Raw genomic sequence first — 242386 nt, 5'->3', positions numbered from 1 at the left:
TCTTCCATGCATGGATCCCCCTTAACATCAAAGATATCTTGTTATGTGAAACATTTTCCTCAACAGGTGGAAATATGGGGTCACTGGCTATGACTAGATTAATCCCTCACAGATCACTGGAAACTTTTCATATTTGGAATAACTGGGCCATCATTTTTGTTGAATCAAATAGTTTCTCTGAGAAAACAGCAGCTAGAATGTTCAGCTGACCATCCACTTCCATCAACAGTGAAGGAACAGTAATTTTTCTTCTTCACTTCTCTCATGCTCAGAAAAATTAACTTTTACATTACAAATTACAAACACATTATTACTATTGCAGCCACTCACGTATGGGGCAATTATGTAAAACAAGAGACCTACCAGGACAACTAGACAAAGTACTGAAATAAGAGATGAATGGGAACCATACCAAACAGAAACCTGTGAAAATGAGATACAGAATTGTTCTGTTACTTTGGATATGCAGGGTAGCTATGAATACTCTGAATAAATTCACAAACACCTGACAATGGACGGTTTGCAATGACATTCTAAAGTATCCGCTGTAAAATCCCAGCATGTTATGAAATGTTACATAGGTACATGGACATAAATGGATTCCTTGGAATGACTTAAGCAAAGAAAATGGATATGAGATTTGGAACATGGAATGTCAGAAGTCTCTCTCTATAGGCCAGATTATATAAAAACAGTATAAGGAGAATTAGAAAAATATGTTATATTTAGTGGGAATACATACGGGATAAAGGTGGCTGGGAACCCTCAGATGATTACACACTTTTCTATGGAAATGGGAATGTTGATAATCACTTAGGAACAGGCTGCTTTGTACATGACGGAATAATATCAGTGGTTAAGAAGGTAGAATTTGATAGTCACAGGATACCACATAAAATACTTTTGGTGTAATATTACTGACTTATTCTGGCTTAGGACAGGGACTAGTGGGTTCTTATGAACATGATAATTAATTAACCTCAGGGGTTCAATGAAACGCAGGGAACTTATTTTAGACCGAGTATTGGTTTATTTCATATTAATAACATGTTTACAATTACTGAAATTGGATATCCAATAACTAAAAGTATCATATTTTTTTGAAATACATATGTTGCACTTCATTCATGCTTTATTATAGACTTCCTTCACTTTCCTTTTGTTATACCATATTCCATTTTTTCCCTTAAAGACTGTTACTTTAACAATTCAGATAGCATAATGTATACATATTAACAGAAATGAACACTGATATATATCAACAATGCAAGTTTATAATACAGTAAATAATAACCTTCCTAACAGGACATCTCTAGAACACTGAGAAGGCATCTAGAATCACTCTCCAGTTATCACCACCTATGATATAATCACTTGTTTTTAGATAGAACATAAAATATAATACATATACTTTTTTCCAGAAAGAAATTTTTACCCCATTTACTTGAATTTAACATGTTTCAATATGAATTTAGGAGTTACATATCATATTTTCTGGGTGTCAAAAAAGTTAACTTTCATTCTTTTGTCTGCCAATTATGATACCATTATGCATGGATGTTATGCTAACATTTTTCTTTATACCAAATTATACATAAATATGAGAACTGAAGTTAATATATTTATTAATATTTAGTCTGCAGTTATCATCCATAATTTTTTTACGTATCTTGCAAGATTGCAGCAGAATGCATAACACAACAAAAATATGACAAAATATGAATGAGGCACAAAAATCACTTGGTCCCATGACATATTTTGCAAAGTCAATGTGCACATAAGCTTAATACAGTTCAAGAAATATGTGTTGTTGGATCTGATGTCATTGCAGAAATGTACATATGGGAAGTTGTATTCTCAGACACCAGTTACATTCCTCTAAAATGCTTGCACACAGCCAAAATGCTATACAGCACAACGCCCAGGTGATAACCATCCAAGTATCTGCATTACAATATTAAAATTTTTGTTCCAAAGCTTTTGATAAATTTTATTAAAGCAGATTCAGCACTATCATTAAAAGGAATAAGCTTATATTGTTCACAGTACTGAAGTGATGAAAAAATAAATTAGGAAAAATTTTGGGTCAGAATAATAATCCAAGCATAAATGGTACGCAACCTTAAACAATATTTGTTCATCTGTACCCTTAAAAATTTGATAACTTCACATTCAAGTCAGAAACGAAAATGAAAGACGATGATTTATAATCTCATCAATATTACATGGAGTTTCATGAGTGGCAATTTTATATGAACAATCTTTAAGAGATTTCAGTTACAGCTTATGAGACACGTTATTACTAAAATTTGAACCATGAAAGTAGTTAACTTTGCCCTTGTGGTTTTGACCAATCAACATTCAAAATCAAATGATCATACCCATGACCATGAAGAGAAGCAATAGCTTTAGCTGCATCTGACCTGAACTTAAAGTGAATATAAGCAAATCCCTTGCACTGGCCTGTAGTTTTATCCTTAGCCAGATATAGCTTGTGAATTGGACCGAAAGATTTTACCAAATCTTCCAGATCAGCCTCTGTAACGCTATCTGACAGATTGGAGACACGTATTGCTATGATTTCATCTCTACCCCTTGAATTTGACATGCTGTCACCTCTTTTATTGCCTCCATCACGAAGATTTGGAGGGATATATTTAGTGTTTTGTTGTTTGCTTTTATCATCACCAGATGCCATCCCAGGTCCAACACCCCCTGATCCCCCTGCAGACTCAGGTCTCTTCTCATCTGTCAGTTTCCCACCTGGTAAAACTGTGTCCTTGTATGGACATTTTGTTGTCCAGTGTTCTCCGCAGCACTTTCGGCATTTCACGACTCCCTTCTCGCCCATGCCCTTTAGTTTATCTAAAGCATCTTCTTCAGGTTTGTTATCTTCTTCTTTGTTTGATATGAATTGCATGTACACATCTTCAGCAACAACTGTGGTGGCTGGATTTGGACCAGCTTTGTCATTCTTTGACTGACCAAATTTACTCCAAGTTTTACGCAAGGCAATGGTCTTTGATACAATCATGCGCTCTATTTTGAATGATCTGACCACCTTAATCTTTTTATCATCATCATTATATTTATATTCTGTAATGATCTTAAAACCATTTTCAATTTCTTCTATTGGTGGGGGTAAAGTTCCAGCCGTTCCTTCTTCCTCGACTTCGTCTGCCCAGCTCGATTTCACTTCATCTGCTGCAGGCATTATTTACCACCTGTTATGGAAAATAATAAACACTAATATTTATTAAAATAAATTACAACCATCATCTTACTTTGTAATAAAAGTGCAAGAGGGGGAATAAATTTTGCAAAACAGGAGCGATTTCTTCATAACAGCGGTTACATCAACAAAGTTATACCAGTTTTGCTCATGATGGTAGTACCATCTGTAAGAAAAATGTTTCAGTTTAGACTAGTCTACAATGGCATAATGCCTGTTCAAAATCTAATGAAAAATCTCTCCAGCCATTCACTAGTTTTGAATACACAGACAGATATCAGAGACTACTTCATAATCTGAGAACGATGTACAAGTGCATTTGATCATTGGTAACAGAGTCTCACTTTACAAGTTTGTGCATATCATGTTGGTATTACAAACTATAGAAAATTAAAGGGCATGCATTTGCAAGAGTCCACAGTGGCATAATGTCCATACCAAATTTCCTGAAATTATTAGATGCGAGCTGGCGAATATCAAGTGTAAAAAGGTGTGGTTAAGTTGGGTTAAGCTAGTATTGCATACATGCAGAGAATCATGGATGTCGTCATCATCGTCCTACCTCATGAATTCAAGCAACCATCATATAGGTAGAACCAACTGTTAGAAACTGAGGGGTCTGGGATCAGAGTAATATACAATGGCATATTGCCCATACCAAATTTAATAAAAATTCACCCAGGGATTCTCTAATTACTGAATGGTACAGATAGGTGATGACAAAATCAAATAACTGCTACTATGACAGAAATTACAAAGGGGTGCAATGGAAAGGAAGTGAAACAAATACAAACGAAGATTATGCATTCCATAGTCACTATATGCTTCGATGGAATATAAGTGGGTATTGCCGTTTCTTAAGTCACCGAACTGTTAAGTAATTTTAATAGCACATGAATTTGAAACTACATATCCACGTCATTTTATCGCACCTGTCAAGTTTTATGGTACTTTCCAACACATGGAGTACAGAAAACATAAGAATACTGCACACCAGACAGCGTGAAAATACTAATCAGAATCCTTAAATGTTGTATGGTCGAAAGAAGTATCCGATCAAGAGATAAATCACATTTTGTAACAATAAATCAAGTGTAAAAACAGATATGGCAGGTGGAAACAACAAATTTAATCAGTGAACTTCAAATAAAGGTACTACAACCGCATTTCAGAACCATATTGAAGGGTTCTGCATAAGCTACTTTCGAAAGTTTATGATATTGTTACCTGTTATACGATCTTGCAATTCACTTCAATACAATATTTTTAAGTAAAATGAGGATTTTGTATCTGCTTTAAGTGGCGAAGACGACGTACATAAATCACTTAAATGCTATAAGTAATAAGAAACACGCTACTTTCCGACAATCAACTCCACAGAATAATTCCAATATCTTTCCGTACCAACATCCAATCCAAGAAAACTCTTCCCAACCACAGAACGAATTCACAAATTGTAAACTTTGGATATAGAGGCATCTATGACTGGTAGGAGGGCTCAAATGCAAACTTCATGTCCTAATTCTAGAATCATATTTCTGAATTATGTTATTGCATTTAATATTTGGAAGAAACATGCATAAATTTTGTACGTTCACTGTTTCATTTTATTCTGTGAAGTAGGTTGTATGTAGTTGGTATCATTGTTCTTGGTGTGTTGTTCAACTTAGTTGCCTAGCAACCATATGTTTATTAAAATGGATTTATGATGTTAAGTTGTAATATGGTTAGAATTTGCCCTCGCAAGACCTGTTACGGCAATTGTTGAAACGCGAGGCTTTGCATATGTTTCTGTCATCAAAGACGCATTTAATTAGTGGCATACTATGTCAGTAAAGGCCTTTAACATTTCTGTTGATTTGGACGTCCAGGCAGTAAGTATTTTCAGTACAATCGTCAGAGAAAGTTGATTGACTCGTTAGTTGTTTAATGATTCTTTATCACTATTTTAGACTGCTATTGTATTATTATTTGCCTCTAGTATCTGTTTATAGTAATGCATACGTTTAGCCTTTTTAATGACTGGAGTAAGTATCTTGCAATATTTCCTGTAGTGAATTTTCATCATTGGTTGTTACTGGATTGACAGTAAGGTACAGCTGTCGTTTATATTTCCACTCATTATTTTCAGAAATCCTTTTCACTGTTTCGGTGGGGAAACTTGCCTAAAATTGTTTAGGAAGGTATTTAGGAAAGTGCTTAATTTTAAATGTACATCATGGCTATTTATTACTGAGTCCCAGTTTTCCTTACTTAGATGTGTTATAAATTCTTTAATAGTGTCTTCATTTATAAGTCTTATTCCTCATTATATATTTTTTGCATAAGTATCTGTTTTGGTTTACATAATAATGGTGTATTTAAAGAACAACTCTATGTTTCAACTATTCTCTATTCAGTTGAAGATATTACTGCATTCATGTTCTTTTTTAAGGTAACATGTCCAGGTGTGTGGTTATGCCCAAATGGTGAAATCATCTTGAAACTTTGTATGTTTGGAAGTTCAGCTAGAACATCTCATGTATCACCAATATTTCCCTTGTTGTATCACCAAAAATTCATCTTTCAGAAGGTAAACTAAGCATTTTAGAGTTTTCCCACCCAGTTTTTTTACTTTTTTTATGTTCATTTACGCTGTTTATATGGTTTCCTTTTACAGACTTTCCAAAATGTCCGTTGTTTAACAGATCTGCAGCATCTCCTGGGCAAAGAATTAATACATGCAGAGCTGATACAATGTTCTGATCGCAGTGATGTGATTCTGGCATCATTTGAAACAACAGTATTCGAATTGTTATTCCCTTCTCCACATGTGAAAAATTTAATAGCAGGTGTAGATGTTGATCTTCTGATGACACCAACAGGATATTTTCCTGTAAGCTACAATTTGTAACATTACATTTTTTATACTTAAGTATTTTAATTTTCATATGTTTTATATGGGGGTGTTGTATTAATAAAATATCTTGGTAGTTCTGCTACTTAAAATTTTGAATGAAACTTGATGTTCTAAACTAGGCTTACTATATGTTTTAAGAGTGAGTTATGGTTTCTGAGATTACAAAACAACAGCTGGACATTATATGTCCCTGAGGCATTCTTCATATAAGTTTATATAACAATAAAATAATAATAATAATAATATTTATTTATATTCTGTTGTTTCACAGGCTTCTGATAATCCTGTGAAGGTTTAATGTACAGTAAGTGAAATACACGATGTTCTGGGAGGGTTCAAAATGAGTTTGTCATCTCCTTAATTCACAGTATTTCCTCCCTGAGCTGTGTGATCAAATAAACAAAGAAATAAAATATGAAAAACTGCACAAAATAAATAATTCATTAACAATTTTAGATTTCTGTTGTATCTGCTATCACAAGGATAATGAAAACTGTATCAAGGTGCTTTCTGTATTAAAATGCACATCAATTAGTATAGTTTATGAAGCTAGTTTAATACATACATTCATCAGTATTGTGTTACAGATGTCATTCTTTAACCTTTAATGACTGTCTGATGGCTTACACGCAGTTCAGCTGCCTGTATGCCATAGTAGCATAATACAAAACCATTAACTGCTGGGTTAAAGTTCAGTTGACAGCCTTGCAGTAAGAGGTTTTCAATGATAAATATTAGGGTTGAAGCATATATTTTTAACTACATGAAGGAACAAACAATGATACTGTCTTTATTAGGCTCAGGCAGTTTGTGTGCACATGCTATTTCATTTACAAATGTTGCTATTGGACTTTGTAACAATTTGGTAAATTGGAGAACTTTAATTACATAAGAATTGTTAACTTCCACAAATTCCATGTTTACTGATGTTCTGTGCAAGCATGTTAGTGAGACTTAATTACTTTTCAGGGTATTTTAGGTCCAATGATTCAGGTATTAACCAGCACAATGATAGAAGAAGTTGTGGACACATCACCTTTCCATAAGAGAAATCCTGGACTTATAAATCCAAAGATGCTGAGTTCCAAGGTATTATAAGAATTATCTGTAGTTGACAGTTGTAGCAGAATTAAACAACAACTTTTGTAGTTTAGTGTTTTATTTAGTTTCAAGCATAATGAAGTTAAAACATGTCAAATATCTTCTAAACAGTGATTAGAGCATGAGGCCTGAATGCATATGTAAAACTATAATTCCATCATATACAAAAAATAACTTATTTCAAAGTTGCATGTTGTAGAAGAAATATAATAGCATTAAATTGAAAATTTGAAGTAGACTAAAAAAGTAAAGCTGTCCCACTATACACCATGTAGGCGCTTGGGGGGAAGTGGAGGTATAGTTTCTACTTATTCTTGACCTCAGCACTAGATGGGGGTGAGTGGTCAGCATCACGCCCTGGCCGGCTTTACCCCCAGGAAAGGACCCTGTTACCCATTGGATAGGAGGCTGGGTGGGCCCCAGAGCCGGTCTGGACACAAGAGGCTATAGGAAAAATCCTCTGCCCCCATGGGGATTGAACCCCGGTTGCCCAGTCCGTAGCCAGTCACTATACCGACTGAGCTGTAGAATAATAATATTGTGACGTGTTGCGGTGAGAGCAGCATAACAATGTCAATAAACAGTTTAGTTGTCTGTTTATTGACATTGTTGGAAAGGGAGTGTGGAAAGAACAGAGCTGTGAATCGGGCATAAGAGAAGTGTGCCGTGAGAACCGAGAGAGTGGAGCCAATGAGAGGTCTGGTGTGGCGCTGAGAAAGGACAGGTCGGCTGCGTGAGCGGGCACTGGGTACGTGGACCATGGTGGCCGAGGAGCTGGGGTGTGTCCAGTGGGGTGCTACGGGCCGATATGTAAGCGAAGAGTGTGAAGAGCGCTGAACTCAAGGGACCAGATAGACTCGGAGGACAGAGTGTGTGTGTGTGTATGTGTGCAGAGAACAGAGACACGAAGTGTGTTGTTGTTGTAGAGAGTTGACTGTATGTGCAGACCACTGTAACTGATTTAATTTGACGTGAATAAATCAGGGTAGCAACGCCGACCCACGTTACAATATTATAAATTATTAATTTTTTTAAGTTATTATTAGAGAACCCAAAATTCCAGAAGTAAAATTTGAGGGAGACATTTCTATCAGCCTGTATTTAATTTTTTCACAAAGATGTAGCTGATTAACAGCAAGTTTCACTGCTAAATTGACGACTTATTAAAGTAGTAATATGAATATCACAGATTCAACCTCAACTGGAACAATTTATTTTAGGGGCTGTACATCTAACCTGTTTATATTATGTAGGTTCTTATTATATAATATCCTAAATGTCTGCCTCCTAATTAAAAAATATGTTCACAGGCATGCTGTAAAAAAAGAAATTGTTTTATATGGCAATATTTCCAAGAGTCAAAATTAGTGGATTTATTAATTTACATTTAAGGAACATAATTTGGTCTTCTTATGTATTTCTGTTATTTACTTGCATTGTATCTACTACATATATCATGATGCAACTTTGTGATTTCACACTTATTTTCTTAAATTCGAATTTTAAATGGTGTAAGTTGATAACGTTCATCTTACTGTGACATGTTAATCTTGTCTATTGTATACTTGAGCCCGGTGCATTCACAGAGAGCCAAAACATTGCAAGATTCACCCACTCGGCTACCCATTTCAACGTCAGCTTCTGAAAGAGAGTACAATCCACATTCACATTATAACAGTGTCATGGATCCAGCACTAGGGAAAGAACATCATCAGACAAAATGGAGGCAAACAAGGAAAGGTAGTTATAAGAATTGTGCACACATTTGTCTGTCCTGTGAACATTCATTTGGTTAATGTACCCATGAAATTTGACAGATGCCTGATAAAGCCTGTCTCCTAACTTGTCATTATTTTATTTGTTTGCAGACCAACATTGCAAGACTTGTCAGTGTTGTAAATGTGATGAGAGTCACAGTTACATGATGTGTAACTGCCCTGTCTGTTGTACATATAAGGCATACTTTGGCAAACACCGTATAGATGGCTATCCAACTGTGAGTTCACTTTCTGCATGTACCTAAATTAAAGTTAATTTAATTCCAATAAAAAAAATGTTGAAAGTTTATAATGCCAATTTTGTTTTAAATGCTGCATACTATATGATGAGAATCACAAGAAATATTATTCAATTCAATTCTTTATTATTTGTGTGCTGTATCAACAGCCTGATGGCCAATTACAGATACAGCACAGAGATAAGCTCACAAACCCAATAAAAACATAAAAGGTAAAACAAGCAATATATAAAATACATTGATACTGAAAGTACACAAAAAATTACTACTAACTACATTAGGATATTTGTAAAAATAATTTGAATCAATTAAGTAAATTATACTATTATAGAATGTGAAGAAGTGTGACAATTTTCGTCTCGAATATGTCCAAATCCCTGCAGACAACATTAGCAGCTGATGCGCATCTAGCAGAAGGACTGTTTTTGATCAAGGAACAGTGCATCACTACAATGCCTTCTCTTACGCAGGGTCTGGAGTTTTAAAAACTCTAACGCAACAGCATAGCTGTAATGCACTTGGGGGAGGAAACGATAATAGCAAAGGGCTGCAAACCCCTGCTGGATACGTTCCAGTTTGTTGGCATCAGTAGTCGTAATAGAATTCCAAACAACCGAGGCGTACTCAAGCTTGGATCTAACTAAGGTTACATATAACATATACAGGCAATCGAGAGAAGAGAACGAAAAGGTTAATGTGCGAACAAGACCCAGCAACTTAATACAATGTGAAAATATGTGGTCAACATGGTTATGAAATCAGAGCTTAGAGTCGATAAATATTCCCAGGTCTTTAATGGTGTCGGTACGTGTTATGGAGGACTGAAAAAGTGTATAATCAAAGATCAAAGTAGTGGTTTTCCTGGGGAAGGAAATTACTGTAGTTTTACTAATATTGAGTTTCATGAAGTTGGCAGTGCACCAACCTTGTACAGAGTCAATGTCAGTTTGAAGTTCATTGCAGTCGATGGGAGATTTAATGGCACGAAAAATTTTGATATCATCAGCGAAAAGAAGGCATTTAGAATGATTAATTACTTGACATATGTCATCAATAAACAAGTTGAAAAGTAGAGGACCCAAAACAGATCCCTGTGGAACACCAGAGAGGACCACAAAAGGAGACGAAAGAGTTCCAGAAACGCGAACCTGGGATTGTCTGTTGGTTAAGTAACTACGAAACCAGTGTACATAACCATCAGAGAGTCCAAAAGCACTGAGCTTGTTGAGTAATAGATTATGAGGGACAAGATCAAATGCACTGCTAAGATCAAAATAAACAGCATCAGCTTGACCCCGGGAGCCAACTATTGGATTAATAAAATATATTAATTATACAATTTATGATAATTTCTATATATAATGCAAATGACTACAGATTCCTAACAAGACAAATTTGTATCAAGTTTCATGAACATCCATCAGTTGGTTCAAAAGTTTACACATAAAGAATCCCACATATTCGCTTGAGATGATGCTGAATGGGTTACGCTGCCTGTAAAGATTCCTGCCCCTATTTTGAACCTGTAGCCAGTCACTTTACCACTGACTATCCCACAGTCATGTTTCATGTATGTAACTTTAAAATATTATTTTAAATTTGTTTACTAATTTTAATTGAAAACTTACGTCATAGGTATAAAGATAATACTAACTAAAAGAAGTTTCTGTAGGGGCAGAAATTAAAGTAACTTATTTCAAGGAGAATGAATCACATTCAATGTATGTTGTTCTATTACACTTGTTACATTCTGATAATTTATGTGAATTCTGTATTCTTTATAATCTAGACACAAGCAATAAAACCTTGTAAACATGCCTGCACCACATCAAAGAAGTGTAAACAGAGTGAATTTCATTCTTTCTCAGACAGGCGTTGTTGCGCATCGGATGAAGTCAGGTAAGTGTGTACAAGATTTGAGGTCCTCATAGTATAATCATGAATTTTTATTTCTATCTCTGGCTATAATCTTGTAATTCAAGAAAATATACTCTTCATGTTTATTCAACACATTGTTCAGTTATTAATTATTATATAATAACTGTAACAAGTAAGTTTAAAGATCTTAATTTATACTGTTACCCTCTTTTATCAGCAAATAGGATTAATAATACAGGGCTTAAAATTCCCTTACTCAAAGAAAGTTTATGAATCTGGTTCTCAAGTATGGATGCGTATTTCAGAATGGCAGGAGCAGTTCATCACCACATTCATAATAACCTAAATGCTTCACGCTACTATCGGTTTATTGGGGAAAGTCTATCATCATTGAAGTATCCTTGCAACATGTAAGTTGAAGCAAATTATCATCAGAGATTATGAAAATCCAAATCCACAGGACATTCAGTTGATGCCAACCACATTAAAAAAATACCCAAGTACAAGAGTAAACTCTGAACTACTGTATATTACCTGAATTTATAAATCAGGAAATGTTTTCTTATTACAGTTCTGAGCAAAGGCAAGTTACCCGTTGTGGAAAATCCCAGTATCGTGAGGAGTTCTATCGTGATCTTGAGAACTTCTACAGAAAACTGAATAGTTGGTTCAAATAGACAGGAACTGAGGACAAATGAATATATCTCATGGTTTGATATTTGAATCGGATTAAAAAATGTACTGTTTAATGTACTGTTTTAAACAAATTTGTACATATTTTATAGAAAAAAATTATAGCTTAATACTATTTTTTTAAAATTAATTTTAAGTGCTTAAATAAAAGAAGGAAAATTTAAACTTTTATGCAAGTAATCTTTATTTTTAGCAAGTGGACTATGCTGTTATAATTGGTGAAACACAATACAATTAGCAACATCATATAAATCAATTTATAGACCAACTTATATAATGAATGCATTCAAGATGTCTTTCCTTTTTATTATCTGTATAAAACGGTGGGTTCATTTAAATCACTTTATATTTCTTTTATTACACAAGTATTAGACAATGAAGAATTAAATATTATAATAAATACAAAAATATTTCAAGTAAATTCTCTTAGATCACCAATGTAATATTTTGTGGCAAAGTAGATAAAAAGTTGGTTTAGTACAATAAATAATTGGTATGTAATAAGAGAAGTGCCCACATAAGGATCAGCTGATATTTTTACCATGGTACTCATGAGGAAATAACAACTGTTTGACAAATTACCTTGTGGAACAGTCCAAGGTTATTCCAGTGTTCAAATCAGATACATGGGTTTGGTTGTAGATTGTTTTAAATTATTTTAAAATAACACGAAGACATACATTTCTTAAGGCATGTTAAAATTAAAAGCAGTACTTACCATTCTTTCCTTAATATTGGTTTCTAAGTTTCACTTTAAAATTCTAATACATATATCATTACTGGACATGATTAAATGTTCTGTAAGCTACTTCATTTCAGCATACATTTCATTTATGTTTCCAAGGCTACATTTACATTAACATGATTTCTAATACTATTAAAACAACATTATTTGTCATTAAATATGGTAAAACCAATACAATTTAGATGTAATCATGATTTGTTACAGAGTATGCTATAATGCAAACTACAATTGTAATGTATGAATTTTATGTTGTACAGTCTTATTTAATTACATGTAAATGCCATTTGGAATCTATAAAATATATTCATGAATACAGTACTGATGCACCATATCAACACATGCTTACTGATTAGTCTGATGTCTATAGGCCCCAAACTGTTCCTAACAATCACCAGACACTACGTTTAAATTAAAGATTACAAATTACGCAGGGAAAGCGAGGAGCTAATACTTGAAGAAACTAACAAGACATATCTATTTCTCATGTGACAATCTGGAATATCACCACAGAATGATCTGTTTTAATTTCTTCATTCAGCATATCACCATCAAGTTTTCACTGGAAAAGACAAATGTTTTACAGAATGGTTATAACCATCTTCTCTCCATATGTAATTTTTCTTGAAAAACATTTGCAAATTTGAGGCTACATTTGTACCGAAATAATATAATATGATTTGATTTGCACTCTTTTACACTGCAGTTTTATTACCAGTTTATATATAGATGATAATGGCCTGACATTGTATAATTTTGGGGGAACTAATAGAAGTGAAAACCTCATTTAATGTTTTGTTACCAAGGAATGGGTTTGAACCCTACAACAGAGAAATAAAAATGAATTCCATGTATGTATTCCACAGAATTATTCTTCATAAGTCTGGATATATCATCTGTATTTAAATTTATATACTGCCAGAAATGTTTTAAACATTACATCTCAGGAAACAGATAATAAGGTAAACATTTGTAACCATCTGTACAATGCCTTATTAACTATTAATTAGTTTTACAGTCACTGTTTCTTGAATAACGTCAACTGAAATTTAAAGATCCAGCATAACAAATGGTAGTTGGCAACTTTAAAATCTTGGTGGTTGCCATTTTATTTCAATTCCTGGAAGCATACCACCATAATTTTAACCCTTTCATTGCTACGAACAAGTTATCTTGTTAAGATATGTTTATTTCTGCCTTGAACAACGAATCTGATGATATAAATGAAACTAAACAACCAATCTGAAGTTTTATGACATTGGTATATTAAAATTTTTATAATATTTTATTTGATTATTATCCATTGTCTGTTATTTAAATTATACTAAATATAAAAATTCACTACTCTACATTTTGAAGATTGGCCCATCTCTTTCTTCAGGTAACAACTACAGAAGACAAAGCTACTCTTCATCAGCAGGCCTTTGGTTCAATCCAAATGACAATGTATAATATCCAAATAAAATATCATAATAGTATTAGAAATGTTCAAACCCAAGGGACAGTCATTTGCATTACTTCTTCAGTGAAACACCTCAATAAGACACCAGTGTTATGACCGAAAGGGTTAAATAACACAATTACTTAAATATTTTATAAGTGTAACACATTAAATCCTGCAGAGGTCAAGAAAATAATATACAAACCTCTTACCAGATTAAGGGCTAACAAAAAATAGGAGTCCATAATTTTATTCTTACTGTGGCGATAATTTTATTACACTTCACCCGATACAACCTTCAATAGATGTTTAACATTTTACATTTTACTATTCTTTGGCTGACCACTATCAACACAACCAAGGTATCTCACACTTTTTCAGTAACAATCTTAGGTTGTGAAGCATTATAACAGATATTCCAGATAATGCCAAGAACTGTCTGATGAAACACATCAGGAGGATACAATATAATATTAAATCTTTGTTTATTTTGTGCAGAAGTTGGCTGCCTTATGGGATGTTGCACCATGTAGTCTGGTATATACTGACCAATGTTTTTGAGAAACTTTCTGCTTCCATCTTCATCATCATCATGATCAGGTTTGCAGGCAATAAGCGCCTCCGAAACACTGGCCAATATCTACCAAGACTACGTGGTGCAACATCCCAAGGAACACCTGTCTTCATATTCACACCAGTGTGAACTTGAAATATCACCTACTTAGTACAGGTTAACAAAGTTGAAAAAGTAGTGCATCACTGTTTTATAATACTTGTAAAAATTATAATTTTATCAACAGTTTCCTTGGCACCAGAAAAAATCTAAGAAATTGTACTATAATCACAATGCAACAAACAGCACCAAATTCACGTATCTAAAGTCTATAATTAATTCACAAAAAGGTATAAGAATCAGCAAATAAAAATAAAATTACACTAAGCTATGAATGAAACATAATACCAGCCAATAACTGGAAGGGTCTATTAAAAACATAATATTTACAAAAAAACATTAATTCTGACACATTACAATCATATCATTAGTACAGGCAATTCCTACTATTAAAAGGACCCTACCATAATATCACATTAATCATAACAGTTTGCTACTAAGAGGGTAGAAAGTTTGGATTTTACAGGACTTAAAACTACATACACTGCTCCTACGAATACCTAAACCCTTACAGAGAAGATAAATGTATCCGATTACATGTCCGTTGTAGCTAGAACACAAAGCCTGTTTATGCAAGGCTCAACTAAATTGTGCAGTTTGGAGGTACTACATTCTCAGTATCTGACTTCACATGGCTTGGACAAGAAACGACCTTACATTCCACCACCGTTTCCCATAAGGCGGCAATTCGCTGAGCAAATTCACAAAGTGAAGACGCTGTAACTTGCATTCACAAGGTGCCTGGCGCAAACCTCAGTTAGGACACAACTTATCCAGACTTAGAGTTTTCGCTGTTTTTCCTCATTCACTCCAGGCAAATTCTATAAATAGGTCACGACTGTCTCGAACATACTTGCTCATCAGTTTTGATTGTCTTCCCACCTTACACAATAATACAAAATGTGTTAAACATCACCATCAATTAAGAATTACTCAAGACCACTATATTCATAAAAGAGAACAGTGAGTACACACTGATATTATTCTGGGTTGTGTCACAGTGTGGACATGAAGGGTGGATGCAAGAGGGAGTTTTCCTATTCGCCCAAACCTCATTCCTCAACTCTAGTTGGTCAATTCCCACTAGCATCTTTATTCTTCTGTCCCTATATAAACTGTCCATCTCCCATCATCCTCACTTCAGCCCCCAAGATCAAGTGAATTTCTCCAATAATGTTGGTATCTACCTTTAAGTCAACAAGTTATCACAACCCAGAAGAACAGTGACACCATCATTGCCATGTAAACGCCAGGCCTCACACAGTGAGTACATGGTTACTTAAATCACAAATCCATTACATCATTAAACACGAGTAAATTATTCATGATCTGATGTAGAATGAAGTGGAAATACTGTAATCTAAAAAGTGTAACAACTACTTTACTATAGGCGGTGTTCAAAGCAGTACAGTATTAACGTCTTACAATATGAAGGCTGTTCATACTTCGGTTACAATGATTTATAACTGAATGGCTTGACAAACGAATCTGCGGTCACCATTACCTATGGATTATATATCCTTGGCACTCTGTAAGAATAGATTACATAGAATGTACTGACCTAAGCCCTTTCTGATGGCAACACATATGTAACTGAAGCTCAGCATAAATAATTCTAGCTGCTGCAGCAAAAACGTTAAGCTACCTATATAAAAATTCACTACCATATGATCCTATGTCTTAAAAAGTGTTGTGCACACTCATAATTTACTTATAATATACAAAGTTGAAACTAAAACTGTCGCTGTGTTTAAGCATGATGCCATATATGGGGGAGTGGAGGTTAGGCTCCATATATTCTTAACCTTGGCACTAGATGGAGGTGAGACATCATTTTCATGTTCAAGCCACGCAACACAAGAGAAAGAGCTCCCTTGACTTATCGATGGGTAAACAAGGATATGCCTTGATTATGATGGACAGGGAAAATCTCTATTCTGGGCAGGAATAAACCCACAAATATATAGCTCATATCGTATCGAGATATCCCAGGTCATCGTTCAAAAGAATTTACAAAACTAGTTTTAAAAGATCAAAAGATAAATGCAGTTATTCTAGCTAAATTATACGTTTAACCAACCACGATGCCCTCTGGAAACCATTGGGTTCTTCAAAATCTTACTACATTTATGGAGTATTATGCTCATAAGGTACCCATATGAACTGCAAAATTGACAAAATTTACTGCAGATAGTAATTTTATTTCTTCTCATTGAAGGAAATCCCCAGAGGCTGCTTAAATGAAAAAGCTTAACATATATATATATATGAAGCAGAAGTAATGGAAATTCAGTGTTCAGATAAAAGCCCAATTAATGGCAGAGGAATTTTCCACCCAGTAACCTCCATGTTCATAAATGCATGGAAGGCTTCATATAATCAATAATGGGTGCATGTTGTTGTCTTTATCAGAATTGGCACGTGTCTACAAATTTTACTAAAGTTCCCAAATACCAAAATTTATGGAAACCTGTTCCGCCATTCGGTTCGTTACACGCACATAAATGGACGGAGAAATTTTAATAGGCATTTCACAGGGATGCAAACATGCCAAAATAGCAACACAGCTGACAGATGTGCATGTAGTTACTATATAATTACAGATAAGAGTTACATAAAATATGACAAAATAGGACTGCAAAATGAAAATAACTGCTTCTCTTCATAATTCCAAGAAATACTTTAAAATTCCTTCAAGATTTAAAATTATAAGAATATACTGATTATATGCCTAAAATTCCTGTAACTTCAATCCTATAAAATTAATTAAAACTGACCTCCAGCAAAAGAAGGAAGCAGCTTAAATTAAATTATTCCAAATCATTATGATACCATCCACTTTCAAAATGACACTTTCTAATACAGCTGGGAAAAGGAGTTTCATAAAAATAAAATCCTGTAAGAGAAACCTCCTTCTTCCACAACAATAAAATTCAGAACTCACCCCCTAACAACAGATCTGAATAGAATTAAAGTAAATAAAAAACAAGACTATATTTTAGTTCAATTAAAGTCTGTAACTACTGCTTACATGCTAACTTGTTTCTAGTAGCATGTGACACCCTTTTGTTCACAGTGTTGTATGAACTTTCCTCACCTGCTGTAAAACAGCATGGATAAATAAAAAACAAACATTTTAAAGCTATGTGAGAAAGATATAACCATCTCCGTATCTGGACTCAATTTTGTGTACCATTTTTTATATATATATAAAAAATTTGTTGGTATTTCAAGAACATCAGGCTTCACTCAAAATTTCATGACGTTCTGAATTTCATCATGAAACGCAGAACACAGTAACACAGTTAGGGAAAAGTTCTTAGTTCTAAGAGAATATTTATTAGGTAAACAGTAATGACGCATTTAGCTGAAATCAGATATGCCTGGCGCAATCATCGCGTCACAGAGCATATACACATGCTTTATACTAGAATTATGGCCGTTAACGTGTAGTAATTAGCACTGCAAGTCACTAACAAATACAGTAAAATAGTATTTAAAACAAGATTATTATGCAAACAGTTGGTTAATATAATAAATAATAAGTTAGTGACACATGGTCATATTTAAATACTATTCAACCACTTAATATATTATTTTCATGTCTAATTTTAACAAACATCAACTTCTAACCCTTTAAAATTAAGTATTAAATATATTCAACTTGAAAGCCTTTGTTTACTCATTTTCTTACAGTATTTACAAAAAAAGAACAGTAGTACATCATAAAACAAGACATACTTTAAAATTTAGAGGACAAACACAATGACATCATACAAAGGATGAAGACATTTGGCCATCATTATTAACATTTATTTTTCTATCTTCGCTATGTCATTCATGTAATAGTTAATTCCCAGAACTTACACAGAATATGTTATTAACACAACGTAAATCTGCTGACTATTTTTAATCAATGAAAGAACAACCCTGAGATGTTCAGACAGAGGAAAAGTTTTAACACTTCAACATTTTGCATTACAATATTAAAAAAATCATCCTAGTTAAAAATGAAACAAAATCAGTTTTTACAAAGAGTGAAAGACCAAGGTTCCTTTAACTCATCTTGGCTGTTCTTTCAGAGAACGAGTGCAAATAGATTAAACATTTAGGAAAGATGGAAGATGAGATGTGAGCCTCAGTATTTAAAATAAAAAGAACCAGAAATAATATTCCCCCTTTGTTAGAATCACTGGGAACTAATGAAACAAACAAGAAAATTTAATATTTTGTATCATTACACAACTGCGTGTCCATAAGTGTCGTGTATCCTTGTCCCTCTAACATCAAGCAGTCTGTCGGTGATATAAGCCACCTTTCAAGAGTGACTGACATCTCCAGTTCTGTCTTGCTTTTAAAGGAATCATAGGGTTATATATACGTGCCGATAACACTTGTTATGTTGACACTAGCATATGAAATGTAGTCAAATTCAGCATCTCCATTTGGTTGATGTTGGCCCATCCGACTTGCATGTACTGCACATTTGCACGCGCCGTCATCTTCGTTAATATCATATTTTAGTATGAAAAAAACTGAGTGCTTTAAATTTTTTTAAAATAAATGTATTAATTATAATTTTGAATATGACCTAGACTAGTACAGCTTTTAAAATTCACAAAGAGGTCCTTTACCTGCTTCCCCTCCTTTGTAAATCAATCCTTTGTTTCCAATCACATCTTCGGATACAGTTTATATTTTAGCAGTGATGTGACGTTCATCTTCTTTTAATCACCTGCCCATATAAACTAAGAGACTGGTAAATGCAAGTGCTTTGTTGCAGAACAAGAACGAGGAGGAAGTGCTGAAATCTAATTTCTGTTAGTGTGCGTATTAGTGCAACTTTGGGACAGTGAAATATCCTGTTCAGTTCCATATTTGGATACATTAGGACAATACAGGATAAAATAAAATGACATACGAGTCACACTGAATGAAAGGACATAAGATTATATATTCTGACAGTCATCCCAAAAACTTGGAATGCATATGAAACTAATACATATCAAGGATTTAAAAATAACTCTTGTTATTATAAATGATCTGCAGATATCTTGACAAGAATACATCCTCTCGATAAGTTCAGCAACAGAAATACTGAGGCTCTCGTGAGATCTGTCTAGACATCATCGAAGAGTCCTCGTGGAGGAGGACCGACTCTTTCCCTCGATATAGACAACCCATCAAACATACTACCTGCAGTATCTGGAATGAAACTTTCCGTCATTGTGCCTCCCTGATACAGTACTGTTGATCCAAGGTTGACAGCACTGTCTCTACCCAGTCTAGCATCCAAACCCAAACCTCCTGAAGTCTCTAGATGGGGGTAGTACTGGTTACTACCGTTATTTGGGCCGTAGAAATGATCACTGCCATTTGTTGACGCAGTATTTGTAGAAGCTGTGCTGCCACCTACGTAGTAGTCCATAGGTTCGACATCACGAAGGAGAACGGCCCGAGCAGACTCTGTTGAATCATCACGATGGAGAGGACGAACTGTAAATTATGGCATGTCACTTCTTGTTGGGATGGAACTTGAAGTTAATGCAAACCAGCAAATCTTAAGGAATTCATAATAGTAGCAGGGACCTTTAAACTTTTGCAACATATTTAGAAATAATGCTAAATCATTCATAAGATTCACAATTTTGCATGCCACTTTTACTAAATTAAATTTTGATCAAATTTTAAAATTTGTGCTTCTAATAGGTAACCTTATTTCAGTGACTGCGCATGAGTTTTGTTTCAAGTGAAATAACATTCGAGATAAACATGAAATGATTCTCAACCTTACCCCTGTCTTCCGGTTTCTGTCGTGCAGTTCGGTATCGTGAGGTTGTCCCACCAAACCGATCTTGGAACTCCCGGCGTCGGTTAACAGAATCCTCTGCTCGTTGTCGACGCCGTTTTTCTGCACATTAAATATAGTCTTCAATACTGTAATATATCTCATCATCAAAGAGCTTTTAATATAATCTCAACCTTGCAATTTTTATTGGCAACATACTTTTGTAGAATACAAAAATATTGGAAATTTTTACAGTTTCGAAAGCCATACCTCTAAATCACTGTCAAACACAAAAACAAAATTAAAATATCGCAATGAAGAGCTAATATACTATGAACAGAACAGATCTAAAATTGTAACCTCTCTTGATAAGCTCCCGGCCTTCATCCACAAGATCAGCCGTCACTTCGTCATCGCCAACGAACTGCTGGAACCCAAGCACCGAGAGCAGTCGCGATCCTACGCTGAAATATGTTGCCACACAGAAGGCTAGCATTGCCATGGGGAAATACACATTAAAGCCATCTGACACAATAGATATCACATCCATGTGTCCCATAACCTGTAAAAGTAAGACAAACATTTAACCTTTAAAGGACAATTAACTATTCCATTTTTTGGTCCATACCATTTCATTTTTGTGGTTTATTTTGCTTACTTGGCTAAAATGAAACCTATATTATAAAAGGATGCATGTCACCAGCAGAAGAACTATTGCTTGCGAAAAAAAAAAATTCTGATGCATTGATATTTTTTTATGTCCGTGAAAACTACTAGAAATAAATATACAAATCCTTATTTTCATAGATTACAGGTTTGAGGTAAATACATGCACCGGAAAAATAGTCCTACCTCGTGTCAAACACTTTTTAGGAGATTACACATCATGCAACTGAATATATCATTTCTTGAGGGACACAATCATTTAAATGACTCTTTACAGGTAAGAGCTTCTGCTGACAATCGCCGACACGAGTGTCACTTCTCAGCAGCGGCACTTTCCCTCCATCACATATAATGCATAAAACATTTCAATATATTTTCATACATTTCAGTTAGCGTCAAATATGAATGCAGATAATGTGAGGTATAATAGGGATGAATGATAATTCACTTATGTTGGCAACTCAGAATAGCTGACATAGAGGATCAAACTCAAATTTTTTAAAAAAATTATATGCACTATAATTCTAGCACATACCTGCGTGTAATGTGTTTCCCATATGTGATGCTTGATAATGTGGCTATCCATGTGAATGAGGCCAAGAAAATTGAGACACATAGGTGGTGTGAGACGACACAGCATCATCCCAGAAAAAATCAGTGAGTATTCATCTGTCTGATGATGGGGCGCTAAGTAGTACAAATTCAGGAGTCGTATCTTTAGCACAGTTGAGTATGCACAGTAACACATATATGCAATAATCATGGTGGACAAAACCTGCAAAAAATAAAAAAGTAAAATTAAGCTATTTTTCTTTTAAATTTATGTATATTTTTCTCATATACTTTTTAAAACTTGCAGGAGCAATCTACAAAGAATAATAATTATTTATGGTGTATATTTCAGTGTCCAACAACATTTATTCACCCAATAATATTCTGAAGTTCAACAATAATTATTCTCCAGGGCATATTACAAACTCCAACAATCATATTTAATCCCCAAAGTACATACAAATATTTCTCTCTTCAACATGGTCATCCAAGTATTCTACTTATTTTGCTCTCAAAAGAATAAATGTGGACATAATATGTATGTGCACTAAAATTTTGATCATCAGACACTGCCAACTGCAGAAAAACACTCCTGAACGCTGCCAACACAGAACTTCCTATATTATAAACATGCTTCACCAACATTGCAGCGAGAGACAATGCCACAAAACAGCCAAAGTGCCTATCACCGAAGTCCTATTACTGATGAGAAAATATTCTTTTCACATGTCCAAGAACGAAAAGCTAAGACTTATATTTGGGCAAACACATATATATACTTACCTACACAGAAGTTGTTCGATGATTTTGATGCATTTATATTAAATAATTTTGTATTGAAGTTTTGAATACACAAAATTAAATAATACACTCGTGGATTATGATTTAATATTCTTATTAGGTTCAGCGTATATGCTTACACTTACCTCTATGGTAAAGTAATCATAGTTTACTTTAGCAAGACTCAGGAACTGGGCAAAGAGCGACAGAACTGGCTCTTTATTGAAGAAGGTTACCTCTGACCAGACGACAGCTGCTGACAGTAACCCAGCTGCAACAGCAGCCAACTTGAGTGTATAACCATGAAGCACACACTTCCAGTACCACTCTGGAATATGACACAGCATATTAGAATAATTATGGCATGGAAAGATCAAAACTGATTAAAGAGAGGAGTTCAAAATATGGGGGTCCGCAGTGGCCGTGCGGTCTGAGGCGCGGGCCTTGTGCCGCTGGGATCATGGTTCGAATCCCACTCAAGCCATGGATGGTTGTCCTCATATTTCTGTATCGTGCTGTCCTGTGTGCAGGTAGAGGCCTTGCGATGGGCCGATCCCTTGTCCTACCAAAATGTTTATAGAACAAGCTAACGAAAAAGTTGGGACCCGCAGAGTTCAGGCGCTTGAAGAACGGGTCGTCCCAGTATCCCAGTTCAAAAGAAACCTACCCAGAGCATCCCAGTCATGAGTACTGTGTCATGCTTCACATCGACCAGACTACACGGCGCAATAACCCAGAAGACAGAAATCTTCATGATACGAGATGTTTCATAAGCAAAATTCAGCGGCCATTTCTCACCCAAGTCTCTCCTGATTCACTGCTAGATGGCTCTGGCAGTCAAATCAGGATTGAGTAGAAATTGTGCAGTCAGTGAGCTTGTCACTCACTACGCATAAATGCACGCTTCAAAGACTAAGACACATCTGAAAGGAGGCGGCAATGACCCATTACTGGGTTAAGCTACTAATAGATAGATAACCCATCACCCCATTACCAAACCATGCTGCCCATGAAATTGAACACATGGTGACAGAGCAATTCCAAATCCTCACTGAAATATCCTGCAGATAAAACTTGGTATGAATGTCATACTGTTGGTAGACACTCCACATTCATCCCTTTTTAATTCTTTTTCATCAACACTATCCACAAAGTGGCTATGCAAAATAAGATGAAAGTATTTAATATATGATACTTTCAACAAGCAAAGTGGTGTCAGTAAAATAAATAAAATCTTGTATTATTTATTATAAACAAAAACGCTGACATTACCAATCGTTGGACTGTAAACAAAACGAAGCCAAAGTGGCCTCGGCGGTTCGAACGTTGGTTTGTATCGGTGATCATGGCTAACTTGATTGCGAGCTACATCTTCTAGCATCACAATGCGATCCACAAGAAGACTCCATTGTGTTTCTGTGCGGTATTGTGTCTGTAAGGCTTTAATAACCTGCAAAACAGAAAACACAAATACTTTAGCCCTTACTTCAATAATTTATGAATACACATTTATACTGATACCACATGGCTACTTTCATGACTTGTAACACAGTTTATGAAAATGAAAAAGAAGGAACCAAATTCCCACATCTAAATTTGATAATTTGTTAAATATTTTGTAATATAGCCATTAATTCTAAGTTAAATATTAATAAGAAAATAAATAATGACATTATCACTGAGGTAACATTACTAATGATCAGAAAGTACATTCGTTTTGTAAACAAAGATAAAGCGTGCCATATTAGATACTTCTAAATTGATCACACAACACAAAAATATTTGCATTTATACACTGCTTAAAGAGATTCTAAATTTTTTCCAGATCTAGGGTGGCCACACTCATCCTTATTGAATCGTGGTGCATAAGATTGCAAATTACAACAACTTATTGAAATGCCATGGCAAAGTATTTAAAAATGTTGCTAAATTATTGTATTGTACTGTACTGTTATATTTATAATTTCTAATATTTTACATTTAGATAACATTAATGTACATTGCAATCAATAGTTTTTCTAAGGAAATTAAGATCTGCTACCTGTGAGGCATGACAGAACTGAAACATTTTGGGTAATAATTAAATATCTGATTACAAATGTCTTTACAATTGACAGTAATGTGTTGCACTTAACAGCTTTAATTAATCAACTGATGATATGGAATGCAATGGTAAACTATGTTTTAAAAATTACAGTGTTGGTTTCTTAATTCTGTTGCCAGGTTACACATTATATATAAGCAGCTTGTTCATTTGAAAATCAGTTTAAAACGAGCCCAGCTAAAGCTTGTAATACATAAAATATCCTTTATAAATGCAAAAAGTAAAAATTGTGTATGTGTTATCACCTGCTTGTGAAGTCGTATAAGTGCTTTGTCTGAGGGAGCATCATTCGGTGTGTCATCAGGTAGTTGACGACGATTCATTCGTTCCCGTAATTCAGGAGGTACTTTCTGGAAAATTGTTTCCAAGTTTCGATGTAAGGGGTGGCCTGGCCCAACAGACACAGACACGGCCTGAAGAGACTAAAAGAATGAAAACAAACAGTGATAAAAATAAGTCACAGGAATATGTACGATGTTCAAACTACAAACTATAGTCCTCTGAGAAAGGTAAATAGTTTAAAATTCTATTACTTCCAGGCTTCGCTACTAAATTATCACTTTCATATTACAAAGAGAAAATTTTAACTCTTCTTTGTATCAATGTAAAAAATGGTACATGTGGAGCACTTACGCAAATGTGTTTGTGTACACTGTGGATTCCGATTAATTGGGACACACCACGACAAGAACACTTTCGTCTAATTAAGAAGCTGCCCAATTATGTGAAGTTACACGTAAACAATTTAAAAAGTTTTGTTCTTTAAAATTTGTCCCAGATAAACGGCTGCCCCGATTAATTAATAATTAACCAGAATCTACTGTAGGTCAAGTTTTAGCTAATTTTTAGACGTAAATCACCTCTAGAATATCGTCAACACTCTCCTCTGCTTCGCACTTTTCAGAGCTGAGTTTGGCTGCCTTGAAGTAGCTGTAGTTGAGAACATAGCCACGTTTGCTAGAATTCCACAGGGAGCGTGGGACTTCTACCAAAGCATAGCCTAAGAGCAGGACGAGAAGAAACAGACCCCACGTGTTGCTGGCCGATGACGCAATAGCCTTCAGTTTCTGCCTGCAATCCAAACAACCCTTCATTCGACATTACTTTACTGTTGAAAATATATACAAATAAAAGATAATGGCACAGAAAGAAGGAAGAAACAAAGAAAGAGACTATAAATGTTTCCAATAAACAATTATACCTCTCTCTGAAGCTGATCGGCTCATGAGAGCATGACTGTAGATGCAAAGAAGCATCCATAACTCGACTGCCATCGTTTGTGTCAATCAGTAAAGTATGTTGAATATAGTTAAAATATAAAAATACAACGCACGGAGGTTACAAACTGAAAGCCTCGGCCAAACAGAGTCCAGAAAATCTGACAGATACAACTGTTTTTGATAATCTCACACAAGATAAGAATTGCTCAATCATGTCGTTTCTCAGATAGCAGCGGAAAGGAATTGCTTGTCTGGTGAAATTCAGGACCAAAAGTTTCTAGCTACACAGCACATCCCTGTAATTAGCTGATGATTATAATCAAAATGAAAGGGGCGGTGATGACAGATACATTGTATTGCACTGAACTATTAACAAGAAGTGGATTCCCCCCACCAATTTATTTATTCTATTTTGTATTGCATAACGGCTTCTGTAATACACTAATTTCTTTTTCGGTATTATAATTTCAAAATTTTTGACGCCCTTTGCGGCAAGACTTTGTATGAATGCTAATACTAATTTTTTTTCATCACTAATTGGGGACAATTAATTATTTTAATGGGATATTATAATGGCCACTGCTCCATGAATGACTGGAACCATGTAATGTCAGTAAAAAAAAATTCTAACAGTCAAAAATTCTCTTGAGGCAAAGCAAAGTAATGGGAAAGTCATGAGACTAACTTACAAGATCATCAAAAGTATGTTCAATGTGACCTTCCGTTGCCGAAAAGCAAGAAGCAATTCCATATCATTCTTTCGCTAGTTCAGTCTATACAAGAGAATATTTCTGAAAATTTTCTTGACAACTGAATACCCGACTTATTTTATTTTATTATTTTTTATTCATTTGATTCTTACCCATCAAGGTGAAGATCTGGTTTCAAGGCAATATATATAAGAAGGATTCCACAAATGAAGAGATAAGATCCATAGTAAATGGCGTTGTCAATCAGAGCAGACTTCACCTTTCCACGCACGGTGAAATCTCCAGCCTTTATGTAAGATTGCATCAGAGGTAACACAAGCCTGTAAAAACCAATATTTCTGATCAATGTAAACCGTGTTCATGTATTCCATTTATCTACTCATACCAGACACAATAAAGCACGGAAATTCCGTGCAACTTTATCCCACTAGGCATCAGTATTCTTTATGACATTTCAATAATCTACTTTTAAATGAACAAAAAGAGACTGTGTGAAACTAGCAAAAATTAATTTCTTACGTAGATGTTCAGGAATAAAATGGGTGTCAAATAAATCAAACACTTTCCGACTGTTTCTGTTTGTTACAGTGCACAATTACACATACAAATTTAGCCTTTTAATTATGACTTGGGGATGAACAGATCCAATGCCCCCAAATACAAAATATTGTGTGTGACCAAACGAGGCTCCTGAGTACTTAGCACTCCTGCTTCTTATTTCGAATGTCTTGGATTAAGATGATGGCACAGAATCCATCTACCATGTGCAAGGTTTTTCACGGTTCTCCTCGAGCCCTCCACCAAAATGCCAAAATAGTACCTTCAATTAGGCTACAACCACTTCCTTCCATATCCCTTTCATTATTCATTAAAATATCATTCACCTCTGCTTAGGCATGTGAACGTGAGGCCAGCAGTCAAGCTACTCGGCTTTGGCTCTCTGGAGCTGTTACGCCACGGATTTAATTTTAATTTAATTTAATTAAAATATTCTGACAGTAACATTAAATAAACCAGAAGTCAAGTAAATTATATGCCTGTGTATATTTTCATCTGAAGATACACAAATATGCAAATATATTCTTAAATACTTTTCATAATTAAAAAAATACACAATCATTTTTCAACTCTACTTGCTACCATACCTACCACGTCAGAAACTGTGACGTCCAATATACAACACGCCATAAATTTGGAAAAACATTCTCAGGCACATTGCTCCATGGCTCCTGACATTGGACAGGTGTGATGTTGTTTGTACTTTCATTACCCACAGATGCAATTCCCAGACCAAATAACACACCAGACGAATTCACATGTGAAGAATATTCTAGCCGACTTTCTTGCATGCACTGACGATATACTGTCTGCAAGAAACAGACGTAAAAAAATTATACATTAACTAATAAAAAACCAACATACAAATATTCAAGATATTTAAAATTCAAGGTGCCTCTATACCTAAGATTTGCCTGACTAAACAACATAAGAATCTAAGTGTGTCAACAAATTCCCAGATTAAAGAAACTTTTGAAGTTCTGTACAAAACAATAGGATGTCTTCCACTTCTTGGATTCTATCATTGCTATAAGAAACCTACTGTTAAAAATCTTCTTTATTACGCCGTCTCCTTTACAGGAATGAACAGGATCCTTCCATCCTTTTCTCGGACTGGGACCTGTTCATATACGTTCTTGGCAGATGATCCAGAAGTGGTTTGCCATTGCCTTCTTCTGTGTGTGAATGGAGTAATTGTTGGGATGCCACGGAGAAACCGGGGAAGCCCCCGGAGGAAAATTGTGTTGCCTAGACCACGACCTTGCCCAACACAAGTTATAAATTCGGGAATCGAACCCGAGACCCCAGGATTACAAGGCCAGCGTTCTAACCGCTAGACCACCGTGGCGGTGCTGTTAAAATAAATGACGTAAAATCACCTTATACTACAGGGTAGCCAGCCAGACGTACAACCAGCTTACTTACATGCAAACCATCATGTACAGTGCATAAAGATTAAGCATTATGTCATAAGGACATATATGGTTGGGGTAAAGCGCAAAGCATTCTTAACATCAGAATTAAATGGAGATACATTGTTAGCTCATGCTCAGAACACATTGCCAAGGCAAAAATCTCCCAGTACCCACTGAAAATAAAGCACATTTAAGCCTCTCAGAATATGAGATACAGCTGTGGAAATGATCAGCAGATGGCACAGAACACAGGTTTCTAGAATCTACTACAGAAACGTTCTCCTGTACCTTAACTCACAGTACAGAGAGATGATGGGGTAATTTAAGCGGAGTAACATTTTATTTCCGTACACTAACAACATGTTACACACACACATATATATAATTCTCTAGTTAACAAAATATTATACAGAATGCGTGAAAATATTCTATAACTTTTGCACTTACCGAAGATACATCCAGTGGTAGAACAAAGATGATAAGAAATGAAAAGTACCAAGATATGAAAACTGCAACTGTAACGATGATATGGTGTTTTAGCCAGTTTCCATACTTGTATAACAGACAAGCAGCCAAACAGAATGTAACAACCACATCAGTTAAAAGTGGACCCAATGTCATGATTCACTTCTATTCTATATTCCTGTTACTTTCTTGTTTCATAAATAAAAAAAATATATTTTAAAAACAAAACTACTTCAGCTCCTCTGTTCATTCTTTTGTTGCTGTTTCTTCAATTTCTCCTCAGCTACTTTCTGCATGTTTTCTAATTTTTCAAGTGTCACTGATTTTAGCGGCATCAATTTTGGTTTGCAAAGAATGTACTCTGGAATATCTTCATGATGTAGAACACCTTTATGTGGAATGTACTCCTTAAATGAGGTAATCTTTTCTTCCTCAGCCATAATCTTCTTAATTACAAGTACCTACAAAAGAAAATAACATCTGTAAACATATTATACTAATATGATATTAGCACACTACCTGCGAGTCACAATCTCTTCTTTTTGAAACTCTGGGTTCCATAAACGGTAAGGAATTCCTAGACTACTAGCTTCTCATAAAGAACTCCATGTAATGGAGTTAATTAATATATGCATAATGGCTCAATCAGCCAATGCTTCATCTATAAACTGACCCTGGAAGTATGTACAAGGACAGTCTGATAAAACTTTTATTGAAACAAAGTAGGGATAATAGCACATATAATCACTAACATACATGAAAAATATAGGTTACTGTAAAGTGCTATGAGCAAGAATGGTATGCAGCTGATAATCCTTTAAAACCAAAGTTTAATATTTAAGAATTCTGTCTGTACCACAAAGAAAATATCACACACATGTAACATGTGATGTGAAAATGCTTCAGCACAGTGAGCAAACTACCAAGAAATGAGCTGCTCACAATAAAGAACATAGCTACAGCATGCTAGTAGGTGGGTTCCAAATTATGTGGGACCCCATGTATTATTACTAACTTTCTAGCAATTATGATTTTTATTAACGGTTATTAATTACATGCAAGACAAGCATCCTACATATCATGTACAGTATTGATTATATAAATAGATAATACTGAAAAAATGCATAATTTCACGCACAAATAAATAAAACCTGAAGATTCCTGTCCTCTGGGTTGTTGCACTGTGTAGTCTGGTTGTTGTTAGCCAGCGTTTCAGAGGTCATCCCTGATGACGGAGGCAATACGTTGGCTAACATCAACCAGACTACACAGTGCAACAACCCAGAAGACAGGAATCTTAATACTCACCGATGTGAAAACCTCAAATCTTTACAAATAAAACCTGTACCACACAAAACTCATGGGCGAGTATAAACAAAAATCCTCCTGCACAAACACTTGTTAAATATACTTATTATTAAAAATATATCAATCCTAAATTGATCATTAAGTCCTGTTCTGTCACTGGTTTCTATTTACTAAAAAATGGACTGAGAGCAGGCAATGCCACGTTGTTACAATTCTTTACTGTCCCAAACATCCAAAACTAACTGACAAATAAATTAAATAATCCTTAAGGCTTTCGAGGTCCAAATCCTGTAAGTCATATTATACATATTAAACCTTCGCATAAAACAAGTCAAGGAAGACGGACAATTCATTGAATTTTTACGACGTAAATTAACCTGCCGCCATTTAAAATTACATGCTCAAATTACGTACATTTCAACCACTCAGTTTCTACAGTCGTCCATTCTAAGCACAGAGGCCTACAGTGAAAACTAAAACAAACATTTCGGTGGTTTATCTATGCTTCAGCCCACTCCACCACTTGCACCATCTGCTACCCACAAATGAACAAGCACATCATTTCAAGTGTAGATAACAAACAGTTGTAGAACGGACACGTAGCCACAGGCATTAAAACCAATGTGTTCTATACAGATGGAAGCACTTACTTAGCTACTATCAAGATTCTGCAAGATTTCCCAATTTCTCGCAACACTAATTAATTACAGTCGTATGTAACCTTCCAAATCTTTCGTAATGCCGACCTTTCTAATATCTTTGGACCTCATAAAAACAATGACAGACAGAGATGTATAACGGCAGATATGGGAATGCATGATTTTCACCATGGGTTGTGCAAATAGAGACAGTTTCACACTCCAGATGACAGGTGTGAATGACAACTATGCTACGGACTACGTAAACAAAATTATATCTCAGCCTGTAAAGGAAGGCCATGGTTTGTCAACTGCAACAAAAAGGACAATTTAATATTTACACTTTATCTCAGTAGTGACCGACTGCGGTTCGATACCCGATAGGGCAAAGTATTTTTCATGTATCCTCTACCCAGACTGACTCTGGGGCCCACTCAGCATTCTGTCAAATGGATACCAGGGTCCACAATTTTCTGTTGCAATTTGGTTTTCCAATGCAGGTATAGAACTGGAGGAGGATGAAGTTAAAATGACTTCACCTTATGTGACCATCTTTCTAAAGATTTACTTTTAAGTTATGTGTAGTATGATGGTTATAGTCAAAATGATCACTGTGTTGACACAGTATCTGTGGCTGATGAAAGACTCTCGGGTTAAAAGCCACATGATGCAGCTTGTAACCTGAGAGACTTTCATCAACTTCAGTTGACACGATTGCTTCACTTTATACATCAGTATTTGTGGCTGCTTTCAGTACTTACCTCCTACATCATTGTTCCACAATCAGTGTGCTGCAAATCTGTAAGAAATTGCTTATTTGCACAAAAAGTTGACAGTGGAACCTCGGTTCCGGAGAATCTGGTGTAAATATGTCTCTATAATGTAATTAAATGTAATAATTCTTATATAAGATAAGTACTTGTGATATTCTAAAACGTTTTTACCAGAACAAAATTATCTAGTCTACGACACACTTCTTCTACAAGCAATTCACAGCTCAGCTCTTTCCGCAATAATGAAAGCGGATTGTTGAAGGCAGTAATGTAACACAACGATGCTAAGTAAACAGATGATGCAACAATTAGTTTCTTAGGTAACATAACAATGCATGCAGGAGTTCATATAAAAGCTGACCATTAACCCTGTTAGCGATAGCAAAATTTCCGTTTCTTATATTAAGACTGTTTACCATTTCCAGCAATGCGCCTTGTGCGCAGGAATGGTTTCACCTAGGTAGGGACGATGCTTGCGCTTGCGCAGGCCTCCGCCCTCAGTTAGCTTTTTGGTTGGTTTGGTTTTATGGATCTTACACAACTTCATTACGCTTTTTTGCCGAATGACACTTCCGTATAGACATATTTACGTAAAAAAAGTTGGAAAGTTGCAATATATTATCTTTCATAGTTTAATTTTTAATACAGACACACACACACACAGACTTTCATCATTGATAGTTTTGTTCAACATGTGTAATATTCTTTCATATGCTTTCATTCTTATAGGGCAAGTATTTGTATGTTGATACATATTTATGTATAGTTTCATACCCCAATTTTATATCTTTGACAAATTAGGATGCGCTGTTGAAGTAAAAAGGTTGAGGAACACTCCTAGACAGATGTTTCAACTAATACGGCTAGGCATACATCAGTACCATCATGCTAACATGACTGTGGAAATTGTTCTTAGACGAATATTTTCTGTCAGCAATATCCAGACGGTAATCATATTTTTTTATACTAATACGGATGTTATCCTTCCTCTCACATAAATGAATCATTTAAATTGACCGTAAAATTTCTGTTGAACTTGGAGGTTTCATAACTTATTCTAAAGCCATAAAAATACTTTTAGTTATCACTTTTCTGCTGTTGTGAAAACTTCATAATTCTTCCTTCACACTTTCTGTTTTTTCTGTTTCTTCTATTCCAGTCCATGCTTTATAAGATAATAAACATACATTTTTTGCACCAACAACACTCATTTCCATGGCGCTAGCTGCCCATTCAATAGCATTAATATGAAATAAATTTTTATGTAGAATGAATTCATCATTTCTTTGTTTTGTATGATATTGTGGGTAAGCTAACCAGTCAATAACTTTTACATCCCTTTCATGCAAAAACAAGTTATTTAGCTGTTCTTCTGTTAATGGTTTCTGTGAAAATACTTTCCACACATCAAAAACTCCTTCATTAGGTTTGTAATCTACTGGATTTAATCTTCCTATAGAACTGAACAACAAGTCTTGTTTTACAGTTAAGATTTCCTCTACAGCATCTTTTTCATTTTCAAAACCAAAATAAGTAACATTCAGTTTTCCATGAACTATAGTACAAACTGTTCTATGATATATACCAGGAAATTTTAAGATCTTTGGAAAATTTGTAAATTTAATGTTTGCTTGTGTATCTTCAGTGAGAGGTGTAGCTATTATCACAATATCATACAGTGATGAAGTATAATTTTTACCATGCACAGAGTCTACTACAAAATCTTCAGTTTCTGGTCGTAAGGTTACATTCGTTACTCTAGCATTGATCAGTGTAGCGTCAGATTGTTCCAGAAGCATCTCCGTCACAATTTTGTTTCCACCATGTACTGCCCAAAGCCCACCATCAGCCCCTGCTACAGAAACTGAACCTAAACAAAAATTACTTTGTGTTATTCTTAAGTTTATGTGAAACCATTTAATACTTTCATGTTAGATACAATTTGGTTGACACTGATGTTTTTAAAATTTCACTAACTCATTGATAATATTCATTCTCACCCTCTTCTAAAGAAAAAAAAAACACTATCAGAATAAACTGATAAAAAATAATTAACAGTGTACTTCAACACTGAAAATAAGCTTGGTACAAAATGGATGAGTCAAATATCTGGAGTTGGATTGGCATGGTAAACTGTGCATGCATATAAAATATAATAATTTTCAAGTATATGTCATTTATCCACACACATTAACCTAACCTAACCTAAGGTAACCTAACCTAACTATTTTTAAAGCGATGTGTCCCAATAACCCACAAGTACCATGAGCTGTTTTGTTGTCAATATTAAATAACCATCTCTACACAACAATATTTGTAAATTCATGCATTACAGACTCATTTACCGTATGTCAGTATTTATTTTACCAGGCAAAAGGTCCATCTTCATTGTCTGTCTATGCAGTTACCTGAAGATGAAGATGGCTGTCTTAAGGGTTGTTGGGCCATGCAGTATGGTAGATGTTCATCATAGTTTCAGAGGTCATACTGCCTCCGTCATCGGGGCATACAGAACATTAAAATTTACCACTGGGAAACTGGTTCTCATTACACAAAATGGTTTAGGAGAGTATTAAGTGTTGTTGTCGTAATTTCTTGAATATTCTGACAACATACGTTAAACAAGAAAGAGAAAAACACTTTTAGGTACTTGTCGGTTATTGGGACACATCGCTTTAAAAATAGGTTAGTTTCGGTTAGGTTAGGGTTGTTGTTATCTGTTACTTCATTCAGTTATTTATTGTTGTCCACACACATTAACCTAACCTAACATAACTTAACCTCACCTAACCTATTTTTAAAGCGATGTGTCCCGATAACCCACAAGTACCCACTTATAAATCTACAACCTTTGATCAAATCTGACTTACCAACAAACTCATGAACACTTGTTGATTGTCCATAGTTGGCTGTAAGCGTCGCAGTGACTAGTTCATCAATAATCTTTTCTGAAAAACCATTCTGTTTCAAGCCATCCTTTGTTGATACATGCATATAATCTACAAACTGAGGACTCATTGCATTCAGTAAGTCTAACACTGATGAGAATGATTTTCCATTTGCTTGAAGTGTATAAATCCTGAAATTATAAAGAAAGAAAGAGCTCAATTGTACATGTCTGAACTATAAATAAATTTACTGGTGACTGATAAGCATTGGAAAGAACAAATACTTCTTATGTCCAACAAACTGTTGCCGGATGTCAGTCACATATTATTCGGGGTTGTAGATACTAAGGTTATTACATTTTATGGCAGATCAAAGTGAAGTTAATGAATTGTATATAAAACAAAATTTAAGCTCAAATATGAAGCTTAATGAAAAGTTCAAGTGTAGAAATGTGTGTGCTTCTCTTAAGTGTTATATCCAAGATACAGAAAGTAACATTAGAGAATGCACACTTTGAAAATAAGTATAGTACTCTGGCCAGAAATTTGTGAAGGTTTTAAATAAAATTTGCTAATTACAGTTCATGTATTTTTCACTCCTCCATACAATCAACAATTTCAAAGAAGTTGTGAAAACAATTAATCACTGATGAAATGAGCTGAGATAATATATAAATAAGAACAAGAAATATCTATAAGAGTATGATATAAATATTTACAACACCTATTAATTGTCTCTACATGCAAGTTATTGTAATGCTTATTTTCAGAATCATGAGTATTACCTATCATATAAAGTAATGTGTGTCATTTTATTAGACTGAGTTACAGTAATTCTGACACAACACAAGACAGATGCTGAACTTGCCTCTCAAATTTCTTAAGCATGTCTCCAATATAGTTCTGCAATTTCACTGTACCATAACCATATCTCCATACCATCTTAGCAAGGGTTATTATTCCCCAGTTGCTCTCGGTAAATACAAACTCCCGTCCATTATAGAGGCCTAATCTAGAATTTCTAGATTGCCTTTTCTTTAGTCCTGAAAAAGATGATGAAATTTCAGATCAGGAGAAGGAGAAAGAGAGACAACACCCAAACACAAGCAAAAAGTGATGATAGCTCAGCATTCATTATATACTTCATTGAAATATGCAAGTAAAAATGACATAAATCAGAAATAAAAATACATTTATCATTGGACAGTTCAGAAAACCATCACTATCTGAAAGTTGTAACTCACCAAAAAGTTTGAGGAAGTCAACCATGTATTTGTTCCTTGGATGAATTATTGAACCACCAACTTCATAGTCTCGACCATTGACGTCAATCACCGATAATCTTCCACCAATTCTGTTTGGCTCAAATAAATCAATGTGGACACCATTTGGACCAAACAGTTCACGAAGAAAATAGCTGGCTGATGTTCCTCCAATACCACCACCAACAACAGCTGAAAAATCAAGATTTAAATTTCAGCTCTGTATCTTAGCATATGCAGTTGCACTGTGTTCATGGCTAGCTGAGTTTCTTGCAACTGTTGTAGATCTATAAAGAAATTTCCATTCTGATTCCCATAGTAAAGAGTGATTATTTTCCTAAACAGAATTAACCAGTTTTTCTGCATAATGGAGATGGGTTATGTTTTCTTTGAGGTACAGACTGAATGTTCACATATTATTTGCATAAGCTTTGGTTTAAAAGGATTAGCATATACTTAACTTTAACCTGATACCACTGTCTCAATTTCACCACTGGTTTCCAAGAGATTTACTGTCCAAAATTCTACATCAATTTGTCTCCTCTGTCCCATCTAACTATGATCCCATACTTTTTGAATTCTTAATACTTTGCAATATAGCTAGCCAACGTAGAGTTTCCAAATGATGTAAGACTACAACACAGTAAGGAGATATTTTCATCATGACTTATGATAATATTGTAGTCATGCCACTGACTCATATTTTCAATTTCATAATGAAAGCTTATGAACTGTTATAGCAGTAGTTCCAAACCATTTACTTTTACTGGATCCCTTGAAAATTTCTGAGCAACTTGGTGGACCACATAATGATTTTTATGTCTGTTGTTCTTTACATTACTGTGCTACTCTTTTGTAAATTTAGATGTTTTGTTTTGTTAACCAGTTGCACTGCAAGCCATGTGATAAAGCTCATGGACCACACTTTGGGAACATCTGTGTTACAGGAATGAGAAAGATTTTATGGTGGAGGATAATATGTTTACAGTTTTTACACGGAATTAATACATAAAAAACTTGATACGTGAATACCGTCGTAAAGGTTCATGCTCAAAACATGTTCTCAAATCTGTAAAAAAACAATGGTTACGTTCATGCCCGATTTCCCGTTGCATTTCAACGGGTACTTTGCTAGTTGTAGTCATAAACTTAGTAAGAGTTCATGTGGTATTAAACAGTACCTATCCTTGGAATTTTCTTCATATGGCAACCTACAGTCCATAACAGTACAATAAATATAAAAACTACACACGAATTCATTTGTGACAAGAATTCTTAGTAACCACAATGCAGTTAGTCTTCCTCTAGCCACATAAAGGAATAATCTTGTTTTAAAAGATGACTACAGCATAATCCGTAAACACTGCCGGGAAAGAACTAAAGATAAGAGTATTTATTTAAGTTCTGAACGTTCTAGTTCTAACGTCCTTGAATAAATTGCTCCGTGCCGATAACGACTATAACGTAGACCTTGGCATGTCATCTGTAGCAATAGTTTTTCTGTAGATTACCTGTGATCGATTTGTGGTGGTGATGGACAGATAATTATGTTGTGAAGAATTATGTAAGATACATAAGGAAATAATAGAATGTTACGCGGAGCTGGAAAGAAACCGTGGTATTTCTGCGGTATGTTGTCATTAAGCTGGTTAACGGAAAACAATGACAAAGTTGACTCAGATACATCACAATCTTTTTACCGGCGTAATATTGAAAATGAGACGGGTTGGGAGAGACTTCGTTTAATGTATTCATCAGAGTAAGTTTTTATAACTTAGTCGTATGAGATAACGTATACAGAAGTAGTTGTTAAGTGAGAAAGATTCTACATGCCTAGTAATTGATGTACTGAAGCTCTAGGGAATTATTTTTAGGTTATGGTTTATAAATCTTTTAATTTATGTGATATGATTCCAGTTTAATTTGTGAACAGTTTCATATGGTGACCATACATTGCATCCTCCGAATCTATATTGCATTTAGAGTTACTTGAACAGTGGATACAATATGTGCTCTGTCAAGTTTGGTTATAGGATTAAAGGTTTGATTTGTCTTGTGTAAACAGTTGTTAAAGAAAAGAGAATTGCCTACTAAAACATAAGACAACCATATTTGTAGCTTCTTGCTGTAAAAGAAGTGGGCATTTATTTAAAAATATATTTAAGGTACAATGCAATGTGAAGAATAATTTCAAATTATTTCTTGGTACTTTATTACGTGGCTCTTCTTTTAAATGCTTTGGGATATTATTTAGGAACAAGTTATCATGACCTGCCTTTTGTTAGTGTGTTTTGTAAAGTTGTAATTTTCCTTGCAGTGAGTTTGGCAATTTGAGTCCTGAACTAAATGCTGCAATTCAGTCTGGTATCATGGGGATATTTATTGGTGCTTGCTATGGCGGTATCATTAATTCAAAGAATGCATATACAGATTTCATAGAAAGAAATGAAGCAACTGTGTTCAAGAATCATCTGGAAGCTAAGGTACATGAAAAAATCTGATTGTGGAGGAAGTAAACACATTCTGGATAAATATTGAAATAGATGTAATCTGTATTAGATGAAATTAAGAGGTGAAAAATAAGTAATGAATTCATGGACCTGACAGGTTGGTTAGATGTATAGTTTCCTTATATGCTGCTGGAAAAATTTGTAGTTATTACACTGGAGTGTATGATAGGTCCCAAAGGGTAGCACAGTGTGACTGGGAAAATTAGTTCAGATACTTTACATGTAATAGCGAACTGTCTGAGTCTTGTATGGTGTTGTGGGTTAAAAGATGGTTGTGAATTGCTGGGAGATGAACAGTGCTTATTTATGTGTGTGTATATATATTTATTTTATAGAAAAAACTTCAAGATCAAGTGACAATTGGGTTTAGTAAAGGAGCTTTCAGGTGGGGTTGGCGGTTGGGTCTATTTACTAGTTCTTACGTGTAAGTATCATTAAACCTAACCTCCAGTAGTGAATATCTCAAAAAGTGAATACAACAATATACAACAATAATGTCAATAAGCATATAATGAATGCTTTATTTAGGTCAAGCTAGATTGTGACTCTGTTGAATGGAACAATCTCACATTGACTGACTCAAGTGCAATGGGAAATATAGAAAGAAAATTTACTAATTTGTACTATTACAATTTTCTTAGTTTGATATTTGGCAATAATATGATTTAATTTTGAACTGTTTAAATGTTAGAACACTTTATGCCAGATGATATCTTGATGTGTGTAAATGTACAGATGATATATCACTTATTGTGTATTGCTTATTGCCCATTGCTTTGGTGTGAATCTTACCTCTGTTGTAATGTCATGCAGACCTCGAGGTGGATTTCGGTATTTCAGAGGAACATACTGCCTCCATATTCAGGGCTGAAGTGGCATCTAGCTGCAAGTTCATATGGCATTACAGCCCAGAATACCAAAATTAACATAATAAAATTATTTGTGGAACATTTTTATTTTGGTTTCCTGCACTGTAATACACGGAAAATTATAAAATCTGGAATTTTTTTATTGTTTTGTTATTTTGGCATGGTGTTACATACTTCACCTCTTCATTGATTTGTTATAGCATGAAATGTTTCATACTAAGTGTGTTAATATTAGAAAGTAGAAAATGTAGAATTATGAGGTCTAATTCTTCAAAAACATTAGTGTGCCATGCCAATAACAAGTGCTTTGGTGTTTATTGCTGATTTCTTTAACAGATTGTTGACTACATCAGTATCGGTGTATAGAGGACATTCAAGCATTGTGGAGTATATTGCTGCAGGTGGTGTTACAGGGGCACTCTACAAGTGCAACATGGGTCTGAGAGGAATGGCGGTTGGAGGTGGTCTAGGTACTGAGACATGTCTTCAGTTTTCTAATCTGTTTCTATATTATGACTTTGCTACATTGGTCTGCGCCCAGCCTTAGAGTCAAATTAAGTTCTGTTATGCTGATTGCCTGAGTGGATTTTAAAACTTTCCTGTTTGTATTTCTAACTAACCAACTAACTAACTAACTAGATGGCTTACCAAACCCGAAGGTTCATCACCGAATTAACCAAAGCCCTCCACCGGACCCTGTCCTGGGCCAACAAAATCCAGTCTCCTTCAACTCCTATCTCCCATAAATCCCGCCTGACATTATCCTCCCATCTACGTCTAGGTCTCTCCAGCGGTCTCTTCCCCTCAGGATTCCCAAATAGTGGACCCAACCAACCAGATGGCTTACCAAACCCGAAGGTTCATCACCGAATTAACCAAAGCCCTCCACTGGACCCTGTCCTGGGCCAACAAAATCCAGTCTCCTTCAACTCCTATCTCCCATAAATCCCGCCTGACATTATCCTCCCATCTACGTCTAGGTCTCCCCAGCGGTCTCTTCCCCTCAGGCTTCCCAACAAATACCTGGTGAACACCTCTTGTCCCATCCATTCGTGCTACATGCCCAGCCCATCTCATTATTCTCGATTTAATCACCCTTTCAATACTGGGGGAGCAGTACAGATTTTTAAGCTCATCATTATGCAGTTTTCTCCATGCCCCATCGTCTTCTCTCCTAGGCCCAAATATCCTCCTCAACACCCTATTCTCAAACACCTGCAATCTGTGTTCCTCCCTCTGAGTGAGAGACCATCTTTCGCACCCATACAAAACAACAGGCAAAATTATACACATTCAATTTACAGAGGCATATTCTGTGACGTGTGTGTATTTCATAACTGCAGTTTCCACCTCTGACTCCTAATTCTTGACGAAGTGCCTTGTTTTGTTGATAATTTGTTGATACTGAATGCTCATTCATCTTATCTGCAAGTTACCCTCCATGTCCGGAGGACGTCTCCATCCGCAGCCTGAAATTAGTGATGGAACCCACATAGAATATTTAATACAAAAATAGGGATGTGAAAATCATTCTGATTTGATTTGTACTAGCTTTCAGCATTTTTTTCTGCAAAGAGTAATTCTCTAAAACAGTGGTATTCAACCTGGGGTACGCGAAGACATCTTAGGGGGTACGTGAAATTTAAAAAAATATATATATTATTTTATGATAAACACTTTATAATCAGTAATGCAATTTAATTTATTTTAGATGTAGATTATATACTATGTATAACTTGAATCATACACCAACAACTTTGGGGGTACAAAGTTGAAGAGAAATTATATCTGGAGGTACGCGAACAAAAAAGGTTGAATACCACTGCTCTAAAGTATTTACAGTTGAATAATTCATAGAAAATATTTTATGTTTCAGGTAGTGTTCTAGGAGGAATATGTGGACTTGTATCTTTGAGTGTTTTGAAAATGACTGGACTAACTATGGAGGAGATTCGATATTGGCAGTATCAGTGGAAAGAAGACAGATATAAGTACGTAACAATTAAATATTGAATTCAGACAAAATTAACCAGAAATTATACATATTATTGCTAGTAATGATTGACATTTTGAATTTTTCATAATGTGTGGTTATCAGCAAGCTTAACTTTATTGTTAATTCTAATTTCAGACAATTTATACGAAGTGGGGATGATAATAAAGAGAATCCTCTTTTTACCAATCACGACAAAAAAATTGGACCTTCTGGAAAGAATCTTGAATCACTGGATGCAGTTTCTCCCTCTCCGACTACACAGTCATCATAATATTATATTAGTGGAATATGAAGTGACGTTCTTCTACCAAGCAGGTTGCAATGAGAGGAACTTATTTTACATAAATATAAGAGATCCGGAGAGCTGTGCCCAATAAGCTAATTGACTTATTAGGAAATGACTTGTAAGATTCTTTGTAGCACTGTTCACAAGCAAATACACACTCTCAAGGAGGTTGATTTGAAGGCAGCCACAAAACGTAATTAGTTTTAAATAAAATGTTTTATTGCTTTAATACTGGAACTTTGTCACATCTCAAATGTACAGCTGGAAAACAAATGAAGGAAGCATTTACCATTGCCGTAATACTAACAGCATCCATATTATATGCCCTATTGCTTATGCTTATAAAACAAAAATTCTTCTAACTACAAAAGTCACAAATTAATATCTTTACTGAAGTTTCCAGAACTTGACGCTCGAGTTAAAATGTACAGTTCACATATAAAATTAACAATGAAGTATCTTCAACAGTTGAAGGGTAAGAGTTACGTTACATATGATCTGTCTTGATAAATGTAATTTTGCTTTTTCCAAACCAGCATGCTATTCTAGTATTTTGACATGTGCTATGCGTATGACATCTAGTCACTGGAAATAAAAAAATATGTAAAACTTGACCACTGTCCTTTATCTTCAGAAAATGTTTCTTCATATGAAAAGAATTCACTGTGTTAAACTGAAATAGGTATTTTCCTTTAGATTAATTACATAGAGGGGTTCATTTTAAAAACAGTTCAGTAACTGGAGGTCCCTGTCAAATTGAGGCTATTATTGTGTGATGGAGACTCGGTAGTTTTAGTTTGAAATTTAACAGAAAGCAGAAATATTGCAGTCTGAATTGAAAAACAAGATAAGTTTTTATATATTACTCATATTCTCTCTTGTACTTTCCTATCCAATTAATTCACTTATTTATAGACACTTCACAAGCATATTAAACTCACACTTCATAGGCCTAAAATTTCACATAAAAATTGCTGCATAAAATCACACATGCATACTTTTATGTTAAAACAGCTGGCAGATACATTAAATTTTGTAACTGCACAAATATTACACAATATTAATCCCACCTCCCAACAGTAATTTTGACAATTGAATTGCTTCTTGTTCTGATTCTTGCAACTGTCAAAACTTGTAATAGTACACTAAAGTCTAAACAATAGCTATATTGTCTTTGAAATACCGATGCATTCAGATAAAAATTGGAAGCCATTACATAGTCCAGATTATAATAAAACACTTTTGTATGTATACTAGTAGTAATGACAAGACAACAGTACAAATATCAGTATAAATTCCATATTTTGTCCCCAAAATTACATTTCATGTACAAATACAAGTAATCTAAAATCCTAGATACATTTTACAGTGAATATAAGTATATATCACACACTAATTAGAAGCAGTCTTCTCATTTTTTGTAATAATCTGCTGGTAGAACTATAGCTAATCTAAATATGGTAATATGGCAGAAATTATATGAAGTGCAATTTTTTTATATAATTTAGGTTAGGAATTGATTATTGGTTTGTGAAAAATGTAATAAAAGCCACAGTGAACTCCTCTGAGATGGAGTGATGGAGGAAGTTATGTTCCATCACATTTAAATATTCGTGAAGGGAGAAACATTTAGGAACAGACAAATATTGTATCATTTACTTTACACTGTCAGTTTTACTCACACGCAGATAAGCTCAACTGAGACAAATAAAATATTCAAGCACAATAAGGAAGGACAGAAGATGTTAAAAAAAAACTGTAACCTACAGAGTCGTTACACATAAAATGGGTTTATTCAAATATGTAAACACACTTTTGTTCATCTTGTGCTGAAAACTAAATTTAAATATGTGCTGTAATGAAAAAGAAGCCACTTTAGAAAGTTTTGCAGCGTATAACTACATGGAATCTAGTTTTTAAATATAAATTATGCTTACATATAATTTTCCCACAATGCATAAAAGGGGCTAAAGTGAAGCATAGTCCTTATTTGATAGGATAAGACACATTTTTCACTTAACAAATGCCTCCAGAAAGTACCCTGTGTATTTTATGCTTAAGGATTGTGATGTAAGTAAATTCACAAAATGTGGAAAGTCAAAATAAGGACCATTATTTATTTTGTTATTTCAGTGTGCTGTGAGAAGAGATGATGCAAATCTATAACAGAGCAAAAAATAATACTTTACTGAAATATTAAGTAAGTATTAATATTTAGTAATATTTTCTTGTGCTCTACTGATATGTGTTCCCCACCATTATGAGTAAATATTGAATCATTTTGCATTTTGTACGTCAGAAAATACGGTGTACAATATGGGCTAAAATAAAGTCTGATATTCTGTATGGTTTCGTACAAATCTGCTATCATATGATTTTGAATGAAAGTGCTGCAGTACGTGCATGTATTTATAATTAAAACTACTTTTTTCCTTCTTTACAGGTAAAGGTTATTTGGATAATTTATTGAATCTATTTAAAAGGTCATCCCTCAACAACCATTTTAATAATTCATTCATGTAATGTTTATAATGGAAGAAAAGGAATTGTAAAACTGACATTAACAGAACTTTTCGTAATTTCTGGCAAGTGTGGCTATAGTACAACGGAGTAACAGATTTTGTTATGACACAAGATTTATGTTTACTGCTGACTGCTAATTTGTCGGAAGTTACGGAGTGAATTAGAAACACAGTAGGGAAAATCAATTCTGTGTGCAGCGATAGTAGTTCCTTGTCAGATGAGTTGAAACAGAAATGCTGCTTTGCTTGCGTAGCATTTTCAAGTTCTCACATCCTTCCGTCCTTGTTCTCGTTACTGAACTAGCACTGCCCCATGTGACAGCATTCCCTGCAACCGACATCTTGCGGGCGATCAGTAGTATTTAGGCCTGTTGGGTTTTTCTGTTATATATAAGAATACAACTGTACAGTTTTCCAAGCATCCTCAAGCATACATAACAGAACTAGTTTGACTAGTTTTTATTTTTATAGTCACATTTGGATGTTTCTAGTGTGTGATTATAATAGTACTTGGAAATAAAGGAGCTTCACAGCACATAATCATTACAAGTTTTAAGACAACTATAATTTTCATACACTATATTTTCCATTACAAGAATTTTGAAGTAACTAGTAACAAAAAATTTAGTTTTATATATATATATATATATATAAAATTCCTCCATGTCTTTACCTGTGTATATGTTACACTTTATAATCCAAATTTGCAGTCCAAAATATCTTACTGTAAGTATGACAACAGACGGCTTGTTATTTGTACTATAAATGTTGCAGCCATAAACAGTTGCAGAAATTGAGTATGATGCAAATTTTTTTTTTAACAGAAATAGAATAGAATATCTAAAGTTTTGTATAATATTTTGTCTTACAATTTTTAGAATGAACCATTTCAGAACATTTTAGGCCTACACGGTTAGTTTTCACAACAAATACAAGGTGTTTACATGAGATAAATATAACAAATGTGATGAAGTGAACACTTTCATAAAAATGGAAGTAGAAAATAGATATAAACAATAAGAATGTCTTGTTACACTGGCAACAACCCCTAGTAAGTTTTTCAATGGGATCAAATTCTCTCCGAGAACAAAAATTAATTGTCTTCTTACTTTCCCTCTGGTTCCCTGAAACAGCTTGATCTTCCCTTCTCATCAGATGGCTCTGACAGCCAATCCACATGGCCAGATACCTCGTTGTAAACTCATAAACCATTCTCTTCCTAATGCTACTGACTTCTGCCCTGAAGATAGAGGTATTAAGTACCTCTGAAACACTGATATACAGTCAAAAGATTGCACTGCTGTCCATACTCATATCAACGTGATAACTTCCAATCATACTTCTTATTGTTCATTTTCAGTGGAAGTGCAGTAATTAATTTGTATCTTAATAAAAATGTGCCACATCTTTTGCAGAAGGCTAAACAGAAATATATTTCTATAATGAAATCTGGATGGAAACAATATGTGAGGGTAGCATATACACAGGTAAATACAATAATTTTATTCTCTGACGAGTGTTGCTTCTGTTCTATTTGATGGGAAGTCCAACACTGCAAATATCATAGTAAAATAAATTTATATGTAATTTGTGTTTGGAGCAATTGTTTTATTTATATAATTTGTAAAACTCAAATCACACTAAGTTGTGACGGTTTGTCTTAGGCGTCAAATGTACTTCAATTTTCTTTTATCTCCTTTATTTCTTAATGTTTACTAAAGTTAAAACATTCATTCATTATTGACTACACATTTCCTGAACTTTCTTGGGGTCTTGTGAGGCGCTTGGCTCCTCTGTTTGGTGGTCCTTTAGGCTTCGCAAATTTCGGACGGTGGAGATTCTTCTTGGGATGAATTTCATCTTGAAGAAATGCTTCTGTTATCTCTTCACCACAGTCAATTTCCAACTATAAAATTAAATTGTACATAGTGCCAACTGAAAGTAACAGTGGAGACAGTGGAGTGAAATTAAACAGAAATAAAACAGTTATTACCAACATGACTCACCGCTACATAAAATGCATATTTTCCCCAACTATAAAATTGGTGTGCCATGTATATACCGGCTTTACTTCCCCTCCGAAGGAAGTTGTGCTATGGATTTTTATCACCCTTAAAAATTCATCTACCTCTGCTAGGATTGAATCCGTGAACCTTCGGTCCAGTGGTGAGCACGCTAACCACTAGTCCACTGAGGGAGACGGGCACTTAATGTAACTCAAGGCAATATTTTATCTGCCATTTCAAATCATCCTGCATAATGGGACTAAGTCTACTGGGCTGTTTGGACACTGCTCATGCCATATGTTCAATGCATTTTTAAACTCTGACTCTAATTTCACCTTCTGAAGAAAGCGGTGTCATTCAGAATCATTATTTTAAAGCTAGAAACAGGACTACGGTCACTGTTACATGTGTAAACACATACAAATAACAATACATTAAATGCTACTCATTTGTTGTCTATCAGGATACATACTTTGTTTCGTCATGTTTTATTTATACACGCCTTGGGCAGGAAAATAAAGGCGCTAAGTTTATAGGGATTACCTGAAAATTTTAATAATATTTTTCAACTGATTATCAATACTATTGAAATATACTTTTTTTTGCACATATGATTATATACTCTACCTTCTTTATTATTGGTAGGCCAATTTGTGTTTCAATGGACTCTAGAAGAGGAGCCTTGCAGCTTGAATACAGCATTCGTTCTTTGACCGAGCACGAATAGCCAGGCATGGAGTAGATAAATACTGTAAACAAAGCATAGAGGAATTAGTATCATAAATTTGAGGTTTTCACAGGGGTGAGTAAGAAGATTTCTGTCTTCTGGGTTGTTGCGCTGTGTAGTCTGGTCGATGTTAACCAACGTTTCAGAGGTCATACTGCCTCCGTCATCAGGGCCCTGACCTCTGAAACGTTGGTTAACATCTACCAGACTACACAGCGCAACAACCCAGAATGAAAACTAGGTTGAGAGTACAAATAAACACAAAAGTGGTTGTCTTCTGGGTTGTAGTGCCAGACTACGCAGCCCTACAGCCCAGAAGACAGCCATCTTCATATTTTCCAAATCTCTAGCTGCTCATAATTTACTAGGACTGGCATGTTTTTACTTTTCTGACAGGTCAGTCTGGCCACATTTTGGGTATGTTACCAAAGATATTCATACCAATTTAAATATTTGCTTTATTTCCATCCACGCTACTACTGATTATCTGTATCCAATTAAATACTCCGTGCCAAGTTTATACAAAGTTACACATTATCAGACAGAACATACCAATAGCTTCTATGTAGTCTCCTTCATGTATATGCTTAAAGTTGTACAGATGGTACCTAGCACAATCAGATGGAATCTTCTGCGACAATTTGTCGGTGCTGATATCTCCAGCATCTGCTAGATGGATTTTCTCTTCATTTACATCTGGAATGAATAAAACTATAACTATGGATTATCTGAAATATGATTATACCATACACTGAACCAAATTAAAAAGAAGAATAAGATGTTTTATATCATTCTGCTCCTAACACCCTTAAAAATCCATTGACATCAGCCGGGATTGAACCCGCGAACCTTGGGTCCAGTGGCGAGCACGCTAACCACCAGTCCACCGAGGGCAACACATCAATAATAATAGTCAACTTTACAGAGCAACTTATTTAGTAAATCTTATAATAACTCTTGGAAATTAAGTACCTATTCTCAGTTGAACATAATTATACTTCTGAGCTGCCAATGCTTCTATTGCTTTCCATGCATTCCCAGTTAAAGGAAATGCCACACCAGACAGAGTCTGATGTCTGGAGTCAATACTAACTCCGACACCGACTTCAGTGCGCCGCAACTCAGCAAGCTCTTCCTCTGCTGAAGTAAGGGGCGCCGGAGCTCCAGCAGCCCGTTTATGCCGGCGAAAACCACTTAAAGTAACATCATCCTATATTTAAGAAATATGACAAACATTGTTTCAAATTAAATGGTACTGAATGCTTTCACGATGGTTTAGTAATGTTGATCTATTGCGTTTGTTGAGTCAGTTAACATTTCCGATACTATTTCAAGATTCACATTCTTGTTGATCACAGCTGTAAACAGCTTTCTACTTATGTGCAGAATATAATGACTTCATGCTTTACTATGAGAATGTTAAAATACTTTCCAACTGAACTTATCTTTTCTCAAAATTATTTTCTCTTTGTACTGACCCAAAGGTAATGTGGTTTCACAAAAAAATGCAGTTTTCCAGAAAAGGCCTAAAGTACTTTTCCTGTTAAATGAAAAATAGTTGTTTTATGGTAATTTCTGCTTAACTCATGTTAAAATGTAGTGATCACTGGCTAAATACAAATTACCTGGGTCAACTATGATGCTATAAATTAAAAAAAAATCATTCAACTCAATTGAAAAAGATGGCAAGAACATGTAAAAACCAGCCCTGACAGGATTGCACCAAAGATTATAAAATGTAACTTTGAAGACACTTAATATTTTTAAAACACTAATAATCATCTATCCACTATAAATCATCAGGAAAGGGTCTTTCGTCACATGTGGACAAATATTTGAATGAAAAATTTTGCTTTCTTCATGATTGTAATATGACATCTCATTTTTAAAATGTTAAATTACAGAGGAACAAACTTAGCTCACACTAAAGTAAACATGGTACTAAGCTCATTTTATTTATGATACATACAGGTGTAGTGGCATGAAGCTCTTCTTTTATCTGCCCACTGCCAAATTCCTGCTTCAGTGTTGCCTTTGTTGATGCATATAACATTTTCTGTCTTACAGCAGAGTTATCTGGTGACCAGCTGATCAGCAACCATTCATACCCCGATGTATTCTTGGAATCTAGTCTTTTATTAAATAGAATAAAAGTACTGTGTGAGTATGACACTTTAGGCTACTGCTTTAACTTTCACAAATTCAAGCCAGAAAGAGGTTCTTGCTTAGGTATCTTATTACAGTCTTCCTCCAAGGAATGGCAACAAAATTTTATGTTCAACTAATATGAATATGCATAGAATCATGTCTTTGTTTATTAACCTTTGTTGTACTGGAACAGAGGTTATAAGACCCTGTACTAAAGGGCAATACATCATAGATGGCTGTAGTGTTAGGGTCATTAATCACTCACCCATATTCATTCACAGATCTGTTACCACCAAACTTTAACTTTGGGATATAAAGTTTAAAAGGATATGCTGCAATGCATTGCCAACTACATAGCATGTAAATTATGATGCAGGTCTGATAAATGTTAATTTGTTGGAAACCTTACAGAAGGATTTTAGACTCATACTAAGAACTGGTAGAACTCAGCTGAAGGCAGGCAGTTGCTGATTGGTAGTTCAGATGTTCAAATAATTTTATCTGGCACAATGCTATGAAATGGAACTATTTAAAATATTTCTGCTAATATAACCTGAAATCAGTCATTATTACACAATTCAACGCTAATGCAAAATCTTGAATTAGGATGCTAGCAAAGAAGATATACCTGTATAAGATATAAGAAGGCTGTTCATCCTCAATCAGTGGTGTTACCAAACTGTCATAATCCTCTTCCCATGTACCAGAAGCTTCCTTGAATGAAGACAAGGCAAGTTCCTCTGCAAGAAGAAAGTGCTTTTATTTGAATTTTTACAGTTCCTTTTGTATAACATTCCAAAGTTTCTCATCAGTAAATTATTTTCTGCCTATAAAGTTGAAACTCACAGTCATATGGAAATTTGTAAACTGGTCATATTAGTTCTCTTCAGGAACTGTCAATCTGGAGCCATTTACCAAAAAGAAGTGCACCTGTCTACTAACACATTACAAACTCAATTTTCAGTGAATGAAACAATTTCCTATGCAACTGAACACTTGTGCATAAAACAGGTTGACAATTCAACTTGTGCCAGTGTCGGATCACAATAGATTACATATGCAACAAACTATACATTAAAATTGTAACAAGCATCACAGACTAGGTTATGTATGGTTGGGAGAAGTGGCTTCAGATATAAGTTTCCTTGTCACTTTACATTTAGCTAATGGATCAAGGTAGGAGCCTTGTGTGAGTAGTTGTTCCATTACCAATTATGCTGTTCAAATCTGCTGTGGCCTGGAGCTTGTGAAATGACCGACACAAATGTTCTGTGAAAAGTAAATACCTCGAGTGCTGAAAATGCTTAAGAATTCTATGATTTGTATGCTGGTCAATTGAAGACTGGTGATTTTGGAATGCATATACATACCATTTACAATAGACACTTTAAATACACGCACATTTCCGCCACGGCATTTCCCAAAGAACTTTTTGAGAGCATCGTTGGCTGAAAAAAAAATGTAATTATAATTATTAGACACGACATTTAACAATAATGTACTTTGTTCTCAAGCGAAATTTGTACTGGTTTCCTTTTCTAAGTGAAAATCTATTAAAATTCTTTACACGTATTATTACCACGTATTCCGGTCTGATGTGACATTCTATAAATTCCAACGCCAATGAAATAACTAAAATACCCTGCCAATCTACAGTACACCCTAACACAACACGACTCCACCAGATTTAGTTCTCGGATCACCACCATCGACACCTCATTTCACCATGCGACTGACCACAGCACTTTACAATCGACTCAATTACTGCTCTTACTACATATGGCAACTTCACTTCGATTTCATTTACACACACACATATATGGGTACGGCTTCCAAAATCTATGAAGACATACTGTTTTCGATATAAGTCGATTAAGGAGTCAACCTAAGTGGCCACTAAATGTAGTAGAGCATCGAATGAAGTTAGTAACAAGTTCTCGGTTCTCGTATCGACATAGTCAGGCCGCATCTGTCACTTTTGACATTTGTAATAATTTCGGCTGCTTGGGCAGTAGGAATCAGTTTGCTGATAATGGCCACAGCAATAAATAAAAAATACACGAATTATGCACATTTTAGTGATGTACTGTGAACATAAATAACTTTCGACATCCGACTAAGGAACAGACAGAATGTAACATTTTATGTTTACCAAAGTGTCTTAACATTGAAAAAAATTATGCCATATGTAATCCACATGATTCTGGAAATCAAGTAACATACAGTTCGCAATGGCTTTAACAGCTCTACCAAATAATCCAATGAACTTCACTGAGAATCAACATGGAAATGTTGTGTTAGAGAAACTGAAGGCACAGAGGGAACAAGGAAGATTTTGTGATGTGACTTTGTATGTTGAAGGAAAGCAATTCCGTGCCCATAGAAATGTTTTAGCATCGTGTTCACCATACTTTGACTCAATACTGAAAATGCATCGAACTGTTAAAGAGCGATTGACAGTTACGTGTCAGAACTCTGATATATTCCATTGTTTACTTAATTATATGTACACCGGATCAATAATAATAGATAAAAATAATGTTACAGAATTGTTACGTCTTGCTAATCACTTTATTGTAACAAAACTTAAAAGCTATTGTGCAGAATATTTGGACCGGTACTTAGATATCACAAATTGTTTGTCAGTTAAAGAAATGGCAGAAAAGTACAACATGCCTGCATTGTCTAAAGCAGCAACCTTGTTTGTACAAGTACATTTAAACAAGGTGATACTACAGGATGAAATATTAACTTGTTCATTACCAAAAATAGAAGCATTTTTCTCTGACAAGGTACTGTGTGTTATTTATTTAACTGTGTTTGATTTCTAGATTTTGTGATCATTATTTATACAGAATTCTTTTATTGTAGAGATTCATGTTATTTCATTTGTTTAGGATCAGAACTAAGTTGTTTTTCCTCTATAACTTTTCCCAGGCCTGGAGTGTTCCTCAGAATGCTATTCTAGGTCTAATTACCCGATGGATCAATTATGATGTTAATTTAAGGGAGCGTCATATGAAAACACTGTTAATGTTTGTGAACTGGAATACACTGGATGGAGCTGCTATATCTGAACATATTGACCGTGAACCATTGTATTCAAATAGTGAGATATCACTATACCTCATTCTTCAAGCTCTTGTTGAAAATAATCTTCTGTTTCCAAAGTATCAGAGTATTTATCAAGCGCTTCAGGATAAATTCTCACAGGTCAGTTTGAACTCAATAGCTTTTAGTTATGCCATGGGAATATATATAGATGACCATGAAGTTTCAGTTGTGCAGAGGTATTCCACTAATCAAACCTGCATTATTTATTATCCCTTACACTTTTATGGATAAAACAATACTGCTATAAGGACAGGTGTGCTATTGGTCATGTAAAGCAATTCTACTAGATATGCAGATTTTAGTCTTGAGAATGTTTACAGGAAAAGGTAGTATGTTTAGATTAGCTTGTATATATATTCTGTGAATCACAGGTCAGGATTTGGAACAAATGACTGTACAAAAAGAAAAAGAAACAGAATACAACAACAAAAAAGGAGCAGTACCATGGTAAATTAGTATCAAATTATGCTGGTTAAAAAAATTAATATAATCAGTTTAAACTATTTAAGATGGGTTAGGTTAGGTTATCTTAGGTTAGGCTAAGTTGTATTAGATTAGGTTAGATAATTTAAAGTTTGGTTTTGTAAAGTTAGTTTGGGTTATTCACATTCCTTGAATAGTTTGGTGCTGAAGATGTGTGTGTTTGCTGAAAGACTTAAGTTGTGGTTTTGGAAAGTTCCAAATAATTAATGTGGGTTTACTTAACCTGCAAAGTCATGTACTATTTGTCTAACTGCAGCCATCTGATCTGATTTATAAGGATCTAATACCACTTAGTGAACTTTTTTGGATCACAGGAGTCGACATACCTCACTGTTTGGTGGTACAATTAAGACATGGTAACTTACTTATTTTTTATCTTCTTCATTTAGACTGGTTTCCCATTTGATGGTGATTCATTCTTGAATATGGCAGTTTCGTCAGCCATGGAGGGCCTCCAGGAATCTGTGTCTGATGATGCAAGTGCAGGTCAACAGATGATAACAAGGACTCAGGTTTGTGGCATGCTGAAGATTGTTACTTCTCTTATCATCATCTTGTGTGAAATGTGTGACTTGTTACCTTTCTCACAAAACTACTTGTTAGCTATATAATTCCTTGAAAACTAATTAATTATAACATTTGGCATTTAGTGGTTCTTAAATATTTCGCTGTTTATTTCCATTGTTGTAGTCGTACTCCAGATGGCTGACTTATGAGATGTTGTACATTTTGTCTGGTAGAAATTGAATAACATTTCGGAGGAGTTTACTGCTTCCATCATCAGAGTGATGAATCACCAGAACACAGACATCTTCCAGTTTGCTTCCATGTTAATAAATTTTGTCCTTTACATTTCTTCTGTGCCGGTCACAGTTACTGTGTGGTCTGAGTTGTGGGCCTTGTGTGCTTGGACACTGGGACCATGGGTTTGAATTCCACTCAAGGCATGGATATTTGTCTGTGTCTTTCTATGTTGTGCTGTCCTGTGTACAGGTAGAGGCCTTGTGACAGGCTGATCACTCATCCAAGGAGTCCTACAAAATTTCTAATAGATTAAATGAATGAATACCTCTACACCTGCAGGTGGAAGAGGATAAATTAATAAAGAGGAGGAAAGAAGACATTTCTTATGTAATATACTTTAAGGTTTTATATTATTGCAGGAATCTGAAGCTGAACATATTAATGAAATTACTGAGGGAAAATCTGAAAAATGTGAATCATATCCATCAGTTCCCAAAACTAGAGTGAAACATAAATTAAGTAAGTGTATTTAATATATGGAGAGATTCAATTGTCATTGCATTCAGTTTTTAATAATTTGAAACTTGTAGTAGTCTAGTACTAGTAACATAACTTATGGTAATAAGATGGCTTTATGTTGTCATTTAAATAATTCCTATTTGTCATGAAATACTTCATTGTGGGTATTTTTTGTTTGTAAAACATATTCACTGCCTCCCTAACAAGAAAATATTGAAATTCCTCAAATTTGAGATGATTATTACCATCACAATATTGTGCTTTGGTCTTCACTGCGTAAAGTCAAAAGTTACGCTTATGATGTGAGTTTCTTAATTTCCTGATCATTAACCAGTTAGGAATTTAAACCTTGTGGAATAAGAAATTGTTTTATTTTACCATCAGTACTACGCCGATCACGTCGTAGATGCAGGCAGAAATTCTTTGGAGCTCGTCCAGGAGCTCGCTTAGCTGCCCTTAAAGCTGCGTTAGCTGCCAGAAGAAACAAAGGAATTCAACCAAGGCAGGATACTGGAAGTGATAATGAAGCACTAGGTAAGGTGTTATCACATGATTCCCAGTTTAAATTCTTGCTGTTATGATTGAGGCATTTTGCAGTTGTCCCTAGTCATTCAAAACAAGCTTCTTAAAAGAGACAGTGACCAATTTCACACCTGTTCATCCTCTTATTCAGTGTGATGTTAATGTGAGACAACGGCAAGTTAAGCTAATAAACGAATATCCGAACATGTGCTGGAGTATAAAACATGCATATGAACAAAAATGTTTACACTTTGAAGGATACTAATGCCAAACGCATTTCGACCTCAAGAGATCATCATCAGTGGCAAAACAAATTAATTCATATAATACAAATCATAAAGATTATGGTTTTCTATAGAGCATAAAAGGTATGTACTTCACAAAATCATGTTTATGTGACACCTTACTGGACGTTCAGTACTCACTCTGTATTATTCTCTGAGGGTCTTTGCAATATTTAGAATTCTTGTGCGTCGTATTACAGGAGATATGGTGGAGGATGGGCTGAAGTGCCACCTCTGTTCTCATGTGGCACATGACACCACACGCTTGGAACAGCACTTAGCACTGGTTCATGAGAAGGATGTTACATACAAATGTGGTATATGTGGCTTCATATGCCAGTGGAACAAAGATTATTTTAGCCACATGAAAACCCACTTTCAAGGACCTCCTTTTAAATGTGATTCTTGTAAGTTGAAACAGTACAAATTTACAGAGGAAAATTACTTATACAGCTTTATGATCATGTAAACAATTATTTTAAAGCTAACCAGAATTAAGATTCGTATGAAGATTTGGCCTGACACCGTATCAAAATCTTACCCTTTTAAAATAAGGGTTAGATAATTAATTTTAGAGATAAATCCTCTTAGAGTCATTATTAAGTTCTCAGAGTATGTTAACAGTACAGAAGGAGAAAATCACATCTACCAGAGGAATTTCATCTTTCCACTTATAACTTTTCTTCAAGTATTTTTTCATTAAACTATGACTAGGATGAAAATAGAGCCATTAATTTGTTAAAAGTATTATAAATGTCTGAATGTGATAGACATTTTTCTTTCCTCAAATAGTTCCTTAACATTTCAGTAAATGTGTTTGTGGTTGTAGCTAGAAGTACCTAACAAAATTTAAAGTGTTTAAATTTCATGCACACTGTTTTGCAGAAGGTGTTTGGATGAACAAAATTACGCGCTGTATTTGAGCAAATATGGATCAGATCAAAACAGAGGAAAGGAATGAATATAACCTTGTTATTTGTGGTTTTCACCTATTTTTTAAATATGTATTTAGACATTTTTTCTTTGTCAGAAATTTACAAATTTGCTTATTCAGGAGCTAGATTGTGAATTTGGCTATTCAGAAATAACACACCAGCTTTGACATGCTGGTCATCACAAAGCTAGTAAGTCAACCAGTTCATTTGAGCAGAGCCCTTGAGAAGGTGCTGTAATCTTCTTGTTAGGGAAGTGCATAAAATTATATTGTTTTGTTCGTCATGGTCTATCAGACTATTTGAGCTCCTGCTTTGATGAATGTTTTCTTCCTCAAGTATTTACAAATGTATAAATTTGCCTCATTTACATGTGTCTTCATTGCAGGTGATTATACATGTGACCGACTTCATCTTGTACTGACTCATCGTATGAAGCATTCCGATGAGAGACCTCATCGCTGTGATCGTTGTGGATATTGCTGTCGAACTCGCCCCAATCTTTTGGTTCACATGCGCTGCCATACAGGAGACCGCCCGTACAAGTGTCAGTATTTTGTAAGCTGTTCGTGACTTTACATGCAGACGTATATAATCATATTTTAAACCCATCGCTTCTAATACTTTAATAAAATTATGTATTGGATTTGCTACATAGGAGGAGGCATGACGCTTCGGTTAATGTAGTGTCTGGTTATAAGCAGAATAGCCAGGGTTCAGTTCATAGCAGGGATAGAGACTTTCAATTTTTATACTATGTTTAGACAAACTTAGTGGGCTTGTGACTTGCATTCATTATTAATCTTGTCTTTACACTGTTTATTCTAATTTTTCCCTGTGCCTTTATGTCTTAAGTTCCACAGCATGAAGGTGTGAAGGCTCCATAGTCAGTCTGGATGTTGTCACAAGGGAAAAAGTCTTGCCTGTGCTAGAAAATGAACCCTAGTTATCTACTCTATGGAATAATCTTTGGTAAAATATCTTCGACGCTTGGTGAATCAAGATGAATATCAACTGTATTACTTTAACCTTTGGCATCAGGTTTAACAGTTTAGCAGTATTCTATTTTTCTACATGGCCAGCTGGATCATGTCTAAGCAGTGACACATGCGTGATAATGGTTAAAGTTGCAGTCTGCTGTTTCGTACATTCATACTATGAACAGAAAGTTAACATGCGATTTTATAATCACTCCTTTATTCATCAGGACATCTTGGTCTCATAGTATGGTTCTTTTTGAATTTCATTAACAAGAAGGCTCTTTGGTTTATAACACATTTGTAGTGTATAGGTATGGTCGCGTATTGTTTTTGTAGGTGAGATGTGTGGGCGAGCATTTGCAATGAAGAGCACATTGGAGCAACATCTAGCAAGTCACAGCAGTGAACGTCCTTACCTCTGTGATATATGTGGCTTCTCAACAAAATATCTTAGTCATCTAATAGCACATAAAAGGATTCATTCAGGTAACCAAGGTTTCCTGTAAGTGTGATGAAATACTTCAACTAAATTGCATGCTACTGAATTGAATTCATTTTAATTTTCTGAGTTTTGGTGTAATTAATGTGAAAGAGTGCAGCCCCCTTTAAAATACTGTTATTATTGGTCGACAGTTTTTGACTCAAAATAAAATCAGTATATAGTTACCTTTTCCATGTATTAAGTGAAATGTGTAATTTATTTATGAACTGGCAAATTTATGCTCATTAGGTGATGTGTACAGATGTTCATATCCGCAATGTAAATATTCAACACCAAAGAAATCGCAATTAGGATCACACGCTCGCACTCATGCTGGAGTTCGCCCACATTCATGCAATATCTGTGGGCGTGGCTTTCTCGAGAAGAGCCACTTGGTAAGTTTAATTAATTGTTTTTCCTTTATACCAATCTCCTCATCGTGTGCAGATACACAGATGATTTGTTGTTTAGTCAGTTTACATTGTTGTATCAACTGCTGACATTGATAGTATTGATGTTTGTGAATAATTATTCTGCTGGGCTGAGGATAGAAGTGGTTATGGTCTATTTTAAAGGATTCCAGAACTTTCTATCAAGTGTTCACTTCTTCCAAAGATAAAACCTTAGAAAAGTGAAGTATTAGGCCCCCACCTTGGTTCAGAGACCACGTAAAACTGCAGTCCTGTCTTCCAACCACTGTCTTCATGATCACACTAACTGTGGGAGTTATTTAATCTGCTCTGTGAGTATCCCCACGTCAGAAATAGATTTTAAACTTGTAAAGGATCAACAGAGGACATAAAAAACAAACCAGCTTGTAGATTGACAGATGAACAGACCTCCCTATTGTGAGTGTACTTCCACTTCTTGCAAATAATTCATAAAAAAGACTGATTTTAATTTCGTGCTTTTGGCGTGACTGCTATATTTATCCTTGTTGTGCATAAAATTATGAACTTCGATTATTATATCTATACTTATGAGGATAAACATTAGTGGTAGAGCCACTTGCATTTACATTCATTTCTGTGACATAGAACTCGTCACATAAGATTAATTATATCTCCAGGTAAGACATGAACGTATTCATCTCGAGGAGAAGCCGTTTAAATGTACTCAATGTGAATATGCAAGTTCACGAAGGGATAAGCTTAAGGAACACTTTGGTCGCCACCATGGAGAAAATGCTTCAGCTAAAGTACCATATAAGGCTCGTCCTATGAGAGGAAATTCTGCTTCATCAAGTGGAAGCAGAAGTTCAAATAAGAATTGCCAGGTAATCTATGTAAGCATTTGCATTTGTTGGAGGAATGTTTGAAAAGTTTGAAAATGTCTGTTGATTTGTGCTTAATGCAAAACTGGCAGTGCTTGATAAATGGTGAATGAAGTATTTTTATTGTGTTGTCCATCCTCTGTCTGCAGCCATTTTTAACTCCAGTAATTCGTGTAGCCAGCTACCTGATATGGTTTCTGTATGTAGCAGTTTGTATGTTTATACTCATTTCATACAGAATTTTGATATTTCTGGGTTTGATTCTCAGTGGGTTCAGTAATTTACTTTTACTGCATTCAGAGTGTCAAGCTTGTACATTATTTTATCTTTGTACTCCACTTTTTACTGTTAAATAAAATAATGGCCTGCAAAGACTCTGATTAAAAAAGTAAATTATAATAATTAAAAATGGATATATATAGTTATACTTTTGTTTACTTTCATCAGGATGGTAATAGTGGAACTTTCAGTAGCACCAACAACATACCAGACAGAAGTTCCACCAATCCACAGCATCAGCCTCTAGGTGGAGGAGAGATGGACCTTATGATGCAACATCATGCCCCTAATTCTGCGTCTGCTTCTACAAACAACCAACCCCATCCTCAGCCTACTTCAGGATATCCAAACTTCCCAGATGCTCATCATTCTTCAATAGACTTCCATTCCCATCACCACCACCAGTTATTAAATAGGCCAGCTTCTAAAACAGACCACCATGGCTTACATCATCATCAGAATCCATCACATCATCACATGCTTCCACCAAGTGTTGCCTCTTCAAGGTCGCAACATCATCAAACATCGGCTGCTGCTGTAGCAGCCATGATGCTAGATCCCAGGTTCCATCATCCGAATCCAAGTGGACCCTATCATCCTGCTCCGCCTCCTGTGTCCATGGCGGCTATGGTGGCACAAAGTGGAGCAAATCAGAGTCAGGCAATTTCTGGGCAGCACCACCAAGGAGAATATCCGTGTATGCCTCTTTTTTAATGTTTGTTCCATTACATGTTATGATGGTGGGGCAGGCAGTCTGATTCTGTAAATTCTAAATATCCTGAAGTCCAAAATGGCAGAAGTCTTCTGGAATGAGGACTAGAATACAGTGGAATAAAGTAGAAGTCATTCACGCAGAATGGAGAAAGTATTATAACTTAAAGAATCAGTATTCATTACAACAACAAAATAAGTCACAATGACAATGTATTTATGGATGTTAACCATCATCCTAATTTTAATTAACAGAAAAAGGAGATGTTTCAGAGACTGGAATCTGTGTACGGCATCAGGTAAATTCCGGCCCAGAAAGGAACTAACTTTCTTTAATTGGTCCCAGCAGAGTAGGTATTACCTGCTTATTAACTTACTCTCAACATGTATGGAAATTTGCAGAGTGAAAATAATTTCAAAGATAACCTTACTTGAAGCAAAAGAAAAGGCCTACATGAACTGAAAATTTTTACAGAATTCCAAGAGATGTTGGTATGGATAAAACATCAGAGTTAAAGAGTAGGAACTGACCAAAGACAGGTCTGTGGCAGACCATTTACAAGGTTAAATCTACTATTCATTTCTGTGAAAATGATTGTTAGTAGACATATGCTTTGCTGTTTAAACATTTAAGTTTGTTAGTGTTTACCAAAAATCAACACACATTTATTCTTGCAGGCAAATGCAATATAAAATAAATTTTAAGAGTATTATATTATTGTTTAAGCAGTAAGGTACTACATAAACAAGGCAGTTTTAAAAGTAGGTAAGTTTTATGTGTTTTTGTGTAATTAATTTAGTAACTAATACATTTGTACATATTCATAAGCTCTTTAATGTCTGACCACTTAAGTTGTGCACTGCAATTTCTGTGGGAGCTTGCACTAAGTAACTTTACCACAGGTGGTTAATGACTAAGATTGCTTTTCATTGTATTCCCTTCATATTGATTGTACATGGATTAAGTCATCATTCATCTTTTTAAGTTTCAAGCTTTTTGGATTTGTTACATTGTTATGTATCAATTTCTTGATTGCAGTTAGATTTATTAAAACAATTTCTTTTACTAAATATTAGAAATATTATTACCATACTCCAGTTAAAGTTAACCTACCTTAACACATGGATGATAGTGCTAAGCGTAAGTGCCTGTCTATAAATGTTAATTATAGAATGAAAGTTTTAAGATTTATTATTATTAGTGCAGAGTTTTTTGCTTTATATTGCAAGAAAGTTCTGTTGCATCCTGTATCTTTTTGCACTTCATATACTGTTTAATTTATGTTATATTACCCCTAGCTATTTCATATGAAACAAGAGGAAGACAAAATATATGTAGATATATTACAATGTATTATAATTATAGGTTAAAATGTATAATTAGCAGACTTGGTAGACTGTAAGATAGAGTCTGTTAAGCATTTAGAGTGTATAAGGTAACTTCTGACACTTATTTAATTTGTGTGTACTGAATAAATAGCATACAGTACATTTATCTGTTTCACAAGAATGGATGTAAACAGATTCCATGAGATTAAGATATTTTCAGATTTTAGACAACTGAAACAGTTTGAGCATTGAATGGAAAGAGAGAAAGCTGATGTGTGAAATGTAAAATATATGAGAGAGGATAAATTATATAAACTGTAAAAACATTATTCTAATTCTAGCCCATATTTAAGATTTTAATTGCAACAGTGACCAAGGATTGAGATTATGATACACTACCTGCTGGTTAAGCCTGTAAGACATTTATGGTGATAGATGATAAATGGACAGATATGTAATTTTGTTTATCAGGTGTCATTTCCTCATTCAAGAAGTTATATGCTGTAAGCATGTTACATGTGAATTGGCATGTCAAATGATGTTTGACAATGAGTACAAAGGGTTAAATATTTTCATATTTGTTTCTCATTTATGGTTTGTGTGTGTGTCCTCAAGTATGTGCTTTAATTTGTCACATTTCAAACATGAGTATTGTACAGCATGACCAACTGATCTGAAGGCCCATAAAAATAATATGTGACAGTGAGTGGAGTTTTAACTTCCACCATGCTCTTTGTAAAATTCTCTTCCTCCTCTTCCAAGGCACAAGAATGGAGCCCAGATTGTCACTCTTTTGCCATGTATTGTTCTGACCAAGCTGTCCTGGCCCATTTGTCATTTATATAGTTAATTTAAGTGATATGGCTTCACACTAGAAACCAATCTGTTCTAGATGCTGTTTTGTAGGTTATAGTAACATGTCCAGTTTTGCCTTAGGTAAACATTGGCAGCCCTAACCCTACCGCTATAACTACGAGTTCTGCGTTTGAGTTAAACAATAATAGGGATAGCTCAGATCTGTGTTGGTATTAATCTACGGTTCAGATTTGTTTTTAGTCAGTGGTGGTTGGTATTCTGTTTTGTCTCGGTTCTCAACAGATGGCTGCAGAATGGCATAAGGAAACTTCCCAATCTTTAATAGTAAAGATGGTGACAAAACATCATTAATGTGATGCATGTGCAGTGAGAAATTATGTGAAAAATGGCGTTCATAGTGGATTTTGGGATGTTTTTACAATATGAAGTAGTGCGCTATGAAATACAGGAACTGGGCTGTGTAAAAAGTTGCAGAGGTATCACTCGTGTGGAATATTAATCTCATTCCTGACTATCGTTTTTGAACCGTGGTGAGTATGTACCGAAATAGAAACTTTCAAAGTTGTACTATATACATTTAATTGGTGTTCATTGTCTCTTACATTTTATTTTAGATATATTTATGAGGAGAATGTAGTATACGTGTTAAGGGGTATTTTGTGCAATTGTATTTAAATTTGTAATGCGACTTGTCTACTGTCGCTGAAATACTCGTGCAAAGTTCGTGGAATTTTTTCTTAAAAATGTTGAAGATGGGGCTTCATTTCCATTGAAGTTAATCTTAGTGCAAAATGTGCGAGAAATCGTGTGGTAATCTTAAAAATTACCAGAAGTCACATATTGAAGATAATATGTAAAATAATGCAAAATCATTGTCGTATTTATTACGGAACTCTAAGTGAAATACAAGAGTAGTGATGTCATTTCTGGTAGTCAGTCTTATTACTAACGCGTTACTTATTCAGCACCTAATGTAGTAACATGTACAGGGTTTATTGACAGTTACAAATAATTTTTTTCAAAGATGTTGGTATTTCAGTTGATCTGTTTGCATGTTCTTTATTTGTTATGTAAATGCTGCAAATATTACAAAATTTCCCAGTTTTTGGAATTTATTTCAATCTAGATAATTACTTCTAACCTTAATTTTACCGGTATTTTCTGATCAACAGTTTTGTCAGTTTTAATGTTTATTGCTGGTATTTGGTTTTGTATTACTGAAATGGCAGGCCTGTATTCAGACTGGTGTATGTTTCATGATTATTCATGATTTTAAGAAGTATAGCCAGTGTAGAGGATAACTTACTACCTACTGCCTACTGCCTCCGTCATCAGGGCGATATTCATCGCCCTGATGACGGAGGCAGTAGGTTAACATCGACCAGACTACACAGCGCAACAACCCAGAAGACAGAAATCTTCGTACTCACCGTTGTGAAAACCTCAAATCTTACATCTTTAAAACTGTCTTCTGCTTTGAATTTTTGCCATTCTTGTTACAGGAAACTTTGCCACATTGGATGCCAAATGACTCTGAAAGATTTATTTTTTTCTAATAGGTTGTAATATTGTGGAAAGGAGGGTGCAGGTGGTAGGATGGTAGCTTGTTTTTCCTGTATGTCTTCTTGAATGTACAATTAGATTGCCACCTGCTCTACATCTGCTGACTGAGGAAGTTGTTCATCACGAATGTTACACTTTATGCAGACAAGATAATATTGCTATTGTAATATACATTAAAATATTTGATTGGTTTTGAATGTGTAAATGTATTTGTGGTGTACAAAGTGAGGTTATGTGTGGGTGGCTAATATTCATATTAAGTTTAAGGAGGTCAGTTGAGAGAGAGAGAGTAAATTAATATTTTGTTTGATGTCTTATACGTCGAGGATTAGCTTTATCAGATGGTCCCACAAAATAGGTGTACTTTTGAAGATGGCTGTCTTCTGGTAGAAGTTTACCGATGTTCCAGAGGTGCTTGCCGCTTCCATTATCAGGGTGATTTGTAATGATCCATTATCCTAATGATAAAGGCAGCAGACACCTCCAAAATGTAAATGAACTTCCTCTTATTCTAGAAGTCGGACATCTTTATACTCTCCATTGTGAGAGCCTGAAATTTTGTAGCTTGATTTAGTTTACCTCTTTTCCATGAATGTTAAAAAGTTTCCCTGTGCCTAAGTATTAAGGTTTATGAGGGGAGCAGATAAAATGCTCTGCAAAGTCTTACACTTAAACTTAGCTGGAGGCAAGTTGCCAGCTGCATGTTCCAGTGGCATAACCCCTGAGGTACTTATTGGGTGTGAATGCCCCAGAGTTATTCTGGACGTGGTGATGGAGAGAAACGTCCTGCCCCCTGTTGGGTCAAGTCCTGATAGTCTAGTCTGTTGCTGGCCACTTTACTAACTTAGCTGCCCTTGCCAATATGTAGTGTTAATTTGAGTAATACTGTGGTGTCACGCTAGAAATCAGTCTATTCTAGGTAAAATGAGATCTGGATGAACTTGCAGTTGGATAAGAAAGCTGCTGGGTTTCATATGTTGACTTATGCAGCACTAATCTTAGTATAAAGTGTTCTGCGTTAGCTCAAGTTTATAATCAGGTTTTGTACAGCAGCCCTGTTAAATAATTTGGAAATGATCGTGATTGTGGTAGAGGAAGCTTCAGGGGGAATTTATAATAAATCCAAATTTCGTGATAATTTTCGGACACTTATTGAGAAGCAGTTACAAGTTATGTGAAATTCTATCAATTAATAATTTATTTATTTGTAAACATTTAATGGAAGGTCTGCTGAATTGCTGGGGATAAAATTATAGCCGGGAGACCAGATATCCTAAATGAGATTTTTGTAATTTTCCAAACTTCCTCTCGGCAAGATCCAGTATAGTACCTTCAATTAGGTCACATCTGCGTCTTTCTTCATTATTTCCAATATAATATTCATTAATAATCCTATCACCGCCCTGATGATGGAGGCTGCAAGAACCTCTGAAACGTTGGTAAACTTTTACCAGTCTATTGACAATGCTGTTAGGTAAACTACATATACTTCTATACTTTTGCAAAATGCGGTTAGGTTGGTATATTTTTTAACTCCATTTTCGTCACACTCGGGATCGACCATGAGATGTTACAAACTTGGGTCCTATAAATAGAAGTGTGGTATGAAGTGCGTTTCCGTGTGTTTCTGTAGTTTGTTCTGACTTTCAAGCGACACGTAAAAATTCCTGAAGACAGTCCTACATACGATGTACCTGTCTTGTGTTTCTAATTGAAATTGTAGGATTTGAGGTTATCACGGCGGCGCGTTGACGATGGCTACATTTTGGGTTGTTGCGCCGACTCATCGCCCTGATGACGAAGGCAGCATGCATCTCTGAAACGTCGGAAAACTTCTACTTTTTATTTTATTTATGCTTTTATGAGTTAAACATTACATCGTCGGTTTTGCGACTGCAGAAATTTTCTCAGACGAGTACAGACTCGCGTTTAACGAAGACGTCGTGAGGATTGGACGGAAATGCTGTTTCGTAGATCATTTTGTTATTTTACGTGTTCACATCTTTCTTTTCACTGCTACAAGACATAAATAAAAGGCTTGCTGTTTATATGACATGTGATTTGCCGCTCATTCACATGTTTATGTCTATATTTATTCATGGCGAACGGCGATTGGATAAATCTTGTTCCCATTACGAGAAGCTAAAATTAAGTCGGGGTTGTACTCGTATGGAACAATTGTGGAATCCTTATTTATGGATGCGGATACATCGACATCTGTCGAGCGTTTTTCCGTGTCCGTAGCAATGACACGCGGAATTAATTTTTGAAATAGTTCTGGCAACCAGTGTTGTACACAATACACTCACGTCTTATGGCATGGATTGTTTTGAATCTCTGATAGAGAATTGGTTCTGCCATATTTGATGTTATCGCCAGTTTCTCTGTGAACACGTGGCCATAATGCGTAAGAATGTGTTAATTTCTTAACAAGGTCAGACATGTAACTTTATTAGCTACTGAAGCATGTCTATCACTAAAGCAAATGGACGGAGTATGGCTGTCGCGCAAAGAGGGTTGCATCAGAAGTGTTACCTAGGAAACGTCATCTGTTTACTCGGCACTGTTGTGTTTCATTATTGCCGTCAACAATCCGCTTTCGTTATTGCGGAAAGAGCTGAGCTGTGAATCGCTCGTACAAGAAGTGCGTCGTGGAGTAGATAATTTTGTGCTGGTAAAAACGTTTTACAATATCACAAGTACTTATCTTATATAAGAATTATTAAGAAATCTATTGTTGCGTTAGTTTGTTGCGTCATACTATGTACAAGATGGATGACATTGAAGCTAAAAGACTCCATAACGCAGAATATATGAGACAGTACAGAAAACGTAAAAAAAATAGAAGTATTAAATAATGAACCTAAAGTTCCCAAAAAAATACCAAAAACTAATGCTGAACATACGAATGAATATATTGATGATTGTAAGAGACTTATTTTGAGTCATTTGAGAAATTATACAAAGATGTTTTCAGTTATGGCCACAGAAGATCCTGATACAATGCCGATAATAATGACAGGAGATAACATTGATTTAAAGAAGGACGAAAATCAAAGCTTTGTCACATTTATGGAGGAAACGTTTGGCTTAATGTTGATGTCAAATCCTCAATGTAGTATTACTACATCAAAATCTTGTATAGATATGTTGATACTCTAAAGTGTACAAATTTTATAACATATTTCAGCTACCACAGGCCCATCTTAAGCGTAACTAATTCAAGGTAGGCAGTACAGTCTTACTCAAACTTTAATCGATTGTAAAGCGTGTATAAAGCCACTATATAAACTTCCTTACCGTATAGACGTATTTACGTCAAATTCTCCGGAACCGTGGTTCCACTGTCACTTTTTAAATTTCACGTACCCCTTAAGATGTCTTCGCGTCCCCCCGGGGGTACGCGTACCCCAGGTTGAATACCACTGATCTACATCATTAAGTAGACCGTAAATAAATGAAAAACTCATGTAGTAATATTTATTAATACATGTAACTGAATAAAATGTAATGATAATTATTTTTAATCGTTAATGCCAGTAATGCCACTTGGTACAGTGTGATCAAATACTGGCTTATCTCAGAGGCAGCAGTCGGCTGTTTAATTGTCGTTACTTCAATCTAAATTCGTATAGATGATGATCGCCCTGATGATGGAAGCATCAGCGACTTCTGAAATGTCGGCGTACATCTACCAGACATGGCGTAACAACCCAGCGGAATCAACGCCGTGAATATCTAAATCCGTTTATTCGTTTGGGCAGTACCGATTCGAGTTCAAATTGCTTCGTGCTCTTTATTAGAATCCTCGTACTCCAACTTTAGAGGGCTGTACCCCACAGGTTAAGAACCAGGGCTGTAGCCAGATGAGAGATGGCAAGATACGCTGACGGCAGCAGACTGCATACGACGGGCAGAAGATATTTGTGACGTCCAACCTAAAATAACTCTGTGGCCAGTCCCAAGTAATGCGTACAGTCAGGGACAAACTCTTGCGTTGGTTCATCGATCGCGCAAGAGCTAGCGAAACTTATTTCCTCAATAGTTAAGCTTGTTTTTACATATGCAGGCTTCAGATACCCGGGTTGCGTGTAACCATGACTCCTTGACGCTTTAATTGTAGCAGTAAATCGATCAGTAGAAAATTATTTAATTAAAAGGAAGTCTAACCGTGCCTGTAGCTAAAAATAAACTTGATTTTTCCATACGACAGTCTTCTAGGATACTGCGCTATGTAGTCTGGTATAAGTTTACCGACGTTTCAGAGGTGCTTGCTGTCTATCATCAGGGCAATGAGTAAGCGAGACATCTCGTCGATGATCTCAGTTTATTTTCATCACTTCGTGAGATCTGATGGTCTCACGACCTTGAAGATTATGATCTTGTCCTCTGGGTTATGTCGCTGTGTAGGTATCGTAGGTAACGTTTTGGAGAAATTGTCTCCAATTTTAGGGCTGAAACGCTGGTATCTATCCACGAGTCTATACTGCGTCATAACCCAGAACAGCATTGTCTCATCACTTTGTTCTCAAAATTAGTCGAGGTACATGAATAAACCTGTCCCAGTGCCACTTTCTCTACAAATTCCATATGGACTGCCCTTTGGATGAACCCCGGCCTCCGCGATGAGAAGCCGGCGACTAACAGCCTAGGACTGCCCTGCGTTGTTGTCAAAGACCAGGTTTCACATTTATAAAAATTACAGTTTTGAGTATTTTAAACTTTAGGGTTTCAGATAAGACACGGATTGATAAAACTCTAAAAATGCATTTTGGCTAAATTATATTAAATGTTTGCAATACCCATGTCAGATATCTTTTTGTGGTCTGCTATCAGGCTTTGGCTTTCCTGTTGCATGTTGGTTTGATTTGGATATGAAATTTTGATAATCCAAATAGTGGTACATAATTTAATATCTTTGCTCTTAAACCCTTTGAAGCTGAAGCCCATCTAAATGATACAGAGACATTCGGTCGCTTCTGCAAAGAGAATAACTTTTCTACATTACAAAGAATAATTCATTAATGCTATTTAAGGAAATAATTGTCAGTTATTCTCAGATTCATATGAAGAAACTGTAAATATGCTATGTGGTCAGGATGTATATTTATTGATTGCTAAAGCAGGGTTTAATTAATATTGGGTTATAAAAAGAAAAGTAATTATTTAGTAGTATTAAAAGAAAATGTTTTTATTGTACAGTTTTAGAGATATCAAATTTTACAAGATGGTAATAATGTATTTAGAATTTTTAAATCTGAGAGAACATTTTATATATATATTTTTTTTTTCATTAGAGGACAAACTCTTCCTAATCTGTTCCTGTAAAATGTTTCTCTGGAGGTATACAACTTGGTGTATTTAGAAGGACTCGTATGTAGACACGTGATTAAATTCACGCATTGTGTGGGATATGTGACTCGATTTCTTTGCAGAAGCAAATGGAATAGCTCATAAACCTGTGTTATTGTTTCTACATGTTATCTATTTGTGGCGCAGGAGATGGCCAAGTAGTGTGGGCTAAAAGGCAATATCAGTGCACCGTTGAGATTCATAAAAAGGAAGTTTCTTGAATAGACATATGACACAACGTCTTAGTCAGTATTTGTGTGTTTATCCACATTTTTCATTTTCAGGAAGTATTCTGACTCATCAGTACAGAGTAACCCATTTTTAAGGTCTTATTCAGATTAGCTCAAAACTCCAAATGGATGTGGCAAGTGGATTTTACTGTTGGAGAAAGTTGTCGTCCCATAACTTGTTCAAGTCGGGATTATCGACCGGATTCTTTCTTGATTTTATTCCCATCAATTTGTTGGCTGTTCATTTGCCGTTAAGTTCGAGAACATTATTTTGTATGGGATATGTTTTCAAATTGGAGTAAAATAATTTTAATTTAGAGTACTGTAATTATTTTATAAACATCACAGAAGTATGTATTTGTTACAGAATTTTTAAAATTATTTCCTGCATCTGTGTACTCTTTATATGTTTGTTTTGTTTTCTGGACATACATAGGTAAAACTATATTGTTTTCTTGCTCATCATTCTGAGAAATATGTCGACTCTGCTGTTTGCTTGTGTTTCGTGCTGTCGTAAGTAATTGTTTAGTTTGGTTGAGAAGGTGGAGAATACTTTCGACGCTTAATGCTTCTTTGTATGTACTCCATAATTTCTGATTCCTTTTACAAATTTGGCTCTCAGAGGGATGCTATGCCACGGATTATTATTATTTACAAATTTGTTTACACGTATTCTATTTTTACTGTCCAACTTTGGAATAAAAGACATGTAATGAAACTGTCATGTTTATTTCCAGGTGTGGGTGTATCATGGATGCCACTTTGGTGTCATTTAATTTTATTTAGAAGTGTCATGTGCAATGCTTAGCGGTGTACTAAACCTTTAATTTCTCCATAGGTAACCAAAGATGGTTGTGAGCGACGCAAGCATACACAACATTATGGGGGGAATGGAGAGCACAGCAGGAGTACGACTTCATAATCACCGACGGAAACTCAAGCAAAGGTTATTTCAGCTATGATTTTGTTATGACAATAATTATTAAAGATGTTTAATTTTTGCTAGAGATGCACTGAAAATTGTTGAATGTAGGAGAGGTCTGAATCCGTTGAACAGTGTGGGATATTGATCATAGTCTTCTGAGTCGTAATGCTGCGTGGTTGTGTAGGCAGTTACCAGTGTTATGGAGGAACTGGGGGGGGGGGGGGGGGGGGGAGAGGTATATTTCTCCAAATTTTGGGTACTACCTACATGATATCACAATCCAGAAGATACCATTGACATTTTATTAAACAAAGTTGGTAATAATGGGCATCTTTGATTCATTCGACAGTAAGTGGGTGCAGGTACAGATGAATCCGTTTGGAATATTTTTATCTGTCAGTGTGTAGTATAATGTTCTTCTCAGCACACTATCAAGTTCTGTTTCATAATTCAGAAATTGTGTCTGTAACCTATGGTTCTTCCTTTTTAAAATTAATGGTTTTTTCAAAAACATTTCAAGCTTCAGATATAAATTTTTCAGAACTTTTTAATTTTTTTTTAATGTTTTGTAACATATTTTGCATTTGTATTATTTTTTCTAAAAATAGAGTGCGTTATTTGTTTCTGAAATCGGTGTTAATACCCTTATATTTCAAGTTTTAATTTCTATATAGATGTGTGTGTGTGTGATTTCAAAATCTAGCGTGTCTCGCTCTGACACAGAACTTTGTCTTCTCCCCTAGCATTGTTTGTCTTGGAGCTATCATTCATGCTACAGAAAACTACAACACGATGTAGTTGGTGTATTTTTGTAATGCCATTGTGCCCTTGTGGTAGCCGTTCCTGTAGTCGTTTTTACCGATGTCTTGGAGGGATGCCAACCTATTGGCATCCACTCTTCTAGTCCTTAACCATCTTCCCCGAATGTTGCTAGGCAGCCAAGACCTATGGAAATAAGATTTTTGGAACTTACGATTTTAAAAATTAAATGTAGAAGTGTATTTAAAGTCTATTACGTGACTTGTATTTGATGATCGTAGACTTTTTGGGGTTGTTATGTTTTGTACAGAAAAAAAAATGGGTTACGCTTTTTTCATAAATGGTTACTGCTCCAGATGAATAAATTGGATTTTGAAATTTGACATTGATTATACAGTGTGTGTAGTGATACCAGCTGGAACTGCATAGCTCACTGCCAACCACTAGAAACGTTTTCTCGATGCAAATTAAGTATCACTGTATAAAAGCAATAATATCAGCTTTGTTATGTTATAGTGGTTTGTGCTGTGGACTGACAGTTGTGTTTAACTTTATAATTGAACACACACACTGTTCCCGTAAGTGAACTTCCTTATGTCTAATAATAGGCTATGATTTTTGGTTTCTTTCATATTTTGTTAATATTTACTCTCGTTTGACTGCAGTGTTTATGGTGTTTCTTACTTCAAAGTAAGGCACAATCATTTTCTTCATAATCATCATTAATTTAAACTCAGCACTGTTAAATTTCTTCATACAGTATCTTCATAATTCTTCTTCAAGATCTGGAATTAAATTAAAAGTATCAAAAATATAATTAACAAGTCACAGCAGTGAGGGTAAGATTTTACATTGTCACCATGGTAAGTATGAAAATGGCTGTCTTCTGGGTTGTTGCACTATGTAGTCTGGTAGAAGTTTGTTGACATCTTAAAGGTGCTTGCTGCCTCCATCATCAGGGCGATGAGTCTTATGACACGCAGGAAGCACCTTTGAAATGTTGGTAAGCTTGTACTAGAATACACAGATCAAAACCCAAAAGACAGCCATCTAAAAGTCCTGGAGCCTACTGAGGATTCTCTAAATACTAATTGCTTCATAATATTTAGAGTTATGACGGCATTCTCATAGTTTTATGTCTTTTGTTACCGATGTGAATTGACTTTCCAGTGGCAAGTGAGTACAATTTTATTGTGGCAAGCATGATCAACTTGTATACAAAAAATACATTATTGTTGGCATCACTACTACTGATGTTGCTCAGCGGAAGGCTATTTACAAATAATGGACTCATGCTGCGGCTAAGATTGAGTAGGTTTACCGAACATTTTCCATTCTAAAAATAAAGCTGTTTAAACTGAAAAAGTAGCCAAGTTCAAGTATACTTCTGAATATTAAGTCAGGAGTGTAATTTTAACATGATGACAACTAAACTTAGGATATACTTATGTTATTTTCTTTAAATAGCAAAATATGCTAATTGATGGAAAAATTGGTTTCTTTTCCAACACAAGTCTGTGTGAAGTTTAATGAAATATTTGCTTGCGGCCTTTGCACTCTCAAACTCAAAATCTTAAGTCATGGTGCCAAAATTTTTTTTACAAGTTCATTGACCAATAGGGGGGTTAAAGACCCAGGTATATAAATCACTTAATTTTGACAGATTTTCATGATGGGGGTAATAGATTATTAAAAGTATGGTTTCCAGTTTATTTATCCCTTTCTGTTATGATGTGTGTCTCCTTCCAAATATGTGTGCACTTACGTGGATGAAAATGGCGTAAGTACTTCATAAATGCCAGTGTCTTTCATGTTTGCACAGATATAAATAACAAGTTCTGTAGTTATTAATTTATAATTTATTATATATACTCTGTATATAATTAAGATTTTATAGTGTAGATATATAAATTGAAGATGCAGCCGGCCTTTAAATTTTGAAATTGACAAATGAGGTCTGTTACCATTGCTATTAACAGGGCAGCTTTTAATGCTGAATGCTCTTATTCTAAAGGAATTAATTAATTTCATTGCAGGTTTGATATAATTAAGAAGCTTGGGCAAGGAACTTATGGAAAAGTTCAACTAGGGATCAACAAAGAAACGGGACAAGAGGTAAGGTACTTTAGCTGTGAAGTTTAGCACAATGACTACTTTTTTCGTAGCTGTTATTTCATCAATAATGTTGATGATGACAGAAATTGTCTGAGGCTAGCTCGACCAGGGACCCAATAGTTAGGGTTTGTGTCCTTCCCCTTTTACCTAAAGACAGAAGAGGATCTAGCTGACTGAACCAAATCAGTATGTCTCCTAGTTTTTGACTACTGAGTAAGTAGTTGAGGGACTCTGTAAGATTATACAGTGTGTATTTATGTCTGTCTCCATGCTTAGCCCCTATAACGTGATTGTTTCGACATGGTATAAAACCTAATTCTTCTTTAAGATGTGCCTTCTCAATGGCAGGTGTTTCTGGTACTTGAAATCCTTTGTAGCTATACTGTATACTTCAGCTGAACCAGAAAGTGTAAATGATACATTCTTGACAATGTTTTCATGAAACATGTATTCATATTTTTTTACAGGTTGCCATCAAAACAATAAAGAAGGCAAAAATTGAGACTGAAGCAGATCTAGTGCGAATCCGTCGTGAGATTCAGATAATGTCATCAGTTCAGCATCCAAATATCATACATATATATGAAGGTAAATTTTCATGGAGGTGTGAATTTCAATAATTTTCATGTGTTTCTTGACTGAAGTGTGGGAAATTAATGCATGATGAAGAGATTTTATTTATCCATCTCTCTTTCTTCATGTGGATGTCAAAATTAAGTGTTAGGAGTCTACACTAAAAGTTGCTGAAGTATTTTATTTTGACTCGGTATGGATTCAGGAAGTGAAATGGAACTTTGTCAGGATATCGTGTATCGAAAAAGTAGTTATAGTCTTACCACATCATAAGAAATATTTGTAACTGCAGTAAATAAAAATCAATACCATTAATAATACAAAATCACAGGGAACACATTTGTTTAAATTTGGAAATTAGAAATATGGGCTACAAATTAGATTGTCATTATTCGTGTAATTCGTAATTTTCCAGTGTTTGAAAACCGAGAGAAGATGGTACTCGTAATGGAATATGCGGCAGGAGGAGAACTGTATGATTTTCTAAGTGAAAGAAAGGTTTTAGCTGAAGAAGAAGCTAGGAGAATATTTAGGCAAATTGCAACAGCTGTATATTACTGCCATAAGGTTAGTTTTTCATCTGTATTTTATTAGCAGAATTAAAGTAAACTTGCTAAATACTTAAAATTATTCATTGTCAGACTATTTTCCATCGTCTGTTTTTTAAAACCACGACGTTTCGGAGGCTGGTTCTGTCTCTGAAACATCGTGGTTTTAAAGAACAGATGATGGAAAAAGTCCTGACAATGATTAATTTTAAGTGTAAACTACCGTCGTCAAAACCCTTTAGAATTGAATTGCTAAATTCTGTTTTAAATGTATACTAGCAGTCCTGGGATCTTGAAGTCCAGAAAATGGAATGTAGTGTCCTGCTGAAAGAACGAGTGTTGTCATGTGTGATATTTATTGAAGCATGTCAGTCAACTGCGATTAGTTCATAGTTGATTCCTTCTTCTTGTTATCGTGTTAATATCATGAAATTGTTATAGTGTTGTTGTCCATGCCATACCACATGGCACGTAACGGAGAATGTTGTCTGTCTTTTCAGCATAAAATCTGTCATAGAGACCTCAAGCTAGAGAACATTTTGTTGGATGAATATGGAAGTGCTAAGGTAAGTGTTGTGGTAACTGGCAAGCTATTACGCTGTTTTTCGTATACATTAGACTCCTAATTATCTGGGTTAGTTGGGAAATATATTTTCCTGGATAATAGAAATTTGAGATAATCCACAGAAGAGGCAAAAAGTTTCTCCACACATATTGGTAGCCACCTGCAAGACTTTGGTGTCCACAAGACCACAATCTGCGTTTTCTCTGCCATGAAAACCTAAAATTTTCTGAAGTATTTTAATTTTCCACATTTAAAGTGTTTGTATGTTGTGCAGACTGCATCAGGGAATATGTATTACCACTGAACTGAAAATATTTAAAAAATGAAATACTTTTGAAGGAACCTACTTACCACTCGCCCTTGTATTTAGTTCATCCTTAGCGTGGCTTGTTTCTCAGAAGGTGACTCTATAAATAGTGATATCCACGAAACCCTAATAATAATGTAGGGTTCAAGAAATTGTTTGTGATAGATGTTTTTATCTGTGCTGGGATTTTTCACCCAGAACAACACAATTCATGAGAATTTTCTTGTGCCTAAACTGAAAATGTTTGTGTTTCCTGCAAGAAATGTCAACCTTTGTGATGTGTACTAAATATTAGGCGACATGTCTGTTCAAATGTTCCTTGCTCTTGAGTTAGGCATTAAATAATCTATGCATAAGAACTGATGATACCGTTATGTTTAGGTAATTTAACTGAAATACATTTCTTTATAACCATGTCAACAGATCGCAGATTTTGGGTTGTCAAATGTATTTGATGAACAGAGGCTTTTGAATACATTTTGTGGCAGTCCGTTATATGCCTCACCAGAGATAGTCAAAGGAACCCCCTATCATGGACCTGAAGTTGATTGCTGGTGAGAACTATTTAATTAACCTCAATTTTTATTTTATCAGCAGTATATTAATACTATGTTTGTTTAGAGAGTGAAACGAGGTTTAATTACGAAGGCTGTCTTCTGGGTTGTTGCATTATGTAATCTGGTAGAAGTTTGCTGACATTTTAGAAGTGCTTGCTGTAATCACCCTAATGATGGAGGCAGCAGACGCTTCTGAAATGTTATTCTACATGGTGCAACAATCCAAAATACAGCTGTCTTCATACTTATCACCATGAGAAACTTTGAATCTCATTGGAAGTTTAATGTATGCATCTATGAAATTCATATGCACTTAACACATTTTAAACACTTCTTGTGATAAGATCGCAGACATATTTTGAATTTGTATGTGGTTTTCCATGTGATGCTGACACTTGGTGGGAGATGAAGGAAGTTAATAAAAGTATTGAATACATATAGTGGGGTCCGCAGTGGCTGCGCGGTCTGAGGCGTGGGCCTTGTGCCGCTTGGTCGCTGGGACCGTGGTTTCAAATCCCACTCAAGCCATGGATGTTTGTCCGCGTCTTTCTGTGTTGTGCTGTCCTGCGTACAGGTAGAGGCCTCACGATGGGCTGATCCCTTGTCAAAGGAGTCCTACCGAATGTCTATAGATCAAGCCAATGAAGAGTTGGGACCCGCAGTGCTCAGGCACTTGAAGAACAGGTCGTTCCCAGTATCCAGTATGGAATACATATTGTGAACTTCTGTGTCACAAGTACAATATTTGTATGGATTTAATACTTGTTATCTTTTAACGCAGTTTGGTCTGTATTGAAATAAAGGTTTGTTTTTCAGTCTGTATCAGTGAAACTTTGTACTTGATACAATGTTATGCACCAGCGACAGCACGTGCTTGTAGTGGTTTTTTAACATTGTCACTTTCGATCACACAATGTCAAGAAATACCAGAAAATTAAACCATTATTTTAGGACATGTATGAAAAGGTATCAACGTTATTCATGTCACACATCGTTTAGAAGGTGTTGGCTATGCGTTGGAGATCCAGCTGTTTTTCTGATAGTTTTTAAATGACTGTTTGAAACATGCTATGGTTTTGTATATTTAATGATGATAACCTTTGATAGTGATTAATATATCATTTATGATTTTCAAGCAGGTAACTTGGATATATTTTTAAAGTCTGTCTTTAATTAGTGTACAATTATGTAATTTTCTTAAAGGTCTCTTGGTGTGTTGTTATACACACTTGTGTATGGTGCAATGCCATTTGATGGATCAAACTTCAAGCGGCTTGTAAAGCAAATTTCACAGGGTGACTACTTTGAACCAAAGAAACCATCACGTAAGTTATGTTTAGCTGAAATTGCTTTAATTTATTTATTTGGTTAATTCGGTTATGAACCTTCGGGTTCGGTAAGCCATCTAGTTAGTTAGTTAGTCACTTTCTTTTGTTGCAACAGTGGGATCCAAGTGTTCTAATTCTTGTGCACTAGTCACTTTGGATCACATTAGTGTATATGATGTGGCATGAAGAATGCCTTTGTAATTTTGTACTCCAAAGAGTATATCTTGTCTACTCTATTTGTTATTGTCATTGTGTAATTAGGGCACATAACTTTCACTTCTTTAAAGCAAAATGTTAACTATATTTACCACCAGCTTTAACAAACAGTAATTCTGTATTTTTTTCCCCACAGAACATGTTTATGGGTTTTCATATGATCGTTAGTGTAAAGATTTTATTATTAATTTAAAAAACATTGACAAGTTGACCTTTGTAATGGTTAAGTATTTTGTTTCTGGTGAAGACTGAGCTGAAAGGTACGGTTTATTTTTTATGTACAGCTGCTTCGCCATTGATCCGAGAGATGCTGACCGTTACACCAGCTCGTCGCGCTGATATAGAAAAAATATGCTCTCATTGGTGGGTGAACGAAGGTCACGCAGAGTCATGCCTGGATATAGCAGAGGAATTAGCAAATCAGACACCAGTTCGGCTTGATCTTCTGCTTTCCTTAGCTCCACCACCTCCTGCAGTTGGCAGTGATAAGATGTTGCTCACAGATGAACAGGTAAAATAGCCTTGTGTTGAATGCTGGCTGTATTACAAGTACTTAATCTGGTTTTTCATAAAATAAACTGTAGTGAAATTATGAAATACTACTAATGTACGTTTGTTTTAATTGTCTTAGGATGTTTTTCACATCGTAAATTCGGCGTTGCCCATAAGTTACTGACTGGAAAATTTGAGATTTGCCATAAAGAAACTTCATGCCAACTACTGAATTTCATCTGATTTAAGTTTGTTTTGGATTTATGGAATGGAAGTCTTTCACATTAAGGGAAGATCATGGACTGAGGGCCATCGGGTGACCGCTTGAGAGATTTTTATTGAGTTTAATGAATGAAAGAACATATAACAGATTGAGGGTGTTTGAGAATGGTGCTGAGGAGAATATTTGTACATTAGAGGGACAGTGGGAGGAAGCTGGAGAAAACTGCATAATGAGGAGCCGCACAGTGTATACTCATCACCAATTATTATTAGGATGATCAAATCAAGAAGGATGAGCTGGGTAGGGCATGAAGCACGCATGGTGATGAGAAATGTGTGAAAAATTGTGGTCAGGAATCCTGAAGCGATTGGACCATTCAGAGGTCATAAGGTTATAACTGAAATAATTAAAATGACGTTTAATCTATTTAAATATTAAATTATAAACGGTCTTAAAATCGTTTGTGGTTACTTTCTGTATTCATGTGAAGACCTTTGAAGGAAAGTAATTTGTTTTGTAGGATTGAGTTAAATGTAAGATACAAAGTCAGTTCTTATTACAAATATGTGAAGAGTTTTCCTGTTCACTGGAAACATGTTTTTAGGGTGACGGCAACTCCGGAGCAGTTGCTACAGACCAGATAGGACCACCTCGCTGCCACTCAGTTGGCAGTCTAACGGAACTGGATGTACCTTCAGCCGAGCGACGGATACGGGAATTTCAAATGGAGAATCGAAGGGGAAGTGGTGGGGATGCCAAGGATACACCCAAAAGGAAGTTGGAAGAAGGTAAGTGTTATTATTTTGATTTGCTGTCTATATAAATGTTTTTTAAGTATTTGACAGTTTGATAATGACGTATAGAAACTTTCGTGTATAGATACTACATGGCTTTGTATGTTGTGAGGTAAGTTTGCTCTACAGTAAAATAATATTGATTGGTAGTTGCTGTTAAATAGGAGGTTTAAAATGTTTAGGCTGCACTAATCTAGTACAGCGGGAATGTTTGTTGGTAACATTAGATTTAATTTAATTGTGAGATTAGAAAGAATTGTAGAAGTGTCATCATAATACATCTGGGAAGAAACAATGTGTGTTTTTTTACATGCATATTTCGGTGTTTACTAGATTTTATATGTGCGTTACAGGTTTCAGGCTGTAAGTGTTAATGAGAATGTGGAAAACTCAGAATGAAAGACACATGTTTTTTGCATTTTCTTGATTTAATATTCAAAACAATTTAGTGTTAGTGAGCGTCAGAGGCTATATTACTAAAAGGGTGCAAAGAATATGGGTAGATAGGGTGGGGTGAGGTGTGAGAGATTCTCTGACCCAGTGAGCAGTGCGCAACATTGCCAACTGTATTTGCAATCTGTCGGTCGCACTGCACCTAGTAACGGTCAGTTGTGGCATTGATCTTTTACTTGTAAAAAGTTCTGATAACACATGCTTTACACAGTTTATTGTTTAATGTCACTTGTGAAACAATAAAAACTTAAAATGAGAATAAAGTGAGATTGAAACATGTACAGAATCAATTTGAATCAGTAAATAGTGGCATTATGTCTTAAAATATGTGTTGGTTTGTCGTACAGACATTAAGATTCTTGACAGCGTGTGGTGAGGGAGTTGAAGGGGTGGGTGAGGGGTGGTATTAGTGAGACTTGGTAAGGGTATAAGAATGAAGACATTCTGTTACCTGCTTATATTTCTTGCCTTTATCTTTGGCACAATATTGTATTAAGAGAAGGGTTGATAGGTAGATGATGATTGGAAATAATGTCTTCATGCAACAGGAACATCAACTGAGGATGCAGCTCGTGGTGGAGCCAAAAGAAAAGAACGTGTCGGGAGAAGGGAGCATTGTGTTGAACAGAAGGAGTCGGCAGTAAGATCCAGTAGTTGGAGCAGGCGAGGTTCTGACACTGAAGAAAACAGGCAAAGCATGTCAGTTCCTGAGGAGAAAATGGATGTTGATGTTAATACTGGGTTACACGAACCAATCAGTTCGAACGTTACCAAAGAGCCAAATGACCCTCTTGCAGGGAATGGAGAAATTTTGAAGGATAAGACGCACGTAGCTATGGGTGAGATCAAATAACAAACCATTTTAGCAAGTGCTGCTTGATTGTGTCTGCAGAGGAGATCTGTGTACTGATATATCAGACATTTAAAGAGACTGCTTATTTTTTTTTCTCAGGAGTATTAGACTGCTACAGTTGGAACACATGTATTTTAATTCAAAGTGGATTAACATTTTATTGAAGTGTGAGGATAAAATACTGTATGTGTGTCCAAATGCTTACGATAGAGTGATCACGTGCTAATGTATGGCCCATTTTCATTAATAGTTTTGGGGTCAAGAACATTGGGTACTTCTTACTTCTTAATAATTCTCATTTAGTGAACTGTATTGATTATTAATTTTAAATCTGCTGTAGCAGTCAGCGTTCTGTCTAAGATGTAGTTAACTAACTCCAGAGAGCAGAGTCCTTCTTCAGAAGCTGATACTTGCTCAGTTAGTCAAAGCATTTCCTGCATTCTTTGGAACTTGGATATTTATTGCCATGTTCACAAAGCGCAGTAGCTTTAGTTGCCCATTAAAGTATTAATTAATTTATTTATTTTATATCTGGTTTCAGATTCTGCTGAAAGTTGTAAAGCTGATACAGTAACACAGACAACTCTAGAGAAAGATCCGACAAAAACAACCACGACGCGAGACAGAACAACAAGGAAGTCGGTGAAAGGTTCCACAAAAAAATCAAAACCACCATCAGTTGATGGTGTTCCAAGTAATACTGAAACTTTGTTGACTAAAGATATGGAACCTGAAGAAAAAGCAGCGCAAAATAAGGAGCAAGGAACTGGTGTTGAAAAAAATGCAGAGCAAATGTTGACAACAGCGCAGGTGCCATCTGGTGAAAGTGAAATAAAAGAGGGAACAGACAAACCACCAGTTGAAGCAATAAAACCCAAGGTGAAGAAGAAAAAGAAAGTATTGAATAATTCCATATCAGATACTTCAGTAGAAAATAAGCAGAATTCAACAGAAGTAGGTTTGATTGAATCTAGTCAACAACCAACTGATGCTAAGAGTAATTTAAATGATAGTTCTAGTCAAAAAGTGAAAGAAGTAGTGGTAAAAACAGAAGCAGATGAGAGCAAAACAAACAGGAATTCTGATGTTTCTGATAAAATTTTGAAAAATTGTGTATCATCTTCCAAAGACAGTAGTGAAAATAGAACTGTTGATGTGCCAAAGACGGCCGGTGTTAAAACAAAGAAGAGCCGTGGTGATTTAAGCCTTGGTAAATTAAGCTCAAGTAATGATAAATCCTCTGGAGCAGAGGAGTTGGCCACACCCACTAAACCTGTCGAAAGGAGACGTTCAAAAATATTTGAAAATGCCGATAAATTTAATATCTTTCTCGGTGGCTCTGATCCCAAGTCACCGACGACAGAAAAACCAAAAAAAGTATTTATACCTGGAGTTAAAGTTAGTGATTATAAACAGGCATTCGAGAGAAGGTCATCGCTGTCTTCAACTTCCTTGCCGACACCAGTCAAGAACTCTACGTCAAAGAAAGCAGTAGAACAAAATTCTAAAATTATTCCAACAAAAAGTTTATCCTGTGATAATGGTAATGTTGATGCATCTAGGGCTGTAAAAGATGTAGAAAGAAATTCAAACAATACTGACTTGACCACAACATCTGGTTTCAGTTCCTCAAAAGAGTCTGAAAATTCCCAGCACTTGAAGCAGGAGGAAGCATCGCCTGAGTCAGTTGAGGACAATCAATCATCCATGGAGTCCTGTGCAGTTCAGACTGACGAAATAAATTCTGTACGTCCGAATACAAAGGTAAAGAAGGATGGAGCTGATGGGGGTGAAAATATCAGTGCTGAGGAAAGTTTGACAGCAGGCACACTAAAGTGTGAAGAGGCAGATTTAAAATTGGTCCCAGCATTACAAATGACAGATAAAGTGTCCCAGCAAGAAAAAGCCAGGATAAAGAAATTAAAGGACGCAGTTGAAATTATCAGCAATGCGATTGCAGAGGAAAGCAAAAGGGAAACAGATCCATCTGCAGTCAAAAAAATTACATCTACAAAGCCTCCGGTTCCTAGTTCACCTGACAAACCCAAAACGAAGAGCGCTGGAAGTTGTAATTCTTCTTCTCCTAAATCTCCCCCAATTTCTCCTACTGATACATCTTCTGGTAAAAGAACTATTTATGTGCAGGTTGCGCCAAATGATGTGAGAGTAGCAACTGTTCAGGTTTCTACTCCGCAGAGTACAAATTTCCCATTTGATGATAAATCTATAGCGAAACAGTTGGCTGACAAAGGCAGTGAAACTCTTCCTGAGAAGCAAAGTGCAAATGAAGCAAATAAGAACGAGGATAGTGACAATATTCATAAGGTTGGTATTCAGTCTATTCTTTTTTGTTTTTTTGCTTTAAAGGGCCTATTAACTTTTTCATATGCTGTGAACTATCTGCGTATTCTTTTACATTCTAAAATGCTTTGAAGTGAAATTTTTGAATACATAATATTACTTTCAGAGGTGCGTGTTGCAAATGCTTATAGTTACATTCTTATTGACCTTGACTCAATGACGAGAAGGAATCTGTTTCTGTGGTGGTAGTGCCATAAACTAATTTTTGGTTATAATGTTATTTGTATGATGTCTACTTTCTTGGCACATACTTGTGTGTAATAACATTCTCAGGGTGGAAATTATTACATTTTTAACATAATTAATAACCATACTTGTTGGTGATCATGATTGTTTTGTTAATTGCACAAGTACCATGTGACCTGTTGTAGATTGTGCAAGTTGTTGCAAAAGAGAAATTCTGGTTTCAGCAAGGAGACACATCTGCTAGTAAGACAGTCAAAACAAACTTGGACCCATCAGTGCCCGCAAAGAAGAAATCGGCTAAAGTTGAAATTACCCTGAAGTCTGCCACATTACCAAGAAGACGAACATCAAAAACTGAAATTCAGTTAGGTACGTATGAGATGCAACCAATCTCTTATGATTAGAAGTTTGCTGTCTTCTGGGTTGTTGCACCATGTAGTCTTGTTGAAGTTTATTGAATTTCAGAGGTGCTTGTCACCTCCATCATCATGGTTATCATAAGCACTTGAGAACCTGAAATGTCACATGACAGTGAACTTTCAGGAATTTGACTTGTGTGACCATTAACTACTCAGTAAGGACTCTTGTGTTTTGTAGGTTTCGCTTCCTCTCAACCAACATCAAGACCAGAGTCAGGAGCACCAGGAGAGTACAGGACTGAAGTGGAACACATGGTTGGTAGTCCTAGTTCTAGGTTGCTAACCCAGCGCTCAGAAGTTGCATTCCCTGTAGCTGCAGCCGCTGATGTGAAGCCATTGTCATACAGGTTAGGGGGCATTACATGTTTAGCATGCTTCTAATAATTGACCGTTTTCTGCGTGTGCACAGGCACATAACTGTTATGGTAATCCGATATTTCATTTTATGTTGCACGTAGGTCATCATCTTTGGAACCAGAAGGAACTCCTAGCAGTAAGAGTAAACCGCGGGAACACATCATACCAATACGCGTGGAAAAGGATATGGGGAGGAATACAGTGTGTAGCCCTCCACCTGCCAAACCTCCAGTTCCTTCTTTACAACAACAGAGGTCGCTGTCTCAGAGGTACTTTGCGTGAACTTCAGCTTATATGTAGCTAAGTTAAAGGACTTTGTTGTGTGGTAATTCTTCCATACAGGTTATAACATATGTATTACTTTAGTTTTTGGGTGGGAGCCATGTTGGATGTTTGGTGTTATCCAACATTTGTCCGTAAAATAAATTAAGAAATAATGTCAAAATTGTGAAGTTTATAAAGAATACAATTTATACAGTGCTGTTTGTAATATAAATAGTGTAATTAAAAACACGGAACCTTTCTTAGATGCTATTAAGGATGATAGAAATAAACAGAGAAAACTTGTGATGTTCCGAGTTATAACACCATGTGATCCGGTAAATTTTTCCCAGCAGTTTGGAGGAACATATTACTTCTACTGTTGCTGTCACTTCACCCTGGAGTTGGAGGTAATGTGTTCTTCCAAAATGTTGGTAACTGTCTACAAGATCACATTGCATCACGGCAAAGAATATCGCAGCTAACATCTTCACTGTTGTAAAGGTACATTTGCGTTTTGTCGTCAAAATGCAGTCTAAATTCTACACTGTGGAAGAAGATATGTATGGAAAATATGTAAAAATATTATGGGGTTTTCGTTTTGAAATACCTGTAACAGGTGAGCTAGACCTAATGCTAGGTTATGTTTAATGAACTTGATGTTCTTTTTGTCATGTTTTAAGATCAAGCAGCTTGTCACGGCAAAGTACTCAGGACTCCGATACGGACAGTACCATCTCAGCGACTGGTCCAGAACCAATTAGAAAATCTCCGAGAGAGTACATCATCCCAATTGCAGTGGAGGGAGGAGGCTATGTTACACCAAGGGCTGGAAGTTTGGAACCTTCCGTGTCAGAAGCTTCAACTGAAGCGTCACGACAGCACCATCGCTCTTCTGGTCGTTTTAGCAAGCCCAGAAGAATGAGGTAATTGGTCTTTTTTTTTCTGAGCTGCAAGTGAAGGAAGGCGTATCTTCTATACCAGTCGATGATTTTCTCCTGATTTGTGTCTATCCTCAGGTAAAACCTAATCTGTTTGGCTCAATCAATTGAGCTAGTCCCTATCGCTGGACTAGGTTATACCTGAGGATGGAAACAGATTCCAGTGTCCAAAATGTTGTTTTTAATTATAAGTATGGTGATGGATAATTTTGTAATAAGAAAATAATTTTATGTATTTATGTAGGATTGTGGAGGGAAAATGAGCCAAGTATTTGGAAAAGTAAATATTTTGTGTGGTTTTAATGTTAATTGAAGTAACATTTTACTGTATATTCTGTAAATTTTGTTTGTTGTTTCAGTTTGTAAGAAAGCATATGATGTTTCCAGTGTTTGTTAAATGATTCCCACATATTTGTTGCAGCAGTCTGCTAAGCGACAGTGGGGCTAGTGAGGATGAAGGTTTCAACAACCTGAACAGTCCGTTCGTTTCTCTTCAGAGGCACAGTTCTCTGGGCAACGATGACCTGGATGACGAGAGGCCTTTCCATCATATGCACAGGCTAAGGTGAGTCGACCATTTATTGTAACATTGGGCATGATGTTTGATCAGATTTAATTTTGCACTATTTCTGATGAGAAATACTACAGCATCAACCACGTCACTACCATTTTACATCTGTACAAGGTGTGCCATTTAAAATGCAATCCAGTAACAATCATGTACTTTAATATAAGAACAAAATCACAATCAGGTTCACCCTCGTATAATAGACCCTTCTAAACACGGTATATTCACCAGTAGAATGTGTGTTCATTCTTGAACATTACTTTGTTTTAAAATCTTATGCTGGTGTTTGTGAAGCGTTTAGCCATGCATATCTTGACGTGGAAGTACTGAAAAAAAGGACAATACATTAACTGGTAACAACATTTCAGGTCACAGAAAGTGTTTGTCTGTGATTGCTCATTGAACGGCAAAGAAGCTAAAATACAGCTATGTCAATTTAAACCAATGCATCAGCTGCAAAAATTGGATGTATCTGCAGTATTGCCACTCTAGAAAACTTTTAGCCCGTGGATCATTACCAAAAGAACACTGAAATAACTTATGATATTAAATGTATTGATAAATCAGATAAAGAATAGTAAGTGTTACAAACTGTATGTATTTATAGGAGTTCCAGACCAAGCCGACGACCGCCACTAGAACACAATGACAGTCTGAGCTCTGCTGAAGAGGATGACGATGACGACGGCTTTGAGATTCTTACGGCAGAATCACTCTTCTCCACCCTTCTCTCCAGAGTGAGTTTATAGCTCAAACCATATTCAGACATTGTGGTAGCTTTCATACAATTTTACCATTCTGATTTAATTTGAAGTCTGTTCGTATGGATGGAATACAGAAGCTGGCCCTCGTGCTTCATATTCTGGAAGTCCTGGGTTTAAATTTCATCCTAGAGATCTGACTTGAGATTTCTTTCGGTCTCCTCAGTCCCCCCATATAAATGTTGTGCTAGTATCTTAAAACACAAACCATCATAATTCATTATATTTTCTGACTACAGACTGGATGACTGGGGTTCAATCCCCAGCAGGGGTGAGTATCCAGACCAGCTCTAGGGCTCACCCAGCCTCCTATTCATGCTTACTGGTAGTCAAAATTGCTTATGTCGATTAATTCATCAAAGTTTGAAGGCAAAAGTAATGGGTGATTTTTATGAGATTTTTTTTATCTGTGTGCAATTAAAATTTGTTGCACTTTTCAGGTACGGAGCTTAACCCAGAGGTTGAATGTTGAAGATGGTGGTCGTCCGGGTTTTCCATCTACTCGACTCTTGAGCCACCTAGCAACTTCTCCAACAAGTGGCTTCTGGAGTAACATGTATGGTCGACCAGGAGAGCCACTTTCCAGGTGAAGTTTCATTAGAAACAAATTACTATTTCTAAATTTTTGAAGTAAGTAGTGCAGTAATATCATGCCTAGATATTAGTTATATAGATGGTTCTGTAGTGTTGTTCTCAGAATCTGAAAACATATTTTTGAAAATTGGAGAGATCTAATACTAATATTTTGTACTACACTTGCTGAAACATGCCTCATGCATTTAAAACTGGAGATTAAAGTTACAACTTTTAAAACTATAAAGTGATCACATTATCATTGGCCTGTAATGGCATTTATCATTGTTATTTTATGGTTAAATGATTAACTTATTATGAATATTCATCGCCCTGATGACGGAGGCAGTATGACCTCTGAAACGTTGGTTAACATCGACCAGACTACACAGCGCAATAACCCAGAAGACAGAAATCTTCATATTCACCGCTGTGAGAACCTCAAGTCTTACACGATTAACTTATTATTTAGACTCTCATAATATGGCACAGTTTCTAGTAACATCCATATATATATATAAGCATAACAGTAATACTGATAATGTGTTTGTATAAATGCCTCATCACTTCAGTCTCTTATTAAAGATGGTGATTAGTTTTCATGTAGCTTCCCACAGGACTGTAATGACTACCACGTAAGTATTGTCTGATAATTATTTTATACGAAACAAAATAATCTAGATTCTCATGAATGTATTTACAAACTATGGATCTACATTGAATTTTAATTTTGGGGAAATTTGCGGATTTCATAGAAAAGTACTTGATTGTAAGTCCAGGTAGTGCAGGCTTTTATTTATCTACTGTTTTCCAAATTTGTGCTCACTGTTGCATGTATGTGTAAAAAAATAATTTTTTCCCCATGATCCCAAATGTGATGAATTGAAATAGTCATTCAACTAGTCTATGGATGTGGTCCGTACATTCTTGATTTAATCCTTCGAACTTGAATTTATGAAAATAATATTTAAAAATTGAGTTCCTGCCTTTTATTAAAAAATGCTCCGTCACATAGATCATATGGTAAGTGCTGTATAGAGAATTAATCCTGTTTTTTTCTGAGAATCATATGAAACAAATATATTCTGTGAGCAAAATGCAGTGTTATTGATTATTAAAGCAGGTTTTACAAATATTTACCATTGAACTTTAAAAGGTTAATTTAATTTAAGGTGAACATACTTTGTACTTGCATTTCATTTCATTTGTTGCTTGATTTTATTGTTATACATGTGTTTAATGTGATAAATTTGTTCCTCCACAGGCGAATATCTGAGAGTCAGTTTTCAAGGTCATTTGGGCATGATGGAGATGGCCCAACGCCGTGGCGACGCAGTGTCAGCAGGGATATTTCGGACAGTGACAGTGTCTACAGTGATACAGCAAACGCTATGACACGTGGAGGAACTCTGCCAAGAGGTCGGTATCTGTATACTTGTTTCATGGTCTAGAGAGATGTTTGAAGCTTTTTTCTTCCATGTGGAGTATCTGACCCTTTGCCATTTAACCTATGGGAAAGTACACTTGTTAGATTGTACCGTTTGGTTTGTGTAGTATGAATATTTAAAAATACATTTGTCCACTTATCATGGGTCAGTTAATGGGGACTAGTGGAGAATTTCAGTCTACAGGTATTAAAAATGTAATAATTGTTTATGAAAGGGTTGAAAAAAATTGTATAGCTGTTGTTAGATTTCAAATAATTGTGTGATGCCTCGACGAGACTCTGGGTAAGTGGATTATGTTAAGTTTCTTGTAGATTTAAGTTATATTACTTGAGTTGTGTATCACTATTGAGTAATTTTGAACTTATTAGACTGTACACCCAAACCTAATATGAAAACTGGCAATAATATGTCAGGATTACTGTGTGTTCACTAATTATGTTACTAGCATAGTGTAATCAGTGGACAGCAGAGACAAGAAATTCATACAGAATGTTTGTGGGGAAGCATAATGGAAAGCAAGTATTTGGAAGACTGGAAGAGAAGTAGGAGGATAACATTAAGATGGATTTTTAGATAGGCTGTGAGGAGTGCATTTGGATGGAACTGGCTCAGGATGCATAAAATTTTGGTGGGAAAACCTGTTAGAAAGTAGGAGTGTCTGATTCTTACTGCGGTGAGTACGAAGGTGGCTGTGTTCAGTTTTTTAGTGGTGTGTAGTCTGGTAGAAGTTTTCAGACATTTCAGAGGTCCATGTTGCCTCCATCATGACGGTGCTGCAACCCAGAAGATAGCAATCTTCTGTTATAAAGTTCTCACATTGAAGACTGAGAGGGGTGTGTAAGAATTACATTAAGGTAATTGTTTGGGAAATGGATTTTGAGGTTAGGATGGCTGAGATTCATGTTCAACGAGAGCTTTGGTATTAGTGCCGTCCAACCTTAGAATCTTACTACCAGAGATTTGTTTTTAATGTCTTTGTGAACATTTTTCAAAACATATTGTTATCCTCTCTTATGACCTCTGATGAGGTATGGCACGTTTGATATCAAAATATCACATACAGATTAGTCTAAACTATATTGATGGAGTGTTGTACATGTTTATACAAATTATTTGTTCATTTATCTGTTCGAAAATAATCCAGTGCCTTTGATCACTTTTCTATGGGTACAAGACTCAGTACATGGCATTGTGTACCTGAAGGAAACATCGCGGAAGGCTTGTATGAGAAGTCCACAATTTGATGTCTGCATGAAGCCCTATCTTATAGTTCTGCTATATGTATACATGGAGAGACAAAAGAAATTTAATCAAAAACCACCATCATTGTTTTTCCACACACACGCACATGCCCGCGCCCGTGCAGGCACACACCAGAGGATGATATATATTAATCAGTTCTATATTGATGAGTTTAATGTAAGAATGTAAGGAAAGCTAGAATTGCTTTTGTAATGTTGTATTTAGCACTCTTAACCTAAGAGTTTATAAGCTGAACAGCCAGATCATAATGCTGATTAAGATAATGTTTCAAAGCAAAAGAACGCAATGACTTTCACATATTTATTGCTGTAGTTATTAATATATTTTGATTGTTATCTGTCATTTTTATAAGACAGTTTTTCACACTTTTGTTATATTTTCCAAAAGAAGCCTTGTCAAGTTTTTTGTACAGCAGGCAATGCTGTGCCCCCCCCCCCACCAAAAAAAATGTAACTTGAGGCTTTCATGGTAACTGAAGGCATTGAAGTCTTCTAGGCAATCAGCCCTGTGATTACGGAATTAATTTCCAGTGTTCTGGATACTGTCGCTGCCACCATCATCTGGAATCGATGTGATTGATCAGATCGTCTTCAGGCCACTGGAATCTAATTCTATGCTTACATAACCTATCACCTGATAAGTCTTTGTTGCATTTACATATTTTTTGAAAATTTGCAACATATATATTACAGGAAATACAATTCTCGATATACTTTTACAATGTCACTTTGTTTTTTGGACATTTAAACAGTGTTAATGTTTTGTGTTTTTGTAAGTGGTTCTAGGTGGAGCAGTAAAGGAAAATGTTACTTCCTTTGTGAAGCAGTTAATTTTTTTTTTTTTTTTGAGACAGTGGAAGTCCTTCACCATTTCTGTTAATGAATTTTGTTTACTGTTGCTGTTGCATGGAAGTTGTGTTTTTATTTTTGTTTTATCTTAAAACCTTGCATTATTAATGACCATTCAGAAACTGAGCGATACGTGGAGTGTACTTTTCTGTATGGTAATAGAATATTTCCTAACATTGTGTTCTTGTGTTTGATTTGTTTGGTAGTTAGTGCAGACAATTGAAGTGGTAATTTCAAGGTCATATGCATAAACATTGTCAAACAAAATGAATACATAGGTATCGGCATTAAAGATGGTCAAGAGGAAATACAATGTGTCTGCTTTTAGAACTGAACTAAGATTTTGTAAGTTTAAATATGCTATATATATATATATATATATATATATATATATATATATATATATATATATATATATATATATACGAGGGTCGCTCATTAAGTAATGCCCCACATTTTTTTTCTCAGCCAATAATGAAGATAGAAAAGTGTACTTTTACATGCTTGAGATTTGATGTTTCCCGCGTTCGTGTACGGAGTTTCAAATGATTCCAACCGATAGCGGAGCTGTAGTGAACTGTTAAAATGGCGTCTGTGAACGACTCTCGTTACAAGCAACGAGCTGTAATTGAATTCCTTGTTGCTGAAAAAGAAACGGTGGTGAACATTCATAAACGTTTGTGTGCTGTGTATGGAAGCTGTGCAGTCGATAGGAGCACCGTTGGTCGCTGGGCTAAGAGAGTTAAAGCTTCAGGAAGTGGGCGTCCTGCCACAGCCACCACTCCAGACATGTTGAACCGCGCGGATGCCATTATTCGTGAGGATCGGCGCATCACAACTCGACAATTGGCCCAACAGCTTTCAGTCAGCAATGGAAGTGTGATTGCAATTATCCAGGCTCTCGCATATTCGAAGGTGTGCGCAAGATGGGTTCCACGAAGTCTCACAGCAGACCACAGGATTCAAAGGAAAACAATTTCTTCTGAATTGTTGGAAGCGTTTTGATGCTGAGGGATCATTACAGGTGACGAAACCTGGATACACCACTTTGAGCCAGAGACAAAAAGGCAGTCAATGGAGTGGCATCATCCTCAATCACCGAGAAAGAAGAAATTCAAGACAACTCCCTCCGCCGGAAAAGTCATGATGACTGTCTTTTGGGACAGTGATGGGGTCATTCTAGTGGATGTGATGCCAAGAGGTGCGACCATCAATTCAGACGCGTACATCAGGACCCTGAAAACCCTCAAGAAGCGTTTTCGACGAGTTCGGCCTCACAAGCATCCAGCAGAAATTTTGCTCCTGCACGACAATGCACGCCCTCACACAAGTCTGAGAACCCGGGAAGAAATCACCAAATTGGGTTGGACGGTGCTACCCCATCCACCCTACAGTCCAGATCTGGCACCCTCCGACTTCCATCTCTTTGGGCCACTTAAAGATGCTATCCGCGGAACAAGATTTGAAGATGACGAGAGCGTGATTCAAGCAGTGAGGACATGGCTACGTGCACAGGACAAGAGCTGGTACCGGCAAGGCATGCATGCACTTGTTCCACGCTGGCGTAAAACCGTACAAGTTGATGGGGACTATGTGGAAAAATAGTATGTGTAAAGGAAACATTGATTTATATTGTCACTAAATTTGAGCCATCTTGAATAAATATGTTCTGAGGAAAAAAATGTGGGGCATTACTTAATGAGCGACCCTCGTATATATATATATATATATATATATATATATATATGTGTGTGTGTGTGTGTGTGCCCCCCCCCCCCTCAAAAAAGATTTCACAAATATTGTTAGTGATCAAATAAAGGAAGTTGAGTTGGGTTGGGCATGTAGCACCTAGTGGAGATTAGAAATGTATACAAAATTTTAACCAGAAAGACTAAAGGGAAGAGAGTGGTTAGAAACGACAGAAGACACTGACATAGATATGAGAATAATATTAAAGTGGATGGTAGTTTACCAATGTTTCAGAGGTCCTTGCTACCTCCATCATCAGGGTGATGAGTGACTTATCGTCCTGAAAACATCCATGGTAACAAATATTTGGGTTTCACGAAAGATATAGTATTTCTTGGCTATTTAAGCATTCTGCTAGTTTCTCAAGAAGGGTTCTGTTCCATTGAGTTTGTTGGTAGGTTTGTTAGTCATGCCTAAAAGGAAATTATTATTATTATTTCAAATGCAAATATGACTAATGTTCTTCATGTTGAGTATAACAGTTGATAATTTTGTGTTGTAACTAATTAATTTACTATTGTTTTCGGTGCATTTTTAATTGGTTTAAAGGTTGTGAAATTGAAATAGCTGTATTTCCTCAAATGACTGCTCTTTTTTCCGATAGAAGGTGTTGATTTCTTGCTAATGTTTTTTGCATATGAACCATACTAGTCAGCTACTGCCATATTATAATGAGACTTTTAATTGATGCTAAATGTGAAGCCAAGTGGGTATATGGGCAATAAGAAATTAAAAATTGAAGTTGTTAGATTTATTACAATTAATAATTTTGGTAATAATTATTTTAAATAAAGAGTGAAGCTGAATTATCTCCTCTGTATAAAGCTGATGTCTAGAGTGTGTGGATTTTTTTTTATCTTCCCGCTCCCTGTATGCCTTCATACACAACAAAAAATAAATTAATGCATTATTGCAATGTTGAACTTTCTTCAGGTACATAAAGTCTAAAACTAAGAAGCAGGATAATTGATCTTTGTAGGCAGCATTTTTTCATTGAGAGGTTTGCTACATTTTATTTGTAAGTAAGTTTAACATATAACCTGCAATTTCCATCAGTTAGTCAGATGAATCAGTTTAAACAAGTTTTAAAAATAATAATTTACATTCTTTGATTAAGTGACAGAAACTTTTAAACATTCTTTGGGATTTCAATAACCATAATAATGTTCCTTAGTTTGAAACAGGTGACCTCCTTAACTAATAAGTTTTAAATGTATATGATATTCTGAAGTTTGTCATATTCTGAATGAGTGGTGATTTTAGAATTAATTATGAGTTTGTGTTAGGAAGTTGGAAGTTAAGTCTGTTTAAATTATATTACCTCATCTTTACGGGTCCACATGATGTTTCAACCCAGACTAACATCAGCATCTTCACTGCCGTGGGAACCTCATTTCTAAAATGACTTTATTTGGTTACTCATATCAGGTCCTATGTATACATAGTACAGTACATTGTAAAGTTAGTCTAGTCTAGTCCTCATACTTAGCCATCCACACACATGTGCCTGCATGCACATGAGCGTGCGTGCACACGTGCACGTGCGAGTGTGACATTAATTTTCTAAGACCCTTTGCTACAGAGAACTGCGGTAAGGAAAATGGTGCTAGGTGATTTTTGGTATCGAAGTTGCTTTAAAAATGTTTTGTAACCTCAGCATTTTTGCTTGTTAATGCATCCATTGCAAATATTAACAACAGAAGTAAATGTTTCAAAGGTATCAAAAATTATGTTAGAAACACATTGCTGTAAATATGTCTGACCTGTTTCTCTTGTTAAATAGTCTTTGGAGGACAATAGAGCATTGCAATGAAGAACGTAATTTCAGTTGTATGACGCAACAAAATGTCTCTGCAACGATAAACATGTGGGATTGTAATGTTTTGTTTGTTTTACCATAAAATTAAAATAAGAGAAACTGGAGCATCTGAACCACTAAAATAAGTGGTCACGTGCTTCCACAATAGATTCTAATAAGATACTTGTGAAAGTGCCCATTTTTTTGTCTTGGTATTTATTTAATAAAATATTGAAATTTTCTAATTTATTATCAGTCATGAATATATATATTCCTGCTGGCAAAAAAAAAGTTGCTGTTCTGTAAGTGCCTGCAGATTGCATTGAAATAATTAAATTGCTTATTTATTTATTCTGTCAGTGTTATTCCTGTTGACCCATAAAAGGTACTAATTGTGCCTATTCTTTGCCTGTGGTTTCATTAAACTCTACTGAAATAATTAATTATACCAACCTTGTGAATATATATTCCTGATGACCTTTGTTTTATTATTTACCGTTATAGTAATTGCTTCATGCATTAAGTTGTTTCCGTGCGACAACTGCTTGAAATGCTTTTTACATCATGAAACCAGTTATGTTTTTAAGAAAATAATTGGGAACGATAGGGATGAAGGCTACTGAATTAAGGAATTTTATCTGTATGAAGATCATACATGGTTAAGGTTAGTTCAGTTTTGAATACATATTATTAGAAATTAAAGGTTCCATTGACTGAATGTAAAGCAAATTACTGTTACGAAATTGTGAAGCAGTTATAGCTGATATGTATGTTTTAATTCACAGTGAAAGTTACATTCATGAAATTGAGAATTTTGAATATCACCTTTCAAAATGTCATAGTCTCATGTTGATTGTTGGTGGCTCCATGAAACATTTTAAAGGTTTGCCATCACTCAAAATATGATAGCAGGTTGGTTGGTAGTCAATCCAGCCTTAAAGGTTTGCCTTTCCACCATTCGTTGTTTCTAATAGAGATCGACACTCCTGGTTTAAAACTTATTGGAAATGGGGAAAGATATTCTGTCATAACTGCACGAAAGCCTTTTCTTTCCTTTCAGGACATGGGGAAAAGGTGGGTTTGACTAGATTAAATAGTACGCACTCTTGGTTTCAGAATTACAATTCACAAGTCTTGATTCAAATATGGCAGATGGTTTTCTTTACCGTGCATTGTCTTGTGTTTGTTTGTGGCTTGTTTGCAGCGAGCGTACGTTTGACCGTGCATGTCCCTGTGGGAGGACGGGGGAGAGGCGGAGGGGGGGCAGCTACCCCCACCACCACCACCCTGCCCCGCCCCCGACACAACGCTACCACTACAGCAACCTATTAGTAGACACTTCCACCACCAACTCCATCACCACTACTATACTACTACTGAGCGTGGGGAATGAAAAATATGTACCTCTATTAGTGTATGTACTGCTGAAATCTTACAGAATATTATCCATCTGTCAGTATGAGTTTTTATTATGAGTTTGGATAATGATAAAATGTGTTTCCCTTATGTATATCTATTATGTGTAGTTTTATCTAATTATGTGTTATATATATGACTAGTATTCTAACACTGTAGTTCAGATGAGTACAATTTTCACGTAGAATAATATGTGTTTCTGTGCTAACAGGATGTTGCAATCTGTAGCTCTTTGTGTATGTATAAAGTAGTTAGTTGTCTTCTGAATCATTTGGTCATTTATTTTTCATTATCAGCTGCAAGTTGTCAGATCTTAAATTTTTTTATCAACACCTTACTTTCTACGTTTCATATATGTTTCCATTTACAATTTGAGGTAATAATAGGTAAATATGAATTACAGTTTTTGCTTTAGGTTTTTATGGCTGGAATTCAGTGTGTAGCTTTGGCTTTCAGGGATGAGCCACATTTAATATTGAAAATTATCTCGTGTTTCAGCAAACATTGCAGTTGCCAACTTCAGTGTGAGTATGTAATGGTTGTACATTTTTGACAAAGGGCTGGATGCAGACATGGTGTGTGTGTGTGGGGGGGGGGGGGGGGGGGGTTTCCCTATGTAAGGCTGTCAAAAATGCCCAGCCATTACATATTCACCCTGAAGTTGACAACTGCAGTGTTTGTGGAAACACTGGATAATTTTAAACATTTGACATGGCTTGTCCTTGAAAAGCAAAGGTGTACATGAATTACAGTTTTTATCTTGTAAGTCAGGCTTTCTTTCTTTCAGTATCCTTATGTCTCTGTATTAATTGGCATATTTGTAACTTCTTATAACCACAAAATTCTGCAAGCTTGACTAGATGTTTTCATAATCAATATGAAAACTTATTATTGTAACTCTGTTCAAACAGGTCCATCAAGATTTGACCGTGGTGGCATAAGTGATGATGCAGGAAGTGACTTGAGTAGCTCATATTATTACGCGCCAAGCTTGGCTCGGCAGATGCCTTCCTACCGGGACTCATCCAGCCAAGACATAGGAAGCCAGTCAAATAGGAATCAGCAAACCACACCATCAGATTATCTTGCACCCGTAAGAAAATCGTCTCTCGGTTCATTGGCATCTCAGGGTAGTAATATTCCCCAACACACTTCCAGAAGATTATCAAGGACACTTTCCTTGCGAAGCACAGCTGACGAGATGTATAACAGTAGAACACCTAGGAACGTTGATTTGTCTTCTAGAAATAGTTACTGTTCTGATTTTGGAGGTCAAGAAGGAAAGAGCATTCATAAAAACTCCTCTGTATCTCTGTGCAGGCAAGATTGTATGCCTATAACTGAAGAATCCACTAGATATACAAGGAAAGATCATCTGCCTCCAACTCGTAGATCTCTAAGTTTATTAGATTCAAAAGATAGAAATTTTATCAGCATGTCTACTCACAGAGGTGGTTCGTCATCGGATTGTGGCGATTATGGCCATTACAATAAGCCATTGGATATGGACAGAGTTCTCCCGCCATTGCCTTACAATACTGTATCTCAAGGACGAAAGAGAGAAGCTAGCCAAAGCTCATCCAGCGCCAGACAGCGCTCATACGGATATCATTCAAATGGTAGTAGCCATCATTTGCGGCACTCGAGTATTGAAGAAGAATTTTTACAGGATCGTCCTCACCATTCATCATCCCTTCCTAGTATTGCTAGGTCAGAGGAAAAGAAATCAATTTTTTCATATGCTGGTAAACCCACAGACAAGGTGAATGCAGAATTGGAGGCTTCTTTTAATTACGAAGTAGACAAATCTTCCAGTTCATCTGTTAATTCTAAAAGCACAAGTAACAATTCAAGTATGCCTTCTCAACTGAATAACTCAGAGTTTCAAAATATGGGCAATTCCAGCTTGGTCCATGGAAGCATGTCTGGTATCAGAAATAAGCTTCAGAATAATTCATTAAGTAAAAACAGCATTAATGCGTCATCATCTTCAGAATCTAAGGGCCGCAGTCAGATTCCATCATTGCTTCGTTTCCGGTCATCTACCGTGAATTGTGACGTAGAAAAGCAAAAGAAGAGAGACCGTCCTAATAATGATAAGGAGGGCACAGATTCTGTAAGGAAACTACGAACATCTAATTCACCGCGCTCCACACCTGATCGTTCAATACTGAGCAGATTTTTGAGGCAAAGTTCTGAGGGGAAAGTTGCGACACGTGAAGCTGATTCCGCGAGCGATGATAAGGATACTTCTAAAAAGAAGCGCCGCATTTCCCGGTTTCTGCGTCCAGATTTCTTTGATACCCCGCGAGAGGAGAGTGTTTATGCTAAGGAAAAAGATGCAAAGAAAGCAGCTGAAATGGAAAATAAGTTAAAATTGAGGAAGAACTTAAAGAAGGTGGTTGCAGAAGATAAAGAGTCTCCATCTGAAGTGCAGGATTCTACAGAAATTGGATCATCATCAATTCTCAGTGAAGATAGATTGAAGACAAAGTCTATTTCTGTATCTTCAGGTAATATAAATACTGAGAATAATAATATAAACTCGAAAAACCGTATCAAGAGTGAGCTGGAACAAACTGGAGAAGGGAACGGGACTGGAAATGAAATGAGGGAAAAGTTAAATGATATGAATGATACCAAAAAAGTGGAGAAATGTAGTACAGCATTTGAAAAACAGTCCAGCAACTCAAATAACAAGAGCCGATTCCTACATTCGCTGGAGAAAAAACTTGAAAAATTCAGGTCATCAGGTGACTGTATTCCATCAATCAGTAATTCTGGCAAAAGTCGTGTAGACAAAGCCATTCACTCTCTGCGTGAACATAGCTTAACACCTCGTGGTGGCGATATCATTACTTCAGAATCACACCTTTTGAAACGTGCAGTTTCTGTGAGTGAGTGTTGCACTGTTGAGTCAAGCTCCAAAAACCATAAGCCATTTGTGAAAGAAAATGCTGCTTCGAAACTGGGAAGCAAAGTGACTTCTGTTCTAGGTTTATTTCGGAAACTAGAAGATACTCCAGGTAAAACTGGTAAGTTATCGCCTCCTCGACCTTCAGTGTTATCTCGTCTCAGACGTACTCAGTCAGTGTATGGTGGCTCTCGGAGTGACAGTGTTTTATTGGACCATGGCGCAGATATAGGCGGGTCCTCGGAATTCAAGCCCGTTCGTCCTTTACGTTTGAAGAAAGCTAATTCAAATTCTTCTGTGGTTAAGAAAAACCCTGTTGAAAGTCATGCGACAATTCATAAGAAAGATTTGGAAACTGGTAAGAAGACAGAGACCCAGTCACAGAATCCAGGCTTAAATATGCTCGAAAATAAAAAGGCAGCAGAGTTAACTGTTGAAAATGTGTTGGGCAATGAAGCAGCTGTTCATAATTCCAGCAACGTGCAAGAGATCAGTATATCCGAACGAGGCATTGCAGTAAAGCAGCAGGGAAGTGGTGTTCCAAAACTTATAAAAAGAGGCAGTATTAAATCTAAAACAAAGAACATAATTGAAACAAGTATCAAAGCTCAACCTAGAAGTGACCCACGTTCAGATTCAGATGCTAAAAGTGCACATAAACTTGAGCTGGATAAATGCTCTAAGGATCTGTTTAATATGAGGCCACTAACGGAAAGCAATACGAAATTAGTTCAGCCTGATACTCTCACTGGATTGAAGGGGTTGGTAGCAGTTGCACCAGAATCAACTGATACTCTTATAGTGAAGAAACTGGAGACATCTGTAGATACAAATGAGGGTTTAAGTTTGGTGATGCAGGAAGTAACATCGGCTGCGAAAGCAATGTGTATCCCCCATGATTGTGGAAATAAAAATGACTTTGTAAGAAGAGAAAATGATGCACAAGTTTCATCTAAGAGTTGTGTTGACGCAGGTAAAGCAGAGGAACTGAAGCCGTGTACAAATTCTGGAATATCGCCAACCACAGATAATGCATTTGATAATTCACCTGTAGATGATTACAGTTTGAATGATGATGAGGTAAAATTTGCGGATGTTAAATGTCTCGATTCACACTCATATCCAGCTGATGATTCATCTGTGTTATCCCCAGCAGATGAATCAGAAAGTTTCGATTCATGGTCTGTTTGCTCAGACGCCGAAAACCGCGAGTTTCCACCGTCACCTGTTCCTCTACCAGGAAATGATGTTGAAGAAAGTGTCGGTGATAGAATACGTAGGAAAAGCTTCTACTCACGATTTAATGATGTTAAAAAGAGACATAGAAAGTCATCCCTCTCTCCTGTCGGCTGTCTTTCGTCTTCATACCGAGATACAAATTCTCTTTCCTACCAACATCATCCACGAAATTTCTCGAGGAAAATGGACCATCCTGCAGACTATGCCTCTATGTATCACCTTCGGAAACCGTACAGAAGCCAGTCTGTGCTTGCTGAAAATGATTATGATGATGGATTAGCTACATATAGCAGAAGATCATCAGTTTCTCCTAGATCACACCCAAGTTCTTATACTGATTATGATTTTAAACCTTTGATTACAGAAAATGTGACCAAAGACATGAATGGATTTGTAGATGATTTTAGCTTGACTGATCAGAATTATTTGCCGAAGCACAACCAGGGGACTTCGGTATCATCAGGTGAAGGCATGCAGACCAGATCGACTGCTGGAGAAAATGTGTCTTTTCTTGGAGGCAGTGTGGAAAAACTTCGAATGCCAAGGCATTTTAACCATAATGTAAATTTCAATACTTCGCAATATCAGCCTTTATATTCAGATACCATAAGAAGGGGCAGTGATTCTCGTCTTTCAAGGTCTACCGAGTCTGATATTGGAACTGCCATTGTTAAGTCTCGTTTGCCAACAATATGGAATCAGCATTTGAGTGTGGCACCAGGGTATGCCAGTAGCAGCAGCAGTGTTGCAGGTGCGAGTTATCCTGACGATGCCATGAGGTTAGGACTGGTCGCAGGGGAGACTTCGCCATTACATGGGAAATATAATAGGTAAATTTTCAACCTGAGTGCTCTATAAAATCTTTTGCATGTGTTCTTAGATTTGAATTCTAGTAAATTTATATAGTAGATTTTCATTAGGATTATTAATATATTGCCATGTTGATATTGAAAATTTTTTATTTCAAAATTTCATGATTTTGTTACATGTATAGCGGAACGGAATAATCAATGCGATGTTTTTTGTTGTAACTCAAGAATGATTATGTAACACTTAATATGGGTCATGTGGTATGTTATTTTAGATAAGGGATGAATAATCTGTGATCTGCAGGGCAGATTTATGTATGGGGGAAAGAATTTTATTGAAGAATATTTTCACTAATGAACTTCCTTGATTGCAAAACGTTCTGGTCTACAGAAGCCTTCAGATTCTGCAATTACCGCTCGTTCTTAAAATTGTCCATATCCTCATATTAGGAAGTTGTATATCGTTGTATAATGTCCACTTAATGTCTGCTTAAGTTTGTAATTTTACTTAAATATTGATTGTTCTCAAACATGCCTCTGACCTGAAATGTAAAATTACAACTTCATATTAATCTTTATGTTACTTTAAGATAATTATGTAATTTTGTGTTACCTGCCCCTTCTGGGTTTGTAAGGACCTTGGTTGGGTTATTTATGACTGTTTATGATTCATAATTCGATATCTGTAGAATTGCATTTGTATTGTACGAATTTCCTACAAATGTTTTATATTATCAGAAGTGGCTGTAGTTTTTCGTCTTGTGAGAAATGTTTATAATATATCATATTTTGTTGTGGTATAGTTAGGATTTATGATGTTTATTTTTTGTCTTGAAGGTATAACTCAAACAGCCCATTGGATGTGCCATCCTCAGTGTTTAATGGATCGCCTACGACGACTGGAGAGAATCTCTGGATGGAATCCGAATGGCCAGTCGCCCCTCGCTGATCGTACAACACAGAATTGGGTCGGAGAACTTGGAGATTGCGTAAAGAGCTAAAATTTTGTGTGGAGGGATGGATATAGCTAAATGTTTTATGTACATCTGCATGAAACAGATGGATTAAAGAACAAACTATTTGTATGCATGGGATTGGTAAAAGTAATTATAAATACAAATATTTTGATTTGAGTTGTGACAACCTTGCAGAGGTCCATGTCCACAGCTGATATATCAATCCCCCCCCCCATTTTTTTTACACTTTTACCATACAAAAAATTATCTACCTATAACTTTCTTCTCCAGTATCCTCAACTAATTATCAATAGAAACAAATTTTTGTTAGAACAGAGCATAAACTGTATGGATTCTATTACATTTGAAATTTTAAAATAATTATTAAATACGTTTTTCACTGGACCATATTGTTATCTTTTAATTGTAGCTGTATGAAGTTGCTGTTATGTTTATACCGAAACCCACGCATTTTGACATCGGAGTGAATTTATCGAGATTGTTGTCGGAGTGACCTTTATGTCGGCTATGTAACTCTTTGGCTTTGTGCCTTTTAGGGGTGGGAAAGTATATAAGTTTTTGAGTGAAATTTGAAATACTACTAAAATATGAGCCCACAAAAGCTCGTGTACATGTAATAGAAAGTTAAAAAATTGGAAAAGAGGAATGCTTCCTATTACATCGCACGAACAGTGAAACATTGTGACTGTACAACATATAAAACTGCTGCAAATTACGGACAAAATAACTTACAGTTTGGCATCAGTACCAGCTTTCAGCTGCATTCACAGGAATACGAGTATTTGTCACTCTTAAACTTATGTAATTTCAGGTTACAACACATGTTTTAATTATGGCATTTTGTTGAACTTTACTTAGTACAGACATTACTGCCTTCTTCTAAAGAAATCTGCAATTCATATTGAAGAATGTGTGACCTCTCGTTGGCCAATGTAAATATTTACAGTACATATCCTCTGTATGGGCATGGAGCGCAATCATATAGGAAGAAAGAGCTTAAAAGGGTGTAGGGTCTCTCTCTCAAAGGGATTATATGGTTAGCTTGGGAAAAAATGTGCAGTTTGTGTAGCTCAGTGGGACTGGAAATATTCCTTCCTTAGAGGCTTTTCTGAGAACCCTTTTAACTCGTTAAAAGATTTAGGGGTTTTCTTCCCATTTGCTAACACTCGGTGCTCAGAAGAACATGTGTACTATAAGTGTCTGCAAAGACTGCTTAGGAGTTACACTACCTTAAAGATGAAGACACCAAGTATTTCTGAAACAATGCTAACACAGTCTACTTGTAGGATTTTAGGTTTTCACGGCGGCGAATCTGAAGATTACGTCTTCTGGGTTGTTGCGCCGTTTAGTCCACTCATTTCCCTGATGATGGAGGCATCAAGGACCTCTGAGACTACACGGCTTAACAACCCAGAAGACAGCAAACTTCACATTCTACTTCATTGCAGTCATCTTCTTCTTCTTCTTGTAGCGTTATAACCCTATGTGGGTCTTAGCTTGTTCGACGAGTTTTTTCCATTCTGTCCTATCATTCACAATTCTTCTCCATCCCCTCACTCCCATCGTCCTCACATCCTGCTCCACGTCATCTATCCAACGTTTCCGTGGTCTCCCTCTTATCCTTCTTCCCATCCGTCTCCATTTCAGTGTCATCACCAAAAACAGTATGCCATCAGAATAGAGAATATTGACTGCCAACATAATGGAAAAACAACAAACAATTGTTTATCAAATGGGACCATGCAGTTAAACCAGTGTAGTCTATGGTGTAATGGTAGTTGATATACGGTAAAGAAGTAGACGGACAATTTGCTATTATTCTGCCCTTAGTGTACCACCTCTGTATAGTGTGGATATAAAATCGTTTAGTCCTGATTTTAGTCGAGATGCATTATCCTTATACCCCTTGCATTGCGTACTATTTGTAAACTTTTGCTTCTTTGTTATAAATAATATTTTTATTTGATCTGTTTTTAAATTAGTAAGTATTTTAAGATCGTAATACTTGTAAATCCAACCTGAGGTCTGACTCGAGTTGTATGTGGAGTACGGTAGTCAAGTGTGGTACGGAATCAACTCGGGTGATAAAATTAACTGGTACTGCAGTATAGATTGACGACACTTGCAAAATGTATTGTCATTTAATTTTGTAGAACAATTTATTTTCTGTGCTTGTATAGTAATGAGTTTTCATCACTAAATGTGAACACAGCTTTGGTTTGTTCTTGTTAAATAAGTTTTACACGTTGCAGATAGTCGTGACTATTTCATTTATGAAGAATAAAATTTACAATTTTTAATATTTGAAGTTAATGTGATGTGAACTTCTTCACATTGTGGGTACTGGCAAATGTAATATAATGTTAACATAGCATACAAGTATTTCTGAATTATTCTCTGTCATTAGGAATTTTTGTTAACAAACTTTCATTAGTAGGTATTTGCATATTGGTAAATGTGTTTGTAAAAGAATAGGTTATGTCTCTATGCCCATACATATACATCAGTGGTCCCCAACCTTTTTGTGCCTACAGGCACATTTGAGAGTTTATGAGATCGTGGCGGGCACCAACCAATTAAAGCCAAATCTTTTCTCTGGACAAATAAGATATGGGCACCAAATAATACGCAAAACAACACGACGTTTAATGATACAAGGAACTATGCAATCAAAAATACGTACTTTTATAAGTACAATTATTATAACTCAAGTGGGAAGTTAGTGTGATGTTTGGCGCTGCATTTCATCGGCCAGTTTTTCAAATTTGGGAGTGTAGGATGATGTTGCTGCTCGAAAACAATCGTCAAGATGGGCGTCAGTAAGTCAAGATCTGCGCTTTGATTTTATAATGTTAATGGTCGAACGGCCTTCATTATTCAGTATAACCTCTTTCCGTAACAACGCGGGCACCCAAAAAAAGCCTTGGCGGCGCCCGTGGGCACCGCGTTGGGGACCACTGATTTAAGGTACTGATTCTGAACGAAGGTTACATATAGCTCATGGGGTATGTGAGTTACATTTCATATACTGTCAATCGTAGCTCAAGAGGGCCTACAAACATTTTTATATCTCATGATTATATATAGTTTGAAATAACAGTTAAGTCCCTATGAGAAAGGGGTATGTGAGACCAAGTGGTTCATGGATTGAAAAAGTTACAGAAGTATTGATTTAAAATTTATTATGCAATAGCATAATTGTCAAGAAAATGGTGCTAAGTGAGATACACTATACTGTATAGTTCAATAATAAATTCTTAATATACTGAACACCAATCTCTCCTGTTAAAGGTGGCCGATATTATTCTGTAATCAGTAAAGTGTAAGTCACGTTGAAATATATTTATGTCTGGTTACATGACGAACGCTCTATCCTTGCATAAGGTTGACCCGTCATATGTCTCCTGAACATCGTCTTTTGCTTAGGTGTTGTATTTGACCATAAAATTAATGTTGTTCTTTATAAAACTGTGATTTCTTGTCGCGTCAAGAACTGGGCTGTGTTGGTGGAATAATATTTGTATAAGTAAACTGTTTTGACAACAGTATCGATGAAGCCTACTGCCAAGGAAATTACACAAGTTTTGTAATTATATTTTAGCTGCAATATCGATGCTAATGTTAATATAAGTGTTACTTTTTTTCAGTATTTGACGAGACGAGATAAGGAGTTTCTCCATTTATACTTTTCTTTTGGTAAACATTCTTACCCTCCAGCTGTTATGACTGAGCGGGGCATGTGGAGGGGTAGATACGTAGTAGTTTAAGGGAGGAAGGTTTGGGGATGGCTTGCGTTAGCCATGAGATAATAACAAAAGTAATAATAATAGTGAGACAGTTGCTTTATACACTTGACTAACACTGAGGGAAGTGTCTTAAATTAAAATTGGCTTTACAGTAGTAAATGATGCTGTTTCTTTCTTTTCTTTTTTTGTATATTTCATAACTGGCCGAGTTATTTCTTAAATTCTAAAGATTGTTATTTTGTGGGTTTTAATCAGATTGTAGAAAATATGAAATTGTGTGCTGAAGAAAAATGTTGGATCTAAAGGAAGTGATGTAATTGGGGGTGAATCAGGTGAAAGTTGATGATGGCCGTGGAAGACACGTGAGAGGAGGTGGAGTATAGTAATTTTTATATCGGTGAGTACATATGATAAAATTGAAAGTGAAGCATCATTAATTCTCACTGTAGTTACTTGATGGATACTTTTATGTCGTATGTTAAAATATTGGTTTCTCGCATCTTACATAAGGATAAAGGTCCGTTATTAAACAATGTTTTTCTGCTGTTTTGCCAATACAGTAACTGCAAATTTGTTAGAATCTCGGTTATATTTTTGTTAAAATAAGAATATGTTGATATGGAGTCTTGTTTGCTTTTGCTTGTCTCTCATTGTGGTTTAGTGTCCTTACTTGTGAAGATTTTTGATCCTTTAAGTGCCAATATTTTTCTTAAACTTAACATTTCAGATCAGTTTCGACTCTTCATTTTAGTAGCAATGCATTAGAGCAGTGGTATTCAACCTGGGGGTACGCGTACCCCTGGGGGTATGCGAAGACATCTTAGGGGGGGTACGTAAAATTTAAAAAAAAAAATGTATTATTTTATGATAAACACTGAATAATCAGTAATGTAATTTATTTAATTGATTTTAGATATAGATTATATACTATGTATAACTTGAATTATACACCAACAACTTTGGGGGTACAAAGTTGAAGAGAAATTATATCTGGGGGTACGTGAACAAAAAATGTTGAATACTACTGCGTTAGAGGAACACTGCTGTGATTTTAGAATTCATATATTTTGTGGATATCACATACTTTTGGCTTTCCATAAGTGGCATATAATGCTGGAATGTACCCAGAGCTTTGTGTTAAGAGATATTTTGATAATGTGTTATTCAGAATTGTTACTTGTTAACTTATTAAAAACTAAATAAATGACATGGACACTTTTGCTGTAAAAAATAGATTTTTTGAAAAGGCAGAAAGAAATAAACTTTATTGATGTTATAATTTTTACTATAATTAAATCATTGATTAGTTTTATTTATTATTAATTGAATTTCTGTCTTGCTATCTGTTATAGAACATATTCAGCGAGGTATATAAATACCCAAATCCCATATCTGTGTGCTGCTCTTTAGCAACTATTTGAACATGTATTGTGAATGTTTGGGGATTAATAAACCAAATAAAGCTTTTCAGTACATAGAAATGAAGAAAAGCTGATATGTAATTTACTTTCTCTGTGAAGAAAACACTTTTTTTAAAATTACAGTGAAAATTTGACTGTTCTCAAAACACAAATTGGTATTCCATTTTTATTATCTCTGTCCCAGTTTTATTTGTGTTACACTGCCTCCATGCAAGGGTTTTTCTTAGTGTACTCTTGAAATTTATTTTGTACACAAATATTTAAATTTATATTTAACTGTATTTGTTACTTATTTGATAATTCCTGAACTGCATTTTATTTGAGGCACGTAATAATCTGCAAGTGATCCCAAATTTAAATGTGTAATTGGTTTAAATCCAAGATCCGGCTGCCCTATTTGTATGATTTTTATTCGGTCACGTGACGTACCAGATAGTATTAAAGTGTGTAGATAGAGTTCAGTTACAGAATTGCTGTAAGAAAGCGTATGGTAACTACTCGTGGGGCATCATTGGACCTTATATTGCTTGTAGAATGTTACTTCTATGACAAACATTTGCACATCATGAGCGAAGATTCTGTCATTTTACAGGTGCCTGGATATGTTTCGGTACACCATTGCGCGGCATACAATTTTTACAGAAATTTGTTTTTGTAAACGAACCTCATATTGATCTCTTACACGTTATATTCATACAGTTCCATGTGTAGGTAGAAAGGAAATAGCATTAGTTTCTTTTGACTCTTGCTATGTTCAGGTTACGCACTACAGCTGATGTCAGTATTGCGTTTAGTGTACATTGTGTTCGTCGAATATAATCTTGTGTTACTGATAAGCGTTGTTGAATTATTTGTAAATATTAATAAGTATAGAGTCTTAAGTTCTTTCATATTCATTTTGTAATTAGGTATTATGCAAGAAGCACAGTTAAAGAGTAGTTAACCTTACAAACTGGGATACTGTTACACCGCCTTTGTGTTTACTTGCTAATACGCACGGAGCGGCGTTGCCCGTCAATAGCATTGGAGTTACGCTTCTGGGTTAATCTGTGTTCTTTGATGTAGTGTTGCACCGAACGTCTTTCGGTGTGGTTGTGATAGTACGAGTATTTTTATAAGGTACGTATGCTATTGTGTGTAGTAATAAGGAGGGAAATATGATATTACGCATTTATTATTATTGTGATACTTGTAAACTTTAGGTTTTGTATTCGGCCAAAACTTTAGTATGGATCTCTTGCCATAAACTCAATTAAATCGATAGTGTTCATCTAAAATTTGCAGACTTTTTGCTATTGCAGATTCTTTGTGATGTTCCAATAATTATGAAAGGGGCATTAGATTGAAATTATCAGTGATTTATTCCGGGCGAATGCTTCTTGATTCCTCATTAAAATTTCTAAACAAAAACAAACAAAATTAGTTGTTTTCCGTATTTTTGTCTGTACGTGCACCTCCTAGGATGATTAGAGACATTATAATAAGCCACATTTCAAGGTCAGTGCTTCAGCTAGATGTGTTTTCATGCCAATACTATTTGCAAGAATACTGATATTTTAAAGCAAAAATATGTTCCGCTTACACAAGGGTATTCTGTAACAGTATAATCAAATTTCATTCTTAATTTTCTTTTTTGGCAATAATTCGGAAGTTTTATATTGCATACTTTGGACTATGTTTTTTTATATTAGATTTTGATTTCTTACTTCATCAACGGATTTAATTATGTCAATCTGAAGAAACATCCTTTTCGTAGATGAATTAGCTGTCGACGACTAAAAAGAAATACACCGATCCCGGAATAATATTATTCATTTATGAAAACGAGCGGGTCTTAACAACAAATTCTAAAATTATTATTTATGCATTGTTGTGCTTTTGATGTAGATTCGTTATAAAAGTGTGATTCATATTGAATTTGCATATTAATAAGATTACCTACTTCAGAGAACAATTGCAGTATGACCAGGTATATAAATTAATACAAATTAACTTTGCATTCTCGAATCTACCCTAATAGAGTACCATATTGTGAAGTAGCCTTTCTGATCACCGATATCTGATCTATGCACATTTTGGAACATGCAACATAAAAGTACTGTCGTAGGAAACAACAAATTTTGTTGGCCAATTTAACTGACAATAACAAACTTGTACTTCTAATGTATTGACCTTGGTCACGTGTTACTCCCGTACTAGGTCGTACCAACGGAGGACAGGCACAGAGTCTGCTGTTTTACCCACGCGACTGGGCTCGTGCATGGGAGGCCAATATTATTATGAATCCATCTATAAAATACTAAACGTAATTCTGATATTTCATTCAATGTAACAGTCGTCTCAGTTTGCAAGTGGTTCACTTAATATTAGAATTATCAGACAGAGACTGAAATTGTTGAGGACAGAACAAAATCAACGTTGCTTTTTGCTAATAAACAGCCAAACATTTGTCAAATAAATGTTTATTTCTCAAGGATGGTTTGTCGTGCTGTAGGACAGGGACTACGAGTGGCTTGTGCGAGCCCCTTTTTAATTTTTAACTAATTTTCTGAGCCCTTCGTTATCGGCCCAAAAATATTAAGTTACACACAAACATCCTTATATCGATATATCTTTCCGGTTCCTACTACTAATGCTAAAACGAACCATGATGACGCAATTACCCATGATCCTCTGCGCATGCTCGGAAACGTGTTTATGTTGCTAGTAGAGTGACGGATACAACTGTTCAATGTAACTAAATATACTTGGTCGCCCTGATGACGTCACTGCTGTACGAGTTCTTCCTGGAATACCTTATTGTTACATGGTTAGAGTGTAACATATTCTAAATGCAATTATCCCTTGTTATTATTAGACAATAATTGTTAAAATTATAATGTTTTTAAGCGTGGTTTCCGTTTTCTTATCAGTAGTGTCAAACAATGATGTGCACATGGGGAATTCCTCATGTTGTGGCAGATCACATGGAGCCCTGGTGAATGAGGGGTCAGTTTTGGATCGTGTCATTTCACAAGCTTCTGATCATGATGAATGCTTGTTGTACAGGTACTTTCTTGTTCATTCAGAGATGTATATTTTTGATTATGTTCTCGCTCTAAAACCAGCATGTATAGCATTTAATGAAGTACAGTTATCGTATTTTACGTTAATATGAATTGAAATTTTTGTATAATTCTACCCATAAATTAATCTGAAGATTCTGATGTTGCCCTAATGATTGATGCAATAAGAAACTATGAAATGTTTTTTCCCCCCAATTTATGAGATCACACAGTGCAACATCCCAGAAGACAAGTCATTTTCAATGTCGATTCATTGAAACAATAGTCTTTAGTTACGTAGAGAATACTGGTGAAATATCTAACTGTACACAAAATATAAGAATATGAATTTTAATAGTTCTGTTAGTTTTGAAATATTTAAAATATACACCTTAAAATTTAAAGACAATCAGAAATATTATGTTCAGAAATAAATTGCTACGAGCATATTTTTCTGCCAAACTCTAGTTTATCTTAAAATATATGACATAATTTTAATATCTCTAAAACAATAACGAGAGAGTAATATGAAGAACAAGATGATTGGAAATGTGACATATGCAATTATTGATTATGTGCAAGACATATTTAAGTTGTTTATCTATAAAAGAGTAAAACTGTCCTGCTACACGCCATGTAGGCGATTGGGGGGGGGGGGAGGTGTCTCAGAAACTTTGGGCTTCTGTCCACAACTGACAAAGCTATTTGCCGAAGTGGATGTTATTGTGTTGCAAGCTTCAAGTCTTAAATTAAATATGTTACACGTGTTTATAATTTTAATGTTTATGCCCTCAGGCTTGCAAATTATAAAAATGGCGGCGAACTTATTGATGCTTACAATGTGGGAGGCCAAGCTGAAGTGGAGAAATTGATAAAAGAACAGTTTGGAGTGTTGATGTATGCAGATGGGAAAGGACAGGTTATAAACAGGGCTGAGTATTTACGATGGAAGTTCAGAGGCCAAGAACAGGTAATGTTCACTGAACATGAATGTAACAGACTGAGTTTTCCATTGCTGATAATAAAGTATGTTTGTTATAGTTTCATTTTCACTAACATTTTCTGGTACTTGTAGGTTATCGGGACACATCGCTTTAAAAATAGGTTAGGTTAGGTTAATGTGTGTGGATAAATGACATATACTTGAAAGTTATTATATTTTATTTCAATAAATGACAACTAACCTAACCCAACCTAACCTAACGTAACCTAACCTAAACTAACCCAACCTAACCTAAACTAACGTAATCTAACCTAAACTAACCCAACCTAACCTAATCTAACCTAACCTAAACTAACCTAATCTAACCTAACATAACCTAACCTAAACTAACCCAACCTAACCTAATCTAACCTAACCTAACCTAACCTAACCTAACCCAACCTAACCTAACGTAACATAACCTAAACTAACCCAACCTAACCTAAACTAACCTAACCTAACCTATTTTTAAAGTGATATGTCCCGATAACCCACAAGTGCTCATTTTCTTAATAGATGAAACAGAATAATTACCTTAGATTCGACGATGTTATTTTTGACACAGAGGTGTTGTAAAGAACGGTGGGACCACGTGTTTTATTTTTTTAGGTAATTCTTCCAATTGAAGCATCGTTGAGTCAACATGATCCACTTGCGAAGTGGACTGACCATGAAGCATGTTGGCAAATGCAGTACCGTGGCTCACTGGGTGAAACGCTACTGCATGTACTCATCATATGCGACACAAAGGTTCACACACGGCTAGCTCGCACTCTGCTGAAGTGTTTTCCAAAATTATCTATAGACGTTGTAGAGGGCGAAGAATACTTGGGAGCTAGTGCTTTGCACCTAGCAATCGCCTATGCTAATAATGAACTCGTTCAGGACCTCGTAGAAGCAGGAGCGAATGTTTCACAAAGAGCCATAGGTATGTATATCTGAACATTCGGTTGGACTCCTTGGACGAGGCATCGGCCCGTCGCAAGGCCTCTACCATGTACACAGGACAGCACAACACAGAAAAATGCGGACAAACATCCACGACTTGAGTGGGATTCGAACCCACGGTCCCAGCGACCACGCGGCACAAGGCCCACGCCTCAGACCGCGCGGCCACTGCGGACCCCAATCTTAAAGAACAAACCTTTTTAATTCTTTACGTGGAACTTTGCATAATCGGGGTAGCCGCTTAATTGTGTGTCGCAATTAACCAGAATTCACTGTGTATGTAAATGGAATGTTTAAGGCTTTGACCGGGATGTTCTTTTGTTAAATCTTATGTGGTACCGCCTGATTCGACTTCTAATGGTTAAGTGAAGTGTTTTCTTCGCGGTACGGTCTGGATTCGTAAATATTATGAAGACGAGCTTCGGCTTCAAAGGGTTAACCAGCTGATTTTCGTAATGGTGAGGTGAAGTGTTTTCTTCGCGGTACGGTCTGGATTCGTAAATATTATGAAGACGATCTTCGGCTTCAAAGGGTTAAAAAGAAAGGAATAAATACGACAATGACATAATAATAAGATTTCTGTCTTCTGGTTTGTTGCGCTTTGTAGTCTTGTCGATGTTAACCAACGTTTCAGAGGGCATACATAACATCGACCAGACTACACGGCGCAACAACCCAGAAGACAGAAATCTTCATACTGACCGCTGTGAAAACCTCAAATCTTACAATAACATAATATTTAATGTATTAACATAAATGAGTTGTTGTTAAATCCTAAAGCTTATGACACTCGGTATACTTTCATTTATTAACCTTATTACGGTAATTTCTCAATACTGTATTATATTTATATAGAATTTGTTTGTGTTAGAAGTAAATATTTAAAAATTTAAGTAGCGTATGACTGCAAATAAGCTTATGTATCTGTTACATTTGCGCTTTTGTGGATTATCCGAGAAAATATATTTCCCAGTCAACCTGGATAATCAGGAGTCTTGCATCATTACAGACAGTTATACAGAATATTGGCTCTATTTTTGTTGAATGAAGCAAATGAACTTGTTGAAGTATGTTCATACGAAATGGTAATATTGTAATTAATTGTTGGTTTATTTTGTTCGCAATACAGGTAGCTTCTTTCTACCGAGGGATCAACAAAGGTCAAGACCTAGTAAACATACAGATTATGAAGGTTTGGCGTATCTAGGAGAGTTTCCATTGGCTTGGGCTGCGTGTTGTTCCAATGAAAGTGTTTATAATCTTCTTCTTGACTCGGGTGCAAGTCCTGATGCTCAGGACTCGTTTGGGAACATGATCCTACACATGGTGGTTGTCTGTGACAAGTTGGTACGCACAGATGAATTCCCACGTGTTAAAAGTTTTAACCCTTACTCTCTTCCATTATTTTTTCACTACTTGACTAAAAGAATGTTATTTACTTGTGGGTTATCGGGTCACATCGCTTTAAAAATAGGTTATGTTAGGTTTGGTTACGTTACGTTAGGTTAGGTTAGGTTAGGTTAGGTTAGGCTAGGCTAGGCTAGGTTAGGTTAATGTGTGTGGATAAATGACATATACTTGAAAGTTATTATATTTTATTTCAATAACTGAACGAACTAACAGATAACAACAACAACTGAGTATACGGGTATACTGATAAGCATGCACAGTTTTCCGTCCAATCCAAGTCCAGATATTCGACTCTCCCGTTTTGTGTCCCTATAACCCACAAGTACCGAATGTTAATTTAAGATAAAAATCTGAACTCGTAATGAGAGTTAGGTTATGTATGTTGTAAATTTTGATGCACTGATTTACAACTGCAGTTGAAGTCTGGAGCGCTGGGGTTAATGCAGACATAAATACCATAGCTGTATGAATAGTGGTCTCGTGTGGGTGTGGAGTTCTATATATGTCACATTTCTTCCTGAATTATTTTGAAAGTGTAAAGTTCTTTTGTGCTCATTCTGTATTTTGTGTGTGTTTCGAAGAACTGCTCTGATTTGTCATTGACTTGTTATTTTAGGATATGTTTGGGTATGCATTACGTCATCCAAAGTTACCTGCCAGCAATGGAATTGTTAACTTATCAGGTCTCACTCCACTCACACTTGCCTGTAAGCTAGGTCGAGCCGAGGTTTTCCGAGAGATGCTGGAACTCAGTGCAAGAGAATTCTGGCGATACAGTAATATCACTTGTTCAGCCTATCCATTAAATGCACTGGATACTTTGTTGCCCGATGGACGAACCAGTAAGTCGGTGAAATGTTCTTAATTGCGCTAATAAAGTGAATGAGTTGGTATTAAGTTATGGCACTAGATTTTTATTCAGAGGGTTTTTGGGGTTGATCCCCTGTCAGATTTATTTGTGGATCTTTCTATTTCTCCTCTGCCAATAATAAAGTATGGACAATATGAAGAATATCAATTCCCCGATCTCGCATCATGGTTTCTGGTCCGTGTTACGCTGTCAACCGTCGTTCTCATGAACCCAGATTCATTGGGACAAACAGAATCTTCCATGATGGTACTTACACCTTATAAATGGATGCTCAACCCTTGTTTGGATGAAAAGGGGCTGGAATGATCAACACAGATCAAATATGGGGTATAACTTTAAAGTAACTTAAAGAAATCTTGTGTAAGAAACACGCACACATCATATTGTGTCAAGGGATTGAATCATACCAATTGTACTTTGCATATATTTAAAATAATTACTATAAAATCTCTCAGGCAACAAGCCACATCAGAACAGAACTTGATGATGGAGACGGAGAATGCCTCTGAAATGCTGGACTATTGTTCCATTTTGACGTAGCTCGTTGCCTGAGAGATATTATTGAATTTGGTTGCTGCAAATGCCTCTCGAGTCTTATAATATAATTATGTTTTCTTGTATAATTATTATTAATGTTATTTAGTTTAAACCTGATTATATGTGGTTGGAATTATAACAAAACCCATACAAAAGAAGTACATTTCACCAAATGGATAACTTTGTGATGTGCTATTTACTCAGCCAACTTTGTTTTACAGTGTGTTTGCTTTTTTCTTGATCACAAGTTTTAAATTTTAGATGTGAGCGAATTAGGATTTTTCATGAAATGTTTTTTGAACCTTAACATGGTCCTAGCCAAAATTTGCTTCTTGCAAAAACATAGAACAATGCAGTGCATGTTGGTGGTGGAATTCGTATAATGGAGTTACGAACAATGACTCATATGGACAAACGTCTCAGAGATTTCATTACGTGTAACATTGCTGTTGAATCTGTCTCTTGGTGAAGTTATCTCTTGCCTATTTTGTATCCAGACTGGAATTCAGCACTTTTCATAATCTTGAATGGAACAAAAGAGGAGCATTTAGATATGTTAGATGGAGGAATTATTCAGCGATTGTTGGAAGAAAAGTGGAAGACATTTGCTAGGGTGAGTATGGCTTATGTTTTAAGGGTAATGGTTATTTGAGAACTAGAATATTTGTCATCCTAGAATTGTAAGACGCCATAAATCTGGAAAAATTACTGTATAATACTAAACAAATTGAAAGTGATATTCTGGATGCTTGTTAAGCTACAAATACAAACTTATGAACTTGAAACCTGTTATTGCATCTACCTACAAGTCTGCAAGGTGTTGCTACCCAGGAGACAAACATCAACATACTGTTAGTCACATACCCTGTTTTATTAAAAAATAATAATTTTCCAATGGATTTCAGGCAATTAAAACTCAGAAATGAATATGTCATGCCACTTTTATTAAAAAAATCGATCCATTTTGGGGATGTAGCTGAGTTTAAGGAAGTGTTAAATTCTTCTGAACCAAGTAATTGTATATGCAAATATTAAAATTTTCTATCATGAAGCACTGGGCACAAGTAATGATGTCATATTTAATTCGGTACTTGTTGGTTGTCGGGACACATCGCTTTAAAAATAGGTTAGGTTGGGTTAGGTTAAGTTATGTTATGTTAGGTTAATGTGTGTGGATAAATGACATATACTTGAAAGTTATTGTATTTTATTTCAATAAATGACAACTAACCTAACCTAACCTATTTTTAAAGCGATGTGTCCCGATAACCCACAAGTACCTTTAATTCTTCTGGTTTATCTCTTTATAGAATCAGTTCCTGAAACGTCTAGCTATATTGTTCCTTCATCTCTTTACGCTCAGTATGGCCATTTATTTGAGACCAGTTGACCGTAATAAGCCTCTTTTGGGTGGAACAGACTGGAATGACTTGGCTCGCTATGGTTTTGAAATTGGGACTGTTATTGGTGTGCTGTGCTACGTCATTGTCCAGCAGGGCGAAGAAATTAAGAATCAAGGCTTCTGGAGTTTCTGTAAACAGCTGGTATGTTTTGCACATTCTTACAAATTTTTCGTCAATTGTTAAGGTAATATAGTATTAATTGAAGCTGTTTTTCATATGCTTAGATATGTCATTTGTACTGAAGTTTGAAGAGTTTAAGAACATAGGTTTATGGGGTTTTTTCTGTACGAACCTCATGGTTTTTATAATAGCTCCTTATAAAATTAAGATAAAAATGAAACATAGGAGCTGTTGATAAATTTGTTTATCAATAATGCAACTTTATTATATTTATTTGTAGACTCTTGGTATTATTGTCATAATAACTTTTTACATGTGTCAGTTCCAACTATTTTACAAATGTTAATTTTGTTGCCGAACTACATGTTTTGACGATATTTTGGACAAAATCACTGAAATGAAAGAAATGATTGTTTGCATCACCCAATATTTCATTTGTACTGTAAACTCGTATTTCAGATTATACATCGCTAGACATTAACTGAAAATTACTGCCTTAATAAGGATGTAGACATCTAAATATAGTAATGTCTAAATGGAAGAGGAAGATAATATTTTGGATTCTTATGGATAAAATAACATTCAGCATACTATGTTCCACAATTAATGACTGTAAAGGTTTTGGCTAGAATAATTCAAATGTATATTCCCTTTTATGTTTTCTGTACATTTTATAGTGTCACATGGGCTATAAAAATGTGAATAGTTGGTATTTGTGAGTTATTGGGACACATCACTTTAAAAATAGGTTAGGTTAGGTTAATGTGTGTGGATAAATGACATATACTTGAAAGTTATTATATTTTATTTCAATAAATGACAACTAACCTAACCTAACCTATTTTTAAAGTGATGTGTCCCAATAACCCACAACTCCCGAATAGTTTTATCATCAGCTTTAGTCGTGTTTGATTTTTCAACGCGACTATGATGTGTTTAAGATGTATTAAGTGTTCCTAACCACCTTCTTAAAACTTCTGTCTTTAAACAGATGCATTCTCCAGATAAAGCCATCTTCCTGCTGTCAAACTTACTGATTCTGGCATGCATTCCATTTCGACTAACTGGAGATGTTATAACTGAGGAAGCAATTTTAGTATTTGCACTTCCTGGTTCATGGTTTTTGCTCATGTTCTTTGCCGGGTAAGTTGAAGATCTGGTTTATGAACACAAGTGTGATACTTAGACACATGTATTTGATACACGTGAGGTCATCAAGGTATGAACACTACTGGGATTCTGCTAATATTTTGATATCTGATATAAATGTCAAAGCCTCTAGAGATGTCTAATCATTGCACAAAGGTTCTAAAATGATAATGAAAATGTTATAAAATTTTATTGGAAGTTATAATAAAGTTAACAGCAGTGAAATATATAGCATATAAAAAAATAAAGAGAATAAACAGTAGAACTTTATCAGCTGTGATTTGTGCAAAAAAATGTCAACATCTACAGATATCATACATGTGTTTGGAAGCATAGTCAGGAATTACACAGGGTCAGAGATTTAATGCATGTTAATTAGTACATGGAATTCATGTCAGACTGCATAAATTTGGAGAAGACTCTGAAATGACAATGAAAATGTTGGTTTTATGAGATTTTAGTTCTCACAGAGGTGAACATGGTGGTTTTGGTTACAGTCTGTAAGACTACACGGAGATATCAGTGGACAACATATTAATTTCTCCATTTAAAACTGAATAATAGTTCTAAGGTTTCATAATCTGGTATTGTGATTTAGGGTTGTTCTGTGGACATTGAGCATTGTATTTATTTTAAATTTATCCATGTAATTTTGGAGGCTGGCTGTCAGACAAGAAACACGAAATTACAGGATATGGAATACCAGTCAGTATATATATCAAACTACAGAGTTAGAACCCCAAACCTCATAAAGTAAGTCTTATTACTTCATCTGAAGCCACAGCCAGCCTCTGAAATATTGTAGAAACAGACACTGGGCAGTGTCGAAGGCACATCTTCGTATTTAAGTATGGCGCTTTGTTCAAGAGGCTGAAATTGCTGCGGGCTCCTGAATATTAATTAACTTTGTTTTATTTTCTAATTTTCAGTGCTGTTCGCTTGACTGGGCCATTTGTTACAATGGTGTATTCTATGATAGTTGGTGACATGCTTACATTCGGTATGATCTATTCAATTGTTTTATTTGGCTTCTCACAATCATTCTACTTCTTGTACAAAGGATTTCCTGGAGTTAAAACATCTCTATACCATTCTTATTCTTCAACATGGATGGCTTTGTTTCAGATTACACTTGGTGATTATAATGTAAGTATGGATTCCAGTGGAATACTTTAAACATTACATTATGTACAAGAATGTTTTTAAATTCTATAATTTAACTTGTATATTTATACCCTAATGTAAAACTGAGGTTTCTTGTATGACAGACATATCTTTTTTCAGTATTCAGAGTTGAGTCTCACATCGTATCCAACTTTAGCAAAGACAGTCTTCACAATTTTTATGATTCTTGTACCAATTCTGCTATTAAACATGTTGATTGCCATGATGGGCAATACGTACGCTCATGTCATCGAACAGAGTGAGAAGGAGTGGATGAAACAGGTAAGTTTTTATTGTACTTAAGTTTTTGTAGTAGGCATGTAATGTGCTTAGATTTATACAGTTTCTTTAACGTAAACTTCTCATGTATTGTAAAGATAACAACATTGTACAACCGACTGTGTCAACAATTAATTGCATAAATTTTCATTAATGTCATTGCTGTTGTTGTTTATTAGCGTGTGTTTATTCCGCTGAAATTTCCTCATGCAAAATAATATGTCACTATTATCTTTCTTATGTCCATCATCACATGTATAATTTTAAAACTTTGTGCGATAGCGAAAGAGAATCCAACTGAGCACACTGAGCTTCAGTTCAGCTGTGATTTACCAACTTGTCTGACATTTAGCGTAGTGTTGATGATAACGGGTTACATTAATTTTTCAGTGGGCAAAGATTGTTGTAAGTTTGGAAAGAGCTGTGAACCAGGCAGATGCGCATCATTACCTACAAGAGTACAGCATCTCACTGGGTGCTGGAGATGACCCCAATACTGAACAGAGGGGGGTCATGGTTATTAAGAGCAAGAGTAAGACACGGGCTAAACAGCGCAAAGGTGCTGTCAGCAACTGGAAGGTAACAAAATGCATGGAGCGGAGTAATTCTTGACAAGTTAATAATCAGGACACTCAGCATCTGAAAGGTTCTTTACCATGTTCACAAGAGCCCATAACTGGTCCTAGCCAGATGAATCTAACCCACACCCTGAAATCATGCTTCAATAACATCTGTTTTAATATTATCTTGTCATATATGCCAAGGTCTTCCTGAGTTGTCTCGTCACTTCAGCATTCTCAAAGCAAACTTTTGAAATTGTCCAGCTGTTATAATCTACAGAGGAATTAAATTTCAGCGTGTTGGGAAGGTGACAATTAGAGAACTCAAGAAACGAGGAATAACTGGCGAGGAACTGCGAAGGTTGATGTGGGACCGAGCAGATATTTCTACTCCAGTACGAATTCCTGCAAGGTGAGTTCCAGTACTCCACACATAAATGTAAAATTCCTTTAATAGTAAACTCCTGTTTCATGTCGCCAGTATTGGGTTCGGTGACTGCTCATCCTGACTGTACTTCCATCTTAAGTGACTGGTGGTCATACTAAGATTTGTTATTAATATTTAGATACAAAATCCTGAGCGTTAACTAATGATGGCTAACCACCAGTCATTACACTAATAACAGTGAAATATTTAAACTATGTGACTTTGTATGTACATTATTCCTTGTTGGTGTTCTGATGTTATGAAGATCTCTGTCTTCTGGGTTGTTGCACCATGAAGTCTGTTAGAAGCGTACCTACGTTTAACAGTTGCTTGCTGCCTGCACCATTAGGATGATGCCATCTATTCTTGTGCTGTAAAAAATACAGGCATTGTATGAACTGCTTTCACAGTAAATTCCCTTGCTATTGGCATTTTGTTGCTACATGCTTGACATGTTTACTTTTACTGAATATGCTTCGTGAACGAAGAGAATCCATAAAGTATTGGATGTTATTGCAGTCCAGATTCTCTGACCGAGCCAGATCCAACTGTTGGCTTTGGGGATGCTCTGACTGCAGCGCTGGATGTGATGGCATTTACTAATGATCTGGACTTGAGCGTACCTACGCAGCCATTAACAAAACCAGGAACGCCACAGGTGCCAGTCCCAGCGCCGTCCCTTCCTCCGGCTATGATGTCGGCAACTCTCAGTGTACCAGCCGAGGCAGCAGGTACTATGTTTTATATTTCTTTGCCTTGGACAACAATTCTAGTTTGGTTGTCAGAATTTGACCTTTGATCTTCATGAATGGCTAGGAAATTCCCTGGCTGGGATATTCATAAAAAATTAGATTTTGAAATATAATTCCTGTTCATCTAGGCGGGCGCGTCACTAACACGTTACCGCAGAAGGCAACTGAGCTGCCTACACTAGTAACTCCATCGCTTTATCCCAAGTTGGAAGTTGACCGCTCAGATAAAGACCATCTCCGTCAGTTAGTATTAGCTTCAGAACTGCCACATGTACCAGAATCCGAGCTGATGAAGCTAGCAGCAGCAGCAGCCGCCAATATGGATGGAGTAGAGGAGGTGTCTCTCAGAGAGCAACATAAGTACTGCTGCCTCTCACTGTCGCAGGAGGCACTTAACGAGAGACTGCGACAAGCCACCGAGCTAGATCCCAGTGATAGCGATGGTCTTCGTGGTAGGTTAACGTGCAAGAGATTGACATTCAAATAACCTGTTGATTATAAAACTTTCCTTCCAGAATAAAGAGAATGAACCCATGTAAGTCTCTCGTATTCAGGAGTTTACTTATCTGAACACTGTCTGATCTATGTATCTTAAGTTTCTGTGGTTTTGTTGGTAAAATCTGATAATAGTGATAAAGCTCTGGATTTGTACATGTCTGACAGAAATACCTGGTGGTTTTGAATAGTTCGTTACCAGACCCACCGCTGTGTTGTGCATGTGTCGTTCAGTGTGATATCGACAGTTGGACTGTATGGGGGCATGCGTCTGAGTAGAACTGTTTATTCAAACCACATCAGTTAAGGTGATACCTATGATTTTAATATTAAAGACTTCAATCTTGCTTTTTTTTTAAATGATGAACATAATTTTATGGTTTACAGTTTGTAAACATGTTTTACTTTGACACCTGAATTGCTTACCTTCATTATAAGTAGGATTTGAGTTTTTCGTAACAGTGACTTCAAAGAGACTGTCTTCTGGCAAACTCATCACCCTGATGGCGGCAGCAAGGACCTCTGAAATGTTGGTAAACTTCTACGAGACTACGTGGCACTACAACCCAGAAGACAGCCATCTTCAAATTCTTATAGTCACCTGCAGAAAGGTTTTATTTAACTGAACTCACAACAGGACTTTTATCGATGCTGTTTATTTTAGAAAACAATGATATGAATTTTTAACGCACATCACTCTCGCTTCTTACAGATGGACCGCTATTGGGTCGTGTTTCTCGCATCAGAAGGGCACATTCATCCAGGTTACGCAGTGCTAAATCAGGCAGGACAAGTACCAGTCAAGATCAGCTGCTTTTATTTCAGCACCTTGAGGACGCCGGTTCAAATACATCTTCAGATAGTGGCCTTGTTAACCCAACCTTTGTGCAGGATCGGTCCAGGCCCATTGCAGATGCAAGATCCGTCAGAAATATGCAGTCCTCTGAAAATGTCAGTAATACTCTATGTTGACAGATTTCATTTTACTTTTGCATTTGAGTATTCAGTGATTTTTTTTGTGTCCAGTACACATCGTTCAGCATGGTATGCATTGGTGGTTAGCAGGATTCACGACCCATCAGTACATGGGTTCGATCGGAACCGCAACATTTAACGCTCCTGCTGTGACCCACTTTTTTTGCGAGATGATGATGAGAGTGTAGTAATTGTTGGGATGCCACAGAGAAACCGGGGAAACCCCGGAGGAAAACTCTGTTATGCCTGGACCACAGCCTTGCCCAACACAAGTTGTAAATCTGAGCACCTGGGACCCCAGTATTACAAGCCCGGCGTTCTAACCGCTAGACCACCTTGATAATTCAGCTAGAGTGATTTCCTTAATTTTATATAAGCATCAACTTTACTGATTGCTGTTATTTTATCAATTTGAGTTTTCTGCCATGGGGTAACTCACCATGCAGATAAGATGTGGTTTAAGAATCCCAAGAAGTGATTTTTATTTTTAAGCAAGCTTAAGAATATTTGGAGATATTCTATGGAGAGGAAAAATAATCAAATCATATTCTGGATTTAAGCTGTTATTCTTTTGTTTTACCCTTCTGTAGGGTAATTTGACATTATATTGTAGGAATACATTTTAGTAGAATGTTTTTTACAAGTTTTACAATAGAATTCAAATCATTGAATATGAAACAGACGACTTAACAATCATTTTTCAGGAGAAACGGAGAGGTTCTGTGATAACAGATGCATCTGATGTACAGAGTGAGAACAAAAAGGTGGTATTGGCTCAGAAACATTCCAGCATTCATCCACGACCAAGGCCAAAAACAGCGCGCATTAACAGGTAATAATCAAAGTTCCTAAAGGAATTAAATGTCACTGAATAAAGTTTATGAACTACAAAAATACTGTCTCCATCTTCAGCCCTGAAGATGGAGAAGGTATTTTTTCTTGAAATGTTGGTACCTCTACTTATGAGTCTACTTTACATCACAACCCAGAAGAACAACATTGTCTAGCCATCTTTGACTGGATCACCTCCATACCAAAGATCTCCTGAAAATGGTATGGTGATATTTAGTACATGATCATAATGTTGAATTAAACTTCACTGTTATTCATTTTTAATTTAGATTTTATATTGTAAATTTGCCTTGATATATTCTTAGGGTTGCTCCCTCAACCACCGGCTCCATCAGAAGAATTGGGTCAGCTGCGACAGTGCCTAGTGTTCAGCGAGAAGTGAATGGCAATTCAGATCCACCTGTTTCGCCTCCAGATCCACTTGACGCCTGGAGTACACGCAACATTGCCAACATGAATGTATTACTGGAGTGGGATAAAGATGCAGAAAGCTTGTAAATCATTACTGAATTTTAATTTATTTAAGTGAAAACTGACAAACAAGTTGTATGAGATATTGGGTCCTAAAATTATGCATCTCTTTGGAGGAACTCGATAAACCTTTTGCCATTAGCGAAATATACACCGTATTGCCAGAATTTGGACATTGTTCAGTATTTAATTTCCTCCTCTTCTGCTTCTTCCACCAAAGACGTCACGATATGTGGGTCATCTGACAACTAAGCATCTCCGTCTGCCTATGTCTTGTCAGAGCTGGTGCTCATGTCATCATGAAAATTCTAAAATTCTTCTGTTAGAAATTCAAAGTAAATATGAGTATTTAAAAATTTGATGTAAAATACCTGTAATGTTGGAAAATATTGTCTGTGTTTTGTTCTATCATAAATAAATATGCTTTATTGATGAAATTATTATTACAGTTCGCCTCGGAAGCAGGTCATGGGGTCTTTGGCTCCTCATAAATCTTACTGCCTCACCTACACTATAATTCTGAACTAGTTTAACACAGGGGCTAAATAAATCATAGGGTTGTAAATTAAGGTATAATTAAAAATATATGGAATACAATGAAATATATTTTTCATTGTAAAATGAAGATGTAAGAAAAGGTCTTGCAAAGAAGGAATAAAGGAGTTGCATGAACTCAAATCAATTAATTTATTTTACTAGCATTTAATTTTTTTTACTAATTATTCAAAGTTGAGCAAAATTAAATCTGAGGTATGGTCATATGACATCTGACTAATAATCTTTGAAACAGTGTCCACTCTTTCATAGCTAATGAGGGAAAACACGTCACTGAGCTGTGTGTTAGCCAACATTAACAATCCCTCCTCTGAGAATTATGTTTGACTTACGTTAAATATTTCATTTCTTTGTGTATATTTCTTACCTTTAATATGGTACCTGTATCTGGGATTTATTTTTTGCTTAGTGTTTAAAATTATGCAGATTATGTGTAATAATTATAATTCAGATAAATAATGAGAAAATGTTATTTTGTGAAAAGCAGACACACTCTCACACGGATTAAGTCTATACACATTACATCTGATTTAAGCCCTTCTTACTGAGCACCAAAGGTATGTTAAATTTCCCTTGAATACTTAGTTATATTCTATAATTTGTAGTTTAATATTTCTGAGGAATCATTTACTTAATTTTCTAGATCAGATTTGTTAGGGATTATATTTTGTATTCTGTCATGCAAAGCAACTAACTTACACTAGTAACATTAGAGTATAAGAATTTTTTCTGGTAATATTTTTTTCACAGCCTCAAAATGTTTTATTTTAAATGTGTATAATTTAGCGTTATGTTCAGTTCACTTTTTTTATTTTTCTCTTCCAGCACGCGCAGAGCAGTTTCCATTACATAATTTCCTTAATAGTCCATGCCATCAATGATATTACATATATAAAGTGCATGTCATGGAACACGGTTCCAGCAGTCATTGGAAACTACCCTGAGGACCTTTGATGAGAAGTGAACGTAGTCTGCATTCAGTATCTTCACCATCAAAGTAAGTTTTCTTAGGGCTAGCGTAACAGGTAGCAGAAGTAGAGGGTTTCTAATATGAGGGTTCTTCAAATGAGATCAGTTCATGGCACTGTACGCAAATACAGTCACCGGTGACCGCATGGCTGTGTGCATTCAACCATGAACTGTGACAACATGGACACATCTGAGGAAAATAGAACAGTGACATGGTTAAATGCTGGTGTTATAGTTTCAGAATCTGTTGAAACAGAACGAACAAGCTATCACTGGATGCTGAAGGTTCAACGACCTTGGCATCACCATTAACACTTCAGTTGGTGCCTTCAGAAAATCAGAGGCTCCAATAGTATGTCAGTCTTTCCAATAACATGCCAATTTATTACAGTACTAGGTTTGATCAATTAGTATTTAATTTCTCCTTTGAAGTCCATAAAACACTATAATTAAACATTTTCTCACTGTTACATTGGTAAGATAGATACAAGAAATTTTGTAAACTGGATGAATAATTTGAAAACAGGTTAACAGGAATAATATTTTTATTTATTTCTGTTCTGTAACAAATCATTTTGAAAACATATCTTCAGTTTCCCATTTTTTCTGCTTTTAATATGAGGCTTTAAAGAACTGGTGAAAAATAAGCTTATTCTTTCTTGAAAGTGTCCACTTGGAGTACAGTATTCTGCATGTTTGAATTAATTAAACTGGAATTATATCTATACTTGGAGATAACATTTTCAATTTTTCAATAACAACTTTATCACCATCAAAACTGGGTTCTGGGCCTAGTGGTTTGGTAGTATATATTTCATGCTGTATAAATTCATTGCCTTCATTAATATTTAGTGGCTTGCCAAATCTCTTGTGCTTTTGAATCTAATGTTTGTCTCAGTTTTATTGATCTTATCTTAAATTTATATCTTAATTGCGTCATGCTTGTGTTCTTCAATATAATCAATTTTATTCACCGTCTTTACACAAGCTTATATATTGTTAAAATCACATAAAATTATAACATTTCTTCATTTGATATTGTTACATTTTAAAATGACGACATGTTTCGATGTTCATTCCATCATCGTCAGGTCCATCAATTACAATTTAAAATCTGTTGCACCTGCTGCCCTGCGTATACTGATTTGTTCTACCCATTAGATTTTATTTGTTTAACCTTCAGGCTTCTTCCATTAAATTTGGAGGCTGCGTCTAGATGCCTTAAATCTGCAAAATCAATTTTTAATTTTCATATCGTGATTCTATATCTACATCTATTTATTTTGCTAGGAATCTGTAACCACTGATTTAGTCTCTTTCCTATCTTAAAATTTAGCCAGCATAAAGATGGGTGTGAGGTTAGAATCCTTCACTGGTATAAAGTTCTATGCTGCTAATGTAAAGACTTAAAACTAGACATAACCTCCAATAAAAAATAAATTGGGTATAAACCATATTATTTCATTTGAATATGCAGGAAACAATACACAAATATTAAAAATTTCAGAATGATATTATCTTTAATAGAAGAAAGATTACAAAAAAGAAAATTATTTTTTCAATATCTTAGTTGTATTTCTTATTATGTGACTAGTTTACCGTGTAGAACAGTTACAATATTTGAAGTTAACTGCATATATATGTATATGTAACTGAAATGGTCCTGGGTTGTCAAAACTTCATCAGGAAATGCTAAGATTTAATTTTATATTTTAAAAGATTATAATTATTATTCATTGGTAAGAAAACATATTACTTGGTAAATTTGATGAATAGAGGAAGATTCTAGAATTAAAATTATAAAATGTCTCAAGTGATCTATTAGAACTACATGCAAAATATATAATTATATGCATTTTGTCATAAAAATAGCTACATAATTTTAACAATCCTGCACTGCACAATAAAATAAATAGTAAGAAGTAACATGAATATATGTGTGAAAATATGTGATGACTACAAGAAATTGAGTTTATGCTCATAATATTTATCTGCATTTTCCTTCTGTATCATTTTTGTATGCCAGTCTTTCCTTGCAGTAAATCATGAAAGAACGGTATAACCATTGAGGAATAAAAGTTGCTCTCATAATTAATGTGGTTCTAAAAACAGTTACACAATTTGAGACAAAGATGTTACATGAACTTAAGAGTCATTTACCAAGGCTACTGTACACTGCGTTTATAAAAATATTATAAAATAACCAGTCGTAATAACGCCTTCAAGAGATTTTGCGGTAGTGACAAATGGCAAAAAAGTTATTAACATGTAAAAAAGTTAACTTTAACCTGCTATTAAATTATTCCAGGAACTACGATAGCTCAGATAGTGTAATCACTAAGCTATGGGCTGTACACCCAGCATTCAATTTCTGGTAGGATTTTTCTTGGTGCCACAATATCGAGACCAGCTCTGGGGGCCAACCAGCAAAAGTACCTTCACGACAAGGTTAGAAAGACATATCCTATGATTATGTCCTTCGGTATATTACCCTAACATTTAACAAATAAAATCGTACACTAGGAACTTTGAAATAAATATATCTAATAGAGAGGAACAAATTATTTTTATGCTCGATGTTTGCTGAAAAGAAAAGGCAACGTGATGAATGGGTTCTGACAACGCAACACAAGAAACTGACATCTATCTACTCTACTATGGAAGATATAAAAGTTTCTTAACTCTGTATTTCATTAAGATATGAGAGAGCCTTTCTTGACTTACTGCAATGAAAACCTGACAATGCTGTCTCATCATGACACTATATGAAGTACACCACATAGAATGTCACAATGGCTAGAAGGAAGAAAGCAAGCGTGTATCCGATCATGATACGAGCTACCCTCTGCTGCTCACAGTGAGTCATCTGTTCCTTCCGCTTCTTTGCTATGGTTGACCTACTTCCATCTCTAATATCCTGTTGCATAAGAAGAAGTGGCTCTAATAGGATCAAACTTGGTGCCTCAGGTAATGGATAAGGCTCATCTGATAAAAATGATGAGTCTCGAATATTTGTAGGACTTGAACTCGGAGCACGATCATATTTCAAGACACGATGACCTGGTACGGTCAAGGTTCTTGGCAGTTCATTCCTATTAATTTCAAGGGGATCACAGTTCTGCGCAATTTCACAGCCGTCTGATTCCGGCAGAATTTCATAATCTGAGATATCAAACATTTTGAATCCTCCTTTTGACTTTGTTTTGGATGAGGAGAAAGATGAACTGTAATAAAAACCAGAAGATTTAGATACTATAGGTATTTTTGAATGTATTGGGTTTTTATGATCTTCTGACCCCTGATAGTCTCTGTTTCGATCAGTCTGTCTTCCGCATTCATGGCTTAACACACTGGAAGATCCTGATAACAAAGGAAGAAGTAGATCAGTGTCTTTTTCATTTCTTATCAATACAGAAACATTCTTTTTAAGAAATGATTCCATATTTGTTGAGGGCATTTCAATAACTGAATGCTTTCTGTCCAGTTCTTGTGTTGCCTTTTTTTCACCTAAGGAAATCCGCGACGACACATTTCTTGTGTCCCTATGAACAATATTCATTACATGATTTTCATCAGGTGACAGTTCATAATCCAGGCTTACACATTCTCTCCTGCCCAAAATTACATTCCTTCCCTCAGCAATTTCATTTGGCACAATACATTTTATAATTGGCAGCATTTGATGCCAATGTTTCATACTCCGAGAAGTTTTAACTTTTGCTGTTTGATTTTCATTTTGATTTTCAGACATTAAAATCCCAGGATAGATTCCATACTTCATTCTTAATGAATTAAATATGGGCATGTAGCCTGTTTGTTGTATAGACTTCTTGTGTTGTGAACTTGACAGCATAATTGTACTTAAATTTGCTGCATGGAAAGTAGAAATTGTACCAGTTAAACTCTGACCAAACTTGAAATATTGGTCACTGTAGACAATATTTTGTCCAATTACTCGAGTCATCAGCATTCCAGTAGTTGAATGGTACTTTGGTAAATTTAGGGGGCTTGAAAATGCCGCGTGTGAAGTTACCCCCTTGATGTTACAAGTTTCTTGAGCTACAAATGCACACGCGAGGCCAAGTCAGTTACTAGTCGAGTTGAGAACGATGTGCTGCTGTTTCTCTATCTGATGTAGATCATGCAGAACCTTAAAACATAAAAAAATTGATTAATTTTGTAATGCATAACAAAACCAAAGTTCTCTGGAAAATATTTAGGAAAAGGGAAATGAAGTAAGATTTCAATTTAGAATATGTAATAGGTGTGCATTAAACAGAGGTTTGAAGCTCTGGCTGTTTTACTTATGGGGATAATATCCTGATAGCTGTCCTGACTATAACCATTCACTTCAATGACTGAGTGCTTCTGGCTCTTAAAACATAAATTTTTATTCCTTATTTTGCTAGAAATAATATTAAACTGAATAAGATCAACAGGGTAAAAATTCACATCGAATTGAAATGATAGAAACTGCTTCTAAGAATGCTGAAAAGGTTGGTGTAGAGGTCATGCGAGTAGTCATGGCACCTAAATGTGCGATGCGTGAGCCAAGAGAGGGGAGTTCAATAGTAGTGGGGGTCGCACAGCCTCAGCTGTGGTGATGTACCGATCTAAACACAGCTAGAGCTGCAAACCAACTGAAGCTGACACACCTCTAGCGCGTGCTTTGGTAGGGTCCACCTCACACGACCAAAATCAATCTTTTGCGCAAGTGGCAGCACTTCTCGCTCGGCCTCTATTTCAGAACTTGGAAGGTGAAGAGACACATATGAGAAAGTAAATGAGGAACTTACTTCCAAAAGACAGCCCATACTCCAGGCCTGAGTACGACAACTGTCCTTACAGTACGCGCCATCTCTGTTGGTTAACTCTGGCAATCCTCTCCATGCTGAGCTCTGTAACTCCACAAAGTGGCGAGCAAGAAGAGAGTGTGTGTTGGCAGCTGTGCGTCTCAGCTCTGCTTCTCCACCCACCTCACGAGCAAAGTGTAGCCTAGCCCTCAGAAAGAAACCAATTGGCCACAACCATTCCTTGAAAGGTAAGAATGAGTTTCAAGCATCAGATTCCAAACATTTCGTCCATCAGTGTCATAATTCGGGTCTGCACTCATAAACTTCTGATGAAACATTTGCTCTGATAATACATACAGTTGCAAATTTGTTATTGGGTGGAGGGTTCAGTGTTTGTTCTCATAGTTTATATCACTGACAGTAGATGGTTCTAACAATACAGTATTCAAATAAAATATTTCAGGCAACAAATAAAATAAAATCTTCCTGAAATACTGATAGTTAATAAAGTCATTAAATACAGAATAATTTAAAACTCATGCAATTCATTCTTTACACAAATTCTATTTGTAAAAAAAATAAATTACACTGAAATCAGAAAACAAAATACAATGTGATATTTAGTGTTGGAAATGTCAATTGTGTTCAGCGACACATGCATTAACACCAAAAGTCAACCATAACAGTCTCTGTCCTGCATGCTTCATGCGGCACAGAAATGATTCACCAGACGAGATACTGTCAATTTGTTTGGCGCAACAAAATTTTGAAATGTATCCCTAAAATCATTCTGGCAAGTATAGTAAGAATTAGATGCCAGGTAATGGTCAATGGTGGACACTCTCATTGCATTTGTATAAAAGACATCCGTGCACTTTGACTGTTTGAAGGCAACTGAGAGACTGGCACGCAACAGGTTACAACATGACGTGATCTGCGTGGCCTCTTTAATAGTCAAACCAATATAGCGTCTTATTAATCCAATCCACGTGTATTGAAATGCAACCATAAATAAATATTTTAATATGGGTTGCATGAATTTTTTATCACTCTGTATTATTGCAGAAGCCACCTACAGGTCCTTGATGGTAATTGAAGCCATGAGCGACTTTGCCATCTTCTGAGTCATTGGAGTTGTCGTAATTTCCATTATAGCTCCAGTCTGCAGGGTCCAAGGTCTTCATACCTAATGGACCCAGTAATAATTCTTCTGCATTCTTCAGAGCTGACCAAGCATGAACTGGATCAAACATTTCTGGTGCCTGTATCCAAAAAGCGAAGGATCAGGAACAAGCAAGGTAAATTGTGCATGACCAATTTTAAGTTTCAGTTAACTAGCAACACATCACTGTTGAAACGGGCTGTTACAATATAGCGGAATATTATTGTTAATCACTATTATTATTTAAATTATTATTACATTAATTTGATTATATTGTGTCAGAGGCTCGGACTTGTACCCATTCTTAGTTCATCAAGAGAGGGTCTAATCACGTGCTTTTGTGAACATGGTAATGAACCTTCAGATTCAATAAATGTAGGGTGTTCTTGAGTGGCTGAATAACTATCAAATTTTCAAAAAGACCCTGTTCTTTGGAGCGAGTTATTACGTTACAAAGTCTGAGATTTTGGATTTTGAACATTGTACTTGTAAATCCTGAAACTGGACACCTGGAGGTTTTGAAGTAAGGCAATGACCTTCCTTGCTGAAACTATTTGCTTTGTGATAAGCTGGATCCAGTGAAGATTTTTCCTTCGGCTGTTATTAAATGTGAGATACACCAGGCCCTCACTGTGGTTAGACCCATCATCTGCACCTTCATTATTATCCTATCATAGGTCATGCCATAGCTCAGATGGTTAGTCACTGGCTTCTCACCCCAGAGGCCGACAGCCGCCTCACATGTATCATTTTTGGGCTCGACATTGGGCCTATCACCAGTCACAGTTCTACAGAGACAATAAAAATCATCTTACCGTTACGCATAAAATGAAAATTCCACCAATTTAATGCTCCAATCCACAAAATTTTGATTCCTAGTTTCATACTTGACGGACAGACAGACAGACAGAGACTTGGAAGGTCAAGGGCCGTATCTCAGGGGCAAAAGCAGGCTGTTTATGGTACTCACTGCAACCATGGCTATGGGGAAGTTACACCTGAGCTGGTAGTCTGCCCAGGGTTGCCCCGCACCACAAGAGTCTTTGTAGATCCCACGGCGATGAACCAAATCGGGGCGAGGTTCAGTAGATGATGGTGATACGGATACGTAAAAACTCGTTTCAAAATTTGCAGCAATTTGTTCCTCCCATTGCTTGTATGTCAATGTGGTAACAGAACCTGTCATTTGCAAGTCAGTAATAAAGCACACACATGATGTTCACATACTGTATCTAATTGTCTTAGTTAATAATTGATGCGTAACTTCGGTTTATATTTTTACAAGACTACAGAACACTACAGAGGGCTACTTTGAACTGTCTGGCATAAGTATCCTTTTATGAATTCCTTATCTCATATGGCAGTTGAATTCACAAGTAAGATTTGAGGTTCTCACGCCATGTAGTCTGGCAGAAGTTACCAACATTTCGGAGGTCCTTGCTGCCTCCATCATCAGCTCTGCTGATGAAAGCAGCAAGGACCTCTGAAACATCAGTAAACTTCCATCAGTCTGCAAAGCCCTACAATTAATTCTGATAACTGAATATCAGTTGAGTGCACCGTAAAAAGGAAGATGTTTTGAAACCTCAATCAAAGCATCGGACAGACAGACACACAGAGGACCGAATCGAAGAGAAGAATTGAGGAGGCCATGGACCGAAGACGGACCGGAGAGCCATAGAAGAAGAAGAAGTCTATGTTATACTTTAACTGCAAGATATCTTTGGATATCCAGTGTCTTCGGTAATGAACGAATGATTCCATGTTTGTACATTCATATCAGATATATTATAATTAGTATTTTATGCCAAATATAAAGTAGTATCAATCTATTTTGTTAAAATTCTACTCTTTCTCACTCTAGCACTATTTAATTAACTCATGTGAATTCAGGTAGTCCTGTGAATGTAAACCTGCCACCAGGGTTACGTTAAGCTCTTTTAAAGTTGCTGCCTAAGATTTTTGTGACACGCAATCTTTTCATAATACATCACAGGGAATTAAGATTTCTCACCATCTTCGTTCTGTTTTCTGACGCTACCATGTGGGAATCTACCCTCTAAGTGTAGTTTTGCCAACCATCGCAGGGCTGCCTTACTGAGTCCTACCAATTCCACTGCGCTACCATCCCTTGCTGTAGCAGGTTTCCCTCGAATGCCAGCTTTTTCACTTGAGCCCATTTTGTCCATCCATGTGCCACAATTCCATATGTTACCACCAAACACAAAACCTTATAAACAAAACAAAGTGAGTAAGTTATTAGCTCAGTTTAGTGTTGAATGAACTAAGTCTCTTAAATTAGAGGCAGTTTATTCAAATTATCCAGTAGAAAATAGGTTTTGTGTCTACACTGATGGTTCTGTTTAGTGTGATCTAACTGGAGTAGGAGCACGTGAAATTTGAAAATTATTATCTTATTATAAACATATGAGAAAACTGCTACAGATCAGATCAAATCAAATTTGATAACTTAAACTGGAAATGTTTACAGATGATACATGTGTATTGATTTTATGTATGGTAACAATGAATAGGATTCTCTGGCAAAAGAAAATTCTAAGTTGAAAGACAATTTACAAGAAATCTGTCATTTGAGTAAATGAAATATTTACTAAAATTACGTAATACCATATAAGTTTTACGAGAGGTTCAGCTATAAAATCATGTGGGGAAAATATTTTATTGTAATAAAACCAAATTCCCTTATGGTTAGCAGTCATAAAATTTAGACTTAAAATTTCCAAGTTCATATTTAATTGTTACATGTTGAATACTCACCAGTTTCTGGATTGACTCCAATCTGGTTGTCGAAACCCTTGTCAGTCATGTGAGCATCGATGTTTCGACCAGCGTTCCGCTCACGGAAAGAAAGACCTTGGAAATGGACCGACAAGGCTTCTTGGATAACATCGTACAACGGCTGATCCTGAAACAGTAGATTTATTATTTAATTTGAAGAATCTCTTATGTTTTAATCATAGTTTATTTCTGACAAGTAACACTATGTCACAAAATTCTTGTTGAGAAGCTGATAGTTACTCAGCTGATAATGGAACCTATCTTGGGCTAGCTGAAGACCCCCCCAAAAAAATGTTCAAAATAATTAAATTATCTTACCACTTCACCAGGGGGAAGGGGTGCTGAGTCATCTGCGGGAAAGATACGGGAAACTTTGTCTGACAAGATGGATTCTCCATTAGGGACCTCTTGAACATAGCTCTGTATACAGTACAACCACCACCATATGGCATCACGACAGTTGAATCGGGAGTTATGACCACCGTCCAACAAATTGGGGATCAGCCCATGTCGCAGGCACGCTGCATAACCCAGGATGTGGTATCTGAAAATTACACATTAGAAATTCTTCATACATGGTCATATAATCAAATATGGGCTAAATATCATATATCTAAGATAAAGAATTGATTAGGAAAGGCATTAAATTGATTTGGTTATAATATTTTCATACTTCCACTGCAGCGTACCTATTTTTTTTAAAGAATCTTTTAATATCAGTTAATTTCCTCATTCATAAATAGTCTTAAATATTTAATGCAGTCCATTTCTCCACTTTGGAACCTTTCATGAATTTCCACTAACTCTTTGAATGAGAACATTTGTCTCGACATGTGCGAGAAACCTCAAACCTACCAGACAGAGTGTACCTGTATTTACTTCTCTTAGCATATGTAATATCAATTCTATGTTAACTTGAAAAGTACAAAAAGATGGCAGCAGGTAACATTTACCTAGCTTCCTGGTACCTTCCAGTAAGGATGAAGAGGCCTCTTAAGGCTATAAAAGTGTCTCGGCCCCAGTTGCGCATATAACCTGTAGTGAAGTGTGGTAACCCTAGAATCAAAAATTCAGCAGTGGTCTCATACTCGAACAAAACATACGTGTTTCATAAATTTTGCTAAAAATGAAAGACCCGGTATAGTAAAATTGTTACATGAATTGGTGATATCTGTTCCATATCTCAGATGGCAAATTTTCTTATTCAAACCTTTTTGCACACTGGGTGAAATCTATTCAAGTAACATAAATTACTAATTCCTTGGTAAAAGAGACTTCTGGAATAGTTGACAGTTATTCGACTGAAGAAGAAATTCCTTATTCTTTATGGAACCTGCAAGGTCATTACCGTATTCACAAAAGTCCATCACAGGACATTATACTGATTCATTCAACTGTGGTCCATTTTAATATTGCCCTTGCAGCGGCACTAACGTATCCAAAGATGTCTCTTCTAACCAAAATGTGTTATATGCGTAAGTTTCTGGTTTCTCCCATGCATGCTACATCTGATCCTTCTTAATTTAATCACTGTAATGAGATCTACTCCATGAATGAAAATTTTACTGTGAATTCAGTAAGGAAGTGACTGGATAGTTGGCAGCTTAATGTTTATCATGTCAAGTATGGGAGATACTGTTTTTATCATGGGAAAAAGCACGGCCATTTATGCATTATACATTTACATTATTTATATGTTAAATTTGCTCCATTATATTTTTCTGAATATTCAAATTGTTATACTGTAACATTTTAAAGAATAATGACATTTAATTTAAATTAATGACATAATGTTATGGGATACAAAGCTCTCGTTGATAAGATGTTGATGTTGGTTTCCTGGCAGTTTAACCCAAATATGAGGCGGTATGTTCCTCTGAAACGTTGCTATCGATCTGCGAGTCCAGACACTGTTACAAAACAGAAGACCATCGTTGACAATATGATTCTGTATTTTTAAAAATGAGGGTATAGCTCTTACCTGCAGATAAAGTAACACAAGTTTGTTCAGTCACACCCTCGTCACTGACTTTTGTCGGAGGAAGCGGTGGGTTTAGTTGGGGGGAGAGTGTGGGAAGAGGGGCCGAGGATATCATAGCTCCACACTGAACTGAACCCAGAGCCAAGCCTCGTACAAAGCTAGAGCCACCCTTCACAAAACTGCAACACAACAGAAAAAATTTCTCTAAAATTGTACATTTACCGCTCAGCGTTGTCGCTGAATGACTGGCACTCCTGATTCATATTTGGAAGGTCCTAGGTTCAAATAATGGCCCAGAGACTGGCTATCCTAAGTGGTTTTCCTCAGACCATTCAGTAAACTCATCAGGATAGTACTGTAAGTTAAGCTGTGATCACTTCATTTCACGTACTTTTCAGTTCATTATTCGTTAATCATCCATTACTGTATAGTTAGAGGTACTAACAGTGTTGTTAAATAAACCACTAATAAACAAACATGTACATTTATTTGGGACCATTGCCACTGGTAACAAAGAAAAATGGGTTGACTGCGAATGAAGGAAGCATACCCTGCATATGAACTGTAAAATGTTGTCTAAATTAGAATTCTGTCTTTCTGAAACTTATAAATTTGTTTCAAACAACAATTTATGTTATCAGCATCAGTTACACTGCTATTACGTAGAAAAACACTTGTGTTACGAGAACAGTAGTATCTGATGAAATAATGTCAACATTTCTTCAAGTACGATTAAAAATAAAGTACTGTAATAACCATCTGTACATACATTCTAATGCAGTGCTAGATTAAAATTTAAGCATTTACAAATAAGAATCATATATTAACTTGGGAAGTTACTTAATGTATGTCTGAATTTCTAAAGTTGAAATATATATAATATGTTAAAAAGAAAATTTATTATTAAAATATATAATAAAATACAGGTCAATACACAAACTATATTTGGGTGTTAAAATTTAAAATTTAAATGTTAAAATGAACAGACAGTCAACCCGAGCAGACGTGAGACACCACACAACACGTCCTATGCATAATTCAAAACAAACATAAGATGGGAAAAACGAGAAGACCAGCGAAACACATATTACAATAATAAATTATTGAAAGGCATGCATTTAATATAAAACAGTTTTAAATAAAAAACAACACCTGAAGATGATGTATTACATCGAAACATGTTGTAAAATGAATGAAAGCGCGCAAATGTAACATCCTTATAGTGATGAATAGCGCTAATTTAAAAATTTTAAATTTTAACATTTAAATTTTAAATTTTAACACCCAAATATAGTTTGTGTATTGACCTGTATTTTATTATATATTTTAATCCAAAACACAAACATGACGCATGTAAACCTTAAAATTTATTATGTTAAGGAAAAATAAACAGAAACACTTACTAGGTCCGCTAAACTAAACAGAGAAAATTAAACTATATATTTATCAATATAGTAGTAGTATTCAGTTGTGGTGAATTCCTTACTTACTCAGACATCAGCCTCCAGACCTGATTCAGCAAGATGAGATAAGTCCCAGTGATCACTACGTCAAAGTAACTCGGTATTAGATATCGTGGAAGTTCCCTTAAAGGTTCCAAGTTTCTCTCTAACCAAAGTCCCAATTCTAAAGTTCCTGGATCCTGCTTCAGGCGATGTGATACGTACTCTGTAAACAAACACCAGGAACTTGATGAACATTTTTACTCCAATTTATGAATGATTCTTACAGTGTGTGTGAAATAATAATTGCTATATTTACTTGTGTAGTTGCCTTGACTTTAATTTTTCCATAGAGAAACGAAAATATTACTCTTTCACTACATAATTTTCCCTTCTTTATTTTGACACAGTAGATATCATTATTCACACTGCAGTCACCTTTTTAAATATAAGTATCCCATGGAACCAGAAGTAGAATACATATGTATTTTATGTATGCAACCATAAGCCAAGAACATAATTATGGGCCTGTACACATCTGTCTGTCATGTTCTTCTTGGGACATAATTTATTTAATTTCAATTTAAATATGTAGCATAACTCTATTGTACGTCATTTCCTGGACATATAACCCCATATGTTATCATCCAGTTTGTAAAAGGTTAATATATTATGATTGAACATGTGCTCACCGATCATCCAGTTGCCTTGTCTCAAATTATTACAAAAGGCATGTCCTAGGTCGTTGTTGGGACGTATATCGCTCAACAGAGACAGAAATCCTAGAAAAATTACAATATCCTAAGTATCCTATTTGTGCAATTTTGGAAAATTAAAAAACATTACAAGAATCACCATACTATATGATGTATGATCTTGTATTAATAGCATCTGGAAAAAATGGCAGGCCTCAATGTACCAACGAAATGCGCGCTTTTACGATTAATATTTTCTTACCACTTTCACACAAAGTAATATCTATAAAAGCGCCTTCCTCTGTTTTAAGAATTAATGATCATAGAAAGATTTAGACAATAAAATTGTTTAATGAGAAAATGTTTACACAATTGTAATCTCTTATCTGTTTTTCTTTAATAATGACACTTCTAATATTTTGTTCTTAATAAATTTGTCTGAACTGATATTGTTATAGTGAATACAGCTCCATCTGGATATCATGCTCCGTATTCCAAGAATGGAAGCCCTCCAGAAGATGTTCACATTCGAGTAAGCAGAAGTTATGGGAGCGTTTCGGTCAGTGGTAGTCATTGGCAGAAATGTGTGATAGGAGATGGAAATTACTTCAAAGGTAAGTTCACATGAGCAAAAGTTTAAAAACTTTTTGATTTTATTATATATCTGTGAAATAAACACATAATGGGGAGGTCCATCTGCATGTGTCATAACTACACAATGGATTTTTATAATTTTTTTTTACTAATATAATTGTATGGTTCCAGGCTGTGAAATATGGTTATATATACTGTAAAATTACGGTTCAAGCCAAAGTGAAGAAATGTTATATGATTTTAAAGCTTTCATGGTAACTAAACTCAATAAAATCTTCTTTGGGCAATCTGCCATGTCAGTTGGTTACAAAAACTACATTGAACGTTGCAATAACATTGTACGCATTACTGATATTAAGAGTTCTTACCTTGCAGACCACAATAAACCATTGGACCAAAACCTGGTATGTTATATGCACCACTGGCTCCCTTAGTCTCATCCCGCTCTTCCTCTTCACAACGAAATAAGGCTCGATTCAGGTCAGCAAGCGTCAGTCCAGAAACAATACTCTCTAGTTCAGAATGACTCGGAGTTGTCTTTGATGTGAAGCTAGTAACTTGGTTGTGTAGTTTATCCAATGCCAAGATCACATTTTCATGTAAAGAAACTCTGAAGAGATAAAATTCATTTAACATTCTCATTAAGAAATTATCATCTCTGCTTGTCACAGTTTGGGGATTCTGTCGATGATCAAGATCAGGATTTCGGAAATGAGGGAGTACAGGGATGGTCGGTACCCCAAACATTGCTCTCTGTCCGCATAATCGTAGCGGAAATGAGTGTTGAAATTGATGTTGGACTGACAAATGTTAAGACAAACTGAAGATCTAAAATAAACGTGCCAGTTCAACAGAAGTTTTTTGTTAATTCAGCTGATTATACAGGTAACTAAAAAAAGTTGTATACACAATATCAGCCTTGTTACTGATCTCTGTGTGTTGTGTTTATGAAGAAAACCCAGTGTGGTCTACAATTAACAGATGCCACTGTAATATCTTTTCCCATGATTCACTAAGCGCCAATGCTGACATGTGTAATGGTCTAGTTTATTAAAATGTCTTTATTTCATTCATTTAGTGTGTGTATATATTATTTTGGGAGATTCTGTGTAAGGGAAAACATCATGCGTTCCATGCGTACAGGAGATTTTTCTCATGTGAGAAACTGCATACGTATACTCACTTGATCGCTACCACAGATCCAGGCTGGAAGTTGGTGAAGTTCAGTTGTGTGACGTTTGTATCTCCAGAATCTCCATGTTCCAAGAATTGTGATTGAGAGACTTGTAGGTGTTCTCTAATTTCTACCTCATACTCTGTCAGTCCATTAATAAATTTAGGATTCTTTGAGAATGCTTCAGGTCTTGCAAAACGTGGATTTCCAGTTCTGTATCGAGCAGAATAAATACAAAAAATACAAGACAACTTCTGGAGACCAACTTACCATAACAAACAGAACAAGAGTAAAAAGATTACTCCAATTTAATGTTGAAATTGTGTCATGTTAGTTAAGTACAATATAAGATTAGGAAGAAGACCACCTTCTTCGTACTCAATGCCATAAAAAACTCAAATCTTGTTACAATATAAGATTTTACTTTGCATTTCGATGGACAAGTGTAGCTTCCAGAATAACTTCGTCCACTGTGCCTTCGACTCTGAGAGGTTTGACATAATCTCTTCTGTAATATGGGTCGGGATTAGTGAAGGCTGTGTAGGCTACCAGCACGACAGACTGGTGTGTCTCTGCACAGTGTCTGGTCACAGCAACGATGTCTGCATCAATCTGATCCACAAACACCTGTAACACGAGTAAAGAATTATGTCGATTTCAAAACTATGTCTGACACGGAACAAATGCGAAAAGGTATATTCATATTCGGAGTACACATACATTTCATGCTGCAATATTTTATTGTTCGTACCTCACTGATGTTAACATGTCACAAATGATATGTTATTGTAGCAGAGCTACTTAAAACTACACTGCACATAGACACAGCGTATTTTCCTTGAGTGTTTTAATATACGAACTAATTCGACGTAACAGAGTCCTTCAGGTAGCCAAAAAATTCATTACCACGTTCACAAGAGTCTGCCACCGAACCCTATCCTTAGCCTCATGAATCCAATGAACACTCCCAAACCCTAATTTCCCATGATCCATCTTAATATTATCCTTCCATTTATACCTAGGTCTTCCAAGTGGTCTCTTCCCTTCACACTTTCCAATCAGAACTTTGTATATATTGTTAAATACACATTACACTGAATAATGTTTTAAGTGAAAATTGTATCTTAATAAGATCAGTATTTTATGTTATATATGAGGGGTGGGGGGTTCAAGTTTCACCCCTCCACAGAAATAACTGTTACTACCAGCAGTTACATAACCAAATTTAATTACTGAACATCACGACTGAGTGGTTTGCACTCCTGTTGCGTATTCTGGACATCCTGGGTTCAAGTCTGATTCTAGAGACTGGCTGACCTGACTGACGTTTTTGTGATTCTCCTCAGTCACTCCATGAAATTGAAGGATATTACCTTTTTTTTGGCCACGACTGCTTCCTTCCATATCCTTTACAATTCAGCATTTATAAAATATCTTATTCAATGCTATATAGTCGAAGTTACTGGTGGTGTTATTAAATATACAAAAATTAAACCAAATTTAATTAAAATCTATGCACATTGCAAGGAATTCATAGAAGTACAAGTGGAAGAGATAATTGAGACATGGAAGAGTACTTAATATAGGAACAGTTCAGGAAATGCGAGGAAAAGAATGCTCATAAGCAATGCCTAAACAATTCTCCAGTTTACGTGACATAACAATATTTTGACATGCTCACCTGGTTAAATCCTGCTAAGCCCAGTTCAAAATGAAGTTTATTAAGAGCTCTCTTTGCTGAAATGATTCCAGAGAGCATTTTCACACCAAAAGAGGAGTCATCTGACCATTCGGCATATTCGCGTGTCTCATCAACAACATGAATCTGTGGAAATTGATCCCAATTAGCAGAAATATAACATTATAATCACTTCTTACTTGCCATCGTGCTGATAGCATGAAATAATAAGCCCACACACTAAAGAAAAAGAGGAAGAAAAAGGAGAGGACGGAAAATAGATTCTGAGGGTAATTAAGTTGCCGGATGAAACTTACATGATGTGGTACAAGTTCGTCATAACCTCTGCTGCTACCCGATGCACAACAAGCCATTGATACAAGAGCAGTACTTGGCAGTAAATCAAACACCGAGCGTTTGTCCACTGGACTCGGATTATCATGTGTTAGATCCAAGAACAACGCATGGGCTATGGATGGAACAAGTGGCCGGAGCGAGGGCTGGAAGAATGCTCCTACAGGCTCACCGCCGTAACGGTAAACTAACCGACCTTCTTCATGAGAATCCCATGCAGACATTGCCTCTACAAAATAGTCGAAGACAAAACTGCATAAATGCTTCAATAACTACATTTTGCAATATATCATAATAACTATCCTTTCACTGAAAATCCATATTCAGTTACCTAAAAAAAAAATCTGGTAATTATCTACAAAATTCAGTGTATCAAGCGCTTAAATATAAGTCAATTTTATGCTAAGTTTTATAAAATACAGGTTTAGTACATGAAAGGACGTGTTGAAACTCATGAAAATCAAATATTATATTTCTTAAAATTTGTTTTTAACAAATATTAGTTATAATTTCAATGATGTTTCACTTTATATAATAAATGGAAACATATCTGGTTCATGATACCTCTAATTAAAGATGAGATGCCTAGTCTGTTGACAAAGATATTGTCCTTCTGATCAGAGTTAGTGAAAAGTTCAGCGGCGATGTATAAATCTGGACGCACTTGCCTTGCTGCGTCTAAAAGGTACTGCAATTGACAAGAGAATTATGTCAATGTGATATATACATATGATCAACTAAATCCTTGGAAAATTAATCATGCACTGTTAGAGAAGAAAACAGAATGAAGGTGTTTGAGGTCAACCAAAGAGGGATGAAGTCACTGGACAGTGGAGAAAACTGCGTAATGAGGAACTCCATAATTTCTATTCTTCACTGAATATTAATAAGATTATTAAATCAAGGAGGGTGATGATGGAGGCTACAACCCAGACGACAGATATCAAACGTACATACAGAATGCAGATGAATGGACATGTCAAAGCTGTGATGTCACAGACATGTATGACTTCTTACCTCTGCAACTGGAATTGGTGTCGAATGACAGTTATCCAGTCTGATTCCATCAAAAACTTGTGCGATCTGCTCAACATACTTTTTCATATACTGCCACAAAAATGGGCAATCTTCTGGCTTGTCACCATATCTGTCAAAAATCACATATACAGTAAAACCTCTACATAAGAAAATCGCAAGGGACATGAATATGTTTTCGTTTCAGATAGGTTTCAATTTAACACGGGTAGTTATTTATAGGTAAAAAACACTGCACAGAACAGACCCCAGATATTTATTTATTTTTTCTATTTATGATCGTATCACAAGAAATTTAATTAAACTGTTACTGACTAGTACATATTCTGATTGTTCATTTATTTTTACATTAATTTTCTTCCCCAGCTTTCTAGAGTAGTCTATTAAAGTATTCTGCACACGCTCTGTAAACAATCAAGTGTACGTTGATTTTCCCATCATTTTGTCACCTGGGAATATATTTATGAAACCAAATGACTGTCATAAGATACCATCAAAGTAGCGAACTTCATACAAAATGCAATGCCGCTACAGTTCTGAACTACGGACAGCTGCAATACTGCATAAGCAAACATTTATTAAATAATCATATGTGACAAACTATAAGGTATTATTCTTTATAAATTCATTACCAAGAAAATCTTCAGTTTATTCATGTAACATTCACTGCAATACGACAAATAAGACATAAGTTGCATTACATTCTTATGTGACAGTAAAGTACTAATATCAGTGGTGCTCTGTCCTGTTTACTCATTTTTATTATTTATTAGGATAATGCACTTACTGGAGTTTGACACTGTCACCCCAAGCGATGAGCTCACGGCGTAAATATACATTAGAGCCTGGCGCAGCAAAGTTCTGTAATGGATCATCATTCATGACCCATCCATTGTGAGCCATTATGAAGCAGGCATCGGATGAATACAATAACTTCTCCTGTTCTTCTAGTCCACTTGGATTACCATAGTCTGTAAAATACCTGTACAGAGAATGAGATCAAAATAATATCAGTTCCTTTACTATTAATCACCTAAGACACGATTTAAGATATGATGAACTGTAAGTGATTTTAAGATAAAAGACGTAGAAATTATTAAGGTTTCTTCACCTGGGTACCAGTGGGTTCTTGACAGATACTTCTTTAATACGGGGGCCATCGTGTTGCACTCGGAAATACCGCATTCCCGCTATACAGTTTTCAACAGCTGCCTCCAGATGGTTCTGAATTTCATCGAACATTGCCTGGTTCAGTTCTTCCAAACGCAACCTAAAAGCTTCACCGCAGTGATGAAGGCGGGTATCTTCTTCAAAACAGTCACCCCTAGTCAGATATAAGATAGCATTTGGAACATATTAAATCTTATTTTCCAGTTTAACAATGTTTGTACATTTTCCGGTACCCTTTATGGGTCCCCAAATTTTTAGTTGGCTTGATCTATGGACATTCGGTAGGACTCCTTGGATGAGGGATCAGCCTGTCACAAGGCCTATACCTATTTACAGGACAACACAATACAGAAAAACATCCATGGCTTGAGTGGGATTCGAACCCACGGTCCCCGCAACCAAGCGGCACAAGACCCACGCCTCAGACCGCGCGGCCACTGCAGACCACCACATAATAAATCTTAAAACCTAAAATTTCTTCGTATAAGTGGGCATCATTTTATGCATTATATTTGTATCTTAAGGCATATCAAAATTACACTAAATTCAATATATTGACTTACTACTTCACTACCAGGGTGTCGTTTGTTGAAAATGAGTTACGTAAAGTGAAGGTGAGGTTTTATTATAATGGAAGAGTTTTAAAAAATTCATCCCATTTATTTATACGCTTCCAAAGTCTAAGAGTTAAGCTAATGTCAGTGGAGATTAATTAGAGATTTTTTGGTACAAGTCAAAAGTTCATATACCGGTCTTGTTTATAAATGAGTGTGAGAAAAGTACAGTTCCTCTCTAATCTTAATTTCTGGTAATGCAAGATGGATGTAGAGCAAATGAAAAAATTGTTTCAATCGGCCTTTGCAATATATTTTTTAATTGTACTTACAAGGGGTAGGAGAAGTCACTAATGAAATACCATACCAAAACAAAATAAAAATAGAATATTTTTGTTACATGGAGGAAACTGTTACAGATGTACAAAATCCTTTAAATTATGTACAGTACCTGTACACATTATAGAGTCTTTGAGCTAGTTCCATGTCAACAGTAGCTTTGAGGCGGCGATACTGTTTATCTGGAATGATTTTGAGGTGTCCTGTTTCCTGTGAAGTTCCTGCTACAGGAGGTAATCGACTGCGAGCCACAGAGTAGAAATCACTAACCAAGCTACCAACATCCAACATGTAAAGTTCTGGTATTTTCACTTGGGGAAAGAAGTATCCAAGCAGGGTTGATCGGATGGCCTGGAAGAAAGTGAAATTCTATCGAACATGGAATATGGGAGCTATACTAAAATGAAACTGAGTTGAAACACGGGAAGAAGAATCTAGTCTCAGTAAAAACAAGTTAAATCAGATTGCTTGTTGCCAAAACAATAATTTCAAACTAATTAGATTTTAAATTTGGAAAACCATATACAATCATATAATTTCAGATGGCAACTTTGAACTATACTGGATTTTTAATTATCCAATATCAAATTAATTAGATTTTACTGCATTGATTTTGATAAAATGAGAACATATACTGTCACTTTCTTCCCCTACTCTATTCAGATTTTAGGGACAATATTTTTTGTTTTGAATGAGATGGCAAGAGAACGCAAACCTTCATTTCCAAATGTGATCCAAAGTCAAAATACAAAGGTGAAGAGTAAACATGGTGAGACATAACCTATTAAATCTGTAACAATCATTAAATAAATCAAGAAACATATAATTGATGACATATCTGTATAGACTCAGGAGAAGTATAACTCGCCATGGGAAACAACAGTGATCAGAAAAATTAAACTTACAGAAAGATGATCTTCACAGGTGACTTCTGTAGGAATTCCGGAGAACTCCCATTTGCCCTCGGATATTTCCACCATTAGTTGATGTAGAACAGAGTCTAGAAGGTATGCTGGACGAAGGTGCGGGCAGTTTACGAGGTTATACGTACATTCTGGATGCTCCAGAAGCCATTTTGACTCATTGGCTGTATGATTCAGAACAATATCACAGATACTCACTATCTGAAAAGAGTATAAGATTTTAAAGAAACATGTTACACATACTTTCCTTGTAAATAAATCAGTGCGCTCACTATTTCTGCATCTTATTCTTCAATGCGTTCAAATTTTTTATGATGTGCAGACCCACACACATTTTTTATTCATGCATATTTTATTGTTCACATTTCTGATATTAAATTACATAAAAATATAATTCATGATAAACGCTTAATTTGAGGATAAAAGTACAATTTCTAGAAAATAATATAAACATTTTATAGATCTGTGTGTTATATGTCTATAAAAAATATGCATGTCATTTAGTGATTGTTTGGACATTTTGTCTGTGTAGTTTTATGTGTAATTCTGCCTTTAAAAAAATGGCTGAAAACTGCTGGATATGTTTCGGAAGAAAATTTTACTATTTCAGATTTTCTTCAAGTATCCTTAAGTGTAAAGTTTGTATGTGTAACCATAATTCCACCATTTGAGCTCAGTTCAACATGCTCTTTCTTATTTCTTATCCATCTTCAAAAGTATTTCAAGATTTCAAAATTCCTAACCATTTTATAGTATGTAACTAACTGGATCACAAATACACAAAGAGTAATTAAATATCCTCCTGCTGTACCTTCCATTCATTCCTTAATTTCGCTATAAACTTCTCAACATCACTGATATCAATTTCTTTGTTGTTGTTGTTGAATACAGGATTCAGCTTCTGTTGGTTGCTGAGGCTGTATGACGAATTGGAACCACCAAGTTCCTGTAAGAGAACGTCTCATGACTGAAGTATTCTTACGGAATTCTTGTTAAAAGGTAAATCTGTACTACATTCTTAAATTGCAAAATTATGGCATGCTAAAATTGTGACAACTCCTGCTTTATATTAGCACCTTTCGTGGGCAGACGAAGTCTCATACATCAGACTTGACAATCAGGAAATTTTACGCAATTTAATTTCTTATTAATTAAGACTTGATTTGAATCAAGTCTAAGTACTCTGCTCATCATCCAGCCAAATGGTTATGAAGTATATAATGAATCATGATAATAATTTTGACGGTGTCATGCTGAGATTTTAATCACTGTATAATTTGACTTCGCTTTCAGGGGTGTTAAACCAGATTTCATAAGTAACATTCACATGAGAATAAAAGACTTTACATTAATAAAATATATTCAAATACCTGGATTGGGGTGAAGTGGATCATATTGTACCCACTCTCTTTAGCCACTTTCAGTTTCCTTTCCCATGTATCGAAAGGGCCCAGACTTTTGGCTAAAACAGTCTGACATTGTATACAGTCCAAGGGCAATACTTCATCTGACCCGTACGTGAGGACGGGGTCGACTGTGAAGAAACCAGATCCTTGAGGTCCTGGGACTTCACTGTAAACAGAAATGAATTGCCGATGGTGGTCTTCTGCGTTGTGACGCTGTGTGGACTTGTAGGTGGGTAACAACGTTTAGCCTCCATCTTCATCCCTGAAGACGGAGGTGATCCATTCTTTTGAAACATTGTTACTCACCTATAAGTCCATATACCATGAAAACTCAGCATAGAAATAATTACAAATAATGCTTACTAGCTGCTATTATGATGACTCTGATGTCTAGACAAAAAATAATTTATTTATAGTGGTAAAGAGCATATATTTGTTATTTATTTTATAATACAGCAGGTGTTTAATTAAATGACAAGTTTTATTGTGACATTCAACTATTTATCCTCCTCTCCAAGAATTCTGTTCTTTACATGCACCCTGAAGGATGGGAAAATAGAGAAGAATTGAAGAAAATATTAGGCACTGGTAGACCGAAGTAATGGTCAAGAAACGGAAGAAGAAGAAGACATGCATTCTAAAACTAGATACTAGAATTCGCTTACTCAGCATCAAAATACTTCTGATATCTCTAAAAAATAACACAACGGCAATTAAAATATGCGCAAAATATGTTGGTTGAATAGGTTTAGTATACTTTTAATCAACATTTCAGAACTTTAACCATTTTTTTACACTAGTAACTACAAGACATCTGTATGGCGAGTGGAATTTTACCAGATCCGTAGATCCAGATAAAATACTCGGCCAGTTATACCCACATACTAACCTGCCGTCATATATGAAGTAGTAATGGAAGGAGCCTGCTCTTCGGATTGCAACTTCTGCAAATGATGATGTGTCATCGCCCGTATGAGTATCTTCGTCCGACTCCCACCGTAGGGGTCGATATCGGTTTCTAACATAATCTTCCTCTACTTCCTCAGGATGGTTACAATAAACTGTAACTTTTCGGCCAAATAATGAGGGACCAAGACGGAACTGAAGTTGCCACCCTGATTAATATAAAAATACAAGATTATCAATAAATGTATTACTGTCAGAAAAAATAATAGAAATATTTGTCTTTGTTTTTGGGTATAAAGAAGGGGGGGGGGAACCTACTCTGTTGGGTCCATTTGAAAGATCTAACGTCAATCACGTTGCCTGGCGGAAGCAGCAGGCATCTCCGAAGTGTCAATAAACTTCTACCAGACTACATGGTGCACCAACCCAGAAGACAGCCATCATCAGACTCACCACTGTGAGAGCCTCAAATTTCATTTGATCTTAAATTATTGTTAGGTACTAGTATGGAAATTATAATTGCTCATAATAGCATGGGATTCTATTCAAGTACAGTATATATACCAATAGAAGGTTAAGATCCAGTGCCCTTACTCGGCGAACCTGATATTAACTTAGGTCTGTACTAACCTTTCTGTAGACGATACAAAGTAGAATCTTGGTGTTCTCCATCATTGAGTGTCAAAACACGGATCTGGTTTGCTACCGTTCCTGGAGAATTGCCAACAAACCCAAGTACAGGCCCGATGGACGTTATACTCTGCTTTCGCGAAACCATCTTACTTAATAGCTGCAAAATCAATGCAAACCTGTAGTAGGGGCATATTTGTGGTGAAAAGGATACATCCACTACACACAGAACATAAATGCAATAACTGTTCTATAAAATCACACGAGAGATTCTTACCAAAGGTTCTGAAAAAGAAACACTACACATAACTTTGTCTTAAAACAAAAATAATCACACTATATGTCTACAACTTGCACTCTGACGTATATGAACTGTACGAGGCAGGAGTGTGGCAGTGATAGAACTGAATGTTAAAACTTAGATGCCACTGTAACACTCTATACTCAGGTTATCTGATACAACTCAGAGAGACACATGGTTCGGTAAGTTTTTATGAATAAAGGAGTTAGCAGATACACAAAAACAAAAAACAAAAACTGGTAGCTGTAACATTAAAAACTTGTTTTGGTATCAAATAACACAACAGACCATCCATCTAAAAGTGTATCATGTCTATCTGGATTAAACTTTCAAAGATGGTATTTAAACTATTGTTGTATTTGTACACCTACAATTTAAAAGACCAGCATATGGTTAGTACAGATTCTAAAAATTAAACAATCTAAACAACTAATCTTTATGACTGAATAATTAACATTCCTTTGCATTCAGCCAGTACCATTTTTTTATTCCTAGCATTGAAGACAGGAAATCTGACACTTTTTTCATAGTCTACCTCAGATCTTCTATTATAGGATATTATGCAAATTATGGAATCGTACCTCAACAGAAAAAAAGATGGAAATAACAATGATGAAATGGACTTCATAATTCTAAAATCCTAGTTCACAAATATGAAATTTTAATTTAAAATTGCATCTGAATAATCCTTTCAATGCCACCTAAAATTTGCCTGCTATATACCATGTTTAATTAAGGAAGTGTCTTTAAATAAACTAAGAAACATACAGCCATCTTATACAGAGGTGTTTTTTTACTTATACCACTCATACATTACATGACATTTTGTTAGTCTGTGTAAAAGGTAAACGACACTACATACACTGTTACACTTAGTATCTTTTCATACTTACATGCTTCATGAGCAAGTTGCAACCCAATGCTTCCAACAAGTTCTGACTTATAATAAAAACATTCTTTTGCACTTCTTTAAAGATGCTTGAAATAAACAGAATAACCTTGGAAACAGTAATCGTAGCAGGAAGAGCCATATTTCTAGAGCTTGTATATCAGCTTCTGTGAAGTGTTAGTTACAAATATTTCAGGACTTTAAATCCTAGAGAAACTGAGGTCTTCGAGCATGTGCAACAGGCATGCTAACTGAATGACTTGCCACATAAAAAGAAAATCATAAGTATCAGGGCTCAACAAGAGTGCGACTACACTATCACATCCAGATTATGATAACCTTAGGTCATTTGCTTCTGTTATTTACACAAACAGAAACATATTTACTATTCTTTCTGAACATTGACTCCTTAGTTAAGAGGAATAACAAAACATCAGAAATGTCTCTGATTATCGTAAGCTGTTTCCAAGACCGCTTTACTGATTGGTGTGCATAAACATTGGTGGGAGAAATAACTGCCCTGCATTAACAAGCATTGGCATAAAATATTTTATGTACTGGTGAAGAAAAGATGACAGCTTACCCAGCCCATATATTAAACCTAAAAAAAGACAAAAGATACTTATTAACTATGAAGAATGAAATGCTTATATCAGATGATGACACATGCTATGTTGTGTCTGTGACTTACTTTGCAACAAGAAAACGTGGAAAATGATGCTGTAATTTGAATAAGAGTAAGTATTGCTTTTTTAGTCTTACAAATATATAAATGATTTCTGTAAAACAAAAAATAACATATATTTGAGCCACTATCATGCATCCACCTGATGTTAATTTTATGTGTACTTTGTGGCTTACTATACCCAGTATAAACAAAATATAATGTCACAAAATTAGAAGCTTTTGAATTATACAAATTATTATTATTTTATATTAGATTCATTATAAAATACTTGATATATCAAGGGTATCATGCTAGATAGACATATCAACATAATGGCTAATGTGCAGGAGACTGAATTCTTATGCCTACTTTGTTTGACAAATTTGCATTATTAGTGTTCATACACTCAAATGACAACTGTTTGTATCCCTTTGTAGAGCATCATCAGTATTATACCCTTATGGCATGATAAACATCCCATAATATTATGTTGTTAGACCAGATATCTCCAGTTATGTAAATATGTTTATCCACAATTCTAGTTTGATGTTCTCAGTACAGATTCAGTGCAGTAGAAAAATCTGACAAGAAACCAAAAAGGAATTATTGTGGGAAGACTGAAGAAACTGGAAACATTTTGTCCATCAACCGATCAAAACAGAAATGATTACTAGAAAATATTAAATTTTTATTACCTGTTACAAGTTGGCATTATATATATAAAAAAGATCATGCTGTAAGTTAAAGCAGCAAGGTAATATTAATAACATGAATTGATCTACATCAATAATGTGTTAAAGTGTGAAGCAAGGCTGCTCTCAGATGTCATGTACATATTATAAATGATGTTGATAAATTTACTTTATTAATGTCTAATTGAAAGTTCTTTACCTTCTTTCAGTATGTAAGTACTTATAACAGCATTCTCTCTACAATCTCCTTGTGACCTAATTAGATCATCCTTTGCTCATTTGCTATTTTGCAATATTAAAATCGCCCGCATTATGATGACACAATCGACCTTTGCGGCTGAACTGTCTGCTCCTCAAGGTTGTAGCTAGAAACGATGAAACCGAACTATTCCGTTCATTTTCCTTGTCACAGGAACCGCACGGAAATGAACCACAATGAAGTTCGTGTCACAGTAGTCAGACGAGTAGGGTAGCCATAACCTATAATATTATATTCCAGAAAATGTCCGGAACAAGTGTGATAAAAGCTGTACCGCCTCAAGATTTGATGAGTGACTTGAGAACGTTTGTAGCTGGTGCAACCCGAGCTGTGAAGACAAACCCTCTAGAACTTGCTCGTACTGCACTTTCTATACTTAAAACACTACCAGCAGCTCGTGATGCTGTCCTCGAATATTTTTGCACTTTGTTTGATTCAGCTGTTTCGAAATATGTGACTCAGATTGAAGTAAGTTAATGGTTGCATAATACTAAAAGTATTTTAAAGAGTATAGGTTATATACTATGACATAACCTAACTTAATTTTACTGGGGACATGATCATTTTGACTGTGTAACTAATTAACTAACTAGATGGCTTACGGATTCCGAAGGTTCGGGCTTCCCGACCAATACCCGGTGCACACCCTTTGCCCCATCCATGCAGGCCACATGCCCTGTCTATCTCATTCTTCGTGACTTAATCACTTCATGATTTTATTTTTGGGTTATACGCATTATAAAATAGTTTGTTGTATTATCTTGGAATTTTCCACTAAAGGGTGCTGACAATCATAACATTCTCAGTCATGATTTCTATTATGGTCAGAACCAAACCAAGTTTCTTTTGATTATCATGCAGAAGTGATAACTTCTACACCAATCTTCAGTAAAGTTATTTATAGTGAATATGCACTTTGTACTTGAAATTTCTGACCACACGTACAATATCATTTACATATCATTTTACACATGCCACAAGAAACTGACTGGTATGTAATGACATTGAAATAACTACTTCACGTACATCAAACAACTTCATGACAGTTTACTTCTCTAACGAATGTTATGCTTTATTTCGCAGACTGAAATGTGTTTAAATTCAGGCACTTCTACTTCGGGACATGAGGATGCTACCATAGTTGAAATCCATGTAGTGCTGTGCAGTTTTGTTAGTTCAAATCCAAAGGCCTGGGCTCCAATAATATCTACTTGGTCATTAGAATTGTTAGGTAATTATATATATATTATTATTGCACTGAATAGAATCCATGAAAGTTGTCAGCAGTTGGTTAATAAAATCATAACTCTTTTCCATAAAGCTGCTCTTATCATCTGTTTATGGTCCTGAATTTTAGAAACATTGGTGTGACTTTAATTTAATTGTAATTTTTCTGATCCTAGGAGGTGTAATTATATATTTTCAGAATTCTGTGGTATAGAATTCCTGTGCTAGATGATGGTAGAATATATAGTTTGCTGAATTATTTGCCATTCAGAATTAATGCATCATGAAAGTTATCATGTACTGCTGTCCATGATTTCTGTTTTTGACAAAAATGAGAGAGTTCTTAAAGAAATTAGAGAATGAAAAGAAAACAACAAGTGTGCTTCAAGTTCTGTTTCAAATTAGCAAAGCTGCTATGAAAAATATATGTTTCAGAAACATTGCTTAGCCAGCTACACTTCGTGGTCATTATGTTTGGCATGTGCAATGTGCCTTCTTGTATAGTGTCTGGAATCCAAGGACATTTTTATGTAGTTCACTGAGGTTTAAAATTTATATGTATATCTCATCTTAGGCTGATACAAAGTTTTTAATTTTTGAATACAGCTTTGTAAAGTCAAATAGTTATTTTCACTGCTGACTCTTGTTTTCATAGAATAATTTGACTACAATATTGCCATCAAATTGTTTGTTATAATCACTTTTATAAATTTTTATTATTATTCTTTAAAGTGGCATGTAATTATCTAGTAACTAACTCGATAGAATGGTATCCTTATCCTTGGGTTATTTCTTAAAATGACTCAGACCAGGAAACTACTTCTGTAGTAATATGACAAATAATAAAATTATATTAAGCTGTAGATCATCTTGAAGAAATTAACATACTTTACAGGCACATAATTATATTTTTATTTAATTCTGAATAATTTGCATTTTTTGTTCTAGGTGAGCTGTCAAGTCGCTATGCTGGTAGAGCTCATGTACCCTTGTCAGCTAGCCTCAATGAAACCTTGCAGTTGTGGATGTCTTGTCGAGCAACTCGCACGCTGATTGACATTACGACTCAGTGTCTTTCTTGTCTTATGCATTCAGATACTGAGTCTTGTATTAATGCTCTACTAGGTACGTTTCTTGCTTCTGCAAGAAATATATCACACTTGTGAGTTTTCAGGTTCCGACAGTGGCAAGTATGAAGATGGTTGTCTTCTGGGGTACTGCACTGTGGGTTGAAGGAAATATAATGCTTTGAAGGAATATTGAATGATTCAGCTATTTAATGTCCCTCTTTTACTTATTAATTCAATTATTTATTTTTGTGTTCTGCTTCAGTAGCAACAGCAGTAATAACATATTAATCAAAATTTGTCATCTAGCTACAAATTTAGAAATCATGTATTTAGTCTCTGATCTTACATGGTTCATATTTGCAGAAGTATCAACATTGCGTGTTAACAGCATTGAGGATCAAGGTTTTGTGTTTTAAAAAATGTTTATTGAGTTTTGAGATAATTATCATTGGTCATTCAATTGATAGCTTCATATTTTGATGATGATGTTCTTCAGGGTTGTGACACTTTGTGGACTCATAGGTAGATACAATTGTTTTGGAGAACCGTACTGTCTCCATGTTCAGGGCTGAAGTTGGAGATACTTTACTACTGCGAAAACCTCAAATCTCACAGCTTCATATTTTGTGGTATTAAGAATTTTGAAAGTTGGGAAATGAGGCATGTTTGAATTAATTAATTTATTGATATATTTTTTACAGATACCAGTGTAGCACACAGCCCACATTTTGATTGGGTGGTAGCTCATGTGGGCAGTTGCTTTCCGCACACTGTCATAACTCGCGTGCTTTCATGTGGATTGAAAGATTTCAGTCAGCATGGTTCAGCAGATCAAAGTGCCAAGGTATTGTTTTAGGAAATGTGAAAGTGTACTAAATACTCTACGTAAACAGTAATGAAAGCTGTTGCAGTGCATATAGACTGGTAGAAGTTTACCAACATTTTGGAGGTCCTTGCTGCCATCATTATCAGTGTGTTAGTAAACTTCTACAAGACTACATGGCTCTTCTATCCAGAAGATAGTTGTTTTCATACTGACCTCTGTGAGAACCTCATATCTTGCAAAGAATTCATTACTTATATAGTTATTAATAAGTTCAAAGAATGTCATTATTTAATTTTCAGGCCCCAAAACTGAATTCTGTTGTTGGTATACTTGGACATCTAGCAGGAAGCCATTTTGTAGACATAAGGTCAGCCCTTCTTGAACTGTTCCAGGTATGTAAACATTAATGTGCCATTTAAATAGTGTGCATTAAAGATGGAGTGTAACTGTGTTGTAGAAAGAATATATAGAAAGTAAAACTGTAATGAAAGTAAAAAAAGATTAATGAAATTATCTGTGATAAGTTTCTGTTGAGTCTTTCTACAGTGATATGGTGTTGATATGTTCAGTGGAGTTTAGAGGCTGATCACCATGAAGCAGATGGTGAGAATGCTGAACGCCCAGCAACGGTCCCATTTTTACTCCAGTTGGCTTCGTTGTCACCCACACTGCTACGTGCATTAACGACTGACGTATTGCACACATGTAAGTTTATTTATTTAATACATCAGTTTTCTTCCATTGACAACTAAAAACTAGAGTAATTTCTTTATAATTGTTGATATGTCAGCGTCTGAGATCGTAGTTGAGTGTCACTTCTACCGTGTGTTCTGTATATCACAGGTTTGAATCTTGGCCCAGAAACTGACTGGTCTTTTGGATTTTATCTTAATTTATCATATCTTACACCTTCCACATACTTTACCGTTTATCTTTCATAATCAGTCATCCTACAGTATGTGTTGTTGGAAAAAGCGTTATCAGATTACCCCAAAATTCAATCAAGAATTTGTCCACAATTCTTAGATTATTTAATTATGTTACAGGATTTGAGGTTCTCACATTGGTGAGTATAGAGATAGCTGTCTTCTGGATTGTAATGCCATTTATTGTGGTGAAATCACCCTGATGATGGAGGTAGTAACAACCTCTGAAACGCTGGTAAACTTCTACCAGACTACATGGCGCTGCAACCCACAAGACAGCCATCTTCATATGTGATGTTTTCTTGTATATGTTTCTGTAGTGACTCCCAGCATGCTACCAAAATTGGCTGCACTGGCCCCTGGATGGTGTGACTACTGCGGGGGCAGCCGAGCATTGGAAGACCTGATTGTCCACCTAGCTTTAGGCTGTGAACAGGGGGGAACGCAGATACTGAAGCTTCTACTGGATGCAGCTTCTCCAGTGGATGATACAGTTACGTCAGTTCCCGATTCTCCGGCCAGCGCATCTGTTAAGGCCACCAGCAGGGAAATACTGGGTAATAAAGAAATTCAGAATATTATGTGCAATTACAGTCGTCAAAGCAAATAGATCGGTTTAGTAATTTTGAATTTCTTCATGCTTGCCTGGACATACTGGGTAAAGAAGTCCTGAGTTTCTGTAATTAAGACAACCAGAAGGCACGTAAAAGTATGATTTTCATCTGTGAGCCTCTTGTCATTTGTAGATTGATGAATTTTGTTAATGTTTTTCAGAGTTATTGCTTCAGGAAATTGATCATCTTCTTCGTAGCACAATGCCTGGGAGTTACACTATTCCACTTCTGAGTTCTATCAAACAGGAAATAACTGTTATTCAACCACTCCTGTTGAGCAGAGACCCTCTACATGTTCAGACAGCAGTGAGGCTTTTGGGTAAGATATATTTTTTTGTTTGTAAATTTTCACTGCATCCGTATAGTGCTGCTGTTTGAAACAAAATATCTACTTTTGCAGAATGTCAGCAATTAATATTTTGTTGTAAGTGTATTGGAAACTTTTATATCGTTACATTTTCTTTAGAATTACTGCTGTAATAACTGAAAATCTATTTGTGTAATTGAATTTTTTATTAAATTAAATGTTGTGTTAAAGGAATTGTAGTAGATTTTGTATAGAAATATGAATGAAGTTAAAACAACCATATGATTTTGAAAATTACTTCATGGGCATTTCATATATTTATAGAATGAATTTTGAAGGGAATTAAAACAATTTGTAACAATCTTGTTGTTATGATTTTGTGTGCTGATATTCTACGTTATTAAATTTTAACATTTAAAAACTGTCTTGCAGTAATTAACATTTGAATAATAAGTACCATTTCTGTGGATGAAGTCTATTTCTTTGTATCCATATACAATGGTGAGTTAATTTGACTGTACAACTTCACATTGTCAGTACAATATAGCATAGTGCCTCTTATCTACACTCTGTAAACTGCTTTCAGGACTGCTGGGCTACCACAGTACAGCAGTACTAGTGAGTTCGGCTGCGTTCTTACTGCAGAGAGCATCTACTGACGACCATTTAGCAGCACTGGTGAGGCTCGTAACTGGGGGAGTTTGTAATAGTACATCTGCATCACAATCTGAACAGGTGTGAATTAAATTACAGTGATATATGTGGAGTAAATATGTATATTGTTTATAGTCACATCAAACAACAAGTATTATAGATGACTTAAAAGCTTTTTTGTGATTAAATCTGAAACAGTTCCTGTTTTTGAGTGATGGCACCATAGAGATTCCTACTGTCTTCATATTTTACATGATCAACGTGAGAAATATTAATAACCGTTAAAGTAAATCTGTCCTGTTGCACATCGTGGAGGTGTTTGGAGTGTGAGGAGGTACAGCTCCCACTCGTCTTGACCTCGGCACTAGCTGGGGAGTGAGTGGTCAGTGTCACGCCTCAGCCACGCTTTACCTTTGGGGATACGATCCCCGGTACCCGTTGGGTAGGAGGCTGCATGGGCCCAGATCCAGTCTGGATGCAGAGGCCACAAGAAAAATTCTTTCCCCAGCCAGGAATTGTTGTTTGGTCTGTAATCAGCCTTACATGTGTAGTAGATGTTACTGAAAAACTGTCGTAATGTCGTGGGTCCCCTGACACTGAATTGACAAACGTTAATTATGTTTTTGTTTATTTGCTTCTTAGGAGAATGGCTGCCTTTACAAGAGTGGTTGTTTGGCCCAAGCTTTAGAGCAAGCAATCAGAAATAATGCTGGTTGCATTCTGGGGGACGAAGGAGGTACACAGCCTCTACCGGAACAGCTTTGGCATAATGTGGCTCGCCTGTTAAGGTAATTCTTTAATTTAAGGCAGTTCATATTTCAGTTTTAAGTGGGAAGCTTATTAGCTGCAACAAGAACAGGAAAGTGCACCCCTGTGAGGAGCATAAAAAAGATTTTGTGATTCCTATATTCTTAACCTTTTCAACTAGAATCTGTTACTCATTGACAGAAACAATAGCTAAGTTGGATGAGTGCTGGTGCATTCTCTTTAATAATCATGAGTTTGCCTTCTAGTATGTGAACAATTATTTGGTCTAAACACAAATGATTTTTAAACAAATAATTTACAAAATACAGTACACTTTAATGAGGTGATGTAGCTTAGTCAGTATATTGTCTGACTGTTGCCTGGATGACAGAGGTTTTATGTTTTGGCCTCTCCATCCAGCCCACACAGCCTCCTATCCAGTGGGTACTGGGGTCCTTTCCTGGGGGTGAAGCGAGGCTGGGGCGTGACACTGACCACTCATCCCCATCTAGTGCTGAGGTCAAGACGAGTGGGAGCTATACCTTCTTTCCCCTCAGACATCTCAGTTTATTTAATCCATTGCCTGACAGCTTCGTATTTCTGAATTTTTTTGTTACGCTTCAGTCATTACAAAATGAGAAAGAGTTTTGCTGCTAAGGATTTAATTGATTTAAAGTAAAACAAATTCACATTTCAATATATGATTTTTGAGACCCCATCCACATATACGGATATAATGTTAATGTTAATTCTTGTTTTGATAGAATGTAGTGCAGTCATATTTTATTTTTTTACGTTAGGTTTTTATGACTGGTGTTTAATGTTTAACTTTGGCTTTAGGAATGAGCTGCGTGAAATGTCAAAAATTATCTAACATTTCAGCAGCTGGAATTTTGTCAAAATGTATAATTTTTGACGTTTGACGTGGCTTAACCTCGAATTCAAAGTTGTGCGTGTATTTTCTTTTCTTTATAGGTGGGAATACAGTGGCAAAGCGCCATCCATTAGAGGTGGTTTGATATCTCGTGCGGTTAGATGCAATTTGCGCGAAGCTTCGGATCATCTGTGTGCTGTTTCTGACTCCCGTCTGGCTCATGCTGTGGCTACGGCTCTGGATTTGGCCATAGTAGGAGACAAATCTTCTAATGATGTATACATGCTCAGTGTTCAGTTCACTCTTCTGATGGCCAAAGCTGCTGTTACTTATTTCTTCCTTTGCGTGTCAGAGAAAGGTTTGTTCCTCCATCTTTACGTGTTGAAGTTAATTAGCTTTGCTTTCTCAGATAACTAACTGGGTCTTCTTAGAGTAACTGGTAGTTATTAGGTAGATAAAAATATCTCATTCTTTTATGGAACAAATTGGTTCATAAAAGGTGTGCTATTAGACCCAGGCATGGCCCAGTTTATACTTCCTCAGTGATATATTTTAATATTACCCTCATAATGCCGATGTCCTTTTCAGATTCTTTATTTTAATATCATTTTGCCGATATTTCAGATGACTTGGTTAGACTTCGTGGCGTTCGCTTATGTTGCTGTCTCCTGGCTCATCTGTCGTCTCATTCGCCGCCAGCTCGCTCTCTTGCTTTACGAGAATTACTGGAAGGTTCTTTGTTCCGTTCACACTCACGTCTGTTTGGAGCCAACCTCCCCCCTCTAATAAGAGCACCTAGAGAAGACGTGGAACTTCTTTGTGAGAACCACAAACAGGTTAGCTGTATGATAGAATCATCTAATATTTCCTTGAAACCAGATGGTGAATTGCCATCTTTATGCAGATACTACAAGAGATTTTTTCTTTTCCAGTTTACTATGTGAAGGGAATTTCACTTTGTATATTTGGGAATTTTTGTGTGGGGGGGTGGTTGTAGTAATTTTGCTCTCACAGTTTATTTAAATTCACCATATGGATTGTGGTTTAATAGTGCCATACAATCTTGTAGATTGTTACCAGTGTTTGAGAAGAGCCTGTCACCTCCATCTTTGGGTTATAAGATGAAGGCAGTAGGTTGTCAAAACCCAGAAGTACACAATGAAAACTTTCACCACTGTAGATACATCAGATCTTTATTTTTATTAATATGATTTTGCTTGCTGTTGTTTTACTTTCTTAATACACTGAATTGTCTGCAGGGTACTAGTGTGATGTTAGCACAGCGCCACTCATCCGTATTCCATACTGGTGTAATTGGTTATGGACCAAGGAAAACTCAACCTAACTTGTCTCAAGATTCTGACACTGTAACACGCTGCACACAGTTACTCATTGAAGTCATTAAGGCATGCTGTTCAACAGGTGGGATAAGTATACTTTGTTATTGAGAGAATGGTCCTGAAACTTTGTGAACCTAGTAAGTTATTTTGTAACAAGTGTGATATAAGCTGAATCAGATACTAGGACTTTATCCTGTGTGAGGCTGTTTTGCTCTCATTCCAAGTGAATATCAAAATAGTATTCTCAACTGAAGATGGCTGACTTCTGGGCTGTTGTACTGTGTAATCTGGTTGAAGTTTACCAATGTTTCAGAGGTGCTTGCTGTCTCCATTATCAAGGCAGTGATGATGAAAACAGTAGCACTTTGTACAGGCCTTATTTTTGAAGAGATAGTCAGCAATCCTTTGCTTTCATAAGTGTTGTTCTGTTTCTTACCATAAGTATTTATAAATCATATGGACCTGATGTACAATGCACATGAAACATTGAAAGGCACTGAAATTATCATCCAATGTATAACGGTGCTTCGGGAAATGACAACCAAGCAGAACACAAATGCCTCTACTGATGATTCTGGTTCACATAATCCTAAAAGTACAAGTAAAATTGTCCCACTATCCACCATGTAGGTACTTCAGGGGAGAGGAGGTATAGCTCCTAATAATCCGTGGCGTAACAGCCCTATGAGAGCCTCACGTTCACATGCCTAAGCAGAGGCGAACGATCATCCAACCAGATATAGGGTGGCATGTGGTCAGCACGATGAACCCCCAGCCATTGCTAGCTTTCCTGACCGGATTAGGCTACTCATTGTAGCTCCCCAATTTCCGCACGATGCTGGGTTGGCACCGGTCCTATACACCGGTCGAAAATCTCATGAGAAATTTCTTTCCCCGAGACTCGAACCAGCGTGCATTCTGTATCACCGATCCGAAGCATGATGCCTCAGACCATGCGGCTAAGGCGCGGGACAGGTATAGCTCCTACTCATTCTTAATCTCAGCACTAGATAGGGGTGAGTGGTCAGCATCACGCCCTGGCAATGCTTTACACCCGGGAAAGGACCCAGGTATTCATTGGATAGGAGGCTGGATTGGTCTCAGAGCCAGTCTAGACACAGGCTTGTGGAAAATTTTCTGCCCCTGTCGGGGATCATTCACATTGTCATTATAAAAGTCTTCTTTAGTAGAAGGTGAAGAACTTAATGCGTGTGATTAATTTATTTTCAGGGTCTGAAACTGGTTCTGAACAGTCACAAACTCAACCTGTGTCTCTAGACGCAATAACGACTGTATCATTGCTGTTAGTTGAGTTAATATCTCCAGATGTTATGTACAATGGACTGCCTTGGCCAGAGGAAGAATTTTGCAAGGTAATGTATGTGTGTGAAAGTATTTATGAGTTTGTATTACTCAAGTTTTGTTTTCTAGTCTGAGTATTCCCTTTATATACTCATCCCTGTGCATTTATAGGCATGATGTGTCATTACTTATTTTTGGTATTTTAGCAGTCATTCAGTTCTTGAATAGTCTTTGTGTAATAAGTGTAGACAGAACACTGAATATATGTACATAATTCTGAATTTTGTAAAATTGCAAGATTGGTATTGCACATTTCAGTTATTGTGGCATCTGCAATCCAAAGTAAAGATCTTGTTTTGTTTCATCATGGGTTGGTTTATGTATTGATATTTCACAGCAGGTATTCACCAATAAATAATATCATTCTGCATGACAGTTCCCCTTCGTCGTTAACACTTCTAATTTTCAACACATTCTGCTTCCTGTTTCGTTCACGTATCCCCCCCGTAATTGAATCATTGTGACACATGCTAACAAGTTTTGTTTGTGCTATTACTTCAGGCTATGAAAGATATCTGTAAAAATTGTAAATTTACTAAATGCCTTGCAGGTGACCGTTGAACGAGACCTCTATATCCGAAGACTGTTTGACGATCTTCCGCTCATATGGCATCTGATGTCATTAGTAGCATCATACCGCCCTGCCCTCTGCTACTGCTCTGTGCTTCTCCGTGCGTTGACAGCAACTCTTTTGGCTCAGTGGGGATCAGCGGCTCAGAGGGCACAACATAATGATAAATTGCTTGCAACCACAACCCAAGTTCTGGAGTTGATGGCATTGGGACAACTTTTGCCACCTCCGCTTTCAAGCTTGAGAGATGTAATACCTTACCTGAAGCCACAAGAGGTATGTTCTGGATAACTTTGTATTGTGCATTATAAAATAGGTGTATTTTCATTTGAGGTTACTCTCACCTGACTATCTGCATACAGTATAGTACAGAGTAATTGAAAGGTCTTGCAACCGATTCCTGACACGTTCTGTTTGGAAAAGAAAAGGAAAAAAAACCAAAAAACAATGTTATGTGAAGTGTTGGATGTGGTCACCATATTTAGTGACACATTCACTCTCTTCCTCATGTTTGATGTAACCTGCCCAGAAACAGTTCACCAGATGACGTATTGTCGATTCGTTTGACACAGGAGAATCGGGAACTTTGAACTAGTAGTACCAATGGAAATAATTTTTTCTGTTGTTAACTTGTACTGCTAAAATTGAAAAAGAAATTTTTCTCATGATCGTTATTGAGCTTTGTTTAATGGGGCATCTATATATACATGTTCTTGTTTCCTCTTCGTTTGTTTTTTGTCCTTATTTCCTCTTGTCTTTTTTTTTGACATGTTGTTCATTGCACACTAAAGTTCTCATATTTATGAAATTTCATATACTTAAGGATAGGAAAGTTGTAAAATCATCTTTCAATGAAATACTTAGCTTGTGCTCTTTCGTGGACTTTCTAAAATGACTTTTAAGAACTAAATCTGTACTTTGCAGGTTGTTCAACTTTTACGTGATTGCGTGTGGAACTACCTACGTGATCACGTCCCATCTCCTGCTCTCTTTGCCCGTGATGAGAATGGTCTTATGTGGCGAGACGCAACATTAGCCCGCCCGGAACCACAGTACACCGATACCCTGCGCAGCACTATGCAGAATAACATTCAGCATTTAGGAACCCTTTATAGCCAATTATTCCCCCCTACTTCATCGGACTCTCAAAATTAGTGATATATTCCTTTTAATATTTGAAACTTATATCATCCGTATTTACCATATTCGAGTTTGTATGAATAAATCTTTTGTCACAACTTCTCAGTTTATGTGTATGTGTAAATTAAGTTCAGATGATTTTTTGCTCAGGTAGTCTAAAAATTGCCTGCTATTTGAGAATAAAGGAGGCTCTCTGCCATGTTGAAAAGAGCCTGCCAATGGACCCTGTCATGAGCCACGTTCATTCAGTACACACCCTCACAATTTAGTTTTTTTTAAAATTCATACTAATATTTTCCTCGCATCTATGTGTAGGTCTGATATATATCCCTTTCCTTGAAGTTCTAACCAGAATTTTGTATGCATATCTTATTTCGCAATGCACACAACATGACAAGCCATATCATTCTCCTTGATTTGACTTCCAAAAGTCATGTGGGAGGGTAAAAGTTTGAACATTTCATGGGAAGAAGTTACTTTGGCGGATAACACTGGAAAAAGCTTGTGGAAAGATTATTTCGGATAATGGGGAAACCTCACGAGGTCATTACAGGAAGTCAATGACATTAAACCACAGAGATGTCTTGATAAGGATGAGGGACATATCCAAGAAGATTTAAACATGATGCACGCATATTATTTAATTTATTCAACAACTATAAATGTATCACTCTGCTATGTTGACAAAATATTACAATTTATCAGTCTCCTGAAGCCATCAGCAGAGATAAATTATTTTGACATCATCACACAGTACCCAGTTATTTAAAACTCATAGGCAAGGATTATTTTTGCAGCAATTTAAAATTTCTAGGAATAATTTTATCCTACTTTTAATATCACACTGGTAAGTTATTTATACTATATACAATAACATAGTGACTTGGCATTTTGCCTTCAGAGTACATTTAATGATGTTTGGTTAGTTCTCAGAATAAACAGTAATTTGTTTCCTAAACATTGTTAACTGAATGTTTGTTGTAATGGGGTTATGATGTGTTTTTGAGGTAGCAACTGAATTTTTAAATACTGTTTAGATGAACTTCGCCACTTGAAGTGTTAAGAACAAAATGTTGTACTGTTTTCTTTTCATTTGCTGTACCAGAATTTCTTTGGCAACACTGAATTTGTGTACAAAATAGGAACCAATAACACAGAAAAATTACATTATGTTGTATTACAGAAAATAGTTTTAAAAACTTCAATTATAATAGGTCTTCATAGGTCATGTCAGCAGATCTACCGTCTACATCCATACTTCAACAACAAATAATATTTGTCTGCTCTCTGTATGAATTCACAACCTTTATTTAAGGTTAAAGAAACTGTTACCCTTCTCATCTTGCTTTCACAGGAAATTTTCCTGCTCAACAACTTATTTTATTATAAACTGAGGAAACCTTGAGCAGAGAAAATACATTACTGAAAAATATTGAGCCTGGGTCATGAGGAAATTATCAGAACTCAGGATTTGACTCCAAAGCAGACTGTCAAAACTTGGTACTTCTGAGATATTTAAAACATTTTCACTACTTACAATAGGCTTCCTCAAGTTACAAAAGTGTAAAATAAAAGCATCATTAAAAAAAAACTTGTAAAAGCACAGTATACAAAAAATATACATTTATCAGCATTTTTTGTGTGCCAAAAATGAAGTCTAATTTATGCATCATGTATACTTTTTCCTCAATTGGCATAACACATTTACTAAAACACTTTCCACTTTATTTTCTTTATAAAAATCCTACTGAGATATGAGTTTGCAAGATTAAGTAGTTCATCGGTTTATCTCACAGATGAAGCTTACATTTTTGGGTAGACATGCTTTCTCATAGTATGAACCAAATTCTCCTTTTAGAAAGGTTTGTAGTGAAGATTAATACGTGTCAGTTTAAACTGTTGATCTGGTAACATGAACCAAGTATAGCCTAATATTTGTGACACTTCTTTCTCTGTAGCGTCATATGACTTTGATGCTGAGCGAAGCCACTGGTAGAACTCACAGCTCCAGTCAGGACTCTGCGACCAGTCACACCGCAAAATTACAGCGTTGCGACGTACGAAAAGGTAACGCAGATTGCGTGCGGTGTGGGCCATGAGCAGTACGGTTGCCGTTGAAATACGCTCCCTTACCATCTGGAAAGAAGTTATAATTAAGGTAAGCATCAACTCCTGTCTTATGTTCCTATAGTTTTAAATACTTACAAAGAATGTAATATTAATTTTACACATTTTCCATGAGTTCTGTAAATATGTTTCAGCTAGGGACATTCTGGCACTTTTTGTTACATTGTTTCATCATAAATTAATCATTTTAATTAAAATTGTGACACAGTCATAACAGTAATTACATTGCATAAACAACTGACTGGTTTCAGAGAAAGATGGCAATTTTAAGTGATGGCCTATCGCCACAGAGAAATTTAGATGTATCAGGCCTCTGCTTAATAGATTAATTTAAATTCAGTGTCTGAAGCCACATTTAAGGTAGTTGAATCATGTAGAAAATTACTGTTCACATATCCCTGCAGCTACTGTAGGATTCAGGAAGGTAACTGAAGACTACATTTTTGTGCTCTGATGTTAATCAGTGTCGTCATGCCATTCATACACAACCAGTCGGGTCTCTAAGTTTATCAAAGTTTACAGGGGCATAGTTGTTATGTACTGAATTATGGATGCTTGGTTATCACTCAACACTAGACTCACAAGATGATAATAAGGTGTTACAAGAGTTAAAAGTAAGGATTTTAAATGATAACAGGAAACAAATAAGGTGTAAATGTTAATACAACCTTGAGACTCCTCCAAATAATATAAGATCACTTACTGGCACAGGAACCTTGGAAAGAAACCTCAATTTTCATGTCCACCGTAAAATTCCTCTGTGGGAGGACGAGCATAAGAGAAATCTATACCATGGATGAAAATATGAGTTTACTCGTTCCATATCAGCCCATACTCTGCTGAAGTGTTCTATAATTTCTTGATTGGGTATTAAGAGAAGAAATGAGTTACAAAGAAATTTAAACACACAGTAGTTACAATTCTCCACTCTTCATTTCAAAAACAAGGAAAAATTTAATATTAGCATAGGTTGCATTATATTCTCATAACCACAAGGCTGTTAATGTTGAAGTAAAAAGTAAAATAAACGTTAATGCTGAAGACAGGGAAAAAGTACGGATGTTAGGCGACATTTTTGTATGTTGCACTCTACTGAGTTGGCTCAACCTGGCCGCAGTACCAGAGTGTGTAGGTAAGGACACTGCCGACACAACAGCAGAAGCAAGGAGTCAACTCGTTCATGAAAAGACTTTGGCATGTGGAACCTTGGAAGTCCTTGGTGGGCATAAACATGAAGATCAAACTGGTACAGGTCGATAGCTGTAAGAACTGATTCTGATGTCATCTGGACAAAGAATAATGAATTAAAAGTTACCGATCACAGTATATCAATACTTCATACGTGTCTTGTATTTGTGTCTGTAAGTGAATTCCAGCCAGAGGGGATGAATGTTTTTAATATATTCTTAAGTCAGTTATGTGCTTCTTGTACATAGCTTGGAGTATATTGTTACTTGTAATTCTGCCTAATTAACTCAAAAAGGCAAGAACTGAAAAGTGGCTGGTTAATGAAGCATTAGCTAAATTTTATTTCAAGAAAGTTTACTTCAGTAAAAATGATGCAGTGTTGACCAATACTCTTGGGACATATTTCCTGGCAGACAAGCTCTCATGCTTGTAGTATAGAGTTATTGAGTGGTACATTTTAATTTGAATGAGTCACTTGCGAGCTTTCTGTGTTGCTTTTCCGATCATGGCAAAATGTAATTTATACTTGAGAAATTTGAAACTAAATATTTATAGAATAATACAGTATTTACTCATGTAATTCCCTCCATTTCACAATTATTTCATTCCAATATTTGGTAGAATCTATTAACCATGCAGTAGACCAGCATGTTTCATCCTTTAAAGCTCAGTGGTAACTATATATACCACCTGCTCTAACAATCACTGACTCTTTATGTCTTGTGCACGGAATATTTATGAATTTCATACGATTCTCAGAATAAACAGCGATTATCTGTTTACACACAGCATTTAAAACTGATCATTGTGTTGTGATTTATTTAAATTTGTAATATTTAGACAAATTTTGGCTTCAAGGGTTAATTGTACAAATAAAATTAAAATAACACATGTAAGGTTAACACAAAACACACTGCCTGTTGTTTTTGTACCTTGATGTGGTGAGAATCATACAGTATTGAGTGCACAGGGGCATTATCTTGCCACAGAATATCCCTGTCTCTTGCACCTTCCACTTCCAGATGAACTGAGAGACTGGAATTTGAACGTCTACACTGCCTCCAGATTCGAGCTGGTATCGGTCTAATGTTAACTTCTCCTGGTGTGTACCGGTTCTGGATTACATGTAGGTGACGGAGATTTGTGTATCCCAGCAGTTGAATTAGATCTTCACCTAGGTTTTGAGGGCTGATCATTAATACCTGCAAAATGCAATAAAATGTTCACTGAAATGTCTGTGTAGACAAGATGTTACTGCATAACATTAATAAATAATCTGTTTTCCTTGATGCGTTTAATTCACTTTCATTACATTTGAGTATTTCAGTTGGTATCCTAAAATATTTGGGGTCCGCAGTGGCCGCGCAGTCTGAGGCGTGGGCCTTGTGCCGCTTGGTCGCTGGGACTGTGGGTTTGTATCCCTCTCAAGCCATGGATGTTTGCGTTTTTCTGTGTTGTGCTGTCCTGTGTACAGGTAGAGGCCTCGCGACGGGCCGATCCCTCGTCAAAGGAGTCCTACCGAATGTTTATAGAACAAGCCAACAAAAAGTTGGGACCCGCAGTGCTCAGGCACTTGAAGAACAGGTCGTTCCCAGTATCCCCAGTATCCTAAAAGATTTAAATGAAGTACAGAAAAAATACACATTATAATGACCAACACCCCTGTCCATTCATCAGATATTTTTTATTTGATCTGTCAGTTCTTTCAGTGGGCTGCATGGAGTATTTAACATATTTATTTTAAATTATTAATGCATCGTGCGGAAATACAGGAACTTAGCTTAACATACGGCAGAGTCACTTGGATATGGAGTAAGAGACAAGTAAGCAGATTATTTATATAGGGTATAAAGAAATTACAAAAAGGAATAAAAACTGAAACAAGACGAGATCTGATACTGTAGATATTACAAGAAAAGATAGTCGGACATGTGTTATGCATAGATGGAACAAGATTCCTCTGTAAGCGACAGAAATGAAGACGAATGTGTAACCAAGGACAAGGTGGAAAGACCAAGTGATGGAACAGAGTAAAAAAAAAAGAATGGGCACATATCGAAGACGAAAACGTTTTGAAGGATATAAAAGCACTGAGAAGACTTTGTCATAAGATAGTGGAAATGACGAAAGATGAAGTTAAGACAAGCTTTGTGTGTGTGTGCAGGAGTGGAGGCTTGGGTATGTGTGTGTCTCAAGTTGTTAATAAAGTAGATATCCGTCTTCTGGGTTGTTGCGCTGTGTAGTCTGGTTGATGTTAACCAACGTTTCAGAGGTCATACTGCCTCCGTCATCAGGGCGATGAATATTCATCAACCAGACTACACAGCGCAACAACCCAGAAGACGGATATCTTCATACTCACCGCTGGGAGAACCTCAAGTCTTACATGTTAATAAAGTAACTGCATATGTTAAGTACTATCAAGTGATTTGATTGTTTATGAATGGTAAATGGGAAGAACATGGAAAGGGTAAATACCCAGTCTCCAAGCTGAGATTCAAACATCCTACAAAAAACACTCCATGATGTTTTGTTATACACACTTTATGTTCCTTAAATACCATACTGTAATTAAGTAATAGATTTTCTTTCAGTTACCTGTAAGTTCAAAAACACACCAGCATGCAGCAACTGATACTGTAGCTTCGTTGTGTTAATTAAGATGAGTGTGTGCAGCGTCAGACAGCAAAGTGAACACACTTCATCCAAGAGATGTTGAGCCTCATGAGGCTCTAGCATCAAATCTATCAATTCAAGATGACGTAATGATGCCAAGTTCCCCATTAGCTTCTTTAATGCTTCGAGCAGCCGGCCTGTATAGAATAACCAATATTATAATGTACAGTGTCATTCAAAACACTTTGTAGAGTTCAAAATATACATATTTCAATTTGTGTGAATCAAAACTTCAGACTAAGAGAGAAAAACAGCATGATTACTAGAAGCTTTAGATTTCACATGTATGGAGAAAAAAAATGCCATAGACCAATTTATTTGTATAATGTAGTAGAAACATGAAAAAATGTAAGCCTGGATGTAAAGTCACTCACCAACATTTTTTCAATCTTATATACAACAAAGTTTTTTATGATGACGATGTGTAACAGAACATAATTTTGTAGAAAATGGTTGAGAAAAATACTGTCACATATATTATTTAACGCAGCGTCAGTTCAATATGACATGTTATTGGTAACGGTCGTATTATAACAGATATTTAGTTCAAGGAAACAAAACTAAAATCATACTGAAAACTCTGTTAATTTTTATATCTAATGCACTACAAGGATTGAGTACATTTTTGTTGAGAGAACAGTTAATTTTTTTTGGAAGCAAGAGAGAGAACATAAAAGTCAGGTTCTTATATAAATGGTGTGAGGGCATGGACCTTCAGATTTCTACAAAAGCAGGAATTTCTTGACACATAAGTAAGTACTACCTTTTCACAGAATACCCTGAAACATGGAGTTAGTTATTTAAATATATACCAGTGACCTGCTAAATTTGTGGGAGCGTGCACTAATGATTAGTGATAACCGTCACTGAAAGTCTCCAGTCATTTCGTACCTCCAGTTCCGAATATCCTTGCTCGTTCTGACTCATCTCGCACAGCCATATTACAAGGAAAGATGAACCTCAATGATCGAATGTGGGTACCAATCTCTAGATCTTCTTGAGGTCGCTCAACAAAGTATGATAACATGTTCATAAACTCATAGAGGTTAAAAAAATTCATCATGGGTCCAAATACAAGTTGCCGGAAGTTACGACCAACATTTGTGATGCACATTTGTGTTCGCAAGTGATCCAATACATACTGGAACATGATCAATGTTTAATTTGATTCCATCCTATTGTTACATGGATACGGGATAGATAAGATGGTCAGAATTTATAGCATGAATGGGGAAATTACTTGGGTTCAAAGTCTGCATGGGTGGAGACTATGACACAGATATGATAAATGATACTGGATCAGCAAATTCCTTTGGCTCTTTGTGGTTTGTAACAGTATACTGCACTGGCACCATTTTGTCATGCACCACAAACATGAGATGTTAGTTGGGGAATAACACACAAGTTGAAAGAAGGCAGAAGTCTGACAGTACCACACTCCCCAGTTTGTAATACCTGGGTACTATCACTTTTATTTTCATGAAAATAAATCACTACATAGAACAGTACGTATACCCATCGTGCTATTAATAAGAGTTGTATCCCGATCCGAGTTGAAGTACCCACTAAAACATAAGACACAGTAAAATGTAGAATAGATAAGAGATTACCATACAGTAATTACCTGCCAACCATAGTAATAATTAAATTTCCTCCTTGTCAGAGTAGAATCATCCAATACAAAAGTTGACCAAACATATGGGAGATGAAATGCTCTGTACCAAGATCTGCACACCATGGACGCATAATAACGTTCTCTCATAGACAAATAAGAAAACACCTTTTCAAGTACTAGATCTGGCAAATATGACCACCTACTGTAGGAGCACATCTCACTGTCTGCATTTATTTCTTCTTCGGCATCAATAAACACAGCTGTAAAAATATATTTAATCATTTTATAAACATTACTATTTATTATCTAATAATGTTTGTGATGCAACACAAGTTACCAAGCATTATTTTATGACCTATGTAAACAGAGTCTCAAGCATACTTCAATATGATTTAAAATAACATGTTAAACATTTCATGTAGAAGATGGATACAGATATGGGAATGAATCTTTCTACTCTACTACAAAACATTTTAAAAATGAAAGTTACTTTCTAAGGAGCTTTGATATTTTTGTTAAATTTCAAGAGTACCACCACAGCTTTTGAGATTCTTTACTACTGAATAACAAATGGAAATCAGAAAAATTGAAATCAGTGAGGGAAAAAAGTGAGATGCTCTCAACTTGGGATTGGCTATGAAATGTTAGCCTGTCATATCCTCTCCTCTTTAAGCACCGACCACTGTGGTGGCTAATGCTTTCCATGATGGTCATATCTGTGAATAGTCTCTTCAAAGTTTGTCCACTATGAGAATTGGAACAAAACATACTGGTGCTAGGGCTTCAATTAGGGCTCAGTAGGTACTAAATAGTGGTTTCATGGCTTTCCTGACAAGTCAGAAAAGATGGGCTCATTGGAAGCATAAGACTCATGGAGGGGTATTTTGCCATTTTATACAACTTAATTTTTCAAACTCATTCCCAGTACAAATTCTAATTAAAATCCCACATATCCTACAAAAAAGAAGTCATCTATTAATTAAAATAATAAACGTGGTCAAAATATTAACCTAACCTACGTGAGCATCACATGAAAGAAAAACAAACATCTAAACCACGAGTACCAACATATTGCCGAATATGAAATATAAAATTGTAAAATACAACAAAATATTAAATTTTGTAATAAGAACAAACATAAATATGATTGTCCCATAGTTCTGCTCTAGTCGAGCTCGTATAGAAATTAATATTCGTAGTACATCAAATGTTTTTTAAATATGCGTATTATGCTGACATACGTGAACATAACCTACAGTACCTTCGTCGTTCTCGTCTACTTTCCACGTAGCCTTATACATATCCAGGCTGTATTGTTTTAAAACTGTAAATGAAATTTCGTACTATGCAAGCACGGCTGTATTTTCTGCTATTTTTACAGTTATATTGTTTAATTAAGAAATTATCTTCTCAACGGATGATCGAAGGATTCCATTTTTGAAGAGTCAATGGCTTATGGCAATTACAGATTACCAACTGTTATACCGGCGTCTTATTTTTATTAGTTTTCCATTTACAGAAGTGTTGTACAATCTTATTGAATGAATACAATGCAATAAAACGTCCTCGCATACGCTGAGAATTATTTCTTATTAGTTACTGTACAAGCAACATAGAAATTGGATTCATTACCAAACATTAAACAAATATAAGAGGCTCAGAGTTCTGGCGCATAGAGGGGAAATTCTTTTTTGTAGTTATCAACTTTGTACGGTGTCGTTATATGCAACGAGTTTTGAATAGATTTGTACGTAGAATACAAGGTTCAAGGAATGTGATGGTTTCGGAGTTTATTCAAGATATTAGAGAAACCGACTCAGGTGGAAGAACCTACCAGTAATTAAGGAAATCGTGTTGTGTGGTAATATTGAAGGTATTTAGTTTTAAATATAAGACATTGTTATTCAGTGACGAAAATTTCGTCACGTTCAATCCTATTTGTTTTAATTCAGTATCATTTTTCTTTTATAAAATTTTTGTAAAATGTTAATGGGAAGGTTTTTTTTCCCAGTTTTCTGACATGATTGCAGTGTCACATTAACTTTCGTACCTGCGGATTTCATGAGGAGGTTGCTTACGGTTTGGAAGGTTATTTCATCTGTTGTGCGTACAATTTGACCATTTCTTGTGTATATTTAATATCGATTCACTTTTTTCTGCATAATATTGGATGAAGCATAGATCATCTTGAAACAGAAATTCCATCACTCTACTTTAGTTGTGAATGTTGTAGGACAGATATGAATCAGCACTGTAAAGCATCTATAGTCTGCTGTGTATGATAGTTAAGTCTGTTCACTCAGAACATTGTTTTTTGAACTCTTGCACTATCTGCCAGTCAGAGATCTTGATCACCAAAATGCCTGATGTAAAAATTGAATGTTACATTGCATGTCTAAGGATGCAAACTAAAGAGATATCAGAAAGCAATAAAGAATGTCTGGAAGAATAATAAGATGTTTAAACACAAGAGGGCTGACATTTTTACCATAGAAGTACAGGTTATTCCAAATACTAGAAATGTAGGTAGAAATTATGCATTTCAATATTTGTTTAACGTGTGGTATCATAAGGAGTTTATCGTAATGCCAGTACATTGATCTAAACATAAATTAGACTTTTGCAGTTTATGTCTACATAATTATATTGTTCTTGCAAAAATATACTCGAAATGATTCTCTTGTCATCACCTTCATTTGTGTTGGTCTCTTTGTGTTTGTTTAAGTCTTGTTAGGTTTGCTTTCTTTAAACCTAGTGTTCATAAGTTCGCAACACGAATATTTCTATGAAACCCAAGCAGGTGTGGTAAAGTGACAAGTGCCATAATTTTCAATTGTACCATGCCCTCTTCAACTTGTTTATGTTACAAATGATTATTTATATATGTTATATTTGTTTTGCAGATTAACATTTATATCATAGCTTACTTCGATTGTAGAACAAGAATCTCCACACTTAAATTTTATGGAAGTCACTGTGACAGATATGTGTGGTAGGTGAAATGATTTTATGTTTATATATTTGAGAATATTTCTGTATTTTGAAACATACTCTGATTTAAAAACTCTTGTTTCAGATAACAGCCACTATAACAAGAATACTAATAAACTGCTTATAGACTTTAATGGTCCTTTGCAAACACAGCTGAAAGTTGGAAGCACTGGTCATCTGAAACCATTACTTCCACCTCCAATTGGTCCAGTAGATTCTCCAAGTGTCACATTAACTTGCAATCAGACTGTTTTAGGTGGAGATGATTCTGATGTTGACAATAATCCCTTTGACTTAGTTACTCATCAGACAGATTTGAATGTTCGGATGCTAAATGATCCATTTGAACTTGTATATCAAAAAGCATATCACCTTCCGACTGAAGTAAATGAAAAAAATCCAGATTCAAATGTGACAAATACAGACGATAAAGAAGTTTCTACAACGCTGCCGACTGAGACAGTTTCATCCTTACAAGATATTTGTAGCACTGCTTCTGATAATTTTAAAGCAAATTCTATTCATTCTAATGATGTGGTCCAAATACTGGAGCATTTGAATGAAGATATTGGTGAAGATTCATTAATTTGTATTGAAGATGTCACAGATCCAACTGGACGTATGTTCTTAAGCCTGTCGGACACTTCTTGTGCTTCAAAACAGTCATCAGCAACAGAAAGGATAAATGAATTAAGTGATTTAAATTTTACCAATTTGATTAATGTACACCAGCCTGTAAAGAATAGCAGTGGAATCTGTCACATGAAAACTGCAGAAAATGGACAAAATATTGCTCAAAATAATTTGTTTACACATATAAGAAGTTCCTGTTGTGATGGGCATAATGTGTACCAGAATTGTTTTAGTACAGGTTGTATACATAGAAAAACTGAAACAGATGTATTATCACGATCCCAAGAAGTTACATTAAATTCCAATTCCCACACAGATGAGGAATTGAAAGCTATTGTTGCAAGTAGAATAAATGCTTGCATTAAAAATGCACTGGGGCAGACAAAGTTGTCTACAAGAGAGAATTGGATTTCTGGTCACAATTCATCCTCTCATGTTACTGTCACTGCCCCCGTGATGACAGTACCCGTGCCGCTCGTACAGTCTTCACGCCTGCATTCAGATGTTTTTTCATTTGCATCCCCTGAAATAAAGAAGAGTAATTTACCTGCAACTCTGAATGGTGTTACAGATGCATCTGTTGAAGCACTGCATACGTTACATCAACAGGGAAATGCAAATTCAGTAAATGCCATCTTAGCATCTAGTCTGAAGACACCTCTTGATAGACTAAAATTGCTGACACAGAGAAAAAGCAGTGGCAGTACTGGTAGTGTCGAATCATATGGGGAACTCAATAAAGCCTTTTACATGTTTATGTCGGGCAATTCAGAAATGAAAACCTCTCCTGACCTGTTGTGTCAATCATTCTCAGATGTTAGAGGAACTATTTCTGGTTCTGGTTCCACAGAGAAATGTTTTTCTCTAAAATGTGCTAATAATAATTTAGGTATAAATATGAATGTTGCACCTAATAGTCTTGATCCTGAATTATATAGTTCCAGTTCATGTGAACATAAGAATGTAACAGCTGACAGTGGAAAAATTGGAAAAGATAATAAATGTGGTGAAGAAAAACTGAGTTCAGTACAGAATGATATACAAGTGAAAAACACTGATCAAGAGAAACTTCATCCAGCTCAAGAAAATTCGCTGCATGTTGACAGAAATACTTTGGCATGTATTTCTTCAAACGATGGTAAGATTCTTATAAAGACTTATTATACTATACTGAAGACTAACTTACTAATTTACGTTAACTTTCTTTGCAAGTTTCAAATTCAAATAACTTATAAAGAATTTTATAATATGATGATGATGATCTTTTAGGTTATGATGCATTGTAGACTCTTAGGTAGATACCAGCATCCCAGAGTAACATATTATCTACATCTTCAGGGCTGAAAAATTTGTTTCTCGTTATGAAACTTTTGAATCATAACCCAGAACAACATTGTCATCTTCACCACAATGAGACCCTAAAATCTCATACTTTTATAACATTCATTATCATGATTTAGGAATATAATCATCATTTAAACTGACCCTCTAAGCCAAGTAGGTCTTGAGATATCAAAAGATATTAATCATTTGATGCACAATAAAAAGAGACAGGCCTCCCTGTCGTGCACATGTACTACTCACAATTTACATCTGATGTTGATGACTTACTTGCAAAAATTAATTCATTTTTTATCTAGAATATCAAATCACAGTTTGATATGTTACTCTTGAATTGATAGTAGTTGGTGAAAATCTGCAAGCCTGACCTTCACTACATGCTGTTTCATATAAGATAAATTATGGCTGACACCCGGACTTTGTCCATCATCTGACATTTTAAATATATGAGGCCATGTTGTAGCCAGTATCAAATGAGAATGAAAATTGATTCATGTTTTATATTTCAGATTATGTGGCAGGAAATATATATATAAGAAGATTGTCATCTTCATTGTGTGTGGGTTCATGTGATAGCAACAAGAATGACGAGGTTTGTATTGATTTAAAGAAAGGCAGTTTCAAAGAGGAGTATACGGTTCAAAGATGGCCGTCATCTGGGCTGTTGCACTGTATAGTCTGGTAAAATTTTACAGATTCATCACCCTGATTATAGATGTAGTAAGCACTTCTGAAAAACTGGTCACTTTCTACCGGACAACACGGTGCAGAATCCCAGAAGGCAGCCATTTTCAGAGATGGTGCTTAGATAGATAGACATTTGTGAGAGGATTATACTGCCTCTGTCTTCAGCGCTGAAGTGACAGCCTTGAAGAAGGAGGCATTATGTTCCTTCAAAATGTTGGTATATACATACAAGTTGACATGATCTTACAGCCCAGAAGCTGGACATTGACATGTTCACTGCCATGACAATCTCAGATCTCATTTGTTGAAAACTGTTCTTTGATTATAAGATGAAATATACCCACATATGTCAGAGTGTTGATGCCAGAACTTACAGGACATGCACTGAAAGTCACATGTTCTGAGACTGATGAAATCGAGTACTTGGTATTATGCTGTAGTTAGCTTTTATTTTCAAGGTCAAATGGTCTTATATGATGCAAGAAGTGTATGCCTGAATGAAAATAAAAATTTTACATGTAATGTTGTTCCGACATGTGAGTAGGTGTTATGGGAAATCATCCGTCTACTGTTGTATTGATTTGTTCCTGTCTAACTCGCAGGTTGAAGGAGACGATAATGTGTTTATGGAAGCGAATACTCTGGCATTTGTCTTCAGTAAGGCTGCAGACAGTTTCAGTGAGTTAACCTGTAAGTATTTCTCAAGTTTACAAAATTTGTTTTGTGTGTTTTCATTCATTTATTCAGAGCCTGTTACGTGCATGTGTTTAATAACCGTAAATTGGTGACGCAGAATTAGGCTAATTAACCCATATAATAGGAAATGTAGAACTATTTTTGTATGTTACAGTTACATGTCATACATTAAAAGCATAAGTGTATGTTGGTGATGTACATACATTAGAAAATGTATATGTTTGTTCTCTTCAACTTCATATTAATTTCAGAAGTAAAGTGCTTATTATCACTGTCTTCTTGTACTAGCAAAAACTTTTCTTTCACTAAAGAAATTTCTTAAAATGTAATCTTATCTACCTTATTAAAATCTTTGCACCAAATTTAATTTTCATTTATCCTGAACAATTTATAGCATCACTTTATGTGAAACCCCAGAATTTTAAATTAATATTAGTGTTACATGCTCAGATTTACAATAGATTTAATAACTTCCTAATGAAATTTAAGTATTAAAGTTATAGTTTTAAGCTGTACTGTCCCACATTATACTGATAAAGGTTAATGAAAACAATAGCTGAAGGAAGGAAATTGGTCCATAATTGTAATAACTTTGTTTTTATGATTGTTACAGCAAGTGATGGTGAGGAAGACATCTCAACCTTTAAACCTCAGTGGGAGGTGTCGAAGTTGAATTTACCAAAATTCAATTCAGAGGAGGATGGTGCAGATCAAGTAGAAAATAGTAACCTTCCAGATTTTGCCAAAATAAAGACAGGGTCACCTCCAGATGGTATGAAGCCTAACCACAAACACGGACATAAAAAGCCCTCATCTCAGAAGGTAAGGTTAATGTTTGGTAATGAGGTTGTTTCAGATATGAACCAGAATTTTCACTGTGTAAGATATGAGGTTTTCATGGCAGCGAGTCTGAAGATGGCTGTCTTTTGGGTTGTTGCGCCGTGTAGTCTTGTAGAAGTTTACCGACATTTCAGAGGTCCTTCCTGCCTCCATCATTAACCCAGAAGACAGCGATCTTCATTTTGATCTTAGTTTGGTAATTGCTTTTCCATCAGACCTGTTTATGTGTTGTCTGTGCACTAAATTTTAGTAACTGAAGCACTTGAATTCTTTTCTGCATTCTACCGCATTAGAGCCAGCAAAGTTTTAATTTAAAAAGTCTGCAAACATAAGGCAAGAATTTCATCTTATTATTCTTATAATAAAAGTCTTTGTGTATATATCCTTATATATTTGAAGGTAAAGTAAAAATATACTGGGAATGACCCGTTCTTCAAGTACCTGAGCACTGCGTGTTCCAACTTTTTCGTTGGCTTGATCTATAGACATTCGGTAGGACTCCTTGGACAAGGGATCGGCCCGTTGTAAGGCCTATACCTGTACACAGGAAAGCACAACACAGAAAGACGCGGACAAACATCCATGGCTTGAGTGGGATTCGAACCCACAGTCCCAGCGTTCAAGCGGCACAAGGCCCACGCCTCAGACCGCGTGGCCACTGCGGACCCCAAGTAAAGATATGTTACAAGTATTAATTTAAATTTTATTTATATCCTTGCAGAAAGTTGATGTAAGCAGGAAAAGTGGATGCAGCAGTACATCAAGTAGATCATCTGAGACGTCACGCTCCTCTAAGCAGAGCTCTGGTAGCTGCTCAAGTTCCTCCACACCACCACTTTCTAACCAGAGAATCCAAGGCCTTAGTTTGCATAGTCGCTTCTTATCTGTATGTATATTTTAATAACAAAGGGGGTTAAATAAAATCTGATTTGATTTGGACTATTTTTTTACATTTAACAAGACTTTGATTTTTCTGTTTTGGTTCAGAACAGAAAGTTGTCCAGTGGTCTTCTGGTGGCTACTGAGCTGTGTCTTAAAAATGTTAGCTCCAAGTGACAGAACAATGAAGATATAAATTCAGTTCATTGTATGATATTAAAATAAGACAATTATAAACCCATAGTTCAGACATAAGTTTTGAACTCTTAATTTTTTTCCAGTCAGTAGACAAGAAGTTGAGCAAAGTTCTTCCAAATATTCTTCCACCACCACTGAAAGGTTTGGTTAATGAGACAGAAAGGAATATGCGATTGAAAGCAAAGCGAAAGCAGGAAACTGGAAAAAGAGGTCCGATGAAGGCGGTCGTTCCAGTTGACAGTATGACACGAGCTGGTGGTCCTGAAAAGAAAGGTGAGGATTTTCTTCCAGTTTGCATTTTTGCACAAAATGGCTTGGAAATTTTAGGGAGTAGTGTTAGGTTAGGTTAGGCTAGGTCACTGACTTGGCTCATGGACAATTAAGCTGTTTCAAAACTTTTATCAAAATATATTGATTGTGATTTTCAGGAGAGCAAGCAGAAGCTCGTGTGCTTAAAGCTAATTCTGGTGTCACTAGCACACCAAAATCTCTGATCAGGTCATCAAGATCATCACTTAATCATGAGACAGAAACCACAAATACTCCAGTTCTGGTAGGAAAAAAAATTATTATCACAGTGTGTGTATAACAGGTATTGTACTTTGAATATGATTTGCAGTTAATCCTTTAATTATTCTTTAATGTTGGAGAGATAAACCCTTGTTACTTCTTCTTCTATGTCTCTCCGGTCCATGGCCTCCTCAATTCTCCTCTTCCATTCGGTCCTCTGTTAGGTCCATCTGTCCGAGGCTTTGATTGGGGTTTCGAAACATCTTCCTTTTTACGGTGCAAGGTTGTTAGCCTTGCGACCAACCCCCAACCTGGAGGACCCTTGTTACTAGTACAAGCAAATGCATGAACATTCAGAAAAGACACAGTGGCACATTAAATTATTATTAATCTAATCTTTATTAAAATTGCATTGTGTTAAGAACAGATTTCAAACTTAGCCAGTGAATGCAGCAATGATAATTATCATTATTATTATGATGATGATCGTCATTATCAGCTTTTACACAGGTGACTGCTAAATTGTTTAATATTAACATCAGAGTAGTTTACAGAATAGTAATAGTTTAAGAGTACGTACTACTGTAATAATCGTTCGAGGTGCGTTAGAAGTAAAAGGCAAGGGGATCTGAGGGGTGGGAGAGGTAGTGGATAAGGAAGCCTATAGTATTGGTACTATAAACATTATTTCTCATTGGCAGTACTTTGTAGCTCACCCTCTCAGTTCCTATGTTGGTAATGTCTTTGGTTTACATAGTATATGCATTTGTTCTTCTATCCGCAGGTAAGTGACGTAGGTAAAGTACAGTTTAGCCCTTGATTCAATAGCTTCCATACTTATTTCTGTCGCATTAGGGTATTTAATGAAATGTAAATCATGTTATGCTTTATGGAGCATCACTTAATCCATAAGTCAAATAAAACGATATAATTTAAGAAATGATAATAAAAATTATATGTGTTGGAGTACTGAATAAAAGAGCTATTTGTGTACTTTTCAGCCTGCCAGATCATGTCAGAAAAAGGCCGCGAATCCTTCTGCGCTGTCTATGATTGAGTCAAGGACAGTTGCTGTCAAGAAAGATGGGTGAGTAGTGACATAGATATGTTCAAAGTAAAATGTTAGTTTAACAGTGTATAACATACCAAGAATTTTGATTTTTTTATTGTAATAAGTAAATTAATCATCAGTACCCACAAGATTGTCTCATGGTTTTTTTATTGTTTCAGTTCTGGGGTTAACAGATCATTTACAGCATTGTCCTCGACATCATGTGTTCCAGTTCTGAGGCGTGCCAATTCTCTTACCAGTGGAATTCCTTCCCTTGCATCACCTTCTGTCTTTCTAAACCAGCCGTCATCTTACGATAATAACAGTGTTCCTGTTAGTTCTAAAGAAAATCCAAAGCCTGTCTTGGATGTACAGCCAACAACTCCAGTCCGTAGGCAGTCATGTCAGATACCAACTCTTGGCTCTCATCAGAAAAGCAAATCATCGAGTACCATTCCACAATTTAATCTATCAGGCTTGGCGGTAACATCCACTCCAGCAAGAAATGACAGATATATGTCTCCAAATCACAGTACTTTAGAATGTTTACCATCTCCTATCTCTGTTAGGGATAATAGAGAGAGTTCTTCATTGCAAACTGGAATATCTGAGAGTGTTAAAACTGTTGATGTGCCTAGAAATACATCTGCAGATGGCTCCCATCAAAAGAAGAAAACCATATCTATTTATAAAAATCACGGAAGGTCCAAATCTGCATCTAATATACAACCCCCAAGAGACAAACGAAAGTCATTGACAGAAAATCACTCAGATAGATCTAAAATTCACGTATCTTCAGATAACTCTGCGACATTTGATAATGATGTCAAGAAAGACCGTTCAAAATCACCTGGTTTCCGAATGGGCTTATCAAAACCTCTGGTGATGAAAAATCTCAACAACCATTATGTTGCAAGCAAAGATAATCAGAAGAAGGAATTATCGCATGCTTCTGGAAATGATCAAAGGAAGGCAAAGACACTGTTACAGGTATGTTGAATATACTTACATGATATTAATAGGAATTAATGCAGATAACAGAAGAAAACTATTAAAATGTTGTTTCTTTTGTAAGTGTTTAAAATACATCACTGAAATTGTAATGCTTTATTCAATGCCTGATTAAATGTAAAGTAGTTAGATATTTACATGATTTGCATTGTACATACTGTAACTGCTTCATTCTGTATTGTTTGTAGGAAGCATTTCAGCTATTGGCAAACTTGATGTGCAATCCATTGACTGCATTTGATAAGATTATTTGTTTACGAGCACGTTGCCATATGGCGTAACAGTATGCTAATTGTATGAAGTGCATTTCATTTTATGTTTATATTCTTCTGCCAACTCTTCTTATGGTCCATATTTTGCTCCGCATGTATCATATTTGCATGGAACTACCATATCTGTCAAAACTGAGATGAGTATTTTTTTTTTTACTTAGACTGTTGAATGCGTAATATGTGAAGCCTTCTACAGAGACACTATACCCTTATCCATGCCTTCTAAGGTATTCAGCTTTTACTTGTGTTGAAAAATGTTTTAACTTTTTGGCAGGTTGTTTATCGTCCCAAACCGCATTTCTAGTTGGCCTTTGTCGCATGAGGACTCACAATGTGTTCTTGAGAATATCACATTTCGCCTTTGGTTTTTGGCTTGGCTTGCTTTTGGTGTTTGGTTTATCCTCAGTGCATCTACTAAGGATTCTCGCTGGAGCAATCGGCATGCATGTATGATTCTGATATAGCTTTTGAATAAATTGAGCTTGGTCCATGAAATTTTGTCAGTCTTGGTTTAGTCATTTTGAGAATGAACATCAAAGTTCCTTTATATTTATTTATTTACACACACACAGATACATACAGTGAGATTATTTTTAGTATCCCCGCTAATCGCTGGACCTCTCAGGTGGAAGAGTTGGATGCTCCTCCCATATGTTTAAACTAAATAGATTAAAAATAAATTTTTCCCTGAATAAAGTAGATGCTGGAAATTATCTTTGTAGTCCTGCGTGCCTTCCGGACACCTCTGTGATAAGTTTACATTCATTTGTTGAAGTTCACTGCAACTGTTCTGTGATTTGCTGGGATGCTCAGAAAAAATCTCATTATGTATACTATAAGACCCTCTTTTGGTTGACAGTGTAAACAAATTAGTAAGTAAACCCTTTGACTGCTGAGTATTACTTTGTTTGAAGATGGCTGTCTTCTAGGTTTTGCGCTATGAAAACCTCAAATCCTACATCGCTTAGTTTATTGACTTCTTAATGTTGGGAGAAATGTACAGACACTACCAAATGTTTATCAGGAGATGGCAGAATGTCTGCAGTTTTTTATTGACCATACAGATGAGAAAATGTAAAAACTGCATAATTTTCCGATCAGAATATCTGAAGCAGTGTGTTGTGCTACTGCCTATAGTAGTACAGGATGTTCAGAGCAAAGCAGTCAAGGGGTTAATTACAAATATTTTCTGTTTTATAGGATGGCCTTATCCTAAGATATTTTATGTCATTCTAGATTTTTTCTAAACTGAAGAGAAGTGCTGCTATGCCAGTAGACAAGGAGAATGTAAATCCATCATGCGAAATCCACCTCTGAAGATGTGTTAGTGAGTGTGGTTAATAATATGGTAGTATAAAATGATTTATTCTGTCAGTAGCTTACTTACATAAAATGATACCATTTAGCAATAAATCGTAGTCCAGTTGTAATATTTTTATAAAAAGAAACTGTGTGAAAGTTTGAGACCCATCTAAAAGTATCAACATTTTAATGCTCAGAATTTTTAAATGTAACTTGCACTTATTTATGTATATCTTGAGTATGGTGAGTGTATTCCCAGCCATAAAAATTGATACTTTTTTTTTTTGGGTATTTGCAAAAAATGTTGACACACTGAAACTCTTCACATGCAGAAGTAACAATGACTGTTATTCCATTAATTTCATAGTATTCTTGGTCTGTTGTATTTTTGTACCAATAATAACCATATCTATGATGTTTTCCTTTGATTCAGAAAGTACTTTGTGGGTTCTTTAGTTTATAAATTTCACATAATATAGAGGATGTTTTCAAACATGTGAATAACAATCACACAGTCCTGATAAATATATCTGAAACCTGATAACATAAGTTGTTCAAAACTCAGAAATACAATTTATTTCCCTTAGTTGTGTATTAAAAATTTAAAAATTGTTCAATATATGAAGAGTGACTGAAAATAAAATGGCGTGATCAGCTCATAACATCTGGGTGGATCAGTATATGTTAGTCTATATAACTCTTAAAATGTCTAGTTATTCATGTCAGTATTTATAATATTAATTATGGCAGCATTAACACTTGAAATAAAATATGCTAATTGATTTCAAGTTTTATAGGAAATAAAATAATAGAATTCTGTTCATTTTATACTGCATTACTTTTGTTCCCCAAAAACAATGATATTTTGAACAGTTCTACTTCATAAAAAGTATATTTGTATGAAGCATGCCATGAAACTGGAAAATGGGTGTTGTTTAATTACTTTGTAGGTTTAAGTTTAATTTCTGGAGACCTCATTATTTCTCTTCCCATTTTTAATTGATAAAAATAGGTTAATTTCCCAGTTTTTAGTAATAAGTATGTATATTAAGATGTTTTTGGTATTATAATTTCTGCAGTTAGTCAGCTCACATACATTATGAATTTTAGAACTCATGGAAAAATATGAAGCAACTTCGGAATTTATCAGACTTGATTCCCAATGAAACCTTCTGGCTGAATTTACATGTGCTTCAACTTTCCTGCCTTAAACTCACCTACTCTCCTACAAATCGTTCCGTCCATCTGTAGACATTCCTCTGGCTCATATTAACATTATACGTAACTGTCTTTCTTCTGTAAATGTCAATACTTTTTATGCCTTATGATCGCGGTCATATCACACGTACATTCTATCAGTACAGCAGCGATGTTATTAAGTCTGTTGTAGTGTTATCACTGCTCCAAAAACAAAAACCGTCTGGGTGTGAATGAGGGAAGTTTCAAATTATTTATATCTGCTATCTTATTCTCTGGTGCCAACATCACTTTTGGCGTAACAAAAATTGCTATTACCTTCTTGCTATCCGCATAAATATGTATAAGAGATGTATCAGCATCTTTAGATTTTTTAGTTATAAGCCTACTTTTTAAAATGTTACACCACAAAGTTCATGATTATTTATATTTGATACAGCTGAATTTTATGATGATCATCTATGAAAGAATCAAATCCTCCCAAAGTGAACTTTTCTTAGGAAAACTAAAAGAAAAACTACATAATTTGATAATCACAAGCATACCATTTATGATTCTTTGTTAGTTTTGGTACATATGAATACAGAAACTCGACTGAAAGACGTTTGTGTATCTGTAACAACTTTGAGACTTTGTACACAACACTTTGGTACAGTTTAGTTAATATAAATTAAAGACGTTTATGGCATTCTACTAGCAAGATTCATTTTAGTGACAGTATGAAAGTATTTCAGAAGCTATCAAATCAAACTGATAAAAATAGTGAACTCTACGGCTGGCCATCTTGCCATACACTATGGATATATAGTATCCCATGGTGCAAGACAAAAATGATTTTCAGTCTTTGTATTCCCACTTTTTTTTTTGATAAAATTAATATCAGTAATTGAAAGAAGTCACTGGAATCCCATTCTTCATAACACCACATATTTCTTTGTCACAAATAATATATTTCTTGTATGTACACTATACAGTTCTCCATATGAATAAATCTCTGTATCTGCTTACACTTAAATTAATTCTTTTGGTTATTCAATCCATTAGGAAAACATCTTTGTACTGTTTAGAATTTTATTGTGTGTTTCCCTTTTAAAGCAAACATCTCATATAAGCTCTAACTCTCAGCAAATCAGTACTGGCTTAAGATCTGTTGATAACATCAGAAGTGTTATTTAAATTTTCATGAAGATCACAAATGTATTATTCATCAATTCAAACCCTTAATTGTTCAAGGAAGTTTCCTTTAAAATTTACCATACATTATATGTTACACCTTAATCAACAGTGCCTTAATTTTAAAATTCTATTGCACATGTTCATATAATTCAAAGAAATTGTAAATCTTTCTGAGATAGGCAGATGTATTATGTTAATGTTGTTTAATTAAAGTACCTTCTAAGTCTTGGTTATGATAGTGTATCCACAACACAAACAGTATATTTATACACCAGGGAATGGCCAAAGTTTCACTAATAACCATCGATAATTAAGTATATAGTACAGTTAACAGCTGAATTATATTTTATCCAGAAAATACAAAATGAGTGTTATGTAATCTCTACCATATACAGAGTGATTCTTAATTACATGCAATAAATATAAGCACTTATTATCGTAAAATAAAGGCATAAAGCTCCTATACGCACATGGTCGCAAGTATTCCGTTACCAAGATATGGCAACATTGAGCACTTTACAACTGTTTGCACAAGAATAATGAGAATCTCATCACTCAAGAGTCTCCTATTTAAATTTCTTTTATGGAATTACTTTATCCAATGTAGGATGTACAAATGCAATGTGACTAACTATGTAGTTTATGCATGATGGAGCTCTTTTTTTTTTAATGTAAAGGTATTTTTAGACTCTTACTACCCAGATTGATGGATAGAATGAAACCGGCCTGTTTTGTGGTCTCCACAATCGCCTTGTCTCACTCCTGTTTAAATCTACGTGTGGGGACATCTGAAATGTATAGTTTACTAGAAAACTGTTAAGTTTAGAAGAATTTTTTGAACTCATTTTAGGAATAGAACATGATCCATATATTTATTGCACGCAAGGAAGAATCACTTTGTATACACAATAGTTTAACTTCGGCAACAGACCTTTAACTGTTTACATAGCAACACCACATCATATTTAAATTGATAGTATAACTTGTTTTTCTTTGTAATCTATAGACATTTATTTTCACAGTACTGTGCTAAGTTATTATGTAAATCTGCCATTATTATTATTATTCTTCCTTAAAAGATTATGTCTGCAGTTCTTTCTCATAAAATGTTACCATTGTAAAGGTACATATATATTGGGAAGAAACTCAATTAGCACACTTAAATGTGCATTTCGGATCATATATTCAGGTATGCCATTATTGAAAACATTCAGTGTCATGACTAGAATTCACTGGCTCTAGATGGACTCTCGTGAACACGGTAATGAACCCTCAGGTTTAATAGTATGTGGGGAATTTCTCGACTAGCTGAGCATATTGTCGACTTTTCAAGGACTCTGCTCCATGGAGTTTATATATATGATAAATGTTTTCTGATTTATGAGTTTGTCTATTTTCACAAGTTCATATATTGTTATAATAAAAGAATGTAAAAACAAAGATGGATCATACTTGAAATTGTATTATTCAGCCTGGTATTGCTATATGCATCATCTCACTGGTTTGATATACTGGTAATGAACACACAATGAAAATTAAAGATATGACAGCACAATCTGTACTTATATAAGTGCAAAAGAAAAACATGAACATACTAAAATTTTCTTCGGCCATCAGCCACATTAAGTGGTCAAAAGAAACCAGAATTTTTGGAACCATCCTTGTTATCATCATCAGGGAGGAGTCCAGTAAGCTAATGAAAATCAAAGGTCAGGCTAAGTGAGTGCTTGACTCCACCCATTAGGTTCTATTGGCTAGGGCTGGTAGAGCTGGAGGTGGTTCCCAAAATGTTGGTTTCTTTTGACCACTTGAGACAGCTGATGGCCTGAGAGGATTTCATTGAGTCAGTCGCCACAAAAGTTTACAATCATATATGTGAACATATTTATAAATTGCATTTGCTATGTTCGACCAGTTTTTAACTCCGTGTGAATCATACTAAATGTGTAAATGAAAAGAAATTTCGTTTTCATAATTTACATTTCTGTTCCAGAAGTTGTCATATTGAACCACTGCTGAGACCTTTGAGACAATTTTACACCAAGACTTGAATTAGAACAATGCATAATAATTGTTCACATGAGGTTATCATATGTGCGACCTTTTACAATATGTGAAGTAGGGTAAGAAAATACTCAGAAGTTTGAAGTTACTACCAAAATGATCTGCGTCTCCACACACGTGATGAGAATGAGGGATATTGGATTCATCGCAGAGGAGGTCTCATTTCTCCACGTGCGCTTGCTTAGTTGTGGTGGCCATCGAAAGCCACGCACATTGAGTTTGGTGTTCTTTATGTTTCTGTTTGCACATTCCCTCAGTTATGGTGGTGGCTGAAAGTCACTTTGCTGCACCTGTTGTCAGGTTCATTTTTCCATGATGTCTGACTTTGAGCAGCGATTGTACATCAAGTTATGGTTCAGCTCTTTAAGACTTCAGCACAGACTTTGGAAATGATGAGATGTGGAAGGATATAGCAGTAGAGCACAAAGGAAAGACAAAAATGTATAGCTTTCAATCATGAAGAATGACCTGTATGAAGGAGGGCTGGTAGCAGTTCACATATGGATAAACGCTGTTGCAATCAAGATCGTGCAGCAGGACTGCGGGGTAATGACTGGTGAGTTTATGGGTATGTATGACATATCACGTGATAATTTAATGCTATTCCTCCCAACAGTTTAAATATTCACTGCATCTGTGACCTTGTGATACCATGAAAACTCATACATGAATGAGAAGAATGTGCCCTTGTCAGCAGACAGCTGATAAAAAAGAGTAGATTGAAACCCCAATATTGCAAATATAGTGCACTGGCACCTGGCTGCTGTACACCTTGGTAAATTCCTGGCATACCTACCCATAAACTGGTTACTGATTACCTGGTGAAATAAGGTGTTCTGTGCTTCAGAATCTGCCTTACCAGTGCTTGCCCCTGCATATTACTACCCGTTACCATGAACGAAAGAGCTACAGATTGGTGCAGATTTCATCGTCTTGGAAGAGGTTCAGACAGGAGATGGTTCTATTCTGAAGGCAGCAAAAAGAAAAATTTCAACTGCACAAGGTAAATATATTCTCCTGGAACTTTTTGATCCTATCTCATATTATATGCTCTTAAGTCACAGAAACATTTTGGCAAAGAAAAAGTCATATCAAATACCCACTGTCATATTGAATTAAATTTCTTTTAAACAGATCACTTACCACCTTCAAAATAATAAATAACAAGTACTGGATACAAAACAATTTTGAAATTATTTTCTCCCATTAAATATATGTAAGAGGAAAAAACAAATGGAAGAAACTATGTCCAAATATTTATCCTCTAAGTTACACATACAAGTTCTAATTTCATGCAATAAAAATGACTGATTTTTTAAAATGAATCCTATAAATGAATTGTACTTTTTAAGTACAATGGCATGCACATAGAAAATTTAAATAAATGTTAACAATTTTAGAAAGAGTTAACAATGAAACAACAATCCTCTTTATCTCCTGACACTGGAGAAAATTAAGTTACTGAAGTGTTTCAATATAATCCCTATAATACAGGCTGTCCCAAAATTAGCAGACAATTAAAAAACCCAGAAAACTTATGTATGAATGTCTGTGACCACATGTGAAAGAACTTTAATGTTGTGTGACTTTCATAAAACATAAGTTTTCTGTATGTATTAATATTATAAATTAATAATTACAAACCTTTCAAATCATCCACTAATTTATGAACAACCTGTATTATAGTTTAGCAATAGTTGTCTGTAGGAGGGACTCCAGTGAGGAACATCGAATAGTCGCGCGGATCAACCTTCAAAATCAGTGGTCTGACTTCAGGTTCCGAACGTAGCGAGTTTGAAGATGCAGTCTCGTAGAAGTTTACCAGTCTTTCAGAGGTGCTTGCTGCCTCCACCGCTCAATGCTTCAGCTTTCAATATCGAAACTTTGATAAATGTTTTACCTTCATGTACACTTCCATCTTTTACTCTCTTCTGTTCTGTATCATATTTTATATTAATTTTGAAACAGTTCATTATAATTGAACTTCTACAACTCTGGCTGTTTAACAAATTATATTACTCATCAAGATCTTATTCAATAGATTAATATGATATAATGATGGATAGGTAGTCAGTACTTGTACTTGCTTACTCCTCTCAAAATCAACTTTGTTGGAGGCCTACTGATATGTTTAACCTTTCATTACTACAGAATTCTCCTTATGGCTTTAATATAGCATGGCACAAAGATTCATTATTTACACGTGTTCCAGCACACACACAAAACAGTTAAACACAGACTGCAAATACCATATTTTAAGTTTGAAATCAAATATATTCCTCAATAAAAAATTACAACAGCGTATAATATTAAGATCGCAGCTTATGTCAAAAAAAGGGGGACACTTTGAAATGTATACTGGTAAAGAACAGTCTCATTTGCTCACACTTAAAATGGTTTCCACACATTTTAACATTTGATTCAAACTTAAAAAAAGGCAATTTAGATATTTACACATACCTACCAACACAAAACATTCAAATGGAATTAGTTAACAATTCTTAGAATCAGTGTTTTCATTTCATATTTTGTTGTATTGGTCACAGGTTGTTCGAAGATGTCTTTGTGGTACAAACGGAGTGCACACAGCCAGCTTGAAAGCTTGATTTACTGCAGATTAAATCTATCCACTTGCTAATCTTGTTTTTTTCATATCCATCGCACTGGTGGCACATAAATATCTGTAGCTATCAACAACTTTGTGTGTGTGTAGTGACTTGTTTCAGCAGCAACATGGATATTGTATGGAATATTCTGGAATACAGAAAGAAACTAAATAAATTATATATAATGAACATTATTTGACAATGTATGGACATGTGTTGCAGAAATTAACTTTTGCAGATGCTTATGACAGACTAGATTCAAATTAAACAGAGAAAAATGGTCATAAAACAAAACTGGTTATGTCATGTTAAAACAGTAAAAGACCTTTTACACCAAAAACATGACTACTGACCCGTAGGAAGACGAAAGCCCAGACGACCATTAGACTACTGGACAGTTACAATCTTGAGGCTGAAATCAGTCATTTATTGGCCTAACTTCAGACGAGAAGAAGATGAGAACAAGGAACCTCTGAAAATGGGAAAACCCCAAGAACAATATGAAGGTATGTGATATAGGAGTCATTTTGGAACAAACTATTCACTTTTGTTTTGAATGTTTCAGTCGGGTAAGTCTTGAATTAGTCTTCATCTATAGCAATTACAAAGTACCTTCAGAATGTTCTGAGACGTGAATAAAGTGACAATGTGGCAGGCAGGGTTGAGCCTGCCTCCTTTGGCTGGCATGCCATCGAGCCACGAGTTTATTTCTGGAGGCACTAAGATCAACAAGGAGACGTATGAGGAGCTGTTCACCCATCTACAGGAAGCAAGCTGCCTGAAGCATCCTGAAATATGAGCATTAACAACCCGGAAGATAAAGACAGAATCTCTTCAAAATGCTGGCATCTACTGATGAGTCTACACAGCACCAAAACCCAGAATATCACCGTCAACTGTCTATATGCCGGCAGAAACATGAAGTTGCTGAACGACAGCATCTTGAAGGTAAGTACTAAAGTACTACTTACTGCCACTTGCCACTTGATTTGAGATGATATTTCCTATTACGGAGCATTTTAAATTATCATGTAGAATGGTACAATTAAAAATATAGAACTCACCTTTACCATTGTGTACATCAACAACAACATAGCTGTGTGACATCATGACTGTTTGCAGGAAGGGAATTTTTTGACACTGATGCACGAGATGGGGCGTCTCCATCGCCGTTTGTTCCCGCTTCCTCCTCCTCCGCGTCGACTCACACTGCTATCTCTGGTTACTGCTTGTGCATGTATTTCTAACTCCTGTAACTTCCTTTCTTCTGAAATAATGCCAACAGCAACTGGTTCAGTTCATGCATGCATTTATCCTTCATACGACTCAACAGCAGTGACAGGATTTTTCTCCTTGCCCTTTCCATACTGGCTCAGAGGCCCACCCAATATGTTGCTAAAAGCGAAAAATGAACTCAGCATGGAGCTGAGTGCTCGCCACCACCCAGCGGCAAGTTTGAAAACGATTAATATAATTCAATGATCCTCAAGCATTTTTCTAGTCAAACATCCAATGCTCAAAAAATCAGAATATCTGAAACCCCATCTTAAATGTTGATGTATTTGGGGGGGGGGGGCAATAGAGATTTATTCTCATGTGTACATTTCTCCCTATCCACACACAGCTAAATCAACACAATATATTTTAGAAATTATTTTCTTCTGAAAGGAAAGGAAACTAGTAACTGCATCTCAGACAAGCAACTGGGGCTGACAACAAATAATAGTAATAATAAATACAACTTCCTTAATTTTGTGTCTGGAGATAGGGATTAGCTCTATCGATTGGGCCCAACAGAGTAGGTTTTACCAGAAGATGGAGATAGACTCCCATCTCCAAAACTTTGTGGTTTCTATTGATTTTATTTAGTCTTGGACAGTGGATAATATCCAGAAAACAATTTACTTCAGAAGATTAAATAATTGAATTATTTGTCTTAAATGAGTCGCAGGCATTAACTTTAACAAGAAAACAATGAATATATAACTGTTTACATTTCTGTCATGTAAATACTTAATTTGTACTAAAACAAAAATAAATAGAATTCACAATTTTTTTATATTTTATATAGAAAAGTGAATAGAGGCAAACTTTTGGTCACCACCTCCCTTATAACATTATTATTGGATGAAAAAAACAGATTGGCAGTCTGCCACACATAACTATTTTATGAATTCAACTTACACTAATATAATCAGAAAACTATCGCAAATCCTCTGAAAGGTTTCATACACCCCACAGTTTGTATTCAATAAACAGAGATTTCAGTAGATAGCACTTCTTGCCCAAGGTAAAAATTCTCCATAAAAGTAGTTCACTTCACTGGAATCTTAGGATTTTCTTAATTAAATTAGTACTTTCATTATAAACAGGTCTAAAACTTTCCACTTTTGCTGAAAATATATCAGAATGAAATATTCTAATTCAAATCTTACCATTTAACTCACGTTCTGTAATATATTCTGTATGATTCTCAGTTGTGGCTGAATCATCTCCGTAATGAAATTCTATTAGATATGGCAACACTGTCATCGTGTGAAATTCATCTCCACGCAACGGGGGAACAGGGACATATTCTAGAGTTCTTGTTGGCTTGCGTGTGAACCAGCTTAAATAAAAGACAATGTTAAATTTCACAACAAATTTAAAAGCTAGCAATATCAATAATATTTGAGGTTCTGGCAATGGTGAACATAAAGATGGCTGTCTTTTAGGTTGTAGCGCTGTGTCGTCTGATAGAAGTTTACCAACGTTTCAGAGGTACCTACTGCCTCCATCATCATCATCATCTCCCTGATGATGGAGGCAGAAAGCACCTCTGAAACAGTGGTAAATTGCTATGAGACTGCACAGCGCTATAACCCAGAAGACAGCAATCTAAGTGATATATATATTAGCGCATGTGATCCTTTACTTTTGCTGTAAAGTCTAAAACAGAAACATTTTAAATCATTGCTGTATTTCTTGGCACATAAGATTAAAGATTGTTTTGGAAGTATAAATTCATATTTTTTAATCTGTTTAGCTAATAAAATGTATTATATTACAACAGATGTAAAATTAAAACTAGGGAGAGGGTTTCACATGTATTAAGTAAAACAAAATTGGTGCACATCAAAGACACAGTAGTTTAGATGATGAACTGATTAAATAAGGTTAAAATGTGTAATTAAATGGCTATAGTTAGCTCGCATGAGGGTAGATGAAATGCAAGAATGGGTAGATAGAGACAGTTGAAAACCTGAATGCAAAAGTCAACCCACAAACGCGGAAATTACATAAGGAAGAAGTTCTACAGCTACATAGATATCCTCACACGAACAATTTATTTATTTATTTATATGTAACATGAAATGTGTGCTGAGTGTATAATATTACATTATGTAAACTTTCTTCCCCATAAAATTCACTTTTTGGCTTAGACAAAAATTTTGAACAAAATTACTCACGGATGTTGTCGTATCTGTGGTAATGATAATCTTTTTGCTGGATCCTTTTGCAGCATTCCTTCCAGCAATGCCCGCAAAGGATTTTCAATTTCACTTGGAATACTGAAATCTCCTTTACTAATATTTTCAAATAATCTATAAATATTGTCACCTTCAAAAGGATAGACACCAGTTGTTATATTATACCTACAGGAAAAAGCAAAATACAAAGTGAAATTACATTCCAGAACAAAATAAACATTTTCCAAAATGTGGCATGTAATGAAAGTTATTTAAAAATGTTTCATAATATAAAATACTGTTATAATGTTACAAACTCACTCACATTAATCAATATATTAATTTGTTCTCAATTTTGATGAATCTGCCCTTAACGAAATTCTTTCATGATTCTACTGATCAAAATTTTCTAGTTTTATTCCACATAATTAGCTCTCATGTTTCTCATTTTTAAAAATGTTTGGACAGAGAAATGCAAGTTTGAGGCATTACTGCTGTCAGCCTTTTGTAATTTAATCACTTGGACATTCAAATAAGAAAATCCAAATTATTATCAGCAGCAAAAACATTCAGTATAAAGTAACAATGAGAGTAAATACAGAATTTTCTTGCTGATATCTGTATGAATTATGGTATTTATACATGTTTACTGATTCTATTTCTTGTTTCACTGACACGTTTATAAAAAACCTATTCAGTTATGACTTACACACTAGTATGTATCTAAACTGGTTGTTAGAGATGAAATTAAAATGCATTTTAATCAAAAACAGTCAATGAACACACTGAATGGCTAGAGACTGTCCAGGTCATATTATAAATTTTTAATTTTATTTTCTGTGCACACACACAGAATTCCTATACAAACATACATAAATATTAGTAATCAGCTTACAATTTTTACAAAACACAGAAATTACTACACAACCAAGAACTATGAATATAATTTAGATCTTACAGTGTAACGCCACTACTCCAGATGTCAACTTTGAATCCAGAAAATTTTTCATGACCATTTGCAATTTCTGGAGGCTGGAATGCAGGTGAACCTTGCCCTGTATAGCACGTGTCATCCTTAGCAAACATATCCAGTGCCTGTCAAAAAAACAAAATTATCACATATTTGAGACAGTTTCGTTAACAGACCTCGGTGACTTTGTTATTCAACTGCCATATTGTTAATTTCCTTTAAAAATCACGTATGTTGAAATCACTAAGTTTTCCAGAAGATACTAAAAATATTTTATAACTTGTAATACACAATTAATAGTCGTACTTATTGGAATAGTTGCTAGGGTACCACTACTGACAGTAGAATTATGTCTCAGTCCGGTGTGTTACGTTGATTTTTGATTTCTCTTGTTCGTCACTGGGAAAAATAATTTGTGGAACAAATCCAAAGGAGAGGACACATGCCAGGGCAATCATGAGACATGAACAGAAAGATCATGAAGGAAGTTAAATAACCTGAAACTTGTAACTACATGTACAGCTTGCTTTAACAGCAGTATTTCACAAACAGCATTAACCAATTTATCATTGATATATGTTGTGTTTTCTTTGAGGTAGGGACTGAATTTTTATATATTATTTAGATAAACTTCAGCTTCTTATTATTTCAGATCTTACCTCTGCAACCCCAAGGTCTGAAATTTTCAATGTGCCATCAAGTGTAAGGAGAAGGTTTCCTGGTTTAATATCTTTGTGAATAATTCCTTTACTGTGGAGATATTCCAGGCCATCAACCAACTGACAGAAGTACCTGATGATGAAATATAAGTCCAACATGTATAAGCCATATTAACAATTTAGAATATAACCATTCTCTTATATATACAAATAACCCTTTAAAGTCCAATGGTAACTATACGTATCACCTGCTTTAATAATCAGCAACTCTTCATTTTGCAAACATAGTATATTCACAGGTTACGCATGAATCTCAGAGCAAACATTTATTTCTTGTCCATAGGTTTTCATGGCTGAAGTTGAATGTATAACACTGATTTTTGGGTGAGAGCTGCATCATGTTTCATGTCAACCAACATTTTGGCAAACATTCTCTAAACACCGTTAATTAATCTTAAAAGGATAACACGACTGATGATATGCTACCTAAATAAGAGATATGAAAAAAATCCTTTTTAGAAATTTCTATATTACAAAAATGAACATACCCATGAGCTTGCCAAAGTGGAAATTTCTTTTTTGGTGTACTCTCTAACATGTCCTGGAGACCTCCAACACAATACTCTAAAACCATGTACATTTTCTGCTTTTCTTCATTACATAAAACATCAACAAGTCCTATCACGTTCTTGTGTTTCAATATTTTAAGAAGTTGGATCTCCCTAAAAACAGTAACACAGCATAAGAGGCTATACTTTAAACACAACAGAAGTATAATAAGCTGAAGACATATAGAAATCTAACAGATATTTGTATACCACACATTTCTTGCATTGCAATGCTTCATGTACAAACAAAATTTCCGTCTGGGAAAGATTTGACAACATATAATATAAATTGGAGGTAATGGTCTGTTACATCTGTTAATAATATGGTACCTGTTTCTGTTTGTGAAAACAGCTACATTTAAATTAAAGACCTAATAAGTCAAGATACATCATGAAAATTCCATGTGTGAAATATCATACTTAAAGGTAAAATCAGAATTCTGAATACAACTTCATCGAGAAAGTTTCAGAAATATATTAATCATATACCAATCTCATACTGGGATACTGTGAACGAACCGTTCTTCAAGTGCCTGAGCACTGCGGGTCCCAACTTTTCGTTGGCTTGTTCTATAGACAGTTGGTAGGACTCCTTGGACGAGGGATCGGCCCGTCGCAAGGCCTCTACCTGTACACAGGACAGCACAACACAGAAAAACGAGCACAACCATCCATGGCTTGAGTGGGATTCGAACCCACGGTCCCAGCGGCACAAGGCCCACGCCTGAGACAGCACGGCCACTGCGGACCCCCACCAATCTCATGCACTTTCAAATTGTTCATGAGGCAAAATGTGCATGCTACAGAATTATTTACTAGTGACATCACAGGATGAGAGTTTATAATCATCTACAAAAGATTAACTGTTTTGTGTGTGTTGACTTGTGTAGTAAGTGTGTTGTTTTTCTGGTTGGAGGTTCATGATTAAATTGTATTAATAAAGTACACAATTTAAGTATATGATAAACTATTGCTAACACTAATAATGGTTAGATTACATAGTTAATTGGCGTTGTTTACCTCTGAACATTCTGTTCACCATTGGGTATCCTCCTAAGCTTTCTCTTCTTCAGAATTTTTACAGCCCTCCTACAGAGTGTTTCAGAGTCTAACATTTCCTTCACTTTACCATAACTACCCTCTCCCAACAGATCCCCCATTACATATTTCCCTATCATTTTGCATTTTTTCTTTTTTGTTTGATAAATAATTTGATCTGAATCCACTCTGTGAAAGAACATGTTAACCTCTGTATCGTCTTCGTTTAACCAAGTCACAGGCTCCAGATCACTAAAAATCCCAGAGTTGATTTCTTCATCATCCAGTCTAAAATCTTCGTCTAGTGTCATTTCTTTGTCCATTTTCAAAACCAAACACTTACAGTACATAAAATTTATCACATTACCGGTCTGACATCGCATAACAATCAACCATTTTGATGTACCATAACCCTATTTTCGGAAACAAATGAAAGAAGATATAAGCAGCGACATCATAGGATGTAATTGAGATGCAGTGTTTACCGCAGAGATTACAGCTGGAATAACTATTCTTGTTATGTCCTTAGTGGGCGGAGTCCCTGTCACAAAGTATCTCATAGTATATTCTGATTGGATATTTTTTGTTTACTACGCTTTTACGTTTAGGCATTGTAGGTTGTATATTTCTTTAACTTTCGAAAGTGTTTCATTATCGTTGGGTTTTAGGTGGTGAATGTGAATAATTATAATACGAAAAATGGCGGATTCCGAGGACACTGCTGTCTTAGAAGTTTCTTCCGAATGCAAGTCTACATTATTAAAGAAGCAAGACAGTAAAGACACGGACATAATGTCAAATTACAGCACATCACTGGAGGGATCTGTGGTAATACCAATGTCTTCACCTGTTGAGTTACTCGAAGCACGACTTTACTATCATGGTATACTTGTAGCTATGTAAGACTCACATTTTACGGCATGATTGCTATTCTTAACATTCATTTTCAAATTTCAGGTGGCTTCGCCATCAATAGAAAGTTTCTCCACTCTCCCTGACCAAGAAATGTCAGAATTTGGTTTGGATACGCGAGACCTTCAAGTAAAAGTTGACAATCCACAAAAACATCTTGACACTCTTGAGACATACATTACATTTCGAATTACAACAAGGGTAATGAAATACAACTGTTTTATTATTCATATGTATGGGGACTGTCACAACACAATATGATAATTTGTTAAATTTTGTTGATCTTTTAGTGAAGATGTGCAATCTGAAAATATACGGTTTTTCATTTTCAGACCTCTCGTGCTGAGTTTGATGAAACTGAGTATGTTGTTCGAAGACGCTATAATGACTTTATTTGGCTCCGTCAGAAGCTGGTCGATGCATTTCCAACACATCTCATTCCAGTGAGTAATACATAGCCCCTTTCCATCATATGTGTGCATGCTTTATGCCGTCATGTACATGTGCACAATTGAGCAGGCTATTGTGCATATGTTTACAGTTCTATAATTCTTTGTCACATAGCAGACCAGTTGTCTGGATGTCTGTCTCACCTTTAACTCCCAGCCAGTTCTTAAGGAAGTCCCTGTCCTTTTCTGTATATTTGAGTGGATAAAAATATGGAAGGTGAAGGAATGTTTGGAACCCCTAACTACTGTTTACAGGATCACCAGTGTGTCACCATTAACACATTGCAAATTATGTAAACTCTTCCAGCCATTGCCTGGAAAACACACGCTTCTTGCTCAGCTGGATCGTTATTCCAAAGAGTTCATCATGGCACGAATGGCTTTGCTTCATCGATTCCTGAATCGTGTAGCTAATCATCCTGTGCTAAGCTGTAACCAAAGTGTGAAGATCTTTCTCACTGCTAAACCATCAGTAAGTTGCAAGTTTGGAATTTTAATATTGTCTGTCACAGTCATCACACTTAATATCTCCATGACATACTTCACGCAAAAGAAATGCAAGTAGCAAAATTTCTTTGGAAACAAAAGTGTTGGGAATATCGGTATACTGGATACTATACGTTAGCTATTAAATGACTGTGAAATATCACCTAGTGAAATTCAAAATAGTTTACGTATTGGGCCAAAGATGCGTTAAACTGATGTGGTATGTTCTGGGCAATTTTGAGACATTTATTTTGAAGTATACTTGTCATTTATGTCTGAATAATATGCCAGTAAGTTAACATTTTGTAACATTGCTTCGGTAGGACTCAATGTTATTCTCAAGTCATATTCTTAATTTATATTGAAATCATTTGTGTTTGCGGAAGGAATTCTCAATTCACCGTAAGAGTCGTCAAGGTATACTTGGTCGAATGTCCACGTCTTTCCACAATCTGGCTGCAGTGTACATGATGCGGCAGCGCGCGCAAGAGTTTGAGCAGGTCCGTGAATATGTGACCACACTTGGAGAGAAACTGAGCAGTGTGGAAAGGGTTAGCCAGCGAATCCACAAAGAGAGGCAAGGTGTGTGTAGAAATGATTCACTTTCTTTCATCTTCAAATATTGTTTTTCAATTAAGAATTCGGTAAGAGCTGAAAGGTGAGAGAATGTTGCGTCGTCATTAACACACCGAACATGAAGCTGCGGATTCTTAAGATGGTTATAAATGCTCATTTAATTTCATGAGTGTCTGTTAATGAATTACTGGAAGAAGAAATTAATCAAATAATATTTTTTAATTAAATGCAGTGGATTACAACATTTGTAGGTATGATACTCATCTTTATCATCGTAGTCATCACCAAAAGCCTTTGTTACCACCTGTCTGTGGTTTCAGTTATTTGATTTCATTCTGTTACGGCCAACTTGAAGTTCCATGCATTTGTGAAAAATATTTTGGAGTGGGTTGTCTTATGACAAAACCTTCTTTACTCCCGGTTGTCCTATAAACATTCCTCTCATACCTGCACCCTCCCTTTCCGTACTCTCATTTGTTATCCGCCTCACAGGGTCTTTCCATTTTGATTCCTCACTCAAACTTTTTGCATTGTCTTCATGTTTCATGGAAGACAATGAGACAATGTCAAAAGCACAACTGTAGGTGGATTACCATGTTATATAATATGATAACCTAATAATATTAGAGAGGACTAAGAGTCATTTAATTGATTTTGATTGGTTTCATTGTTTAATTTGTAATAGTTTTATTTATTTATTTGTTCTTTATTTAATTATGCTGTCAGGAGCTCAAACGACATAGTGTTGAATGATAGAATGATGAAAAATTAATGACTTGGAAAGAATATGGAAGTAAGTGATTGTGTCATAATTTAAAATACTATCCTGGAATTTCATTGGAGGCACAGAGGAAAACCTTGACAAACCTCATCCAGGCCAAGATTTGAACCCTGGAATTTGTAAGTATGAAGCAGGAGTTCTAACCACTTGACTGTGACATTGGTAATTTTGTGCCAAAATTCCACTTCTGTCCATTCACTGCTGTCGCTTACTAGTCCCATACCAGTGGTGGTGATTGTTCCATCTGACCTGAAAATTATCATTTCCTCACACCAGATATATGCTTTAAAATATGTCCTTAGGGTTCCGTATGTTGTACCTTTAGATAATTTCCACGCCGTCACTGGCTTTACCTTTCCAGATTACTTGAATGAGTTGCACCAGATGCATCCGATCTTCACGCTCTGGTCTGCGTCAGAGCCTGAACTCAGCCCGGTGTTACTGGCCATGGCTGCTGCGATAGAACACAATGCACAAGCGCAGCAAAATGTTCTCGTTACATACACTCCTGACATAGCCCAGGTAAATGCGCCATTTTGTTTCAGATTGCGTACATCGACAGATAATGGATTGATCTATGTATAATAAAGTTTCTTATAATGCGAATTCCAAGGGACCTGAATGATTTCTGTTTAAGACAGATATCTGCTTAACACAAGTCTTAACTGTATTCACAAAATATTGTAGACTGCATATGTTATTTAGTTATTTAAAAAATGGGTGTTACGTATCATACAATGCTGATTTTCAGTTTTCCTTTGTTTGTTTTTTTCTTCTGTCTTTCCTCTCTCTCTCTCTTCATAAAACTATGCACATATTATATCGACAGTCAGAATTAATTTTTCCCTATTTACGTCAAGATAAATGCCAAGGAAACAGTGTAAAACAAAATTATATGAACAGAAGATGGTAATTATGTAAGCAGACTATTTTCTGCTAAAAACTTGTTCTTAATTTCCATTTGCACAATAAATATTTTCCATTTATTAGTAGTAATTACAAGTGTTTTACTCTTCAATTTCAAAGCCTCTGAAGGAGTATGTGCTTTATATCGAAGCAGTGAAGGAAGCCCTAAATCGCCGTGATTCAGTTCAAATTGAATATGAACTTACCGTAGAAGAATTGAAGAAGAAGAGAGCAGAGAAAGATGTGGTAAGTTTATATGAAATATTGGTGAAAGACTCTCGGGTTACAAGCCGCGTCATTTGGCTGAATGGCGAATAAACCATATCTTCCGCTAACGTTTCGAGAGCAATCCCAAAGATGATGACACTGAATGTAGTGACTGAACGCTTAAAGTACAGTTTTCAAAATGTAGTTGTATATGGTATATGGTATTTAATTGTATCTGTTATAATAAATTTAAATTAAAATAATTATTTATGTCTGTAAAGTAATTGATTTAATATTATCAGTAATGAATTCAGAAATGAGACAGAGGATTTTCTTACCAACACCACATCTAAATTGGCTCTGATAAACCTCCTTACCAGTCGGTCCTCGGAGCTGTTTGTGGGTTGGGAACAACATTCCTGCAAGGGTCGCAAAAAATTTTGTTTTCGCATTGGAATTATATTCCTGAGAATTGTGGGATCACATTCTACATCGTTACCACTATCAGAAACTGTAGTCTCAAGTCAGAGTCAAGTTAATGTTATTGATTGAAAAATTAATTGATGAAAGGTGAAATGTGTAATATTTAGGAATTCTGGCATAAATTTTGTTATGAGCAGTTGCTGGCAGAAGAGCAAACATCTGGCAGTGGGGGTTTCAGCCTTGGAGGAGCCACTCTGTGGAAGAGTGGTGGAGAAATGAGAGACGACAAACTACAGAAGTTAGCACAAGCCATACCGCAGCTAGTAAAGCAAGTGGAGGTCAGTTGCAGATATTTTAAACTCGAGATGCTTATTGTGTGTTTTATGTTCAGTTCCTCTGGGCAGATTCCTTTTTGTAACTGAAAGTTTATGACCTTTTTCTTTCTCTTACTGTCCCAGTTCACTCTACATAATCATCTTTTCATCCCATTAAAGCCTAGTAAAGCGTAAAGATTTTTCTGAAGTTATATGTTTGGAGCACAGCGCTATACGGAAGCGAAACATGGACAGTGGGAAAGCGAAGAAGAAGGAGGATAGAAGCATTTGAAATGTTGAAAATTAAGTGGACTGATAAAGTACGAAATGAGCTGGTCTTAGACAGGATAGGCGAAGGAAGAAGTCTATGGAAAGAAATCTTACGAGAAGAAGAGATAGGATGGTGGGACACGTTCTGAGGCACCCAGGATTGGTTAATTTAGTAATGGAAGGAACAGTTGAAGGGAAGAATTGTAGGGGGAGACAATGATTGGAATATGTGACACCGATTTTTGAGGATGTGGGCTGCAAAAAATATGCGGAAATGAAGAGATTGGCGCAAGATAGGCAAAAATGGAGTACCGCATCAAACAGGTCGAAAGACTGATGACAAAAAAAGCCTTTCATTAACCTATGGAAAACTTAAACTGATCTTTATGATAAGGTATATTCTGATCCAGTAAGGTGTTTTTTGGGACATTTGAGAATAATTAATGGATTCATCATCATCAGGGTGGTCGCCCTGGTAATGGAGGTAGCAGGCACCTCTGAAATGTCAATAAACTTCTACCAGTTTACATGGTGCATCAACCAGAAGATAGCCCCTTCATACTCACTGCTGTAAGAAACTAAAATCTCAGTGGTTATTTATTGTTTTTAGTGAATGTCTGAAACGAATATGTAACTGCTTAATTTGTATTTTGTGTAGATAAAATTCCTAAAATGTGTGTCAGATATGCCTGAATGGGTAGCCTTCAACCAAATGGCGGTATGAGATTGTGTAGCATAGATTCAACGGTTTTTAAATGTATAATGCAGAGAATATGAGAGGCTTTTGTCATATGAGTGTACTGAAGGAATTGTTGTTAGCCTGTGAGCATTCATGTTCTTATTCAAATGGGGCCATGACTGCTTCCATATCCTTTCGAAAATCTGTTATTCATTAATCATCTTATCATTTGAAACTTTGTAGTGTGAATTATTGGCCACATCATTCAATAAACTACAAATAAGTATATAAGTAATTGGGGTTTAAAGGCTTTTATAACATCAAGTACCTGTTAGAAAAATAATGAGTACATTGTGCCCCCCCCCCCTTCTTCCCACGTACTTATGATGTTAAAAATAGTGGGGAAATTGTGCAAGAAATTACAAAAGTAAATATGATATTCGTGACAACTAGAACATTTCTAATATTTATTTGTTTTTATAGGAAAATCAGGATAAAATGGAATGTGCTAACGAGAACTTGAGGGCTGATTTAGATCGTTGGCATCACGAAAAGAAGGCTGACCTGAAGAAGTTGTTTGTGGCACTAGCTAATCAGCAAATTAAATATTATGAGCAGGTACGATGAAAATCATCTTTTTTGTATTTTTTTTCCCGTTTACGTTGTTATGTTGGCAGAACATTTCCAACACAATTTTATTCATCAGCAGTAGAGTGGTAGTATTTTTAACATGATTGTTTTATATTGAGTTTTTCAAAATTTGTTTCTTTATGTCAATTTTGAGAGGTGATAATAATATTGATAATTATTATGCTTTGGAGGTTCAGAGCAGATTTTGGTGTGGTTGCTGAAGCCCTGGTTAAATTTGTAGAGTGTTTTTTTCTTTATAGTGCCTTACAGCATGGGAAGAGGTACTTCCAAATTTGAAGGGTGTAGACACTTCATTCTCATCAAACAGCAAGTCTGAACTGCAAGTATCTAGCTAGCTGCCTGGTCACGCCACTCAGATGTAAAATTCCATTTGCATGAGTAATACTTCAATGGATTTCATTATAATGTCTTGAAATTTATGAATATGCAGAAGGGAGGTGATATAATTATTTCTTGTTATTTGTATCAGTAACAATTTCAGAACCAAATTTAATTGTATGTAAATAATATAGTTTAGTGACAAGAAAATGGATACTGGTTTTGTCTCTGTGACTACCATTTGTTATTTATATATAATTGATTGTTGTTTGTTATGTGTTGCAAATTATGATTGACTTCATAAACTTTATGTTTATCCTTTATTTATATACTAGGTGAGGCAAAGAAAAATTTCTTTTTAGAGAAAGTGGTAAAAGTGAACATCTTTACAAATTTGAATGAAAGTCATATAAGTTTTATAGAACATTCCTAGGTGAGTGTAGAAATAAGATGTATTTAGTTTGGTCGATTCCTTATTCTACTTTGTGAATGTGTAAAAGTGTATCAGGTTTTGGCTCTCACAATCTGACTTTCTGATGTGGAACGCCATAAAATGTGTGTCACAGTTCAGGCTGTAAGTGAAACATATTTCTATGTAAAATAAACAAGCTATTACACAGGATTTAAGGCACATTATCTTGTATTTAGTTATTACTTGGAGATGGGTATGGCATTTCTAAAGTAGTTTGCAGTTTTATGAATAGGCAAGCTACTTGTGACATTTGTTTTCATCATTTTTACATGCTGTAATTCCTCCATTTTAAGATACTATCAGTTGTAAGATACACTATTTATTTAGTAATAGGTTTTCAGCAAAATATATGTATCGATTATTAGATGCCATCAAATTTAAGATGCACCCTGATTTCAGGAATTTTAAAATGTGAAAAAACTGTGTCTTAAAATCTAGGAAATATGGTATGTAAAGTCTCTATTTGAGTTATACAAGATCTTTGATTGATGTATTTGTAACATAGCACTGTAAATATCTGATTGTTCTCCCACTCATACGAAGTGATGATGTTTGTTTCAGCCATTTTAGATGTGTAATTTCAATGTTGTTACAAAGAATTTGTTGGTTGGTTGGTGTGTTCGTACTGTACTACTTTTTAATTAACACAAATATTTGATCTGCCTCCCAATCAAACAAAGCTGTCAGAGTTATTAGGCAGTATTAGCTGATGCTGCTGAGTTACGTTAGAGGCTCGTGTAATTGTTCAGTTATTAGCCAGGAAGCATATAAGCTAAAAAGCATAATAATTTAAAATTCATGCCAAGTGCAGTTAGCAAAGAGGTAAAGTGAAGAGTAGTATCATTTAAACTTCTCAGTAAGTGATGTTAGTAAGCATATAATCTGAAGATTAATATAATTTAAATGAGCCAGTGTAGCTCAGTCAGTATAATGACTGGCTATGGACTGGATGACCGGAGTTCAATCCCTGATGGTGGCAGAGGATTTTTCCTCTAGCCTTTGCATCCACACTGGTTGTGCGGCCGGGGCATCATGCTAAACACTCACCCCCATCTAGTGCCGAGGTTAAGAATGAGTAGCAGCTATACTACTTCTCCCCCAAGCGCCCGCATGGCGTATAGTGGGACAGCTTTTAATATAATTTAAATTAAAAATATGTGTAGCAAGAGTACTATCATTTAAACTTCATGGTAAGTGGAGTTAGCAAACAGATAAACTTAAAGAGTAATATTTACACAACTAAAAACCTTAAACCTAATTCAGTAATTCCAGATGTTTAAAATCGGTGCATTCCTCATGTAGTTAATATTCCAGACTGCAACCAACATTCCACATCAACTAAACCCAAGTTTGTTTAGTTTTTATATTAGTTGTATTTGGTATTATAGATATTGATGTATTGGATACGCTGTAAGTCTGATGTTTATTCAAGGATCATTTATAATTACAGCTGATGCAGTGTGTGTCAAAAGTACCTGAGGTCTTATTCCTGTGCAAGCAAAATATTCTGTGCAATATATAATGGTGATATTCATATTCTTCTACCTGTATATCTGCCATCAACTTGTTACTCCTACTGTGCTGATTATATATGTAGGATGGAAAGACAGACATGTTCTTTTGTAATGCAGTACATTAAAAAGGAACAGTTGATGATGATGTAATATTTAGTTACATGTAGTATGTAGTATTGACCTCATTTCCAGAATATTTCTGAAAGCAAAGATGCATTGCTGTAAACTACAACTATTTTGTGACATGTTTTCAGTTTTTTAAGTAATTAACTGTAACTATGTCTTCAAAACTAAAATATTGTGAAGTTACACTTGTTCTGGTGATACGTTTTCAGGATTTTAAAACAGCTGAGGTACATAAGCACCTTCATCAGGGGCTGAAGATGGGAATATATAAAAATATAACAAAGATAATGGTGAAAAAGGACAGACATTGCTGATAAGCTTCGTATCAAAATAATTTGTTGTCAGTTGTATTCAGGGCTGTTTGTGTTGTAAAATTTAAAATGTTGGCAGCTAGCAGTGAAAAATGTAGCATGTGGAGTTGTAGAACTTAAATTACTAATTACTATATGAGTTTTATTCTCTTTAATACGTAATACATTTTAACCTGTATTCAGTTCTTTATACTTATATTCACAAGGAAAATCTAAACTGATATTAAATAGCTGATAGGTTTGGGGCCTTCAGATATGGCTATTTTAAAGTAATTTCGCTGATATTAACAAAATAAGTAACATCACGACTCTCAACATATACTCAAAAACTATACATCACTGAAATCTCACTTGCATATATCACTTAAGTTTGTAAGCAGTTAACTTTTTTGTTACAAAGAGACTGTTTTTCGTTTACTCTTGCATACTAATTAACTAGAATTCCAGCTGAGCATTAGATATTTAATATATCTCATGTGTAGCATTTATCCAGTATTGCAGCAGTTAAACTTAAATTAGAATGTGTAAATTGTGCTCCAAAGGAGATGTGTACTTATTGTAACAGATTTTTCAAGGCTCCAGTGCTGTATTTTAATGTGGAATGTGTTACAGGCACTATCATTGTATAAGTCTGGAAGATTCTTTATAATTCAATCTTGAGATAACATTTTTTTTTGTCATTGCCAGTGTTAATAAACTGTGACTGAAAGCTAGTGGTTTAAAAACTTAAGAAAATTTGAAAATGAAGGCCAGATCAACAAGTAAAATAGGTAGCCATATTTAAACACTGTAATTAAGGCAGGTTCATTTACGGTAGAAAACTGGTATCCACATAAACATACTGGTATATTGTTGTATAAAACAGTGCCATAGGACACTGGATTAGTTGCTGGTTTCTCGCCGCAGAGGCCTGGGTTCACTTCCGACGATTTGTGAAGAAAGTGCCACTGGGCAGATGTTTCTCTACATTCTTTGGTTTTACCCCGATGGTATTCCACTAGTGTTATTTGGGGGATGGTCAAAGGGCCCGTTAGAGGCCGCAGTTACACAGACACACAGTCATACCCCATTGCATTGTTAAGACTTCTCATTGTCTTCTAAATTTGTTATTTTCAAAGTGTTCCAGCTATTTAGATGTAGATAAGTGTTACATGTAATATGATTTGTACCATGGTTGTATGCATTTTTAGTGTCTTTCTGCATATGGCAGAGTAGTGGTTAATTGCTGTACGCAGATGTGAACACTTGACACACAGGATATGTGAATACAGTAGCATTTTTGAGCGTCTAGCTTAAGTTATAGTGACATACAGAATCCGAAGAAGTGGAGTTCACATGTATTTTCATTTTGCAGTGACTGGTTTGTCATAAGAGAGCTTTGGCTTCGGTCGGTAGAGACGAACAACTTGAGGTGAATTATTTATTATTTGCATATTTCAAGTAATATTTGAAAGGTGTATGTTATAAAAAGTGTCATATTCTAAAGGTTAATCAAAGATATCTATTTATGCCTTAAAACCTGATGGTAATTATATGTACCACTTGCTTCAACAGTCAGAAATCCTCTGTTTTGCTCAGTGTATTTATCTTTCTTACCTGTTATTCAGTATCTCTTTATGTTTTTAAATGCCTGTGTTGGCAAGTGCTATGCCCTGTATCACCTCAGTTTGTAGAATTATCACAGTGCTGTGGGCTTTAATTTTAATCATTGAATGGCTGTGACTTTGTTAAGCAGTTGGGTAGAATGCTGTGATGAGGTTTTCCTCAGCAAATCAACCGATCCCGCTGAACTCCTAGGTTGCCCTGAAAATGGAACTTTGAACATATTTTGGAGTATTTCTTGACAGACATAAGTAATTTAGGATAAATCTGGTGTTTTTTTTTAATATGCTACCTTCAGTGTTGAAATTTGGTGACCCCCTATTACGGGGTTTTCTTGCCAAGGTACCACGGGTTTCACCTTGCCTTCTGAGGCTAATCTTTATCCATCAGACTGGAAGAGAAAGGATGCGGACAAACATCCGTGCCTTGAGTGGGACTCGAACCCACGGTCCCAGCGGCCAGGCTCACGAGGTCCATGCCTCAGACTGTGTGGCCACTGCGGCTGGCAAATCTGGTGCTTAAACCCATAATAATACGCTGAAAGATCTGTTCAGATTGTTTTGTCAGGGGTATTAATATAGTAACATCTAAATTCAGAAAGCAGGATAGCTTATGACTGACTAACCATGGGCTGGATGACTGCTGTTTGATTCCCTGCATGGAAAGTGATTTGTTTCTGTAGTACGTGCAGACCAGCTGTACTGGGGGGCTATTTCCCTAGGAGGTAAAGTAGGATTTGAGGTTTTCACAGCGGTGATTCTGAAGATGGCTGTCTTCTGGGTTGTTGCACCGTGTAGTCCGGTAAAAGTAATCTTCAACAATAACCCACAAGACAGCCATCTTTATGAGTTAAAACAGCTGGTGCTTGAAAGTGACCATTCACCTGTATCTAGTATCAGGAATGAATGGTGCTATACTTTTAACCTCCATACATCTTCATGGCACAATGCATTTAAATTTTCGACACATTGATTCAATTAAATATTTCTCCTGGCCTGTGAATGAGAATGTAGTGAGAACTAACAGAAAATTACCTGTAATAAATGGAAACATTTTAATGTTGAAATGAAAAGGAAAATAATAAATTTATTGGAAAATGGTGTGCTTCAGTATTTTATAATTTTGTGTTTGTATAATTCCTTTTCATACTCTGCTTCCTAGAATTTATCTGTGAAAGAACATTAACATCACAGATAGTAAGAATTAAGCATAAGTGCTGGAAAAATGTATATTGAACAGCGACACCATAAAATACATATGCAGCATGAATTTCTGACTTGTGATTTTGATCATAAATAAGTGGGGTATGTACTGTGCAAAATTACTTTTTCTTAGAAGCAAGTACCTGTGAAAATATCTTATTTCCATGTGAATTAGTAACACATCTGACTGAAGTAGAAAATTAAGAATGTTAATCATCAGTGACATTAGTATTTTGTGCAAGAGTGGCATTACTGGCTTACTACTTGTTAAGTTAATATATCTTACAAGTTCAGTTGTAATTTAATATCTCATTGGTTACTTTATAGGTTTTAATGCCAGTAAAATACTTATAATATCGTCTTATTAGTAGAATGTAGTGATGTTTAAATAAATGATGACATTCTTTGTAGTCAGGTAACTTAGAACATTCTCTTTGTAACAGGTTTTAATGCTGATTTTTTTTCAGGCAGTTGGCAATAAATCTGTCTGCTGCCCAAGCTGGCTGTGTTGGTTGTCTTTATTCATATTGTTGAAAGTGCTTTAATTATGTATTAGTTTTCAGTGTATAGTGTGCTGATACTTAAAAAGACAGTGAATTTACATATCTGTTTGCAGTACTGCTATGAATTCCAATAAAGGTTAGTTCAAACAATTTTTTTTTTCACAACAGTATATGTGCTGATAAGTAAGTCCACTAGCCATAGCCATTAGAATATTTAGAATTTATTATGCTGGACTTTCTCTGCATTTTCCTACTTATGGATGTTTATATTTTATATATTTTCATATTTGTTCCTTAACCTCCCTAGATTTCTACCCAGCAGTTAAGGTAATCACCCTATAATACATTACCACACCAGCTTCAGCATCATTTTTTTTGGCTTCTCAGCTCATTTTTAATTAATTATTGTAGTAGAAGGTACAGTGCAAAGACAGACTTTATATCAATAGAAGTCAGCCTATAAAAGGAACTGCAATAGCTGACATAAATATGAGATTAGAAAGGTGACCACATCACAAGCAGTGATGTTACTGGATTGTTTTTTTGGATAGCGACGGCTCAAAGGAACTGTGAATGAACATCAATGAACCTTCAACTTTATAAAAGCAGGAAATTTCTTGATCAGATGAAAAATGTATAAGGTGTTAAAGAAAGACCTTGCTTCATGGAGTTTGGCTAGCCAGTCACCAATTAGGATTTTAACTGGATACCTATTGAATCTGACAGTGACAACATTTGATAGGTCAGCAGTAATGCGTATGTGGAAAGGGAAGGGTGTGTCAGGGCTTGTACAATAAAATTCAATTAAGACCAACATCACTAATTTGAAATTTATGTTTCACATTTACAATTCATTTTAATCTGGCAATTAAGCTTGAAGCAAATGAAGATAAAGAGGCCAATTTGATTATATTATCCAACCGTACAACCGCACATTTACTTTAATATTGCTTGAAAGTCAAATTGAACAATTACAGAATTTTTTTAAAAAAAACCTACATCTCTACAAAATAAAACAGTCATACATACAAACTATTCACATCTCCTAAAAATGATAATCCATTTCTAACAATACAAACATTAAACTCAGTCTTGGCACCATTAAAAAAGTCATGTTTCAAAATATTCAAGGAATAAGGCTTTGTTCAAGAGATGGCAAAATCTGTTGCCATCTTGGATTTATGTTTCATATGCATATTTTGAAACTGTTGTTACAAATTAAGGTACTTTAATAAAACTACCTTGCTTTCATTATTCAACATAATTATTTTTTAATGTTTATGCAGGGCTTATACCTTATGAATCTCAATGTGCCAACATAAAAAAATATAAAATAAATGAGTTAAAACAGAGGAACTACTGAAATAAAATGAAACATTGGAAGTAACACTTGTTTCAAACAGTGGATGTTTTGAGTGATGAGAAGATGGAAAAATGTAGAAGGACCAATAAGTTCAATATGCTGTTTGCTCCTTCTATTGGGTTAAAATGTAAGAACAAAATACCTTATATTCAGCTTTCATCTGTACAAATTCAGGAAATTATAGCTTCCATGTATTTTGCAAATGCTCTAAAAGATAGAGTATTGTACTAAAAAATCTGAGTTTCAATAAAAGATCAGACTGAACTCTGGCTATTACTAGTATCTGCCAGTAACTCAATTTTAAATTAATATATCTGTTTAATTATTATATTCACTGTACTTCATAAACTACTCCCTACAAATTTCTACCTACCAATTTTAATTCTTGATAAATCATTTGTTTCCACTAGAGAGATATTTGTAACAATTACAGAATAAAATGTTATATGCAACATAAATCCATAAGCCCCTATTTTATTTACCCGTACCACCACAAATTGGCCACACACACACATACATACACACGCACATCACCGTACGACATCCATTCGATTTACTGTAGTTATTCAACACATCTGAATTTTCAAAGGATTTGCATTATTAATCACCAGCATGATTTTAGGCAAATGTTCAATATAACTCTTCAAATGTGAGTTAGTTTGAAAAAGAGATATTAGTACAGAGATAAAATATACGCAATAATTTGTGTCATATTTATGTAAATAAATTATGTATAAAGTGTCCCACTCACTGATTCAGTACATTCTTCATCAGTAATTCACACACAAATTAGGAAGAGATTAGAGACTTTGTACAATTTTGTCATAAGAAATTTATGTTCATTAACAACAAATTAAAAAGGTAAAAATTGCAAAGTTAGGTTTACCAAGAAGCTATCTCTGCCACTGACATTAGGCAAGGAAGTAAAATAAAAGCCATTACACGTTTAACAATTTTGTACTCTTAACAAGTAAGCTTACACATTTTTCAAGTATGTTTATCATGATTTTTCATACCTCATTCATGATATCCTTTTATTGGAAATATAAACCAATTGTAAACAGACAGTAATATATGCATCCATCTTATTACAAATAAATTTTATTGTTGAAAAAACTAATCATTAAGCACGCGCTGCATCAACACATTTTTAAGACAAAAATTACAACATGTAATCACATCTGTATTTAATGTCATGTACCCCTTTTTTTGCATTTAGCTATTCCTGAGAAAATAGTTCCATTTGAGCTTGATGTAGACACTACACTGGACCTATTACTAAGTTAAACTCTGTGGATCAGTCCTTCAGAAGCTGACAGTCACTAACCTAGTCACTTGAATTCAGTCAGCCTTTGAACCATTGTGAAATAATCACAAGAATGTTCAGAGTGTAACAAATTCCTCACAGTGTTTTCAGATTTATGGTTTGGTTCAGCAGAAGGCCACACACCTGCCCAAGATGATTAATTATGGCAGTGCCTTATGAAAATATAATCACTGTCTGTTTCAAAACTAAACTCTTGCAAAATCCTCAACACTTTCCGCTCTGGTTTTCGTTTGAAGAAACCTCTTTTTGTTATATTGAACTGAACAGGTCAGTCAGTAAAAGACTGGTATAAAGCAGGTGAAGCATGAAGCTATACCCTCCACTCCCTCATGCGCCAGGGACAATTTTATCTTCTGGCAGTTAATTTGAATAGGAACATGTAATCTCTGATGTTGAAAAGTCATGAATAGTAACCTCTAACTACTTAGATATGATGGAATATTCATTCTTTGCTTTTCTCAAACACCAAATAAGTTCAGAGAAGAGAAGCCAGAACTTTAGAGCAAACTATCTTATCATCAGTATGGAAAGGGTTAATTATGACATCTCATGACACAAATTCTAAACATACTTAAAAAATATGAGTACACACTGCTAAAATCTTGTTCATTAAAGAAATAATTATAAAATCTTTAGCTCTAAAACTCATACAAGATGAAACACTAATCAGCTTGGTGAAGCAGAAAATTATACCTTTCTAAATGTATTATAGTACAGAGTATTTATTTCAAAACATTGCAGTATGTATTTATACATCACATGTTACCAGATTACCAAACATTAAAATTAAAATAGGTTAGGGGGGCACTGAGACATTACCAGTTCTAATGATTAAGGACTTTGGGCACTCAAGATTTTTCTCCTCACATCCAGTCTCCTATTCGATGGGTATCACAGCCTCAGAATGAAGTTGATCACTCGTCCCCATTAGCATCAAAATCTAGAATATGGGGAGCTTTATCTCCATGCCCCCTATACAATTTCACAGTGTGGTGCTTGATCAGAGAGGTACATTTACCTTTATATTTACTTTTATTGTATCTATTTAACAGTATTGACTGACTGATGGACCAACTAGACTAAAGCCCCACGTATTGTTGATCTTAGCAATAGAGACAACCGAGCGGCCAGCTTCATACTGCAGGTGGAATCCACATACGCAGTATTTTTCGTTGTCTAAAATGCTTCTTTTGAATAAAAGTGAACTTTTTTTAAATTAAAAAAAGCAATGCATGTCAACCCAATTAACCATGGAGATAAATGTGCCAGATGTCCATTGGACAGTGGGCTTTGTGGGCCCTGTAACTGGTGTAAATGTGTTTGTACAGATACAAATCTGACTTTTGCCAAGATTCACATGACAGTACGAATCTTTAACCAGACTGTTTACTGACTGGGCCATCCTGGCTTACGTACTCTGTACTTTGTATTACATACAAGCACTTAAAGAAAATTGAGTTCAATTACGGGAACCATTCCATAGAATTCTTGTAACAGTTCTACCAAGCTTGCAGCAGTATAGTCTGTTGAATTATAAATCGAGGAAATTGGAGAGGAGGGAAGAAAATAATACATCATGCTAGTTTAAAAAAGCTGTAATAGAAATATTTCAATGCTACTTCTGGCATCTTGACTACAATCAATTTAGACCATGCTTCCTATATATAATTGTTTACCAAATCAAAAAAAGAACATAAAAAAGATTCTGGTAATATAACATTAAACACATAAAAATGCTAAAAATACTTGATTTCCCATAACAGGTATCACAGATGACTATCCACAACACATAAATTCTCATACTAAAACTAATATCTTGCTTATAAATTACGCATCTCAACCTTGGATACCAAAGTTGTTACTTGTTTCCGTAAGAATTTCGCTTTGTGCTTCTGCATCATCCCTCAGTATGATGATACAATTATTTTATAAACTGTACACTTGATCAAAGAAAATTGAACAAAAGAGAAAATATCAGAACAAGAAAACTTCTCCACTGCTCTTCTTTCATTGAAATTTACAAAAATATATATGAATTGTTGAGATATTGTTGGACACTATCTAAGGCAGTGTTCCGCAACTGGCGTGCCACCACAAGGTTTCAAGTGTGCTGCAAATTTTTATAAGAAACTGCATATTCACACATTATAATTAGAAAAAGGCAGTATCTTATCTTTTGTTAAGTAGAATGCATAATACATACACAGACCCACACACTGGTTTATCAACGAGTTTCATTCAACATGTGTAATGTTTGTGCCTTCCCATAGGACAAGGATTTAATTTATATACAGGGTGATTCAAAAGGTTAGGGCCAAACAGAAGGAGCATATAGAGGGACTCAGAGATAACAACTTTTGAATAGGAATCCATGCCCTCCGAAGTTATCCTGAGTCAGTCGAGCCCATTGAAGGTAGGGAAGTCTGATAACATACCGCTGAAATAATCGTGCTTTGCTATTCTCCTCCTAGCTTAATTTTGTTTTTTATTATTGTACAAAGATTACATTAGCAATCTTACAAACCAAATTATTTCAGCGGTATGTTATCAGACTTCCCTACCTTCAATGGCCTCGGCTGACTCAGGATAACTTCGGAGGACATGGATTCCTATTCAAAAGTTGTCCTCTCTGAGTCCCTTTATATGCGCCTTAAGTTTGGCCCTAACCTTTTGAATCATCCTGTATAGTTACACAGCTATGGCCATTTATAGTTTTTGTAGTCCCATTTAATGAGGTGGAATTTTTTGGTATGCCATCACGTGTTTTACACAAATTAGGGTGTGCAGTGAGTTTAAAAGTTTGCGGAACACTGGTCGAAGGTATGTCTGACATTTCAAGATACAAGTGTATTCCATTTTAAGACTAATGACTGTGATGATGGAATATAAGATTTAGTTTGAAGAATGTAGATAATAAAACCAGTCTTTCCATTACGATAGTATGCTAATCACTACTGTATTATAATAATAGTATTTTATTGTATTACTGAAATAAATTATTGTAATCATACATTAGTGATTAGCATATGAGTGTAGATATCATGAGAAATTAATAACAACCATCACATTAACACCAACATATCATCTACAGACAAAAGTGCAGCTTATATCTTACTATTAAAACAGTGTGAATATGACATACACGTAAATGACAATATCAAACATGGTCTCAACACACTGAATCTCATCACAATGTTATATCAAACTTTTAATTAATATTAATTTTGGATTGTAAGTACAACCATAGTAATTTGGAGGATCTATTGTAAATATTTCGGTACAATAATACATAATTAAAAGCATGAATTTTACTCTGAATACATCTAAAATATTCTGTACATATTTCACATAATTCTGAATGTTGACAAGAGATTCGTTTTTTGTTAAATGGTAATAATAATATTAATCATTTTCAATTTTCAGATCTAAATATGCAGCATGGGCAGTGTATATTATGTTGGTTTAAATAGGAACTGTGGAATGACAATATAAATGAGACCAAAAGTTGAATTGTCTCCAGATGTTTACAGTCTTACTAACATAGAATGTATGAAGGAGGAAATTGAAAGAGTTAAATTTTTAAAAAATTAGCAGATATTATCAAACTTTTGACGAGATACGATGGAATAATAACAGAGGGCCTCCATCGTAAACGAGCACTTCTTTGTATATTTAAACTCTGACATATCTAACTAAATAGAGTTAAGGATGAGTTTTCAATGAAAATAATTAAATCCACAGCCTTCACTTTTGACAACAGTTCATCCTACTTGTAGCCCTTGCGTAAAACAAACATAAAAAATAAATGTTACAAGAAATAACATTTAAAATGAAGAATGGTCAAGATGCAGCCATGCTGGTGGCTTTCAGACATCAAACTGAACAATGCCTTTTGTTGTTGTTTCCATTAGAATACGTAAATATTAATCAACATCACCTGCAAGCTGATTTTTGGCATTTGAATAATGGCACCTTTATTCCTGGAAGCTTCTTAACTATCTAATTTATGTTTCTGAGAGATCCCAGGCATTTAAATTTACAAGAAAATGTGTTCTGCTCATATTCTGCTTTATTACATAACATGTTTCTAGATGTGTCATAAAGTCAGAATATTTTTCTTGGAAACGAAACCAGGTCTTCGGAATTACGCGTATGACGACAATGCTCGACAAGCATGCCGCAAAGAGGAATTATTCTTAACACTATAAAATTTGGAATTCATCTTCACACCTCTTCCATCTTCATGACTTGATGTTCAGATGCTGCAGTATCTTATATGGAAAGATAAATGCACACATTCTCAATTCAAATAAAACTTGGCATGTAATATAGCTTCATGAGAACTGAAATAAAAAATTAAATATATCAGGCTTTTCAACAGTCCTGAATGACAGTGATCCATACAGCGATAAGAACGAAACAACTGATAATGTGTGAACTATATTCTCAGAGAATAATCTTAAGATATTAACCTTTAATGGCTGTGCATCATGGCATATGTGCAATCCAGCTGGCCATGTGTCACAGCGGCATATTAATGAACTATAAAACACCGAAGTTCAAAGTCCAGCTGCAAGACGTGTAGAATAGGGATATATGATAAAGGTTAAAATGCAGGACTGAATTTTACTGAATATAACACAAATTTTCAGTAGCATCACTTAATGGCTGAAGTATTTCAAATCATACTGACTGAATATTGATGAGACAAACGGACGTAGTGTTGATATTTAAGTTGATGTGAAGAATTAAAAATAAATCAGGTTACTAGGAATCAAGATAATTTAATTTCTTTTGTCCACATAAAATTATGCTTTACCAATTCCAAAAATATGGCTTATATGCACATATACTTATTGATAACATTTGTGCAGGGGAATTATGATTTAATTTTGTCATAATATCTAATCCATTCATAATATCCTTCCTAGCTTGTAAATTGTTCTAAAACAATTGCTCATCATTTCAGAGCAATATGGCAAAGCCTGTTTTGTTTCTTTTAACAAATAACATCGTACCTAAAATAATTCTAGTAATGACAAGAATATATATGAATGTGCGAACACAAGGCTGCCTGCCACCGCTTTCATAAAAATTCTTCCAATCTCAAGATTGATTGCACTCAAAGACAGAAGTTACTACTGTCCGCGTTATCCCATTCTGTCTGGGAGTAGTAATTTTACTTATAAAAATTCTTTGCTACACAAAATACCATATCCTACTGCATTACAATTATGAATGCACTAAAACACTGCCATACCTTAAATCAGAATTAAGTGCATATTTGCATATTCTCTCATACCCAAAAATGAAAAAAAGAATTCAGTCACTTTAATCTTGAAAATTACAAACACTGCTTTATTTAAAAGTCAATATCTTTTCTCTGTACACAATAAAGAACCCGTAGGTCTCACGGGCCCAGCTATTTATGCTGAACCAATTAAACCAACAGTAAATGAGTAAGTACAACAGTACACTGCAAATGTATCCATGCTGCATGTTTTAAATTTGCATAGATATGCTTATGTATTTGAGTGACATTCAAACATTACTGCCCTTCTTTACAAATCAGTAGAAGATTGTATCTTTCATACCAAAAACAAGCAGTAAGAGCTACAAACATTGTAAAAATGAAAAATAAACTTTTGTACAAACTTTATAACACAGAAGTAATTAATTCCGAACAACCTGTACCGATATCTTGCCTGCTGTCGAAATTAAAAATTATAATTATCTGACGGAGAACAGGGAACAAAGCCTCGATCCTTACAAATTAGTGCTGCTACAACTTCGCATTCTTACAGAGTCAATTCAGTCAAGTTTTCTAAGTCACTGATACGCACCAATGAAACACCTGAAACAAGAGAAGCAGTTCTTTGGGAACATAATCAAAATATGGTAATTGCACTGCAGCCAACAGAATGAAGACACAGGTCTATACAAAATAATCATGAGCAACTTACACTTTAATTTCTGCAAACAAAAAGTTCTGTTGAAGAATTTATGATGCCTATTATTCTTCAAATGTCACAGCCAATACAAAGGGGCTACCAAGAACAATTTATTGACCCATTTCAGTGCAGTGTGTTCACTAGTACAGTTGCCAGATATAACCTCAAAGTTTCATAACACTAAAGTAATTTTTAATATATGAAAACTGAATATTTCTGTCTTCTGGGTTGTTGCGCTGTGTAGTCTGGTCGATGTTAACCAACGTTTCAGAGGTCATACTGCCTCGACCAGACTACACAGCGCAACAACCCAGAAGACAGAAATCTTAAATGGTAATTAGGACAAAATGTAAAAGAAAAAACAAACTTACCTCTAAGTACTAATTCATTAGTTATTGTTTTCACAGACTGATACGTCGGAACATTGTGAAGATCCTCCCTGAGTTTCACAGCCAAGTCTCGGGCTGGATTCCACGGGTCCATGTCAATGGTGTCGCAGGGATCTACCTCATGGAGTGCCCGCGTCCATACCACAGCGTAATGTCCCGTATCCACATTCCACACAAACTTGCAACTGCCTTGGTACTGTTGTCGCTCCATACTGCTAACTGGATGCCTACACAATCAATGGATCTGGTAATTCACTGTGTGAACTATTTAGAATTCTAATCTAAAAGGTAGTTCAGCTTGAATTCACTTTGAACCTGTATCTCTACGTGATATCAAAATTCATGGGAATGTTCCCATAACGTCACTGATAACAGTGAAGATTTTTCCACATACGTGGTGACCGAGTACAGCTTTGTGAGTAGTCTTCCTTGCATACATGATTATATGTTGCATCCGTCTCATACATGGAGCTGTTTGATCATGATGTGTATGCATTTAAATAAGCAATTCAAAAGAACAAAGAGTTTGCATCAAGTTTTATTTTGAGTCATGTTTCTTCAACGTGTGAAAGATCGCCTACATTTCTTGTCAAATGTAATTAGGTACAATACAACCTGAGTTTAAAGGTGCAATCTGAAAACTAAACAGCAATCATCACAGTAAAAATCTCTGCATCTGTCACATTCAAAGAGAAGTTTGATTAAATTTCAAGAGCATGCTGATCATTTTGTTGACTGTGATCTGGATGTGCATCATGAATTTGTCCCTCCACATTGAACTGTAAATCATCAATATTTATAATATGTACTATGGCATCCAGTGTAAAACGTCTAAGAAACAGTGAAATGGAGATTGGTTGAAGATGGCTGGCTGTCTTTTGGGTTGTTCTGCCATGAGAACCTGAAACCTCACTTTGTGATTGGTTGGTTCAGGATGACATTTCCAAAGATGGAAATGAACCCCAGCAGGAACAGATTTCATGGTGTTATGGAAATTCAGCAAAATTTGTGCCAGGCAACGGCATTACAGGCAAGTGAGACTTCTTTCAAATTATGGCACAACTGCTAAGGTCAGTATATTAACTCAAAAGGGAAGTACCTTGAAAGGAGACATGATGAAAAATTTGGTCACTTTAACTGTTGTTTGTTTATAAATACATTGTCGTAACTTTTGGTTAACACACCATATACCTTTAAACTCACATTTTTGTTCTGTGTTTAATGTGATGATACTGTGCCAAAGATGAACGTTAAATTAGGAAGACTGTTCACTTGTTTATGTAACAGTGCTTTACCAGATGTATAAGTTATATGGCATCAGAAGTATGGCTGCAAACCGATGAATTTTGAAAAACGTGGTAGGCTGCTGGATTGCACATAACACTCCACCGTGTCAACAGGCTTATACAGAACGTTAATTACGTATATTCAAGAATCAGAATGACGTGAGCATACTTATTCTCTACAGAAATTATGGACACTGCACTATGCACACATCTTAACTCCCTGTCTCCTTCTTGTACTAAATTAACATCTTCACTTAAAAGTTATATAGGATCTACAAAACTGATTACATTTTCTATTGATAAATTTTTCACTAAAAAATTGCATAAATATGTTAAGATGTGTCACATTACAAAAATGCATACAAACCTCTGACTCTTTGCTAAACCCTTTGTTTTGATAGTTGCCTGAATCCGCATTAATGCGACAGCAATCACATCTCCAGAAAAAGGACAAACCTGTCAAAATAAGAAACACTAATGCACAAATCGAAACTGCCTCAAAATGCTTCATAATTACAAAATGATACAGTACTCAGACAAGAATCACTTTCCACAAAGACTACGACATTCTCAGAAATATTTCATATCAAAAATCCAATATATTTAACCAATAAATAATCAGTACACTTTCTGCTTCCAGTGATCACCTTTCACAGACCGCATGCTTGACATTTCAGGGTAGCTTTATTGTATTACTTTGTATGAATTCATTGCTCATCAAAGCAGATTTGGTTTTAGACTTTCATAAAATTCCCAAGCCAAGGGAACTATATATTTTAAGTGATTATGTGGAAACTCAAACCTGTTCTGTCTACATTAAGTTTTACTAAAGTCATATTAACTGTACCCAAGGCGAAGACTACAAAATATTAAATAATGAAAATAACAGCTTTACTGTCTGCCAACTGAATCTACGTCATTTCCTGAGACATCCATGAAGTAAAAGACCTAAAATTACTGTTCCAGGTTGTGGTGTTATTTATGGGGGTTGGACAGACTATGAGATCACGGAAATATAAGAATAAGGAATAGGAGAGAACACGTCATGAGACAGTGAACAAGGGAACATTCATAAGATTCTTTCTCATGAAGAGTTACATAATAATTCTATACTAAGTTAGCCTGATGATTAAACACAAATCACAACATGAATCTGCTCTCTAATTTTGAAGTTTCCATGTTTTCAAAATTCATTCTTTGCAATTTTACATGCCTAACTGGCATTGTTCATTTACTTTCAACAAAAACCCACTGTCACGAAGCCTATCACACCACAGATACCACAATGAATAACAGATGATTTTCCCCTTGATTTCTTTAAATACACACCACACTAAAAATGTTTAAAATAAAAGTTGTAGATCTTAAAAGGGGTATAAGTAAAGCTTATTTTGTCAAAACTGTGTGGATGAATGTGATATAAGGAAGAGTCAAAAACGAAATAAATTTCACATATATATATATATCTGTATCAATAATATAAATTTTTAACTTACATCAACTATTTCTACATCATAATCATTGCAGAACCAATATTTTTTCCCAGCTTCAATACATAATCTCTCGGCTATTTCGTGGCAAAACTGTTCAACATCAAAACTTCGTTGATGGACAAGAACACACGGAGCCATCTACAATAAGACAGAACAAAATTAGACTATCAATAATTCACATGTAAGACTTGAGGTTCTCACAGCGGTGAGTATGAAGATATCCGTCTTCTGGGTTGTTGCGCTGTGTAGTCTGGTCGATGTTAACCAACGTTTCGGAGGTCATACTGCCTCCATCATCAGGGCGATTCTTAGTATGAAGATTTCCGTCTTCTGGGTTGTTGCGCTGTGTAGACTGGTCGATGTTAACCAACGTTTCAGAGGTCATACTGCCTCCGTCATCAGGGCCCTGATGACGGAGGCAGTATGACCTCTGAAACGTTGGTTAACATCGACCAGACTACACAGCGCAACAACCCAGAAGACGGATATCTTCAATAATTCACATGTTTGTCTAGGATATTGAAAATATCTTCCTAAGAATTTTCTTCTTTTGGCGAGGTTATATTTTGTAATATTTGTTGGGGGAGGGGGGGATCCTAACAGTACACATTTCTTCAACAAGTGTAAGGTTACACACTCACCAGTTTTCCAGCCTTTGTATTGGAGATCATTTGTAACTGCGCATAACCAGCACCGTGTACTTCAAGAGGAAGTGCACAGTGATAACCGGTACTTTCACTGTAATCATCATCTAGAAAACAGACATCACAGGGATTTCATTTTTCTGGGTTGTGACGTCACGTAGGCTGGTACATGTATAACAGTGTTTCAGGAAACATCCTTTCTCCATCTTCAAGACTGAAGTAGCAGTGCTGGGACGTACATAGTTTATAAACGATAGAGTAAGGACAGGTATTTCCCAGCACCACCACTTAAGTCCTGAAGATGGAGACAGTCCCTTTCTCTGAAATTTGGTATCTACGTATGAGTTTACACGGTGTCAGAACCCAGAAAAACAGACATCCTCGTTATCATGAGAAACACAAATATGAAAAATTTACTTATAATCTGATGTGGCAGCTACAACTTTCGGTAGATAAGCTTTTTCAACCATATTTTGGTCATGCTCTGTAATATCTATTTCAGTGATATTTGTTTAACATGTTACCTGAACTGTTCTCTATGATTGTCATAACAGCGTAAACTGCAAAAATGGTAAATCCATAGTCATATCATAAATGGAACGTTATTTCAGAAGTTTTTACCATAGGTCTGAATATATTAGAAATTTTTACAGAAACTTTTAATAAAATAAAATATTATTTTCCATGATCTTACCATCTATGGTTATCACGACTATTATACAATTTAGTTATACGTGGATATACTATAACAAAAATCAAGTAATACTTTTCTTATCTTCAAATTACCAATATTTTCCACACAGAAGTATACGCTTCATAATGTTTCAGTAACAAGTTCTAAACTGCTCAGAGTTACTTTTACTTCTTTCGGATAACAATGAAATATAAATATGATGTGACTAAACCACGATGTTTGAAGATCAAGTGTGTTACGCAGGAACTAAAAATTCGAAATTCATGCCAGTGACTGCCATGCCACCAGAAACAGTAAATAAATTTAGAGTACAGTACTTAGTCTAATTTAGGATTTAATTACCTTCTATATCTGTTATAACAGATACCAGTTCATCATCTACTTCAATGTAACGTCGTTTCAACTGGACTGTACACCTAGTAGCATTGCTGCTTCCATTAGTGTTGGGTGGTTGTGACGGGCTTGGAAATTCCTTCTTGGCCATTCGAGCTCCACCTGGGAGACCATTGTTTCCTAAACCTCCAGGCTGTGCTACAGCATTCTCTAATAAATTATGTTCTGATTTTTCCAATGGATTGTGTTCACACAATGTTACAACATCAGGTACGGGTAACTTCTTATTACTATTAGTCTTTACCCAATCTCCACTTCCATCACGATCTCTTGGAGAGAGAAGGAGAGTAGCTGCCGTGTTACGATTAAGAGGGCGAAGAACAACCTTGTCAGTTTCTAGATGATTCGGTGTCTGGGTTATTGTGTGGATGTCACCGGCCAAGATTTGTGGTGAGCGAGGTCCAGAGATAACAAGTTCAGGCGTATCTCCCAGAGTATCGTGGAGACGTCTTCGATGGGATAACATGAGCGGAGACGGAGAGAGATAGAGGGGTGGCGAGCGAAGTCTGGGGGACAATTCCCTACGACGAGTTAATCTAAAAGGAACTATATTTTCTGCATCTTCACCTTCCTCACAGAATTCATACTTCTTGTCGGCAAGACGGCGGCGACGGAAGGAACTAAGTTTTTCACAGCCCGGCTCCAAACCATCATCAGTGAATTCATAAGCTTTCTCTGCTTCTGCTATTTTGTTGTGTGTGTTGTTGGCACTACCGCCATGTGGTGCGGTAGCAGCTATGGCTGGAAGAGGGCTACTCAGTTTGACTGTTGTACCCCCACGGATTCGTCTAGATCTTGACGAACTTGGAGTTATTTCCCTCTTCCTATCAGGATTTGACTGACAGTCATCACTTTCTGATTCCTCAGTTGTATTTACCATAAGCAGAGTTCCTGGAATTGGAGACATAAGGGTAACAGAAGACACTGTCTCCTCTGAGATTGTAGGATTCATGCTACCACATGTTATATTGAGTTCCTGAGTGGAGTCCATAATTCGGCTTTCTTTATTACAGACACCGCTGAAATCACATTGATCTTTCCATACCGTCTCTCCAACCGCATATTTTGGCTTCTCTGATATATGAGAAATTTGTAAAAATTCACTCCTTTTTGTTCTTTCAGTATCAACTTTATTGCTTTCATTTATTACAGGTGTGTCCAACATTTCCAGACGTCCCGCAACTCGCGATGTTTGAGATCTGGTAATGCGACCGTTAAACATACTATCTCTACAATGCCCAGCTTTAGTTTCAGACTTAATAATTCTCTCTTGATTATCTTTTAAGGAAGACTCCAGTATTCTTTTGCAATCACTTTCACTACATTTACCACTGACCTTCATGATTGGTCGTGAATGAGACAGAAATATACTTTCAGAGATGTCTGCTTCACTATTTTTTGGAACAGTTAGGTCCCTACTGACAACCCTTGATTCTGACCCTATTCTAAAATTATCATCGCTACCATTCTTAGTAGCGATGCCATGCCTGGCTACGAGGAAATGTTCCGAGTCTTGCTCCGAACAGTTCCTGTTTCCCCTGGAGATAAAAAATATCTGTGAATTAGAAATCACATCATCACTAGCACCAATATCATCATCAATATCATCATCATAATCTTCTTCCTCAATAATAACTCTTGCTGCTCTACTTCTGTGTATATGTCTCTCATTTTCTGAGGTAGCATTGAAAAGACTTTTATGAGTACAATTATTAGCACCAACTTTTGAGTCATCTTGTTTCAAAGAAAATGAGTCACCACCATTTTCACGTGGTGGGGAGATGGGGCATTTAGGGAGGTCAAATGATATTGGCTGCTGTAAACTGGCTTGCTTTCTTTGTAGAACCACGCGAGCTCGTGTGTCATACACTCTTGAATTCTGAGGCAATGCTTGGCTTTCTATTGTTTTATGGTCAGAATCACCAGTCTTACTGTTTCCAGACGAGTTATTTTTCCGACATTCGTTTCCGCCATTGTCTGTAATTGTGAGAGAGAGCTCCTGTTTGGTGTTACAGCCGTTCTCACTGGCCGATGAAGCCGCATTTGAAGGATTCCGATCCAGATTTTCTGAAGTGTCTGAAGTTAATAAATTACTCGATGAGCATGGTTTGCTTGCTGAAGATGAACTATTACTCAGGTGCTCCAACTCGGCTCGCAACACGTGGAGAAAATTTCCTGTGTTGAATACAACCGTGCTTTCACGCTTCATGCATATAGTCGGCTCAAACTTGGGGAAGGGAGAAACAACATCAAATGAAGTGTGAACTGTCAGACCATGTTTAAGGCAGCTGAACCGCACACAACTGTCCCAACTTGCCGCAAGATCTGAAGAATGAAACCAGAAAAATATGTCATGATTCATTAACCTAAGGTCTAAGAGAGAAAACAATATAAAGAACATTATCATTTTACTACTGTATAAAAATGGTGATTAACTCAAAGATGAGATGGAAAAGATAATGTAAAACATATAAAATTTTAGTTGGAAAACTTCAAGAGACTCTACCTTCCTCTTCATATGAAGCTGCCACTCTGAGACAGTCATGGCATTTATTCAGAGACGGCACAGTGGTGATTGTAAGGTATGAACGTTCAGGTTGTGATGTACTCCACGTACCAGTATTTTGTCCATATGACTCTTGGCTATAAGGGCACAAAGTTCATTCTGTACATTAGTTTATAACATTTAAAACAGCTGACACAGTATTTTAACTTCAATAGGCAGATTTCTTAATACACTTTGGAACTGGTGTTTCATGCCAGTCGTTCAAACGGCTCACTAAATTATAACGGTGCGCTTTCTTGTGAGAATTCAGGTTCTCATAGTGGCAAGTATAAAAATTACTTTTTATTTGATATATTGTATAAAAATTACTGTATTCTGGGATGATGTGCCATGTAGTATGGTAGAAGTGACTTTCCACAGGTGCTTATTGCCTCCATCATCACCCTGACGATGGAGGGGCAATGGTCAATTTTCATGAGACTATATGTTAAAACATCCCATATTTTTGCTTTAAGGTTCATATGGCTGGTGTTTCATTTTAGCGTATGAGTTTATAGAATTTATTTAAAGGGTTATACCATGTTGCATGGAAAATGTTCACTGGCATAAATATTAAGTTTCCTCAATATAAAAGTTTTTCTCACACTTTATAATCAGCATTTATAGAAATTAAATTAGTAGACATTAAGATGCATTAATGACAACTGTAAAGAAAGAAGTACAGAATACAAGACCACAGTTGTTAAAATTGTATCTAGTACTGTTAAATTACTTGCCTATTCTGGCATACTGCTAGTCTTGTCTGTTCTCTGCAGTAATATGAAAAGTTACATAGCGATAACTACAGGAAAGATATCCAACAAAAAGGAATGGAATATATTCAAGCTTACCAATTCCCATAAATAAGAACTCTCGAGTAATCCATTGGCCACTGACAAACCGCAATGAAAAGCGTACTGTATACACCTTGGTTACCAAACAGCATTACTTCAGAAACTTTACGCACTTGTTGGTGAGGAACAAATGCCCACCAATGCAGTCGGTATTTATAAACTTGGTTGAACGTCATCACATCCAATTCTGTCGTGTATGTGTATGACAAAAGAAATTGGCCACATCTTGAGAGCCCCAGGAATACATGACTGTAGGGAAGAAACAGAAATGAAGAATTGGTAATAACATAGAAATCACATCCTGCTAATTTACAAATAAATATGACATTATTCTTAGTGTTTGAAAAAACAAACTACTACTCACTTGGAATCAAGAGCAGATTCTGGAAGCACATTTCGAAGGCGAATCTGGCAGCGGGATGGCACTTGACAGAAAAGCCTTAAATTTGCTGCATGGGGCCGAGAGGCAAAGATACCCCTGATCTGCAAACCCACAGCAATTACAATGTGTTGTTGTCAACAGAACCAACCACAAAACTGAATACCGAAAGCTTGGAATGAACCTTACCTCTCTGTAATACAGTTTATCCAATATGTGTGGTGCCCGTTTCCTATTTCTCTTCTTCTTTAAAACGTTATTTGAAGGTAATCTCGGATACGAATCTACTGATGATTCTTGGGAGTCTACCGAAGCATAAAATACAGATGAAGAGGAAGATACAGAGCTACATGACTCTTCCGAATCATAAAACTCCATGTTTGATGTTTGTCGGCTACAGATTATTGGGGCTGGGTTGCGCAGTTTATTTTTCTTTTGTTAGCACAGAAAGCATCACGAAACAGTAGAATATCAAATAATATTTAACGCCATCTTTCATTTAAACTTCACAGGAAACATAGGCCAAGCGAAGACATTCTAAGGTAATGAAAGAAACAACCAAAGGGTCAAGTATGTTAGTATTATCTGTGATAACTAGGTTCACAAGACGGTAGCATCTTTGGTATGCAAGACCGGAATGGAAAAGTCTGATAAAGTCGACTCGAAGAATTAAATTTTAAAGAATATACGAGTGTGAATGACTTTGTTGTAAAGGTGTGTTGCAGAATTTTTGATTTTTCGAAAATTTTGAAAAATTCGATATCTTTCTTCAAAATTTGACCTAACCCATCGCTTTCAGAACTGATCTCTGCCAGACTGTCTTACTTCACCCAGTCTCATCGGAATCGGTCTGTGCTTGACTAGGTCTCTGCCTCATCCGTACTCTCTGCCTGAAACATTCTGTGACACCCGATCTTTGCTTGACTCTGTCTCTGCTTGGTTCGGTCTACACCTAACCCAGACTCTGAAGAACCAGGTCTTGCAGATCACGAGAAAAGCTTTGCGATGGAAGTCGTTTCGGGTGCGGTGCGGGGGGAGTGTTTACTGCCTGGTGGACTTTTTATTTTATTAAGTGTTCTGTCTTACGACAGGTCCATTGCTCTGCCCAAAAAGAGCTCTCCAGTTGTCCCTATTCTCGGCTTCTCGCTTTAATTCCTGGAACGTCATCTTCTTTCCCTGTTTAAGGTCGTCGGTTAGCTGTATCAATCTTCTTCCTAGACCTCTCTTTCCTTCAACCTGGCCTTCGATGATATCACTCATTAATCCATTCCTTCTCATAATATGCCCCAGCCAGTTAGCTTTCCTTCGTGTAATCGCCTGCAGAATGCTTCTTTGCTCGTTGACTCTCCTCAATACTTCTTCGTTGGTCACTCGATCCGTCCACCTGATCTTCTCTATTCTTCTCCAACACCATATTTCGAAACTCTCCAGGTATTTCTGGTGGACTAGAGGGCTGCTATTGGTGGGAAGTGTGACAAGCCAGAGTTTTACGCTACTACACACAGACTGAAAACATCAAGCAGTTGAAATTAGCGAGTAGTGAGTGCGTCTGTACTGTGTGTGTTGTGATAATATTCTATATTCAGTCACAGGTGATTTAAAGATGTCGAGTGCAAGTGGCGACTACCATGGTCAGATGAACAGTACAGATTTTGAAAAGTGGGTTAGAGAGAAAATGTTACAGAATTCCCCCCCCCCCCCCCCAGTTCAGTGGTAGTACTTGAAAACACTCCATACCACAGTGTACAAGCAGATAAAGCTCCATCAAAATATTCTTTTAAATCTGAAATGATCTCATGGTTACAGCGGCACGGAGTTTTCTGTGACAAAGCTATGTGAAAAGGCCAACTGTATGACCTAATACTTACAAAGAAACCAAAAGAAATATTTTCAAAATTGATCAGTTACTAAACGCCCATGGTCACATTGTAGTTAGGTTGCTTCTAAATATGTGTGACCTTAGCCCAATCGAACCAGCATGGTCTAAGGTAAGAAACTACGTCCGCGAGAACAACGTGACAGGGGATCTGTCTTTGAAGCGACTGCTGGATCTAACAACAGAAGTGACTGCAAAGGATTGGGAAGGATACTGCCAACATGTGGAACAACAATACTGGGAACGGGACGGGGTTGTTGCTGACGTGATCGACTCAATGATTATTGTCAATCCAAATGACAGTAGCGATGACGAAGAGACTTCTTGTGAAGATGTTGAGTCTGAAGAAGCAACTGACTTTTCTTACTCCGAGCTCGAGCGGCCACTGTGAGGTAATTTTAAAGCTATACTCATTAGAACTTAATAAAGCCTTTTGTCTGTTGTTCCTTCACTGGTTGTGGAACGAATGGTTTTGCGTTGGCTAGTATCAGCTCGTCACTTACCGCGAAATCTTGCACATGCGCGCATATCGCATTCCTATCAGGACATTTCTCCTGATCTATTGAATGTACCTGGTGATACAGACAAAGGATCGTGCCGAGACCGAGACTGGAAGTGACCGCTTCTGTCAGAGAGTGTGCGGCAGGGACCGGGTCATGCAGAGAACGGTTCTGGCAGTGATCGCGTGGGGAGAATTTTGAAGAAAAAAAATCATATTTTTCAAAATTTTCGAAAAATCGAAAAAAGGTGGAAATTGTCTGAAAAGCGCACAAAAAATATTTTTGAAAATATTGAAAAAATTGAATGTGAAATTTTTCAATTTTTTTGGGTTTGTGCGCTTTTTCGACAGTTTCCAGCGTTTCTTGATTTTTTGAAAATTATTAAAATTCCCCCACCAGATGCCTTGCAGAACCGGTCTGTGTCTGACTTATGAATTTGGATTTTTTTTCTTCTAAAAACTGCCCAAGAGATGCTTGCCAAACTCGGTCAATGCTTCTCTCTGTCTTTGCCGGACTCGGCTGCTATCTCACACGGTTGCTGCCTGCCTCGTTGTCTGCACCAACCAGCCTCTGCAGGACTCGGCATCTGCTGGGCAATCTCTCCCTTACGTGTTGTCTGCCGCACCAGAGCTTTCTAGAGACGGCACGTCAGAGCCGTGTCATGCACAGACCAAGTCGTCAGAGACGCAGTACATCAGGAATAGTCCGACAAAGACCAGTTCTGCAAGGCATTAGGTGGGGGAATTTTGAAAATTTATAAAATTTTCAAAAAATCAAAAAATGCTGGAAACTGCCCAAAAATTTCACATTCAAAATTATTTTAAAATTTTTTTGGTTTTGTGCGCTTTTCAGACAATTTCCAGCGTTTTTCGATTTCTCAAATATTTTAGATATTTTCCATTTTTCTTCAAAGGTCTCCTCAAGAGATGCATGCCAGTCTTGGTGAATGCCACATCCTGTCAATGCCGGACTCGGCCTCTCTCACCCAGCTGCTGCCTACCTCGGTGTTTGCACCAACCGGCCTCTGCAGATCCGTGTCTGCCTCACATGTTGTCTGAGGCACCTGGGCTACTCAGACACAGCACGTCAGAGCCGAGTCATACAGAGACCCGATCAAGCAGTGACTGCATTCGTCAGAGACACAGTACATCAGAAACAGTCGCAGAGAGACTGGTTCTGCAAGGCATCAGGTGGTGGAATTTTGAAAAATTTAAAAATTTTCAAATATTCAAAGAAATGCTGGAAAGTGTCCAAAAAGCGCACAAAACCAAAAAAATTGAAAAATTTCACCTTCAATTTTTTTTTAAAATCTTAAAAAAATTTTGGTTTTATGCGCTTTTCAGACAATTTCCATCATTTTTTGATTCTTCGAGAAATTTGAAAATTTTCTTCAAACATCTCATCAAGAGATGCATGCCAGTCTCGGTGAATGCCACATTCTGTCTCTGCAGGACTCGACCTCCACCTCACCCGTTGCTGCCTTCCTCGTTGTCTGCACCAACCGACCTCTGCGGCACTCTTGTCTCAGCAAGTCCAAGTCTCCCTCACGTGTTGTCTTCCGCACCTGGGCTTCTCAGAGACGGCAGGTCAGAGATGTGTCTTACAGAAACCGGTCCGTGCAGAGATCAAGACTTGCACAGATCGTATTCGTCAGAGACACACTACATCAGAAACAGTCCGATAGGGACCACTTCCGCAATGCATCAGATGGTGGAATTTTGAAAATATTTTCATTTTTTTTTCGAAATTTTCGAAAAATCAAGAAACGCTGCAAATCTTCTGAAAAGCGCACATAACCAAGAATTTTCGAAAAATTCTGAAAAAATTAAAAGTTGGAAATTTTCAAAAATTCTTAGTTTTGTGCGCGTTTTGGACGATTTCCTAGGTTTTTTGAGTTTTCGAAAATTTTCGAAAAATTTGAAAATTTTCAAAGGGGTACCCCTTTGAGAAATTTCAAAAATTTGCGAAATTTTCAAAAAATTGAAAATGGTTGCAAATGGCGTGAAACGCGAAGATAACTAAGAATTTTTGAAATTTTAGACAAAAATTTTGAAAACGGAATTTTTCAAAAATTCTTGGTTTTGTGCGCATTTTGAACGGTTTCCTACGTTTTACGATTTTTCGAAAAATTTGATCAAAATTTTCTCCTCACTATCCCGGCCAGGACCGTCTGTGCACGTCCCGGTCACTGCCGCCCTCCTTCTCTGTCGGACCCGGACTCGCTCTCTGCAGGATACGTCGTCTGTATCACCCGACATTGCCAGGCCGTCTGTGGAAAGACCTGGTTCGGCAGAGTCCGGGTGAGGCACAGACCGAAAGCAAGGAGAGAAGTGTGACACACACAGAGTGAGGCGAAGACGTGGTGAGTGACAGAAAATGGGAAGCAGAGCTCGGGTGAGGCAGAGACAGTGTCAAGCATGAACAGGCTGATGCACATACCGTATCAAGCAGAGACCGGTGAGGCACAGGCCGAGTCACGCAGCGACCCTGTTAACCAGAGACGGAGTCAAGCAGAGACGTGGTGAATCACACCGTGTAAAGCAGATACCGGTTGAGGCACAGACAGAGTACGGCTGAGACTGTGTGAAGGAGACAATAGCAGGGTCGGGGTCTGGCAGAGTCTAGTTCTGATAGGGAAGTGTCAGGTCAAATTTGGGGAAAATATTTTCATTTTTTTTCGAAATTTTCGAAAAATCAAGAAACGCTGCAAATCTTCTGAAAAGCGCACATAACCAAGAATTTTCGAAAAATTCTGAAAAAAATTAAAAGTTGGAAATTTTCAAAAATTCTTAGTTTTATGCGCGTTTTGGACGATTTCCTACGTTTTTTGAGTTTTCGAAAATTTTCGAAAAATTTGAAAATTTTCAAAAAATTGAAAATTGTTGCAAATGGCGTGAAACGCGAAGATAACTAAGAATTTTTGAAATTTTAGACAAAAATTTTGAAAACGGAATTTTTCAAAAATTCTTGGTTTTGTGCGCATTTTGAACGGTTTCCTACGTTTTACGATTTTTCGAAAAATTTGATCAAAATTTTCTCCTCACTATCCCGGCCAGGACCGTCTGTGCAAGTCCCGGTCACTGCCGCCCTCCTTCTCTGTCGGACCCGGACTCGCTCTCTGCAGGATACGTCGTCTGTATCACCCGACATTGCCAGGCCGTCTGTGGAAAGACCTGGTTCGGCAGAGTCCGGGTGAGGCACAGACCGAAAGCAAGGAGAGAAGTGTGACACACAGAGTGAGGCGAAGACGTGGTGAGTGACAGAAAATGGGAAGCAGAGCTCGGGTGAGGCAGAGACAGTGTCAAGCATGAACAGGCTGATGCACATACCGTATCAAGCAGAGACCGGTGAGGCACAGGCCGAGTCACGCAGCGACCCTGTTAACCAGAGACGGAGTCAAGCAGAGACGTGGTGAATCACACCGTGTAAAGCAGATACCGGTTGAGGCACAGACAGAGTACGGCTGAGACTGTGTGAAGGAGACAATAGCAGGGTCGGGGTCTGGCAGAGTCTAGTTCTGATAGGGAAGTGTCAGGTCAAATTTGGGGAAAATATTTTCATTTTTTTTCGAAATTTTCGAAAAATCAAGAAACGCTGCAAATCTTCTGAAAAGCGCACATTACCAAGAATTTTCGAAAAATTCTGAAAAAAATTAAAAGTTGGAAATTTTCAAAAATTCTTAGTTTTATGCGCGTTTTGGACGATTTCCTACGTTTTTTGAGTTTTCGAAAATTTTCGAAAAATTTGAAAATTTTCAAAGGGGTACCCCTTTGAGAAATTTCAAAAATTTGCGAAATTTTCAAAAAATTGAAAATGGTTGCAAATGGCGTGAAACGCGAAGATAACTAAGAATTTTTGAAATTTTAGACAAAAATTTTGAAAACGGAATTTTTCAAAAATTCTTGGTTTTGTGCGCATTTTGAACGGTTTCCTACGTTTTACGATTTTTCGAAAAATTTGATCAAAATTTTCTCCTCACTATCCCGGCCAGGACCGTCTGTGCAAGTCCCGGTCACTGCCGCCCTCCTTCTCTGTCGGACCCGGACTCGCTCTCTGCAGGATACGTCGTCTGTATCACCCGACATTGCCAGGCCGTCTGTGGAAAGACCTGGTTCGGCAGAGTCCGGGTGAGGCACAGACCGAAAGCAAGGAGAGAAGTGTGACACACACAGAGTGAGGCGAAGACGTGGTGAGTGACAGAAAATGGGAAGCAGAGCTCGGGTGAGGCAGAGACAGTGTCAAGCATGAACAGGCTGATGCACATACCGTATCAAGCAGAGACCGGTGAGGCACAGGCCGAGTCACGCAGCGACCCTGTTAACCAGAGACGGAGTCAAGCAGAGACGTGGTGAATCACACCGTGTAAAGCAGATACCGGTTGAGGCACAGACAGAGTACGGCTGAGACTGTGTGAAGGAGACAATAGCAGGGTCGGGGTCTGGCAGAGTCTAGTTCTGGTAGGGAAGTGTCAGGTCAAATTTGGGGAAAATATTTTCATTTTATTTCGAAATTTTCGAAAAATCAAGAAACGCTGCAAATCTTCTGAAAAGCGCACATAACCAAGAATTTTCGAAAAATTCTGAAAAAAATTAAAAGTTGGAAATTTTCAAAAATTCTTAGTTTTATGCGCGTTTTGGACGATTTCCTAGGTTTTTTGAGTTTTCGAAAATTTTCGAAAAATTTGAAAATTTTCGAAGGGGTACCCCTTTGAGAAATTTCAAAAATTTGCGAAATTTTCAAAAAATTGAAAATGGTTGCAAATGGCGTGAAACGCGAAGATAACTAAGAATTTTTGAAATTTTAGACAAAAATTTTGAAAACGGAATTTTTCAAAAATTCTTGGTTTTGTGCGCATTTTGAACGGTTTCCTACGTTTTACGATTTTTCGAAAAATTTGATCAAAATTTTCTCCTCACTATCCCGGCCAGGACCGTCTGTGCACGTCCCGGTCACTGCCGCCCTCCTTCTCTGTCGGACCCGGACTCGCTCTCTGCAGGATACGTCGTCTGTATCACCCGACATTGCCAGGCCGTCTGTGGAAAGACCTGGTTCGGCAGAGTCCGGGTGAGGCACAGACCGAAAGCAAGGAGAGAAGTGTGACACACACAGAGTGAGGCGAAGACGTGGTGAGTGACAGAAAATGGGAAGCAGAGCTCGGGTGAGGCAGAGACAGTGTCAAGCATGAACAGGCTGATGCACATACCGTATCAAGCAGAGACCGGTGAGGCACAGGCCGAGTCACGCAGCGACCCTGTTAACCAGAGACGGAGTCAAGCAGAGACGTGGTGAATCACACCGTGTAAAGCAGATACCGGTTGAGGCACAGACAGAGTACGGCTGAGACTGTGTGAAGGAGACAATAGCAGGGTCGGGGTCTGGCAGAGTCTAGTTCTGGTAGGGAAGTGTCAGGTCAAATTTGGGGAAAATATTTTCATTTTTTTTCGAAATTTTCGAAAAATCAAGAAACGCTGCAAATCTTCTGAAAAGCGCACATAACCAAGAATTTTCGAAAAATTCTGAAAAAAATTAAAATTTGGAAATTTTCAAAAATTCTTAGTTTTGTGCGCGTTTTGGACGATTTCCTACGTTTTTTGAGTTTTCGAAAATTTTCGAAAAATTTGAAAATTTTCAAAGGGGTACCCCTTTGAGAAATTTCAAAAATTTGCGAAATTTTCAAAAAATTGAAAATGGTTGCAAATGGCGTGAAACGCGAAGATAACTAAGAATTTTTGAAATTTTAGACAAAAATTTTGAAAACGGAATTTTTCAAAAATTCTTGGTTTTGTGCGCATTTTGAACGGTTTCCTACGTTTTACGATTTTTCGAAAAATTTGATCAAAATTTTCTCCTCACTATCCCGGCCAGGACCGTCTGTGCAAGTCCCGGTCACTGCCGCCCTCCTTCTCTGTCGGACCCGGACTCGCTCTCTGCAGGATACGTCGTCTGTATCACCCGACATTGCCAGGCCGTCTGTGGAAAGACCTGGTTCGGCAGAGTCCGGGTGAGGCACAGACCGAAAGCAAGGAGAGAAGTGTGACACACACAGAGTGAGGCGAAGACGTGGTGAGTGACAGAAAATGGGAAGCAGAGCTCGGGTGAGGCAGAGACAGTGTCAAGCATGAACAGGCTGATGCACATACCGTATCAAGCAGAGACCGGTGAGGCACAGGCCGAGTCACGCAGCGACCCTGTTAACCAGAGACGGAGTCAAGCAGAGACGTGGTGAATCACACCGTGTAAAGCAGATACCGGTTGAGGCACAGACAGAGTACGGCTGAGACTGTGTGAAGGAGACAATAGCAGGGTCGGGGTCTGGCAGAGTCTAGTTCTGGTAGGGAAGTGTCAGGTCAAATTTGGGGAAAATATTTTCATTTTATTTCGAAATTTTCGAAAAATCAAGAAACGCTGCAAATCTTCTGAAAAGCGCACATAACCAAGAATTTTCGAAAAATTCTGAAAAAAATTAAAAGTTGGAAATTTTCAAAAATTCTTAGTTTTGTGCGCGTTTTGGACGATTTCCTAGGTTTTTTGAGTTTTCGAAAATTTTCGAAAAATTTGAAAATTTTCAAAGGGGTACCCCTTTGAGAAATTTCAAAAATTTGCGAAATTTTCAAAAAATTGAAAATGGTTGCAAATGGCGTGAAACGCGAAGATAACTAAGAATTTTTGAAATTTTAGACAAAAATTTTGAAAACGGAATTTTTCAAAAATTCTTGGTTTTGTGCGCATTTTGAACGGTTTCCTACGTTTTACGATTTTTCGAAAAATTTGATCAAAATTTTCTCCTCACTATCCCGGCCAGGACCGTCTGTGCAAGTCCCGGTCACTGCCGCCCTCCTTCTCTGTCGGACCCGGACTCGCTCTCTGCAGGATACGTCGTCTGTATCACCCGACATTGCCAGGCCGTCTGTGGAAAGACCTGGTTCGGCAGAGTCCGGGTGAGGCACAGACCGAAAGCAAGGAGAGAAGTGTGACACACACAGAGTGAGGCGAAGACGTGGTGAGTGACAGAAAATGGGAAGCAGAGCTCGGGTGAGGCAGAGACAGTGTCAAGCATGAACAGGCTGATGCACATACCGTATCAAGCAGAGACCGGTGAGGCACAGGCCGAGTCACGCAGCGACCCTGTTAACCAGAGACGGAGTCAAGCAGAGACGTGGTGAATCACACCGTGTAAAGCAGATACCGGTTGAGGCACAGACAGAGTACGGCTGAGACTGTGTGAAGGAGACAATAGCAGGGTCGGGGTCTGGCAGAGTCTAGTTCTGGTAGGGAAGTGTCAGGTCAAATTTGGGGAAAATATTTTCATTTTTTTTCGAAATTTTCGAAAAATCAAGAAACGCTGCAAATCTTCTGAAAAGCGCACATAACCAAGAATTTTCGAAAAATTCTGAAAAAAATTAAAAGTTGGAAATTTTCAAAAATTCTTAGTTTTGTGCGCGTTTTGGACGATTTCCTAGGTTTTTTGAGTTTTCGAAAATTTTCGAAAAATTTGAAAATTTTCAAAGGGGTACCCCTTTGAGAAATTTCAAAAATTTGCGAAATTTTCAAAAAATTGAAAATTGTTGCAAATGGCGTGAAACGCGAAGATAACTAAGAATTTTTGAAATTTTAGACAAAAATTTTGAAAACGGAATTTTTCAAAAATTCTTGGTTTTGTGCGCATTTTGAACGGTTTCCTACGTTTTACGATTTTTCGAAAAATTTGATCAAAATTTTCTCCTCACTATCCCGGCCAGGACCGTCTGTGCAAGTCCCGGTCACTGCCGCCCTCCTTCTCTGTCGGACCCGGACTCGCTCTCTGCAGGATACGTCGTCTGTATCACCCGACATTGCCAGGCCGTCTGTGGAAAGACCTGGTTCGGCAGAGTCCGGGTGAGGCACAGACCGAAAGCAAGGAGAGAAGTGTGACACACACAGAGTGAGGCGAAGACGTGGTGAGTGACAGAAAATGGGAAGCAGAGCTCGGGTGAGGCAGAGACAGTGTCAAGCATGAACAGGCTGATGCACATACCGTATCAAGCAGAGACCGGTGAGGCACAGGCCGAGTCACGCAGCGACCCTGTTAACCAGTGACGGAGTCAAGCAGAGACGTGGTGAATCACACCGTGTAAAGCAGATACCGGTTGAGGCACAGACAGAGTACGGCTGAGACTGTGTGAAGGAGACAATAGCAGGGTCGGGGTCTGGCAGAGTCTAGTTCTGGTAGGGAAGTGTCAGGTCAAATTTGGGGAAAATATTTTCATTTTTTTTCGAAATTTTCGAAAAATCAAGAAACGCTGCAAATCTTCTGAAAAGCGCACATAACCAAGAATTTTCGAAAAATTCTGAAAAAAATTAAAAGTTGGAAATTTTCAAAAATTCTTAGTTTTATGCGCGTTTTGGACGATTTCCTAGGTTTTTTGAGTTTTCGAAAATTTTCGAAAAATTTGAAAATTTTCAAAGGGGTACCCCTTTGAGAAATTTCAAAAATTTGCGAAATTTTCAAAAAATTGAAAATGGTTGCAAATGGCGTGAAACGCGAAGATAACTAAGAATTTTTGAAATTTTAGACAAAAATTTTGAAAACGGAATTTTTCAAAAATTCTTGGTTTTGTGCGCATTTTGAACGGTTTCCTACGTTTTACGATTTTTCGAAAAATTTGATCAAAATTTTCTCCTCACTATCCCGGCCAGGACCGTCTGTGCAAGTCCCGGTCACTGCCGCCCTCCTTCTCTGTCGGACCCGGACTCGCTCTCTGCAGGATACGTCGTCTGTATCACCCGACATTGCCAGGCCGTCTGTGGAAAGACCTGGTTCGGCAGAGTCCGGGTGAGGCACAGACCGAAAGGAAGGAGAGAAGTGTGACACACACAGAGTGAGGCGAAGACGTGGTGAGTGACAGAAAATGGGAAGCAGAGCTCGGGTGAGGCAGAGACAGTGTCAAGCATGAACAGGCTGATGCACATACCGTATCAAGCAGAGACCGGTGAGGCACAGGCCGAGTCACGCAGCGACCCTGTTAACCAGAGACGGAGTCAAGCAGAGACGTGGTGAATCACACCGTGTAAAGCAGATACCGGTTGAGGCACAGACAGAGTACGGCTGAGACTGTGTGAAGGAGACAATAGCAGGGTCGGGGTCTGGCAGAGTCTAGTTCTGGTAGGGAAGTGTCAGGTCAAATTTGGGGAAAATATTTTCATTTTTTTTCGAAATTTTCGAAAAATCAAGAAACGCTGCAAATCTTCTGAAAAGCGCACATAACCAAGAATTTTCGAAAAATTCTGAAAAAAATTAAAAGTTGGAAATTTTCAAAAATTCTTAGTTTTATGCGCATTTTGGACGATTTCCTAGGTTTTTTGAGTTTTCGAAAATTTTCGAAAAATTTGAAAATTTTCAAAGGGGTACCCCTTTGAGAAATTTCAAAAATTTGCGAAATTTTCAAAAAATTGAAAATGGTTGCAAATGGCGTGAAACGCGAAGATAACTAAGAATTTTTGAAATTTTAGACAAAAATTTTGAAAACGGAATTTTTCAAAAATTCTTGGTTTTGTGCGCATTTTGAACGGTTTCCTACGTTTTACGATTTTTCGAAAAATTTGATCAAAATTTTCTCCTCACTATCCCGGCCAGGACCGTCTGTGCACGTCCCGGTCACTGCCGCCCTCCTTCTCTGTCGGACCCGGACTCGCTCTCTGCAGGATACGTCGTCTGTATCACCCGACATTGCCAGGCCGTCTGTGGAAAGACCTGGTTCGGCAGATTCCGGGTGAGGCACAGACCGAAAGCAAGGAGAGAAGTGTGACACACAAAGAGTGAGGCGAAGACGTGGTGAGTGACAGAAAATGGGAAGCAGAGCTCGGGTGAGGCAGAGACAGTGTCAAGCATGAACAGGCTGATGCACATACCGTATCAAGCAGAGACCGGTGAGGCACAGGCCGAGTCACGCAGCGACCCTGTTAACCAGAGACGGAGTCAAGCAGAGACGTGGTGAATCACACCGTGTAAAGCAGATACCGGTTGAGGCACAGACAGAGTACGGCTGAGACTGTGTGAAGGAGACAATAGCAGGGTCGGGGTATGGCAGAGTCTAGTTCTGATAGGGAAGTGTCAGGTCAAATTTGGGGAAAATATTTTCATTTTTTTTCGAAAAATCAAGAAACGCTGCAAATCTTCTGAAAAGCGCACATAACCAAGAATTTTCGAAAAATTCTGAAAAAATTAAAAGTTGGAAATTTTCAAAAATTCTTAGTTTTGTGCGCGTTTTGGACGATTTCCTACGTTTTTTGAGTTTTCGAAAATTTTCGAAAAATTTGAAAATTTTCGAAGGGGTACCCCTTTGAGAAATTTCAAAAATTGGCGAAATTTTCAAAAAATTGAAAATGGTTGCAAATGGCGTGAAACGCGAAGATAACTAAGAATTTTTTAAATTTTAGACAAAAATTTTGAAAACGGAATTTTTCAAAAATTCTTGGTTTTGTGCGCATTTTGAACGGTTTCCTACGTTTTACGATTTTTCGAAAAATTTGATCAAAATTTTCTCCTCACAATCCCGGCCAGGACCGTCTGTGCACGTCCCGGTCACTGCCGCCCTCCTTCTCTGTCGGACCCGGACTCGCTCTCTGCAGGATACGTCGTCTGTATCACCCGACATTGCCAGGCCGTCTGTGGAAAGACCTGGTTCGGCAGAGTCCGGGTGAGGCACAGACCGAAAGGTTGGAAAGAAGTGTGACACACACAGAGTGAGGCGAAGACGTGGTGAGTGACAGAAAATGGGAAGCAGAGCTCGGGTGAGGCAGAGACAGTGTCAAGCATGAACAGGCTGATGCACATACCGTATCAAGCAGAGACCGGTGAGGCACAGGCCGAGTCACGCAGCGACCCTGTTAACCAGAGACGGAGTCAAGCAGAGACGTGGTGAATCACACCGTGTAAAGCAGATACTGGTTGAGGCACAGACAGAGTACGGCTGAGACTGTGTGAAGGAGACAATAGCAGGGTCGGGGTCTGGCAGAGTCTAGTTCTGATAGGGAAGTGTCAGGTCAAATTTGGGGAAAATATTTTCATTTTTTTTCGAAATTTTCGAAAAATCAAGAAACGCTGCAAATCTTCTGAAAAGCGCACATAACCAAGAATTTTCGAAAAATTCTGAAAAAAATTAAAAGTTGGAAATTTTCAAAAATTCTTAGTTTTGTGCGCGTTTTGGACGATTTCCTACGTTTTTTGAGTTTTCGAAAATTTTCGAAAAATTTGAAAATTTTCAAAGGGGTACCCCTTTGAGAAATTTCAAAAATTTGCGAAATTTTCAAAAAATTGAAAATGGTTGCAAATGGCGTGAAACGCGAAGATAACTAAGAATTTTTGAAATTTTAGACAAAAATTTTGAAAACGGAATTTTTCAAAAATTCTTGGTTTTGTGCGCATTTTGAACGGTTTCCTACGTTTTACGATTTTTCGAAAAATTTGATCAAAATTTTCTCCTCACAATCCCGGCCAGGACCGTCTGTGCACGTCCCGGTCACTGCCGCCCTCCTTCTCTGTCGGACCCGGACTCGCTCTCTGCAGGATACGTCGTCTGTATCACCCGACATTGCCAGGCCGTCTGTGGAAAGACCTGGTTCGGCAGAGTCCGGGTGAGGCACAGACCGAAAGGTTGGAAAGAAGTGTGACACACACAGAGTGAGGCGAAGACGTGGTGAGTGACAGAAAATGGGAAGCAGAGCTCGGGTGAGGCAGAGACAGTGTCAAGCATGAACAGGCTGATGCACATACCGTATCAAGCAGAGACCGGTGAGGCACAGGCCGAGTCACGCAGCGACCCTGTTAACCAGAGACGGAGTCAAGCAGAGACGTGGTGAATCACACCGTGTAAAGCAGATACCGGTTGAGGCACAGACAGAGTACGGCTGAGACTGTGTGAAGGAGACAATAGCAGGGTCGGGGTCTGGCAGAGTCTAGTTCTGATAGGGAAGTGTCAGGTCAAATTTGGGGAAAATATTTTCATTTTTTTTCGAAATTTTCGAAAAATCAAGAAACGCTGCAAATCTTCTGAAAAGCGCACATAACCAAGAATTTTCGAAAAATTCTGAAAAAAATTAAAAGTTGGAAATTTTCAAAAATTCTTAGTTTTGTGCGCGTTTTGGACGATTTCCTACGTTTTTTGAGTTTTCGAAAATTTTCGAAAAATTTGAAAATTTTCAAAGGGGTACCCCTTTGAGAAATTTCAAAAATTTGCGAAATTTTCAAAAAATTGAAAATGGTTGCAAATGGCGTGAAACGCGAAGATAACTAAGAATTTTTGAAATTTTAGACAAAAATTTTGAAAACGGAATTTTTCAAAAATTCTTGGTTTTGTGCGCATTTTGAACGGTTTCCTACGTTTTACGATTTTTCGAAAAATTTGATCAAAATTTTCTCCTCACTATCCCGGCCAGGACCGTCTGTGCACGTCCCGGTCACTGCCGCCTTCCTTCTCTGTCGGACCCGGACTCGCTCTCTGCAGGATACGTCGTCTGTATCACCCGACATTGCCAGGCCGTCTGTGGAAAGACCTGGTTCGGCAGAGTCCGGGTGAGGCACAGACCGAAAGGTTGGAGAGAAGTGTGACACACACAGAGTGAGGCGAAGACGTGGTGAGTGACAGAAAATGGGAAGCAGAGCTCAGGTGAGGCAGAGACAGTGTCAAGCATGAACAGGCTGATGCACATACCGTATCAAGCAGAGACCGGTGAGGCACAGGCCGAGTCACGCAGCGACCCTGTTAACCAGAGACGGAGTCAAGCAGAGACGTGGTGAATCACACCGTGTAAAGCAGATACCGGTTGAGGCACAGACAGAGTACGGCTGAGACTGTGTGAAGGAGACAATGGCAGGGTCGGGGTCTGGCAGAGTCTAGTTCTGATAGGGAAGTGTCAGGTCAAATTTGGGGAAAATATTTTCATTTTTTTTCGAAATTTTCGAAAAATCAAGAAACGCTGCAAATCTTCTGAAAAGCGCACATAACCAAGAATTTTAGAAAAATTCTGAAAAAATTAAAAGTTGGAAATTTTCAAAAAATATTAGTTTTGTGCGCGTTTTGGACGATTTCCTACGTTTTTTGAGTTTTCGAAAATTTTCGAAAAATTTGAAAATTTTCAAAGGGGTACCCCTTTGAGAAATTTCAAAAATTGGCGAAATTTTCAAAAAATTGAAAATGGTTGCAAATGGCGTGTAACGCGAAGATAACTAAGAATTTTTGAAATTTTAGACAAAAATTTTGAAAACGGAATTTTTCAAAAATTCTTGGTTTTGTGCGCATTTTGAACGGTTTCCTACGTTTTACGATTTTTCGAAAAATTTGATCAAAATTTTCTCCTCACTATCCCGGCCAGGACCGTCTGTGCACTTCCCGGTCACTGCCGCCCTCCTTCTCTGTCGGACCCGGACTCGCTCTCTGCAGGATACGTCGTCTGTATCACCCGACATTGCAAGGCCGTCTGTGGAAAGACCTGGTTCGGCAGAGTCCGGGTGAGGCACAGACCGAAAGCAAGGAGAGAAGTGTGACACACACAGAGTGAGGCGAAGACGTGGTGAGTGACAGAAAATGGGAAGCAGAGCTCGGGTGAGGCAGAGACAGTGTCAAGCATGAACAGGCTGATGCACATACCGTATCAAGCAGAGACCGTTGAGGCACAGGCCGAGTCACGCAGCGACCCTGTTAACCAGAGACGGAGTCAAGCAGAGACGTGGTGAATCACACCGTGTAAAGCAGATACCGGTTGAGGCACAGACAGAGTACGGCTGAGACTGTGTGAAGGAGACAATAGCAGGGTCGGGGTCTGGCAGAGTCTAGTTCTGATAGGGAAGTGTCAGGTCAAATTTGGGGAAAATATTTTCATTTTTTTTCGAAATTTTCGAAAAATCAAGAAACGCTGCAAATCTTCTGAAAAGCGCACATAACCAAGAATTTTCGAAAAATTCTGAAAAAATTAAAAGTTGGAAATTTTCAAAAAATATTAGTTTTGTGCGCGTTTTGGACGATTTCCTACGTTTTTTGAGTTTTCGAAAATTTTCGAAAAATTTGAAAATTTTCAAAGGGGTACCCCTTTGAGAAATTTCAAAAATTTGCGAAATTTTCAAAAAATTGAAAATGGTTGCAAATGGCGTGAAACGCGAAGATAACTAAGAATTTTTGAAATTTTAGACAAAAATTTTGAAAACGGAATTTTTCAAAAATTCTTGGTTTTGTGCGCATTTTGAACGGTTTCCTACGTTCTACGATTTTTCGAAAAATTTGATCAAAATTTTCTCCTCACTATCCCGGCCAGGACCGTCTGTGCACGTCCCGGTCACTGCCGCCCTCCTTCTCTGTCGGACCCGGACTCGCTCTCTGCAGGATACGTCGTCTGTATCACCCGACATTGCAAGGCCGTCTGTGGAAAGACCTGGTTCGGCAGAGTCCGGGTGAAGCACAGACCGAAAGCAAGGAGAGAAGTGTGACACACACAGAGTGAGGCGAAGACGTGGTGAGTGACAGAAAATGGGAAGCAGAGCTCGGGTGAGGCTGAGACAGTGTCAAGCATGAACAGGCTGATGCACATACCGTATCAAGCAGAGACCGGTGAGGCACAGGCCGAGTCACGCAGCGACCCTGTTAACCAGAGACGGAGTCAAGCAGAGACGAGGTGAATCACACCGTGTAAAGCAGATACCGGTTGAGGCACAGACAGAGTACGGCTGAGACTGTGTGAAGGAGACAATAGCAGGGTCGGGGTCTGGCAGAGTCTAGTTCTGATAGGGAAGTGTCAGGTCAAATTTGGGGAAAATATTTTCATTTTTTTTCGAAATTTTCGAAAAATCAAGAAACGCTGCAAATCTTCTGAAAAGCGCACATAACCAAGAATTTTCGAAAAATTCTGAAAAAAATTAAAAGTTGGAAATT

At 36.2% G+C, this 242386-nt stretch overlaps 16 protein-coding genes across 39 annotated transcripts; 8 read left to right on the top strand and 8 right to left on the bottom strand.

Annotated features, from left to right (window-relative positions):
* Window positions 1–1007: 1007 nt before the first annotated feature.
* LOC110832708 (eukaryotic translation initiation factor 3 subunit G) lies at window positions 1008–4625 on the bottom strand. Its single transcript, XM_022069955.2, has 2 exons — window positions 4460–4625; window positions 1008–3224 (listed from the first exon to the last, which is right to left on the bottom strand). The coding sequence occupies exon 2, from the start codon at window positions 3212–3214 to the stop codon at window positions 2327–2329; it is 888 nt and encodes a 295-aa protein (XP_021925647.1). The 5' UTR covers window positions 3215–3224; window positions 4460–4625; the 3' UTR covers window positions 1008–2326.
* Window positions 4626–4701: 76 nt separating this feature from the next.
* Window positions 4702–12880, top strand: LOC110832726 (uncharacterized). Of its 4 annotated transcripts, none has more exons than XM_087359562.1 (9): window positions 4702–4720; window positions 5667–5804; window positions 5892–6107; window positions 7101–7220; window positions 8819–8972; window positions 9101–9228; window positions 11039–11148; window positions 11433–11537; window positions 11699–12880. In XM_087359562.1, exons 2-9 carry the CDS (start codon window positions 5724–5726, stop codon window positions 11802–11804), a joined length of 1020 nt encoding a protein of 339 aa, XP_087215688.1. In that variant the 5' UTR covers window positions 4702–4720; window positions 5667–5723; the 3' UTR covers window positions 11805–12880. The 4 variants fall into 4 exon arrangements, with proteins under 4 accessions (XP_087215688.1, XP_087215689.1, XP_087215686.1 ...); XM_087359560.1 differs by lacking the exon at window positions 4702–4720 and adding an exon at window positions 4882–5106; XM_087359561.1 differs by lacking the exon at window positions 4702–4720 and adding an exon at window positions 5140–5259.
* On the bottom strand, window positions 11980–29236 carry LOC110832725 (LMBR1 domain-containing protein 2 homolog). 2 transcript variants are annotated; one of them, XM_087359557.1, is made up of 11 exons: window positions 28917–29236; window positions 27646–27863; window positions 26649–26816; window positions 25427–25637; window positions 24812–24988; window positions 23735–23912; window positions 22609–22790; window positions 21666–21905; window positions 20825–21026; window positions 20471–20587; window positions 11980–20172 (listed from the first exon to the last, which is right to left on the bottom strand). In XM_087359557.1, the coding sequence occupies exons 1-11, from the start codon at window positions 29088–29090 to the stop codon at window positions 19796–19798; spliced, it is 2244 nt and encodes a 747-aa protein (XP_087215683.1). In that variant the 5' UTR covers window positions 29091–29236; the 3' UTR covers window positions 11980–19795. The 2 variants fall into 2 exon arrangements, with proteins under 2 accessions (XP_087215683.1, XP_087215684.1); XM_087359558.1 differs by having other exon boundaries at window positions 11980–20142.
* Window positions 29237–32271: 3035 nt separating this feature from the next.
* On the bottom strand, window positions 32272–37126 carry LOC110832717 (prenylcysteine oxidase 1). Of its 2 annotated transcripts, none has more exons than XM_022069970.2 (5): window positions 36985–37126; window positions 35786–35995; window positions 35410–35584; window positions 34524–34732; window positions 32272–33523 (listed from the first exon to the last, which is right to left on the bottom strand). In XM_022069970.2, exons 1-5 carry the CDS (start codon window positions 37061–37063, stop codon window positions 32763–32765), a joined length of 1434 nt encoding a protein of 477 aa, XP_021925662.1. In that variant the 5' UTR covers window positions 37064–37126; the 3' UTR covers window positions 32272–32762. The 2 variants fall into 2 exon arrangements, with proteins under 2 accessions (XP_021925662.1, XP_021925663.1); XM_022069971.2 differs by lacking the exon at window positions 36985–37126 and adding an exon at window positions 36565–36930.
* Window positions 37127–37253: 127 nt separating this feature from the next.
* On the top strand, window positions 37254–45585 carry 140up (RPII140-upstream gene protein). 2 transcript variants are annotated; one of them, XR_002544027.2, is made up of 8 exons: window positions 37254–37562; window positions 38121–38286; window positions 38649–38737; window positions 39519–39652; window positions 41059–41173; window positions 41314–41493; window positions 43598–43664; window positions 43908–45585. XR_002544027.2 is itself a non-coding variant. In XM_022069974.2 (7 exons), the coding sequence occupies exons 1-6, from the start codon at window positions 37393–37395 to the stop codon at window positions 41447–41449; spliced, it is 810 nt and encodes a 269-aa protein (XP_021925666.1). In that variant the 5' UTR covers window positions 37254–37392; the 3' UTR covers window positions 41450–41493; window positions 43598–43810. The 2 variants fall into 2 exon arrangements, 1 of the variants encoding a protein (XP_021925666.1); XM_022069974.2 differs by lacking the exon at window positions 43908–45585 and having other exon boundaries at window positions 43598–43810.
* twf (twinfilin actin binding protein) lies at window positions 41662–50729 on the bottom strand. Its single transcript, XM_022069973.1, has 8 exons — window positions 50447–50729; window positions 50238–50315; window positions 49496–49607; window positions 48689–48851; window positions 47692–47929; window positions 47272–47415; window positions 46620–46741; window positions 41662–45892 (listed from the first exon to the last, which is right to left on the bottom strand). The coding sequence occupies exons 1-8, from the start codon at window positions 50574–50576 to the stop codon at window positions 45731–45733; spliced, it is 1149 nt and encodes a 382-aa protein (XP_021925665.1). The 5' UTR covers window positions 50577–50729; the 3' UTR covers window positions 41662–45730.
* Window positions 50730–50804: 75 nt separating this feature from the next.
* LOC110832715 (uncharacterized) lies at window positions 50805–61224 on the top strand. Its single transcript, XM_022069967.2, has 11 exons — window positions 50805–51659; window positions 51805–52080; window positions 52854–52976; window positions 53628–53727; window positions 54112–54261; window positions 54734–54940; window positions 55854–56012; window positions 56782–56931; window positions 57176–57321; window positions 57996–58202; window positions 58647–61224. Exons 1-11 carry the CDS (start codon window positions 51099–51101, stop codon window positions 59190–59192), a joined length of 2625 nt encoding a protein of 874 aa, XP_021925659.1. The 5' UTR covers window positions 50805–51098; the 3' UTR covers window positions 59193–61224.
* A 342-nt stretch (window positions 61225–61566) lies between these two features.
* Nuak (Nuak family kinase 1) lies at window positions 61567–105100 on the top strand. 4 transcript variants are annotated; one of them, XM_022069966.2, is made up of 22 exons: window positions 61567–61864; window positions 69318–69425; window positions 72200–72278; window positions 72746–72866; window positions 73267–73418; window positions 73900–73965; window positions 74695–74825; window positions 76032–76153; window positions 76657–76883; window positions 77692–77875; window positions 78883–79173; window positions 79729–81512; window positions 81959–82103; window positions 82332–82500; window positions 82612–82779; window positions 83455–83697; window positions 84137–84277; window positions 84888–85017; window positions 85482–85627; window positions 86879–87033; window positions 95048–99119; window positions 99936–105100. In XM_022069966.2, the coding sequence occupies exons 2-22, from the start codon at window positions 69328–69330 to the stop codon at window positions 100045–100047; spliced, it is 8736 nt and encodes a 2911-aa protein (XP_021925658.2). In that variant the 5' UTR covers window positions 61567–61864; window positions 69318–69327; the 3' UTR covers window positions 100048–105100. The 4 variants fall into 4 exon arrangements, with proteins under 4 accessions (XP_021925658.2, XP_021925655.2, XP_021925657.2 ...); XM_022069963.2 differs by having other exon boundaries at window positions 84134–84277; XM_022069965.2 differs by lacking the exon at window positions 61567–61864 and adding an exon at window positions 62240–62263 and having other exon boundaries at window positions 84134–84277.
* Window positions 105101–106233: 1133 nt separating this feature from the next.
* iav (transient receptor potential cation channel subfamily V iav) lies at window positions 106234–145794 on the top strand. 6 transcript variants are annotated; one of them, XR_015538073.1, is made up of 25 exons: window positions 106234–106361; window positions 108155–108290; window positions 109082–109256; window positions 109878–110196; window positions 111346–111563; window positions 112243–112468; window positions 113532–113647; window positions 114345–114578; window positions 115549–115700; window positions 116636–116852; window positions 116991–117152; window positions 117540–117728; window positions 118006–118121; window positions 118656–118867; window positions 119017–119340; window positions 120096–120334; window positions 121063–121190; window positions 121516–121704; window positions 123062–123233; window positions 127953–128246; window positions 129064–129296; window positions 136536–136691; window positions 137343–137556; window positions 144790–144897; window positions 145192–145794. XR_015538073.1 is itself a non-coding variant. In XM_022069936.2 (18 exons), exons 2-18 carry the CDS (start codon window positions 108178–108180, stop codon window positions 121706–121708), a joined length of 3333 nt encoding a protein of 1110 aa, XP_021925628.1. In that variant the 5' UTR covers window positions 106234–106361; window positions 108155–108177; the 3' UTR covers window positions 121709–122367. The 6 variants fall into 6 exon arrangements, 1 of the variants encoding a protein (XP_021925628.1); XR_002544017.2 differs by having other exon boundaries at window positions 106252–106361; window positions 108158–108290; XR_002544018.2 differs by lacking the exon at window positions 106234–106361 and adding an exon at window positions 107968–108051.
* On the bottom strand, window positions 124700–149727 carry LOC110832695 (glycogen debranching enzyme). 3 transcript variants are annotated; one of them, XM_087359553.1, is made up of 28 exons: window positions 149589–149727; window positions 148614–148631; window positions 146841–147000; window positions 146194–146419; window positions 145269–145470; window positions 144710–144844; window positions 143881–144099; window positions 143088–143326; window positions 142024–142236; window positions 141700–141894; window positions 140895–141024; window positions 140442–140565; window positions 139841–140106; window positions 139527–139670; window positions 138270–138472; window positions 137855–138058; window positions 137040–137281; window positions 136075–136164; window positions 135431–135608; window positions 133941–134119; window positions 132913–133015; window positions 132278–132503; window positions 131939–132086; window positions 131175–131390; window positions 130131–130339; window positions 129075–129260; window positions 128002–128238; window positions 124700–127355 (listed from the first exon to the last, which is right to left on the bottom strand). In XM_087359553.1, exons 2-28 carry the CDS (start codon window positions 148620–148622, stop codon window positions 127290–127292), a joined length of 4749 nt encoding a protein of 1582 aa, XP_087215679.1. In that variant the 5' UTR covers window positions 148623–148631; window positions 149589–149727; the 3' UTR covers window positions 124700–127289. The 3 variants fall into 3 exon arrangements, with proteins under 3 accessions (XP_087215679.1, XP_087215680.1, XP_021925626.2); XM_087359554.1 differs by lacking the exon at window positions 148614–148631; XM_022069934.2 differs by lacking the exons at window positions 148614–148631; window positions 149589–149727 and adding an exon at window positions 148035–148314.
* omd (integrator complex subunit 5 omd) lies at window positions 148599–165910 on the top strand. 2 transcript variants are annotated; one of them, XM_022069939.2, is made up of 17 exons: window positions 148599–148767; window positions 149889–150116; window positions 150732–150879; window positions 151824–152000; window positions 152647–152789; window positions 153071–153163; window positions 153341–153476; window positions 154018–154254; window positions 154472–154630; window positions 155205–155353; window positions 155915–156060; window positions 156995–157251; window positions 157518–157729; window positions 158153–158315; window positions 159464–159606; window positions 160146–160442; window positions 161091–165910. In XM_022069939.2, exons 2-17 carry the CDS (start codon window positions 149892–149894, stop codon window positions 161319–161321), a joined length of 2916 nt encoding a protein of 971 aa, XP_021925631.2. In that variant the 5' UTR covers window positions 148599–148767; window positions 149889–149891; the 3' UTR covers window positions 161322–165910. The 2 variants fall into 2 exon arrangements, 1 of the variants encoding a protein (XP_021925631.2); XR_015538075.1 differs by lacking the exon at window positions 148599–148767 and having other exon boundaries at window positions 149798–150116; window positions 161091–163464; window positions 165644–165910.
* LOC110832699 (uncharacterized) lies at window positions 161935–170382 on the bottom strand. 2 transcript variants are annotated; one of them, XM_022069940.2, is made up of 7 exons: window positions 170174–170381; window positions 168922–169172; window positions 168189–168438; window positions 167220–167434; window positions 165554–165823; window positions 164554–164718; window positions 161935–163442 (listed from the first exon to the last, which is right to left on the bottom strand). In XM_022069940.2, exons 1-7 carry the CDS (start codon window positions 170211–170213, stop codon window positions 163161–163163), a joined length of 1473 nt encoding a protein of 490 aa, XP_021925632.2. In that variant the 5' UTR covers window positions 170214–170381; the 3' UTR covers window positions 161935–163160. The 2 variants fall into 2 exon arrangements, with proteins under 2 accessions (XP_021925632.2, XP_021925633.2); XM_022069941.2 differs by lacking the exon at window positions 164554–164718 and having other exon boundaries at window positions 170174–170382.
* Window positions 170383–170443: 61 nt separating this feature from the next.
* Window positions 170444–182151, top strand: LOC110832724 (uncharacterized). 2 transcript variants are annotated; one of them, XM_087359555.1, is made up of 13 exons: window positions 170444–170785; window positions 171816–171904; window positions 171989–173674; window positions 174387–174469; window positions 175167–175254; window positions 175874–176082; window positions 176822–176986; window positions 177261–177450; window positions 177606–177730; window positions 178689–178774; window positions 178918–179728; window positions 180296–180468; window positions 181258–182151. In XM_087359555.1, exons 2-12 carry the CDS (start codon window positions 171877–171879, stop codon window positions 180323–180325), a joined length of 3501 nt encoding a protein of 1166 aa, XP_087215681.1. In that variant the 5' UTR covers window positions 170444–170785; window positions 171816–171876; the 3' UTR covers window positions 180326–180468; window positions 181258–182151. The 2 variants fall into 2 exon arrangements, with proteins under 2 accessions (XP_087215681.1, XP_021925675.2); XM_022069983.2 differs by lacking the exon at window positions 180296–180468.
* An 894-nt stretch (window positions 182152–183045) lies between these two features.
* Lkb1 (Lkb1/serine/threonine kinase 11) lies at window positions 183046–195623 on the bottom strand. Of its 3 annotated transcripts, XR_015538077.1 has the most exons (10): window positions 195073–195623; window positions 193993–194166; window positions 193445–193577; window positions 192774–192910; window positions 191816–192001; window positions 190802–190974; window positions 189431–189633; window positions 188979–189154; window positions 188720–188838; window positions 183046–188514 (listed from the first exon to the last, which is right to left on the bottom strand). XR_015538077.1 is itself a non-coding variant. In XM_022069945.2 (8 exons), exons 1-7 carry the CDS (start codon window positions 195471–195473, stop codon window positions 189473–189475), a joined length of 1365 nt encoding a protein of 454 aa, XP_021925637.1. In that variant the 5' UTR covers window positions 195474–195620; the 3' UTR covers window positions 183046–188514; window positions 189431–189472. The 3 variants fall into 3 exon arrangements, 1 of the variants encoding a protein (XP_021925637.1); XR_015538076.1 differs by having other exon boundaries at window positions 188720–189154; XM_022069945.2 differs by lacking the exons at window positions 188720–188838; window positions 188979–189154 and having other exon boundaries at window positions 195073–195620.
* On the top strand, window positions 195556–207187 carry LOC110832700 (sorting nexin-7). 3 transcript variants are annotated; one of them, XM_022069942.2, is made up of 11 exons: window positions 195556–195641; window positions 195759–195918; window positions 196048–196203; window positions 196335–196445; window positions 196759–196923; window positions 197324–197519; window positions 198656–198816; window positions 199321–199446; window positions 200028–200168; window positions 201577–201711; window positions 201984–207187. In XM_022069942.2, exons 2-11 carry the CDS (start codon window positions 195790–195792, stop codon window positions 202077–202079), a joined length of 1416 nt encoding a protein of 471 aa, XP_021925634.2. In that variant the 5' UTR covers window positions 195556–195641; window positions 195759–195789; the 3' UTR covers window positions 202080–207187. The 3 variants fall into 3 exon arrangements, with proteins under 3 accessions (XP_021925634.2, XP_021925635.2, XP_021925636.2); XM_022069943.2 differs by having other exon boundaries at window positions 195586–195651; XM_022069944.2 differs by lacking the exon at window positions 195556–195641 and having other exon boundaries at window positions 195658–195918.
* Window positions 207188–208596: 1409 nt separating this feature from the next.
* Window positions 208597–225636, bottom strand: LOC110832697 (uncharacterized). The gene is made up of 10 exons (XM_022069937.2): window positions 225300–225636; window positions 225096–225214; window positions 224729–224980; window positions 223839–223975; window positions 221282–223657; window positions 220243–220352; window positions 219605–219739; window positions 218476–218564; window positions 216805–217049; window positions 208597–216336 (listed from the first exon to the last, which is right to left on the bottom strand). Exons 1-10 carry the CDS (start codon window positions 225486–225488, stop codon window positions 216281–216283), a joined length of 3708 nt encoding a protein of 1235 aa, XP_021925629.2. The 5' UTR covers window positions 225489–225636; the 3' UTR covers window positions 208597–216280.
* Between the last annotated feature and the right edge of the window lie 16750 nt (window positions 225637–242386).

Source organism: Zootermopsis nevadensis, unplaced genomic scaffold (genome assembly GCF_977971745.1).
Source record: "Zootermopsis nevadensis isolate Lab colony 2312 unplaced genomic scaffold, Znev_1.0 Znev_ptg000031l, whole genome shotgun sequence".
Lineage (NCBI taxonomy): Eukaryota > Metazoa > Arthropoda > Insecta > Blattodea > Termopsidae > Zootermopsis > Zootermopsis nevadensis.
Note: the sequence above shows the minus strand (reverse complement) of the source record. Positions and strands in the feature narration are given on the sequence as shown.

Excerpts from the sequence above, each read along its gene's own strand:
- LOC110832715 (XM_022069967.2), top strand. The coding sequence starts at position 51,099 with ATGGCTTTAACAGCTCTACCAAATAATCCAATGAACTTCACTGAGAAT. Across the intron at positions 53,728-54,111 it reads TAGAGTGAAACATAAATTAA|TACTACGCCGATCACGTCGT; the intron begins GTAAGTGTATTT and ends TTTTACCATCAG. Across the intron at positions 54,941-55,853 it reads TCCTTTTAAATGTGATTCTT|GTGATTATACATGTGACCGA; the intron begins GTAAGTTGAAAC and ends TCTTCATTGCAG.
- LOC110832708 (XM_022069955.2), bottom strand. The coding sequence starts at position 3,214 with ATGCCTGCAGCAGATGAAGTGAAATCGAGCTGGGCAGACGAAGTCGAG.
- LOC110832695 (XM_022069934.2), bottom strand. The coding sequence starts at position 148,172 with ATGGCTCTTCCTGCTACGATTACTGTTTCCAAGGTTATTCTGTTTATT. Across the intron at positions 146,420-146,840 it reads TTTGTATCGTCTACAGAAAG|GGTGGCAACTTCAGTTCCGT; the intron begins GTTAGTACAGAC and ends TATATTAATCAG. Across the intron at positions 134,120-135,430 it reads GTCTGGAGGCTGATGTCTGA|TTTTGTGAAGGGTGGCTCTA; the intron begins GTAAGTAAGGAA and ends GTTGTGTTGCAG.
- LOC110832724 (XM_022069983.2), top strand. The coding sequence starts at position 171,877 with ATGGAAGTCACTGTGACAGATATGTGTG. Across the intron at positions 173,675-174,386 it reads ATGTATTTCTTCAAACGATG|ATTATGTGGCAGGAAATATA; the intron begins GTAAGATTCTTA and ends TTTATATTTCAG. Across the intron at positions 175,255-175,873 it reads CAGTTTCAGTGAGTTAACCT|CAAGTGATGGTGAGGAAGAC; the intron begins GTAAGTATTTCT and ends TGATTGTTACAG.
- Nuak (XM_022069963.2), top strand. The coding sequence starts at position 69,328 with ATGGTTGTGAGCGACGCAAGCATACACAACATTATGGGGGGAATGGAG. Across the intron at positions 73,966-74,694 it reads ATGAATATGGAAGTGCTAAG|ATCGCAGATTTTGGGTTGTC; the intron begins GTAAGTGTTGTG and ends CCATGTCAACAG. Across the intron at positions 85,018-85,481 it reads TCTCCACCCTTCTCTCCAGA|GTACGGAGCTTAACCCAGAG; the intron begins GTGAGTTTATAG and ends TGCACTTTTCAG.
- omd (XM_022069939.2), top strand. The coding sequence starts at position 149,892 with ATGTCCGGAACAAGTGTGATAAAAGCTGTACCGCCTCAAGATTTGATG. Across the intron at positions 152,790-153,070 it reads CAGCAGATCAAAGTGCCAAG|GCCCCAAAACTGAATTCTGT; the intron begins GTATTGTTTTAG and ends TTTAATTTTCAG. Across the intron at positions 158,316-159,463 it reads TAAGGCATGCTGTTCAACAG|GGTCTGAAACTGGTTCTGAA; the intron begins GTGGGATAAGTA and ends ATTTATTTTCAG.
- LOC110832725 (XM_087359557.1), bottom strand. The coding sequence starts at position 29,090 with ATGACATTGGGTCCACTTTTAACTGATGTGGTTGTTACATTCTGTTTG. Across the intron at positions 26,817-27,645 it reads ACGTCACAGTTTCTGACGTG|GCTTGTGTTACCTCTGATGC; the intron begins GTAGGTATGGTA and ends TGGTTTTTACAG. Across the intron at positions 21,027-21,665 it reads GGGAAACACATTACACGCAG|GTTATGGGACACATGGATGT; the intron begins GTATGTGCTAGA and ends TTACTTTTACAG.
- iav (XM_022069936.2), top strand. The coding sequence starts at position 108,178 with ATGGGGAATTCCTCATGTTGTGGCAGATCACATGGAGCCCTGGTGAAT. Across the intron at positions 112,469-113,531 it reads GTTGCCCGATGGACGAACCA|ACTGGAATTCAGCACTTTTC; the intron begins GTAAGTCGGTGA and ends TTTTGTATCCAG. Across the intron at positions 117,729-118,005 it reads GTGCTGTCAGCAACTGGAAG|CGTGTTGGGAAGGTGACAAT; the intron begins GTAACAAAATGC and ends ATTAAATTTCAG.
- LOC110832700 (XM_022069942.2), top strand. The coding sequence starts at position 195,790 with ATGGCGGATTCCGAGGACACTGCTGTCTTAGAAGTTTCTTCCGAATGC. Across the intron at positions 196,446-196,758 it reads TTCCAACACATCTCATTCCA|CCATTGCCTGGAAAACACAC; the intron begins GTGAGTAATACA and ends AAACTCTTCCAG. Across the intron at positions 200,169-201,576 it reads AGCTAGTAAAGCAAGTGGAG|GAAAATCAGGATAAAATGGA; the intron begins GTCAGTTGCAGA and ends TTGTTTTTATAG.
- LOC110832697 (XM_022069937.2), bottom strand. The coding sequence starts at position 225,488 with ATGGAGTTTTATGATTCGGAAGAGTCATGTAGCTCTGTATCTTCCTCT. Across the intron at positions 223,658-223,838 it reads AGCTTCATATGAAGAGGAAG|ATCTTGCGGCAAGTTGGGAC; the intron begins GTAGAGTCTCTT and ends TTCATTCTTCAG. Across the intron at positions 217,050-218,475 it reads GGTTTAGCAAAGAGTCAGAG|GCATCCAGTTAGCAGTATGG; the intron begins GTTTGTATGCAT and ends TTGATTGTGTAG.
- LOC110832726 (XM_087359560.1), top strand. The coding sequence starts at position 5,059 with ATGTCAGTAAAGGCCTTTAACATTTCTGTTGATTTGGACGTCCAGGCA. Across the intron at positions 5,107-5,666 it reads TTGATTTGGACGTCCAGGCA|GTAACATGTCCAGGTGTGTG; the intron begins GTAAGTATTTTC and ends TTCTTTTTTAAG. Across the intron at positions 8,973-9,100 it reads ATGGAGGCAAACAAGGAAAG|ACCAACATTGCAAGACTTGT; the intron begins GTAGTTATAAGA and ends ATTTGTTTGCAG.
- 140up (XM_022069974.2), top strand. The coding sequence starts at position 37,393 with ATGTTACGCGGAGCTGGAAAGAAACCGTGGTATTTCTGCGGTATGTTG. Across the intron at positions 38,287-38,648 it reads AGAATCATCTGGAAGCTAAG|AAAAAACTTCAAGATCAAGT; the intron begins GTACATGAAAAA and ends TTTATTTTATAG. Across the intron at positions 39,653-41,058 it reads GGCGGTTGGAGGTGGTCTAG|GTAGTGTTCTAGGAGGAATA; the intron begins GTACTGAGACAT and ends TTTATGTTTCAG.
- Lkb1 (XM_022069945.2), bottom strand. The coding sequence starts at position 195,473 with ATGCGATGTCAGACCGGTAATGTGATAAATTTTATGTACTGTAAGTGT. Across the intron at positions 193,578-193,992 it reads CCACTTTGGCAAGCTCATGG|GTACTTCTGTCAGTTGGTTG; the intron begins GTATGTTCATTT and ends TTTCATCATCAG. Across the intron at positions 189,634-190,801 it reads TACAGAACGTGAGTTAAATG|AAGAAAGGAAGTTACAGGAG; the intron begins GTAAGATTTGAA and ends GCATTATTTCAG.
- LOC110832699 (XM_022069940.2), bottom strand. The coding sequence starts at position 170,213 with ATGTATAAGGCTACGTGGAAAGTAGACGAGAACGACGAAG. Across the intron at positions 168,439-168,921 it reads ATTATTACTATGGTTGGCAG|TATGTATTGGATCACTTGCG; the intron begins GTAATTACTGTA and ends ATCATGTTCCAG. Across the intron at positions 164,719-165,553 it reads ATGATTCTCACCACATCAAG|ATGACATCAGAATCAGTTCT; the intron begins GTACAAAAACAA and ends TTCTTTGTCCAG.
- LOC110832717 (XM_022069970.2), bottom strand. The coding sequence starts at position 37,063 with ATGAATTCGTGTGTAGTTTTTATATTTATTGTACTGTTATGGACTGTA. Across the intron at positions 35,585-35,785 it reads TGACTTCCTCAAACTTTTTG|GACTAAAGAAAAGGCAATCT; the intron begins GTGAGTTACAAC and ends CATCTTTTTCAG. Across the intron at positions 34,733-35,409 it reads ATGCTTAAGAAATTTGAGAG|GATTTATACACTTCAAGCAA; the intron begins GCAAGTTCAGCA and ends TTATAATTTCAG.
- twf (XM_022069973.1), bottom strand. The coding sequence starts at position 50,576 with ATGGTGGTGATCCGAGAACTAAATCTGGTGGAGTCGTGTTGTGTTAGG. Across the intron at positions 47,930-48,688 it reads AGCTTCATGCCACTACACCT|GATGATGTTACTTTAAGTGG; the intron begins GTATGTATCATA and ends TCTTAAATATAG. Across the intron at positions 45,893-46,619 it reads GCCTACCAATAATAAAGAAG|TTGGAAATTGACTGTGGTGA; the intron begins GTAGAGTATATA and ends TTAATTTTATAG.